Genomic DNA, 287,732 nt, shown 5'->3' on the forward strand with positions numbered 1-287,732 from the left:
GCACTGTCCTGAAGAAGCTTATTAACCAGTTCACTGAGCTGTACTATACATAATACTCCAAACACATTTACAGAACTTGTAGTGACCAGATATAAATTACTATACAAAGCATTATGGTACATTATGTGTTTGAGGAAGCACAGGATAGAAGATTCAATTGTTAAGGTAATACATTAAGGTAGATTTCTCAGAGGGGCTATATGTTGAAGAAGCTGAGGAAAATGAATTCTCTCTCTCATCTACTTAGCTTGGAAAAGATGATCATGCATTTTCCCTCATCCTCAAAGAAAGCCAAAGAAAACAATTCAGCAAGCTGCTTAAGTAATCAATCCTGTGTGCTTAATGATCCTTCAGCTATTTTAATTTAGTCATCCATGAAATCATGAAAAAAATGTCTGGTTAAGTTCAAATTCATAGTCTTTACCATCACTTTGTACATGATCCACATCAGGACCAATTAAATAAAATTGGCTTAGCTTTGGTCAAATGCTGGAATGGATAGATTTGAAGATGCTGAATATTCTTTTTATAAATGACTTACTAATGTGCTCAAAGCCATTCTGTGGATTCCATTTTCCCCTCCTACGGGCGCCACAGCCATAGCATCATTACCATCCAGAGCTGGTTCAAATCCTTACATGACTTTTTATTAGCAGTGCAACCTTCTGCTTACTACTTGAATTGAGTCTTCATTTTTTCGTATACATGGTAGAGATAATTATATACACATACAACAATTAGGATATTGTTGTGAGAATTAATGAGATAATTTGTGTGAAAGTACCTAAAAAGAGTACTCACCAAAGGATGGACTTCTTTCCTTTCTTATTTCCATCGCAAATCCAGACTACTTTCTTTTTCCCTGTTTTATTCTTCATTTATAGCAAATAAAACATTAGTTTTGAAAAAGAATTTTAAAATCAGGTTGTTTTCAATTTGTTGGCATTATGAATGTGCAGCAATATGCCTTGCACCTCTCTCTAGCATACTGTGTTTGACATTCCCAAGAAGACTTAAATACATATATCTTCTGTTGAAGTCACTGTGTGCTATCACTATAAGAGTTATGATAGAAATAATTATAAAGATATTGCCAATCTATCACTATGATGGCTCTGCACACTTTCCTGCTGCTTATTCTCTCCTTTCCATTCTATCTAAAGAAATATTATATGGTTCTTTTTACTATAGAGAAGGTAGTAAAAAATTAGAAATCCAAATAGGAAAATATGCAAGGAAAATTATGCATATTACAATTCAATGGACATTAAAATTTGAAAAAAATATGTCTTGTGGGAGTCCTTATAAAATATGGAAAAGACCTTCACAGATAAAATAGTAAAGTTAACAAATGTCTCTAAAACCCAGTAAGAATAAGATGTTATGGAGAAGGCTCAAAATCTCAGTAGCCACTGAGACTGTAAGGTAGACTAAGGTTAATTTAATGATAAAATACAGTGTTTCTTAGGGAAAGAAAGAATGAATGTACATTTTTCCTTTTCCACTAAAAATGGCTATATAGGCTCCGCTGAAGAAATTGAGATGTCCATTTTTCTAGAAGAGAAAAATGAATTTGAAGGAGCTCAATATTGCTTGAAGAGCAGAAGAAACATGTAACTTATAAAATCAAGTCCATTTGGGATTCATTCCAAAGGTGAAGAAAGTGGCAAATATTAGGAAAATCTCTACCAGCTATATTTCATATCTCCTTATGAATTGGGATGGAAGATACAAAGTTACAAAAAAATGAACATAGTTCTATATAGAAAAGCACCTTTAAAAACAGTAAAGAAGGGCTTGATTACTTTTATTTTCAGAGAGAATCAGTGTTATAGAATGTGCTAGAATTTTTTTTCTGATCCATTTTGTCTCACGGTTTTCGTTTATTGGTTCTAAATGGTATGTCTCCTTCAACAATTTCTAAATTTTTAAAGTTAAGATTACTTTGCATTTAAGATGCTTTGGCAAGGACTCTAATGAGAATTTTAAACCTGTGCAAAATCTCTTGAAGTTCTAAATGAGGCCATCAAAGAGAACATTCAGCAGATGGAACAAGTGATTGATGGTAAGCCTGGAGTGTTACTTTTTTTTTTTTTTTTCGGCCGCGGGCCTCTCACTGCTGTGGCCTCTCCCGTTGCGGAGCACAGGCTCCGCACTCGCAGTCTCAGCAGCCATGACTCACGGACCCAGCCGCTCCGCGGCACGTGGGATCTTCCCGGACCTGGGCACGAGCCCGTGTCGCCTGCATCGGTAGGCAGACTCTCAACCACTGCGCCACCAGGGAAGCCCCGGAGTGTTACTTTTAATCTCTTGTTTCCCAGCAAGGAGAAATTTTGCAGAATCACCTCTCTTCTTATAGACTTAAACTAAAATACATAGTTAAAACAGAGGCACTATACTTTAGGTATATTTACAGAATGGAAAGTAGAAAAATCTTATGCCACATCCCAATCAAGGGATAGGATACTCTAAAGACAATGTGGATACTTGCAGTTCTTTTTTTTTAAAATTAAACTTATTTATTTATTTTTGGCTACATTGAGGCTGCATGTGGGCTTTCTCCAGTTGCAGCTAGAGGGGGCTACTCTTCGTTGTTGTGCATGGGCTTCTCATTGCAGTGGTTTCTCTTGTTGCAGAGCAGGGGCTCACGGGCTTCAGTAGTTGTGGCACGCCGTAGCATGAGGGCTCAGTAGTTGTGGCACACGGGCTTAGTTGCTCCACAGCATATGGGATCTTCCCGGACCAGGGCTCGAACCCGTGTCCCCTGCATCGGCAGGCAGATTCTTAACCACTGTTCCACCAGGGAAGTCCCAGGGTTCCTGTTCTGTTGCTACTCCTAGGTTCATTTTTCACTGCTGGATGGAGGGCAGTCCCCAGAGTTCTCATACCCCTAGGTGATGGCCTGTGTCTGAGACAAAGATTGCTCACCAAGATCTATGATTACCTTTGATTCCTTGAGACAATGCTAGACTGCATTTCCTAGCTCCTTTCCACCTAGGCAGGACTTTTCCTCACTCTCTCCTTTCCCCATGTACAGCTAGAAAGAGTCTGAGTGCTTGATTTGTCTCATGGATATTAAGCTTTTGTGTAAAAGATAAATAATTTTTTGTGTGTGTTAAGTCCCCAAAATCTTGGGTTTGTTTATTATTGCAGTTAGCCTAACCTTTTCATACCATATTTCCTTGAGGATCTTGCACAAACACACAGAATAGTTCAATGGAGAGGAAATTGTGAAATACAGATGGTGTCTGAGCTAATTTCACAAGTAAAATCTGCTTAAAGGTTTTTAACATTCCTAGTAAGAACAATGACTAACTCCATCATTAGTATCTGTGATGGTTAATTTTATATTAACCTGTCTATGCCACGGTACTCAGGTATGTGGTCAAACACACATCTGGATGTTTCCGTGAAGGTATTTTTTTTAGATCAGATTAATATGTAAATCAGTAGACTGAGTAAATTACCCTCCATAATGTTGTTAGGCCTCAAAGCAGTTGAAGGCCTTAAGAAAAAGAATAGCCTACCCTGAAGAAAAGGGAATTCTGTTATCAGACTGCCTTTTGCCTCAATTTGCATCAACTTCTCCCTGGGGCCCTAGCCTGCTGGCCAACCTTACAAATCTTGAGCTTGCCAGCATCCACAATCACATAAACCAATTCCTTAAAATTCTTCTCTCTCTGCCTCCCTTACTCCTCTGTGTGCGTGTGTGTGTGTGTGTGTGTGGGGGGGGGGGTTAATTAGCCAATGTCAAGTAAAATGGCATCTTACATTCATTTTAGAATTAATACACTTGTCATGGAAACGTGTAGATTTTCTTCATGAGTCCTGCTACTGCTTTTTGTATCACAAGTGTATCTCATCTTTCCAATTATAATTATAAACAATAATGACTTAAAATTTTAAAAAGGCTGCCCCTAGAAGGTTCAGATGGAAAAACACATGCATATGAACTTGAGAGTAATCACTCTATTTGAAAATTGCGTATTGGACATTTGTTCATATTGGTCACTGTGTTAGGCACAAGGAATATAAAACTTAAGGGGAAAAAAAAAAGTGGGGGAAACATAGTTCTTGCCTATGGCAAGTCATATTTTCCAGAAAAAGCAGTAACGATACCTTCTAACCATCATTCTCTTCTTACTGTGATTTTGATATTCCTCCCATTGGGAGGCAGAGTCTGTATCTCCTCCCCCTGAACCTGAGTCAGCTTTTGCCTCAACAAATATAGTATGTCAGAAGTTATATAATTTTCAAGGCAAGGCCATAACACTGCCATCCACGTTCTTCTGCCTTGCTCTCTTGAGACCTTTGCTGTGGGGAAAGCCAGATGCCGTGTAAGCAGTCCAACAACCCTGATTACTATGCCAAGCCCAAAATAGTTCTCATGGAGAGACCACATAGAAACAGCCTAAGAAAATGTGGAGAGAGGAGAAACAGAGAGAAATTCAAACAGCTCCCATCTGCTCCAGCCCCCTGTATTTCAGCTCCATCCACTGACTGACTAAACTAATGAGAGACTGTGATGAATTGTGTGGTCCCCGCCCAATGTTCATATGTTGAAGCCCTAAACCCTAAAGTGACTTATAAGGAGATAGGGCCTTTAAGAAGGTAATTAAGGGGCTTCCCTGGTGGCGCAGTGGTTGAGAATCCGCCTGCCGGTGCAAGAGACACGGGTTCGTGCCCTGGTCCGGGAAGATCCCACATGCCGCGGAGCGGCTGGGCCCGTGAGCCATGGCCGCTGAGCCTGCGCGTCCGGAGCCTGTGCTTCGCAACGGGAGAGGCCACAACAGTGAGAGGCCCGCATACCACAAAAAAAAAAAAAAAAAAAAAAAAAAAAAAAAAAAAAAAAAAAGAAGGTAATTAAGGTTAAATGAGGTCATAAGGGTGAGGCTATAATCCAATAGAACCAGTGTCCTTATAAGAAGAGGAAAAAACACCAGAGATCTCTCTCTCTTTTCATGTGTGCACAGAAGAAAGACCATGTGAGAACACAGTGAGACGTCAGTAATCTGCAAGCCAGTAAAAGAGGCCTGACAAGAAACCAGGTCTGCAGGCACCTTGATCTTAAACTTCTTGTTACAGCAGTCTGAGCAGACTAATACAGAAACTGTGAGCCAGAACCATACAGTCAAGCCCTCTCCAAATTCCTGACCCACAAAAACCATGCAAGGTAATAAAATGATGATCCTATTTTAAGTCACTAAGTTTTGGTGTGATTTTTTATGCCGCCACAGATAATTGGGACACTGTTCTTGAGGCACTCGTCATTGAGATGAAACACATAATTAATTATACATCAAAATGCCGTATTAATTATGTATCAAATTCTATGAGCTAGGAAGTAAGCAAAGGGAGAGCAGAAGATATTTTTGAACTGGAAATTTTAAAATAGTAAATAGTTAACAAGAGGTAGACCTAGGATGATAAAAACTTATATAGGTCTGAACTGGGAGATAGTAGGTATCACTGAAGGAGATATCACTGAGATATACTATGAACTGAATTATGTCCCCCAAATTTCATATGTTGAAGCTCTAAACCCCATATGACTGTATTATAGATAGGGGTCATTAAGGAGGTGATTAAGGTTAAATGAGGTCGTGAGTGTGGAGCCCTGATCCAATAGAACTGGTACCCTTATAAGAAGAGGAAGAGACACCAGAACTCTCTCATCTGCAAGCCAGGAAAAGGGACCTCACTAGAACCTGATCATTCTGGCACCTGATCTCAGGCTTCTAGCTTCCAGAACTGTGAGAAAACAAGTTCTTTTTGTTTAAGCCACCCCGTCTATGGAATTTTTTATGGCATCTGAGCTGACTAATACAGGTGTCTTCATACGTTTTTCAGGACTTAATTAGATGGGGCATCAAACCCTTAGTATATGTGGAGAAAAAATAAAAACATGTGTATCATTTGCTTGATCCACACATTAGTTTATGAACAACTTCAAAGCAAGAGTTATGTTCACTGAAGTATTTCTAGCACCTAGATCATGACCATGGCCTATTTCTGAGCCATACAATTGCTAAAGGAAAGGAGAAGGGGAAGAAAGAGGAGTTAGAAAACTGAAATCTTTCAATGATATAGAACCTAATACCATGTGGTAGAATCTCTAGGATAACCCAGGGAAAGCAACCTTCCAGAGAGGAAAAAGCGGAACAGATCAGTTAATGGAATGGAACCTGCCAAAATGGAGGAAGCCTCTATGAATCTTTGGGTTAACCAGTGATGGCAGTATGCAAAAGGCTGATTTATTGCCTGTGCTTTAGGCCACTCATTCTCAAAACTTTCTTCCTACTCATTATTCCCCAATAATTATTCAGTGCTGATAGAATCATTTGTTGTGACCAATCTAGGCTATGTGGCCTCCCGCTAGTCTATACCTTGCTTTCCGACCTCCAACAGCTCTCTCTGCTGACTCTACTGTTACTCCATAGGCCTCCCTACACTCACTGTTCAATTCTTCAATGTTAATACACATCTAGACTTGAACACTTTTAAATACAAAGAGTGTAAATAAATGCACCTCATACAAATCATTTGTAAAGAATTTAAAACTTTTTAAAGGTTGAATGCATGTGAAATAATCATTAGGAAAGAAAAGGCCATCAATTGTGTACTTAAGAATTCAAAAGAGAGTGTAGGCAGGAAGTGAAAGACAAGCAGAAAAAGAAGTTCCGGTCCAAGATCTCTTAGTACAACATTTTTCTTTGTCTTTGTGATTGTAAGCACTCATTTATAATAAATGGAATCATTAGTAAACTTACTCTAGATCCAATTTACACGTGGCCTTTTTACTGTAATCAAACATGAAAGTAGGAAGAAAGTCCAGGCCAACCCTTAACGCCTGTGGGTTCTGCTCCTTTGATTCCATAACTTTAGGGCAGATTTGGATTTGCCTGTTTGATAATGTATAGGGTTTCCAAAGGGGGAAATTTTTGAACTGGAACTTCACTTTCCTTTAGACTGAATATGACTTTATAGTGGTTTTCTGCCTACTTGTAGGTGTACCTTGGGCAGTTGTACTCTACAGTTTCCCCCAAAGGGAGTTACTTTTTATTGAGATGGGACTAGATGTCCAAATTTACTTTTTATATAGACACATATTTCCTACTGGATCTCTTACTGGGTCTTTGCAGCATTGGAACCTATTGGAATGTGGATTATGTATTAAGGATACATATTTCTAATATGACCCAACTCTAAATGTGTGATAAGAGTTGAGTACTGCATTGCAGAATAAACTAGCATATTATAGTGTCCTAACTATAAGCCACATAACAACTCTCTGGTACAGACAAACCCTGAGAGAAAATAGGATTGAATCATGGATGATGAGCTATAAAGACATTACTTTCTAGCTAGAAGGCAAAACCCCTGTGTTTCAGTTAAGATAGGTGACATCTATTTTATCTTCCACGACTACTTGCAGAACCATTCTGATTACAGACCACCTTCAAAAACAACTTCAAACACTACTGGACAACCCAGGCCATAAATATTGACTGGTTGGTCTGAATTAAAAAGGTGTATAGTTGGCTCAAGAGCAAAAGAACTTTTCTGGCACAACTGTCATAGATATAACTATAAAGTAATTTTTAAATTTCCACAAAGCACACACTGAAATCAATATATTGCTTAGCAAGTGACATGTTGCATCATCTAATTCATATTTAGCATTTAGGGTTTTCTAATGTTTACAGAGTACCATATAATCCATAGTACAATCTCATAGATGAAATTATGATCACTGCAAAGTTTGTCTCTGACAGAAATATTTTAACAATTTAGTGCTGCTTCAGGTTTATAATTATTTTTGTTCTTGAGAATTTTGCAAATAGAATTGGCACAGATTTTTGTTTATATTCCTAATGTAAGCAGATTTCAGCTTCTGAAAAAAAGTTTCTGGGCCCTGATGACTTCTCATGGATTTAATCTCTGTAGCACTGATTTATGCTAATCTGACAGTGAATCCTTTGCAAGTTTTTGGCCTCAGACTTCATGTTTACCCTGCTCCAGTTGGACTTCTTACTGTACTTGGTTTTTGGACATGCTGCTCACTCATTCCACAACCTCACTCCTTATTCCCTATTCCCTGACAATCTCTGAATAATGAGTGGCTCTTTAATGGGTGATTGCTTTGTGAAGAGAAATGAATAATTTACCTGATAATCATGGTCATCTATCAGACTATGCATTTTTTCCTAATACGTGATTTTGCTATGTTTGCTTAAAACACGCTGAATTTTTCATGAATTGGATGAGTGCTTTCCAGCATCTGTTTATAATGTCAACTAACATTTTTTATGAGATGAAACCTTGGGAGATGGGAACAGGAAAACTGGGTGTTTAAAAAGATATATTACCTTTCAGAATGGGAGCTCTCTGTACCTGAAATATAAGAAAGTCCAGAGGTTTCAGAGTGGTTTTGCTGTTTTCAGATCTTTTGTTCATGCTGCCCAGAATACTGTGCATCATTTGCACACTTCTTTTTTTTTTTTTTTTTTTTTTTTTTTTGCAGTATGCGGGCCTCTCACTGTTGTGGCCTCTCCCATTGCGGAGCGCAGGCTCCGGACGCGCAGGCCCAGCGGCCATGACTCACGGGCCCAGCCGCTCTGCGGCACGTGGGATCTTCCCAGACCGGGGCACGAACCCGTGTCCCCTGCATCGGCAGGCGGATTCTCAACCACTGCGCCACCAGGGAAGCCCTTTTTGCACACTTCTTGAAAGATCAGTTTGTACTTAATGCTTCGAAGAGAGGGAATCATGGGAGATGAGTACTTATATTGAAGTATTCTTGTTGAGCAACAGCTGAAGGTCTGAACATTAAATCTCCTATTTAAAAACCTAGCTTAAAGCTTAAGAAAGCTAATGTGTCTGAGAGTATTAAAGGCATAAAAGCATATTTTATTTGCTGTGATTACTACTGATGAAATGAAATATTAAATAGAATGCACAGTAAAGAAATTTTAAATAATTATAAGATACAATTTATATATTTCTAAGGAAGTATTAATATTGTAAAAAAATCTGCACAGTAAATTGCAGTTTCGAAAGTACTTTTAAATGATTATCATGTTTAATATATTTTTTAAAATTGGAAATTCAGAATTTTAACATATTTAAAAAACATATTCAACCTAGAGGACCTTCAAGATGGTGGAAGAGTAAGACGTGGAGATCACATTCCACCCCACAAATACATCAAAAATACATCTACATGTGGAACAACTCCTACAAAACACCTACTGAGTGCTGGCAGAAGACCTCAGACTTCCCAAAAGGCAAGAAACTCCCCACGTACCTGGGTAGGGCAAAAGAAAAAAGAAAAAAACAGAGACAAAAGAATAGGGACGGGACCTGCACCTCTGGGAGGGAGCTGTGAAGGTGGAAAGGTTTCCACACACTAGAAGCCCCTTCGCGGGCAGAGACTGCGGGTGGTGGCGGGGAAGCTTCGGAGCCACGGAGGAGAGCGCAGCAACAGGGGTGCGGAGGGCAAACTAAAGAGATTCCCGCAGAGGATAGGTGCCGGCCAGCACTCACCAGCCCGAGAGGCTTGCCTGCTCACCAGCCGGGGTGGGCAGGGGCTGGGAGCTGAGGTTCGGGCTTTAGAGGTCAGATCCCAGGGAGAGGACTGGGGTTGGCTGCGTGAACACAGCCTGAAGGGGGCTAGTGGGCCACAGCTAGACGGGGGGAAGTCTGGGAAAAAGTCTGGAGCTGCTGAAGAGGCAAAAGACCATTGCTTCAGGCTGGGCATGAGGAGAGGGGATTCAGAGTACCGCTTAAAAGAGCTCCAGAGACAGGAGCGAGCCGCGGCTACCAAGGTGGACCACAGAGACAGGCATGAGACGCTAAGGCTGATGCTGCCGCCACCAAGAAGCCTGTGTGCAAGCACAGGTCACTCTCCACACCTCCCCTCCTGGGAGCCTGTGCAGCCCGCCACTGCCAGAATCCAGGGATCCAGGGACAAGTTCCCCGGGATAACGCACGGCGCGCCTCAGGCTGGTGCAACGTCACGCCGGCCTCTGCCGCAGCAGGCTCGCCCCGCATCCGTACCCCTCCCTCCCCCCGGCCTGAGCGAGCCAGAGCCCCCGAATCAGCGGCTACTTTAACCCCGTCCTGTCTGGGCAGGAACAGATGCCCTCAGGCGACCTACACGCAGAGGTGGGTCCAAATCCAAAGCTGAGCCCCGGGAGCTGTGCGAACAAAGAAGAGAAAGGGAAATCTCTCCCAGCAGCCTCAGGAGCAGCGGATTAAACCTCCACAATCAACTTGATGTACCCTGCATCTGTGGAATGCCTGAAGAGACAACAAATCATCCCAAAACTGAGGCAGTGGATTTTGGCGGCAACTGGAGTCTTGAGGTTTGATGTATGCGACTGACTAGTTTATGATATTTATGTTTATCTTAGTTTAGTTTTCATCACTTGTTATCATTGGTGGATTTGTTTATTGGTTTGGTTGCCATCTTCTTTTTTTATTATTACTTTTTAATTTTTTAGTTTTAATAATATATTTTTAAAGTTTTTATTTTAAAAATTTTATTTATTTTTTTCTTTCTTTTTTTTCTCCCTTTTCTTCTGAGCTGTGTGGCTGACAGGGTCTTGGTGCTCCGGCCAGTGTCAGGCCTGAGCCGCTGACATGGGAGAGCTGAGATCAGGACAGTGGACCACCAGGGACCTCCCAGCCCCATATGGTATCAATTGGTGATAGCTCGCCCAGAGACTTCCATCTCAATGCTAAGACTCAGCTCCTCTCAACGACCAGCAAGCTCCAGTGCTGGACACCCCATGCCAAACAACTAGCAAGACAGGAACACAACCCCACCCATTAGTAGAGAGGCTGCCTAAAATCATAAGGTCACAGACATCCTAAAATACACCACTGGACACAGCCCTGCCCACCAGAAAGACAATATCCAGCCTCATACACCAGAACACAGGCACTAGTCCCCTTCACCAGGAAGCCTACACAACTCACTGAACCAATTTTACCTACTGGGGGCAGACACCAAAAACAACGGGAACTACGAACCTGCAGCCTGCAAAAGGAGACTACAAACATAGTATGTTAAGCAAAATGAGACGACAGAGAAACACACAGCAGATGAAGGAGCAAGGTAAAAGCTCACCAGACCAAACAAATGAAGAGGAAATAGGCCGTATACCTGGAAAATAATTCAGAATAATGATAATAAAGATGATCCAAAATATTGGAAGTAGAATGGGGAAAACAAAAGAAATATTTAACAAGGACCTAGAAGAACTAAAAAGCAAACAAAAAATGATGAGCAACATAATAAATGAAATTAAAAATTCTCTAGAAGGGATCAATAGCAGAATAACTGAGGCAGAAGAACGGATAAGTGACCTAGAAGATAAAATAGTGGAAATAACTACCACAGAGCAGAATTTTTAAAAAAGAATGTAAAGAATTGAGGACAGTGTCAGAGACCTCAGGGACAACATTAAATGCACCAACATTCGAATTATAGGAGTCCCAGAAGAAGAAGAGAAAAAGAAAGGGACTGAGAAAATATTTGAAGAGATTATAGTTGAAAACTTCCCTAATATGGGAAAGGAAAGAGTCAATCAAGTGAAGGAAGCACAGAGTCCCATACAGGATGAATACAAAGAGAAGTATGCCAAGACACATATTAATCAAACTATCAAAAATTAAATACAAAGAAAAAATATTAAAAGCAGCAAGGGAAAAACAACATACAGGGAATCACCATAAGGTTAACAGCTGATCTTTCAGCAGAAACTCTGCTAGCCAGAAGGAAGTGGCAGGACATATTTAAAGTGATCAAAGAGAAAAACCTACAATTAAGACTACTCTACCCAGCAAGGATCTCATTCAGATTTGACAGAGAAATTAAAACATTTACAGACAAGCAAAAGCTAATAGAATTCAGCACCACCAAACCAGGTTTACAGCAAATGCTAAAGGGACTTCTCTAGGCAGGAAACACAGAGAAAGAAAAGACCTACAATAACAAACCCCAAACAATTAATAAAGTGGTAATAGGAACAAACATATCGATAACTACCTTAAATGTAATGGATTAAATGCTCCAACCAAAAGAAATAGACTGGCAGAATGGATACAAAAACAAGACCCATATATATGCTGTCTACAAGAGCCTCACTTCACACCTAGGGACACCTACAGACTGAAAGTGACCAGATGGAAAAAGATATTCCATGCAAATGGAAATCAAAAGAAACCTGGAGTAGCAATTCTCATATCAGACAAAATAGATTTTTTTAAACATCTTTATTGGAGTATAATTGCTTTCCAATGGTGTGGTAGTTTCTGCTTTATAACAAAGTGAATCAGTTATACATATACATATGTCCCCATATCTCTTCCCTTTTGTGTCTCCCTCCCTCAAACCCCTCTAGGTGGTCACAAAACACTGAGATGATCTTCTTGTGCTATGCAGCTGCTTCCCACTAGCTATCTATTTTACGTTTGGTAGTGTATATATGTCCATGACACTCTCTCACTTTGTCAGAGCTTATCCTTTCCCCTCCCCGTGTCCTCAAGTCCATTCTCTAGTAGGTCTGTGTCTTTATTCCCATTTTGCCCCTAGGTTCTTCATGACCTTTTTTTTTTTTTTTAGATTCCATATATATGTGTTAGCCTATGGTATTTGTTTTTCTTTCTGACTTACTTCACTCTGTATGACAGATTCTATGTCCATCCATCTCACTACAAATAACTCAATTTCATTTCTTTTTATGGCTGAGTAATATTCCATTGTGTATATGTGCCATGTCTTCTTTATCTATTCATCTGTTGATGGACACTTAGGTTGCTTCCATGTCCTGGCTATTGTAAATAGAGCTGAAATGAACATTTTGGTACATGACTCTTTTTAAATTAGGGTTTCTCACGGTATATGCCCTATAGTGGGATTGCTGGGCTGTATGGTAGTTCATTAATCATTAGAGAAATGCCAATCCAAACTAAAATGAGATATCTCACACTGGTGAGAATGGACATCATCAAAAAATCTACAAACAATATATGCTGGAGAGGGTGTGGAGAAAAGGGAACATTCTTGCACTGTTGGTGGGAATGTACATTGATACAGCCACTATGGAGAACAGTCTGGTGGTTCCTTAAAAATAGATTTTAAAATAAAGACTATTACAAGAGAAAAAGAATGACACTACATAATGATCAAGGGATCAATCCAAGAAGAAGATATAACAATTGTAAATATTTATGCAACCAACATAGGATCACCTTAATACATAAGACAAATGCTAACAGCCATAAAAAGGGAAATCAACAGTAACACAATCACAGTAGAGGACTTAACAACCCACTTTCTCCAGGGGACAGATCATCCAAAATAAAGAGAAATAAGGAAACATGAGCTTTAAATGACACATAAACAAGATGGACTTAATTGATATTTATAGGACATTCCATCCCAAAACAACAAAATACACTGTCTTCTCAAGTGTTCATGTAACATTCTCCAGGATAGATCATATCTTGGGTCACAAATCAAGCCTTGGTAAATTTAAGAAAATTGAAGTCACATCAAGTATCTTTCTGACAACTATGCTATGAGACTAGATATCAATTACAGGAAAAAATTCTGTAAAAAATACAAGCACATGGAGGCTAAATAATATGTTACTAAATAACCAAGAGATGACTGAATAAATCAAAGGGGAAATTAAAAAATACATGGAATGACAATGAAAACATGATGGAACAAAATATATGGGATGCAGCAAAAGCAATTCTAAGCAGGAAGTTTATACCAATACAATCTTACTTAAAGAAACAAGAAAAATCTCAAATAAACAACCTAACCTTACACCTAAAGCAATTAGAGAAAGAAGAACAAAAAAAAACCCCAAAGTTGTCAGAAGGAAAGAAATCATAAAGATCAGATCAGAAATAAATGAAAAAGAAATGAAAGAAACGATAGCAAAGATCAATAAAACTAAAAGCTGGTTCCTTGAGAACAACAAAATTGATAAACCATTAGCCAGAATAAGCAGGAAAAAAAGGGAGAAGACTCAAATTAGCAGAAATAGTAATGAAAAAGGAGAAGTAACTGACACTGCAGAAATATGAAAGATCATGAAAGATTACTACAAGCAATTATATGCCAATAAAATGGACAACCTGGAAGAAATGGACAAATTCCTAGAAAAGCATGACCTTCTGAGACTGAACAGGGAAAATTGAAATTATAAACAGATCAGTCACAAGCAGTGAAATTGAAAATGTGATTAAAAATCTTCCAACAAACAAAAGCCCAGGACCAGATGGCTTCACAGGCGAATTCTCTCAAACATTTAGAGAAGAGCTAACACCTACCTTTCTCAAACTCTTCCAAAATATAGCAGAGGGAGGAGCACTCCCAAATTCATTTTATGAGGCCACCATCACCCTGATACCAAAACCAGACAAAGATGTCACAAAAAAGAAAACTATAGGCCAATATCACTGATGAATATAGATGCAAATATCCTCAACAAAATACTAGCAAACAGAATCCAATAGCACATTAAAAGGATCACACACCATAATCAAGTGGGGTTTATCCCAGGAATGCAAGGATTCTTCAATATATGCAAATCAATCAATGTGATACACAATATTAACAAACTGAAGGAGAAAAACCATATGATCATCTCAATAGATGCAGAAAAACCTTTCAACAGAATTCAACACACATTTGTGATAAAAACTCTCCAGAAAGCAGGCATAGAGGGAACCTACCTCAACATAATAAAGGTCATATATGACAAACCTGCAGCCAACATCATTCTCAATGGTGAAAAATTGAAACTATTTCCTCTAAGATCAGGAAGAAGACAAGATTGTCCACTCTCACCACTATTATTCAACATAGCTTTGGAAGTTTTAGCCACAGCCATCAGAGAAGAAAAAGAAATAAAAGGAATCGAAATCGGAAAGGAAGACATAAAACTGTCACTGTTTGCTAATGACATGATACTCTACATAGATAATCCTAAAGATGTTACCAGAAAACTACTAGAGCTTATCAATGAATTTGGTAAAGTAGTAGGATACAAAATTAATGCACAGAAATCTCTGGCATTCCTATACACTAATGATGAAAAATCTCAAAGAGAAATTAAGGAAACACTTCCATTAACCATTACAACAAAAAGAATAATACACCTAAGAATAAACCTACTTAAGGAGACAAAGAGCTGTATGCAGAAAAGTATAAGACACTGAAGAAAGAAATTTAAGATGATACAAACAGATGGAGAGATATAGCATGTTCTTGACTGGAAGAATCAACAAGGTGAAAATGACTATACTACCCAAAGCAATCTACAAATTCAATGTAATCCCCATCAAACTACCAATGGCATTTTTAACCGAAGTAGAACAAAATATTTCACAATTTGAATGGAAACACAAAATACTCCAAATAGCAAAAGCAATCTTGAAAAAGAAAAACAGAGCTGTAGGAATCAGGCTCCCTGTCTTCAGACTATACTATAAAGATACAGTAATCAAGACAATATGTTATGGCATAAAAACAGAAATATAGATCAATGGAAAAGGATAGAAAGCCCAGAGATAAACCCATGCACATATGGTCACCTTATCTTTGATAAAGGAGACAAGAATATACAATGGAGAAAAGACAGCCTCTTCAATAAGTGGTGCTGGGAAAACTGGACAGCTACATGTAAAAGAATGAAATTGGGACACTCCCTAACACCATATACAAAAATGAATTCAAAATGGATTAAAGATCTAAATGTAAGGTCAGACACTGTAAAACTCTTAGAGGAAAACATAGGCAGAACACTGTATGACATAAATCACAGCAAGATTCTTTTTGACCCACCTCCTAGAGAAAGGGAAATAAAAACAAAAATAAACAAATGGGATCTAATGAAACTTAAAAGCTTTTGCACAGCAAGGAAACCATAAACAAAACTAAAAGACAACCCTCAGATTGGGAGAAAATATTTGCAAATGAAGCAACTGACAAAGGATTAATCTCCAAAATACACTAGCAGCTCATGCAGCTCACTATCAACAAAACAAACAACTCAATCCAAAAATGGGCAGAAGACCTAAATAGACATTTCTCCAAAGAAGATATACAGATTGCCAACAAACACATGAAAGCATGCTCAACAGCACTAATCATTAGAGAAATGCAAATAAAACTACAATGTGGTTTCACCTCACACCAGTCAGAATGGCCATCATCAAAAAGTCTACAAAGAATAAATTTTGGAGAGGGTATGGAGAAAAGGGAACCCTCTTGAACCGTTGGAGGGAATGTAAATTGATACAACCACTATAGAGAACAGTATGGAGGTTCCTTAAAAAACTAAAAATTGAATTACCATATGACCCAGCAATCCCACTCCTCTGTATATATCGTGAGAAAATCATAATTCAAAAAGAGTCATGTACCACAATGTTCATTGCAGTACTATTTACAATAGCCAGGACATGGAAGCAACCTAAGTGTCCATCAAAAGATGAATGGCTAAAGAAGATGTGGCACATTTACACTGTGGAATATTACTCAGCCATAAAAAGAAATTAAATTATTTGTAGAGAGGTGGATGGACATAGAGTCTGTCCAACAGAGTGAAGTAAGTCAGAAAAAGAAAAACAAATACCATATACTAACACATGTATATGGAATCTAAAAGGAAAACATGGTTCTGAAGAACATAGGAGCAGCAGAGGAATAAAGATGCAGACGTAGAGAATGGACTTGAGAACACGTGGAATGAGAAGGGTAAGCTGGGACGAAGTGAGAGAGTGGCATGGACATATATACACTGCCAAATGTAAAACAGATAGCTAGTGGTAAGCAGCTGCATGGCATAGGGAGATCAGCTCAGTGCTTTGCGATCACCTATATCAGCTCGGTGGGATAAGGAGGATGGGAGGGAGATGCAAGATGGAGGGGATATGGGGATATACATATGCATATGGCTGAGTCTCTTTGTTGTACAACAGAAACTAACACAACACTGTAAAGCAATTATACTCCAATAAAGTTGCTAAAAAAATAAATAAAAAATAAAAACACAACCATTAGAACTGACAGCCTGGGCACTCTGTCTTCTGCCCCTCCACCTTTAAACTCCTAGGCTCTTAGATTACAAACTGGAAAGTCAACCTCCTCCCAATGTCATGTATTCCAAAGAAAAGCCCTCACCTAAAAAGAGGCTTATTAGAAAGATAAATGGCAAAGATTACCCATTGTCTAGGGGAACCTAGTGCTTGTGTCTTAAGGCTTCTCACCTCCTTTATTCTCAGTTTAACTAAAGGGGAAACACATTAGGTCTGGCCTTTGCACTTCCCCAATACATTTTACCGTATACAGAAGCCAGTATCTCCAGGTGATACAAATGCACAGGCCCAAACTGTACTGAGCACAATTATCTCAAAAATATTACAATCTGAAAAAATACACTATCTGAAATAGAACTAGTAGAACAGATGGATTCAGTGTCTTAAATCAACTTCCTCAGAAGCAGAACCTGAGATAAAGAGTCCTGTGCAAATGATTCTCAGGAAAAAAACTGGTAAAATAGTTGGGGAAGTGGGACTTTGCTGGTGGCGCAGTGGATAAGAATCCGCCTGCCAATGCAGGGGACACGGGTTCGAGCCCTGGTCTAGGAAGATCCCACATGCCGAAGAGTATCTGAGCCCCTGTGCCACAACCATAAGCCTGTGCTCTAGAGCCCGCGAGCCACAACTACTGACGCCTGCATGCCTACACCCCGTGCTCCACAACTAGAGAATCCACTGCAATGAGTAGCCTGCCCACCACAATGAAGAGTAGCCTCTGCTCACTGCAACTAGAGAAAACCTGCACGGAAGACCCAATGCAACCAAAAATAAATAAATTAAAAAAAAAAGAGAGTTGGGGAAGTAACAAGGGTGTGGTATCAAGCAAAACACTGTAGATTGTAGCTTCAGTCTGATCCTTTGAAAGTTACCACACCTCAGAGTCCTCCTGACTCAAGACAAGGCAGAAGGACCTTTTATAGTCACATCATTTATGGGGAAAAAGAGAGAGGGAAAAGGCAAGTTGCACCTCATTTGGCTCTCCATAGGCAACGGACTCTGGTATCTAATAACAGTCCTCTGAAAAAGAACTGTGGGTGCTGCCTGTTAGAAAACTTGCCAAATACTAGGGGATATGAGTGGAGCACTAACATTATGTACTTAAATTCTCCTCTTGTACCATTCAGATACCCTTGCATCACACATTACATTTACTCCATCCTGTCATGGATTGAATATTTTTTAAATTTTTATTTTATATTGATGTATAGTTGATTAACAATGTTTTGTTAGTTTCAGGTATAAAGTGATTCAGTTATACATATACATGTATCTATTCTTTTTCAAATTCTTTTCCCATAGAGGTTGTTAAGAATATTGAGCAGTTTCCTCTATACAGTAGGTCCTTGTTGGTTTTCTATTTTATAGATAGTAGTGTGTATCTGTTAATCCCAAACTCCCAGTTTATCCCTATCCCCCACCTTTCCCCTTTGGTAACCATAAGTTTGTTTTCTAAGTCTGTGAGTCTGTTTCTATTTTGTAAATAAGTTCGTTTGTCTCTTTTTCTTTTAGATTCTGCATATAAGCAATATCATATGATATTTCTATCTCTGTCTGACTTACTTCACTTAGTATGATAATCTCCAGGTTCATCCGTGTTGCTGCAAATGGCATTATCGCATTCTTTTTAATGACTGAGTAATAGTCCATTGTATATATGTACCACATCTTCTTTATCCATTCATCAGTTGATGGACATTTAGGTTGCTGCCATGCCTTGGCTATTGTAAACAGCACTGCAATGAACACTGGGGTGCATGTATTCTTTCAAACCATGGTTTTCTCCAGATATATATGCCCAGGAGTGGGACTGCTGGATCATATGGTAGCTCTATTTTTAGTTTTTTAAGGAACCTCCATACTGTCTCCACAGTGGCTGTACCAATTTACATTCCCGCCAGCTGTGTAGGAAGGTTCCCTTTTTTCCACACCCTCTCCAGTATTTATTGTTTGTAGACTTTCTGATGATGGCTATTCTGACTGGTGTGAGGTGATATCGCATTGTAGTTGTGATTTGCTTTCTCTAATAATTAGCATTGTTGAGCATCTTTTCATGTCCCTCCTGGCCATCTGTATATCTTCTTTGGAGAAATGTCTATTTAGGTCTTCTACCCATTTTTTGATTGGGTTGTCTGTTTTTTTTGATATTGAGCTGCATGAGCTGTTCAGGTCCAACCACATAGTAATTTGAATAGGGTGAGATAAAGAATTATTCATTGTAATCGGGGATTGGGATAACAAAGGATTGGCTAGTGGAAGCAAAGAGAATTCTAAATAATATAGGAATGCCAAAAATAAGGAATAGCTACTACCACAGGCTGAGATAGAACCCCAAGGAAAATCCTACTTAATATAAATTCATGAGCATTTGGGAGAGGATAAGGAAGAACTAGACACATTTAGAAAATAATAAACTGTTTTGTTAAAAGAGATATTAATAAAAATATTAATTTTTAAATATGCAAAAAAGTAGAAAAAACAGGAAGAATGGGATAAATTAAAATAAAATGTAAGATTACAAATACGTAAATACATAATCATTGTCAGTTTACATTGATTTAATTAAAAAGCTCATGCTGTCAGATTGTATTTTTAAAAATCTAGCTATATGCTATTTATAAAAGATACATCTAAAACATAGATTATGCAAAGGTTGAAAGTTAAAAAATGGAAAAGTATGTATCAGGAACAAATGAACAAATCATGCTGCCTTACTAACATAAGAGAAAACAACTTTAGATCAAAAAACTTCATTAGAGTCTCTAAATAATACTAAAATATTTAATTCACTGAGAATATATAAAACTTTCTAAATATGCAGGCATAAAATAAAATACCCTCAAAATATATAAAGCAAAAATTGAATTATAGGAAGAAATTAATAAATCTACCATCATGGTAGGTGATTTCAACATAGCTCTAAATTACTGATGTGTCCTAAGAAGATATATAAGAAGATTAAAAATACATTTGTAAACTACTAACAAGCATAATTTTATACACACACATTCACAAGTGTGAACCACATTCTCTAATGACAACAGTTGAAGTGGAAGTTAATAACAAGGTAAGTTTTTTAAAACTCTATGTATATTTAAGATTATAAAAACTTAAAAACTCAGTAATCAAACTATTATAATGTAAATTTTAAAATCCACAGAAATAAACGATAATGAAATACTAACATACCACATCTTTAAAGGTACAGTGATAGCAGACCTACAGGGGAAAGTTTTAACCTTAAATGTACATTTTAAATAAGAAATTCTGAAAATTAACAAATTAAGTATCTCACTTATAACTTAATAAAAATAGAATAAATCTGAATAAAAGAGAAGGAAAGAAATAATATAGTTAAGAGCAGAATTTTTTTTAAGTTTTAGAACAGGTTTAGATTTACAGAAAAATCACAAAGATAATACAGAGAATCCCTATATACTCCATGCCCAGAAGAAAAATTGAAAACAAAGATACATTGCAGATGATCAACAAAGTCAAAAGACGGTTCTTTGAAAAGGATAATACACTAAGCAAACATCTGGCAAAATCTTATGAAAAAAAAAAAGAGAGAAGAGAGAGGAGGCACAGATAGCATTTTAATGCAAAAAGGGACATAACTATAGAAACAAAAGAGTATTTTTTTTTAAATAAGAGAAAACTACCAACTATGCTAATACGGTTAAATGCTTAGTAAAATGGATATATCTCTTTAAAATATAATTAACAATTTACAAAAGAAATAATAGAAAGCAGTCATTACAAATTTTCCCCAAAGAAACCACCTAACAATTACGGAAGCAAATTTTACCCAATTTTCAGGGAAAGAGCATTTCAATTTTGTACACTTCCAAAAAACAGGTAAAAATACACAGTTTCAGTTATTTAATTAATCCAGAATAATCTAATAATCTTAATCCAAAACTGAAAAAACACATTATAAGAAAGAAAAAGTACTGACCAATCTTTCACATAAACAAAAATGCAAAATCACAAACAATATTTTGGCAAACCAAGTCCATATATTTATTGAAAGAATAATATGTATGCCCAGTAGGATTTATTCCAGGAATTCAAGAATGGTTTAATATTAAAAAATAAATCAAAGTAGTTCACCAGATTTACATAATTAGGGAAAAAATATCCATCAATTGATGAAGTAGTAGAACTTAATAAAATTAAACCTATATTCATGACTTTTTAAAAAACTGCCAACTAGGGGAAAACATGAATTTCTTTAAACTGAAAAATATATATCTATAAAATCCTACTGTAAATATTATACTAAATAGTGAACATTTAAAAGATTTACTTTTATAATCTGAAGCAAGACAAGGATCTCCACTGTTGCATGTTTTATTCAGCATCATACTAGGTGCTCTAGCAAATTATACTAGATATCCTAGCAAGAGTGTAAAAAGAAAATAAAAAGTCTGAAGATTGGAAAATTAAAAATGAAATTTCAGTTCTAATCATATCAAAGATGATTGTGTATAAAGGAAATCCCCCCAAAATACACAGATTAATTATTAGGATAGATTGCTGAATAGAAGATTGTTTTGCACAAATCATTTGCATTTTTACATACTGGCAGGAAACAGAAAATTAAATTCAAAAAAAGATTTTGGGTAATGTGAAAATATTAAATACTTAGAAATAAATAGATCAAAAGTTGTGTGAAATCTTGATGCAGAAATTTATAAAAACTATTGAGATTAAGAGACAAAACTACTAAAGAAATGAAGGGATTAGAAGATTCAATATTATGAAGATGTCTCTTCTCCCCAAATTGATCTATCCATTCAGTGCAATGCCAAACACAACCTTATCGGATTTTCATGTTGGGACTGGGATAGAACTGGTAAGTTAATCCTGAAATTTGTGTGTAATGCAGAGAACTAAAAATATCCAAGAAACCCTTGAAGAACAAAGTCCGGTAAAATTACTTGCTCTACTCCATATCAAACTTATTAAAGTATAATAACTAAATCACTGTGGTATTGATGCAAAAATGGGCAAATATTCAAGAAGAAGCAAATAGGGAGCCCAGGAACAGACCTTAAACATACAGAGCACTTGATAATTTATGAAAATGTCACTTTAGAGCCAAACAATTTCTATAAATCAATAATAAGATATGCAACCCAGTTGTAAACAAAAAAAGGGCAAGAGGCTTTAACACACAATTTACCAACAAAAATATACAGCCAGTAAATATATGAAAAGTTTTCCAACCTCAATAGTAAACAGAGAAATAAAAATTAAAACCTTAATATACAATTCTAGTTTGGGGGTTAAGTAAATTAAGCACACTCCACTCTGTCTCCCTCAATGAATACAGCTATAAAAGGTTGATAGACTATGTGGAACAGCAAGACACATAAAATTAAATATCAGAGGAGGATTGCAGAAGAAGACCAAAATTAAAAGTGCTACTGAATTGTCAGTGAGTTTGACATTTTGTTCTTCCAGTATTCCCTGACTTGAACTCAAAGCACTGACAACCCCGAAAATGGGCACCTGTTGAGAATCTCTCTGGTTCTGGCTCAAGGAGCTGGAAAAGGAACTCCTAATGCTCAGAGACAGAGCACAGCATTGTATTTTTTTTTTTCTCTTTTATCTCAACCATTGTCTGGTATTCCAGCCCCCAAGCACTACCATGGTGATGGTGTTGGTGTCAGTGACTGGTAAAGAGAATTCACAGGAAACAAAATTTGATAATAGGTAACTTCCTGTCCAGTTGGTGAAGCTGGGGCTCCAAGAAAATGGAGCCAAACCCCATTGTTTATTTTCTCTCTCTGTCCTCCCTCGGTCAATCACTTGGCCCTAGATGTGAACACAGTTGTGAAATTACCCAGTGGAGGGGGATTGTTAGTTAAACCCCAGACTCCTAGCCAGAAGACCAAAAACAGTACTTGACTACCAATAGCAAAAGTAGTAGCAATGTAGTAAAATGTGTGGCAACATTGCAAGAGAGATGGGAGGAATTGGGAATATATAGTCATAAAATTCTTATACTATATGTGAAGCAGTATATTATTGGAAGGTAGGTTGTAATTAAAGATAAAAGATACATATAACTACTATATATCTAGTTATATATAATATAGTTATATAGTATATATACTGATACATATAAAACTAATATGACAATAGTTATATATTGAGAGTTATATACGTATATATATATATAACTATATACACTGCTATGTAAGTAACTAATAATGTGACAATAGTGGAGATAAAGAAAACATGAAAAATATTCAATTAACCAAAAATAGGCAGAAAAACAGGTATGTTAAAGAACAGAATAGAAAAAAACTAGCAAGATGGTAGGTTTCCATCTAATTATATCAATAATTAGATTAAATATAAAAGATCTAACCACCAACTGAAAGAAAGATTGGATCGAAAGCAAGACTCACCTACATGCTGTCTACTAAAAAGTCACATTAACTACAAAGACATAGATAGGTTAAAAGTAAAAAGAGAGAATAAGATATACCATGCAAAACTAATCTAAAGGGAGCTGGTATTTCTAGACTAGTAAAAGGCAAGGTAGACGTGAGAACAAAGAGTGTTATCAGGGATAAAGCGGGATATTTCATATACATAATGGAACTAGTTCACCAAAAAGACAAAAGAATCCTAAATGTGTATGCATCTAACAACAGACCTTCAAAATTCATGATAGAATTAAAAGCAGAAATAGGCAATGTAGAATATAGTCACAGATTTTATCATTCTAGCTCAGTAATTCATAAAACAAGTAGATAGAAAATCAGATAGTATATAAAGACCTAAACAAGACTATGAACCAACTTGACCTAATTAATATTTACAGGATACCTCATCCAGCAGCATCAGAGTATACAATCTTGAAAACTGTACGTGAAACAATCACCAAATAGTCCATATACTAGGCCTTTAAAAAGGCTTAACAGACTTTAAATGATTAATATAATATAAAAGATGTTCTCTGATCATTGAAATTAAACTAGAAACTAATAACTGTAAAATATCTGGAAAAATCCCCAAATATTTGGAAATTAAATAGCACAGTTCTAATTAACTCAAGGGTCAGAGGAAGACAAATGGAAATTAGAAAATAACTAATTTTATTTCTTGAGCTGGGTTATGGTTACATGGAGTTTCTCTTTACGAAAACTCATAAGTTGTACATTTTGTTTTGTGCACTTTTCTGTATGTGTGTTATATTTCTCAGCAAAATGAAATAAAAAATGGACAAATTCCTAGAAAAATATTATTTAGCAAAACAAAGTCAGGAAGAAATAAAAAGGGAAGTTGGAGCAAGACTGCAAGCTGTAGTGGGCAGCCTCGTTGGGTAAATTCCAAGCCCCCTCAGAATCCAGGTAAATAAGATAACAAAGAAAAAAATCCACAGACAAAAGCTAAATACAACAAACTAAATGACTTGTTATCACCACAGACTCCAAAATACAAGTAGGTGCAGCAAAACAGCTACAGCAAGACAAGTGTGGTATTAGTGAAATGCCCAACAAAAAACAAAGGTAAAGCAAAAAGACTTCTAAGAATCCCAGAAACGAAATTGTTAGCATGTACTCACTTCTAAAGCAGCGTTTCTACTCCACAGAGAAAGCTCAGCTGACCGATTTGAGAGGAGCAGACAAATCTATAGTAGAGCTCATGGGTAAGAGCCAGGGGAACACAAAATTAAATTCAGGTGGTGGGTCGTAAGAACTTTTGAAATTAGCCAAGTGAAGCTGTTTTCTAGGACAAAGCCCTACAAACAGGAGAGCTTACTCAGAGAATCTGAATTGAGCAAGACAGAGACAAAATGGCTAAGAAAAGGGACGTTACAGATAAAAACGGGGAAGGAGAGGAGACACATCTCAGAAAGGTCATACTTTTCAACACCTCAGAATAACCACATGAGAGGAAGCCGGAGAGAGCCGTGAAGCTAGGAGCGTCTCCTTGCCCACACTTCCCTCCTGAGTACAGGGAAATCATCTTGCTTATACTTGAACAACAGAAAAAGATGACAGCCAAATCCTGAACAGAGCTATGTAACAAAGTTATGTAAAAGTTTCCCTTTTAAGAAGGCTAGAAAATTATCAAACCAAGGTCTTTATTAAGTGGTAACAATTTACTGTGTTATAAGATCATATGACACGAGGGAATGATGATGTGTCATGTGGAGCTTATTAGCATCCATTGTTCTCAAGTTTTGGCAAAAAAGAAACATACTAATATAACTACCATAGTATACGTAAAACTTAGAGAGGTAGAATTTTTGCTGGGTGATTTCTCATAGTTAAAATGCATCACTGGGTCAGTAAAATATCTTAAAACTTAAAGAAACTTTTCATGATAGTAGAGAAGATAGAAGATGTTTGCACAGTGATGGATGACAGCATAAACCTAGATATATTAAATTCAGGAATGTGCATACTTAATGTCAGTAATTATTTCAAGCAGTGACTGCCCAGAGGAAAAGTGATCTGAGCCACTGCAGAAAACAACATAGCAATAGCTTCTGGCCATTATACAGATTTACAATTCTATACACACTCATTAGTTTCGGCTTTTCTGTTCTTTCTTCAAACACCTATGGTGAGTATAATGAAATTGGACTAAACAGCCAAAAGAAATAGCTACTTGTAGGGGCGGGTATAGGCAGAGTTCAGGTTTTGATTGAATATGAAGCCTTTGACTATGTTTCCAGCCATGCCCTACTGAACATCCATTTTTCCAGGCTCAACTTCTGAAATTTTCAGCTTACTTTTTGCTTTCCTCTTAAATTTTGTTGGTTGGTGCATCTGTATTGAAACAAAGGTATTTCTTTTTGTTAATTGCATGAATATTTGTCTGGTGTGACTGCAGCACTTATGTAACTGCCAAAGACAGTCTTGTCAAAATAGATGTTGAGATAATTATATAAACTTAGATATCAAAAATATATTTAAAATATTTAATATGCTAATAAAAGCATAGCATCAGCAGTAACATTGTCAACTGAGGAGAACAGATGATATCGTTTAAAAAATGATAAACCCTGTGATAAAAATTCTGAAATAATGACTCACTGTTAAGGTTTTGATAAGGTATTAAGTTACTCTTCGTAACTTTTTTTACTGTTTTACTTTTTCCAATTCCAATTTTCCTTTGATATATTAAAATAAAAACTTTTAATTTCAAATAAAAAAACAGAATAGCAAAATCTTTGGGCTTGGACTACTGAAGTAGCCTATTTAATCTCCTCACCTCCGTTTCTGCCTCTGCTCTACACTTGACCACCATCTATTCTGTTACCAATATAAGATATCTTCCTGTCATATTTATCATCCCTCCCTCCAAAATCCCAGCAAAATAATAGCAGATGGGTAAAAAAAAATTTAGTCCATAACAGCTTTGTGGATTGGATTTGGGAATATCAGAAAACCAAAGGATCAAGATGATTTCTGCAAGATGAAAAGAAGGGACTATTGAGAGATAAGCCAGTGTTGTAGGTAAATCTCAGATACAGAGAGAAAGATGGATCCATCGAAAAAGCTATTCCTGATCCAGTCATCAGGTATGGAGGGCAGGTTAGGCAACTGGAACATTATACTCCGGAAAAAGCTAGGGCTCCTGGGTTGGGGGCCAGGGGTTAATGCATAGTCAATCTACCTGCTTGGTTCATACTTGCACAAAGTAAAATCTGCCAGTGGACAATCTTAATACATATTTGTTAAATTAATAAACAAATGCAGAAAGATTACTTCTATTATACACCAGCCACAAGGAAAATCATTGACCTGAATTGCAATCCTGGAAGCACTCAGCTCCAGACCCACCGTTAGAGAAATTTCAACTCCACTCACTCCTTAAATGAGACTGCAAAATCAGGAGAAAATCCTCATCAACAAGCTTTTCCAAGGGTTCATACTATCTCAGCCCCCAATATCAATGCACTATTGCTCCTAACCTTCTACTCCCCAGCCTCAGCCATTACTGCGGTAGTAGTTTATGACTCCTATCCAGTTGCTCCTAATTGTTCATTGTTGTAGGTGCTACCATCCTTCTCCAACTCATCCCCTGGGAACCATAGCTCCTTCCACTCCAACAGAGAAATTTCTCTCAGTGTGACACTGATTTCAGTCACCTTAGACAATTGGATTTCTAAGTGATGAAACCCTTTTTTCCACCCCAAGTAGCTATATTCTTTTAGGAAGTTATGTCACTTGTCTCAAGAACCAGGCTTGAGCTGCGTAGAGTACTCTGCCCTGGTCTTGGCCAAACTTTATTACCCAAGACCCTTAATCCTGATATTTGCACACATGATCATCAGTTTTAGTCTTTCCTTCACTGTCTCTTCAAACTGCCTAGTGTATCTTATGCACAGAGAATTCCAGTGACCTGCTAAGATGATGCAGATTTCCTGAAATGAATGGTCCCTCTAAGGTAAATTAGTTATCATTACCATTGTCTACTCAAGGTGTTTGGAAGTCTTCCATTTGAGTAGCCTGCTAACTATATTATTTTCTCAATGACTAAAACTATTTTAGTATCTGATAGAAGAAGTTTTCACATATTGAGGCATAGGGAAGTTATTCTGGCTTATACATGATGTAACTTAAAATTTATGCTTAGTAGAACATCCTGTTTTGTGGCTTATTAAACATGCATTGTACATCTGCTTTAACCATTAAATAAAACAATGCATATACAAATCAAAATGGAGTAACTGTGGTTCAGGCATTCCAAATGGATCTGGGTGGCCATTGTGGATGTGATTTCAGACACATTCCTGTATCACTGAGAATTTGAATTTTCTGAACTACATCATACTCAAGGACACCACCAGCCATTCTCAAAATAGTATCTGCTAGTATAGCTGCCAGCTGCAACATTATGGTCTCAAGTTCTCCCCTAGGAACTACATAACCATTTCAAACCCCGACCAATCCTTGCTTAACATGCACCCTTAATTCTTGCCAGATCCAATCTTAATTCTTGACACAAAATTTATGTAGTTTTGTGGTTTTTGCCTTTATAAGACTTCCCCATTTTGTAGTCTCGTGGAACACAATTCAGGTGCTTCTTGACTCTGTGTCTCCAGGGCTACAGTCCTCAGTTTGGCTCAAATAAAACTCTTTTCTATTCCTATTACAGACTGGTTTATCGATTATTGTCATCGACATATCAATTACTTCTTTACTCTTGAAAAACAATTATATATTATGAATGTAAAGTTATTAGTCTGGCTTATTCACTTGAAGATATTGGTTCCCTTTCTTTTTAGTCATACCATGTTATTTTGACCTCAGATCCTCCATTGCCTTCCTTTACCTCACTTATCTAATTTTCTTCACCATGTTCCAAAGGTTAACATTTGTCAAACCAAACTGATAGTGGCCGATAATCCTCAGTGGTTTAACATTGGTCAGTCAAAACAGGCACTTTTTTTTTTTTTTTTGTGGTACGCGGGCCTCTCACTGTTGTGGCCTCTCCCGTTGCGGAGCACACGCTCCGGACGCGCAGGCTCAGCGGCCATGGCTCACAGGCCCAGCCGCCCCGCGGCATGTGGGATCTTCCTGGACCGGGGCACGAACCCGCGTCCCCTGCATCGTCAGGCAGACTCTCAACCACTGCGCCACCAGGGAAGCCCCAAACAGGAACTTTTATAACTTAAAAACTTGCAAGAATATCCGTGAGAGAAACTTGAGCCAAAAAATAAGAGTTGATGCTGTGAGTTTTGTCTTTCTTGATTTTTTTATTCCGCTGCTAGAGACTTTTTCATCTTTTTGTTTTTCCTTTCCATGCATATCAGAATCCCTGCACCCTCCACCACATTGATGCTAGCAACGTAGTTTGTATTTTTCCATATTTTTGTGTTCATATAACAATTTACACACACATACGTGTATACGCATACAGGTTTTGTTTAAAAACAAAATAGGCTCATACACATATTTTCGTGCATCTTGTTTTTCGCATTCAAGAATACTTCATGAAAATCCTTTAGGTTAGCTGACAGAGCTCTAAGTCATTCATTTTAATGGTACAGTGTGTAGTTGCGCTGTGATTTAGTTAGCCCTTCTGTTGATGGGCATCTGCTTTGTTTCCAGTTTTTCATCATTAGAAACAATGCTGCCATAAATATCCTTGTACTAGTGTCTTTCATATGCGTACCTTTATTTCTGTGACAATCAACTCCTAGGAGAGGAATTGCTGGGTCTATAGGTATAGGTATTTCTAATTTTAATAGACGTTGTCAGATTGCTTTCCAACACTTTGCTTCTCTGGCAACTATACACAAAAAGTATTGCTCTAAAGGTTTTCCTTCTTTCAAAGTACAAAATTTTAAATTTCTATCTCATTAAACTTCAAATGTTCAATACTTTTAAAGGATGACTTGTTACTGATATTGCTTTTCATTAAACACGGTTTAATATAAAATTTATGAATCCAAGTACTATAGTTTCTCTTAATTTTCCAACCGTATTTGCATTAGCAATTTTGCCATCAAATTTAGACAAGCAAAGGGGGCTACATGGATGCTCCTTCCTACTACTTTCCTGGGCACTCGATATCCTTAAAATTCAATTTGCTGCCAAAGTTACTCTAATGGCTTAAAATCTTGTGTTGCAGGATTCAAGTAAAGAATTAGCTCCCCTCCCTACCTCTATGCTAAAAACGGTTTTCCTTCCTTTTGATTAGGGATTTTATTTAAACTGAAATTAAGGAGAATGGGAATAAGATGAGGCCACATAATAACATCTCAGTCACAATGTATTCTCAGTATAAGGGATTCTAATTGGCAGAAGTTCTTCACTGTTGTCTGTACCCAAAGGCAAACTGTTTTAAGACAGTCTTTCTTGCTTAATACCTGGGTATCATTTTTGAAGTGTCAAATGCCCATTAAGTACTGGTTAATTATAATTATAGACCAGATTCAAAGAGAATACAGATTTGTTTCACTGATATATCTGTAGAAAAAGAGTAGCTCAGAACTATCATATTCTCACAAATTATCTTAAAATGTTTTATTTAAACTAAAAAATATATACGTATTTATGTAATAGGTTAAGTTTCCATGACTGCACAATAAAGATATCATCTCTGTCAGTATTCTACATTACTTATAATTCTCGAGTTTTTTTAAAAAACAAGAAACTGAGGAAATTCATATTTTAGTACCTAGTATGTCCACAACCAACCCCTACAGTTTTATAATCTGACTTAATGTTCTTTTTTTAAAAAATGCCAGTGGAGGGCTTCCCTGGTGGCACAGTGGTTGAGAATCCGCCTGCCGATGCAGGGGACACGGGTTCGTGCCCTGGTCCGGGAGGATCCCACATGCCGCGGATCGGCTGGGCCCGTGAGCCATGGCCGCTGAGCCTGCGCGTCCGGAGCCTGTGCTCCGCAACGGGAGAGGCCACAACAGTGAGAGGCCCGCGTACCGCAAAAAAAACAACAACAAAAAACAAACAAACAAAAAATGCCAGTGGAATCTGGGAATGAGACCACTTGAAACTTTGATCAGCAATCTGTGCCTCACTATTAACTAAGCTTCAGTAACATGGCACAGAATATTAGAACCACAAGTTAGACTAGGATGACCCCAAGAAGTCATGTACCCTTGTTCTACACCAGAAGAAATGAGGTCCACAAACATCAAGGTGCTGAGATGACCTAGTTAGTTGTTTATGGTATCAAGACTAGAATACATGCTTCTTCATTGCACAATGTAATATGATTAAATATGAAGAGGTTAAAGTTAGGTAAAGCTCTAGACTGTGAAATATAGAACAGAGGTGACTTAGAAGGAGAACTGATAGGATCAAATTAGTTGCTTCCCTTAGGAAAATTACTGGCAAATAAAGAGGTGGGAGGGTGATGGAGAAGAGGTATTGATAACAAATTTCCTAAGTGACAGCTTTGTCCAGGGCCAATGCTGCAGACACATAGCATTTTAAATCAGCACTAAACCTACTATAAAGACTCTCTCACAAAGTAAAAATAGTACGGATGGTGGTCTTTCAAGGTTACATCCTTTCATCTACTCTCTATGGCTGTTTTACAACAGTCAAGAGGATTCTGTACAGTGCTTTATTTTAGCTTTGCTCTCATTAAGGACTCAGAAACTTAATTACTTAATATTCCTTAAGAAACACAGCTTGAAATAATTACTTCATTAGAAAAATTTAGCAGTGTTCATTCAGACTCTGTTGAACAGATTCTTGTTCTAGAGTTGCTGAAGGTTTTATTTGTCCTTTTGTTTTGAATGCAAACCTCTTAATTTTCACATCGCTTGTAGAATTGCATTTCAAATACCATTTAAGGAGAAATTTTTTAAAAACCTGCAGGAAGTCATTTTGAAGGATGTTCCTTATTAGCATAAACCACAGCTTAAAAAGTTCTAGAGATGTGAACTATTGGTAACTACTATGAGGTATATGGTAAAAGAATAAAGAAAAAAATTGGTTTTAAATAAATGGTTTTAAGCATAGCATTTCATTTATAATGGATCGATATATTTAATGAAATCTTTGGAATAAGTAATATACTACATCATGTTACTCTACTGCTGAAAAATCTTCACTATTACTTACAACCTACAGGAGAAAGTCTGAATTATTTGGCCAATCAAGCTTACCTTCCAGTATTTTTCCTTAAGACAAAACCTCCACTCTAGCCAGAAGGCTCTACTGAAACTCCATTGCTCCTTAAGGGCTCTCTCTGCTCAGGCTACTCTCAATATGCCCTCGGCAGCTCCATCCTGTGTGCTCCCTGCTCTTTTGCTTTATTCCTATCCCTTCCAGATGAAAATCCTGCCCCTCCCATGATCAGCTCAAGGTATTGCCTCCTCCCTGAGTCTTTCTGCCACCTATTGCTTTTGATATTGCTCAGGATTTAAAAAATAGGAACCTGTACACTTGCCTTTTCTGTTTATGAGTTTTATCACTCTCAGTCATAAGCATCTTGAAGGCAGAGACTAATTGTCTTATTTTGACGTCTGAGAGTAGACTCTCAAATACTCATCAGTTTGAAATTTATTTCATTATCAAACAATCCTATAATATGGAAGTAAATAATTTCCATGTACAGCATGTATGAGTTTAAATATTGATCACTGCTTATATTGTACTATTAATAAAAATAAACACGGAATTTTAAATGATCTACATAATATCACAATTTTGTCCATATATAAAGATTACATTTCACTTCATGAGAAATATTGGAGATATGTATATATATTGTTAAAAGATATATATTTGGGTGGTAGAGTTGTTGTAAAGATGAAATATGCATACACGTACATTGAAAACAATAAATCACTATACAAAATTAGAGTTTTTGACACTTTTTTCTTGGAGTTATTCTGTCTTTTCAGTGATGATATTAGGTGTATTCTGTATACTCTTCTAAACTTGTCACTTCTGTTTCCTCTTTTTTTTTTTTTTTTTTTGCATTTAGCCTTTGGGGAGAATTGGGCTTTCTGAAATCCTGGTAAGCCTAAGGCTGTGATGCTGTTCAAGTATGTCTGAGCCCTGATTCAGCTTTCTTCCCTAGGATGAGGATGTAGCCTGGATGGAGAGTTTGGGTCAAGAACCAGCAGAACCAAAGATTGTAAACATTTCTTTAACCAGAAGAACATGAATAGTTTGAGCAAGCTCTTTCTAAATAATGATATGAGCTCCAAGAATAAAATAATGGTAACAAAAGAAATTGAGCTTTTTGGAATCTTAGACCACATTTTGCAGATTTGCTGGCAGATAAGCTTCTCTTATTATTGACTTAGGGGCCAAGAAAGCAGAATTAGGTTATATATGCTAAAAAATTATCATATAGAATAATATTCAAAATACCTAACTCTGGTCAAATTTGAGTTCACTGATGAGATTGATACCCTAATGGCTATCTTTAGATGTCCCAGCCTTCATCTACAGAAACAAGGCTTCCTTGATAGTACACATATCTACTAGTCAAATGGTATCTATTATGTCTGCAAAACTGTTTGCTGATTGCTAAAAATATCAATGAAGGGTATGATGAAACTTTCTTAATTGCTTTTGTGCTAGACAATACACTTAGATTTTCAATATGAAATCCCATAAAACACTATGAAATTAAGAATATGCCTATCTAGGATCATCAAAAATTATTCCGAAGGGGGAGCAGAAATGGGGAAACTCAAAGAAGCTGACAGGGTATTTAATGCTAGATACCATTAAAAACAAACAAACAAACAAAAACATGTGATTTCAGTCACTTAACGCAAGGTTGATTTTTTCCTCAGGTCACAGTCCAATGAGGGTTGATAGGGAGGTTTTGTTCTTCACAAGTTTAAGCATCCAGGCTCTAGGGGCAAAGAGAAAGAAGGCTCATAGAGAAGGCACACCTGCCTTTTATGCTTTGGTCTGCTCACTTAACACTGGTTAAGCTGATTAAATGACCTGTTATATACTTAACCTAGGAAGAGGAAAACGATTGGTGAACATTAACGAGTCTCTGCTGTACCCATCATCCATTCTAATGAATTTTTTTCAAGTCAAAATAATTTGGTAGCAAAATGATACTAAGCAAAATACTAATTTGAAAATTTTTCTCTGAGGAAACTAATAAGAAAAATGTAGGCAGTTATGGAGATAATTTTGGTTTGGAGCATTTTAGTTTTCATTATCTGAAGATTTACAGTGAAACTGTAGTTAATTATATTTGATGTTGTAAGAGGAATGATTACATTTTAGAGGTGCTCTGAAAAGGATGAACTTTAGTATTTCATGAAAAGGCTAAATGTAAATGTGTTATTCAATATAGAACAGCTGACACATATTATGATGAGAGCAGATAAGTGCTTAAATCCTGGATTAGATGATCAAACGTTAACAGCCAACATTTTAATAACTGTCTCCCCCAATGTATCTCAAAAGCACTCTATTAGCAAACATGACAGTCCAATTATTTCCATGGTGGCCTATTGCCAATGGTAGAATATGGGGTGGGAAGTGTGTCAAAGAAGTGATTTTAAAAGCTAAAATATTGCTAGTGCTGAAAATTCAGGGTTTATGTGAGGCTAACTGCCCTGACCCTGTTTAAACTCATCAGATAAGTAAACACATCGGCACCTACTTAAGTAATAACTCTCTTTTAATGTTCTGCTGAAGAGAATGTAGGTAAGTCAATTTTGCTACAAAGAACATGTCAGTAAAATTTTATGTCACAAAAAAAGGAAACATTTGTTTTATCTGAAGATAAAGCAATTCAAAAATACATCGATAATCCCTTATACATTGATCTGGTCTATAGTGCTAAATCTAGAGTATAAAAAAATTAACCTTTCAAAACAGGAAAGAAATATAGGAAAATGGAATAAACTACAAAAATGTGTCATCTTGGATTGTATAGAATTTTATTTCTTTCCTGCCATTTTATAACTAATAAGGAAAACATAAATAGGAAAATATAATGTTACTCTTGGAAAAGTTTGAATGAGGGAAAAGATTAGAACCATACCTAACAGAGTACCTGATCTACAGTAGGAATTTAATAAAGGTATACTGAATGACTAAATGAATGAATAAATAATAAGAATTGAAAGAGGACTGAACTTGAAGTCTGAAGAATTAGGCTCAGGCTATGCTACCACCAGCTAGCCACACAAGAGCATATAATAATAGCTATAACTTATTGAATGCTTACTAAGGAGTTCTTACAAACACATGCATTACATCATAATCCTATAAGGCAGGTACTACGGTTATGCTCATTTTACCAAGTAAACTGAGGCACAGAGGAGTTAAATAACTTGACGATGAAGACAGACATGGGATCTAAATTCAAGCAGTCTGCCTCCTGAACTTTCATTTTACCCACTGCGTTATATTTCCCTTCTATATGATCTTGGGAATTCCTCATCACTTTCTGAGTTACAGCTTCATCATCCATGAAGCTAAATAGGTTATACTATCTAACGTGGATTTGGAATTATATGTGTAATTAGTACTGTAAACCAGAGTTGGCAAAAGTTCCCTGTAAAGGGTTGGATAATAATAAATATTTCAGGTTTTTCAGGCCATACAGTCTCTGTCACAACTCTTCAACTCTATCATTGTAGCACAAAAGCAATAGATAATACATAAACAAATGAGCACTGTCCCAACAAAACTTTACTTACAAAAATAGGTTGTAGTTAGTCTCATGTCTAAAGTATCATATGTAATACAAGAATAGTAAGGCAAGATTTAGCAAGAACCTAGCATTGTGTTAGGAGAGATCTTGACATCTCAGATATTTAAGTCTTCTGCCTTTAGAACTACGTCATTTAGGCATATAACTATCTGTCCCTCTGATGGTTCCTAGGAAGAGAGACTATACAGATTCAAACACCAAATTCATCTGACAGTTTTTGTAAATACAAGATAAGAACACATTTGCACATATGATGTATTTCAAAAAGGTGTAGTCTGGTTTCCAAATTACGGTTAGATTCTCAGGCTAGGTCTCACAAGCTTATCAGACACATGTTATAGCCAAAACAATACCCATATGCAATAATACCCTCACACACGTGCAAACACTCATGTGCACACATACAGAAGGAAAACTCTTATACATAACACATCTTAGTTACAACCTTTGCTAAATAGAATTTAGTGAACTATTATTTCTACTAAAAACACATTCCACAGTAAACAGAAAACATATTTGCACCAAGAATGTTGCATGTTATTTCCTCCCTGTTGCACTGAATCAAGGATCTGTGGGGGAAATTTGGTTTAATATCTCTAACTCTGTTCTTTCTGTATCAATGTAATAATTCAAAATAACTTTTATATTTCATTCAGCAAATAGTCTGAAACTCTGCTCTGTGCCTAGCACTAGGCTAGAATTTCTGGGAGATAGGAATTAATCAACTTTGCCTCTATCCTTAAGAAGCTTACACTACATACATGCACCCATATGTTCATAGCAGCACTATTTATAATAGCCAAGACATGGAAACAACCTAAATGTCCATCGACAGATGAATGGATAAAGAAGACATGGTATATATGTGTGTGTGTGTGTGTGTGTATATATATATACATATATACACACACACATATATATACACATATATACACACATATATATATATACACACACACATACACATAATGGAATCTTAGCCATAAAAAAAGAATGAAATAATGACATTTGCAGCAACATGGATGGACCTAGAGATTATCATACTATGTGAAGTAAGTCAGAAAGAGAAAGACAAATACCATATGATATCATTTCCATGTGGAATCTAAAATATGACACAAATGAACTTATCTATGAAACAGAAACAGACTCACAGATATAGAGAACAGACTTGTGGTTGCCAAGGAGGAGTGGGGAGGTTGGGGAAGGATGGATTGGGAGTTGGGAATGGCAGATGCTAGTTATTATACATAGAATGGATAAACAAAAGAATCCTAAAGTCCTACTGTATAGCACAGGGAACTATATTCAATATCCTGTAATAAACCATAATGGAAAAGAATATGAAAAAGTATATATATATGTGTGTGTGAAACTGAATCACTTTGTTGTACAGCAGAAATTAACACAATATTGTAAATCAACTATACTTCAATAAACTAAATTTTAAAAAATCAACGAAGGGACTTTCCTGGTGGTCCAGTGGTTAAGAATCTATCTGGCAATGCAGGGGATGCAGGTTCAATCCCTGGTCAGGGAACTAAGATCCCTGCTGGGAATCTTTAGTTGCTGCAGGGCAACTAAAGCCCGTGTGCCACAACTAGAGAGCCCATGCACCACAACTAATGAGCCTGCGTGCTCTGGAGCCCACGTGCCACAACCTCAATGAAGAGCCCATGTGCCGCAATGAAAGATCACGCATGCCACAACTAAGACCCGATGCAGCCAAAAACATAAATAAATATTTTTTAAAAATCAAGGAAAAGGAAAACTTCAAAAACAGGAAAAATAATTTATACTTAATTTTGATATGACATTCCCAGAGAAAAGTGTTTATTAATGATACATTTTTGGAATAATAATGCTGGCATTAAATAACAATGAGAGTTAAAGCTTTTTTAAATTATTATTTTCAAAAAAAGAAAAGAAATACATCTAATAAACTAATGAAGGACATAATATGAAAGCAACTAAAACATTCAATTAATCCAAAAGAATGCAGAATAAAAAATAGGGAACAAAAACATCTGGGACAAATAGCAAGATGATAAATGTAAATATAAAATATGAACCCAAAGATATCAGTAATTACATGAAATGTAAATGGTCTAAACATCCGAATTAGAAGGCATGATTTGCCAAATTTGGGTGGGGTGGGGGGGTGGGTAAGGGAAACCCAGAGCCAATTCCTTGCTGTCTACAATAAAAATCACCTTAAATATAAAAATACATAAGGGTAAAGTAAAATAATGGAAAAAGGTCATGCAAATCTTGAACAAAAAACCAAAAACCTAAATACCAAGTAGACTTCAGAGCAAAAAATATTACTAGAGATAAACACAGTCATTTCATATGGATAAAGCAGCCAATTCATCAAAAGGATACAATAATCATAAAAGTTTATACACATAATACTGTAAATTACAGGGAGTTTTTTTTTTCTTGTGGTACGCGGGCCTCTCAACATTGTGGCCCCTCCCATTGCAGAGCACAGGCTCTGGACGCACAGGCCCAGGGGCCATGGCTCACGGGACCAGCCGCTCCGCAGCATGTGGGATCTTCCCGGACCGGGGCACAAACCCGTGTCCCCTGCATTGGCAGGTGGACTCTCAACCACTGAGCCACCAGGGAAGACCAGCCCTACAGGGAGTTTTATAGCAACGAACACCTATACTAGAAAAGAAGGATCTCACATAAATGATTTTAAGAAACCAGAAAAACAAGAGCAAATGAAATTGAAAGAAGAAAGGGAATAATAAAGTTCTGAGTGGAAATCAATGCAACAGAAAAATAGAGAAACTGATGAAACTAAAAGCTAGTTCTTTGAGAACATCAATGAAATTCATAAAGTTCTAGCAAGACTGAAAAAGAAAAAAAGAGAAAATACAAATGAACAAAACCAAAAATAAGAATGGTGACATCACTACAAATTCTACACGTATTAAAAAGGGTAGTAAGTTTCTATTACAAACAAGATGATGACAAAAAATTTGACAACTTAATGAAATGAACAAATTCCTTGAAAGAAACAAACAAAAGAGTACTTAACAAAAAGAAACTTTGAATAGCCGTGTATCTATTAGGGAAGTTAATTTTGTTAGAAATCTTATCACAAAGAAAATTCCAGGCTTCACTGGAAAATGCTACCAAAGCTTTCAGGGAAAAAATATCATTTATATACAAACTTCTAGATAATTCTCAACTCATTTTATGAAGCCAGCATTCCCTGATATCAAATCAGAAAAAGAAAACTACAAAACAATATTCCTCATAAACATAGATACAGGGCTTTGCTGATGACACAGTGGTTAAGAATCCACCTGCCAATGCAGGGGACACGGGTTTGAGCCCTGGTCTGGGAAGATCCCACATGCCGTGGAGCAACTAAGCCTGTGCGCCACAACTACTAAGACTGTGCGCCACAACTACTAAGACTGTGCTCTAGAGCCTGCAAGCCACAACTACTGAGCCCGTGTGTCCTAGAGCCCATGCTCTGCAACAAGATAAGCCACCACAATGAGAAGCCCACGCACCGCAACGAAGAGTAGCCCCTGCTCGCCGCAACTAGAGAAAGCCCGTGCGCAGCAACGAAGACCCGACTCAGCCAAAAATAAATAAATTAATTTAAAAAATAGATTTAAAAATTCCTAACAGAATTTTAACAAATCAAATCTGACAACAGGTAAAATTGATAAAATATCATGACCAAGTAGAGTTAATCTTAGGAATGCAAGGTTGGTTTAACATTTGAAAATGTCTGTAAGTCATCATATTAACAAACCAAAAAAAAAAAAGGAAAACTCATGATTGCTTTAATATAAAGTATGTGATAAAAATTATTTTCCAATGGAAATTCTATTCCTGAAACTCCCACAAAAATAATAGAAAGGATCTTCACCAACCTGATTAAGGCATCCACGAATAACCTACAGATAACATAATTGTTAATGCTGAAACTCTTCCGTTTTGATGGATTTGTCAGTTTCTCTTTGTAGTATTTACCCTTGTTTGATAGAGTCAGCTTTATTGAGGTGAAATTTACACACAATAAAATTCATCCATTTTAAGCAATACATTTTAAAAAATATGGTCACATAGCCATCACTATAATCATGATATAGACATCCCCTCTGCCTCTATGTAGAAAAGCCTGTCTTCACATTCACCACCTGCTCCAGTCTCTAGAAACCACTAATATTCAGTCACTGTAGATTTTCCTTTTCTAGAATTTCATATAAATGGAACCCTACAAAACATTTTGTGCCTGGGTTAGTTTACTTAGTATAATGCTTTTCACATTCACCCCAAAATTTGTGTGCATCTGTGGGTGGCTATTTCTTAATGCTGAGCTGTATTCCACTTTATGGTTGAATCACATTTGTTTATCCATTTACCAGTTGAGGTTTGGGTTGTTTCCAGTTTGGAGCTATTATGAATAAAGCTGTAATTATTATTTGTATAAGTACTTGTATGGACATATATTTTATATCTTTGAGGGAAGTACCTAGAAAGGGGTATTGTTAAGTCACATAGTTTAAGTGTGTGTTTAACTTAAAAAGAAAAAAAAAAGTCAAATTTCCAAAAGGACTGTTGTATTTTTATTCCTACAAGAAATGTATGAGTCCCAGTTATTACACCTCCTAGCCAACCCTGGCATTTTATTATCCGCTGAGGTTTTAATCTGCATTTTCTAAATAACTAATGATGAGCATCTTTTGTGCCTAGCTGTCATCTGTATATCTTCTTTAGTGAAGTGCCTGTTAAAATCTTTTGCCTATTAGGTTATTTGTTCTCTTATTGAGTGATTAAAAATCTTTTTATAATGTGAAGACAGGTCTTTTACTAGATACGTGTTTTGTAAGTCTATTCTCCTAATGTGTGGCTTATCTTTTCATTTATTTGAGAGTGCTTTTAAAGAGCTTTCTTTTTTCCTTTTTAAATTTCGAAGAAGTCTACAAAAATTATCAATTTTTTCTTTTATGGTTTGTGGTTTTTGTGTAAGAAATGTTTGTCTAACCAAAGGCTTCAAAAAATTAGATAACTGTTTTATTTACAAATTAGATATCATATTAAAATAACAATGACTGTGCACCATTGTCTTTGATTTCTATTTGATTTTGCATCTCAGATTTCCACTTATCACTTCTTTTTTTTCTAGACTAATCCTGGAACATTTAAACTTTTGGGTCATTTTCAAGCTATCCAAAACAATTCCTTGAGAAAATGTTGGTAACTTCAATAACCAAAAAGACGATTCTTCCAATACTTTGGAATCTCAGCTTCTGATTTCCCTTTCCTTCAATGATCTCATCCTCCACTCTCTTAGCTATCATGGTCATCTTCTTCCAAAATCTCAATTTTAAGCATTTTACTTAACAGCTAATTCTAATCTTCTCACCTTCTTCTCCTGAGTACTCCAAATCAAAAAAATCCTTCAACATAGAACCTAAAATCAATTGATCTTATCAACTTTTCTTTGTATCCATCATATCCCTCTCTTGTCTCTGCTTTCTTTTGACCTAGCTTAACTGCCATGGTCACAATATCATAAAAATTCACTTGCATATACCATCAACTCCCTTGTGCCTCCTTTGGTTTGTCATCATTCTCTTGGCTAAACCAAACCCCTGGTTAAAACCAATTCACTACCGACTCCTTGCCTGCCGCTTCACAGTGAAATGTGGCTGGAGAAAAACATACAACTTTCTAACTCATCTCATGACCACTAAGTCACAAGTAAATTTTCCTAGTCTATTTACTCTCCCACTATCCTAAACAACTATTTCATTTACTCTCAATCTCCTAAAACCTACCAAAGTTTTTACCATCCTCATAGCTGATGACTTTGTTTTCTTAGTGAAATAGGGAACAATAACTTCCAGAAATGTCCATCCTGTGTCTGTGCCCATTTAAACTGTCTCCTCTTCTGTTACTTTGAATGAAGGGTCCATGTTCCAGGCAAAGGCCAATTCCAAAACTTATTAACTAGATACCATTCCCCTACCACTTATCATGACATTCACTCTAGCATGTCTTTTCAGCATCACCAGTTTTTCCTTCCTTACTACATCATTTCTACCCACATATAAATGTTTCCCTTTCCCATCTTTAAAAAGTCTTATGATCCCATGCCTACTCTATGCATTCTCTTTCCCTGTAACAGCAATACTCCTAGAAAGAGCAGTTCCCAAAATCTTTCCTCTCAGCATCATTTAAACCAGCTGCAAACTTTTGCCCTCACTACTCCATCAAAACTACTCTTATCAAGGTCAACAAATTCAAAGGTCAATTCTCATTTATCTTTATAACTGTATTTTCAGTTTTAAAATTATTCACCTTCCCACAAAGGCAGTGGACTCTCTGAATGGAGGTGCTGTATCTCATTTATCCTACCCTGAATATTAAAAATATTTCATTATATGTGTAATACTCACAATATGTCTGTATAATGAATGACCAAAGAAATTTCCTTAACATCTTGGAACTGGAAAATCAAACTAGAGCACACCATAATTTAATAATCATAAATTTAGGTAGAATCCTGTTAGCAAGTTTAGATGAATTTCTGAGACTTACTTTACTTTCACAGATTCTTTAGATGCCTAAACATGCAGAGGCAAAACTACAAAGATGAAATTTTGAAAACAGATATTTGAAGATGTAAAGTTTTCACAAATTTGTTTACATTGTATTATAAAATATAACTATAATAAATCCTGTAAAATGTATAAAGTCCTCCTTCACAAATTAGAAATAGGTCCTAAGAACTTACACTTTAAATAATTAAAAATAAAACGGAGAAGACAGGACTATATTTATTTCTACTCTGAAGTGTATTCTTAAAATAAAAATAGGTACAAAAATAATTCACAATGGTAGCTACAAGAACTACCATATTTTATAATGTTATTTCACCAAATTGCTAAGTCACTGTTCATAACATATTTATCAAATGAAAATGAAAGCCTTCTGGCTCCAGCTGAAGTCACTTTTCCACAATGTAATTATTATCCAGATTTTGCATCAGTTTTCAATCAAGATCAGCAATGAATATTATAAAATTAAGTTATAGTTCCTCCTCCATTTGTATTTCCAATTACCATGTAAGACCTTTTAAAAAGAAATAAAGCTGTAAGTTTCTCAGGACCAATAACAACATCTCAGGAACAGAATGGGAAAAAACAGAAACATGTATTACAGGTTCTGTACAACAGTTTTTCAAAATTAAGTTTGAAAGTAGACAAAACTTGGTGTTTTGAGTAACCTGGGGCTTTCTTACTTAACTCATATCAGCCAGAGCTAAAGTGAGCAATATGTCAAATTAACTTGCTCAATTTTCTTTTCTTAACTTTTTCAATGCCCTTTAGGAACACCATTACTGAGAAGTTATTGTTGGCATTTACAGAACAAAAACTGATTTTGGAAGGCTGACACTACAATCACCTAAATATCACAAAACTGAAAATTGTATGGTACCAGTTATTTCATCATCCTAAAAGGAAAAATAGAGTCTGTAGATAAGCCATTTTTGGTTCGGGAAAAAAAAGGCTCCAGAATGCTTTTAATGGTTGATTTATATTTAAATATAAGCAATGAATACAAAATGACCTCTACCTATAATTTTAAAAAACTTGTTGAAATTGCTGACTGAAAAATTAATATTTTCATGCCTTATCTTTCATATATTAAATGTGACAGTTACAAGAAAATAGAGCCTAGCATATTAATATCACTGGAGCAGAGCCTTCTATTTAAATAAAACACTGTGTTGGTCATTTAAAATAACTTACAAATCTATTCTCTTTAATGTTTTCAAGTTCAGTACAAATCAAATCTATCACTGAGTAAACTGCATAACAAACGATAGTCAAATGCATATCAGTATGAAATAACCAATCTATCTTTTAAATGAACCATGTACAGACTACATTTCATGTGAAATATTATAAACTGATATAGGTATCAAAAGCAATTCCTAGAAAAACAATTATGTCTGACGACGACAATTTTCCTACCCCTTGCCATGATAAATATCATTTGCTCCTCCATATGTAAAATAAGCAGTTATGGTTTTGCCTATTTTCCTTTATATGTAAAGACATAAAAATGAAGAAAACAATTGTCTTCCTTGTCTCTATGGAATCTCTCTGGCTGGTCAATTATTTACAATACTGCTGCTACTTTCCAAACTCATTGGAAAAAATATTTTAATCATCCTGGGAAGAAGGAAATGTAGGTTAAGACTAACTCTTAAACATAAAGAACTATAAATAAGCTAGATTTGATTCTAAAACAACCTTACACAACAACAAACTTAGAAAAATGAATTCACTTCAATTGAGCCAATACCTACTTGAATATATTATTATATTCAAAAACTCTCAGTACTGATTTACAATACTGTGTATTCACAAAGCATATGTTGTTATAGACACAGACAGAAAACAGTCAAGTCCCTCTGTCTCCTTTAAAAATAAATAAAACATAAAATTAAATTGCGTGTTCCATGATCTATGTGCTTTGCACTCTAATGTTCCACATGTCTCTCAGCAGCACTGGCCGGTAGTTTTGTTCCAAAATTTCCATGTATTCAAAGTAATCACTCACTCGAAACCCATGCAGTGCTTCTTCCTGTCAAAAAATAGAAAGAGACGTTCATTTGCTTGGGTAAAGACACACAATTCTAAGTTAATGAGTTTTAAACAGTTAATGTATCATTTATTTTCAGCTATAGATGGGGGTTTTATGTTTCTAATAAATGTGTAACTGCTTTTTTATTTAGTAGGCTATATGTATATGATAGCGAAAAACCATGTCCCTATGAAACAAGGTTGCCTGTTTTCAAAACCAAAAATGCTTTACAGCTAACAAAAAAACAAGATAATGAAATGTTCCTAATATTTAAGATATAAGTTTCAATTTTAGAATGATTGTTCACATTTGTAATTAGTAAAGACTCTAAAGCTTATCAAATGATACTTACAATATTGTAAGAAATATCAGTTCTACAGCTACTGTTCATAAAATCTCCAACAGTCTGCAATTCATAATGCTGGTACTATGCATGTCTATACTAATTTGGAATTTAATGGCTAGTGTCCCAAATGAGGTACTCAAGAATGAAAAATAGTACGAGAATCCATTTAGAATCTTAGACACTCTCAGGAAATTTTATGACTATTTCTTTTAGTATCTCCAAATACTGGCTATGCAATGCCTACCCTTCAAGGTAACAACAACAAAAAAATCTGCGAAAGAAACATGATCCCTTAAAAAATAAAAGAAAAAAGAAACATGATCCTTGATTCAATGTAATGTATTATGTTACAAGTTTTGGAGGTTATAAAAAAATTGGGGGCAATTCATGCCTTTCTGGAGAAAATAGCTTAAAGGCAAAAGCTACTAACAATAAACAACAATTCAAAAGAATAAAATAAAAGATATTATCATATACCAAATACTGTGTTAGAGACAGTCTGTAGATGAGAGACATCAATGTAGGGTAGTTAGGAAAACATCACAAATTCTCAGTAAGAATGGATGTTTTTAAAGGTCTCAGACGTCACTAGTCACTACTAGATTAGTAATAGTTCACAGCTTGCACATAACTTGGGAGAAGAGTACACTTACTTGCCACATACCACCTAAAATCTGGGTAATTTGGGGGAAAAGCTAATTGGTACTTTAAAAAAAAGTATTATTATTGATCTACAAGGCTGATATTATAACTAAGAAAACTAAATGATGTTAAGTTATATGCATAAGATTACACCTTTAAGACTAGAGCTAATACCCTTGAACATAAAAATTAGAACTTTACTCTTAATTTTAAAATACTTGTGACGTTATCCATTTCTTCATTCATTAACCTTATTCATTCCCTTATTGTATGTAAAGTTCTTGGTTATACAGTGAAGACACAAAGATGAATGAGACGGGTCTCTGTCCTAAAACATTAACAACTGAGGTATATATCATATCTCCAGTTTTATGTATAAGCAACTGAAGCAAAAGGAAGATGTTCATCTTATGAATAGCAGAAGTACTATGTAAATTTCTCTCTATCAAACATATTTCACTTTGTTCTTTGGGCAAAAACCAGGATTGAAGTAAGACCAATCTTACTGTTCAAGAATTCACTTTAAATGGTTATAGTTGTAGTCACGGAACTATTTATGAAGTTATCCATTCTCTTCATTCAAATTATGTGTGATTTGACATTAATCACCCTTTCACTAAAACTATACCTAACTTGGAAAAGAATTATAGTAATGTGTTATTCTAACCAGAAGAAAAAAACCTAATGCCAGAAAAATTGTCTTGGTATGTATTCATGATTTTTAAAAGAATGCTTATTGTTCATTAAACGTGAATTAGAATAGGAGATGACAGCATTTGAACAATAACTCTAATAATTCTTTCTGGGCAAAAATAAGCAAAACCTATTTTAACATCTTTTAATTATTGCTCCACTTTAATTTAAAAATAAAAACTACCTATGGAGAACCATAGTTATTACTTGGTTTAAAAATACTTTTCTCCTTAAAACATGTTTTTTGAATTATGGCTTCCATTATGGACATTAATTTTAAAATAAAGAGAAAATACTCTGATAACTATACTGAAGAGACACCCATAAAATGGCAAGTAAAGTTGAAGTCTCATTTCATAAGAGAAAGATAAGGCTATTAAGGTCTTATTTCATAATGAATACTCATTTTAAAAGGAATGTTTTTAAATTATACAGATTTAAAATTCACAGGCAATTTTAACTCTGAATAAAATTTTAGAATCTCTGAATTCCACTTTGTCTTCAAAGTGAAATATGTTTCATTTTATCCAAAATGTTCTTATAGCCTTTTCAGTGAATTACTTTTCTTTGTAATTATGACCATTTTGACTGCCAGCTTAACATACAAGTTATAAAGGACCATTTCCTCAGAATACTGCTTTATTATCATTTCATCTATAGACATAAGTATATTGGACTCTATATAAAAATATGGATTCCCTTATTCGTTTTTAACATCTTTATTGGAGTGTAACTGTTTTATAATGGTTTGTTAGTTTCTGCTTTACAACAAAGTGAATCAGTTATACATATACATATGTTCCCATATCTCTTCCCTCTTGCATCACCCTCCCTCCCACCCTCCCTATCCCACCCCTCTAGTTGGTCACAAACCACCAAGTTGATCTCCCTGTTCTATGCGGCTGCTCCCCACTAGCTATCTATTTTATGTTTGGTAGTGTATATATGTCCATGCCACTCTCTCACTTTGTCACAGCTTACCCTCCCCCCTCCCCAAATCCTCAAGTCCATGCTCTAGTAGGTCTGTGTTTTACTCCCATCCTACTACTAATCTCTTCATGACATTTATTTTTTCTTAGATTCCATATATATGTGTTAGCATACGGTATTTGTTTTTCTCCTTCTGACTTACTTCACTCTGTATGACAGACTCCAGGTCTATCCACCTCATTATAAATAACTCAGTTTCATTTCTTTTTATGGCTGAGTAATATTCCATTGTATATATGTGCCACATCTTCTTTATCCATTCATCTGTTGATGGACACTTAGGTTGCTTCCATGTCCTGGCTATTGTAAATAGAGCTGCAATGAACATTTTGGTACATGACTCTTTTTGAATTATGGTTTTCTCAGGGTATATGCCCAGTAGTGGGATTGCTGGGTCATATGGTAGTTCTATTTGTAGTTTTTTAAGGAACCTCCATACTGTTCTCCATAGTGGCTGTATCAATTTACATTCCCACCAGCAGTGCAAGAGTGTTCCCTTTTCTCCACACCCCCTCCAGCATTTATTGTTTCTAGATTTTTTGATGATGGCCATTCTGACTCATGTGAGATGATATCTCATTGTAGTTTTGATTTGCATTTCTCTAATGATTAATGATGTTGAGCATTCTTTCATGTGTTTGTTGGCAATCTGTATATCTTCTTTGGAGAAATGTCTATTTAGGTCTTCTGCCCATTTTTGGATTGGGTTGTTTTTTTGTTATTGAGCTGCATGAGTTGCTCATAAATTTTGGAGATTAATCCTTTGTCAGTTGCTTCACTTGCAAATATTTTTTCCCATTCTGAGGGTTGTCTTTTGGTCTTGTTTATGGTATCCTTTGCTGTGCAAAAGCTTTTAAGTTTCATTAGGTCCCATTTGTTTATTTTTATTTCCATTTCTCTAGGAGGTGGGTCAAAAAGGATCTTGCTGTGATTTATGTCATAAGAGTGCTCTGCCTATGTTTTCCTCTACGAGTTTGATAGTGTCTGGCCTTACATTGAGGTCTTTAACCCATTTTTGAGTTTATTTTTGTGTATGGTGCTAGGGAGTGTTCTAATTTCATACTTTTACATGTACCTGTCCAGTTTTCCCAGCATGACTTATTGAAGAGGCTGTCTTTTCTCCACTGTATATTCTTGCCTCCTTTAACAAAGATAACGACCCAGCAATCCCACTACTGGGCATATACCCTGAGAAAACCATAATTTAAAAACAATCACGTACCAAAATGTTCATTGCAGCTCTATTTACAATAGCCAGGATATGGAAGCAACCTAAGTGTCCATCAACAGATGAATGGATAAAGAAGATGTGGGACATATATACAATGGAATATTACTCAGCCATAAAAGGAAATGAAATTGAGTTATTTGTAGCGAGGTGGATGGACCTAGAGTCTGTCATACAGAGTGAAGTAAGTCAAAAGGAGAAAAACAAATACTGTACGCTAACACATATATATGGAATCTAAGAAAAAAAAATGTCATGAAGAGCCTAGGGGTAGGACAGGAATAAAACACAGACCTACTAGAGCAGAGAGAGTGGCACGGACATATATACACTACCAAACGTAGGGTGGATAGCTAGTGGGAAGCAGCCGCATGGCACAGGGAGATCAGCTCGGTGGTTTGTGACCACCTAGAGGGGTGGGATAGGGAGGGTGGGAGGGAGGGAGACACAAGAGGGAAGAGATATGGGAACATACGTATATGTATAACTGATTCACTTTGTTGTAAAGCAGAAACTAACACACCATTGTAAAGCAATTATACTGCAATAAAGATGTTAAAAAAATGATACACTAGAAAGAGCACAGGATTTGGATTCAGACCCAAAAAGGGTTAAAACTCACCTGTATTAGTTACTACATGTATGAACCTGGGAAAGTTTACAGATTCTCTAAGCCTCAATTTTACAAACGCTGAATAACAACATAAATTGTGTTGTCTGAACTCTTTACCATGAATTATAAAGCCTTATGTGATCTGACTCCTGTCTCATCTCTGACCATTCTTACTCCCTCACCTTGTTTTGGCCACAATGATCATCTTGACACTTTCTAAGTGGGCCAAGCTCATTCCAGCCTCAGAGCCTTTGCACTTGTCTTTCTTCTCATTTAGAAGGATTTTGTACAGAAATCTTTGCATTGCTTTTTTTCCTTTGCTTCATTTAGGTCTCTGATTAGCCTCACTAGGCTAATTAGCCTCAGAGTAGCCTTCACTGGGCTCTTTAGCTAAACAGCACCTATGAATCTCACTCTCTGACTCCCTTACTGTGTTTGATTTCTTTATAATAAGAGCTATCAATACCTGAAATATTATATATTTATTCACATATTATTTAACTACTGGTAGAATGTTAAGGTCAATTTGGCAAGGCCATGGCCTATTCTTGTGACTACAACGATGCCTAGAACACAGATGCTGGACAATATGGTCAATGAGTGAATGAGCAGTACCTGTTAACCCCTTTGCCCAGTGCCTGGCATTCAATAAGCACTCACGGTATTAACAGTGATCATAATAACATTTTTATTAACCTTTCTCTGAAATGATTGAGCTAGATTTTCTTGACTGAACTGCCAATTGTAATGTTAAGGGTGGACAGGCCCATTAAAGATTATTGACTCGGGCTTCCCTGGTGGCTCAGTGGTTGAGAATCCGCCTGCCGATGCAGGGGACACGGGTTCGTGCCCCGGTCCGGGAAGATCCCACATGCCGCCGAGCGGCTGGGTCCGTGAGCCATGGCCTCTGAGCCTGCGCGTCCGAAGCCTGTGCTCCGCAACAGGAGAGGCCACAACAGTGAGAGGCCCCAAAAAGATTATTGACTCTAGTCTCTGCTCTTCAACCCCTTACCAAAAATGTAAGAGAACAATTCACTTAAAATATTAAGCTATTACTGTCCTTTCCTGCAACTTCTCAAGAATACACCTATTATAGAAATCAAGCTATACCTATAATTTCAATCACTATTTTTATCAAAGTTTTCAAAAATAGTTTCCAGCAGAAATGTTTTTAGATCTACTGCAAGCTCTGTAAATTTGGGATTTGAATTGAAGATAAGGAGTTTCAGGGTGGTAAACAGATACAAAGCATGAAAAGATGAAGTGTGCTACCATGACATGCCTTAGTTTTAAGATTTTAGGACCAAGTTTAGGTAATTTCTGATATACCGTTTCTCTAATATTTAATTATTAATGCATTCAAAAGGTGATTTTAAAAAAAGATAATAGCTCTTTATAGCATATGGAGGAAAAAATGTAAGATACGTCACTTTGGGTTAAACTGGAACAAAGAGTCAACTCATTAATAATCACCAGGAGGCATATAAAATAAGTTTGCCACAAAAGGTATAGAACTTACTATCCACTAAGGTAACTTAACAAAGGATACGTATTAATGTCATCTCTCACATAGGAAGCACCAAATTATAGTTAGAGTTACATGAGAGAAGGGGTTTTGTGAACTTAGTTCTGCTCTTTACCCTTGCTAGAGATGACCTCTTTATGTTATGTCTGAACTATCATATAAAAAGGTACCTTCCTGGGCTTCCCTGGTGGCGCAGTGGTTGAGAGTCCGCCTGCCGATGCAGGGGGCGCGGGTTCGCGCCCCGGTCCGGGAGGATCCCACATTCCCACATGCCGCGGAGCGGCTGGGCCCGTGAGCCGTGGCCGCTGAGCCTGCGCGTCCGGAGCCTGTGCTCCGCAACGGAGGGGGCCACAGCAGTGAGAGGCCCGCGTACTGCAAAAAAAAAAAAAAAAAAAAAAAAAAAAAAAAAAAAGAACACAAAAGGTACCTTCCTTCCTGGTCAAAGCGGTAGAAACACAACCAACCTGTAAGTCACGCTTCTTCTAGTATATTCTTCCTAGAGTGTCTGGTATAATGAGAAATTCCTGGACCCAATATTTCCCAAACTTCTGAATCCCTCATGTTCAAGCTCCAAAGGTAACATTTTCACATATTCTAAAGGTTGCAAGCTACTTGAGATTTTATACTAAAATCTGACAATGTAGGCCTCTGTCATGAAAACCCTGTCTTAGTAGGTCTGGGAGGAATCTAGGTATATCAGTTTTAATAAGGACCCTACTGATTTTTAAGATCAGGAAAGTTTAGACAGAAAGTGTAGTTCTGGAGAGAACATGATGTTCTTAAATATTTAGGATAAAGTATGCATTCGTAAAGACTTTAACTCAGCTGAGGGGTAGGTACATGGCATATGTGACGACTACAGAGATGATTCAATTTTGGCTGGGTAAATGAGGGAATAGGCCTTGATCAGATACAACATAAGAGAATGTTCCTGACATAGATCTGCAGTATATGCCTGCTATTACTACATGATATGATATAATACCAAGATGTCTCAGGAGCTGGAGAAGAAAATGGGAGCAAAAGTATATAGTCTAGCAATGGATCCAGGAGAAAATCCTGTTTCCTTTGCTGTGCTGTTTGCACATTTTTTCTTAAAAAAATAAAAATACAAGAGAAGGATGAACAGGGATGTAGAAACTCAAATAACTGCGACTTTTTTTCAAAGCACTTGCAATGTGTCAGATAACGTTCTAGAAGTATTTTACAGATATCATCTCATTTAGTTCCTCAACAACTCTATGTGATAGGTATTATTTCATGCCCAATTAAACAGATGAGAAAACTGAGGCATGGAGAGGTAAGCAAGATACCCAAGCTTACACAGAGTGGCAGAATTTAACTTGAGGTGGACTCAAGTGATATAAGGTCAATGCAGAAAACATAACTGAAAACCACAGTTGAATAATTCTGAGCATGTTGTGTCTGATCCTTTGGATGGTGAATTATTTTTAATACTATAAACACTTTTGTCTTTTGAGAGCTTAGTATACAATTATTATTATTATTATTATTTTTTCAGTCTGATCTCCATTTCTTACCCTGTCAACATGCTCAGGTAACCACAGCTGCAATAGTAACAACAACAAAAAAACCCTCTTGACAATTTACTGATGGGTTGAAATTAATGTGATTTTTACATAATTATAAATTGATTTTGCCATAATATGCAGGATTTAGTTGAAGCATTTTAATTAAGTATTTTGAGTCTTCACAGCCTGATTTTCACTGGAAGGCAATCTTCTCCTAGCCTGGCATTTCAGTGACGTTTGTCCCCAGGTTGAATTCATAAACTAAAACCTAGATCACTGTCAGCCTGTTACCATGCAGAGGAATGCAGTACAGCCAGTCTGCTAAAACAGTGGGTCTTCTGAAGTACTATCAAAGTAATTCTCCCTACACTTGTTGCTTGTGTGTGGGGGGGTGCATGACAGAGAGGGAGAGAGATCGATCCATCGATTAAAAACAAACCAACCCAACTTTAGACTTTCAAGTCTGAGATATTTGAGAACATTTATTTTGTCGGATGATGTTTTTCTTTCTGGATGTTTGATGCCTACAGATTTTCTGAACCATCATCTGTCACAGAAAAACATTAGGTCCAAGGACTAAGCTCTTCAGCACAACTTTAGAAGTTGCCTTTTGGGTCAGCACTAATCTATCAGTCACCACAGTGTGGGAATAATGCACTTAGCTGCTCCATTATCCAACCCACATTCTTGTTGTGTCTAAAAAGATATTGTGAAAAACTCAGACACCACCTTGCTGATAAACTTATACCCATGGCATTCATCTAATCTTTTAGTGGTGGTTTAATCAAATGAGCAAACATAAACAAGTTTTATTGCTTGTTTTTGTTTTTTTTTCAGTAAACCTGGGTTAAGAAATTTCAAGTCATCTTTTTTTTTTTTTTTTTTTTTTTTTTTTGAGGTACGCGGGCCTCTCACTGTTGTGGCCTCTCCCTTTGCGGAGCACACGCTCCGGATGTGCAGGCTCCACGGCATGTGGGATCCTCCCGGACTGGGGCACGAACCCGCATCCCCTGCATTGGCAGGCGGACTCTCAACCACTGCGCCACCAGGGAAGCCCATCAAGTCATCTTTTTAATATACTGATCATGAAGAATTGTTCAGTGGCCTACCAGAAATGCAAACACTGAGTCTAGATTCAATTACCTGATTTAAAATCTTGAGCCTAAATCAAAATGAATACAGAACGGGTTGGTATTTTGTCTATACTACATGCTTCAGACAGATTTTTATTCCTAAAGTAATATTTCCAACATGCCCCATCTGTCAGTACATGAAACTTAAAACTGGGAAAAGAATTGCATATTTTCAATCTTCTGGAATCACCTCATTATCTCAAGTTTCTTGGGATAATTGATAATACTGTAACTGAAAACATGATTGTGGTTTTTCAGTATTTTGGAAACTAATTCAGTTGGGCCTGATTATTTGAACTTATTTACCACAGTCAGATGCTTGTTCTATCCATTTTTATATCATGATTAATATCCTCCTTTTAAAAAGTAGTTTTATTACAAAAGCAGCATGGTCCCATTCTTCAAAAATTCAAAGAAAAAAGCCCACATAAATATACACAATAAAAAGTACAAGTCCCCTGTTTTACTCTGCCTCCTCTTTCCTCTCAGAAGCAGTCATTATTAAATATGTAGAGTCAGGGTACAACATGTAATCTACATAAGAATATTATTATGGCTGTGGTATGTAGTTATATGGAGAATTATTGATTTTTTTTCCTTTTGAACAAGTCTGAGATTTTGGATCAGGTATAAAACATACTTTCCAAGGTTTAATCTCCCTACCTGTAGTTTAATGAGGACTTTTAAAATCACATATCTTTCTGACTGGGAGGATCTTTTGAGGGGAGGAAGAATAAAAATCACTTCCTTAATCAAAATTTCATGATTGGGTAATATGTGAATAAGTGAAAAACAGTATACATATGTTTACATACTTTGCAAAGAAGAGATTATAACAGGGCTTAATGGAGTACTTAAAGGGGTATGTAAATGCATATTTTAAAATTAACTACATTAGAATTTATCTCAAGAAAAATACCCACCAAAAGAAATCAGTGACAGTGAGATCTACCTGCTGAAAATAAAACAAAAAATAAAGTGAAGTCGTGGTATTAGAAAGGCATTTTTCCTAATAGCTCAGATGAACGCAAATAGCAGGAGTAAGAAGTAAGGTTAGTTCCAGGACAGGTGCTAAAATTAATTCTTTGCCAACATGTTCTTAGTTTGGATTTAAACCAATTCAATTAATATTTTAGTAATTTAAATAGGACTTAGGTAGTAAAGATAATCTCTTGACCCTCACTTTAAAATTCTTTAAATTTAAGTTTTAAATTGACAGTATTATGCTCAGAACACAACAGTTTGGAAATATTTAAAGAGGTCACCATTTGTAAACCCTATTATAATTTTTCCTGGCAGTAATCAAGAAAGGGGTGAAACTGCAGTGATCACCAACATCAATCAGATTTAAGGGTGATGAAATATAAGGATATCCTTCTGGTAGAAAGGAAGATGTTAGTAATGTTTGTTATTCAATGTGAATAAAAACTAAGTTCATTCATCTTCCCCTTTATATTTATTTACATTCTTTGTTTACTCTATCAACAAGTATTTATTGAGCACCTGCTCTGTGCCAGGTGCTGTTCAAGGCACTGAAAAATACATTAGTAAACGAGATAGACAAAATCACAATCCTTGTGGAGCTTACACATTATACTGGGGAAGATTGACAAAAACATGTCTAAAATAATTTCAGCCCGTGACAAACATTATAAAAGAAACTAACGTAGGATAAGAGGTTAGAGAATTATAGGTTAGGAGATATAAAAATATAAGAGTTTGGGGAAATTTCAGACTCTGAAATCTCTATAACTGACCACTGCAACTAATGAAAATGTCCCTTACTGAAAATGAACCCACATTTTGTCCTCAACATAACTCTCATTTACTTAACCATCCCTGTTCTCCAAATTACCTCTTACAGACCATTTTTTTTCTTTTTCTATCTAAGTTTTCCTTCTACATGTATGACCATTGTCTTGTTATATTTTATTTCATTAAAAATGTTTCTAAGATCATAATTCTATTGATATATGTAGGAAGTTTGAGACCTTCTGAATTCAGTATTTATGAAGTAAAAATGCTTGATAGTTTTGCAATCTTAAATGATCAATAACATGTACTTACAAAAAATCATCATTAAATGAAAAATAACTGATAAGTATCTAATGGTAAAGAATAAAGATAAAATTAATTCACGTAGAAATTATCTGTCCACCTAGAAAAAAACCTAATGTTGGTTTTGGTGTATGTATGCATATGCGTGCATATGTGTGTCTGAGGGTAGCAGGGGGAGGGAAACATATTTTAAATTCAAGGAAAGATTTTAACTTAAAACAAAGAGTTGGATTTCCAGCAAGAATCACACATAGGGATATATTTATATATCTTGTATTTTCTAAAGTCCAGAGCTTCAAAAGTCCCATTATTGTGAGAAATAAAGCAGCTATATCTTGCTTTAAAATATTAACTTATATATAGTAGTGACTTTTTAAAAAGAGTGTTATGATAGAATCTTTCATGGAAACCTTTTATAAAATTATTTGATAGTTTAGAAAAATATGAAGGTATAGGAAATTACATTAAATGTTTTAAAAAAGTATCAAAGCTCTGTACTAACACACAGTAACTTGAACATTTATTGACTAAGTAAGATATAGTATCAAAAAAAAAAAAAAAAAAAAGCCCTTTTGGCACAGCATACTGGCTGAAAGCAAAATTTTATAGCCAGGCAGCTTAACTTCATATCCCAGGCCCATCACTCTCTAGCACCACTCACCAGCTGTAAAATCTTGAGTAATTTACTTAACTCAGTGCCTCAGTTTCCTCATCTCTAAAATAAATACCTACCTCTCAAGGTTGTTTTTAGGATTTCATGAGTGTCTAGAAAAATATCTGGCATTAGACACCCCATCAAAGTTGACCATTAACTTTCAGCCAAAATTTTTCCTCTAGAAGTAAAGTTACTTACTTTTAGGAAAACCTGCAAATCTTGAGTCTGAGTGTGCTGTAGAATGTCTTGTTGTAGATGTTTGAATATAGCTATACAGATATACACTTGATAATCAGGACCAAGGAAAACACAAGTAGCAATATAATGGCAGATTTCTATCCAATCTAAATAATTCCAAAAACACTGAGTTATCCATTGCAGGCAAATCTAGGAAAAAAAAAGAATTTAGTTCATTAGAAAGCTTATAAAGCCACATTTGACTTTTAAAAAACAGTACCCAATAACTCACACAAAACCAATGAAGAGCTTAGCATTTAATCAAAATAGAAAGACATTTTGCATACAAGAAGCCTAATAAGGATGCTTCACCTATTTGCCTAATGTGTGAGAACAGTTTCATGGCCTTGGGATTCAGGACTTAGGGGTAACTGATGGTGTTCACACTGTTCATATGCTATTGCTAAATGCCTTCTTTAGTCATATTTTCCTCCTCTTACCATAACACCAGTCTGCTCTCTACAGATAACAAATGCTGAGACTATTTTAATTCAGAGATGGGAGCTTTCTCTATCCTACCTATAATCACAGATGTATAATTATGCAGATGAGGATTGCTAAATATGCAAATGAACTCTTGCTGAATCAGAAAACAAGTTAAACCAACTAGAATTATATAACATAAAAACTGAGAACTAATGAATAGAATTCAAAAATGAGACTTTTTACAAAAATCATTTACTTTACTTTCTGAATAATATTTTTCAGATTATAAAAGCAATACATATCCATCACAAAAACAAACAGAAAACTTAAAAAAATAGTGATTAACATTGTTAATATTTTGTGGGTGGAATTGTGTCTCCCCCCAAAATATGTCAAAATCCTAAACCCCAGGACCTATGAATGTGACATTATTTGAAAATATCATCTTTACAGAGGCAATCAAGTTAAAATGAGGTCATTAGGGTGAACCCTATTCCAATATGACTGGTATCAAGGAAACTGAACAATCTGAACACACACAGAAGGCAGATGTTGAAAGGACACACATGGAGAATGTCACGTGAAGACAGAAGATTGGAATGATGCATCTATAAGCCAAGAAATATCTAAGGCTACCAGAAGCTAGGAGAGAGCCATCAAACAGTTCTTTCCCCAGTGCCTTCAAAGGGAACAGAGCCTTGCCAACACTTTTATCCCCCCAAACTGTGAGATGATAAATTTCTGTTGTTTTAAGTTACTTTGTAGTACTTTGAATACTACAGTCCTGGGAAATTAAGACAATTACTTTCCAATATTTTAATTTTTATTTATGATTTACAATTTACCACCGAGGAAAAATTTCTTTAATTGAACCTCTCTTCCCTATAGTTTTGTTCTTTAGAGATGGGAAGGAATGGGAACAGATATGGAGGCTTATCTCAATTTGTCATAGATAAAGGAGACATACACAAATTTTCCTTTTTTGTTCTATTGTTTTGACCTTTAAAAGGTATATTATTGAACAGTTTCTAAAATTTGCTTTTATTTCCCTGATTCAGTTTGGAGGGATGCTGCTTCTGCTTTTAACTGCCTTTATCAAGGTGTATTAGTTTGCTGAGGTTGTCGTAACAAGGTAACCGACTGGGTGACTTAACAGAAATTTATCTTCTCTAGATTTTGGAGAAGCCCATGGTTAAGGTACTGGCAAGGTCATTTTCTTCTGAGGCCTCTCTCCTTGGCTTGTAAATGGCCGTCTTCTCCCGACGTTTTCACATGGTCTTTCTCTGTACGTGTCTGGTGTCCAAATTTCTTATAAGTACACTGATAATATTGGATTCAGACCCACCCTAATGACCTCATTTTAACTTAATTACCCCTTTAAAGACTGTCTCCAAATACAGTCTCATTCTGAGGTACTGAGGGTTAGGACTTCAACATAGGAATTTTGCAGGAGCGGGGGGCGCGGGGAAGGAGGGCACAAATCAGCCCATACCAGATGGTATCATAAAATTTTTGTCTTCCATACATCATTACTCATGTCAACCATTAACCTTTTAATTTCAGGCTATTATAGGCATATCTTTTCATCTCATTTTCTGGTCATATTTCTTATTATTGATAATGCCAACTATACATGACCAAATATTTTCTTTTTTTTTTTTTAAACTGTAATTCTGTTCTCAGGTATTGGTTTTTCCTTTACAAATATTATGCTCCCTTCTACTATGTTTCAAAATCTTTTCATAGAGCCCATGGGTTAACTCAATATTGAATTAAAATATATCTGTGAACATCTAATATTTGTCAACAGGAAGGATATATTTAATTTCCTTTGGTCCCAACTTTACTTTTCACTTGGCAGCAACAGGATTCTTCTCCCAGATCTTGACCTGGAGGGAAGGTTGGCATGCAAAGTTCATCACCAACTTCCACTGCCTCATCAAGTATCCACACAGTATGGCTCAGCTGCCCTGGGGAGGAAATATCATATCTCTTGCTCCTACTTGACTAGATGGCTTGAAAGAGTCAGTGGTTCTTTGACTAGAAGCAAAACGTTTTTAAATCCCTAATGCACTGCTGCGAGGCTTCTGTCTGTTCTTTGCTACAGATGTTAATACCAATCAACTTAGGGCCATGCTTTGTCAATAAAAATGAGAGACTCTGGATGAATGAAGAAGGAGAAACAACTGAAGAGTGAAAATCAATACAAATGATCCAGGTAGCCAGAGAAAACAGTTCCCATTCAGGTGTCAGCTTCATAGGTGACTAGCAAGTCGACAGTAATGAAGGGGTAACAGTTTCTATCTTCTTTCTAGTTGGCCTGGCTATTCTACAGGTTGAATGGTGTGGAACTGTTGATCGTCAACTCATTTTGACCTTTAAGCCTAGCAATTTTATATGATTTAAACAAAGATATCTGAAGTCAAAATACTTATTTATCCATAAAGCTTTACCCATATTGGTTAAAAAAAGTTGCACCCAAATCTGCAATTACTTATTATACATAGTTCCTAATGCAGTGACAATTTTCTGGCATTTACACAGCATTCAAGCACTGTTTTCTATACAATGTCTACTTTTTTCCATTAAATGGAGAATAATACCAGCCTTTTCTACACATGGGAAATTTAGGAAAGGGAAAAAGAGAAATTATAATTGAAAGCACTTTGAAAATATATCAAGTGCTATGTAAATGTTATTCTATAACAAAGGTACAAATGTTTATTATTTAACAAACATTTATGTACCTAATCTACAAGTGTTGTAATTCTTCTGGGAACAAAAGACATTTAGTTCCTGCTCTCATAGGACTTATATTTAAAGAGGAGACATACACTTTTTAAATATATGACCTTCTTCACTTGGTAGGAACTGTATCTGCTACTGCTATTATATGTGTAAGATACTCCAGAATTATTAAATTGTAATAGAATTCTAAAACACTATTTCCCTGGAAGAATGCTGAACCATGAGTTAGTTTTTAATTCTTTTTTTTTTTTAGTTTTTAATTCTTAAGGAAGTAACTTCTCTATATTTATAAAATGAAATAGTCCATGAATCAGCTGACAGTCTAGGACTCCAACAGGACAAAAGAAATAGTATGTGTCCAAATGGACATGATGAACTCTTTTCTTTAACATTTTTATTATGGAATTATTCCAAATATACATAAAAGGAAAAAAACAGTACATGAACCAGACCCATCAAAGCTTCTAAATTCTGACTGGTTGATATGTCTGAAGTCCATTTTCCTGTATAGGTTCCCCCTCTTTAAAAATTTTAAGATAAAACACATCGTAAGTTGCTATATGTTACATCTGTGTTTGCTTTAAAACAAACTGAATCAATTTTTCATTTCATTTACCACACACGAGAAAAACAACAATCCAGAATAATAATACCAACATAACCACAAGCAATATGATTACTTAAAACGGTAGTATTTTTGCTGTTTCATTTGTCATTTAGACAACGTATTACTTGGCATGTACAGTCAAATTACTGTGTTTTAAAGTGCCTTTTAGGGTGTGGAGAAAAAGAAACCCTCCTATACTATTGGTGGGAATGTAAACTGGTGCAGACACTATGGAGAACAGTATGGAGGTTCCGTAAAAACTAAAAATAGAGCTACCATATGATCCAGCAATCCTACTCCTGGGCATATATCTGGAGAAAACTCTAATTTGAAAACATACATGCACCCCGATGTTCACTGCAGCACTATTTACAATAGCCAAGACATGAAAGCAACCTAAGTGTCCACTGACAGACGAATGGATAACGAAGATATGGCACATATACACGATAGAATATTACTCAGCCATAAAAAGAATGAAATAATGCCATTTGCAGCAACATGGATGGACCTAGAGGTTATCACACTAAGTGAAGTAAGTCAGACAAAGATAACTATCATATAGTATTACTTATATGTGGAATCTAAAAAAAATGATATAAATGAACTTATATACAAAACAGAGACTCACAGACATAGAAAACAAACTTATGGTTACCAGAGGGGATAACAGCAGGTGCGGGAGATAAATTAGGAGTTTGGGATTAACATATACACACTACTATATAAAAAATAGGTAAACGACAAGGACCTACTATAGAGCACAGGGAACTATATTCAATGTCTTGTAATAACCTACAATGGAAAAGATTCTGAAAATAACATATATATATATATATATATACATACACATATATATGTATGTATAACTGAATCACTTACACAACATTGTAAATTAACTATAATTTTAAAATTGTTAAAAAAATAAAGTGCCTCTTATAAGCTTACACTATCAAGTGGGTACTGTTAGGTTCATTTAATTATATGTATTTATATTATTATATGAACTATTTAAATGACTCCAAAGTAAAAAGTCAAAGTAAGGTATATTTCCTGACTCTTCAGCTTATTCTTTTCCCATCCCTATAAGAAATCATTTAACAAAATGATACATTCTTTCATGTTTTTAATATAAGGATATTTGTACATGTATTTATATCTCCACCCTTTCTCATACAAATAGTAATGTAGTAAACACTCTTTTTTGTCTCCACCTTTTTCTCACTTAACAAAAGATCCTGTATATCACTCTATGGCAATATACAGAGGTACTTCTCATTCATTTTTATAACTGCATAGGGCTACCCTGTGGATAAACCATAACTCATTAAACAATCCCCTATTTTTGGATACTTGCAGTATTTCTAGTCTTTTGATACTATATGCTATAAAAACATATTTGTACACATACATTAAAAAAATTTTTGTCTGTATATCTCTGGGATAGATTTCTATAAATGAGACTGCTGGATGAAAGGGTAAATGCACATATGTTTTTACTAGATACTGCCAAATTCCCTCTTATACTAAGTCTCAAAAATACACTATATTTTCAAAACCAAGCTGTTGAGGCCTTACAGTCATTGAGAAAATATTATTAGTAGTTTATGGAATAGGTTACAAAGAAAGTGAAACAAACTAATTATGTTTTTATAGTAAAGCAATGTTCCTTACACTGAATTATAATTTGAAACATTTGAATGTCTTTTTAGGATAAAGAGGGAGGAAAATCACTTATACAATATGCATTAAAACGCACCATAGCCTTCCTAGAAAACTTTGCTCCTTAATCATACTTAAGCTTATGCCAGAGCACATTAACATGCAACACTGAGATAAACACAATTATTTTATATGAGGTAAATTATTCTCACTTGTATCTAGATATAAAAAAACAATCTTCAAAACATTCTTAATTCTTAAAAACATTGGTTAGAACAATTACTTATGGATATCTGATTAAGTTTAAATAGGTATGCTCTAAATGATCAAGTTTTATAATACAAGACACTATTTTTAACAGCTCTTCTGGCATTATTTGTTCATCATAGAAAGAATATTAGTAAACTAAGATGTGGTTTAAAGTGAAGTCCTCGCTATCAGGGTGATATCAGTAAGTCAATTAACTCACTTAACTGATCCTGAATTTCTCCATTTGTCATGAAGTTAAAATTTTAAATGAAATAAGATCTAGAAACACTTTTTATACTGCAAAAAGTTGTTATAAATAAAAAGATAGTATTTTTGTTGCACTTCTAGACAAGACACTGTGTCAGACACTTAAAGGACTTGAAGATAGGTCAGGCACACATACCTTTAAGGAACTTCAACTAGTAAGGAAGAGGTAAACACACAAATAATGATTCCACAAAGAAAAAGATACATTTCTATCAGAAGAATAATACAGAAACTGCATACAAATTCAAAGCAGAATCATCTACTTGTAGGTGATCCAAAAAGCTTCCATTTGGACAGACATCAAGGATAAATACCTGACAAGTAAAGATGGAGCACAAGGAGGGAGAAGGTATCATTTCAAGTAGCAACATCAACAATGTGAGGAAAGGGAAAGCTTGGGGACGTGCACATTTATGAATGTGACTGAACAAGGGGCATTCCCAGTCTTGAAACTTAGCTTTACATTTGTATAATTTCACATTTTACAAAAGCACTATGTCAAAAAATATGAAATAATAAAGCAGTTTTCTTTAATCCTGCTTTCATGGTGGGGGTAAATATATTCAGAGGATTATCCATGTTAGCCTACTTGCTGACACAGTAGAGCACAAAAATCAGATATGCAGAATGACAACCCCAAGGAAAAAAAGATAAATCATTAAAGATAAAGGGTACTTCTAAAGGCAAGAAAATACAATAAAGTTTTTTTTTTTACCAAAGAATAAAATTGGCCAAAAAGTTAGTTAGAACATGTGATTTTCTGTTCATTTAAAAAGAAAGAATATATATATTTGAATTTCGATTTTCCTTCCAATCTCAGTTACTCAAACTCTAATCAACAAATATATATTTCTAACTACATTTAATTTTTTGTATTCTAGTTAAGCTTATTATTTTTACTCTAGAGATCTGTATATTTTATTTAGCAACATGCTCACAAATTCCTTCGTTAATCAACCAATCCCTTAGTGTCTATAAATACACAACTTCAAAAAGCACCTATCCTAATTAGATCAGAATGAATAAGCTTTGAAATAAAAAATTTGTACCCAAATAATTAACCACATATACCTATTTACTTAAAAGTTGTTCTCATAGTTCATAATTAGCAATAAAACAGCAAATAATATAAACAAAGCAATGATACATACTTCTTAAGGCACAAAATGATTAGCTCACATAAGAAGCCATTAAAAAGGCATTTTTACATTAGATAAATTTAAGAAACATACTAACATTACTACTCAGAAATAATGCAATAGTTTTTATTAGGTAAACCTGCTACATGTATGCAGTTTCAAATTGAGAAACATGTATCAAATCGTTAAAGAGATGTCAAAATGATAAAGAGGTACCAAATTGATATAGTGGGGCCTTAGGTATTGCAAGTTTTTCCCCACAGTTTTTAGTAGTCCATTCTTAAAGGTTATATGTTAGCAATTTAATAAATGATTGGAGATATCAGACAATATACATCATATTAATCAGGACTAGAATGACACAAGGAACTCTCAGGAACATACTTCTCCCTGACTTGAATTATTTAAAAAAAAAATAGAAAGAATGGATTGTTGAGCTTATCATAAATATTTAAGTAACTACTTCCAAGCAGAATTAAACATTTTCAGTTTCAAAATTCTCAGAAGTGTTTTAGGTACATATACATACAGTAAGAGCTAGAATTGGCACAGAAAGAATTGGCTTTTCCGCTACATGCAATTCCTCTGTTATATTTAGACTTCTTATTAAACTTCAGGAAATTTAAAATTCAGCAGGCAGAGAAACCTGATGCAAGTAGATGTAATAAATGACATAAGGTCTCTTCAAAATAAGTATAAAGGCACATATCATGATGTCAGGAACTATATTGTCTAGTTAAAAGAAAACGACATCCAGTAGGACAAATCCAAAGGAATACAAGGGTACTTTACTATTAAAGAATCTATGAACATGTCCTATAAACAGGTCAAATAAATTCCAAGATCAAGATAATCTTAACCATAAAGGAACTTGACAAAATTCAACATTCTCACTTGATTAAAGAAATCAAAATTCAATACCATACATAGACTAGAAAGATTCTTCCATAGCATGACAGGGAAAAATACTCTCCATAAATAGTTACTACTTAATGGTGAAATGCTGGATGATCTCCCAGTAATCATTCAAGTGTAAAACAAGTAAGCCACTATTACTTAGTATTATACTGGAAAATTTCCCCAAAATTTTTTGTTGAAGTATAGTTGACTTAACATGTTATATTAGTTTCAGGTGTATAACACAGTAGTTTGATATTTTTACAGATTATACTCCATATAAAGTTATTCTACAATACTGACTATATTTCCTATGCTGTAACATTTCATACTTAGTCGTGTGCACTTCTTAAACCCCTTCACTTATTTTGCCCCTCCACTCAACCCTCTCCCCTCTGGTAACTACTAGATTGTTCTCTGTATCTGTGAGTTTGCTTCTGATTTGTGATATATACACCTTAATGTTAATATTCAGCACTATTTATGATAGCCAAGATATGGAAGCAAAATAAGGGTCCATCAACAGATAAATTGGATAGAAGATGTGGTACATATATATACAATGGAATATTATTCAGCCATAAAAAAGAATAAAATTTTGCCATTTGGGACAACACTGGATGAACCTGGAGGGTATTATGCTTAATGAAAAATTACATAATTAAAAAAAGAATGAAGCAGAAATAAAGTACATTAGAAGGTTGGAGGAAAAAATTAACAAAAATCTAGAAAAAACATATAACCAAATTAACATACAAAAGCTAATGACTTTACTAGTTATTAATAATAACCAAAGAGAAAATAAAACTGAAAAAGAGATCAAGCCAAACTAATTAGAAATATCTGTAATGAGAAATGTACTACACCTCTTTGGAAAAAGCTTTACATCTTTAGTAAAATATAACATAAAGAAAATAAATGTCAAAACTTACTATGTTCCTAGATAGGAAGGTTGAGTACAGTGAGGATCTATAGTTTAACATAATAGCAATCTAAATTTCAAACTCAAATGCTCACTTTGAACTGGGAAAAATCACTTTAAAGTGCACATAGAGGAACCATTAGGTAGAAAGAGCTAAACTAACTTTTTAAGGACAGATTAGGAAGAAAATGATAGGCTTACTCTTACCCCACTTTAAGACACAATATAAAGTTACAATAAGTAAAATACAACAGTAAATAACTAAATAGCCAATATACTACAAAAGTAAATACGTAAAATATTTATTACTCAAGAATTGAAGAGATTTGGTTAGTGGCAGTTACTTTTAATGACTACTTACAAGTTAATAGGAAACACTAAGACAGGTGGGCAATTAATAAAAAGATACGTCTAGTTAACAAAGCTATAGAATAATAATCAACCTTATTAATGTTTAAAAAACTCCCCCAACCCCCCAAATTTAAAAAATTTTGCAATTAGTTTTGAAAAAGCCAAATACGCGGTCCTGAAGAACAGACAATCACTTCATTTTTTCTTAGAACAAAAATCAAAGCAATTTGATAATATGCATCAAGAGCCTTAAAAATGTTAATATCTTTTTGATTAAGTATTTCTACCTTCTGGGACTCTGACCTAAAGATTCTAAAATTAGAAAAAAGGTTTAAGTTCTACAATATTATATTTGAGCCTGATAACATAGTGAAGAAACAATCCACACTCCACCAATGAAGGACTAACTATGCACAGGAGGGAGACATCTGTGGCTACTGCATATGACCACATTTCCAATTCCAGGCCCTAAAAAAATCATTAAACCTTCCCAGTACCCCAAAAGCAGAGACAAGAATGCTTATTATTAGATAAGATACAGTACCTCACATACCAGATATGCAGTGGTGATAAGAATTCTTGTCTTTAGTTACTCTACTTAACCCTTACAGAAGCCTTATGAAGGAGATATTATCATCACCATTAAAAATGCAAAAAGAATTAAAAGAAAGCTGGAGTAGCAATTCTAATATCAGACAAAATAGACTTTAAAATAAAGACTATTAGATGAGACAAAGAAGGACACTACATAATGATCAAGGGATCAATCTAAGAAAAAGAAAATAACAATTGTAAATATCTATGAACCCAACAAAGGAGCACCTCAATACATAAGGCAAATGCTAACAGCCATAAAAGGGGAAATTGACAGTAACACAATCATAGTAAGGGACTTTAAAACCCCACTTTCACCAACGGACAGACCATCCATATGAAAACAAATAAGGAATCAAGTTTTAAATGACACATTAAACAAGATGGACTTAATCGAAATTTATAGGACATTCCATCAAAAAAACAACAGAATAAACTTTCTTCTCAAGTGCTCAAGGAACATTCTCCAGGACTGATCATATCTTGGGTCACAAATCATGCCTTGGTAAATTTAAGAAACTGAAATCGTATCAAGGATCTTTTCCAACCACAATGGTATGAGAATAGATATCAATTACAGGAAAAAAATCTGTAACAAATACAAACACATGGAGGCTAAACAATACACTACTAAATAACCAAGAGATCACTGAAGAAATCAAAGAGGAAATCAAACAATACCTAGAAACAAATGACAATGAAAACACAATGACCCCAAACCTATGGGACGCAACAAGAGCAGTTCTAAGAGGGAAGTTTATAGCAATACAATCTTACCTCAAGAAACAAGAAAAATCTCCATTGAACAAACTAAACTTACACCTAAGGCAAATAGAGAAAGAAAAACAAAAAAACCCCAAAGTTAGCAGAAGGAAAGAAATCATACAGATCAGAAATAAATGAAAAAGAAATGAAGGAAACAATAGCAAAGATCAATAAAACTAAAAGCTGGTTATTAGAGAAGATAAACAAAATTGATAAACCAGTAGCCAGACTCATCAAGAAAAAAAGGGAGAAGACTCAAATAAATAGAATTAGAAATGAAGATGGAGAAGTAACAACTGACACTGCAGAAATACAAAGAAACTTGATACATTACTACAAGCAACTCCATGCCAATAAAATGGACAACCTGGAAGAAATGGACAAATTCTTAGAAAGGCTCAACCTGCCAAGACTGAACCAGGAAGAAACAGAAAATAAAAACAGACCAATCACAAGCATTGAAATTGAAACTGTGATTAAAAATCTTCCAACAAACAAAAGCCCAGGACCAGATGGCTTCACAGGCGAATTCTATCAAACATTTAGAGAAGAGTTAACACCTATCCTTCTCAACCCCTTCCAAAATATAGCAGAGGGAGGAACACTCCCAAACTCATTCTGCGAGACCACCATCACCCTGATAGCAAAACCAGACAAAGATGTCACAAAGAAAGAAAGCTACAGGTCAATATCACTGATGAACAAACATGCAAAAATCCTCAACAACATACTAGCAAACAGAATCCAACAGCACATTAAAAGGATCATACACCTTGATCAAGTGGGGTTTATCCCACGGATGCAAGGATTCTTCAGTATACACAAATCAATCAATGTGATACACCATATTAACAAATTGAAGGAGAAAAACCATAGGATAATCTCAATAGATGCAGAAATAGCTTCTGACAAAATTCAATACTCATTTATGATAAAAACCCTCCAGAAAGTAGGCATAGAGGGAATCTAACTCAACATAATAAAGGCCATATATGACAAACCCACAGCCAACATTGTTCTCAATGGTGAAAAACTGAAACCATTTCCACTAAGATCAGGAACAAGACAAGGTTGCCCACTCTCACCACTATTACTCAACATAGTTTTGGAAGTTTTAGCCACAGCCATCAGAGAAGAAAAAGCAATAAAAGGAACCCAGATCAGAGAAGAAGAAGTAAAACTGTCACTGTCTGCAGATGATATTGATACTATACACAGAGAATGCTAAAGATGTTACCAGAAAACTACTAAAGCTAATCAATGAATTTGGTAAAGTAGCAGTATACAAAATTAATGCACAGAACACTCTTGCATTCCTATACACTGACGATGAAAAATTTGAAAGAGAAATTAAGGAAACACTCCCCTTTACCACTGAAACAAAAAGAATAAAATACCTAGGAATAAACCTACCTAAGGAGACAAAAGACCCGTATGCAGAAAACTATAAGACACTGATGAAAGAAATCAAAGACGATACAAACAGATGGAGAGATATACTACGTTCTTATATTGGAAAAATCAACATTGTGAAAATAACTATACTTACCCAAAGCAATCTACAGATTCAATGCAATCCCTATCAAACTACCACTTGCATTTTTCACAGAACTAGAACAAAAAATTTCACAATTTGTATAGAATACACAAAAGACTCTGAATAGCTAAAGCAATCTTGAGAAAGAAAACCAGAGCTGGAGGAATCAGGTTCCTGGGCTTCAGACTATACTACAATAATCAAGACAGTATGGTACTGGCACAAAAACAGAAATATAGATCAATGATACAGGATAGAAAGCCCAGAGATAAACCCATGCACATATGGTCACCTTATCTTTGATAAAGGAGGCAAGAATATAGAGTGGAGAAAAGACAGCCTCTTCAATAAGTGGTGCTGGGAAAACTGGACAGCTACATGTAAAAGAATGAAATTAGAACACTCCCTAATACCATACACAAAAACAAACTCAAAATGGATTAAAGACCTCAATGTAAGGCCAGACACTCTAAAACTCTTAGAGGAAAACATAGGCAGAGCACTCTTATGACATAAATCACAGCAAGATCCTTTTTGACCCACCTCCTAGAGAAATGGAAATAAAAACAAAAATAAAGAAATGGGACCTAATGAAACTTAGAAGTCTTTGTGTAGCAAAGGAAACCATAAACAAGACAAAAAGACAACCCTCAGAATGGGAGAAAATATTTACAAATGAAGCAACTGACAAAGGATTAATCTCCAAAACATACAAGCAGTTCATGCAGTTCAACATGAAAATAAAAACACAACCCAATCCAAAAATGGGCAGAAGACCTAAATAGACATTTCTCCAAAGAAGATATACACATTGCCAACAAACACATGAAAGGATGCTCAACATCCCTTATCATCAGAGAAATGCAAATCAAAACTACAATGAGGTATCACCTCACACCACTCAGAATGGCCATCATCAAAAAGTCTACAAACAATAAATGCTGGAGAGGGTGTGGAGAAAAGGGAACCCTCTTGCACTGTTGGTGCAAATGTAAATTGATACAGCCACTATGGAGAACAGTATGGAGGTCATTCAAAAACTAAAAATAGAACTACCATACGACCCAGTAATCCCACTAGTGGGCATATACCTAGAGAAAACCATAATTCAAAAAGAGTCATGTACCACAATGTTCATTGCAGCATTATCTACAATATTCAGGACATGGAAACAACCTAAGTGTCCATCGACAGATGAATGGCTAAAGAATATGTGGTATATATATACACTGGAATATTACTCACCCATAAAAAGAAACGAAATTGAGTTATTTGTAGTGAGGTGGATGGACCTAGAGTCTGTCACACAGAGTGAAGTAAGTCAGAAAGAGAAAAAAAATACCGTATGCTAACACATATATGTGGAATTTAAAAAAAAGGTTCTGAAGAACCTAGGGGCAGAGCAGGAATAAAGATGCAAAAGTAGAGAATGGACTTGAGGACTTGGGGAGGGGGAAGGGTAAGCTGGGACGGAGGGAGAGAGAGGCATGGACATATATACACTACCAAATGTAAAATAGCTAGCTAGTTAGAAGCAGCAGCATAGCACAGGGAGATCAACTTGGTGCTTTGTGACCATCTAGAGGGGTGGGATATGGCGGGTGAGAGGGAAGCACAAGAGGGAGTGGATATGGGGATATATGTATACGTATAGCTGATTCACTTTGTTATACAGCAGAAACTAACACACCATTGTAAAGCAGTTATACTCCAATAAAGATGTTAAAAAAAAAAAGCTACATGTCATAGACTTTCAGAATGTCTATGTCTTGAATAGCTGAAACAAAACTCAACATCTGTGAATGCCAGGGATCTACTATAAAGCAAACCTATATGTTATAAAAGACCTAGGAGAAAAAAGCCAGTTTAAAGATTTAAACACATAGAGATGTATGACTACTTACAAAAATGACGTGATTAATTTCAATGTATTTCCTATATTTGATGAGAATGTAATTTTCTTTAAATACACTGAGATCTGGGAGTTGAAGAAACACTATTTCCTATGGATTACCTGTGATGGTGCAAAACCAGACATGTGAAAAGCTGAAAATACAAGTGGCACCTCTGCTTTCAGTAGCATTTCAATATAGTGAGTGCTGCAAAAATATACTGGATGAATGCCAGATTCTATAGTGTCAATAGGTAGGTACCTCTGCATAAAAGAGAAAAATTGAGAATTAATGAATATGCAGCTAATTTAAAACCAATCAAATTCATCTAAATCTTTTGCTCTAAATTGCTACTTCAAAATTATCATGGTGGCATAACAAGCTACTGCAAATTTTATGTAAGTTAAAAAGTTAGAACATTAAACACTGTAGAAAGATTAAAACTCAATAAACGCAGTATGATATACCTTCCTTCCAAGATAAAGGAATAAAATTAACACTTTGTAATTGTGACAAATTCAATCCCTTATGGAATAATGGAGATGGATGTTGCATGAAATAATAAATACATGGATGAGTACATGAGTAATAAATGCTTTACATTTTAAAACCAAGTATATTTCAATATGCTTATATATCCTTGGATTTAGTCAATGACTCTAAAACATCATTAGTGTGTCAGCTCTTGGTATTTGCCTAATCCGCTTTTTCTAAGTTAATGTTAAATAACCCAAATCTAAACTCTAGTTACTAATAAGTGAAATTGGGAAATCCATAAGAAATTCGTATCTAAAACTGTTATGCAGTCCCATCAAAGTACTCAGGCTATCTATCTACAAATATAGAAAATTTATTTCATATGTTTTCGTATTTATTTATATGTCTAGGTATATATTATATATTTATAGATACACATACACATATATTTACAAACTCACATTGCATTTTTCAGCCATTTCTTCATAAAGTCGGTTATTTTTTCAATTTAGTTCTTGGGTACAATTTATCATGAATGCTCAATGTTTTAATGAGTGTTACTTTAAGCCCAACATCTGACCACAATAAATTTTTTAAACAACGAATAAACCTGAAGATGAAATCTTGTGTCAAGAAAAACTATTAGACTAGTGATTATATCCTACAGACTTATAATGAACATTGATACTCAAATTAGATCTGACTTCTAGAGAGCCATTTTAATGTTTTTACCTTTACTGGGCAACTCAAACTTTTTTAATAAAAGGAAGTTAATACTTTAAAATCAAAAATCAAACTCATATATAACAATTACATAAGAGTTAAAATAAGGAGAATTTTTTCAAACTTTATACTGCTAAACCACTTTTAAGGATTTAGGTTTGAGTAATATATGAAAATTTCTGAAATCGATGAGTTGATTTATCAGTAGTTTTTATGTTTTAATCATTCATTATGATAAATGGTTTACCATTTCACATTGTAGAAATATATATTTATGGGAACATACAGGTACAAATATATATTTTATGATAGGTTCTTAGGGAGATATCTCACAGTACACAAAAAAATTAATATTATATACTGACGACTGAAGACACACATAGCATATTAAATGAACATCTTGCAGTCAACTTCAGATGGATGTGCAAAGAAAATTACTTTTATTAAGTAGTTAAGAATAAAAAGATGAACTGAATGAGAATTAGTACCCTTTGATTTATCTTCTTTTGTTGAATACACAATGTGTTTCACTAATTACTATTTGTAGAGTAGAATTAGTGAATCTAATAAATATATGTAAAAGCAAAATAAATCAACTTATACATATGTAATACTTTAATTTTCAATGCAAACTTAGCTAATAATTTTCTGACTATATATATATAATAGTGTAAGAATTGTACATATTGGAAATATTTCTTACACAGTGTTCTCTAATTTGGATTAAAAACAACATATTTAGAATAGGTTTGTATAGAGATAGAGATAATAGACTAATTAATTACCTTCTCAAAGAAAATATAACATTATTATGTAATGGATTCCCAAAGATAAGGCAAGAATTCTTCTACTCTTATGAATTATACTCTGTTGGAAGAAATTATGCCATAAATTTTGGTAACCAACACAGCTCCTAGCGCCAAGCCCTGCATAGAGTAGCTACTCAACAAATTGAATGACAACAACATACTAATGATTGCACACTGTAATCACAGGAAACTTTCTTATAATAAAAGTTTTGTTAATTGCCCTATTTTTATTTCATAACTCTAATTTACAGTAAATGGTATTCATAAAACCAAATCAATAATGACAGCTCTGAGTCACATGAATATAACAAGGACTCTTCTGAAGCATCAAATTATAAATTATGTTTGTTATACTTTTAGTGTTTTGATATATTTTGGTTAGTCATAACTCTTGGAAAGGATGGTAATGCTTAATAAAAGGTAACTCTAAATAAAATTCAGAACATAGGATTAAGCAGACCACATATAGGATCACAGCATTTAATGGATCACCTAAGTAACATATATACTAGGCCAATATCACGCAAAAAATTATCAGTAAAAAATTATCAGTACCAAAATGTTCATGTTATGCCATTGCTTAGAGTATTTGGCTTTAATGATTAAAAATGAAAGATATATACTTAAAGAAATGAAACACAGTAACAGTCTTAGTTTTTTTCTTCCACTAGAGGTAGCTCTGATGAGTCATTTTATTCCTGACACTAAGAAAAATCTATGGAAATTAAATAGAAAGACGCTATTAGAAAAGACAAACTCTCCAAACCAATCCAAACTGATCCAATTCAATCCAATCCAGTCCTCCACTCTAGGGTTCTGTGGGAAGAGAACAGGCTGTTTCATTGGCAGTGCTGCAGTGACTCTGTGCAGCATGTGCATCATACACATTATGCAGAGGGGTGAATAGAAAACTCTGGAGATATCTTTTAAAATTTTGATTCTATAATTTTAAAAAACAAATCTTTCTCCTCTCAGGGAAAAAAAAACACATAGGAAAATGGAATCTTCAAATATGGTTAAGATTTAAAGTCACATATGAGAAAGGGAAGGGGTTTTGACACCTGTCCTCTTTCCAGCAAGGGACTGGTTACATGACTTACTATTGCTAATGCCCTGCAAATGGGTTACAGATGTGCCACGATATGCTAATGGTTGTAAAATTTAAATCAAATGAATATTTCAATGCTATTAGAATGTTTAACTCCAAACTTACCGTGTTAGGTAATTATTACTTTATTTCATGAAGAGGAAGATCCAGATATTCGCACATGCTCTTATTTTATCTATATAAATAATATAATATATATAAAGTAATTGTCCCATGATACCTTCCTGCTGAACTACAGTAGTTCATTTGAATGCCACTTCAGCCTGGTTTATCATCAATGGAGTTTTGGTTTTATGTGCATTAAAATACTTCAGTTTTTATTTCAATTTAATTTGTTCTATTTCATATGTTTCTACTAACAGAGAAGGCATATATAACTGTAACTTTTATTATAGTTATTGTTTGAGATTAGGTATTCCTCCATGGAAATAACTGATTTCTTGATTTCTCTTAATCTATATTTATTAACAGCTTTGATGTTAACAATTTGATGTTAACAACTGATTCTTGATGAAATTCCATAAAAAATGATTATTTTATCATTCAGGAAGGATTTTCTTAAGGACAAATAAAATTGGAAGATAATTTAATTAAATCAGTACATTAAAGAGTTCTTCTGGTCTAAACAGCTTAAGGACACATTTTTCAAATTATTTTTATCTCACAATAGTAATAGTTTATAAAATTTTGAGAACTTCAAATTAATATTTCATTATGTCCTTTACTGTTTATCCTAGGCCAAATTTTTAAATCTTTTCGATGCACTTTTACGAATGTAGAGGTGCTCTCAAATACATTTTCAAGAGTAATAAAAAAGCCTACTGTACTTTACAAATTTCCATTTAAATATTAATTCATACATTCAGCACATTTACTGAATAATTATGATGGGACATAGTTTGGAACATGTCAGCAAAAACAACTCTGCCCTCAGAGAGCTTATGTTTAAGTGTATAAATAATAAATATATAAATTAAGAAGCATAGTGGGAATTGATGTAGGCTAGGGAACAAAAGGAAAACAATAGAACAGGGTAATGAGGTAGGGGAATGGGGGACTGGGGGAATAGGCTGAAGTTTTTTTGAGGTTGATTACAAAAATGTGGTATTGTGCTAAAGATGGTGGACAAGTCTGTGCTATTAAGGGCTAAAGCTAAAGTATCTTTAACATGTCTTGTGGCAACTGCAGATTTGCTTATTTTGTCAACCTGCACAGAAAGTGTCAGTGTAATGTCTGAGACCAATGGAACAAGCATGATACAAAAGGACCCCCTTTTTTAAAACATCTTTATTGGAGTATAATTGCTTTACAATGGTGTGTTAGTTTCTGCTTTATAACAAAGTGAATCAGTTATACATATACATATGTTCCCATATCTCTTCCCTCTTGCATCTACTTCCCTCGCACCCTCCCTTATCCCACCCCTCTAGATGGTCACAAAGCACGGAGCTGATCTCCCTGTGCTATGTGGCTGCTTCCCACTAGCTATCTATTTTACATTTGGTAGTGTATATATGTCCATGCCACTCTCTCTTTGTCCCAGCTTACCCTTCCCCCTCCCCATATCCTCAAGTCCATTCTCTAGTAGGTCCGTGTCTTTATTCCCATCTTACCCTGAGGTTCTTCATGATCTTTTTTTCCCCTTAGATTCCATACATATGTGTTAGCATATGGTATTTATTTTTCTCTTTCTGACTTACTTTGTATGACAGACTCTAGGTCCATCCACCTCACTACAAATAACTCAATTTCGTTTCTTTTTATGGCTGAGTAATATTCCATTGTATATATGTGCCACATCTTCTTTATGCAGTCATCTGATGATGGACACTTAGGTAGCTTCCATCTCCTGGCTATTGTAAATAGAGCTGCAATGAACATTTCCGTACATGACTCTTTTTGAATTATGGTTTTCTCAGGGTATATGCTCAGTAGTGGGATTGCTGGGTCATATGGGAGTTCTGTTTGTAGTTTTTTAAGGAACCTCCATACTGTTCTCAATAGTGGCTGTATCAGTTTACATTCCCACCAGCAGTGCAAGAGTGTTCCCTTTCCTCCACACCCTCTCCAGCATTTATTGTTTCTAGATTTTTTGATGATGGCCACTCTGACTGGTGTGAGATGATATCTCATTGTAGTTTTGAGTTGCATTTCTCTAATGATTAATAATGTTGAGTATTCTTTCATGTGTTTGTTGGCAATGTGTATATCTTCTTTGGAGAAATGTCTATTTAGGTCTTCTGCCCATTTTTGGATTGGTTTTTTTTTTGTTATTGAGCTGCATGAGCTGCTTCTAAATTTTGGAGATTAACCTTTTGTCAGTTGCCTGATTTGCAAATATCTCCTCCCATTCTGAGCATTGTCTTTTGGTCTTATGGTTTCCTTTGTTGTGCAAAAGCTTTTAAGTTTCATTAGGCCCCATTTGTTTATTTTTGTTTTAATTTCCATTTCTCTAGGAGGTGAGTCAAAAAGGATCTTGCTGTGATTTATGTCACAGAGTGTTCTGCCTATGTTTTCCTCTAAGAGTTTGGTAGTGTCTGGCCTCACATTTAGGTCTTTAATCCATTTTGAACTTATTTTTGTGTATGGTATTAGGGAGTGTTCTAATTTCATTCTTTTACATGTAGCTGTCCAGTTTTCCCAGCACCACTTATTGAAGAGGCTGTCTTTTCTCCACTGTATATTCTTGCCTCCTTTATCAAAGATAAGGTGACCATATGTGCGTGGGTTTATCTCTGGGCTTTCTATGCTGTTCCATTGATCTATATTTCTGTTTTTGTGCCAGTACCATACTGTCTTGATTACTGTAGCTTTGTAGTATAGTCTGAATTCAGGGAGCCTGATTCCTCCAGCTCCATTTTTCATTCTCAAGATTGCCTTGGCTCTTCAGGGTCTTTTGTGTTACCAAACAAATTGTGAAATTTTTTGTTTTAGTTCTGTGAAAAATGCAAGTGGTAGTTTGATAGGGATTGCATTGAATCTGTAGATTGCTTTCAGTAGTAGAGTCATTGTCACAATGTTGATTATTCCAATCCAAGAACATGGTATATCTCTCCATCTATTTGTATCATCTTTAATTTCTTTCATCAGTGTCTTATCTTTTTCTGCATACAGGTCTTTTGTCTCCTTAAGTAGTTTTATTCCTAGATATTTTATTCTTTTTGTTGCAGTGGTAAATGGGAGTGTTTCCTTAATTTCACTTTCAGATTTTTCATCACTAGTGTATAAGAATGCCACAGGGCTTCCCTGGAGGCGCAGTGGTTGAGAGTCTGCCTGCCGATGCAGGAGACACAGGTTCGTGCCCCGGTCCGGGAAGATCCCACGTGCCGCAAAGCGGCTGGGCCCATGAGCCGTGGCCGCTGGGCCTGCGCGTCCGGAGCCTGTGCTCCGCAACGGGAGAGGCCACAACAGTGAGAGGCCCGCGTACCACAAAAAAAAAAAAAAAAAAAAAAAAAAAAAAAAATGCCAGAGATTTCTGTGCATTAATTTTGTATCCTGCTACTTTACCAAATTCACTGATTAGCTCTAGTAGTTTTCTGGTAGCATCTTTAGGATTATCTATGTAGAGTATTATGTCATCTGCAAACAGTGACAGCTTTACTTCTTTTCCTATTTGGATTCCTTTTATTTTTCTTCTCTGATGGCTGTGGCTAAAACTTCCAATACTATGTTGAATAATAGTGGTGAGAGTGGGAAACCTTGTCTTGTTCCTGATCTTAGTGGAAATGGTTTCAGTTTTTCACCATTGAGGACGATGTTGGCTGTGGGTTTGTCATATATGGCCTTTATTATGTTGAGGAAAGTTCCCTTTATGCCTACTTTCTGTAGGGTTTTTATCATAAATCGGTGTTGATTTTTGTCAAAAGCTTTTTCTGCATCTATTGAGATGATCCTATGGTTTTTCTCCTTCAATTTGTTAATATGGTGTATCACGTTGACTGATTTGCATATACTGAAGAATCCTTGCATGCCTGGAATAAACCCCACTTGATCATGGTGTATGATCCTTTTAATGTGCCGTTGGATTCTGTTTGCTAGTATGTTGTTGAGGATTTTTGCATCTATGTTCATCAGTGATATTGGCCTGTAGTTTTCTTTCTTTGTGACATCTTTGTCTGGTTTGGGTATCAGGGTGATGGTGGTCTCGCAGAATGAGTTTGGGAGTGTTTCTCCCTCTGCTATATTTTGGAAGGGGTTGAGAAGGATAGGTGTTAGCTCTTCTCTACATGTTTGATACAATTCACCTGTGAAGCCATCTGGTCCTGGGCTTTTGTTTGCTGGAAGATTTTTAATCACAGTTTCAATTTCAGTGCTGGTGATTGGTCTGTTCATATTTTCTATTTCTTCCTGGTTCAGTCTTGGCAGGTTGTGCCTTTCTAAGAATTTGTTCATTTCTTCCAGGTTGTCCATTTTATTGGCATAGAGTTGCTTGTAGTAATGTATCATGATTTTTTGTATTTCTGCAGTGTCAGTTGTTACTTCTCCTTCTTCATTTCTAATTCTATTGATTTGAGTCTTCTCCCTTTTTTTCTTGATGAGTCTGCCTACTGGGTCATAAATTTTGTTTATCTTCTCAAAGAACCAACTTTTAGTTTTATTGATCTTTGCTATTGTTTCCTTCATTTCTTTTTCACTTATTTCTGATCTGATCTTTATGATTTCTTTCCTTCTGCTAACTTTGGAGTTTTTTTGTTCTTCTTTGTCTAATTGCTTTAGGTGCAAGGTTAGGTTGTTTATATGAGATGTTTCCTGTTTCTTAAGGTAGGATTGTATTGCTATAAACTTCCCTCTTAGAACTGCTTTTGCTGTATCCCATAGGTTTTTGGTCGTCGTCGTGTCTCCATTGTCATTTGTTTCTAGGTATTGTTTGATTTCCTCTTTGATTTCTTCAGTGGTCACTTCGTTATTAAGTAGTGTATTGTTTAGCCTCCATGTGTTTGTATTTTTTTACACATCTTTTCCTGTAATTGATATATAGTTTCATAGCATTGTGGTCAGAAAAGATACTTGATATGATTTCAATTTTCTTAAATTTACCAAGGCTAGATTTGTGACCCAAGATATGATCTATCCTGAAGAATGTTCCATGAGCACTTGAGAAAAATATGTATTCTGTTATTTTTGGTTGGAATGTCCTATAAATATCGATTAAGTCAACCTTGTTTAATGTATCATTTAAAGCTTGTGTTTCCTTATTTATTTTCATTTTGGATGATCTGTCCATTGGTGAAAGTGGGGAGTTAAAGTCCCCTACTATGATTGTGTTACTGTTGATTTCCTCTTTTATGACTGTTAGTATTTGCCTTATGTATTGAGGTGCTCCTATGTTAGGTGCATAAGTATTTACAATTGTTATATCTTCTTCTTGGATCGATCCCTTGATCATTATGTAGTGTCCTTCTTTGTCTGTTTTAACAGTCTTTATTTTAAAGTCTATTTTGTCTGATATAAGAATTGCTACTTGAAAGGACCACTTTTTAAGTAATATATTAAGTCTATTACTGCATGCACTCACAAGGAAAGTGGCATAGCAAAAACACCAATCTAAAAGATTATTAAGTCAAAAACAGTTAAACTATGGAGTACTGACTATATGAACATTAGTAACTGCACTTAGCTAACAGTTCTAGATAGAATCCTTTAAGAGGAATGTTTCGCAGAATGTTATTTGTTTTACAAAGAAACAGTCAAACAAACTACTGGTAATAAAATATTCAACTTGGTATATTTGTACTTGAAAAGGAAACAAAATGATACTACAGAAGGCACTGCATGAGTCTTCACTGATGATATAGCCGCACCAACAGAAAGGTGTCAAGGTTTTATATTAAGAGCTCATTCTAAAACCCCTTTGTAATAAGTCACTCCATTCCATTCACAGATCTATATTCCCTATTATATTGATGCTATCAAAATGGTAAATCTAACAAACTCAAAGCTGCTAGTGTCCTGCCTGATTTCAGTTTTATAGGAAGAAATGCTAGTGGAGCACATCACTCTTGTTGTGTTAAAAATAATGTGTGAGAAAACTGGGTTTAAAGCATCAAAGTAGAAATGCAACTTCACAAAATTATGGTTGAAAACAGTTCATTGGTTATGTCTGACTGTGTCACACTCTGAACATTAAAGTAGAATAGTTAGGACTAGTGGCATGTAGGTATCATTTTAAAATACTTGACATGAAAATGTGTGATAGACTTAAAATCCATACTTATGATCAAAAGAATTTTTAACATTACATTTGTAAATGAAAGAGTGAAAGACCTTTAAGATATTTTAAATCATCACATACAATTTAAAGAATTGTTCAAACTCTGGTTAACAGAAGGAAAACAGTTCTACTTATTGGAGAAAAGCTAGTACATAGCTTTTTGCCTTTTGCTTCCTCCTGTTCACTTGAGCAAATTTCTCATTATGGTGAAGTACAAGAGGAGCAAATTTCTCACTATGGTGAAGTATTATTCAGGAATTACATACAGCTCTTTCAAGCATAAAATCATAAAATTTCAATATTTAATGTATTCCTTGGTGCTTTCTTTTCTTTGTCACAAATACATATTGCAAAAGCATGTCATAAATGCTTTCATTTAACTTGACATAGATACTCTCTAGCCCCCTTAACAACTTATACTTGGGTGCCATGTAATTCTGTTGTCCAAGTACAACATGTCATGAAAAAGGTTTGGGAAGCATTAGCATGGCTTATTTTAATGGATAGTTTCCCCAAGTTGGAGGTCTTAAATGCAGTAAGTACATAAGCAAAACAAAATACAGAAACTTTAATAAATTGAGGGATGCACCTACCTTTAAACTTGGATCTCATGGAACTAGTAAAATCTTAAAAAATACACTATACTACCTTAATCAAAACTCATCACAGATTTCCAAAATGTATATAAAGTTGGTGTGCTTTTCCTCTATACAATATGGATACAATTTCAACTTATTATTTTCTCATAGTATAATTTAACCAAAGATTCTTTTTAACAAAGTAAGAATAAAAATATCCATTCAATAGTTTTCTTTTTATATATGGAATTTTATAATTTACTAAATGACAAGTTTAAAATTTAATAATGCACCTATTATCACTAATCTTTCATTCAGTTACCATTAGGTAAGACAGCAAGTATTCGAGAAAATGCCAAATCTATATCTTCAAAAGAAATCACTCAAAATTGCATTCAGATAGAAAACGAAGATTGAGTACATAGCACACTCTACAAATAAATTAATAAGATCCCAATGAATTTAAATAGGATTTTCCTTAAAATTTAAAATGCTCCTTTAAAAATAGACTAAAAAGTCTTACAGAAATATGTAGTCTTGGCAACCAAAGGAATGCAGAAGTCAGAAGCCTGGAGAACTGCTGAAGAAATTGGAATGTTTTGTCTTTGTCCCCCAACATTATTATGAACAAAGAAGATACAAACCAGTCATAGCCAGTGTAACTCCCCTGCAAGCAGATTGAAAAGCAGTTAAGGAACTTTTTTAATAGTTTATCTTAACATGGTGAGGTGTAAGAACTCCATAAATATTCATTTCCAGAATCTCAGCAAAGAGATATTAAGGATACTTGGTCCTCATTTTGTCTTCAACCAATTTATAAGCTATTGATATAAAATCAAACTTTATTAATAAATCACTTGCACAGTGACTATTTTAATGTACCATGCGTGCTGACATGCCCAGTGGAGGCCAACAGCACCAGCAACTGGAGGAAAAACTATCTGTTCCGTGGAAACACACTGTTCAAGTCACTAACACAATAGTACCATCCTTTCTCTAGTTAAGGTTATCTGCCAAATTATTAGCATAATCAAGTATAAAAAAAAATCCACACATTTTAAGAATTCAGTAATGCAAAAGATCTGTATACACTTTTTTCTTAAAGTCAAACCCTATTTCTGAAAGATAACCAATTCAAATAAAATAAATGCATGTTTTATTCTTATTCTAGATTTACTAAATCTAGAGTATTATTCTGATTTACTAAATCTATTTTTTAAGACTTCCTTATACATAACTGAAAATACATTCTAACAACTTTACTTATTTATTTAAGATTTAACTAATAAAATTTAATAATTACTATTCAGTCTAATAAAGTACATATTTAAAATATAGAATAAAATACCATAAAGGTATACCATAACAAAACACTAATATAGGTTAAAGTATTATTTTCCTATAAATGTATTAAAGTACCCCATCAAAGAATTCTGAAAAACATATGAAGAGAGTTCAATTACTGTCAATTATTTGAAAAGGATATGAAGAGAAGATTTTACAGAAGCTTGCTGCTGTTTCAGGAATCTCTCACAATGCTTTAAAACCAAGGTAAGATCATTTTCTGCACCATCTCTTAACAGGTTGAGGAACTTGCCATACCTGTAAAAGCCCAGAAAACATACAGAATGAAAAAATGTCAGGCCCTGCATTGTAAATTCATTTTTTAACATTCATCAAAGTGTAGTTCTCTTGAGATCTCATGGTTTTAAATTTTCAAATTTCTACTTTTAGCGTAACTATGTTATACAGAGCACTTATGAAAGAATAACACTCAATATATGTACCTGATAATTATGATCTATTGAAATTAGCAGTATTCATCTGGTAAATACAAAAACTTTAAAGGAAAATGAAATGGTAGTGAAATAACAAAACATGGATACTATAGATGAGTAGTAGAATATAAGCATTTTTTCCTGAACTTAATCTAAAACATGGAATGTTCATAGGCTAGATTGACATAATGTTAAGTTTAGAAGCAATTTTAGAGTTCATATAGTCCAATGGTTCTATATGAGGGTGGCACTTCCCCCAGGGGCTAGTTTGGAAATTTATGGGAGTGCTTTTGATTGTCATAGTGACAATCTGATAGTTTTGTCAGATTGTCAGATTGGGACTATTGATAGTTGCTGAGTAAGGGCCAGGAGGTTACATATGGGACAGTCAGTCCAGCACAGTAACAACTTGTAAATGTCCTGCCTGTCATTTGCATAGATGAAAAATCTATTTATAATTATCTGAAACTAATTCTGTTTCACAGAAAATCATAAAATATTAGTCATATATTTTATTATACACTGAATGAAACCATGTGTAAGTTAGGGAAAGATAGCTCTTTTGCTTTGCTTGAAGCCCTTACTAAGACTTGTTCACCATTTTGCAGTCACTTTGCCAGTGGCAACCCTCTTGTAATACTTGATGCACCAAAATAAAATCAGCCTCTATTCGTAGCTGTCACAGCTACAATGATTCTAAATGGGTGCCAGCTATGTCTCACTACTGGCACCATAGTAGTATACAAACATTTCATTATAAATCACTTTGTTTATTTCTTAACAGTAAGACATTATGTTGAATTTTTAAAAATATGTGACTAGACTGCTCATATTATCTACAGTTTCCATTTCAGAATGGAAATACGTCATTACAATATAAAAGGCGGGTATAGGGTCACAAAACATAATCAATGGGTTATATACCCTATGTGATATAGGTGGGTGAGCTAGAATTACTATCACAGTTTTTGTTATAATGCTATGGATTTACACAGTCTTTTTATTTTTATTATTATTATTATGTATATTTTTTTGCTGCATTGGGTCTTCGTTGCTACACGTGGGCTTTCTGTAGTTGCGGCAAGTGGGGGTTACTCTTTGTTGCGGTGCGCGGGCTTCTCATTGCGGTGGCTTCTCTTGTTGCGGAGCACGGGCTCTAGGTGCATGGGCTTCAGTAGTTGTGGCACGCGGGCTCTAGAGTGCAGGCTCAGTAGTTGTAGCGCATGGGCTTAGTTGCTCCGTGGCATGTGGGATCTTCCCGGAGCAGGGCTTGAACCCATGTCCCCTTCATTGGCAGGTGGATTCTTAACCACTGTGCCACCAGGGAAGCCCCAAACAGTCTTTTTTAAAAGCTTTCACATGCATCTTTTTTACACTTGATTCTGAAGATGACCCAATGAAGTAGACAGAATGGGACTATTAAGATTCCCATGTAATAATCAATAAAAAGAGGAGTTCAAGGACTCAGACCTTAACTCCCAGTCTGTTCCACTTGTCCATTTCTTCTGAAAATTATAATTTCAGTACAAAAAATTCAAACTACTATAATTGGTTTATTCATTTTAACTTCTGCATCGACATTAAGGTACTTTTGTACTCATAACTGTATCCTGACAATAAAAACTAAACATATTTTAGAAAATGGTATGAATGTGCTACCAATGTGCTGATTTTTAAAATGTTATTTTTGGAAAAAACCTGACAGTCATAGAGACTTAAATATGTTGTAGTTAGCCTATGAAGTAGTAATAAACTGTACCTGATTTACCTGTAAGGGTAATTCAATCATGTGCCAATATCCTCAAAACAAAGTTATTATTTTCTGAATGACAAACTGCATTTAAAGCATATAAAATAGTTGATTGTTAAATTAAATACTATTAAGCACATATCAGCTAGACAAAACAAATTCTAGAAATGCACAGGGGGATATTTCCCTATAATATACCTGACAGTCATTTTAACGCCAAGCTGTTGCACAGATGAAAGACTTTCATTCTTCACATTTGCATCAATAGCTATAAACAACAGAACACTGGGTTATAAAAATGTATAAAACTCTGAATAATCACATTTTAACTGAAAATTGATGAAAGCAATACTTTTACATATTTTAATGTAAAATTTGAAAACACACTGATGAATCCTGTTCTTTTAAGAGCTGTCAGTTATATTTTTCAAAGGAATTAACAGGAAACTTTTTACAAAATAACTTTTCTCCTAAAAAAGTATTTAAAAGTATATTAAGTACAAAACAAATAATCATAGTTTTAAAGCAATCTACTTTTACTTGGTTTTCAGGACACAAAAGCTGTTAACACAAAAATGGTCTAGAATACTGTACTTTCATCAAGCAATGCATATATAAGATTTTGAATTACAAATATAGATAAGTATGTCTGTTTACTTCTTAAAGATTTACATGTGAGTGTCAGGAAGGAATAATTTATATTATTCTACATATAATGGACAGCAATGTACAAGGGTGGACTGAACAAGTTTCTTCCTGCAGGCACATTTTCTCTGGGAGGTATGAAGTGTGATCATCTACCAAAAGTGAAGGGGTTGTACAGTACAGAGGACTACAGGAGAGGCTGAAAGTTTGGATTAGTCTTTGACAACACTGGATGACCAAATTAAGCATGAACACTTAAAAGCATCACTAGATAACAAGGGGGATCTAGCTGAAACTTTCAATTTTTCCCTGAAGAAACTATAGCATGTGCACAGTATGTGTGTGGATAAACACACACACACAAATAAGGAAATTGTCCAAAATCACAGAGTTATCTAGTGATAGGGAGGGGCAAAATCTAGGTTTTCTGAATTCTGTATCAGCATTTTTTTTCCCATTACACACTGGTACACCTCATATCATTAACAATATACCTACTTAAGTCATTAATTTATTCATTACTTTTAATAAATCCCTTCTTATAAAGTGTGGAGCACCATGCTAGAATCTATGAGGGATGAAAGATAAATCATACATCATGCCCTAAGAGAACTTTGCCTGTAGTGTCAGAGATACAATTTGTATATAGGTAACTCTGATATAGATGTTTTAAAGCACAAAGTGGAACAAGAGTGGTACAGATAAAGAATTACATGAATTCATAGGAGGAAGAGATTGGGAAGAAGCGGCATTTAAACTGAACCTTAAAATATGGGTAGCCTTGAGATCGGCAGAGATAGGGAAGAACAAAGTAAACATCACGGTTATCAAACATCTACTCTTTAAAGCAACAATAATTCATCTTTCAGCACTCTTGGTAAAGGTAACCTACTTCTCCTAGTTTGCCTAGGACTTGCATGGTTTTAGCACTTAGTCTCATGCCCCAGGAGCCCCTCACAGTCCCAGGCAAACCAGGCTGGTTGGTCACCTATCTAGCCTAGAGGGGTGATTTCTTAAAGAAAAATAAATAAAAAATTTAAAAGATAGGTGTCGGTTAATTTCTTTTTTTTTCTTTCTTTTTTTTTTTTTTTTTTTTTTGTGGTACGTGGGCCTCTCACTGTTGTGGCCTCTCCTGTTGCGGAGCGCAGGCTCCGGACGCGCAGGCTCAGCGGCCATGGCTCACGGGCCCAGCCGCTCTGTGGCATGTGGGATCTTCACGGACTGGGACACGAACCCGTGGTCCCCTGCATCGGCAGGAGGACTCTCAACCACTGCGCCACCAGGGAAGCCCGGTTAATTTCTTGATAAGCTACATCTGAGTTTTACTTATTTAGATCAGAATACGATCTTAGCAATATTGCTGAATTTCACCTATAATGATAGCAATTAAGCTATAGTTGATATAGCTTAGAATTCCTTGCTATTCATAACTCTTACTCTGCTAACAGATGTACCTTCTGTCTCTAAGGAAGAAGGATACCAGTTTTGTCCTTCTCCTAGCAACAGGCTGAGCAATGTCTCCTCCAGATTTTTCAAACTAGCGTGAAGATGGTATTGCCCCACAATGCCCTCGCTGTTAACTACAGGGCTATGAGGAACTCTGTGTCTCCAGTAGAGAAAAATGAATCCAATGTATTCAATACAAGGAAAGTGAGAGACATAGAAAGGAGACAAATTGCTAAGGACAGATTTACTCTATTACTGAATACTATGAGCCAATGATTCTGCCTCTTTTTCTGCTTAGACAAAAAAAGAAAAAAGAAAAAAGTCTGATCTGGGTTTCTATCACTTGGTACTAAAACATATACCACAAATTATTCTCACTCACAAAATAATGACCAATATTTAAAAACTATTAATCATCATTCATATGCTCACCATAATTTCAAGTTCTTAGTTTCCTAAGTTTAAATAATATAAAACTTTAGTGCTGTAGTGTCAGTGACATTGGCTGATTTTGAAAAATTTCAATAGTTTCAATAAAATAAACATTGACTTTATATATTGCTATAGCCATGGAACAGACCTACTTATCAACTATCATAATGTGATATAATGACAAAAGTGATTTTATAAGCTACTACCAGAACAATTTTAAGTTAGATTAGATGATAACACTTAGAATGCAGTACACATAAAATTAGATTATTAAGCATAAGAAATATCCTTGTTAATATGTAGATTTGTGTGCTTAAAATAATACTTATGTTTCCCTTTTGGAAAGTAGAATACATATAGATATCTTTACAATAGAGGAGAAGTATGCAGTGGACTAAGAGTGCTAGGAATGGGCATTCCCAATGTCATGAATTCTATAGATCAGAATACCTTCTACCATTACAGTAAAGAATGGAATAAAGTCAAGAATCAAGATGAGAGAATTTGCCCCAAAAGACTATGACACTGAATAGTTACATAAGGTTCAGGTTCTTAGTTCTTCGCCATGGAGGAATAGAGTCTTGCCAGAGTGGCCTAGCTGTTGGCCTGAGATGACAGATAAGTTTCCTGATGTTGTAGGAATAATTTCCCAAGTCCACTCCCTCTAAAAGCTTATGATTCTGCACCTTTAGAGTAAAAACTTAACTGCACATTTCAAAAGATAATGTTTTCCAATTGTGGCTGTAGATCAAAATCCTCTGAGGAGCATTTTAAAAGTAAAAATAAATACTCCAGACTACTGAACAAGATTGCAGAAGGTGACTGTTCAGTCATTTGTTTTTTTAGAAGTCCTCTACAGCTTACTTCTTGTGCACTGAAGTTGAGATCCACACTTAAAGGAATAAAACTAAACTTTAGAGACGGTTATAATTGGACAGTGATACCTTGCTCCACACACTTCACTTTAAAGAAGGTATCAGTTAAATCTCCAAAAGACTTTTAAAGGAGAATATATGAGGTATTAAGCAGACCAAAACAAATATCAAATATCCACTCAAAAAATCACTAATATGATGCAGATGTAGGTGACTTGAGAGTGAATAAAATTCCGTTAAAAAAGAAGTAAGAAATGAAAAGTTTCTTGAAGCAGTAATGAAGTCAGAAAATGGTTTACAGGTATACATTAAAAAAGAGGCTTCATATCCAAATCTGTATTTGACATTCAATATGACAACCTGACAAGTAGAAATGGATCTTGGACTACAAAAGTTCAGTGAAATAATCTTCGTTACATTTAATCTGGACTAAATACAACTTATGAAGCAGAAATTAAAATCTTCAGAAATAAAATTGATGGAACAAAATGATTAAGTAAAATTCAATGATAAAAATGGATGTTTTCAGGGGACTCTGATGCATCACTGGTAACCAGTGATTTACTGAAATGTGCACAATAGTGTGTGGGATATGTAATAAGTGCTTAACAAACACTGAGTAAATGAATGAGTAGGTGAACGAATAAATGAACAAACATCCAGTGAACAACAAAAATTGTGCTTTACATTTCAAACTAGAAGCAAGGTGGAGACGGAAATAGATATGAACTTAAAAATGTTTTCTGGGGCTTTCCTGCTGGCGCAGTGGTGAAGAACCCACCTGCCAGTGCAGAGGACACGGGTTTGAGCCGTGATCTGGGAAGATCCCACATGCTGAGGAGCAACTAAGCCCGTGCACCACAGCTACTGAGCCTGCTCTCTAGAGCCCGCGAGCCACAACTGCTGAAGCCTGTGTGCCTAGAGCCCGTGCTCTGCAACAAGAGAAGCCACCGCAATAAGCCGGTGCACTGCAAAGTAGAATAGGCCCTGCTCACCGCAACTAGAGAAAGCCAGCATGGAGCAACGAAGACCCAATGCAGCCATAAATGAATAAATAAACAAACAAACATTTTTTTGTATATTGAAATCAAGAAACAAAAGGATACCCCAGAGTCACTGTGAAGCATAATAAAATAAGTTACTGAATAAAAGTCAACCAAACAATGACACCTATAGCATCAGACTTACCCTACTCAACAAGGCCTAATTCAATCTCAGCATTAACTATTTGCAATAACCAATCATTTTAATTATAAATAATAGTCTCAAAACAAAATGAGTTGAAAATATTAACTGAATATTGACTGAAATCACTCACTTTGGTAATACATTCTGTTCTATTTTTAATTTGGAAAGCTAGCACATAGAGCAGTGGTAGAAGAAATTAAATCTATTCTGCCTGGCACTTGGCTAATAGTGCAAAACTAAATAAATTTTGAGAAGAGTAAACCATATCTCCACTGGGGGACAAATCCAGTATCAGAGAAGCAGTTACAGCTTGGCTCTCCTGAAGCCCTGCTATATCAGTAGTAAAGCCAGAGAACTCTCACCACCCAAAGAAACCAACCAGTCGGTCCATTTCCTCCTACCTTCTTCCTTCCCCAAAGTAAGCCTGAAGGTTCTGTTGCTTCTTTTTTAACATGCGGTTGTTATCTATCCATTTTATTCAATTTTTACTGCCATAAAATTTAATTCCTTATGACCAGTAAACTAGCCTAAGTCTCAGCATCCTAAGTGATATAGTCAGCACTATTTGGAGAAAAGCATTACTCTCTTCCACGTCTTTGATTATACAATTGCCCTTGCCTGCAAGACTCTTCGCCTCTCCTATTTCTTTCAGCTGTAATAGCCCAGGAGGCAGCACTAGTGTCACTCCTCTTGCATTGCTTCCTCCCCTAATTTTCCATAATGGCATTAGTCAACACTGGTCACACTTTCCACTGAACACCTGTGGCACATACCACACAACCCCTCATTTGACAAAACCTCAATTCAAATAGCATACTTAAAGGCTCTAGCACATTGCCTGAAACAAAGTAGCCAGCTGAAAAATGTCAGTTTTCCATTTCTTTATTTTCTATTTTACCATATGCTGCAAATTATTTAATTCATCATTTTAGGTATATGTCCTATTTCCCCTCCTTGAGGACAGGGTCATTCATATTATATACCTCCTTGCAATTATCGACCATACTCACAAACACGCTCCATAAATGCAAAACAGAAAAGAGCATATTTGCTGAATACCCAAAGGAAGTATAATGGATATTTAACTGTACATATTAAGTATAAAAATATTTTAATAATCAAAAGGTGAAACAATGATATTCTGATATTTTTTCCAACCTTTTGATTAACAACATAAAGAGAAAAAGGATAAAATTAAAATATTTACCACCCTGAAAGGACTACTTAATCTATCATTTCAAAGAAGCAACTTCAGAAGGAAAAAAATCTCCAACTCGTCCCAGGGAAATGAGCTGACAAATGGTTAATGTCTGTTAGGATTTGGAAAGATACTTGTATGGAGTTACAAACTGCAAGTGTGCAGAACTTTATCTGTTTGTCCTCTTTCTTTAAGGGGATAAACAGCCAAACTAATTTGATTTTTCCAGATTTGCAAATTTTATAATGGATTGAAATCCTGAGGGAGCTAACAACAGATGGATGACTGTGCTATTCTAATTTCAGCTACCTTAGGGTTTAGCAAGCTGTCATTTTTAAGAAGCCAATCAATTTCTCATTCAAGAAACATGAAAAAACATTGAATATATCTATCCAGCGTCTGCTTTGAAACACCTTTTATATCAAAACATGGTTTTTGTTTATTTAAAGTAAATAGAGTGAAATTTTATAATAGCAAACCATTGTTCCACCAGCCAAAAAATAAATGATAAAGGATAACAATCAATCAACAGGAAGCCACTTTATCTTCATCTGTACTCTAAAACGCCAGTGGATAGTTGTTCCGCTGGAGCCTTTAAGGAATTTAAATTCACATTCAGGGTTCATCTGCCTAGATAATACATTCAACGAAGCCAACATCTGAGATCTCCCTCAGCATAATTTAGAAATATAACAGAGGGTATTAAATGCATGCACACTGAGCAATCAGCCTTGTTGAGTATTTAGATAACATATACAACATAATGTTAATTTTAGATTATCTATAGAAAATACGACCCAATAGAACGATGTGCCAAAGAGAGCTGCAGAATTTGAAGACCATCATACTGAAGATGAGAGATACCCACTTTGGCCATGCAAATCTCCATGATCACCACTTCTTACTTATTTCCTTTCTTATTCACAGACTTGATCATTAATCCCTGTATGTTTTTCACATACTTTTTCAAGTTTGTTCATAAAGTTGTAATTTTCTTCACCGATGCTTTTCCTCAAAATTCTCTTCACAATTTCTCTCTTCTTCCCTCTGAACCTGTTTCCTGATTTTAAATGTGATGGGTATGCCTACTTCAGAGAGTACAGCTGACCCTTGAACAACGCAAGGGTTAGGGCGCCAACCCCATGCAGAGGCAAAAATCCGAGTATCACTTTACAGCTGGCCCTCTCTATCCTCAGTTCGGCATCCAAGGATTCAACAGACCATGGATTGGTAGTACTGTAGTAAGTATATATTGAACAACATCTGCCTGGAAGTGGACCTGCACGGTTCAAATCCATGTTGTTCAAGGGGTAACTGTAGTTACAGGGTTGAATGATATAATGCACATCAGGTGCCTCAGCACTCTAATTCACAAGCAGTGGTCAACAGCTATCAATTCCCTTCACCTACCTTAATTTCTGTTTAATTCTACCTTGTATTTTCCTCTCATTTCTTTGCTTTCATTTTCTTATGATCACTTTTATCCCTTTCCCAAATCTGCATTAGATGTCACTATGATTTAATTAGGTATATGTCCCTATGTATTTTTGTAAATCCCAATAGATTTAGGATTGTTATACAAATGTATTGTGTGACTATAGATGCTATGTAACAGTATGTGTACGTAATCCAATAAAAATATCTCAAATGCCATATTAAAGATACAGAGGCATCTGAGACCTAATGAAATAATTTAAATTAGCCATATACAATATAATAAATATCAAAATGGTAGTTTAATGTGAATGCAATAGAAGCACAGAGGAGGGACTTCTGACTGGGAATAAGAAGGTAGGTGACATTCTAGCTGCAACTTTACAGTGGAGTTGGACGTTATCATATGGGTGTTATAGGGAGGAAAAAGTTTATCCAGAAGGAACAGAAGGAGCAAAGGTTCAATGATATGAATGCACAGGATGTGTCTGGGCAGTGATGAATAATAGAGCTAAAAAAATTAGTCTGAGCCAGACTGAAAATGTATCTTAAAAATTTTTTTCGTTCTATGGAGATTTGACACACTGTGTCTAACTTGAAAAAATAACACATATTTGAAGGACGGTTTCTTTAGCAAACAGAAAAGTCATGTTACTCTTATGAGGAAGAGGGACAATATCCCATGATGATCTATTATCATGAGCCTATGCTACCTCTCTGTTTTTTCTTCACTGTGTCTTCATTTACTGAGCCCCAGGCACTGCATATTCACCTTTGGGAAATTTTAGTTCTTCACCCTACTTCCTCCTTTACACAGTTACTAAATTCATTGTCCTAAGGTACAGATGAATCAAGTAAAGCTTCTGCTCAGAAATCCTAAATGTTTTAACAGGCAATAGAGTAAACCAACTGGTTGACACAGTATACAAAGCTCTTATCCTTCATTCTTCTATCCATTTCTTCCTTTATTTGTCAAACATTTATTGGCACTGTTACTCTAGGTGCAGAGGATACGACAGGTAAGACAAGGAACTACCTTATAGGAGTGTGCTGTCACGTGAGGAATTAGACATTAAGTCAGAATATGAGAAAAACATGACAAAGAGATGTGTATTGGCTTTATATACTAAGCTGATCATTCAGTAATTTGTATTTTCAGCTCTACTTTCTCCCTAAGTTCCAGATTCAAACAGCCAACATGTACAGCGCATGTCTACTTAAATGTGTAATAAGTATTGGAAACATAACATAAAAGCAAGCTCCTAATCTCCTCTTTGAAACCTATGCTTTACGCATTCTTCCCTATCTCAGTGTTTGGTAATCCCATCCTTCCAGTGGCTCAGATCAATAACTTGGGTCTTTTGACTCCTCTCTCTCCCACCCCATATTCAATCTGTTACCCAATTCTGTGGGTCCTATTTTCAAAATATACCTAGAATCTAAGTACTTCTAACTCCACTGACATCCTCATCCAAGCCACCGCCATTTTTTATCTGTATCTTTTCAATAGCCTCCTAACTCATCTCCCTGCTTTAGCCCTTTGTTCTTCAGTCTTTTCCTGATAGAGCAGCAATAGTGATCTTTTAAAAATGTAAATCAGAGCATGTCACTCCTGTGTTCAAGACCTTGCAATGACTTTAAGAACCCTAGATCAGGGAGTTCCCCAGCAGTCCAGTGGTTAAGACTCCGTCCTTTCATTGCCGAGGGCGCAGGTTCAATCCCTGGTCAGGGAGCTAAGATCCCACAAGCCACACGGTGTGGCCAAAAGAAAAAAAGAAAAAACAAAAAACCTATATCATCCTCTCCTCTCTAACTTCAACACCAACAATCCTTCCCCCTTACTCCTTCTGAGCTGTACTAATCTCCTTCCTAGTCACTTGCTGGAAGTCTCTCCCTCTGGAAACATCCGTGTGTCTTGCTCCCAATTTCTGCTGGTCTGAACACTATTTAACATTGGAACCGCCACCCCCAACTAGCACTCCCTAGACCCCTTCCCTGATCTGCATTTCTCACTTACCACCATACCACTTGACATACTGAATCTTTTTACTTATTTATTGTCTGTCTTCCAATCAGAAGGTAAACACTGTAAAGGCAAGACTTTTTTCTCTTTTGTTAACTGATGTGTCCAAGTGTTTAGAGCAGTTCTATTATATAGCAGAGGAAAATATCCATTTGTTGAAGAAATGAATGTGTATTTGGAGAAGAGAGGGTGAGGTTGGCAATGCTGCTAATAGTTTAGTGCCCCTGAAAAACAAATATGAGGCATGGAGAGAAAGGGATGATGCTAGAGAAGAAAGGAGAAGAGTAACATAAGGCCTTGGGTACCATGATAAGAAGCTTAAACTGTATGCAGTGGTCAATGGTAAGCTTCTAAGAGGTAGAGGAAAGAGTGGGTCAGATTTACACTTCACAGGTCACTCTGAAAGCAGCATAAAGAATACCTCTGAAAAGAAATGAGACTCTAATTAGAGACATCAGGTAAAGAGAATGTTGTAATAACCTAGGCAAAAAGTAATGGTGGCCTAAACTAACATAAAGAAGAATAGAGATAGATATAAGTAGATAAATTTGAGCTATATTAAGAACACAGAATACAGTTTAGTGACTGGGAGGGAACCTAGCTTAGATGGACAGATGACTGCACTGCCCACAAAAATAGACAGTGTAGGAGGAGGATATATCTCAGTGAGGTATGAGAAGGTGGACATTTTGAGCTTGAGGGTTCTTCAGCACATCCAGGTGATGTTTACCGATTAAGCATCTGGAAATACGAGAATGAAGCTTATAGATCTTTGAGTAGAAGAGGTATATTTAGAAGTCATCAGTATATAAGGTGGGTAAAACAGTACAAGCAGATGAGATCACTAGGAGATTATCTCCTAGTGGATAAAAACAGAAGAGTGAAAGACATTGGAAGATATTGCCTTAAGGAAAAACAATGTTATGGGTAGACAGAAAAAAAAAAAAAGGGCTCAAAAACGAAGCTAGAAAGTTACAAGGAAACCCAGACATTTGCACAGAAGAAACTGAAAGATATCTGGAATGTATATGGCACAAAGGGAGAGATTTTTTAGGGTGAAAAAACCTTGTGCATATTTGTGTCTAATTACACTCCTCTACGAAACATTATCTATTTGCACATTGAACACTTTCCAAAATACAAAAATGTTTAAACTGTACCTGTATATTCCACTGAGGGGAAGTAGCATTCAGATGTGCTTTCAGAGAGATGAAGGACAAATTTTTCAAGTAATTCTACTAAAGCTGTAATAAACAAGAGAACAATTAGGATGTTAAAGGTCAAGAACAATATGTGATAGGGCATTTCTAAACCACAGACTAGTAGAAAAAAGTCATCAGAGCTTCTTCACAGTTATGCTCTTAAGGAGGGCCAATTCAAAACATCATTTTAGTATTCATAACAATGTTTCCAATGTAAACTAAATTTTAATAGCTTCACTGAGAACCTATTCAATGTAAAACTGGAAAAGAATCATGTTATCTTTAGATCCTCTAAGGATTACTTCAGAATTTGCTAAATGATTTCAATTCAGAAAAAAAATCACAAATTAGGCTATAATATCTTACCATCATCAGTCACACATGCAGAAAAAAAGTCATGTGAGCTCCAAGACCAGAATCAATGCATAGCTCACATCCCTTTCAAAAGCAGGACATGTGTTTTATGTACTTTGCAACAGACGGTATCTGTTCAAAGCAAGCAGATCAAAAGTAGGCTTGTCAGGAGTTGGGGAGAGGGAAGGATGAACAGGCAGAGCACAGAAGTTTTACGGTAGTGAAACTCTTGTAAGACACTACAATGGTGGATACGCGTCATTAGTATGACATTTGTCAAAATTCATAGAATGTGAAACATCAAAAGTGAACCCTAATGTAAACTTTGGACTCCTGATGATAATGATATGTCAGTGTAGGTTCATCAGTTTTAACAACTGTACCCCTCTGGCATGAGACGTTGAGAGTGGGGGGAGGGGTTGTACATATGTAAGGATAGAACATATGTGGGAACTTTCTGTACTTTCCACTCAACTTTGCTGTGAATCTAAAACTGCTCTAAGTTTATTAATTTAAAGCAGTTGAAAAAGATGCCTGTGAATGTAACAGTATATAAATAATGCCACAGTATTTGCATATATTACTTCCCAAATGGATATAACCAGGTGGATTATAATTAATATGCAATCTAGAATTATTTTTGCTGGAAAGAAATATATCTGGAGGGTAACTGATATGCTTACACTTACAGAAAGTTTTAGTCACCTTTTAAAATTGTGCCCTAGTTATATTCAGGATTCTATGACCTGTATTAACTGAATGAACGCTTTTTCACATCCAAGTGCATTTTAAAGATATAATTCATGAAGGAAAATTAGTGTTCAACATGTCAAAAATGTAAAGTCAAAGAGGAATAACATATGCTTTCCAACAACTATAGGTCTAACAAGCTACATCTCATGATATAGCTTGAGCTATATCTCAAGATAAAAATGAAATTTTTTATTCATGGAACTCTATTCATAGTCTGATTTCAAGTTGAAATGAATATTTAAAAGTATGAAAATGCAATCGTCGAGGATCAGAAAGGACACCAGTATTGTAGATTATTTAAACTTTCAGTTGTTTAGATTGGTTCTATCTTCACATACTTAGGCACAAATTCTCCCACTCTTAGAGAAATCTTCCAATTTTTTTTTTCTATGAACCTATATGTAAATAATGGCCCTTAGGTGAGAGCTTTCAACTTCTACATGTTTATAAGTCACCTAATGCTGTCTCTTGAGATTATAATTTTTCAGAAAGAATGTGTTGATGAAATTTAGATACAATCATTCCTAATAAGGTGTGAGATATACATAGTAACAAAGACTATATAAAATTTTTAAATGGAAATGTCCATTTAAAACTCAACTATAATTATTCTCATTTTAGCACAACCATATGTTTGTTACAAATTATGCATTTAAGTAAAGTGGCTGAGTTAATGGGAAAAGTCACAGCACACTGCCGAACAGTTATTTGAATCCAATGCCTGAAATCAGGTTTAGCCATCAGACAGCTAAACATACGTTAGGGAAGACAAAATACACATCTTTGAAAATGCTAAAACACAATATGATTTGAAACTTAAGAGTCACCAGACTAACTGCAGACTTTGCAAAGCATACTACTTTCCAGCAAGCACTGATATTGAAATATGAAATTATGTTATTAGATCAATATATTGGAGGCTTATAAAGTAATTCTATGCATCCTAAAGATGACATCACTGAACTACCTAGAGAAGGTTCTGAATTTCTGCTGATTCCAATATTTTTGCTTTGCCCAGCAACCCATATGAACAGCACTACACACTTCCAAATATTTTGAGGGATAAGCTACGGCCACAGAACAATGTTAAAAACTAATCCATATATGGTAATTGAACCCATGGCTACAATTTATTGGTACCATCCAACTAACGAAACATAAGTGTAGCTAAACTGCATAATTACTAGAGTGGCTATCTCAGTATGACTCAGTATCTGTCAATTCACTAAAAATTCCATTATCTGCGACTCAAGGAAATTAATTCACATAAAACATTTCTTAACTTTAAGAGTAAATTAACTCCAAGATATTACTATCCAGAAAGTAAACTACAGAATATTGTTTTAAGTGGATTTTTATTTTAAATGACAGACCTGGAATTTCAAAAGGACTTTAAATTAGGAGCTGTCCTTTTAATTATATTTATTCCCTAGGGTTGGACTATAACATTAGTAGACTATGAAACCCAGGTTTAGAATATGTATATAATAAAAGAGGACATGGGTTTTACTGATGAGGAAAAACTGAAGGGCAGCTTGTTCAGGGATACTTGGATATTGACTGTTTTCTCCCTTGGCATTGCCATCGCAACAGCAGCTGGTTCCAAAAAGTTCAATGTTTGTAAACATGCAAAATGTCTCCAGGATTCACTCTTTAATTCTTTCATCTTTTATCACTGCTGGCACATCACCAGATCACAAGACAAATACATTATGCGTGCAGTTTTTTCCCAATCACCATCCTTCATGTAACCACCTGATGTTTGTTCCTGAGCAAACACTTCAGTATTCAGAACTTACCACAGTTCTCATCTCTCTACCCTCCATGACGTCAGAACTCTACTAATGTGTTTCAAGCACTTTACAACCTCACCACATCCAACTATGTTCACTTTCTATACAAATTATAAGCACAGACTATTTTTCTCAATGTTCTCAAATAGTTTATATTCATTCCTTGTTTTTAAAAGAAAGTTTGCACAATTATAGATTAACAGGAGGTTGCAGGCACATGACAGAGGTAGAAAAATTCCTTTATTCCTTTATTTAGGGTAGGTCTGCTGGTGACATATTTTTCACCTGAGAATGTCTTGATTTCCTCAATATTCCTGAAGGCTACTTTCAAAAAACACAGAGTTCAGGTTGACAGTTCTTTGCCTTCAGCTCTTGAATAATGTCATGCCACTTCTTCTGTCCTCCATTTTTTCTAGGGAGAAGTCCACTGTCATTTGCATTGATTTTCCCTTGTAGGTATGGTGTTGTTTCTCCCTCTCTGCTTTCAAGATTTGTCTTAAATTTTCAGAAGTTTGACTATACAGTTGACCTTTGAACAACACGGGGGGATTGGGGTGCCAACCCCCTGCACAGTCAAAAATCATGTATTGGGTTGGCCAAAAGTTTCCTTTGATTTTTAAAGTAAAAATAAGAAACATTTTTCATTTTTGCCAAGAACTTTACTGAGCAACGTATTCACCATTTTGTTCCCCTACTGTCTGCCATTTTTCAGTCAGCTTCATAATTCCATCTTCCCAAAACTTTTTATATTTTTGAGCAAAGAACTGTTCCATGTGCCTTTTACAGTCTGCCAGGGAATTGAAAACTGCTCCATTAAGAGAATTTTGTGAAGACCAAAACAAATGGAAATCTGAAGGTGCAATATCTGGTGAATACGGAGGATGAATCAGAACTTCCCAGCCAAGCTGTTAACAGTTTTGCCTGATCATCAAAAAAACATGCAGTCTTGCATTATCCTGATGGAAAATCATGCATTTTCTGTTGACTAATTCCAGATGCTTTTCTTCGAGCGCTGCTTTCAGTTGGTCTAAATGGGAGCAATACTTGTTGGAATTGTTTGGTTTTCTGGAAAAAGTTCATAATAGAGGACTCTCTTCCAATACCACCATATACACAACATCACCTTCTTTGGATGAAAACCGGCCTTTGGTGTGGTTGGTGGTGGTTCATTTCGCTTGCCTCACAATCTTTTCTGTTCCACATTATTGTACAGTGTCCACTTTTCATCGCCCATCACAATGTTTTAAAAACAATGTTTTCATTACATTTAAGTAGAGAATCTCAAGTGGAAGTACTGTCAAGAAGGCTTTTTTCGCTTATGTGGAATGCAAATATTAAAGCGATTCACATAACCAAACTGGTGCAAATTATTTTCAACACCTGATTTGGATATTTTGAGTATGTCGGCTATCTCCCGTGTGGTATAACGTTGCTTGTTCTCAATTAATGTCTCGATGTGATCGCTATCAACTTCAACTGCGCTACCAGACCCTAGAGCATCATCCAGCAAGAAATCTCCAGCATGAAACGTCACAAACCACTTTTGACACGTTCGATCAGTCACAGCACCTTCTCCATACACTGTACAAATCTTTGTTTGCATTTTGGTTGAGTTTTTACCTTTCTTGAAATAAAGCCTAAGATGTGGTTTTCTTTCATCTTCAATATTAAAATGGCTACACAAAAATTCATCAATTTTGATAAGTTTTTTTTTTAAATGCACGCTGATGTGACAGCTGTCACAATACAGTCTAACAAAATTGTTTTGAATGAAGTTAAAGACAACTAAGTGCTACTGGAGCTATCTTATGGAAAAAAACAAACAAACTTTTTGGCCAACCCAATATAATTTATAGTCTTCGCTCCTTATCCTCATTCACAGATTCAACCAACCTCAGATCATCTAGTACTGTACTTACTACTGAAAAAAAAAAAAACTGTGCATAAGTAGACCTACACAGTTCAACCCTGTGTTGTTTGAGGGTCAACTCTATTGTGTCTTGGTGTGGACTTCTTTGGATCTACCCTCTGAGGTTCTAGAATCCACAGGCTTAGGTCTTTTGCCAAATTTGGAAAGTTTTCAGCCATCATTTTTTCAAATACATTTGTAGTTCCAACCTCTTTCCATGACTCCAATGATGCAAATGTTAGATCTTCTGTTATGGTTCCACAGGACTCTGGGATTCAATCTTTCTTTTTTTAAAAAAATTTTCAGTCTATTTCCTCTCTTAGTATCTTCAAGGTCACTGATTCTTTCCTCTGTCCCCTCTATTTTATTGTTGAGCCCATCCATTGAGCTATTTGGGGAATGGAATTGTTCAGTTCTAAAATTTCCTTTTGCGTTTTCTTTATACATTTCTTTGCTGACACTTTGTATTTTAAAATTTTTTCATGTGTGAAACAAATACACGTGTGGAGGGGAAGGAGAGACGGTGGCCTTATTACCATTGGGTGAGATGGTGAAATTCCTAACTCTCTACCTAGGTGTCCTCTGATACCATCCTATCAGGGAGAGGCAGGGGTGCCTCATTACTGGCAGGTGAGAATAGAAGTCCAGGCTGAACCCCAAGTCTTGTTGGCAATATTTTCTAAAGTGGTGTTTGTCTGGATTTAAAGTGGTCACTATTTACAAATTTTGTCTTGGTAGACTGCCCTTTTTCTGGTCCTTTGGTTAGAGAGAGCAGGCTTTTACTGCCCAGCCCTCATTTTTCTTCCTGCCTCTGTTGGCAATCTTAATTACTCAGCCTAGGATATACAAGGCAAAAAGAAAACCCAAGAAACGTCACCTTTGAGTTGTTCCTTAGGTCCAAAGGTCCCTAGCCAGTCTGCCTTCTCTCCATCTTCCAGAGTCACATATAAAACATATAATATCCAGAAATCTTAGCTGTACACAGGATGAGGGAAAAGGGAAAGATCACCTACTCCATCTTTTAAAAGTAGAAACTATCTCTGTACTTTTTTCGTTATGAATATTTAGACTCCTTAAAGGCTGGATGTAAGTTCCATCATATAAATTAGACAACCACACATAAATTTTTTTTATTCTTAGGCTATTGGAAATCATTCTTTATTCTTATATTATTCATCATGTGATTAATATTGAGTCTTAGAGAATTATCTGCTTGTATCAAGTACAACTGCTTTATAGCCATAAGCAGATAGAAGACAGGCCACTTTAAAGTCCATGGGTACACAACAACTTTGAGTTGTTATGGTATAGCTGAAGCACAGAAGGATTCAGAAGGTGATGGATTAGAAATTGTGCTGAATTCCTCTTTCCCTTGGTTAATTATGCCAAGAAGAGGGTGTATGAAAAAAGGAGCTTTGGTAACAGAAACACACGATGGGCAAATACCACTAGAAGAATGCCATTAAGGCTAGACCAATAACGATATATGATGGTGCTCACAAGGTTAAAGTGAGTGGAAGAACAAAAGAATTGATGCTTTTGCCCCTTTAGCATCAGCCATTAGGGATCCTCCTTTCAGGCCTCAGGCTTTTATCATCATAGCACCTCTTATGCTTTCTTTCATGAGCTTTAATGTCTCTGTTTCTGCTTATAGCAGGCTGTATATGTCTTTTTTTAAAGTGATTTACTAGTGCTTTGACATTATCAGATTATTAAGGATTTTGGTCTCATTACTAAATTATTAAGGATTTTGGTCTCATTACTGTATATTTGAAACAGTAACTGGGTAGGATCCCAGGGGGTCAACTGAGATAAAGGAAAGTGTTATAGGAATCAGATCCATAGATAAATGAGTAGACTGACAAAGTGAAAGAGTGGCATGGACATATATACACTACCAAACGTAAAATAGATAGCTAGTGGGAAGTAGCCGCATAGCACAGGGATATCATCTAGGTGGTTTATGATCACCTAGACGGGTGGGATAGGGAGGGTAGGAGGGAGGGAGGGAGGGAGACATTAAGAGGGAAGAGATATGGGAACATATGTATAACTGATTCACTTTGTTATAAAGCAGAAACTAACACACTATTGTAAAGCAATTATACTCCAATAAAGATATTTTTTAAAATTACTTTGTATAAGCACATTCACTGACATGGAAAATTCTGTACAATACCGTATTGAGTGAAATGGCAAAAGAAAATAGTATGGTAGGTATTACATCTTTTTGGCTAAAAATAACTTAGTGCTAACCTTATCCTTCAGAAATTACAGGTAAATTTCAGTTTCTTCACTTTGTTTATAATTTCTAGTTTTCCTAAAATGATCATGTATTTCACACAATAATTTAGTTGCTAAATGGTTAATACTTGAATTTAAAGTAGTAGCAGAGGACACGGATGAGAAAGACAGATTAAAAAAAAATTAAGAATAAACTCTAAGACATGGTAACCAAGTACGTGAGAGTCAGACGATGAAACAAAGAGAGAAGTCAAAGGGAACCAGGCTGTTTCTTTCAATTACTGTACTAGGTATATACTAGTGACAGCAGTCAGAAAAGAGAATGCAAGAAGAAGCATACACTTCAATACTTTCCATGGCATCTCATATAGATAAAATCTAAATGGCAGGACAAAACGAGAAAACTAGATTAAATGCTCAGAGGAAAATTATATATATATAGCCAGAAGTAAATTTGAAACAAAAATACATCTCCCACTTTTTTTTTAAAGAGGACTCTTGACTCATGTCATCTTATTATCCTAAGTGATTATGTGGAGGCACCTAATGCACACTGTTGCTCAAATTTTGCCCCTAACGTTATTCTCCCCACTGAAAGGAACCAGAATCCCTTGAACTATGTTTAGGAGCCGAAAAAGTGAGTCTAGATGACCTCATTGCTGTTACTATACCAGGATTCTTTCAGAGGAAACAGAAAAATTAAAATTTAAAGGACAAAGAGGCCAGCTTAAACAAAAATTCTTAGGAGTCCAAGTTGTGATAATTTGAGCATTTGAAGTATACAGTTACACAAAATGTATTATAGTTATAAAGCATACCAGTTTCCAACACTTATCAGAAATGTTGTACATGTTATCTAGTGACCAACTCAAATTATATGAATCCTACACTAGAATTCCAGTTATAAACTATATTAGAGAGCAGAAATAGGAAGAACATACTTCGAACATATTTAAAATTGTATATTTATTTATTAGGTCACAAATAAAAGATTAGTGGGAAACAATGATTAGAAGATAATGTGAGAAATAGAAGCTTCTTTTTATAGGGAGACAACTCTACAAAGACAGATATAAGAGCAGAAAAAATTAAGCATGCAATTGATGATGGAATCCAATGTTTAGAATGGATAGACAACAAGGTAAATTCAGGCGAAACTAGAAGTCAATCAGACTTATGGGGACCTTCCTGACAAGAAGAAACTATGTTCTCTCCCAGAGCTGAATGAAACAAACACATGAAAATGAAGGAAATTTATGGAGGCTCAGGGAACATGTCCTAGTTAGTTCTATACTAGGAAAAAGGTCTCAGATATAGTTGGGGGTGGGGTGAAAAATACTCACAGACCAAAAATAAGGTCATGAAAAGGAAAAATCTGACACATGTTTTAAAAAATTAACTTCGGCCTGTGAGCTCCAGGTCATATAATCTATCGCTTTTCCTAGTGACTCATTACAAGTGAGTGCAAGAATGTCATGCAATTAAACATCTACATTGTCTCACGTTCTTAAAAGCTAAAAGCCGGGAAAGAAAACTCTGGAAACAGCAGGAGCCCAAGCCAGAGAAAGTTGGAAATTTTCTCTCCTGACTGCTGTTTAGATGCCCTGGGTTTAAATCAATTTGGGAAGACTACTGATGGATTGTTTGCCCCCTCCTTACCACTACCTACAAAGGACAGTAGCTGCCCATAGTGGGGAACAAAACAGGGAGTCAACAAGTAGGTTCTCTGTAAGTTTCTTGTTAACTGAATTTCCTTTGTCTACCTCCTTTTGGATTCAGATCATATAATTTATAGAGAAATTAAAACTAATTCATTCACTCATTATTATAATTATGAAAAAATATTAATGAAGGTCCATGGTATTTATTATGCATTGCAGAGTCTTATGTAGAGATTTTGGGGAGAAAATGCAGCAAAGGTAATGATCATTTAAAAATCTTTGGTTCTTGATAACTGTAGATTGCTTATATTTAAAACCCAAGTTGACCAAGACCTTCAAGGTAACAGATGAGAAAGACATGGAGATCACCTTCCTCCCCACAAATACATCAGAAATACATCTACATGTGGAACAACTCCTACAGAACACCTACTGAACGCTGGCAGACCCCAGACTTCCCAAAAGGCAAGAAACTCCCCATGTACCTGGGTAGGGCAAAGAAAAAAGTAAAAAACAGAGACAAAAGAATAGGGAGGGGACCTGCACCTCTGGGAGGGAGCTGTGAAGGAGGAAAAGTTTCCACACACTAGGAAGTCCCTTCACTGGCAGAGACAGGGGGTGGCAGGGGGGAGCTTCAGAGCCATGGACGAGAGCACAGCAACAGGGGTGCGGAGGGCAAAGCAGAGAGATTCCCGCACAGAGGATCGGTGCCGACCAGCACTCAGCAGCCCGAGAGGCTTCTCTGCTCACCCCCCCGGGGCAGGTGGGGGCTGGGAGCTGAGGCTCGGGCTTTGGAGGTCAGATCCCAGGTAGAGGACTTGGGTTGGCTGAGTGAACACAGCCTGAAGGGGGCTAGAGCGCCACAGCTAGCTGGGAGGGAGTCCAGGGAAAGGTCTGGACCTGTCGAAGAGGCAAGAGACCATTGTTTCAGGGTGCGCGAAGAGAGGGGATTCAGAGCACCACCTAAACGAGCTCCCAGGCTATCAGCTCGGACAGCAGAGATGGGCATAAGATGCTAAGGCTGTTGCTGCCACCAACAAGAAGCCTGTGTGCAAGCACAGGTCACTAACCATACCTCCCCGCCTGGAAGCCTGTGCAGCCCGCCACTGCCAGGGTCCTGTGATCCAGGGACAACTTCCACGGGAGAAGACATGGTGCACCTCAGGCTGGTGCAACATCATTCCGGCCTCTGCCGCCACACGCTCACCCCGTATTCCGTACTCCTCCCTCCCGCTGGCCTGAGTGAGCCAGAGGTGCCTAATCAGCTGCTCCATTAACCCCGTCCTGTCTGGGTGGGAAAAGACACCCTCAGGCAACCTACACATAGAGGCGGGGCCAAACCCAAAGCTGAACTCTGGGAGCTCTGCTAACAAAGAGAAAGGGAAATGTCTCCCAGCAGCCTCAGGAGCAGCGGATTAAATCTCCACAATCAGCTTGATGTGCCCTGCATCTGTGGAATACCTGAACAGACAACGAATCATCCCCAAATTGAGGCGGTAGATTTGGGGAGCAACCGTAGACTTTGGGTTTGCTTTCTGCAGCTAATTTATTTCTGTTCTCATGTTTATCTTAGGTCAGTATTTAGAATTTATTATCATTGCTAGATATGCTTATTGATTTGGCTGCTCTCTTCCTTTTTTTTTTAATATAGATATAAATATATTTTTTCCTTTTTCTCTTTTTGTCAGTGTGTATGTGTATGCTTCTTTGTGTGATGTTGTCTGTATAGCTTTGCTTTTACCATTTCTCCTAGGGTTCTGTCTGTCCTTTTTTCTTTTTTTAGTATAATTTTTAGTGCTTGTTATCATTGGTGGATCTGTTTTTTCTTTGGTTGCTTCCTTCTTTTTTTCTTTTTTTTTTTTTACTTAAATTTTAAAAAAAAATTATTTTAATAACTTAATTTCTTTCTTTCTTTCTTTCTCCCTTTTCTTCTGAGCTGTGTGGCTGGCAGGGTCTTCATACTCCGGCCAGGTGTCAGGTTTGTGCCTCTGAGGTGACAGAGCCGAGTTCAGGACACTGGACCACCAAAGACCTCCCAGCTCCATATAATAAATGGTGAAAGCTCTCCCAGAGATATCCATCTCAATGCTAAGACCCAGCTCCACTGAACGACCAGAAAGCTACAGTGCTGGACATCCTATGCCAAACAACTAGCAAGACAGGACCACGACCCCACCCATTAGCAGAGAGGTTGCCTAAAATCATTATAAGGTCAAAGACACCCCAAAACACACTACTGGAATTGGGCCTGACCACCAGAAAGACAAGATATTGCCTCATCCACCAGAACAGAGGCACCAGTCACATCCACCAGGAAGCCTATACAACCCACTGAACCAACCTCAGCCAATGGGGGCAGACACCAAAAACAATGGGAAAGACGAACCTGCAGCTTGTGAAACGAGACTCCAAACACAGTAAGATAGGGAAAATGAGAAGACAGAGAAACAAACAGCACATGAAGGAGCAGGGTAAAAACCCACCAGACCAAACAAATGAAGAAGACATAATCAGTCTACCTGAAAAATAATTCAGAGTAATGAGAGTAGACATGATCCAAAATTGTGTAAATAGAATGGAGGAAATACAAGAAACATTTAACAAGGACCTAGATGAACTAAAGAGCAAACAATGATGAACAACACAATAAATGAAATTAAAATTCTCTAGAAGAATAACTGAGGCAGAAGAACAGATAAGTGACCTGGAATATAAAATAGTGGAAATAACTACCACAGAACAGAATAAAGAAAAAAGAATGAAAAGAATTGAGGACAGGCTCAGAGACCTCTGGGACAACATTAAATGCACCAACATTTGAATTTTAGGGGTCCCAGAAGAGGAAGAGAAAAAGAAAGGGACTAGAAAATACCTGAAGAGATTATAGTTGAAAATTTCCCTAACATGGGAAAGGAAATGGTCAATCAAGTCCAGAAAGTGCAGAGTGTCCCATACAGGATAAATCCAAGGAGAAACATGCCAAGACACATATCAATCAAATTATCAAAACTTAAATCCAAAGAAAAAATATTAAAAGCAGTAAGGGAAAAACAACAAATAACATACAGGGAATCCCCATAAGGTTAACAGCTGATCTTTCAGGATAAATTCTACAAGCCAGAAGGGAGTAGCAAGACATATTAAAAGTGATGAAAGGGAAAAACCTGCAACCAAGATTACTCTACCCAGCAAGGATCTCATTCAGATTCAAGAGTGAAATTAAAACCTTTACAGACAAGCAAATGCTAAGAGAATGCAGCACCAACAAACCAGCTTTAAAACAAATGCTAAAGGAACTTCTCTAGGCAGGAAACACAAGAGAAGGAAAAGATCTATAATAACGAACCCAAAACAATTAAGACAATGGTAACAGGAACATAAATATCAATAACTACGTTAAATGTAAATGGGTTAAATGCTCCCACCAAAAGACATAGACTGGCTGAATGGATACAAAAATGAGACCAGTATATACACTGTCTACAAGAGACCCACTTCAGACCTAGGGACACATAAAGTATGGGAAAGGAAAAAGACATTCCATGCAAATGGAAATCAAAAGAAAGCTGGAGTAGCAATTCTCATATCAGACAAAATAGACTTTAAAACAAAGACTATTACAAGAGACAAAGAAGAACACTACATAATGATAAAGGGATCAATTGAAGAAGAAGATATAACAATTGTAAATATTTATGCACCCAACATAGGAGCACCTCAATTCATAAGGCAAATGCTAACAGCCATTAAAGGGGAAATCAACAGTAACACAATCAGAGTAGGGGACTTTAACACCCCACTTTCACCAATGGACAGATCATGCAAAATGAAACAAAATAAGGAAACACAAGCTTTAAATGATAAATTAAACAAGATGGGCTTAACTGATATTTATAGGACATTCCCCGCCAAAACAGCAGAATACACTCTCTTCTCAAGTGCTCATGGAACATTCTCCAGAATAGAGCATATCTTGGGTCACAAATCAAGCCTTGGTAAATTTAGGAAAAGTGAAATTGTACCAAGTATCTTTTCTGACCACAACGCTATGAGACTACATTATCAATTACAGGAAAAAAATCTATAAAAAATACAAATACATGGAGGCTAAACAATATACTACTAAATAACCAAGAGATCACTGAAGAAATCAAAGAGGAAAACAAAAACTACCTAGAAACAAATGACAATGAAAACACGATGACCCAAAACCTATGGGATGCAGCAAAAGCACTTCTAAGAGGGAAGTTTACACCAATACAATCATACCGCAAGAAAAAAAAATCTCAAATAAACAACCTAACCTTACATCTAAAGCAATTAGAGAAAGAAGAACAAAAAAACCCCCAAAGTTATCAGAAGGAAAGAAATCATAAAGATCAGATCAGAAATAAATGAAAAAGAAATGAAGGAAACAATAGCAAAGATCAATAAAACTAAATGCTGGTTCATTGAGAAGATAAACAAAATTGATAAACCATCAGTCGGACCCATCAAGAAAAAAAGGGAGAAGACACGAAACAGAATTAGAAATGAAAAAAGAGAAGTAACAATTGACACTGCAAAAATAGAAAGCATCATGAGAGATTACTACAAGCAACTATATGCCAATAAAATGGACAACCTGGAAGAAACTGACACATTCTTAGAGAAGCACAACCTTCCGAGACTGAAACAGGAAGAAAGAGAATATTAAACACACCAATTACAAGCACAGAAATTGAGACTGTGATAAAAAATCTTCCAACAAACAAAAGCCCAGGACCAGATGGCTTCACAGGCGAATTCTATCAAACATGTAGAGAAGAGCTAACACCTATCCTTCTCAAACTCTTCCAAAATATAGCAGAGGGAAGAACACTCCCAAACTCATTCTATGAGGCCACCATCACCCTGATACCAAAACCAGACAAAGATGTCACAAAGAAAGAAAACTACAGGCCAATAACACTGATGAACAAACATGCAAAAATCCTCAACATACTAGCAAACAGAATCCAACAGCACATTAAAAGGATCATACACCATGATCAAGTGGGGTTTATCCCAGGAATGCAAGGATTCCTCAATATACACAAATCAATGTCATACACCATATTAACAAACTGAAGGAGACAAAACATATGATCATCTCAATAGATGCAGAAAAAGCTTCCGACAAAATTCAATACCATTTATGATAAAAACCCTCCAGAAAGTAGGCATAGAGGGAACTTACCTCAACATAATAAAGGCCATATATGACAAACCCACAGCCAACATCATCCTCAATGGTGAAAACCTGAAACCATTTCCCCTAAGATCAGGAACAAGACAAGGTTGCCCACTCTCACCACTATTATTCAACATGGGATCTAATGAAACTTAGAAGCCTTTGCACAGCAAAGGAAACCATAAACAAGAGGAAAAGACAACCCTCAGAATGGGAGAAAATATTTGCAAATAAAGCAACTGACAAAGGATTAATCTCCAAAATATACAAGCAGTTCATGCAGCTCAGTATCAAAAAAGCAAACAACCCAATTCAAAAATGGGCAGAAGACCTAAATAGACATCTCTCCAAAGAAGATATACAGATTGCCAACAGACACATGAAAGGATGCTCAACATCACTAATCATTAGAGAAATGCAAATCAAGACTACAATGAGGTATCACCTCACACCAGTCCGAATGGCCATCATCAAAAAATCTACAAACAATAAACAATGGCGAGGATGTGGAGAAAAGGGAACCTTGCACTGCTGGTGGAAATGTAAACTCATACAGCCACTATGGAGAACAGTATGGAGGTTCCTTAAAAAACTAAAAATAGAATTACCATACGACCCAGCAATCCCACTACTGGGCATACACCCTGAGCAAACCATAATTCAAAATGAGTCATGTACCACAATGTTCATTGCGGCTCTATTTACAATAGCCAGGACATGGAAGCAACCTAAGTGTCCATCGACAGATGAATGGATAAAGATGATGTGGCACATATATACAATGGAATATTACTCAGCCATAAAAAGAAACAAAATTGAGTTATTTGTAGTGAGGTGGATGGACCTAGAGACTGTCATACAGAGTGAAGAAAGTCAGAAAGAGAAAAACAAATACCATATGCTAACACTTATATATGGAATCTAAAAAAAAAGTGGTTATGAAGAACTTAGGGGCAGGACAGGAATAAAGAGGCAGATGTAGAGAATGGACTTGCAGACATGGGGAGGGGGAAGGGTAAGCTGGGAGGAAGTGAGAGAGTGGCATGCACTAATATATACTACCAAATGTAAAAGAGATGGCTAGTGGGAAGCAGCTTCATAGCACAGGGAGATCAGCTTGGTGCTTTGTGACCACCTAGAAGGGTTGGATAGGGAGGGTGGGAGGGAGACACAAGATGGAGGAGGTATTGGGATATATATTATATATATACATATAGCTGATTCACTTTGTTATGAAGCAGAGTACACACCACTGTAAAGCAATTATATTCCAATAAAGATGTTTAAAAAAAAAAAGAAAAGCCAAGTTGAACCAGACTATAGAGCCAGATGTATATGTGCATGCACACAGACAAATAAGCATGCCTGCCTTACAAAAGCATTTATTTGTTTAGTATTTCTGCACCTTACCCCCCCCCCAAATTAGTTCATCTTAGCTTACAGACAGAAAACAAGTATGCTATGAGACTGGAGATATTAAAAACTTTTATCATCTTCTATCTCAATGAGTATTACGCTCACCTGGGTTTACTTAATAAATGTTGTTTGCCTCCCACGTGGAAAACATTAAGTAGTAAAGAGAAGGTGCAAAGAGGTAGTATCCAAACTGATAATGAGCTCCAGTTTTTGATTCAGATTGCTTGAATTCACTTCTTGGGTCTGCCACTGTGAACTTAGCTCGTTTGTTATCTAACATTTCCAGGCTTTTGTTTCTTTATCCGTAAAATGCAGACTACCTTATAAAGTTGCTGTTAAAAGTAACTGAATTTTGTGTAACCTACTAGACCTTGCTGGGCAGAGTGGTCAAGAACTACTTTTGAAAGTGGCTCAAAATCTAACAGTGGACACTGTATCAGAGTAATGTAGAACTAAGGTCAAATCCTGTGGGAAGTGCCCCAAGATTACAAATAGAACAGTTTTAATGGTAATGTTCTACTTGTTTATGTTGTTTCAGAGTCATGGATAGGACTGAACAGGTGATTTCTCTTGTCTTATCACCATCCCTGTAAGAGAGAAACTCAGAAAACTACACCTTTACTTACTGTGTTTAAACTGAAAAATATTCCAAGCTGCTACTTTCTCATTTTGTTCTGTACCTTTTGGCATTTGCAAAACCTATTTTAAATATTTTCTATTATGCAACAAGTGATAAATATATATTTCTAATAGCTATTTTTAAAATATTTGGGGGCGTATAAAACAGGTGAACTCATTTTACACTAAAATTTTGGAGAATAATGTTTGATTTCCTGCCCATATATATCATATTCCCTGAAAATATAATTTCTCCAACAAAATATAAACTTATTTTTATTTCCCATTTTTAATTTTATAGCAAATGATATAAACATGAAAACCATAAAGCATGGCTAATAAAGAGGCCAATTATTTTTAAATTATAGCTTTCAAGAAATCTAGCTTATACTGACATTAGAACTTTTTTCTTAGATTATCTTTATTTAAGATAGTTAATTAAAACATGATAATTTTATGAAGCATGCACACATAAATATCTGAACATAAAACAACTTGCTTGCTGGTTTAGACAACATTGCTATCCCCCCCACACACACCCAAATTTCCTTACAAGTCACTAAATTTATTTGGCTAGATGTGGCGGCGTTTCAAAATATGTCAAAACATTCAATAAAGTTCCAAAAACATAGCAGTATGGTATAGCTAGGTGAAAGCTAGTGAAACCTAGCAAACTGTTACCTAGGCAAAGGTAGATTTAGCTTCCAAGGCCTCTGAAACAGTACTAAAAGAAAGCTGAGTAATTTCTCAAATTTTAATTTTTGTTCTCCAGGACCACAAATTTCTCAGAAGTCAATGGACTTCTGGAATTAATATCATGTATTCTAGATATGATATGCCAGTACTAATCTTCAGGAAAACACAGCTTCTGTTAATATACTCTTCAAGCCAAAAAACTCACAAAAATTAAAACATACTCACCATCTCCACTGATTATATCAGGTTTGGCCTTCATCATTTTGCAAAATTGTCTTCGGCAGTTTTCTATCCACTCACTTTGCTTATCAGACATTTTGAAGTGCAAAAGAAGTTTGCCAAGATCATTGTCTAATAAGAAAGATGACTTGTTATGTTAACAAAACATGCTAGATACACTGAAAAATAAGTATTCAACTTAATTATGTAAACAGTTACAAGTTCCAGAAAAAGTATTTTATTTTATCTAGACAGACAAGGTCACTTGTCCTCATGAAACTTACATGTCATAAAGCGTGTGTGTGTGTGTGTGTGTGTGCCTGTGTGTATGCATATACAATATATACACAGATAGGAGTATAACTGAGCATAATCAAGACATACATAAGAAGTGTATATAACAAAACAAAACAAAGACATACATATCATTCCAATGGTCTAAACTGGTTTTATTTAGTCCTAAAAAAGCAGCTACATATCCTCACACAGTCCTCACGGTCATCATATATAAAATTGTATGATTAAGTATATAAATCATAATTTATGTAACTATTTCCGTATTTGACAATTAGGTCACTAAAAATCCTTCTCATATCAAAGCTACAGACATATTCTTTCATACAATCATGAGTATACAAATATACCAAACATATGTACACTCATAAATATACACATAAACCAGAAAGAACTGTTTGTTGCAAGAATGTATAATTCTGATATTTAGTACTAATCTAATTTATTCTCTTTAAATATCAAGACCAGAATGATTCTGTAATATTTCATAAATGGCCTCAATCAGAAGCAATATCTAGAGAAAAATGAAACTGATTTAGTCAAAGGAGAAAATTATTATTTTTAATAAAGATTCTCAAAACCTTTAAACAAGAAATATCAAAGCTGATAATTTTGTTGAAAAGTATATTATTAACAGCAGAGTATTAATGTTAAATGCATCTCAATATAAGTTAGGTAATAAAAGACAACTGAACAGCATTAAAATGGAATTTTTATAGTTTCCATTTAGAATATCTACATTACTTATTTCCCAAGAACAAACTATCTAGAACCTATTAAGAATCACTAATGGTTTGTACCTCTTAATCCCCTTCACTGATCTTGCCTCACCCCCCATAGGTGTAAAGTAAGATACAAGGATATAATTACAGCACAGAGAATGTAGCCAATATCTTATAAAAACTTTATATGGAGCATAGTCTATAAAAATACTGAATCACTATGTGGTACACCTGAAACTAATATAATACTGTTAAGAGTCAGTTATATTGCTATAAAAAATCACTAGCGGCACATGACTGGAAAGACAAGTGCAGTTTGTTTTTCATCTTTGTTTCCTTCTGTCATTCTTTCTATCCATGTGTAAGCCTGTCTTTTATAACCACCACCATCTCCTTCAAATAGAGAATGTCCATACAGCTCTTCTGTAAATTACCTGCTTTTTAAAAATCCTGTTATCTTTTCCCTCTTCCCTCCTGCTCTACAGCCTCATCTTGCTCTCCTGTCTCTCTCCTTTCACATTTGCTATTCTATTTTGCTTTTTCATCTCATTCTAAGGAAAAGAGCACAGGCACTAGACTGTAAACAATTCTGAAGCAGCAAATGTGGTATGCATCTGAATCTACTAACTGGTAGAAAGGCTAAAGGGCACAATTTAGTATCTGGAAATTTTATTTGAGACAATAAACAAATGCTGAGCTGGAGACAGAATGCCTGCAAGACTCCTAGAGAGACAACTTTGTATGCTCATAACCTCTGGTTATCGCTTCCCCCAGCTCTCAGTGGAAGTGTGAGCTCTTCAAAATGCAACAAAACAGCTAAAAATATTTAGTGATTTGATATGTTTATTGAAAATTTGTATCTGTGATGTTACCAAGTTTGAGGGAAACAGTTCCTTTATTCCACCCCCCCCTCTAAATTTGGAACCAAATGCAAAGTAGACAGGAGTAGATAAATGGAGTTCAAAATATCAGTGCTAGTACTATAACAGCTAAATTAGGCACCATAACTTGGATCTCCTGCCACATAGACTTACAAGTATCTCCCCTGCACTGAATATATTCAATCACAGACAATGACAGACAACCAAAGGCCTCTCCTGACTGCTCTTGTTAGGAAAGGTATGAGTATAATCTAAAGATAGGCTAACTTAAACTTTTTAAAAGCAAAAAATAAAAAGATAGGCTAACTTGGAAAATACAGCCTTTAAGTAGGCTAATCTAAGATTTCCCATTCCTTCTCCAAAATTCACCTACCAAATATTTTTCTTTCCTAACTTTGTACAGAATAAGTGAGGAAGTCCAGAGAGAGGCTAATAAGCTTATTCCAGCAAAAGCCCTTGGGCATGGAGAATGAGGCAAAGGGAAATGGAATCAAAGGAATGGTACCATAGGAATACAGTAACTCTGAATCAGTGATTTGGGGAGTAGAACAAGCATGAACTATACACAGAATTTCATGTTTGCCAAAATTTCTATGTTTATAATCACACAAAAAAATTAAAAACCAGAGTCCTGCTTCTGGCCATGATGGAGGAACCAGAAACAGAGCTTGCCTTTCTGCCATAAACAACTTGAAAAATGGATAAATATATCAAAACACTGTTTCCAGACACTGGCCAATAGGCAGTACAGGACTGTCATGTCTGAGAAAAGGGAAACTAATGAGGTAACTTGTACAACGGGGCCCTGTTTTTTTTTCTTGAATCACTTTCAAGATCACTGTGCGGGAAGGGGGATGCCCTGGAGGTCCGTTTGAGTTAAAGAGACAGAAGTCAAACTGCAGAGAGGCTAAGGAGACTAAAATCTGTGGATCAGAGTACTGAAGAGGATGAACAAAGAAAGAACCCCAGAAATCTGTATGTCTTTGTCAAGTTGGTTGCAAAGAATCAGCTGTGCAGTTGAAGAGTGAAGCTCCACAAGACTGGGTAAAGAACAGCTGAGAGCTGTAAAATGAACAATTCCCAGAGTATACATAGGGTTAGAAGATGTCCAAGTTCCAAACGGAGTGTGAAGAGTCCTCCTTAATTACCAGAATGTTCCACAGACCAGAAGAGTCACACCTTAGTGACAGAGTTAAATGAGCCATAAAGACAACTTTGCAACTACCCTAACAAAAAAATGAAAGCCCCGAATGATCAAAGTGATCCACGAGTAACTTGACTGCATGCCCCAAAATGTCCAACACTCTTTAAAGACAACAAAATCTGGCATTCAACTATGTAAAATTAATAATGTTGAATATTCAATTAAAAATTACTAACATGTGGGCTTCCCTGGTGGCGCAGTGGTTGAGAATCCGCCTGCCGATGCAGGGGACACGGGTTCGTGCCCCGGTCCGGGAGGATCCCACGTGCCGCGGAGAGGCTGGGCCCGTGGGCCATGGCCGCTGAGCCTGCGCGTCCGGAGCCTGCGCTCCGCAACGGGAGAGGCCACAACAGTGAGAAGCCCGCATACCGCAAAAAAAAAAAAAACAATTACTAACATGAGAAAGGGGGAAAAAATGACTCATAACCAGTAGTTAAATCAGTTAATACAAAGACTCGGAGAGGACTGAGGTGATACAATTAGCAGCCAAAAATTTTAAAGCAGTTGTTTTTAAGGATTTTAAGAAAATACAAACAAAAAGTGATGTTTAACCAAATCGTAGTTATCTACACTGGAATCCTACTTAGTAAAATGATACCACCAAGTGGTACATGTAACAAACCAGATGAATCTCAAAACCATTATGCTTAAAGAAAGCAAACACAAAGTATCTTACGTGATTCTATTTGTATGAAGTGCTAGAATGGAAAAACGAATCATAGCTATAGTTCTCAAATGGACTAAGTTTTGCTCCCCATATTTCAGTACTGTCTATAGATACTTCTGGCTGTCACAGCTGGGAGGGGTGGGTGCAAAGAGAGAGTTCTATGGGCATCTAGTGAGCAGAGTCCAGGAGGTTGCTAAAAATCCTACAATGCACAGGACATCTCCCTCTGGCAACAAGCAATTAAGCACTTACTTACTACCACTGAGTAAAACGGAAGAAAGGAAAATCATCAAATTTCATGTTTACAAAATTCAATGAGAGTTAATATTTCATACCTAAACTCTGAAATTCTTTGTTATGGTAAGTACCATAATCTTTTCATACTTGATGATATTGTATAATTTGTTTCTCAAAAGATTATTATATAGAAGGAAAGATTATACTTATACTATAAATAATGTAAAAAGAAAGAACCTCAATTTCAAGGGGAGGAAAAATGTAAGCTTAATATAAATGCAAAGAAAATCTACACAGAAAACTTTTAGTACTTCTTTCCAAGGATATCAGACATTTTGAATGCCCATTTTATACAGAATATCATAAACTGCTACAAAAGAAACAAATAAATGGAAGATTTCATAAACTAACTAGCAACAGATTCCTACACTTAATTTGGAAAGTCACCCTTCTTGCTATTAGACTGGAGCTTATTTGTGAAATATTTGCTTCCAATATATGTTTTCTGCTTATCTTTTCTTCTTCCATGTAGATTAATACAGTTATGCCAGTTTACTCTTAATACAATAAATAAGAAGACTCTGTAGTGTGCTTATCTTTTCTTCTTCCATGTAGATTAATACAGTTATGCCAGTTTACTCTTAATACAATAAATAAGACTCTGTAGTTGTCTCCAAGAAGCAATTAAGACAGATGCTTAATATTAGTTCTCCCTACATTTCTAAATGTGAGAGTATCTAATTTCCATGAGATTCTATTTTTAGTTGATTGGAGGAAGAGCGGTAATCCTAAATCTTACATAATTTATCAGACTAGAAATAAAAGCAACCCAGTCTACTCATTTGTTAATTTGGCAATTTTCATTCTTTTATTAAAATGTAGTTGCCATTATAGGTCATCTCATTCTCCCTTTTCTCCTCTTAAGTTCATTTCTACTTACTATGTAGATAATATTCTAATTTTGAATCTAACTACTAGGATTATATAATGATTGTAATCCCATTTGTAAGTTAAAAAGACATGAAGATAATTCATAAGGACATGGGCATGAACTTAATATCTGAAAAGACAGAAATTACCAAAGTGTCAGCAAGAAGCAGCATCAGTGAATAAATACTTAAACCCAGTAAGAATATAAAAATTTGGTAAACAAAATCAATATAGAGAAAACTGTCTTTTAAGAATAAGGATATTATTCTAATGGCAAAATAACAGTATTTGTAGTTGAAAAGGCTAAATTTCAACATCTTTTAATGCAAACAATTTAAAATAATATCAGCATGTCTTGAGAGCTACAATATGTTGGCATCCTAAGGCTGTAACTACAAAAGCTATCAACTTTATTGTGCATTCGCTCAACACTGAATAACCCCAGAGACACAAAATATGGTACGCTTGTTCTACAGCTCCATCTCTAATTTAGAAACTTTATCCATATTTGTTTTCTTACTGACCAAAATGCATTGCAATGATTAACGCTTCGATAAACAATACGCTCCAACTATGAAACGTTCAAAGTAGACATATATAAAAATACTTAGCAAAAAGCCTTTTCCACCCCCCAACATATGAACACATAATGTTTTAATAAACATTGCCAATGGTTTGAATTTTCACTTGTGCCTTTATAAAGTATCAAATCTATGCAAATAACACAGATTTAATACAGTGACTTAGATTCCTGATCCTCGCCTAAGAACATCACACGGTCCCTGTAAGCATTTGATCAACACATAGAATCTAATGACTCAACACAGATTTTATACAAAGTTCACTCAGAGCTGAAAAATTACCAAGTGTGAAAAGCAAGTTCTAACTGGAATTCATTTCAATTTTGTATGACAATCTCCCTCTTTTTCTCATTTAATTTGTAGAAAGAAAAACAACTTCATGTTGAGGCAAAAAGAAAAAAAAAGATACTATAGTGAGATTTATCTCTCTTATAAGATTTAAAATGACCTGTTTTCTCATATATGTATAATGTCACCTAAAAATACCCAATTACAATATCTGAACAATCTGAGAGTAACGATTTTAACATTATTTTGTGCTTTCCATTAAAAGGAATGATTATCACCGTGGAACTTACTCTTTTATACAGTACTTGAAACAGAATGTTTTTGCCAGTCAGAAAATCAATTTCCTATGAGGTAAGTAGAAATGCAGTAGAGGAAGCAGTAGAGTTAAGACACTGAAAGCTATAAAAGACTAAATTCGATGTAATCACAGAATAAAGGTTGTGCATTTTTTTGTTTTTTTTTCAATTGTGAAAAAGTGAGATGGAATGCTAATAATGCATACCTTTCACGTGGTATATATGGGTAAAGTAGTACTTTGTAAATGATTTTAAAAAAAGTATAATAAAAGTGACTCCTTCATGAATGATATATGTAGAAGTCTAGCTCAAGGAGCTTTCTAACTGCAAAGCCATTCATTCTCTAAAAATTGAGTCAGATCAGAGGTTATTCCAGGTATAAATTAAAATTTCTAAACTTACTTCAGATTAGCCTAGAAGGAATTCCCAATGCCCTCTGACAAAGATTTGGAAGACTGAGTTTGATGATTAGAAAAATAAAGGGAGAAGAAATCCAATATTAATTCCCCCATTCATTCAATAAATATTTATTATTGCCTACTACTTTAGACAAAAATGTTCATGGAGGTGACATTCTAGAGTAGCAGCCAGTGAAAGAAATAAATACATAAGTAAACTTCATAGGTAAACTATAAGTGCTGTTAGAGAAATAAACAGGGAGCCAGAGAGAGAAGCAAGAGAAGAAGTCTATTTTACATAACGTGGAAATTACTTCTATGAAGAAGTAACATTCAGACTAAGCTTCAAAAGGTTTAGAAGGAATTACCCAAATGAAGAGTAGGAATTAGTATTCCAGGAAAAGGGAATATCAAGAGCAGAGGCCCAGAAGCACAAACAATGTATTTTAAGGCGTGACAGAAGTTTCTAAATCATATATTTGATAAGGGACTTATACTAAGAATATATAAAAAATACAATAATAAAAAGACAAATAACCCAAATGAAAAATGGGCACAGGATCTGCATAGTCATCTCTCCAAGGAAGATATACAAATGGCCAATAAGAACATGAAGAGTATCACTTATATGTGGAATCTAAAATATAAAACAAACTAGTGAATACAACAAAAAAGAAACAACTCACAGATACAGAAAACAAACTAGTGGTTACCAGTAGGGACATGGGGAGAGGCAATCAGAGAGGTACAAGATAGGGACAGGGGATTAAGAGATACAAACTACTGTGTATAAAATAAATAAGCTACAAATATTGGCAATATTCCCCGTGTTGTACTGAACAACACGGGGAATATTGCCAATATTTTATAATAACTATAAATGGAGTATAATCTTTAAAAATTCAAACCACAAGGAAATAGCACTTCACACCCACTAGGATGGCTAGAATCAAAACTATCAGATAACAAATGAAGATGTGGAAAAAATCAACTCTCATACACTGTTGGTGAGAATGTAAAATGGTTTAGCTGCTTTAGAAAACAGTGAGGCAGTTTCTCAAATTATCAGAGTTAACATATAATTCAGCAATTCCACTCCTAGGTATAACATTCTAGAGAAATGAAAACATGTTCATGCAGAAACTTGTACCTGCAGTTCCCTAGTGGCCAGGATTCGGTGCTTTCAGAAACTTGTACTGGAATGTTTGTAGCAGCATTAATATAACAGCCAAAAGGTGGAAACAATCCAAGTTTGTTTCACAAAATACCACATACTATATTGTTCCATTCATATGAAAGCTCAGACTAGAGAAATCTCTAGAGACAGAAAGATTTGTGGCTGCTTAGAGCTGGGTGAGGAAAGAGGGGAAAGCAAGGATACTGAGTTTCTTTCTGAGGTGATGAAAATGTTCTGAAATTTGTGGTGATGGTTGCACATACCTGAATATAATAAAAAGCACTCAACTGCACACTTTATATGGTTTAATTGTATGGTATGTTAATTATATCTCAATGAAGCTGTTTAAAAAATTTTTCAAAGACCTATATGATTGATGCAAAATATATAGGATAATTACCGTAAGAGAAAAGACAAGAGATGAAGTAAAAGACAAGCAAGATGAAAGAATGGGAAAGTAACATATTTGTTATTAGCTTTCATTCTATTTCTTAGCACAAAGGAAGGGCCTCCAGAGGGATGTATGGGTAAAGAGTGACTATTGAGGAGTTCTTAGAACATTCAAGTTTACTTACATCAGAAGTTACTAATATGTTTGAAGCTTTCAACGAGCAGCCATGGGAACTTCTAAGATCAAAGAATAGCAATCAATGCCAATGGCCTGGCAGTCAGTAACCTTGTGAGTCACTGCTGTTCTTCTGTTACCCTGTTGGCCCTGTTAGGAATACTAGAAACATACAGGCAATGACCAAAAACAAAAAACAAAAAAACCCAAAACCACCACCACCAGCAACTTATTCTCCACTTTGAAGACACCAGCCCCAACGAAGTAAATGTTTCCAAACGATTTCTTGATAAAGATAGAAATTCTACAGCAGTAAGGTATATAGGATACAGGCATAATCTAGACTGCTGATTTTTATAATTCAGCCTGAATAAACATTATAAAATAAAAAATAAAGCGAATGGAAGATGCTAGAAAGGGAAGTAAGAAGAGCTTATTTCTCATTTTATTAAGATATTTCTCTCTGATGCTTCCAATACCCAGAGTACACTATCCAACTCCTCAAGCTATTTTTATCTCCCTGTATGGAAGTACTGAATTTCCCTTCCTCCTTAGAGAAAGAAGTACCCATCCTGAACACATCAAGATGGAACATATACTAGTTGCTAGGGATGTTATAACTCGTGGGAGATCTAATTTTAGCTTAGGAAAACAAAACCAAAACAAAACAGATTGCTATCTCACAGTCTTCCTGTTTCATACGGGAAAGGAATTATGAGTTAATCTCTAGTAGTTCACCGACATGTTAACAGGTACTTGGTTTTAACCACCATACAAACCCTTCTTTCTCCGACTCCCCTTCCCTCTTTCTTATCTTCTGCACAGGAACAATAAGTTACTGTACTAACACATTTCTTCCTACTTTTCTCAACTCTCAGATAACAGAGGGATGATATTTTGGAACAGATTTTTTTTTAATGTATGATGATTTAGGTATGTTCACATATGTGACATATGTACATAAATAATATTAATCAGCTTTTAAAGGGCTTTTACATTTTAATATGGTGACCATAAAAATGAATACAAAGAAAAATAACTGAACCAAATGATGTCTCAAGATTCTTATTCACAGACGAAGATAAATCATCTAATAGCTAACACTGATGCCAAGGAACTAACAAGAGGCAATTTAACAGATGAGGAAATGCTAAGTGTAGCAAGAAGGATAAATCTAGAAGCTGGGAGACAAATTAGGTGAATGTCACCATGTGCACACAACTACAGTGATTTTTTTTCACAACAATGAAATGATATCCCAAAATATTGCAGTGCAAATGACTAGAATGACACCTATCAGAATCAGTGAATTATTACCTCCAAATCTAAAAAGCAAGTATATGAACGCTTGCTTTTAAAATAGCTATTTGTATCTTAAAGTATTAAACAGTATTTTTAAATGCATAATTAATGTTTAACTTATTGAACAGTATTTAACCAGGAACATTACTTTCAATTTAGCCTTGTATCTGCTAGAAATACGTTTGGCTCCATTATTCTCACTGAGGTTACAGAGATATCATCACTGTATTCTCTTAGGTACTGTCAAAGTCAGACATGCTTCTGATTTCCTCTCCCATTTTCTGCCATTCTTCTACAAGTACAGGGTGAGTGATAGATCAGCAATACCAGAATGACACATATTTGATTCATATTTGACTCAGTATGTACCTATGTAAAATCGCTTCCTGAGGTACCTCTTTGGCTATCCACTGACTGGTACCTAGATCATGCTCTCCTGCTTAACAAGAACCACAATAATGCCAGGACCACTATTAGGAGGAAGTATTAGGTACTGCTGTTAAATTGAGAATAACGTCTTATTCAAACACTTGTGTTTTAGGTACAAACAGAAAGGCAACTGGAAGTTGCTGTCCAATATGGTGGGAAAATATGAAGTTAAATAAAGAAAATGGAAATTGTACTAAATTAGAACATGTGACAGAAAGGCAGGCACAAATGAGTTGGGCCTTGTAGGCTATAGTGGAGTCATGAGAGGGTTTCAAGTAGAGGAGTTAAATGATCCAACCCACATTTCAGTAGCCATTCCTGTGGCTGCTGTGTTGGAAACAAACTGAACAGGTTACTACAATAATACAGGTGAGAGACGAGGGTGGTAGTAGATGAGTGAAAAGTGGTTTCATTTCTGATATGAAGGATCAAGAGCATTTGCTGACACATTAGATGTGGGGTTATGAAGACAGAAGGAGTCAAAGAAAACCTTCAGGTTTATTGCCTAAAGAAGTGGAAGCACAAAGTTGTCCTTTCTGAAATGAGGAAGCATACCAAAGGAACAGATTTTGAAAAAGTATCAGAAATTTATCTCAGACGTGTTAAATTTGATATGTTTATTAACCGTCTTAGTAAAGGTGTCAAGTAAACTGGTATAAGTACACAGTCAAGTAGAAATACGGGTTTAAGATATAAATCAGAGTGTACTGGACGGTATTTTAGTCATGAGACTAGATGAAATACCCAAAAGAGTAAGTACAGACAAAAAAAAAAAAAAAGAGAGAGAGAACTGAGCCCTGGGGCACTCCAAAGTTTAGAGGTTGGAGAGATGTGAAAGATCCAACAAAAGAGATGAAGAATTTGCCAGAAATGCAGCAGGGGGAAAAAATTAGATAATGTACTTTCTGAAAGCCAAATAAGAAAATGTTTCAAAAAAGAGAAGCATCGGGCTTCCCTGGAGGCGCAGTGGTTGAGAGTCCGCCTGCCGATGCAGGGGACACGGGTTCGTGCCCCGGTCCGGGAGGATCCCACATGCCGCGGAGCGGCTGGGCCCGTGAGCCGTGGCCGCTGGGCCTGTGCGTCCGGAGCCTGTGCTCCACAACGGGAGAGGCCACAACAGTGAGAGGCCCGCGTACCGCAAAAAAAAAAAAAAAAAAAAAAAAAAAAAAAGATAGGCATCAAACATTTTAAGTTTTAATGCTAGGTGTAGTAGGATGAGGATGAGATCTGACCTGTCAATTTAATCATGGTAGAATGGTAAGGGTGAAAGCCTGATTAGCTTTCAAGTGGATTCAAGAGAGCATGGAAAGAGAATAACTACAATATTAAGATTAGACAACTCCTTCAAGGAATTTTGCAGTAGGAGGACAGAAATGGGATTGTAGAGAGGGGAAAGGAAATTCAAAAGAAGATATTTTAAATATGGAAAAATTAACAGCATGCTTGCTGGCCTGTAGGAAAGCTACAGTGGAGATCCAAACCCACCCCCGACCCACAAAAAAGCAATAAAGAAAAAGGGAGAACTGTTAGAAGCAATATCTTTGCAAAAAAGAGGATGGAATGCAGGGCACAAATGGAGAAACGGGATTTTGTAATTAACATTTGCAGTTTTATTCATAGTAATACAAAATCTAAATTAGCACAGATGCAGCCCAGTGAGCTGACATGTATCAGGAGCACATGGAAGCTGACTGTTTCTATTTCCTCAGTTAAAAAAAAAAGGAAACAAAGTTATCATCTGATAGGAAAGACTGGGAAGAAGTTAGGAAGGTTTAATGAAAGAGAAGACTTGACAACAGTCATCTAGGGGACTAGGAGAGTAAATGGACCTGTGGACACACTGTATGACTGCCTGGCAGCATTACAGGCTTACTGGAGATTAATAACCATTCTGCAGTTATCTTCTGGGCTAGACAGAGAAGCTATTATTACTCCCTTTTCTAAATAACTTATAAGAGTCGAGCAGGGAAAAAAATTATACTCCTCTGAGCACTGATTCCTAGGAATTGATTTTTTTTTTTTTTTTCCTTCTCAGGGAACTATCCATTTAATCTTACTTTCTGATTTGTCTGCCTTGGTCATTTCAAAATAAAGCATATTTTTTAATCAAACTATTATACTTTGAAGAAACAAAGCATATTTTTTAATCAAACTATTATACTTTGAAGAAACAAACTATCTAATATGGCAGTCAAAAAGTAAGACTGACAATGAATGAATGTGCTGTTCAAAAGAAAAGATATATTTGTTTCCAAGAGAAATTTAGCAAAGGTAATGATGTTATATGGTAACAAGGAAAAGGGATGAAGGGTTGAGGCACGAAGAATGGATCATATGGTATACATCATCTTATATCTGGTGCTTAGTGAAGTACCTGATAATCAGCACTCAAGAAACATGCTCAATAAAGGAATGAGTAGGCGAATACATAATGAAACCTAAAGACAGAATGACAAAATATAAACACTGATTAAAAAGACTGAAAGTAGGAGAGGAAGACATAAAAGATTGGGTTCACTGAAAGATGCAAGTCAGTGGTAAGAGTCCAAAATGATATTCTTTCAAGAGTTTCTTCTTGAAAAATACTTAATATTGCTCCCACATCTCTGAATTAGGTCACACGAGAAAAACACATGGCAAAATTTTAAAAGTGTATTAAAAAGACAAATATTAAAAACTTTTAAAAATCCCTCACGTTCTCTTTCCCTAACCTAGGTAGATAGAAAAAAAATAGAAATTTGTCTCTACGCCAATTGTGAGATACATAGTGTATATCTTAAACACTGGATAGAAATAAAAACATGTATCAATTGATGGCCTCTTTTGATTAAGGTAAGTAAACACTAGGAAAAGTAAATGGCTTATGAAGCCTCACAAAGAAGAAAAATTTCTTATTTTTCAACAATCACTCTGTGGAATCTAACCTACATGAAATGAATTATATACCTTATTTCTTTCCAATGCAAGTTTGATAGTACGACAAGGAGATCATGTTGATATTAAGATTTAACTTCTCAAATTAATGGTTTAAAATCTTCATATTTCATCTTAGAATCCTCAAGTCTAAAAACTGCTTGAATTTTTATTGCTCTTATGATAAAAGTCTAAATACCTGAACTTGAGGTACCCTGGTCTTACGGCTGAACTTGGCTTACCTGCCTAAGTCTTATCTCTGGTCACTCTTGTCCTCACATTCCAAATCTCATACATCCTTGAACTACTCATGGTTCTTAATACAATTTGCTCCTTTTAGTCTCACTGCTGTTTCCTCTGTCAAAAATGCTCTTCTAATACCCAGAAAACACCTACTTCACGTCTCACTTTAAACTCAGTGTTCTTTGGAAGAGCATCTGCTTATGTGCTACCCTAGCAGGCTACACATTTTTCTATATATTTAGTTCCTATTACACGGCACTACCATACAATTGTCTAATTATTTGAATGTATTCCCTAAAAGGTCATAAATATCAGAATTTTTATTATATTTATATAATTTATATTTTAAGTCCTGAGCACACAGGACTTACGTATGGCACACAGATATTAAAAAATATTAATCTGTTGAATAAAGTTCTATGTATCGAGAATTAATTCATCAAAAATCACTAATTCCCTTTTTTAAAACAAAAAAAGGTTCTGATAACTATTCGGCATCATACAAATATTCATTTAGTAAGGAACATGTGAAATAATGAAAACTTACAAAGAAACAGACATATATGTATTCAGGTATACGAGCTGAATGAAAAATAGTATTAATCTCCCTTCATAATACTTTATCTTTTTTCAAATCATAACAAAAAGCAGCAAAACATGGCACTTGATGGTAAACGTTTTACCTTGTTTTAGATCAGCATTTCTCGCAACACTGTCTGACAAATAGCAGTTTGGTAAAGGGTAAGATGAAAACATTGGCCAAGGATATGGATCATCACCCTAAAAAAGAAGCAAGACAGATGACTTTAGGAAGCAGTTTAATATTAAATTTTAAGACTTTCTGAAATATCACTTAAATTGGCTTTTGTTTCATAAATTCCAGAGTTGTAGCATAACTAACCAAAAGCTATCTGACATTATAATTCAACACTCTAATGGATACTAACTAAAATGAAATATAGAAACATTAAATAAGTACTAAAGACAAATATGATAACTTGTTGTAGCAACTAGATTGCTCACAAAACTATTTCTCTTGTGCTGTCAATCATTTCTAGCTCACCATTCTTGGAGTGAAGTACTTAATATAACAACAAACAACAGTAAAAATAACAAAAAAAAAAATCCCTTCAAGAGAAAACCAAACTCTATGGATACTGATGAAAGGAGAGGTACTCAATATAGCCAATGAAACACAATAAGAATTAGTCATCTAATAAAAATCAGGTATCATGAAGGAGAAATTAAAAGTGAAAAAATTTTAATATGTGTTCAACGACACACAAGGAAAATGACAAGTTTTTAATAAAAGAATATCCTACTCCGCAACACAAACTACCACTCATGACACCTTGCCTTGAAGAATGCTATTTTCATTAGAAAGTGTTTACTTGCATCCTAAAGTTTTTCTAGTAACAAAAGTTCAATTCTGTGATGTGGATATTTGGAAGTTGTTTATTGTCACTTGAGTTGGCTACCTTGCTTCAAAATGTCAGAAAAACATTCCCCCCTCCTCTTTACCCCACTTACCTTCTCTAGTATCCTTGGAGGCAAAATTCGTTCCATTGGCCCACCAATAAGATTTATTCTAACAAGAACATGATTCCTCTCCACTGATAAGCTATCAATTATAAAATCTCTGAAAAATAAATATATCAATTGTTACTGCCTTAATTGAATATGATTTTATTTTAAGATCATGTCAGTGGAATGTAGAGGAAAAAAAGCAATACAATTTCTATAGAAGAGTCTGAAAAATTCACTTTTTATCTTACAGCTTTCTTAGCTACAGAGCAAAGAATTGGAGATATAATTGATATAATGAGATGAATGAGATTAAGAATATTTCCTTGATAAATGTCACATGTTAAAAAGAAATGGGATTAAGATGTGCATTATTTCCACAACAACTCTATCACATTTTTAGTCAAAGTTCCCTTAAGTTCCAGACCCAGTGTCTTAATTCAAATTCTAAACTTTGTATCCTCCACACTTCCTGAAGCTGTTAATACTATCCTTCTATATCAAACCTAGAGTATTCAGTAATGTAGCCTGGTATTCTGTACTATTTTTCCAAGGTCTAGCTAGGGTGGAGGCACACTTTTTTAAAATTACAGACACAAAAACAATGCCAACTATTGAATGTGCATTCAAGATATGTCAACCAAATCAAGGTAATGGTAAGTATGACATATTAATAGAAAAAAGTTTTCAAGGTATTACCATAACCTCATTTTGCAATAATCAGAATTTATAACTATGAACTAACATAATTAAGAGAATGAAGTAAAAATTGCCTCTATAAGGGACAGAAAAATCAAACGTTTTGTTTAATGGGTCATCTTTCACATGAGTCTGAATTTAAAGCTGATACAACTTAATAAAGTTAGGACTTAACTAAAAAACAAAAAACTAAACAGAAACTTAGAAAGTAGTACTCTGTAAGCTGTCTCCAAGAACACTGTCTACAATCTTTTTAACTGTGACATTTATGCTTTATTGCTTTTCACTCTTATTTAAATCTACTGAATTCAGATAATGGAAAAACATTAAATAAGCTGTACAGAAAATTACTGTCTCAACAGAACATCTGTAAAGAAAGTTGTTATTGTCTCTTATTTATTTATTTATTTATTTTTTACCTGTGACTGTCAGAGGTCTCTAAGGTATTTTCTTCTTGAGCATTTAGTAACATTTCAGATACTTGATATTGAGCCTCCAATAGGAGAAGAGTGTCTAGATCACAGCATACCACACTCAATAACCTAAATAAAAAGGAACAATAAGAGTTTATAAAATATATCCTAAAAGTTTAGAAACTTTCTTGGTGTCTCAAACCAAGAGACATGGAAATAAAAATTTTGTAAGAAAAATAAGGTAGTTATTTCAGATATATTTTTAATCATTTTGAATAATTGACTTCAAAAGTTTTTCTAATTGAAATATCATTTAAAAACCATGGTATTTCTAATCTAGTTAAAAAATTTATCTAAATTTAGGAATAATAAATTTTCTTCTCAACTGATACTTAATTTAAAAATTAATTAGGGAACATTAGCAAATCTATAAAAACTACAAATTGCTACCACTTTTTACTCAATTAAATACAGAAGGAACGACAGAATCATTTTGCTACCAATCCAGGAAATATTTATTAGGTGAAATGTCAATGGCTAACTTTATAATTGTCAGATAAAGCTGAGAACACTGGAACACAATGATCTATCTTAACATTACTAAAAGTAGAAATCATGTAGCTCCTATTATGATGCAAGAGCATGTACAGTGAGTGCACCATCTACAAAATATTCTTGCCAAAAAAACGGAACCTGAAACTAACCAATCCTAGATATCTCATTATCAGTTTATACTGATACAAGGCTCAGAGAAATATGTAAAAAGACGCCACAAGAGGGAAATAGTCAACATGAAAACCAGAATTTGGAGAATTCTACACATTATATATTTCTTCTGGAAAAAAAAACGGTTCATAAAAAAAGAGGGGATAAAGGAAGTTATAAATTAGAAAAATAAAATGGATGTGAAGATTTTGTTTTGATCATGATTCAACCAAAAACTGTGAAAATGCATTTTGAGTCACACAGGAACTATCTCCAAGGTATGTTAAGTAAAAAATAAGGCACAAGATGTGTATAGTGGTAGCATTTGAACCAAAATGGAGAAACATTTGAATACATATTTAAGTACATATTTGTTTTTACGTAGAATCCCTCTCCAAAGACAAAAAAGAAACTGGTAAGAGTTGTTAGCTTGGGGTTGGGGGGAGGTAGGGTGGTTGGAACCTGACAGATTGAAGGGAATATATACTTCTCACAGTATATCTTTTACAGTGTTTGAATTCTGGTGCAATCACATGTTTTATCTAATCAATAGCATCCATAAATAGAAAAATGTTTGGTAGATGCATTTAATAGTCAAAAATGGCAATTCAACATCACTCCCCAGAACTTGGCTAAAATAACCAAATGTATCCAAAACTAAGGGAAAATCTATTATCAATTTAGAGAAATGTTCCATACTTAGTTTATAAAAGTAAAATCATTTGTGCTAGATAAAATGAAAAAAATACTTAGACTTCTGGTTTAAAGATGGTAGTGTAAGTTGGTATTTCCCTTTTCTCAGCCTAGAAATAACCCCAAGGATTGAGAAGGAAGGAAAAGATCATAAAAATATTTAGCCACAAAATGAGCTGAAGGACAGTTAAGGGCAATCAAAATTGGGCAAAGACCACTATGGGAAGGAAAGAAACTAAGAAAGGATGTCACGGCTGCCCATGAACAACAGAATTAATTTCTCAAAAAAATTCATAAGAACAAAATTTCAGAAATGAGGAGTATACTCAGATGAAAGTCTCTGTTTACAACAGTGGAAACAGGATACACGAGACAGAGGAAGGAAGATCCCTGGTCCTATTATGGTTCGTAGTAATAGAAGAAACAAGGTAGAACATGGAGTCACAGACAAATCAATTATTAGTTATTGGTTACAGGTTATAGAGACAATTATTAATAATTAAAACTGACTACACGCATAGTGAGATTGGCAGGGACAACACAAAAACATGCACAGACTGAAAACTCAGGCCCACAGAAAAAGTTCAACTAACTGGGAACATGACCATAACTTCTCTTCAAGCCTCCTATAAACAGCTGATGATGAAAAAACTCACACCGCTCCAAAAACAATACCACAGGATGCATACAAAGGTGCTCCAAGAAAAAGGAGGAAATAACAGGATGAGCAGATGGCAAATACAAACACACAGGGCAGCCATTATACACTCCAAAACTATGACCAAATAATTGTCTGTGAATTCTTTAAGTTATATAAATGTATCAAATCAACAGGTTGTATAACTTACAGAATGTTATACTGCAATTATCTCTCAACTGAAAAGCTTAATAAAGCAGTAGTCTCCAATAAGCTCTTTGCACAAAGTAGAGCTGTATAAGCACCGGAAAGAAACAGCAAAACAACCAGAAAAGATAAAACATGAACTGGCAGAGCTAAGGAAAGCAGAAGAACAAAAGTGTCACAGAAATTAATGCACAATTAGAAATAGCAAAAAAGAACAGATGCTGCTAAAAGCACAATAAATGATACAGGGAACAGAATGAGAGTGTGAAAAACATAATGAAAATAAAGAGTTTAAATTATTGATTTCTTGAAGAGAAAACAGAAATAACCTAACAGGATACACCTTTAGAGATACTAGTCAAATTCCACAAGAAAAGCAACCATGACAGCATGTCCAGGGTAAACTGAACCAAAAGCGTCAACGCTGAGACAGAGCTATTAGACTTAGAGAAAGAACCACTGCGGTATCCAGGGAAAAAGATAAGTCACTAACAGAGTTGGAGTTGGGGGGAAGGGAATCAAGCTGTTCTCAGATATACCCACAGCAACATTCAATACCAGCAGGACAATGAAGCAATACTGGGAGGAGGTCTAACACCAGAGAGTAACACACATTACAAAGTTGTGATAATTTTAAAAGTGTAGTAATAGCATGAATAAACAAAAGAAAATTCAAACAGATGCAAATGTATAGAGGAATTTAAAATATGTCAAAGGCAGATAGAATTTCCTGGTGGACGGAATATGTGGAGCAAAAAGAAGAACGATACCAAGGATGACTTCAGATGTTCTGTTACAAAAATAAGAAGGATCAAGTCGTCACCAACTAAGTAATAAGGCTTTAAGTTATAAAGGTTTAGGGAGGACCTGATAACCTTTCTACTTTCTTTAGATTACTAAATCAGTGAACAGGTAATGAAAATAACCTCAACATCCTCTAGTTTATGATTTGAAAGAGGAGTCTATAAACTCTAGATGGACAATGAGATGATCCAAGGTGAATCAGAGTAGCTCTGAAAGCAGATACATGCCTGAACTGAATTTTCATTAGAGAATGAGTAAACAGAAACTTTAACAAATGATGTAAGACTTTTAAAATCCTACAAGTAGTAGGAATAATGTAAGGTTAGCAAATTTGATCCAGCAGTAAATTAAAAGAATAGCATACTGTGATCAAGCACAGTTCATTCCAGGAAGAAAAGGATAGTTTAATATTAAAACATCTCCTGATATAATTCATGATATCTATATGTAATAGAAAATATATAATCATCTGACCTGATGCTTGAAAGCTACTTAATTTAAGATTCAACATCCACTCTCTACTCCCTGTCCTCCAAAAAATAGCATTCCCATTAAGGTCATGAGAACAGAAAAACTGTCCATTATTTAGCATTGTTTTAGAAGTTTAAGCCAATGCAAAAAAGAAAAGAAAAAGAGGAATGCTATCTGAAAGGAAATAATGATGTTCATTATTAGAAGATGATAAAACTGTTTATTTGGAAACTACCCTTCCCCATGACATAAAGTTCAATTTACTTGATTTTAAGAAATATTGGTTGAATACCTACTAAGTGCCTATTACTGTTTTAAATGCCAAGGATACCTCACTGAACACACATGCACAAAAGTCTCAATCTTTATGGAATGCTAAATACTAGAGGAGGGGGACAGTGAACAACAACAACAACAAAAAAACACAGCATGGATACAACTAAAGCAGGGAAGTGAATAAGGAGTTGTAACGAGAGCAGTGGGGATAGATCACTGTATACAATTTCAAATAAGGTAGTTAGGAAAGACCTCATCAAGAAGGTGACATTTGAGTAAAGACCTAAAAGAAATGAAGAAACAAGCCATGGAGCTATCTGAGAGAAAAATGTTCCAAGGCAGAGCAAACTGCTTGAGCAAGGGACTGAAGGTTGAGAGCACGACTGGCATGTTTGTAGAACAGTATGCCATTCTCACTGGAGTCTCTCAACTCTGCTGGCTTTGAAGAAGCAAGCAGCCATACTGGAGAAATCCATGTGGCAAGGAACTACAGGTAGCCTCTAAGAATTGAGGGCAGACTTCAATTAACAAAGCTGCAAGGGCTCTAGCCTCTAAGCAGCGAGAAAACATGACCCTCAGTCCTAAAACCATGAGGAACTACATTCTGCCAACAATCTGTGAGTTTGGAAACAGATACTTTCCTGATTGAGCTTCACAAGAGATCACAGCCCCATCTGACACCTTGATTGCAGCCTTGTGAGACTGTGAACAAGGAACCAAGCAAGCTAAGGTGTATGTAGACAGAAACTGAGGTAGGTGTGTGATGTTTTAAGCCACAAAGTTTGTGGTAAGAGTTCAACAAAATGTCTCCACTAACAACCTAAAAGCATTTAAAGGAGAATAGTTAAATGAATTAATAATTGGTATATCTATATAGTCTCAGACGTTTATCTCAGACATGGTGCTTACCGTGTTCTAAATTTATGTGACATATTTAGCCTCACAATAACTCCAAGGAAGGTAGAGTTACTATCTCCATTTCACATATGAAGAAATGGAGGCATAGAGAGGTTACAAATCTTGTCTAAAATCACTTTGACAATGTGGTTCCAGAGCCCATGCTCTGGAACCACTGGGTGATGTTGCCACATACTGTAGTATATACTGGGGAACATAAGGCTACCAATATTAAACTAACAAAAGATATATAAGACCTATGATAAAAACCCCAATGTCCTAATGAGAGTAATTAGAGAATACTTAAATAGAGATATATACAATATTTACAGATTGGAAAACTCAGTATTAAAAGATGTCAGTTCACTAACTATTTATCTGTAGATTCAATCCAAGGATAATTAAAATCCCAGTGGGCTGGTTTGTGTGACAAGATGATTCTAAAATTTGTATGGAAAGAAAAGGACTAAAAGTAGGCATGATATTTTTGGAAAAGAACAAAGTGGGAACAATCACCCTATCAATTATTGTAACATATTATAAAGCTATAGTAATTAACAGAATCTAATATTTGTACAAGGATGAACAAAAACCAACTGAATAGAATAGGAAGTTCAGAAACATACCTTTGAATATTTAGATACCTTTTCTGTAACACACAAAAAATTAGGTATATGTATGCACACAGAGATATGTAGCTAATGTTCCACGTGTAGTAGGGTTGTTTATAATAGCCCAAACTAGAGAACTATAAGTATCTCAAACGTCTGCTAGTAGCATAATATATAAACAAAACACAGTATACTCATGCTATGGAATATCATATAGCAATGACTATTGACCTTAGAAACATAATGCTACATATAAAAGGTCAGATATCACAGAGTATACAGTCTATGCTACCACTAAAATAAAGCCCCAAAAGCAACAAAATTAAACGTATTTTTTTGAAATACATAAGTAAGTAGTAAAAATATAAAATAAAGTAGTAAATACCATAAAAGTCAGAATAGTAGTTATCCATCAGGGAGATGGGAGGCAGTCATGATCAACAAATGCATAGTACTAGTAAGTTCTCTTTGTTTACTTGACTGGGATTTTATGTAGACATTTATTTTACAACACTGTGTTAAATTTATGTTTATATTTTATGCAGAATTTATATTTTTAATATTTCATAAAAAACGTGTTATGCTTGGGTGGATAATGGGAAAAAGTATAGCATTATATCTATAAGAAATATAAACATGTGTGCAATAAATGAACAAATCGAAAACACCAATAAAACAATGCATACTTTAATAATTATGCATAAAAGCCTTGATAACAATGAGTGCCATTTACTACTCAATCATGTAATCATCTAATAAACCGATCTTAATGTTTCATTAATTATATCAGCATATTTGTATAAGCTAGCAGCTACAGTAAACATGGAAGAAAAAGCCACTTGAGTAAGACCATCTTTTTAGCCTAACCATGAGGCTAGGTTTACAAAGTGAATTGGAGTGTTGTGTGCAGATTATTTTATATCCATTAATTTTTAAAAAGTGACCATAAAAACATGTCTCAAAACTTACATATTATTAGGCTTACAAGTAAATTGTGAAGTTTACGTTTTGTTGGCCCCAACCCAAATTTCCCGAAGTTAAGAAAAAAATCTGCTGCTTATTTCAAATATAAAGTTATATCAAGAAGTATTCCAAAGAAAATCAACAATTATCCAAGATGAATCCGATTTCATTACTGGATAAGTACTTTAATGGTATATTTTCAGTTTTTTATAGACAGATAAAGTATTAAAAATAAAGTTAATGTAAAGATATCAATGGTAAGCTTCACAGAAGAAATTTCAAAGTGTTTGTGAATATGTAGGTGTACCTCTCTCTCAGAACACAGTTAAAATTAGATGGAGTCTACCTACCCCAGGCACAAACCCCCTTAGGTTGTTAGGTGTTATAGGTTAATTTTATCAAAATAAGAGAAGTTTCTGTACACCAAAAGACAGACAGTAGTCACAGACCTTCTGTTCATTCTCTATTTCATACAATCCTAAGCAATGTGCAAATATGACCCACACTATTATAGCCTTATGGTTCCCAGGAACCCAAACAGTCTAGCACTCAGGGATATGGTGTTGCTGTTTGAAGGTGGTGAAGACCTAAGAGTTTGTCTGCCTACAGCAAAGCTTTTGGAGGCATGACATGACTATTTAAAGTGAGGAAGGATTCAGACCCCTGTAGTAACTCCATGAAAGCATTTGTATACCTGTGGTGATATTCAATCAAATCTACTACCTTATTTGAGTCAGGTTTATTGATGACATCTAATAACAGCTTTCTCATCTCACCTCAGGCACTGAAGGCTAAGTCCCTATCTTTATTAGACATTTTATGCTGCATTGCTCAGTCTGCACATGTTTCCTGCCTTAGTGTATCTGTTCATTATATGTAACAAAAGACAGAAACAGGATGAAGTCTCCTTACGAGAGTAAATTAACAAAGCCTCTAACTGGGAAGATACTGCTAATTTGGCCAATGTGAATACCAGGAGCAGTCTGCTTTCACTTATCATGAAAAACTACTCTATCAAAGATATGTTAACTGGACCTAGGTGAAAAGGAAGTAGCTGGCATTCTACATGTTTCAATAAAAAAAAAAAAATGTATATATATATATATATATATGTGTGTGTGTGTGTGTGTGTGTGCGCCAGAGAGTGAGAGATCCAAAAAACTGGGACATTTCATTGGCATCTCAGTGAAGTTTCTGAGTTCTAGTGGTCTAGAATGTCAAGATATCACATGCAATATACATGATGTATTATTAAATCTTATACTATTTACCACCAAGGAAGTGACATAATTCATGATTTTAGCCTCTGTGAGTTTTAGAAGCAACACCTACAATATTTGGGTATGCTTCTCTGATTTATATCAACTAACCCCTAACTATCAACTTTATGTGACCTAGAGGGCAGAGTAAGATCTGAGACAGGCTCCAAATCTAGAACCTCTATCACTTGAGACTTTAATCCAGCAGATTCAATGTTCAAACTTAATGGCTGATTAGATACTATACGGAGCTTCTAGCAAGGGGCAATACAAGATACACACATGGTCTCCTAACATTTTGGAGCAAATCCACATTCTCTTGGTTAATATTCCTGTTTTATGATCCTTATTTGATAAACAATGTCTAGCCCCTGCCACCATGGCTACTTTGCTCATAAACACAGCTGAGTAAGCACTAGGGTAGCTGGGGAAAGAGGCTGACCCAAACAAAAGGGATTATTTTACCTCCTTTGCAGAAGGAGAGATCACAGCATTGACATGAGTCAAAAATATTCCCTCAATCTGAGTGTATTCTCAGACGATCATCTATATACCTCTTCCACCAATCTTCTTAAACCAATCCTCCAAGTGCTTGGAATAATACCTGACACACAGTAAGCACTGTTGTATTTGACATTATCATTACTATGCTTTTGTAGAAAAAATCTTGAGATATATCACTGATAAATACATAGGGAAAAACTAAGCAGATGGAAAAATAATGCCTTATTCATGCTAAGAAAAACAAATTTGGGGAGGAGAGGAAATTGAATGACAACATATCTCTTGAACTGATAATAACATTTAATCTTTTTCAACACAATACCCCTTCCCTTAGCTGCACTTGTCTCTGATTCACGATTTCCAGAAGGTAAATCTCCAATGTTCTGCTGAAGTTGGGAAGAACAGTAACCTAGGTTGAGTGGGTAGGAATTGAGAGAATGTGAGGGCATATCTAAATCTTATAATTTGAACTAATCCTATTATTGAAAATCTTAGACTTTCACACCTAATCCTCTATTTTCATCTCCATTTTCAGTGATGTCTCTAATTCCTAGTATTTCTATAATACTGTGATAAAAAGTTGCTTCTGGGCATTCCCTGACAATTTACTTTTAGCTTTGTCGATCTACTAAATCAGTTACAACTTACCCATTTGTTTTGTAGCTCCCGACATTATATTGTGGATATCTCCATCCCACAATCCTTTCTGAAAAAAGTTATCTCCATCAAAACATGGGAGTAAGCCAAGAAATAGGAAATTAAATCCCAGGTAAAAGAGAATCCAACTCAGAAGAGAGAAGAAGCAATTCCCAGGATGACGGTGAAGGGAAATCCCAGGAAGGCTGATATATAAGGTTAAAAGATCCTCCAGTACAAACACGTGATATCAGAAAACAAGATAAAATATGTCCTTTAGTTTATTATTCACAAATATGAAGAGGACATAGTCCCTGCCTTCAAGAATGTAAAAACCTTGAGACTATAAAATATAATTGGACAGAATGGTTACAAGGCCCTTGACATTTATATTGCAAAACAGCAGTCCCCAACCTTTTTGGCACCAGGGACTGGTTTCGTGGAAGACAATTTTTCTATGGACTTGGGGGCGGGGGGGGGGGAATGGTTTCAGGATGATTCAAGTGCATTACATTTACTGTGCACTTTATTTCTTTTATTATTACATTGTAATATATAATGAAATAATTATACAACTCACCATAATGCAGAATCAGTGGGAGCCAAGAGCTTGTTTTCACTTGCCACTCTCTGATAGGGTTTTGATATGAGTCTGCAAGCAACTGATTTATTATGGTCTCTGTGCAGTCAAGCCTCTGCTAATGATAATGTGTACTTAGAGCTGCTGCCCAGCGCTAGCATCACTGCTTCAGCTCCACCTCAGATCATCAGGCATCAGAGTCTCATAAGGAGTGCGCAACCTAGATCCCTCACATGCACAGTTCACAGTACAGTTTGAGCTCCCGTAAGAATCTAACGCCGCTGCTGACCTGACAGGAGGCGGAGCTCAGGCGATAATGCGGGCAATGGGGAGTAGCTGTAAGTAAGTAGCTGTTTTTCTAAGCTACACTTAGTAGCTCGCTTACTGCTCATCTCCTGCTGTGCGGTCCGGTTCCTAACAGGCCACAGACAGGTCGGTACCAGGGGTTGGGGACGCCTGTTGTAAAACAATGCAATGTATGGCTCAGGAATTATATTCTCTGGAACCAGACCATCTGGGTCCAAATCCCAGCTTCATTAATTACTAGGCGTGTCATCTTAAAAGGCTTAACTTCTGTGGCTCAGCTGAGTCCTTTTAAAACAATGAAGCTAATTAGAGTACCTATTTGATAGGGTGATTTTAAAATTAAGAGATTTAAATGTGAAACTAATACCAGTACCTGGGACATAATGAGCACTATACAAGTGTTACGCAGCAGCAGAGGTAGTGGGTTTTTTTGTTTGTTTGTTTTTTAGGACAGTCTGGAAATACATTAGTAGATACACAGAAAATGGAGCAAATGGGAAAAAGCCATGCAATTGTTAACTTCAGAAAAAATAAAGTAGGAAAAAGGAAATAGTTATAGTATACTACTTGGCCCATAAATGAATAATATTTATATAGACACAACAATGTAAACTTTCAATAGTGATTTAATCAAGATTGTGATGAAACTATATAGCAGGGAGAGAGGGAGAACAGAGGAAACCTAAGTCCTAAGACTCAAAATTCTTTAACACAAGAGATCAGGAACTTCCCTGGTGGTCCAGTGGCTAAGACTCGCATTCCCAAGGCTGGGGGCCCGGGTTCGATCCCTGGTCAGGGAACAAGATCCCACATGTCATAACTAAGAGTTCACATGCCACAACTAAAGAGCCCACATGCTGCTACAAAGATCCCGCACGCAGCAACAAAGATCCAAAGTGTTGCAACTACGACCCAATGCAGCCAAATAAATAAATAATTTAAAAGTATTCAAAAAAGACAAGAGATCAAATTTAAATTTCAAAAATCAAGACATAGTATAAGCATGTTATTTAAAAATCTAGAGGTGATTACCCAAAGAAACAATTCAAGGACTTGAAAGTGGCAGCCTCTGAGGAGTGGGAGAAGGATAAGTAGAGGATTACTTATTTTGCATTCTTAAAACCTTTCCCATACTCTCTGCCTGTTTAAACTATATACATTTATTGTCTTAAATAAACAAAAAATAGTGTTTGGTAGATATCAAATAGACCATGAACTAATACCTTTCTCCAGCTGCTCTGACAAAAAAAGATTAACAAAGACTCTGCTGGAATTGGAAAGTGAAGTTAAGCCGCACAGAATCTGCACTTTACTCAGTCCTTTGCTTCTGCTCAAATAATTAAAATAAATATTTGTTTTCTAAGCTTTAAATCATCTTTCTAAGAAAGTTATTTTCACCTCGTTAAATTTTATCTGTAATGTAACTGAATCAATATGATTTAATTTTGGTCATAAAGAAATGTTTTGGGTAAAGTTACGAAAAATTTAAATGCCAATTTAACATTCCTAATGAGTTTGTCTTCACTAGAAACCTGAAATAAAATTCTTCCTGAGGAAAAGACTTAGGTGCAAACCATAGGAAACTGGTATTACTGACCTACAAAAACAGAAGTATTCTCAAGGGAAAACAAAAAACAAAAAAACCTAAGTATATTCAGTCAGAACTCCAGGGCAAAGAACTGTTAACCAGAGTTACCAGAATCCTAAAACTTGCAGGACTGAATGCTAAACATTAAGACTATAATTGGTTACTGCTCTTAACAGATAACAATATGTTGTTATATACTTATTAAGAATATAACATTAACTTTATATTGACCCTGTAAATTTTGAGATATTCTTATGTTTTATGTAATATTATAAAATATAAGCACACTAATTAAAGAATTCTTATGCACTGGATAAAAAAGGCTCTTAATATGTATCATTCTATAACCCCAAATAAATTACAGACATCTGACTTATCACTACACACAGATGCACAAAGTGCTGATGCTCACCAGCAGACATCAATATACCCTTGAATATGTACCAGTTAGCATAATCTAGTTACAAGCAAAGATAACTAGGCCAGATTGTTTTTGTTAACAATGTGATCAAGCTATGAGGTGAACCAGCTCACACTAACCATACTGTGAGCCTCTGTGAGGTTCCCTGTGAGGGTGGACTTGAGGAAGGTCCATTTGCCTTGAATGAGTCAGGATGCTGAGAGTTCTGCAGCTGAGCCATAGGCCCCACTTTCGTGGAAATAGGCATTTTTACATCATTGCAAAGCTGGATTTTCAAATACCACACACTCTATAATTTTTCTTTCCCTTACCTCTTCCTCCCCTTCATCCTCAGTGACTTAAAAATTGCAAAGTCATGATGCAAAGGTCTATGATTCTTTATCCATAAATCTTAGGACCAAGAATTTAAATTCTTAAGCATTTAGCAACAAAATACAGTGTACACAGAGTCCAGAGCAATACCTCATAATCAAGCATATTAATATTTCTTTGGCAAAATATATTGATATTTAAATTAGGCAGGCTATGTAAAGACTACAAAGAATCTCATCACTTCAGGTAAGGTTAGATGCAGATAGCAAGTAAGTTCTTAGAATTTTAGAATTTCAAATCAGAAATTGTGGCACTTGAGGCAGGATAATGCCAAGTTAACACACATTATAATATTCAAAAGTTTAAAGGAATCTGTGCCTATAATGCATGGTATATAGAAATTTATTTTTAAAATCCAACCAAACATCTCTGAATTTCAATTCATTTCTGGAAGTGAAAATCAGTGTCTCCTCAATATGAATGTTTATTTGAACGGTTTCAAGGAATAAACCAATCTCTGAAATTTGGGCCTAATCTTTTCACTTGGTTTGGAATGTATCCTGAATATGGCAGACCTCCCATAAGTTTGCTGATAACCCAAATCAAATCTCACCACCAGAAAAATTCTGTTCTTAATTACTATATTCTTTGTATGTCACTTTTTAAATTTTTTTTGGCTGCAGTGGGTCTTCGATGCTGTGCATGGGCTTTCTCTAGTTGCGGCGAGTGGGGGCTACTCTTTGTTGCCGTGTGCAGGCTTCTCATTGGGGTGGCTTCTCATTGCAGAGCACAGGCTCTAGGCACACGGGCTTCAGTAGTTGTGGCACGGAGACTCAGTAGTTGTGACTCTTGGGGGTCTAGACTTCAGGCTCAGTAGTTGTGGCACACGGGCTTAGTTGCTCCAAGGCAGGTGGGATCTTCCTGGACTAGGGCTGGAACCTGTGTCCCCTGCACTGGCAGGCAGATTCTTAAACCACTGTACCACCAGGGAAGTCCTGTATGTCAGTTTTCAATTATCATCATCATATCATTAATGTGAGCAGACAGGCACTTGTCCAGGCTACCAGAATGGCTGTGAAGTTTACTCTTAGCTATCATCTCTACTTGAATGAAGTCCAAGAATGTTCTTTGTTTACCTCATGCTTGCAGTCACAAGCCTCCTCTCCACCCTGCCACTTTTTCCTAGTATTTCTTTCTTTAATACGCTGAAACAACGCATATCTAATAACAGTTTAATTACTTCCATATATGCATCACCATAAATTCCATGTTATACTTTTATAAACTCTAATCAAATACATTGTGTGTGTATATTTTACTTAACCAAATGATACAAAAATCTAATACAAAAGATTTCCTTCTGATTAGTACACACAAACGAGCTAGTAAAAATTCAATACCAATTCCCTGCATGCTGATCAAAAACAAGAATGAGACAGGAATTACACACATACTAACCACACCTCCAAATCAGGAGCTTAAAGTTTCTGATACCTATAACCATATTTGAAGAGTAGAAAACAGAACAGGGTCAGTTTGCCAATAAAACTCTACATGAGCAGCAAAGAGTGAGCAAGGGCTGTGGAGAGCCTGCTCACTAGCGCTATGTACCAAATTGATGTCTCAATTTCAGAAAGTGCTCTGGGATCTCCTGAAGCTGGAAGTTAGTTCAGATTTCTGTAAGTACAAACAGAGTATAGCTTTTGAACATACAAGTTTGCTGAACTTGTGTGGTATGCATATCCAAATGTTCAATAAAATTTGGACATATAATCAAGAGAAAGCTTAGGGATAGATACACAGATATAGGGTTAGCCGGTAAAGAAGTGAAAATTGAAGCCACTGTAGGAAAAAAAAAAAAAAAAAAAAAAGGAAAAAGGACTAAAGACATACTCTACAACTCAGTTGGAAAGGTAAGTAGTAGAAAAGGAAAAGTCAACAAAAATGATTGGTCTCTATTTCTGGAATCCTTTTTATCAAAGTCATAGAATTCTCCCCAGCAGACCATATACAGCAGTATAGCACTTGGTAGTTCAGTAACTATTTTCTCAATGAATGAACCAAATGAAAGGAAAAAGTGTCGAAAGTGGGTAGAATATAAAATGGTACAGAAAAGTCAAGTAAAATGAATCATAGAAAGAGGGCAGATAGAAATACATAAGGTTTGAAAATATGCCTACACTTGAACTAAGCAAGCCCATTTCTAAAAATAAGTTTTAAAGAAATAATTATGGAGAGAGAGATTTCTGAAGATGTACAATAAAAAATTTAAAATAAGCTACATGTATAAAAAATAGAAAGTTGGGATTTATCCATGTACTGAAATATTATTTAGTCCTTTAAAATTGTGATATAGATAAATACTTATAGGTATGAAAGAAAAATTTAAAATAATTAAGGTAGTTTAAAAACAGTAAGCATATTTTTCAAAAAAGTATGTTCAGCCAAAGGAAATATAGGCATGAAGAGGTTAGTGGTGGCTGTCTTTAAAAGGTGTGAGTTTTCCCTTAAGAGGATAATGAGTATTGTTTTCTTTTGTTTTCATTATATTCCAATTATTCTATATAAACAGGAATTCTTTGATTAAATAAGAATTCTAATCAGTTACTGATATCTTCGATTAGCAACAGACCATTTGATTATTTAAATTAATTTAATAGAATATGATTAAATATTGGATGTGCATGTGTGTATTTCCAAAATCCAAAATGTGGATAGTTTTGCAGTCATATTATACTCTAATTTCCAATGTTAAAAAAAGATTACAAGAGAATTTTAAAATTATTTCTTATTACCAGTGTTTAGCATCTGGATCACTGGAAATAAATAATTTGGTGATTTGTTGTGATGGAATATTAACACTTGTCTATGTTCAAGATAACCAGCCTGTTTCTAAACTGAAAAACAAATGTATATTTCACTTTTCCTCTTAAAGTCATCTTGCAGGTCAAACTTTTTACAAAGTTAGTTATACATAAAACTGTTCATTATACTATGTATAAAACTTACTGATTAATAAATATAAAATAACTAAAAAATAAATAAATAAATAAATAAATAAATAAATAAATATAAAATAACTGAAACAGAAAATGATTAATTTTAAAGGCTATTCTTTAAATATAGATTCCTGAGTTTTGCTTTGTAGAAAATTAACAAATAAGCCACATTAGGGCTTCAAGTAAAGAAGTAATAGGTTTTAGGAGAACAATATTAACATTTTAAACCATATTAAATTTTAATGTGTATAATTAAGAATGACTACCTAAGATTTAAGATGTTAAAAATAAGCAATTCTACAGTCTATAACTAAAATTTTTAGTTTGATATAAAGAAAACTATTAATATTAAATAATGATGTGATTCTTTCTCTGTAAGATACACAGTTTTCATACGGAAATAAAATATTCTAGGGAAGAGTATAAAATTCCTCTAACCTACAGATGGTTGAGAAAATCTTAAACTGCTAAGCCCTGAGCAACATCAAAAGTTTCCAGGGGATAGTACAACAATAAGAAAAGGCAACAAAGAGCAAAGATGAACAAGCAGGACTACATGCAACTAAAGTGCTTCTGCACAACAAAGGAAATCAACAGAATGAAAAGGCAACCTACATAATGGGAGAAAAAAAGTTGCAAATCATATATGTGATGATGGGTTAATATCCAAAAAATATAAAGAACTCATATAACCCAATAGCAAAAAAAAAAATTCTGATTTAAAAATGGGCAGAGGAGCTAAATAAACTTTTTTTCCCAAAGACAACATACGGATGGCCAACAGGTACGTGAAAAGATGCTCAACATCCCTAATCATCAGGGTAATGCAAATCAAAACCACAAGGAGAACACCTCACACTTGTTAGAATGGCTATTATCAAAAACACCAAGAAATAACGTTAGTGAGGATGTGGAGATAAGAGAACTCTTGTGCACTGTTGTGGGAATGTGAATTGGTACAACCATCATGGAAAACAGTACAGAGGTTCCTCAAAAAATTAAAAGTAGAGCTACCATATAATCCAGCAATTCCACTTCTAGGTATTTACCCAAAGAAAATGAAAACACTACTTCAAAAAAGATATATGCACCCCCATGTTCACAGCAGCATTATTTATAGTAACCAATACATGAAACAAATTGCCATTGATGAATAAATGGATAAAGAAAATATGTTATATATAATGAGATTATTCAGCAATTAAAAAACAAAATCTTGCCATTTGCGATAATATGGATGGACCTTGAGGGCATTACAGTAAGTGAAATAAGTCAGAAAGACAAATACCGTATGATCATTACATGTGGAATAAAAAAACCCAAATAGCTCAGATACACAGAACAAACTGGTGATTGCCAAGGGCGGGGGGCAGGGGGTGTGAGCAAAATGGGTGAAGAGTGTATTCCGTATTTGAAAGTTGCTAAGACAATAAATCTTAAAAGTTCTCATCACAAGAAAAAAAAAAGAGTCCTGTAACTAGGTATGATGATGATCTTAAATAGACTTTTGTGGTGACCGTTTCACAATACATACAAGTATCAACTCATTAGGTTACACACCTGAAATTAATACGTCATGTTAATTATAGCTCAAATTATCGAGGACAAAAACCTCATTGTGCCTTAATTAGTGCCCTTAAAACACAGGTATTCAAGAAAATAATTTGCACCCAGCATATAATAAATGTACAACTTTCTTTAAAAAAGTTTCCAGGCAACTGTTTTTAATCAACATATTTAGCAAATGAATGTTAAACAAATAACCAAAAAGTACTTGGCAATGTGGTAGACATGAAAGTAAAAGAAAATGATACTCCCTCGGGAAATTTAGTTTTAGTCAGAGACAGAAATAAAATTAAGAATGTGTGAATGACAAAGAAGGCAAAGGACATTCAGGAAAATTATCAGAGTGTTCTTATAATAAGTCATGGAAAAAGTAATTCATGAAGCAAGCTTTGCCTTGAAGGATGATCCAAATTTGTACAAAGACAGCAAAAGTGAAGACAATATTCAAACAGCTATAGAGGCAATAATAAACACTGTGCCTGAGGGAGATAAGTCTAACCTACTCAGAGTATCAGTTCAGGCTGAGGAAGGTGGAAAATATTATACACAGGAAAGGTGGAGATATTCTAGAGCTCCTTGAAAGGCCCATAATAGAGTCTGGAATTGCCAGTTATTTAAAATGGGAAGATGGAGAGCTTTATAAAGATGCTATTCTCTTCTGCATTAATTACCTCACATTTTTCATTATCTTAAAATCTAGTTCCTCACTAGGTAGCCAGGTTAAAGAGAAAGAGAACCACATCATATTCACACATTATTACATCTCCCACATGTAGCAAAGAGCATACTGTCTAAAAGTGAATTATAATGCTCAAACCACTTGAAGTGTTTCATATAATCTTTGTTCTTAAGCTCTAGGAAATGCTGGGGAAATAATTACCCCTGGAGTGAAAAAACAGCTATTTGAAATTCAGCAATTCCTTCTGTTTCACTAGGGTTTCTTTTCCTTTCCTATAAAATTCATTTAGAATTTAAAATAGAAACCATATTATGATTCCATTTTTATAAAATATTTCCATATAGCTATTCTTCTGTCTGTATATGCATAGAAGACATGTAGAATGATTTTCCTCAGTGTTAATAATATCACTTCCAGAGTTAGGAGGAATTTCATTTATTATATTTAATTTCCTGCATTGGTTAATTTCTTTATAATAAAGATAAATTATTGTTTGAAACACAAAGAAAGTTAAGATGACTCAAGATTGAACAACTAAATACATAGTTGGGCCACTTAATGAGATGGAAATGAAAGATTTGTTTTGTTTTTGTGGGAGGAGACCCAAGAGTTCAATTTTAGACAAGTTTGTGATATCTGAGAAATGTATGAATTGAGATATCAGGAATGCAGTCATATATATGAGTCTGGTAGCTCAGAATGATAGTTTAGACTGCGGATATAAGTTGGGGCATCCATTGGCATACAGATGATACTTGAAGGCAAAGGAGTAAGTGGATGAACTAGGGGCAGAGTATAAAGAAAAAAAGTGGACCCAGGACCAAGCCCTGAGTATTCTAACATTCAGAGGTTGCTTAGAGAATGAAAAGGAGAAACTGCAGCCATAGGAGCATGTGGTATCACAGAAGCTAAAAGAACTTTCACATAGAAATGGCCCATTATGCCAAATGTTACTTACAGTAAGATAAGAATCAAGAGAAGAATCCACTAGATTCATCAGCATACAAGTTATAAGTGACCTTGAGATGAGCAGGATGTGCAGTTCTGACAGAACTGTAAAGTCAGTGTCAAATCTAAGGGGGCTGAAGAGTAAGCAGAGGTGAGCAAGTAGGGACAGTTCGTATAGATATGTTTTGCTGCAAGAGGCAGAGAAATAGGACAGTGACTGCAGAGAGATGTGATGTCGAGGAGTTTCTTTGTACGTGTGTTTTGTTTCATTTCATTGTAAAATGGGACATGTGAAGGCATGTCTGCACACACTGATACCAGTAGTAGAAAAGGACAGGTTGGAAGTGGAAACAAAGAGGATAGGAGGGCTAATCAAAGGAGCAACCTTCTTGTATATTAGTCATTTACAATATAAGATTTGTAAGAAGATCTTGGCAAATAAAAATTCAGAAACTTAAATAGAATGTGATGCTGTTGAATGTGAAAATCCACATTTCCTTAAGCCCCAAATTAGCCTCATCTAAGAGCTGTGGTAAACCTAAAGAAATTTTTTCAAACTTACCATCATGCTAGTCTAGATTTCTGAAGCAAGGGGAAAAAAAAATAAAGTGAATGGAACAAAGCAATGCTAAATGTAGAAATCAAACACATCAATGAGATGATTTACTGGGAGGGAACGTACAATTAAATACAAAAATCTGTGGGAATGAAAGAAAATGATACAGGCAAAAATCTGAAATACATAGAAACAGGAGATTTATATAATACTAAGCTATGATTTAAATTATCACCACTGGACCTCAGTGACCAATGCTAGACTGAAATAGTAGACAAATGAAAGTAAACTTTCATAGAAAAATGAAAGTTTCATTTAAAAAATGAAAGTTAACTTGAGATGCATAACTTAAAAATACAACTGAGTATTATAAGAATGGACTTCAAAATACCATGGAATTTCTTGTCAAAGAAAAATTTGTTAAAAGACACACAAAATTAAAATACAAACTTTTCCTCAAAAAGTGGTCTTGTCATTTTCTTTGTCTGAATGCTGATATTATAAACAGCACATTTCTTGGCAGATGTGGAAGACTACTAAGATACTGAAAAAATGAAGTCAATTTATTTCCTAAGTAAAACTCAAAAACCGTATACAGCAAGTAGACAGATATAAAGAAACACTTGAAGTACTGCTACTTTATATCTATTACTAACATTTTTATAGTGCTTTCTATGTGCCAAGCACACTATAAGCCTTTCTAATTTTTCATATGTAAGTCTCATGGTAACTCTGTGAGGAAAAGTATAATTATCCTCCATTTTACAGACTGGTAACTGAGGTCTCACTTCACAAAACTAGTAAACAGTAGGTAGACTGACTCCAGAGTCCATGTTGCTGACCATATTGCATGACTATTATATGCATCAACAATGGGATGGCAAATTTTCTAGTGTAGGATAGAATGACTCCATTTAGACATTATGAGAAAGCATACACTATGCAAATTAATGTATTTTATTCCCAGGAGCATTTTACTTCTTGGATTGCTTTTCACATGACTTAAAACCCTACTGTTAAATATTTTGCCAGAAGAACTCCAAAAGAAAATATTACTCTATAAAAGAAAGAAAACATACAGAAAAAAAATTCACTCAACGTATTAATAACAAGAGACCAAAATCTATGTTCTATAATTAGAAAACTCAGAAACATACTTGCTATACAAAAGGAGATTCTACTGACAGATTTTCCCCAGAATTCCTCATCACTGCTTGCTATGATTATCTGATGTTATTCACAGAAAGTTAAAATTTAATGTGAAAGTACGTTTTGAGATAAAGAGCATATCACCCCAAAGGACTACAATAGCTGCAGCTTTTTTTCCACCTTCTTTGAAATATAAAGTCCAAAAATGAAGCTCAGCTATTAATGAATGTAAAAAAAAAAAAAAAGGCTTAAGACTTACAATATACACTACCATTAGAGAAATCTAATTTTAGAAAAGTAATTGCTTTATTTCTTAGGTAGAACATTCTCACTGACCCCCTCCCTCTCATACTTGAAAAAGTTACTTTGCTAGTAGAAAGGAAATCATGAAACTATGAAAGTGAAAATTTTAATTCAGCTGCTTTTAAATGTTAAGGAATATAAATTCAACCAGAATTTAAAGAGTATGATTGGTTAAAGAGTATGATTAACATTGAGGAGCAACATTTGGGCAAAGATAAATCATCCATTTCTAGGCCTCTTTCAAGACTACATTATGGCAGGAGTCCAATCCAACACCAATCCAGGGAAGCCCCAGTTGACTCCTGAGTAAACTGAATAGTCCACAGAATGCCTCTAATGAATCAAGCAAAAGTGAAAGACACTGTGATAATACAGAACCTAAATGTGGCAAAGACCATAATGTAAAAATCTAATGACTATAATTTACTTTGTAATATTACAGGAAACATGCTTTAAAAATTAGATTATTTTAAATACATTTTTAAAGTAAACAGAACATATTCTTAACTGTTTTTGCAATAAGAAAACATCAAGTGAAATTCAGCATCTTACCTTAGACCAAAGATGTGTGATTGTTCATAGTTGAATAAAGAACGAATCTTGGCTTCAGAATTCAAAATTATAAGTCTATCAATAATATCCTGTAAAAGAGACTTAGAGTTAGACTGTTCTTGGCTGAAACCATTTAAAGAAAATCAGATCAACAAATATTTATTTAGATTTGTGGTTCTCAAACTCGGCTTTGCATTTGAATGTAGGGAGCTGTTTAAAAAATCTTTTCTTTTTTTTTGCGGTACGCGGGCGTCTCACGGCCTTTCCCGTTGCGGAGTACAGGCTCCGGACGCGCAGGCTCAGTGGCCATGGCTCACGGGCCCAGCTGCTCTGCGGCATGTGGGATCTTCCCAGACCGGGGCATGAACCTGTGTCCCCTGAATCGGCAGGCAGACTCTCAACCACTGCACCACCAGGGAAGCCCTAAAAAAATTTTTTTAAATTAAGCCTAAATCTCACCCCTAGAGATTCTGAATTAATTGGTCTGGGTGTGGTATGAGCATCAAGATGTGTAAACATTCCTGAAATGAATTAAACGTTTAGCCAAAACTGCTTATTGCAGCCAGTTAAATACTGTTTAAATTGCTAAAAATGTAAACTACCTTGAAAAACAAATATGAACTCTAAAAATGTGAAGCATGAACAGTGGATTTAAATAGTTTTATCTAGGAACTATTTGAGATTTCGTTAATAGATATTCTCTGCTCATGTAAATCAGTGGTTTCCAACCCTGAGCAAACACTGCAATCACCTAGAGAACTTAGAAAATAAATATAGGGCCTCCCTGGCAGCACAGTGGTTAAGAAACTGCCTGCCAATGCAGGGGACATGGGTGTGAGCCCTGGTCCGGGAAGATCCCACATGTCGCGGAGCAACAAAGCCCGTGCGCCACAACTACCGAGCCTGCGCTCTAGAGCCCGTGGGCCACAACTACTGAGCCCGTGCGCCACAACTACTGAGCCTGCTCTCTAGAGCCCGCGAGCCACATCTGAGCCTGCATGCAACAACTACTGAAGCCCACGCGCCTAGAACCCACGCTCCGCAACAAGAGAAGCCGCCACAATGAGAAGCCTGTGCACCGCAATGAAGAGTAGCCCTCACTCACTGCAACTAGAGAAACCCCATGCACAGCAAAGACCCAACACAGCCAAAAAAAAAAAAAAAAAAAAAGTAAATGTAATAGCTGCCCAAGCTCTATCCCAAAGCAATTAAGTCACTATCCCTGGGGTATGATTCTGGTATTAACATCCTTGTAAAAGCTTCCCAAAGTTGTTCCAATGGGTAACCATGCTTAAAAATCACTGATGCAAGTACAGAGAGAACCCAATGCCTAGGTGCCATCAACTGTCCCAAGCACTGACAATTTAAGCCTATCACAAAATTTTGAGCATTCTCTAAAAGACTTTCTTTCTATAAGACCGGGCTTTTGTGCATATATTTGGGTTCAGGCCTAAGAAATTTATTCACAGCAAATACCTGTCTCTTTCATTGATCATTTTCCTGACCAAGAAACTTGTTACTTTCCATGAGTTTAAATTCAAGATATTTCTGTAACCAACAGGGCAAAAGAAGAACGGTTATGCTAGGGAATAAAGTCACATAATGTTTCCTGAGGTCTATGTAGATGATAGTACAAACACATCAAATACGTAAGAGGCCAGGAAATAAGGCTGTAAGGAGGAGGAAATAATGGATCTAAAAATCACATCTGAAAAATACTAAACAAGACACAGTAAAAACTGGATTTTGTATGAACTTACCAACTGAAAGTTTACATGGAACACTTAGGAATGCATTTACCATTCTACAAATATCTTGTAAAATGTGTAAATATTAGCACAACGAGTTTACAATCAGGAAATATTAAATAAACTGCCTAACAATGAAGAATTAAAGGACTGCTATCTTACATAATCTGTCCTTGTTGGCTGCTACTTAGCTGGACACTCATTTCAATACAGTACGTGACACCTTGTGACTCCAAAGTTCTAGTTCTGAATCAAAGTACTAGATACTGTAAGAATACAAGGTAGAGAATGTATTACCAGCAAGCTAATAGCAGCTATCTACCGATGATAACGCACTTTCAGAGAACAAACGTTACAGTAAATAAATTCTTCTTCAAAGAGGATTACACTGATGGATCACCACTTTGGGAAGTAAAGGAAACTCCCGGGAAGCCCACCTTATGGAGAAATTCAGTTTCTAAGCACTACAATGTGTGTCAATAAGGCAATCAGTTTCCTAAATTAAGCAACAACTTGAGAAATAAGTTAGTGCAAGTAAGGCTTGGGACTCAAACAGGAGTCTGAAACTCTGTGCTTTTTTAAAAGCATACTGTCTAGCTTGAGAATATGTTCAGTAATCTAGTAAGCCAGAATGAAACCAAGACTGGAAAAACAAAGAGGAATATGCATTCTCTATAAATCAATATATGTTTGAGTGCCTATTCTGTTTACAATTGTCCCAATGGTTGTGTCTGTGCTATCTGATCCCTTTTACTTAAGAAAGGGCCAAGTGGAGGGTGAGGAATATGTCAACCATAATGCCAATACTCCTATACCTGCACTATTAGGGGTGGTTTGTGATTGGTTAGTCCGTAAACATCCATGAACAAAACTCAGTCTATTAAGGTCCTCCCTTGGGACTTTTCAAAGTGCGGAGTGTCTTAGTCCATTCTGGATGCTGTAATAGAATAGCATAGACTGAGTGGCTTATATATAACAGAAAGTTTTTTTCTCATAGTTCTGGAGGCTGGTTAGTCCAACATCAAGTTGCCAGAGATTTTGTGTCTGGTGATGACCTACTTTCTAGTTCACAGACAATCAGTCATCTTTTTGCTGTGTCTTCAGATGGCCTAAGGGGTGAGAGGTTTCTCTAGGGTTTTTAATAAGGCACTAGTCACCCCATAAAGACCTTACCTCCAAATATTATCACACTGGGAATGAGGTTTCAACATATGAATTTGGGGGGTATACATTCAGTCTATAGACAGGAGGTAGAGGAAAATGCCACTCTGGTGGTGTAGTGAGTTGAATGGTGACTCCCTCTAAAAAAAAGATACGTCTATGTTCTAATCCCCAGAACCTATGATTGTTACCCTATTTGGAAAAAGGGTCTTTGCAGAGGTATTTAAATTAAGGATCTTGAGAATAAGATCATCCTGTATTAGGCAAGTGGGCCCTAAATCTAATGACAAGTGTTCTTATAAGAGAAAGACAAAGGGAGATTTAAGAAAGAAAAGGAGATGGCCATGTGAAGATGGGAGGCAGAAATGGGAGGGATGCAGTAACAAGCTATGAAATGCCTGAAACCACCACAAACGAGAAGAGGCAAGCCTTGATTTCAGACTTCTGGCCTCCAGAACTGAGAGAGGATAAATTTGTTGTTTTAAGCCACCCACTTTGTGATAATTTGTTATGGTAGCCCTAGGAAACTTATACAAGGGGGGATGGTGAATGTGTCAGTATGGAATGACAGGTAGTCCCCTCCCGTGTGTTCTCCTATACAGGACACCATCTGCAAGAACATGTTAATAATAATTACAGCAAACAATTATATAGCACTTATCTGCCAGTCAGTGATTTAAACTTTTATATTTAATTCAATTCACTTAATTCTTACAACAACCCTGAGATAGTGACAGTATTGCCCTCTTTTTAACAGAGGAGAAAATGGGTCAAACTTGTCCAAGGTCACACAGCTTGTAAGAGGCAGAACCAGGAATCTAATCCAGGCAGTCTGGCTTCAGAATACAAACTCTTAACCACTATACTATGTATATGCCTTTCAATAAAGTCAAAATGGAGAGCAATAAAAGGAAAGGGGGTGCGGAAAGCAAGAGAGACAGATGTCGACCTGACTGAATTCAAAGTTATATTTCCACTTGTCCCTGATTTTATTGCAAGATGGTAAGTCAATTCCTTTTTTGCCTAAACTAATTCAAATTGAGTTTCTCCAATAACTAAAGGGGTCCAACCTAATATACAACATATATAGACAGAAAATAAATAGAAAAGCAATTGAAAAATATATCTGTCAGAGGAAAAGAATATTTTGTGTCATTCATCTTTAATATACATAAGTACAAGTTGGAAGTTGTTCCAGGGCTTAGAATTTTGGTAGATATTCAATAGGAAACCATGAAGAGTGAAGGCCAAATATTCTTAAAGTATAAAGAATTTCTTAAAATTGAGAAACACAAATAGAAAAAAAGCAAAAATAAGTTGAAATACCACTATGAGAAGAAGAAACGTCAATGGACATTAAACATATGAAAAGATACTCTGCTCATAAGAAACATATAAATTAATACTTCTTTCCTGTCAGACAAATATCTAAACCACTGACCACATTATCTTCTATGAGCCTGCCAGGAAACAAGCACTATAATATCTTATTGATAGGAATGCAGAAGAATTATTCCCTGTGGTTGGAAATCTAGCAATACATACCAAAATTACATATGAATTTACCTTTCAACCCAGTGATCCCACTTAGAGAAATCCAGCCCCAAAATCAGTAGTAGGCGAAATTCTAAGATGGCCCCAAGATTCTCAAGCCTTAAACACTAATGTATCAATAGGTAGTGCTGTAAAGAGATTTTGCAGATGTAATTAAAGCCCTTAATTGGTTGATTTTAAGAGAGATTATCAGGGTGGCTCTGAGCTTATCAAATGAGACACTTAAAAGCAGAGCTTTCTCTGGTCACAGAAGAGGAAGTCAGAGAGATTCAAAGCATGAGTGAAGTTCTTCAATGCTGACATGGAGGGAACAATCCGACAAAGCCCTGAAAGCAGCCCTTGGCTGACAGCCAGCAGGAAATCAGGCACTTCAATCCCACAACTATAAGAAACTGACTTCTGCCAATAACAAGAATGAATTTGTTATCGTGGATTTTTCCCCAGAGCCACCAGACAAGCACTCAGCCTGGCCAACATTTTTATTTCAGTCTTTTTAATACTCTGAGGAGAAAACCCAGGCACACAGTACTTGACTTCTGACCTATAATAAGTGGGTGTTTTAATTTGCTAAGTTGGTAGCAATTTGTTATGCAGCAATACAAAAAAAAAAATTACAGACATACTGGTAAACACAAGATAAGCCAAAGCTATTAATTTTGGCATAATTGATAATAGCAAAAGACTGAAAGAAACCAAGCGTTCACCAATAGACAACTGGATAAATAAACTCTAGTACATCCACACAAGACCACTATGTAACTGTAAAAAAGCATGAGTATGAGCTCTACGTACCACTAAGGAGTAATCTCAGAGATAGAGGATCAGGACTTCCTGGTGGTCCAGTGGTTGAGAATCCATCTTCCAAAGCAAGGGATGAGGGTTCGATCCCTGGTCTGGGAAGGTCCCACATGCCATGAAGCAACTAAGCCCATGCGCCACAACTACTGAGCCCGAGCACCACAACTACTGAAGCCTGCATGCCTGGAGCCTGTGCTCCACAACAAGAGAAGCCACCGCAATGAGAAGTCTGTGCACTGCAATGAAGAGTAGTCCCTGCTCACCGCAACTAGAGAAAGCCCGCAAGCAGCAACAAAGACCCAACGCAGCCAAAAATAAATAAATAAATAAATTTATTTTAAAAAACTAAATAAAAGACCAATCCTAACATAAGTGGAAAGATATTTCTGACTATGCTCTGTAGAACATCCACGAAAACTTGAGAACATCCAAGCCATTGCACTAGATTAAATAATTCATTTGTACTTGTGTTCCATAATAGATTTCAATAAACATGATAATATTAGAAATATTTTCAAAAACCATTCACTGGATATCTACTATTTTCTATATGTAAATATGACTAAGATATCCTACTTGCTCTCAGGCCCTCACATATAGTAGGGAAGACAGGCGCATAAATGGCTAATTATAAAACTACTTAAGAAGTACCAAGATACAGAAATTGAGACACAGATGTAGAGAACAAACATATGGACACCAAGAGGGGAAAGCTGTGGTGGGGGGGTGGGGGGTGAGGGTGGGATGAATTGGGAGATTGGGATTGACATGTATACACTGATGTGTATAAAATTGATGACTAATAGGAACCTGCTGTATAAAAAAATAAAATTAAATTTAAAAATTAAACAAGCAAAAAAAAAAAGAAGTGCCAAGATACAAGTAAGGATAAGATAAAATTGGAACACTTCAAGAATATAAAAGTTTAATGATAAAAATACCTATCTTCATATTTCATTCATATAAATCATCAAAAATTTCCCAAAGTAGAGAAAGTTTAAAAAAATAAAATGTTTAGGGTCAAAAAGAACTAGAAGAATTCAAAATGTCAAAACCATAAAAAAAAAAGACAACACACTGGACAAAGTGACCAGATATAAAAGTAATGATTAACAATGGAATTTCAGAACTAAATAATTCTTTACTAATGCATATATACACATATTTACGTGTGTTCAATTCATAAACTTACCCAAAGATGAGGAACTAAATGTCTCTGAATGATTAAAACAAATTACCCATCTTAGAGTATGAATATAAAATGTCTCAAATTAAATAAATACGTATATACTGCCCTCATGCGGCAGTAATATGTAGTTCATTTAAAATATAAGCAGAAAATGCACCGGACTCCTTGGATACCATTTATTAACGTAAGTCACCTAAAAATAATTCATACACATACTTCTACATATGCCAAATCTTCTTCCTAGTTGGGAAGCCTTAACCTTGTTATTTCAATAGGTGCCACCACTGTTAGACAGCCGGATCAAAGATTCCATTTACAGATAATTTAGAAGCTAACATTCTATAGGTTAATAAACAGTCTTTAAATGTGATTTATATACCTTTTCTCTGTTAAATTGCATTTTTACTACAAATCTTAAAAAGTGGCACTATAAAAGTGAAAGAGTAAAAGAAAATAACTTACAATAACACTCGTTGGGACTTCACGAAGAGAATATTCTTCTTTATTAGGAAGACCTTGATTGCCTACAAGCTCATAAACAGCAGGATAAGATAACAGGTTCACCAGTGCTAGAAAAGACTGGGGTGGGGGTGGTGGTAGGAGGGGGAGAAAAAAACAATCGTTCAAATGGTTCATTATTTTTTTTTTAACCACATCCACAGAAGAGTCATTAATGTGAAGGGGCAATTTTAAAAATAAGCCTAATCAATCCATATAACTGAAATATATGCATCGATAATAAGTACAAAATAGTTAATGTCAACAATAATCCATATCCTAACAATACATAACAACTATAACAAAACATAAATGAGAACTGGAAAATGCTTTAAAATATTACATATCTCTCGAAAGTTAGGTTCTGACAAAAAATGAAATGAGCCATCATTCTCATTCTTTGCACTGTTATATCTGATGCATAAAAAAACATAAAAATACTTTGGGGCTCTGGAGCAAGATAATAATAAATTCTATACATTATAGCACTCAGGTCACAAGGCTATCTTTATCCTTTAACTACATTCACTGGAAATTCAAGTAATCTAAATATAGTTATTAGAAAAAGCCTTTTGATAGGCTTTTCCTATCAAAACCAGCGCATTTTCTGGTGCAATCTTACCAAGTTAATCTCTCCGTGAAATTTTTAAGTTCCTGTTCTTGTCTTATCAACAAGAAACTGAATATTTTTCTCCAGCACAGTTCATTCTTTGGATCCCCTATGCAGAAGCATGCAGTGGTTGCCCATTACTAAACATCAGATCTAAACTCCTTAGCATGACTTTCAATGCACTTTATTTACTAATTGACACCTTTCTTCTCCTCAGTTTCAAAAGCCTCAATTCCCCCGTTAAGTTTCTTCAGCTTGAAGTCACCACTGCAGTTAATCAAATCTGCCTGTGGTCTCCTTCAAGTGACTGCCACATATACAAACCTCTCTTATCCTACCAACGAGCTCCCTCTTGCCCTCCCACTTACTCATTATCCTACTTCATTAGGCTTTCAAATGTTTGCCACATTTTTTCTAGAAGGCTTTCCAATTAAGTCTGTCTACCTCTAGAAGGTCTGTATTCTGCCAATACTTGTATATTTAGTTTGTATTGTATTAATTGCACTTATTTGTAACTACTAAGTTTTCTTCTTGTCATTTTAAAATGTTGACTAGACTCAGAAATTCTGAGGATCAAACACATTAAGAATTTTCACTAAAATCAGAACACTGAGGTAATTAAAAGAATAGTTAATTCAATCTCTCATTTAATAGATGAGAAAACTTGAGGACCAGAGAAGTGAAGTGACTTGGCCATACACTATTCAACAGTATCACCCTTGCTCCGTAGTCCCGACTGTTCAATAAAATGTTCTGTGGTGATGGAAATGCTATGTTCTGAGCTGTACAATATGATAGTCACTAGCTACATGTGACTACTGATGAGCACTTAAGATATGATTAATGTAAATGAGGCTGAATTTTTAACTTTAGTTTTAAATTTACATAGCTATGTGGGGCTATTGTCTACCATACTGCAAAAGCAAAGCTATAGAGAGAAGGAGGGAGGAACTGGACTGAAACTTTTAAATGTACCTTATTACATATTGAAGCTACATCATTGTTTCCTAAAATTTAAATGACAAATTAAATCGCAAAAGAAAACAGAATCCCTAGGGAAGAATAATATCTAGATCTACAAGCAGGATGCTCAGACTGTTTACCACAATGAGTTATTTCTAGATTTTTCAGCACATTGTTTAGGGGAATGTACAATATTTTTTAAGGAGAAAAGTTAATTATTAGTTTATATTGACATTTCTAATTCAAAGTCAAAGAAGTTAAATAAAATCCCTGTAACCCTAAATTTGAATTAGAAATATTTCCTAGGAATTAAGAATTAGTATCATACCACTTTATGTAAAATTTAAGAATCTTGTACTCATACAGATTTGTATAACATTTTATAATTTGTTTGTCCTGTATGGTATAGCTGTCATATGTTACCTTTTAAGTAGAAAATAAATCCAACTATATATCAGTTTTCTTTTAAAGAGTTACATGTACTTACAAGAAATTGAGAAAAACAACAGGCGAGTGAGTATATAGCTATTTGAAATTTCTTCTTTTAATCCTAAAAACCCAAATATGTATCAGGTATTCTCCTTCAACCTAAAGAAATTCCTTTAGTTTTATCTAAAATGCAGGTTTCCTGTAAAATATTTTATCTTTTAAATTTATTTTGCTTTTATTAAGAATATTTTTGCTGGATATAGAAATCTAGGTGGACTTTTTTCCCTTTCCAACACATTAAAGTTGTTTCATTGACTTCTGGCATGCACTGTTTCTAATGAGATACTAGCAAGGTTTTCTGCTGTTCCCCTGTACGCACTGTGTGACTTTCTATTCCTTCTTTCAAGATTTCCTCTTTAGCTTTAGTTTTCAGCAGTTTACGTGTCTACAGTAAGCCTTTCTTTGGTTTCTTTGTATTTTTATTTTCCTTCTTTGCATATTCTTCCTTAGGATTTACTAAGTTTTTTGACCTATAAACTTACACCTTTCAATAAATTTGGAAGTTTTCAGCTATTATTCAAAAAAACTTTCTGCTCCATTCTCTCATATTCTTGGTGTTCCAATCACACATACCTTAATCCTTTTGATAAGGTCTCACAAAACACAACTTTTTCCTTTTTTCTCTGCTTTTCGGACTCTAATTTCTATTGATTTATCTCAAGTTCATTGACTTGAGATGACATTATTTCTTCTGTCATCTTCAAACCTTATGTTAAGCCCACCTAAAAAATTATTTTAGATAACTTTAGTTCTAGAATGTCAATCTGGTTCTTATAGTTTCTGTACTAAGATTTCTAATTTGTTCATTCATTACAAGCATTTTTTCTTTTACATGCTATTTATGTCAACTGCTTTAAAATTCTTGGCAAATAATTCCAACTTTTACATTTCAGTCAAGCTCTATCACTTGCCTCTTCCCAGCAACATTTCTTTTATTCTTCATATGTCTAGTAATTTTGGATTATATTCCATATATTGTAAGGATATGCTGTGGAGATGCTGGATTTTGTTATATACCCCCCAAGGAGTGCTGATTTTAATTTAGTAGTAACATGACTGAACTCAAATTCTAAATTCTGACCCCTGTGGTACGTGAGATCTGTTAAGTTCAAGTATATAGTTTAGGGACAGTCACATATGTGGACAGAATACATACACAGAGTTTGGAGGGCCTGATATGTGCCTCTCCTTCCCCTTCTTCCATATTCCAGTTGTTGTGTAGCCCTAAACTTTGTGTTCTGGTTTTTCAGGCTTGTTACAGTATGGATTTCTATCTGTGGAACATCAACTGGTACTTGCCCTCAGGTGTAAATCTGTTAAACCCAGAATCTCTAGCAATAACATTCTCTTCATCCACATACTGACTTCTCTCTGTTTTTTGCCTATTTTTAGATATTCCAATTGGCTTATTTTTCCTGACTTTTAACTGTTTTCTCCTGGAGGAAACTAGTCCACTATTACAGAAATCAGAAAAGCAGAAATTGTGATTTTTAAAAAATTTTATGACACCCTTTGAATGAAAACTTCCTAAGCCACCATAAAGTCAAAGTCAGGAAGCATTTAATTTTAGTGAAAATTGGTGACATATTAAATATATAAAAGTCATTAAATTACAGTAAACCACTGAGTGCCTAAGAATTATTTTTGCCACATTACTATATACTATATGCTATATTCTATAGCATCTTCTGCCCACCCCCCTCCTTCAAATAATCATGACAATTTTCTACTAGATTCGAGTCTAAGTGCTCAAGGCTTTCTTAGTTTTGGCTGGTTGGTTTTCGTTTCAGCTTTGTTTTTTACTTCCAGTTTGAGATAATTGATATATAACACTATATAAGTTTAAGGTGTACAGCATAATGATTTGACTTACATACATCAGGAAATGATTACCATAAGTTTAGTAAACATCCATCATCTCATATAAATACAACATTAAATAGAAAAAAATTTCCTTGTGATGAGAATTCTTAGGATTTACTCAACAATTTTCATATAACATGAAGCAGTGATAATTATATTAATCATATTGTACATTACATCCCTACTACTTACTTATAACTGAAACTGTATATTTTGACCACCTTTACCACCATAAAGATATTACACTATTATTGACTATATTTACCACTATACATTTCATCACACTGACTCATGTATTTTGTACTGAAAGTTTGTATCTCTTAATTTCCAACATCTAATTTCACTCATTTCCCCACCACACTTCCCTCTGGCAACCGCCTGTCTGTTGTGAATCTATGACTGTTATGTTTGTTCATTTGCTCCATTTTTTAGATTCCACATATAAGTGAAATCATATGTTAACTTTTTTATCTTCTACAAATTAGTAAATGATGTTTTTTCTTCACATATTCACATTCATAGACAGTGCAGCCTTGTTGCTGTAGTTGTTCATATTTGACCAAATACTTCATATTAATAACTTCAAAAATATTTTTTGAATAAAGCAACATATAGGAAAAACCTTAAACATAAAGTTTTTTGGTTATAAAAATCTCATTTTACAATAAATTCCAGAACTTACCATACCAAAAAAAAAAGTGAAATCATATGGTATTTGTCTTTCTCCATCTGACTTATTTCACTTACCATAATACTCTCTAGTTCCATCCATGTTGTTATAAATGGCAAGATTTCATTCTATTCTATGGCTGAGGATTATTTCATTCTATACCTATACCACATCTTCTTTATCCATTCATACATCAATGAATGTTGAGTTTCATAAATGAATGTTGAATTTTGTCGAACACTTTTTCTGTATCTATTGAAATGATCATATGATTTTTTATTCTTCAATTGTTAATGTGGTATATCACAACAACTGATTTGCAGATACTGAACCATCCCTGCATCCGTGGGATAAAACCATTTGATCATGGTGTATGATCCTTTTAATATATGGTTGAATTTGATTTGCTAGTATTTTATTGAGAATTTCTGTAATTACATTCAGTGATATTGGCCTGTATTTTTTATTTTTTTCAGTCTTTTGTTGTGGAATCGGGGTGATGCTGGCCACATAGACTGAATTCTGATGCATTCCTTCCTCTCAAACGTGTAATAGTTTAAGAAAAGCATTAACTCTTTAAATGTTTGGTATAATTCACCTGTGAAGCCATCTGATCCTAGACTTTGTTGGGAGTTTTTAAAACCTGATTCAATTTCATTACTGCTCATCTGTCTGTTCATATTTTGTATTTCTTCCTGATTCAGTCTTGGGTGATGGATAAATTCCTAGAAATATACAATTTCTTCTAGGTTGTCCACTTTACTGGCATACAATTGTTCATAGTAATATGATTTCTGTGGTATTGATTGTAACTTCTTTTCATTTCTAATTTATTTGGCTCCTCTCTTTTCTTGAGAAATCTGGCTAAAGGTTTATCAATTTTATTTATCTTTTAAAAAAACCAGCTCTTAGTTTCACTGATCTTTTCTATTGGTTTCTTAGTCTCTATTTCTGCTTTGATTTTTATTATTTCTTTCCTTCTATTAAATTTGGGTTTGTTTGTTCTTTTTCTACTTCCTTTAAGTCAGCATTTGTTGTTTTACTTTTTTAATATGTCTGGTGTGTATTGTTTATTAATTGAGAAAAATTATAGTAGGAATATCCTAAAAGAAAAACGTCCCTGCAAGACAATTCACAGGGAACACGGGTATTTGTCTTTTACTAAGTTTATTTTAAAAATAAAAATTTAGAAATAAAAGAAAGGAGGGAAAAAAATTAGGAAAGGCTGCTGGTTGTAACTGAATATAGATTGAGGTCTGGATGAAGTAATTTGAGAGAGAGATTTCAAATCTATACATTGTTAGTTAAATCATTTCTTACCTTTTGACAGCTTCGGTCAATAGGGTCCACTGGAGTAGATTTGGGATGGGTTACTCTAACATCATCTCTTCCACATTCCAGATTGGCCCATAATTCAGTTAAAAGTGCATTAATAAACCCTAAGAAGAATTTTACATCATATTTATAATATACTACTTCTTTGGATAATGGAGGAAAGACATAATTATCTTTCTGACAAGACTGGTCCACACTGACAGAAGACATACTTGTATCCTGTATAAGAAATAACCTCTAACTTTGGTAGAAATTATATCTGCTATTGTTAATATACATTTATGATGCCTCATTATCATATAACTATGGAATGCCTAAACTCTCAAAGACTATTTCCCTAGAGGACTGAATTTTGAGCCCCAGTTTTTATCCTTTAGCCATTAAGCTCTCTGAGCATGCTTTCCTGAAAAAAATAAGGTTTACATGTTACTCAGCAAATAAGCTAATAGTGAAATGCAGCCTGAAAGCTGGGGTGTATGTGTGCAAAGAAGGAGGTATCCTGGAGGCACAGTAAACATCCAAAGAGCATGTGTTCCCTTTCTTTAGTGTAACAATTTTTTTGTATTTCCATATGCTTAGAACAATTCTCCACTTCATACAACTCTATACAGTCTTTAAATTCTCCTGAGTCAGATACTATAAATCTAAATAAAAGTTATTATTAAGCCCAATTATCAAATTCCTTTATGAGGAATCAAAGCATATGGGAAGGTACAAAACAGAACACCTAATCATAAATCAGTATGTTCATAATAAGACATTAGAGCAGAAAGGGTCCTCTGGTATAACGAAAAACATATAGGCTCTGAAATCGAAAATAGCAGTGCTCAAGTTACGAATCTGCCAGCTTGTTAGTTACATGTCCTTGAATCTTTTGACTTCTAAGAGCATCACAGTTCCCGATTTGAAAGCTGAAAAAAGTGTTGCATTTGAGGATTGCCTTAAGTATGAATGGGATGATATACACAGAGGTCCTAATATAGTACCAAGACATCAGAGGAACTCAAGCAGTGTTAGTCTTCCTTCCTTTGTCCTATGAAAAACTGCATTTAATCCTCTCAAGAAAAGTTAGATACTATGAGGTTTAGAAGCTTAATGACTCGAGCAACAATAAAATCTGGGATTGAATCCAGTCTTCAAAGGCTTCCATTAATGTGTCCCTCAGTACTAAAAATAAATTGGATTTTATTTTAAGTAAAAGAGTAAGTGGCTCAGCTTAGGACAGCTAAGTGTTTCATAAGTATTCTGAATTAGTCCAGCCAAAAAATATTTAAGATACACTATAGAAAAATATTTACATTTGAGGAGAGAATCAATAGTGACCACTGATGTTATGATTCTTCACTTCTAAGACTTAAATATAATCACAGCATCTCTATTAGAGATTACATCTTGTCTCTGGTTCAGGGTTCAGATAATCTTAATATACAATATATTAAATCTCCCAATGTTAGAATGTCTTGAAAATCCAATCTGTAGTAGATAATATTCAATACATGCCAACTACAAACTCCAAAAATAGTGGTGAAAATTAAGTGGGTGAGAGAGAATCTTTCAAGAAAGGAAGAGAAAAAGGAATAAGAAAATGGCATGTATGTGTGATAACTATTATGACTGGAAATCTTTATTTATATATAATTCACTGAAACTGAGCATTAAATCCTATCAGATGCAATTATACCAAGAGAGGATGACAAACTTTTGATTTATAAGATGAAGGCTTCTTAAAGCCATCAAATATATCTCAGTTTAGGTCATTACGCACCACTGTTCTGAGGAAAGAAAAAATTTATATATATTTTTACAGAGAAAAAAAAAATTCCTAGTGGGATTTCACAGAAAAGGTAAAAAGGAAATCCCAATAACATTCTTTTACCTAAGGCCTAACTTGGGAAAAAGAACTTTAGAGTGAAATACCTGATACTTGATCATGGCAGTTAAATTTTGTATAGACTCGCTCATTATATTTAATTATAATTCTAAAGAACTTACCTGAACTTTGTAGTGCTATTGCACCTGCTGCTGTTGATGCCACTTGTGTAACCAGAACTCCATAGCCAAACTTTTTATGCCTGCTGATCTATCATAAATAAGTAATAATGAGAAGCAGGAAAACACAGCATGCTAATATTTTACTTATATGTTACATGTAGAGTTACTGATTTCTTTATTAAAATGCTGTACAGTCTAAGATAACAAGAGCAGAAAAACTCAAACTGTAACAATCAGTGAGTTAATACTAACATAATATTTTTGATAATCTTGTTTCAGAGATCTAGGTTCTGGAACCACCCCTAAAACTACATTGCTTCATGACCCTAAACAAGTCACTATGTCTCTAAGTCTCTTTATATATAAAATAAGGGACTTTGGACCAGATGAAGAGAAACTCCTTCCAATTCTAATTTCTGTTATCTTACTATTTTATTCTTTAGGTTGGTTCTTTGATAATAAATTCTCATTAATTAATCTGTATTGACTGCCAGTTTTTTAACTGGGCTTTCAAATAAACAACTTTAAAAAGAATGGTATCTTTTTAAAAATGACGGTTTTAGAGGCAACGTGATATTTTTCCTAAAGAGGGAAGTTATATACACACACACGCACACACACAATCCTCATTTAATATAGAGATTTCTAAACAACATTGTAGAAAACTTTAAATAATTTGTTAATTCACAAAGAATATCACCCATGTATTCATGGTACAATTCAGAAGTATCTCTTAGCAGAAACCAGAATAAGAAAATAACAAAGATGTTATAAAATATTCCTCTTTCCTCAGACTTTATAGGTCAGCCTGATCTTAGACAAAGTGTTCTACTTCTAAATACAGCTAACCATTTAGAATTTGTATTTTTCAACATTTCATTAAAAGGATAAGGCTATTTTTTAATCAAATTTTTAAAATATCAACTAAACATTCCATGTTAAGGGCAAAAAAAGAAAAAAAAAAAAAGGCGGGGGGGACTAAAAGACCATGGGAAAGAATTAGGTTTATTTCTTAAATTTTTTTGCTGCTCATTTCTTTATAAATTTGCCTTCCTTTTCCATTTTTATTACTCTTATTTTCCACTGTTCTTAATTTATTATCCATTAGTTCCTCAGTGGGATAACACAGAAGTAGAGCAAGATAAATGTCTATCTTTTTTCCCACTTGCCTTCTTCCATGACAATGGAAAAAACACCTTACTCATCAATTATCCCAAAGGACACTGCTGATTCAGATATCAGTAGCCACAGGGGTCTTCCAGATCAACACTTAATACTAAAAAGGAAAGGCAGAGGAAAACTTCAGAGAAGCTAGAGGGGCTTCACTAAACAAGACTTAGATTTCATGGACACTGTTGAGACTAATCTGAGTTCTAGTATTACTGCCATCAATAACTACATGTGTGAACACAAGCAGATCATTTATAACCGGCCTGGATCTCCAATTTCTCTTCAGCAAAATTAAGTCTAGTTGCTTTCTTACAAGATAACTGAGAACCTAAATGTTCAAAAAATGTCTTGAATGGTGTAAATCAACATTAAACTATTGTACTAAATTATATAGTTGTAGTTTACTGATGTCCAGGGAACAGCACCTTCTATTACAACGAACAGTATATTACAAAGAAGACTAGATTGTCTTAAAATTTTTGAATATAAAAAAATGACATCTAGTCCTAGGTATATTATCACGACAGTAAAAAGCTATGTCTGCACGGTCTCAAGAATCTGAATGAGAAAGAAAAATATCTTTCAGTTGTTTGAATATTTTCAAAAATGGAAGGAAAAAAAAAAAAGGGAAACCCAAATGGTTAACTAGTACACAAGGAGAAATTCAAACTCACCAGCAGATCAAAACACAATTTATGTAAACTAAAAGCCTGAAAACCTTCTATATTTGCTATAATTTGAATGTCTATCTCCTCTCAAAATTCCTATGTTGAAATCCTAAGCCCTGGAAGTAATGGTAGGAAGTGGAGCCTTTGGAAGGCTATTAGGTTGTGACGGTAGAGAATGCTCACGAATGGAATTAGTGCTCTTATAAAAAAAAAAAAAAAAAAAAAAAAAAAAAAAAAATCCCCAAGAGGCCCTAGCCCCTTCTGCTAGGCTACAACAAGAAGTCTGAACATCAAGAAACAATAGCTTCCAGAGATAAAGGAAACACTTTTTTTTGTTTTTGTTTTGTGGTACGCGGGTCTCTCACTGTTGCGGCCTCTCCCGTTGCGGAGCACAGGCTCCAGACGCGCAGGCTCAGCGGCCATGGCTCACGGGCCCAGCCGCTCCGCGGCATGTGGGATCCTCCCGGACCAGGGCACGAACCCGCGTCCCCTGCACTGGCAGGTGGACTCTCAACCGCTGCACCACCAGGGAAGCCCAGCAAACACTTTTAAAAGCATATCTATGGGGCTTCCCTGGTAACACTTTTAAAAGCATATCTATGGGGCTTCCCTGGTAACACTTTTAAAAGCATATCTATGGGGCTTCCCTGGTAACACTTTTAAAAGCATATCTATGGGGCTTCCCTGGTAACACTTTTAAAAGCATATCTGGGGCTTCCCTGGTAACACTTTTAAAAGCATATCTATGGGGCTTCCCTGGTAACACTTTTAAAAGCATATCTATGGGGCTTCCCTGGTAACACTTTTAAAAGCATAATGTTCTTAATGGCTTTTACAGAAAGGAAAGTTCCTTTTGCCTGTGGCAGATGGTAATTCGCACCTGTAATTCTTTTGCGTATTGGTTGAACATAAATGTCACACATTCATTGATGGCACCTGTTCTTTGAAGAAGTTGTAGTCCTTTGGGAGTGGCAGCAAAATTTAGTAAATCGTCTAACAAATTCTCTTCCCAAGCCATACTGAAACAGGTGAAAAGAAAGGTATGAACGTCTTTATTGTACTCAAAACTGAAAAAAAAAAAAAAAAAAAAAAAAAAAAACCCAGCTTAATACTACTAACAATTAAATTTATAAAGTACACATTGGCTGCAAAGTACTCAAATGTTTAACAATAAGATAAACATCATGGTTTCCTTGACAGTGAACTGTTTTTCTTATTTCTTCTATCCAATAATTTTCCTTCACTAAATGAATCAAGTATTAACTGCACATGTCAGCATTTTCATTACACCTAGATTCTCTCAACCAGGTCTTAATTTCATTCTGTTTTCCTATTATAATTCTGCTGTGCCTGGATTCCCCAAGCCCCAACTCTCCATTATTTCTATACTTTCTTTTCATTAAGGAGTATCTGTCTTCTGACTTTCTAAAGCATATCAGGCATTTTATCTTTATTTTCATTGGTTCTTAGTCTTACTTTTGGAGAATAACATTTTTTCTCAAAATACTTCTAAAAGGCCAGTAACATTCTCCAGAGAAAAAGAAAAGACAAAGAAAACAACTTGAAACATTCAGAAGACACACAGTAAATAGCAGAGTCAGAGCTAGCAATTTGGAAACACCGGAGAGGATATCAGCACTTCATCTGAAGTATCAGAAGTAAGAGAAAATTTTCTGCCCACCCTACTGGATATTCCTACTTGCCTAGAAAAAAAACTGGATATGAAAATAGGTCAAAATCAAATGTTTATAGGTACAGTGAAACAGAGCATGGAGAAGTGTGCCCTTTTTTGCCCAAGGAAGTTTCAGAAGTATGTTTTGAAACTGGTAAGAGATTTGAAATCCAGAACTTTTCTGATCAGAAACAATCAGTACATGCTGACACATATCGATCAGTGATCGCACAGCAATGGCCAAAGATATAACCATGTTCAAACACAAAATAAATATCCCTTGGACAAAGAAGTAGGACTAGTTCTGAGACAAATGCAAGCAATGGAAACCAAATTTGGCTCCAATAGGATATAAAGGACTCAAAGAGTTGCATATGAGATGTATGACCAGCGGTAAGCTCACTGCTTAAGATTCATGACTGGGTAAGACTACTAAAAATAATATATGCTTACTAAAATTAAAATATATAATTTATATACATAAAGAAAATATATAAACAAAATACTTATATATGTATAAAACTGACTAAAACTGGGGCCTTTGACAAGCCATAAGCCTAGGGAGACTTGATACAGAGAAAGCTTCATTTCTAGAAATGAGCAGATAATCAATTCATCTTCTAACTTTTAACAGTATATGCAATATCCTCCTCATCACCGACAGGAGCTTCAATATGCCAATACAGTGTTTATTTAAAACATAGGGGTAAAAGAAAAAACCATAAAACTGCTGGACAGGGAAGAATGAATATAGAAATAGAAACTGGGGGAAATGAGGGAGGGCAGAAGGGAGGAAAGTAGTGAAGGAAAAAAAGACTCATTTTTAAATGGACTTGCAATCAAACTTCAAAAGACATCTAAAGCTAAGAGCCAGCAGAATCAACATTCGTTAAATGAATCCATTCCAGCTGAAATAATTTAGAAATAATGAGTAGCTTTATTTATGATACTCAAAGGAAATTTTTTAATCTTCCATTAAAACTGAAGCAAAAAGCAGAAATGAAAAACAGGTAGACATTAAAAAAAAAAAAACAACCCATTGGAAATCTTGGAAGTATTTGTTTAAAAACCCACTTAAAAAGCAAATGGGGGGACTTCCCTGGTAGCGCAGTGGATAAGAATCTGCCTGCCAATGCAGGGGACACAGGTTTGAGCCCTAGTCCAGGAAGATCTCACATGCCGCAGGGCAACTAAGCCCGTGCGCCACAACTACTGAGCCTGCATACCACAGCTACTGAAGCCTGCACACCTAGAGCCCATGGTCCGCAACAAGAGAAGTCACCGCAATGAGAAGCCAGTGCACCACAACGAACAGGAGCCCCCACTCACCACAATGAGAAAGCCCGCGTGCAGCAAGGAAGACCCAACACAGCCAAAAACAAATTAATTAATTAATTTAAGAAAGCAAATGGGAAAACTCTCAGCCACAAAGAATTATTGAATTGAATGGTAGCTAGATAAGAAATAAATGTTTGAGAAAACAGATGAGACAGAACATACTAAAAGGTTTCAAATACATCTAGTAAAAGCTTCGAGAATTGAAGAAATATTTGAAAAATATTAAGAATTTTCTAGATTTGAAGAAAGATGCCAGTCCAGTCTATCAATCAAAAGAACATTCAAAGTACCAAGCTGGAGTTAATCAACTATACTCCAAAATAAAATAAAAATTAAAAAAGTAAAAGGTACCAAGCAGGATAAACTTAAATCACACAGAAATAGCAAACATCGCAAAAAAGAAATTAAAAGCTATGAGAGAGAAAAGATATGACCTATAAGTGATTATACTAACAGGTTTACCAGTTACTACTTATTCTAGAAGACAGTGGAGTAAAGCCTCAAATAATAATAAGAAATGATTGTCTATCAAAACTTTGATACCCAGATAAACTACCATTTAGAGGAGAAAGAATGTGAGCCCTCAAAAGCTGTGGATGGGGTGGGGGTGGTTTGTGTGGGCTGGAAGGAGAATAGCTACTATCAGACACAGAAAGATAAGGACAGTTTACTACCCTCAAACCGTTAAGAACAATTAAAGGATAACTATATTAAGAAACTTATTAGGGAAAAAAAGTGAACTTATCAGAAAGAACGGCCTACAAGTTTCAACAAACAGCATAAAATAATAAACATGTCAAAAAATTTAATATCTGTGAAGAAATAAATCAGGTGATTAAAAAATATAAAACCAAAATTCTGGATAACTATAACAAGACAGTCATGGAGTATTTAGAGGAACAGCAACTGGTCAAAGTATGCTAAACGCCATAATGCTTTTCAAAACATAATATAAATACCCAATTACTTCTTACTTTCTTAGAAAAATATATGGTTAAATATGTATATTGAGAATTTAGGAACAACCACTTAAAAAAAACAGAACAATGACTTATAAAGTCAAAACCAAGGGAAAAACAGGATAAAATTTATTGATCTAAGATAAGGCAATAAAGGGAGAAAAGCAAAGAAAATAGAATAAAAATAGAAAGTACAAAATAAGAAAAATAAGCCCCAAATATCAGCATTGCAAAAATGTAAAAAACTTCAACTCATCTAGCAAAAACTAGAGATTGTCAGACTGGATAAAAATTCAAAATTTAGGGCTTCCCTGGTGGTGCAGTGGTTGAGCATCCGCCTGCCAATGCAGGGGACATGGGTTCGAGCCCTGATCTGGGAAGATCCCACATGCCAAGGAGCAACTGGGCCCGTGAGCCACAATTAGTGAGCCTGCGCGTCTGGAGCCTGTGCTCCACAACAAGAGAGGCCGCGATAGTGAGAGGCCCGCACACAGCCATGAAGAGTGGCCCCCGCTTGCCAAATCTAGACAAAGCCCTCGCACAGAAACGAAGACCCAACACAACCACAAATAAATAAATAAATAAAATTTTTTAAAAAAATTCAAAATTTACCGCTCTGAATGATAGGAAATAAAGAGATGAAAAATATACTTTGTGTTAACAGGCTGACCCAACCTCCATCTAAACTCCTTTTTCATCAACTCCCATCCAGCAAGAAGTGGCCATATAGCAAATCCAGTAATATGTCCACAAAAAATGTTAATGAGAAGACATTTCTTTCCTAAATAAAAGACAAAGCATCATGAAAAGAAGCCATTTGTCTCTACAACCTTTTTCCTCTTCAAAAGCAGCTGTGAGTCTAGAGGTTAGCCATTGTGCAAACTTGAGTGCAAAAAAAAACCCTAAAAAACATTAATAATGAAAAAGAAAAGGAGGCTGGGTCTCAAACCACATCAGTAAGTCAATGCCTGGATAGTATTCCATGAGACTTCTTGCTTTATGAGAAAAAGAAAGCCTTACTGAGCTATCTGCAATCAAACACATTCTTAACTCATGTACTCTGCAAATACTAACTAAAGCCAAGTATATTTAGCAATATTAATAACATACAGGATAAAACTTAAGGCAAAGCAGTAATGAAATACTATATAATAAAAAGTTCCCAAGAAACAGTGAATTATGTTCCTAATAGCATAAAATATAAGTATGTAAAACAAAACCCCAGAATTACAAAGAGAAATGGACAAATCAACTTTTATAGTGAATGACTATACATATGAAGACAAAAAAAATATTGGTGGAAATATTAAAAACTTAGAATCTCTCTACTTCCAATAAAAAACATAAAATAGTCTTTTCAAGCAAGGACAGATTTTTGTTTTGATTGACCCTGTACTACAACACAAAATCTCAACCAACCTAAAAGGATACATATTATGTAATCTATGTTTTCTGAAAAGAACAGAAATGAATTAGAAGTCAACAGTAAAATACAGTAGTAAAAAAAAACAAACTATGTTTGGAAACTTAAATGTATTCCAAATATTTCATGGATTTAAAGAATAAAATCAAGATAGAAAGTTCTCAATATTTACGAGCTTAATAATGAAAGTGCTACATATCAAAATGTATTAAAGTTAGAACAGCTGATGTAGATTCCTTCTTTTAATATCCATTCTCAATCCCCTTTCACTTGCTTTCATGTACTACTAAAGTGAGGGAAGGAGAGAAGATAGAGGGAAAGAGAACATTAGCAAAATCAAAAACTGGTCTTTGCATAAACTAATGAAAATAAACTGGTGGGGGGGCAGCAAAAAAATACTAAGAATCAAAAAATGAGAAATAACTAGAGCTAAAGAATTTCTTTTAACATCACAAGAATACTTTGTACAAATTAACACCAAAGAAGTAAATATTAAGATTAAAAACATGTTTTTTAGAAAATATAGCAAAAGTCACTCAAGCAGAAATAAAAACCTTGAATGAACTATTAGCCATTAAAGAAATTGTTTTTAAAAAGTCTACCCCGACTCCCCCCAAGTAAAAACACAGGCAAAAAACTTACAGGTTGTCATATGATTCTGAGAAAGTTAATATACTTTAGTTTATCGTTTCTCCTATTAACCTAGCATTTCATTCTCTCTTCAAATTATAGTGAAGACACTCAATGTTTCAAAAAGAAGGAAGATCTAAGCTACTGAATTTGTTTATCATTCTTGGAGAACCCTCCCCCCAGGACAATAGGCAATGATCACACTGCTTTATTAGCTTATGAGAACTCCATTTTTTGAATGGTTAGATATTATAGACTGTATAGTAAAGACACTCTCATGGCAATTAAGTTTAAGGTGTTTATTTCTTTGGGATCATAGGCTGTTATTGCAGATCAAAGATTCCCCTGTTACTTCAACCTCTAGCTTTACCAAAGGTCCCTTGGTAATTGGGTGGGGCAGGTTGGGCATCATTAGTTTGTGATTACATTCTTGTCTACAGTCACCCTAAAGATGGCCCCTAAGTAATTTGCAGTCACTGCAATCACCGATATCAAACTAGTCTTGTTGAAATTTCATCTGGGGTTGCATTTCAAAGTCTAGATTTAAGACATACCCTATGATGACTACACAGCAGCTTCTATCTTCTCTATAGTATTGTAAGCACCAATAAATGAAAGGATGGAGTGGAAATCTCCAACATATACTGTCAGAAAATAAGATCAAAATGCCTAACATTAGTCTGTCAGAGGCTCAAAAATATAGATTTTAACAACTTACTCTTCATTTTACCCTACTCAGTAAGACTAAGATCTCAGTCTTATCATCACTGTCCTTATTTAGAAACTAGTGCCTGGTGGTAGAAGAAGTGTTATTAATTCACGAATTCAACCAAGCTATCAAGCACATGCTACATGCTGGAGACAAGCTAGTCTAGTTAACTGGCCAAAATGATTTTATGCTCAAGTTTTACCAAACTACAATGGAACAAATAATGCCCATCTCATACCAACTTTTCAATCAATGCAGAAGATACTCAACAACTCCATGAAATCATTTGATTCTGATGACAAAAATGAAAACAGTTCTATTTTATCAAAAACTCTTAAACCTTTGTTTCTAAGACAGTAATATCAAATACTGAAGGAACCTCCTTTTCCTCTAGCATCAAGTCTACACATGGAGCACATTCCCCAGGTTAACACTGCTTGCCTCTCTCCACCTAATCACTCACTTCTCCCCACCGAAGAAGGGACTCAGGAGATTTGTAGGATGACCTAGGCATGATTGGCTAGGCAATGCCTCTCCCCTAGTCCACCACTTCTTTGTGACCCAGCTACCTGTAGGAAGCACACAGTCTGCTTGGTTCTACTACGTAGTTAAGTTTGATCTTTGTAAGCTCTGCCTCTGGGGGTGATGGAAGCCTATCCACTGCTGATAGTGAAAGAAGGATAAATCTGTCTAATTCTTCTGATCTTGGGATGCCTATGTTATTCAGTGTTTTGATTTCCTTGACTTCTTTATTTCTATTAATTGGTTCACAACACAGGAGAGAAGGAGAGACGTATAATTTACTAGTTCCCTCAGACTCTAACATCAGAATCTAAAAATATTACTGACAGTAAAACGTGTTAAATACATTGACTATGTTCCCTCTCGCTGCTAGTCTGTTGACCACACTATCTCTTCTACCCGAAATAATGTTCTCCCCTTTTTAGACAGTTAATATCCATGTATCCATTTTAACTTCGTTTACTAACTTCTTGTGGAAAGATTTCCCCAAGTTAGCTCCCAAAGGACCCCGAATGACCCCTATCATAAATTTAGCATGCTACATTGCCGCACTGTATTAACTTATTTGTATTTTACACTACACAATAAGTTCTCTAAGGTATATACGTATACTCAGAACTCAGCAAAGTACTTGATCCAATAAATCGCTGAATGAATGAGTAGAAAATGAACGCATGAATGAAAACGATAAATCACAGATCGAAGAAAACCGATCTAGAAATTACCTGAAAAATGAATTGCAGCAACATTTTTACTCACCCCCTCATGCAAAGAAGATGGCAGTTGATTTAAGTTTCACAACTATATCAGAAAAAAAAAGCTCTAACTGATTTTTAGAAAATTAACTATTTGCTGAACGATTACATTAAGGAAATGTAAAAGGCTTTGACTTTTTTGTTTGTTTTTGAGTTAAACTATGCCTACCTAAAGAAAAATAGTGACTTTTAAAATTTCTCTTAACTAAACATCACTTAAAGTTCTAATTATCTTTGTAGATTATGCCAACACTCAATTAAAGAGACTCCAGGAATACATCACCAGATCTTAATTTAAAATATATATATATTCCCTATTAATCTGACTCCATATCCTACTGATATTTGTGAAAACAACATGGAAACATCTAATTTAAAAAATTACTACAAATACTGATTTAAATAATTATCCAATGCCAAAATCTAACTGAAATGTACCCCACACATTTTGGAAAGTTATAGTTTAAATGTAAATGGACTTCACTGGCATTTGAAAACATTCTACTTCTACTGAATTTCCAATTTTAATATTCGGTAATTCTCCAAGTTTTGTGGAAATACTACAACATGTCACATTTCCTAACCCAAAATGTAAATACAGGTTGAAGTATAATAAATATTGCTATTTTTTTTTCTTTTAAAAGGTACAAGTATATATGATTGCTAAAGTTCCTCCTAGGTGTACTTCTCCTTGAACCTATATATTATATATATATATCTAGCTTCCTAAGTTTTTGCCACAGTATTCTATTACATTTCTCATTTTGAAATTATTTCAGCAAATGTGAAAACACAGATTTACTTACATGTTCTGGGATTCCTGGCTTATCGAAGAAACAGAATCAGAACCCTGTACTGGAGTAGGAATTCTTTCTGATAGCAAACTTGTCTAAAATAAATATAACAAATTTACATTTTTTTTTTTTTTACTGATAGTGTTATTCATAAGCTCTCATGCAACATTTTTATATTTGACTCAATGTAATTAAAGATTAAATTACCCGCAAATTTTAAGTTATTTGATTCTTAACTATAATGTAAAGTATTTCATAAATGAAGCATATAAATGGGGTGGGGGGAAGATACTGACATATATTATATGTCAAATATACTATATTTGACTGTTGCTACATTATGATCTCCAGTGCATGCAACAAAAACCCCGCTATCTGTAAAAATTGCTCAAAAATAACTTCCAAGGCGTCAGTCTATGCAGAGACAATTTATTCAAAGGCTCTCCTTTCAGAATAAAAGACTTTGCAGTGCTCGGTTAGGTCGTAGAGCTTTGTGCTATGGGGAGAGGAAGTACTGAAGTCATGTTGTGCCAAATAAGAAAGCATTATGTTCCCTGGACTACTGTGGTGCTAAAGAAGTCATATTTGCTCCAGTAAAATATTTTAACTGTAGTATGATATTACAATAGTGGCCATATTTGAAATAAAGATTTGAAGAGAAGAAAAAGTTTGAAAAATACTTACCTTCTTCCATGCCTTTGCTATAGATTCATGCAAACTATAAGGAATTAAAACCTGCAAGCCTTCACATGTACCATATATTTGACGACACACAGAAGTAAAAGCTCCTTTAACCGCAGGAAACATTTCCGATCCAGAAAAAATAGAAATATCTTCATCAAGAACTTTTTTCGAAAACTGAGCAATTATATGAGCACCTGTAGGACTAAAAGATGATACCTAAAGTAATGTACTTCAAGTGACCTAATCGGACTGAACTGCTTTTCTCTGCATGGGTATATCACTAACTTAACTGTTCGGTAGTTAAGTTCACTTATTCCATTTGTTTGAATTTTTTCTTAATTCTACTTTTTAACTTTAACATTTAGTATATGAAACAGATACATGATTCCTAAGTTAAACCTAGGTACAATCAAGGAATAATCCCAGATGTCTCATACTGATACCTCCCAATCCATATACTTCTCCCTTTCCTCTAAAACTATTACTTTTCAGCTTATTCTTTTATCATTCCCTTTTGAAAAAGCAAATATAATTGTATTTATTCATACTCCATTCTACTATAAAAAAGGCAGCATTCTATAAACATTCTTGTTGTTTTTTACTTCATATATTCTGATGATAATTCTATAGCAGTACATAAAAAATTCCTCATCCCCTTTTAACAGCTGTTAAGTACTCCTTTGTATAAACATAATTTAATCAACTAGCCCTTGTTGTTGGACATCTGAGATGTATTCAGTTTTTCGCTAATAAAGTTAGAAACTCTTCACCACTGCACAATGAGGATTAAGAAGAAGTTCTAACGTTTTATGCTTTATCTGTTTAACTTCAATGTAAGGGAGACGCTTTAAAAAAAAATCTAGAAATCATAAGGATAATGATTGGGAAAAACGACTACATACAATTAAAGGATGTCTACATAGCAGAAAAAACTTAAATAAGTGATGGACAATAAAAAGAAACCTTAGAACTCATGACAAAGGGTTAGTCTTCATAATTTTCAAATAATTGTTATATATGGATAAGAAAAAGACTTCCAGGTTAACTATGTCAGATTGAACACATACATTCACATCCGCTCCCTCCTGAAATATTAAAATGCAAAAGTAAACAAAATTTTCAGAAGGCTCTTGCAGCCATCAAGAACAAGGAGAGAAAAAGGATATGATAGTAACAAAGTTTGGAACCTAGAATAAAAGAATAATTCAGAGCCTAGAAAAACTGAATGATCAGCCACAGTGTAGAAAATGGAATCAACATGATTTCATAGAATCTCTCAAAAAACTCAAATTGGTGGCACCAAAAATCTCTATAATTGGAGGTACAAGTGGGACTTAAAATAGAGATGCCTGAAACTCAGTTTAAGAAGGAATTTGACCTCCAGATTCTTTTCACATTCCATGTAGTCACCCTCTGTACCTCTTGGAAGTTAGGCAGAGATTAAAACTGATAGCAAGCAGTACAGGATTTAATCAAGTTTTATATACTAAAGCTCGAGACCCATCACCTTTTGCATTCAGTGTTCTTCTCTCACTAGGCTTATACTCTCTTCAGGCAGCTAACTGTAAGAGCCTTCTTTATGGACTCTGACCAGAACAAAGACAAGACTAAAGATATTTACATTAAAGTTTCCTCAAACAATACCATGGCAAGGTTCCCCTTCAGCAAAGGCCACAAGTGACAAGTCCCACTTCCATGCCTGAGTTTCAAGCAGCTTTTTACTAACTTTAATATCTTTGAAGAAATCTAATTTAAAAAGTCAGACCAAGATAACAAATACAAAAGTCTATTTGAACAGAAAAATAAAATGACAAATGAAAAGTTCATTACCTTCACAGAGGTAAGAAGAACTTACACTCATGAAACAAGAATAGGATGCTAGGGCTTCCCTGGTGGCGCAGTGGTTGAGAGTCCGCCTGCTGATGCAGGGGACACGGGTTCGTGCCCCGGTCCGGGAAGATCCCACATGCCGCGGAGCGGCTGGGCCCCTGAGCCTGTGCGTCTGGAGCCTGTGCCCCGCAATGGGAAAGGCCACAACAGTGAGAGGCCCACGTACAGAAAAAAAAAAAAAAAAAAAAAGAATAGGATGCTAGTGAGAACACTCTTGGACAAAAAATCATAGCAATATTTTTTGATGCATCTCCTAAAGGAAATAAAAGCAAAAATAAACAAGTGGGACCTAATTAAACTTAATAGTTTTTTGCACAGCAAAGGAAACCATCAGTAAAATGAAAGACAGCCTACTGAATAGGAGAAGATATTTGTAAATGATATGACCAATAAGGGGTTAATATCCAACATATAAACAGCTTATACAACTCAACATTTAAAAAAAACCAAACCCAGATTAAAAAATGGGCAGAAGAACCGAATAGACATATTTTCCAAAGAAAAAATGCAGGTGGCCAATAGGCACATGAAAAGATGTTCAACACTGCTAATCAACAGGGAAATGCAAATCAAAACCACAATGAGATTTTACCTCACACCTGTAAGAATGGCTATCAGAAAGAACACAAATAACAAATGTTAGGATGTAGAGGCGAGGATGTAGAGAAAAGGAAACACTGCTGGTGGGAAATGTAAATTGGTACAACCACTGTAGAAAACCATACAGAGTTTCTCAAAAATATTAAAAATAAAACGACTATATAACCCAGCAATTCCGCTCCTGAGTATGTATCCAAAAGAAACAAAAACACTAATTCAAAAAGGTATATGCACCCCAGTGTTCATAATAGCATTATGTACAATGAAAGCAACCTAAGTGTCCATCAACAGATGAATGGATAAAGAAAATGTGGTGTGTGTGTATACACACACACACACACACACACACACACACACACAGTGGAATACTACTCAGTCATAAAAACAAATGAATTTTTGCCATTTGCATCAATATCGATGGACTTGGAGGGCATTAGCCTAAGTGAAGTAAGTCAGACAGAGAGACAAATACTGTATGATATCACTTATATGTGCAATCTAAAACATACAACAAACTAGTGAATATAACAAAAAAGCAGCAGACTCACAGATAAGAGAACAAACTAGTGGTTACCAGTGGGGAGGGGGAGGGGCAATATAGGGGTGGAAGAGTGGGAGGTACAAACTACTGGGTGTAAGACAGGCTCAAGGATGTATTGTACAACATGGGGAATACAGCCAAGATTTTGTAATAACTGTAAATGTAAAGTAACCTTTAAAACTTGCATAAAATAAAAAACAAAATAGGGTGGTAGAGTAAGAATGTACTTTTAAAAAAGAACTAGAAATAAAAATTTCAGTAGCAGTGCTTGAAAATAAAGCAAGCTGAGGCAATTTCCTAAAAAGTAAAAAAAAAAAAAAAAAGGCATAGAACAGATAGGGAAGTCTAAATCCCAATGAGAGTTCAAGAGAAAACAGAAGATCACTGCCCCAACTTTTGGCTCCCAGCAACCAAAAATTCACTTTGTTGTTATGAATTTGTCTATTTTGGATATTTCATATGATTAAAGTCATATTATGTAAAAACAAAGAGACAAAAAAGAAATGAAATCCAACTATTTTTCTTAAACTCAAAGACATAAATGTTCAGATTAAAAAAGTCCAACAAATAGGTTAAGAACAGAACTTCATCAAGAAACATCATAAAATTTCAGAATACTAACAGGCAACAGAAGACTGAAAAGCTTCCAGAAAGAGGTGGGGGAAAAGCCATCCTGTAGTGATGATAAAGGTCATTACAAAGATAAAAGCTATGCACCAGACCAAGCAAGAAAAAAACAAAACAAAACAAAACAAAGAAGGTATACGCAGGTGTCCATACACATCTGCCTCCCATTGCTCATGAGAGCCCAGTAAAATAAGAATACAGTTGTATAAATGGGAAAACCCCTGAACAATGGCAAGAATGGGAAGAGAAAGAGGTTTTAAAGACTTCTGGGCGAAGGCAGACAGGGAGGGAGCAGCTCCAGATTACAGAGGCAGAGAAACCCACAGTATAAAAACCCTGCCTGGAATGCAGAAGAGGAGAACCATTGATGGAGCTCTGAGCTCAGAGTCAGCAAATGCAGTGAGGCCCAAAGTGGGAAGGAGTCTGATCTGCTCCTGCCCCACACTCACCTCAGGAGCATGGGCAGCTTTTATACCAGGGCGAAAATCTGAACAAATGTTTAGGGAAAGTGAAAGCTTCTCCAGCGAGAGAAGTGAGCTCCTAAGATAAAAGCCTTCTTTATTCTGGCATCTGAAATGTCCTCAATATAATAGAAAACTCCCAGCAATGCCCTTAGTCTCTTAGAGAAAATTTGCCAATCAACTCACCACACTGGTCCACACAGAGCTGATCAAAATCCTATTCAGGAAAGGTCTAGCTGGAAACTCTCCAACTGATTTAAAAAAAAAAATAATAAGTGGCAGAGCCCGTGTCTACATCCATTTTGTCTTAAATAACCAATAACATGAAAAGCTGAACCCAAAGAAGAGAACGCAAGCAATAGAAAAGGACAGGTAACTACTGGGCTGAGAGTGATTTGGGAAGAATATCACAGCAAATAAGCAAGAATAGAAGATGAGGAAAACAGATTATTCATGGCAGATTAAACCACATGCTTATCTCAGCACCCTCCCCCCAAGCCCCAGAAAAACAGGGACGAAAAATAAAGAGATATAAATCCACAATGGAAAAGAGAAGAAAGAACAATAGCCAAGAGATGTCAGCAGTGACTTAGAGGTGGAAAGCAGCAGTGAGACATGTGGTAACTGAGGAGCAGCCCAGAAAGAAGCAGACCTGAAGAACTGAGCAGAAGCAAGGCACAGCCCAAGCCTAGAGGTCTCAGTCACCAAGAACAGCCCAGGGCAGGATGCAGGTGGGGCTGAACACAGGAGTAGCAGTCTAAGGTCTCCCAACCCATAGCCCCTATTCCCCATCCTGCCGAAAGACTACAGGTTTATTCTCTAGTGTGGTGAATACCATAGCCATTAACCACAGTTAATTTTTTTAATTTAAAAGCAAATAGAAGTTACAACTCAGTTCTGTCACACTAGCCATATATTAAGTGCTCAACGGCCATAAGTGTCTAGTGGTAACCTTACTGGACAGTTCAGATCTAGAACATTCCATCATCACATAAAGCTCTACTGGATGAAGCTGAACGGGAGAAAGTAAGCCTAAGAGGCTCAGAGCTGGAAGCCAGGCATAGCTGAGGACAGCCATGAGGTGCCCAACTAGACAGGGAGTTCGAGAGGGGATGAGGTCAGCATTCTGGACCAGAAGGGCCCCTCCCCAACTAAACTACAGGAACTGGGAAGCCAGGCATGGAAGACCTGGCCCATTTGACAAGCTTAAAAAATATCAAACCAAGTATTCTTAGAAAGTAAAAATCACTATCAAAATAAATCCAAGGACATCTCCTACGTAACAAAAAAGATCAAAAAGGCAGGACTATGAGGGAAAAGCTAAGGGACCCAGAGGATCACACCTGGAAATTCAATAGCCAATTCACAGGAGCACCAAAAAGAGAAAGCAGAAGCAGAGAAAGTGATCAAACTCACAACAGAAGCAAAGTCCCCTATGCCAAAGAATGCAAGTCCTCTCCCTAAAATTGTCCAGCTAATGCCTGAGAAAAGGAAAAAAGACCCAAAGTAAGTCATACCCTCAAGAAACATCAGGTCCTGGAAAGTTTCAGGGGTAAAAAATGCTCCTGGGGACTTCCCTGGTGGCACAGTGGTTAAGAATCCACCTGCCGATGCAGGGGCCATGGGTCCAAGCCCGGGTCTGAGCCCGGGTCCGGGAAGATCCCACATGCTGCGGAGCAACTAAGCCCGTGAGCCACAACTACTGAGCCTGTGCGCTAGAGCCCATGAGCCACAACTACTGAAGCCCGTGCGCCTAAAAGACTGTGCTCCGCAACAAGACAAGCTATCGCAATGAGAAGCCCGCACACCGCAAGGAAGAGTAGCCCCTGCTCGCTGCAACTAGAGAATGCCCACGCAGCAACGAAGAGCCAATGCAGCCAAAAATAAATAAATAAAGTTCACCACTTTACTCCTTTGTAGTGGATACTATAAAAAAAAAATTTTTTTTTTTTTAAAAAGGCTCCTGAGAAAGAAACTCAGCCATGGAACTTGGCAAAAGTGGATGCAGGAAGGCAATGTAACAATGTTTCCAGTCTCCCCACCTAGCCAAGCTATCAACCAACTATGAAAATGTATCTATTCTGTTCAAAGGTAGGAGTTCGGAAACCTTACCTTCTACAAAACTTGTTAAGTACTTGAAGAAAACACCACACAAGGCACAAGCCCACTTTTTACAAGGCACATGTGTGCACACTAAAAGCTAACTAACGCTTAGTGCCTCACATGTAGTAACTGGCTTAAAGTTTTGACAGCCCTGTGAGTCAGGTAGTGCTGATTATCCCTAATTCACAGGTGAGGAACGACTGAGCGGTGGAGCTAGGATGTGAGCCTAGCTAAGTAGTCTGAACCAGGGCTCATTCGACTAACCCTCACTCAGTGCTGCCTCTCAATTTAGTTACTACTAATGCTCCGTTCCTCCTTCCCAAGTTCACTGTCAAGAGTATGTGTTACTTTTGTATAGCAGAAAAAAGAAATTTTTCATTAGTACAAAATAGGTCAAAAATAAAACAATTAAGAAAAAAAGAAAAAAAACTATTTCTCTTATACTAAATCAAAGTTATAGAAATCCAAGCCTCAAAGTCTCCATCTATATAATGAAGATGACCACAGAGGCCCCCTTCCTTAGCCACTGTGAGGATTAAACGGTGACTCATGAAAAGACCTTGGTCCTGTGTGACTATTATCAGAAAGACACTATGTTCCCAGATGTAAACAGATTAAAACACATGACGGAAAAAACGAAAATAACAGATGTCAGAAAAAGTGCAGAACACACAAAAAAAGGGAAGAATAAAGGCAAAACAGAAAACAGTAACAAATACTGTAGATATTAATCCAATCATATCAAATCACTCTAAATGACAAGAATCAATTAAAAGAAAGACTGTCAGACTAGATAAAAAACAAGACTCAGTTATGTGGTATCTATAGAAGCGCATTTTAAATATAATGACAAAGATAGATTAACAGTAAAGGGATGAAGAAAGACATATGCTGACAATCAAGAGAAAGCTGGAGTAACTATATTAATTTCAGACTTCACAGCAAGGAAAATTACACAAAGGGCACATTATATAATAAAGGGGGTCAATTTTCCAAAAAGACATAATGATCCTTAATGTGTATGCACCCAATAGTGTCAAAACACATGAAGCAGAAAATAACAGAAATGCAAGGAGAAAAAGATGAATTCACTGATATAGTCTGAAATTTCAACACCCCTCTGTCAGTAATTGACAGATCCAGCATAAAGCTAGTAAGGACATAGCTGAACTGAACAACCACCAACTACCAACAGTATATAACTGGTATGTATAGAATACTTCACTAGCAGAATATATATTTTTCTCAAGCTCACGTAAGAGATAACATTCACTAAGAGATCACAATCTGGGTCATAAAACACATTTTAACAAATTAAAAATATAAATCATACAAAATATACTCTCAGACCCATAAATAACTCATAGGTCAAAGAAGTCTCCAGAGATGTTTAAAAATATTTTGAACTAATGAAAACACAACTCAATTGTTGGATGCAGCAAAAGCAGTGCTTAGAGGGAAATTTATATCATTGAATACACATATAAGAAAACCTAAAATTCAATCTTAAGCTTTCACCATGGAAAATGAAACTAAATCCAAAAGGAAGCAGAAAATAAAAACTAGAACAGAGGGCTTCCCTGGTGGCGCAGTGGTTGAGAGTCTGCCTGCCGATGCAGGGGACACAGGTTCGTGCCCCGGTCCGGGAGGATCCCGCGTGCCGCGGAGCGGCTGGGCCCGTGAGCCGCGGCCGCTGAGCCTGCGCGTCCGGAGCCTGTGCTACGCAAATGGGAGAGGCCACAGCGGTGAGAGGCCCACGTACCGCTAAAAAAACAAAAACTAGAACAGAAATCAGTCTAATTAAAAACATTTAAACAAATGTTTAAACAAATGAACAGAGGGGGGGAAAAGCTAGTCTTTTAAAAAGATCAGTAAAATTAAAAAGCCTCTTAGCCAGGTTAGAGGGGAAAAAAAAAGTAGAAGCAAATTAACATCAGAATTAAGAGGGGCCATCTCTACTAATCCCATAGACTTTAAAAGGTAATAAAGGAATACTGTAAAAAAACAAAAAAAAAAAACAAAAAGTCTATGCCCACAAATTTAAAACTTTGGTAAGTGGACCAATTCCTTGAAAGACACAACCTGCCAAAACTCTAACAATCTGAACAAACCCATATCTATTAAAGAAATAGAATAATAATCTTCCTAAACAGAAAACACCACACCCCCAAATAGGTACACTGGTGAATTCTATCAAACATTTAAGAAATTATGCCAAATATCTTCCAGAAGATAGATACAGAACACTTCCTAACTTATGATACCAGCATTTTACAGTAAGGCCAAAGATCACAAAAACTACAGACCAATCTCTCTCACACAGACAAAAATCCTCTACTAATATTAGCAAATCAAATTTAACAATGTATAAAAACAATTATTCTAGGTACGCAAAGCTGGTTCAATATTCAAAAAGTTAATTAATGTAATCTACCACTTCAACAGGATAAAAGAACACTCACTGTGGTGTTATTTATGAAGGCAAAATCCTAAACATAACTTGATATCCAATAATTGGACAGAAGTTTGAATAAATTATGGTAAAGTATACAAAAAAGTATCATAGAGCTATTAAAAATGTTTCATTCACCTAGGAAGATGCTTTGGTTACACACAAAAAAACTGCAGAATAATGTATATACCATTTTTGAAATGAGAAAGAATTCTATAAATATGAATATATATACTTGATGCATCATTATAGGTACAGAGAAAGTCTGGAAGCATAAGCAAAATGTTACCATTGGCTAAGCCAGGAGATAGAACTGAGTAGGGGTTAGAGAAGGAAGATGTGGAAGTAGTCAGCATTTCCATTGTGTGGTTTAACTTGAAATCAATCACACGTGGCTTTAGAGGTTTAAAGAGTACAGTCCAAGGAAGCAAAAAAGAACCCATGTGGAGTGAACCTTCCTATTCTTATTTTGAAGTTGCAGACATCAAGACCTACTCTGCCTGTATAATCCATAATCCTGGTTACTCCTGCAACTTTCTGATGATCTAATGTGTTAACAGTTGATCAGAAAACCTAACTATATCTAGAATAGTTATCCCGATTTTCATTTAATATATGACAAAATTTTTGGAAACTTTAAATCAGGTATGAGAAAATATGCTTAAAAATCCCACAGAAATATGCTACAGAAATATGCTAAAAAATTCAAAACAGAAACATACCTTTTTTCTTCAGAAGAGCTCATATTTTCTCCATAAAGTAGTAGAATAAGTCCTTCTTCTACAGAAGCAATTCTTGCCAAAATATCAGCTACATGAATTAAAGCTGTTTCAGAGCAATTTGGAGCAGCCTGTACATTAAATATATCATATAATTTTAAGACACACTAACATATCACAGACTAACATTCAAGGGTGGTTGTGTAGTCAAAGTTATATTACCACAACAAAAAAGTTGATTGTTTGGCTATGAAATAATGTCTGAATTATACATGTCATTAGATTATATTCTCGTACCAGCACAGTTGATAAGGCAAAAACATACACACTTTTCACCCAAACCAATTGATTATTAAAACAGTTGAAAGAATTGCTGCTATTACAGTTTTATGTGTGTATAATTCTAGTTGACAAATACAGTAGCTCTTCTTCTTTGCCCTTTACTTCTCACTCACTGGGTTCCTGTATATCCAATCTAATTTTATTATACATGGTATCTAATATACTACTATCTTTTCTAAGGGATACCATCCCTTCCTACACCTGGTTGTTGGGTCATGAGTTGTAGGTGTGACTAAGGACAGCCAATTCATGGGCTGGCCAATAGCCAATGATGTCATCTAATGAGAAAACATAGGTTGGACCAATCATATTTCCCCACTTTCCATTCTTAAAAGTACTAAAACTAGCTTTACCAGTATATACTAGTAAAGAAAGATACCAAAAGAAAACAAAGTTAAAGATAGATGTATGAAGCAAAGAAGCAAACAATAGCTATGGCTCAAGATTCAGGAGTACATTTCTCAGCTCTGGTATATGGTTTACGTTTCACAATTTACTTTATGGCATTCTATAATATTCAGTTGTGTATTATGCTCTATTTGTTTCTTCTCTGCTCATCTTGTTTCCCTGAGGTTGAATAAGGTTAAAATACTTTCATTGTATCTACTTACTTTCCTAGAATTCCACACTTTGTACTACATTCACATAAATGCTTAATGTTTTCTAAATGAGCAATAAATAATGAATACTTGAATGGGTGAGCAGCTGCCCAGCCCATTGAGAGGTGGACAAAGGGAGATGAAACCAATAAAAACACTACAAAACATGGACATGGAAAGGTGAAAACCTGTAGCCTACTTGATAAAGCTTTAAGTCATTCCCCAGAAATTTAAGTCATAAAAAGTGGAGATATATTAGACTGCACTAGTGGTACCAACTCTTCCACCTGTTAAATGTCTGACCTTAAGCAATTTGCTTCTTTCAGCCTCAGCTGTGAAGGTTAAATTATATAATGTAAGGAAATATACTGTACAACCTGTAAAGAGACATATACGTATGTTCAGAACTGGGATAATTATAAGTTTTTCTAATAGTAGTACTTGTTCTTCATGTAAAACAAAGCTGGCTCTTCAGGAAAATATTTCCAATGGCTATACAGTTGCCATTAAAACAAACAACAAAACATTCACAAGACTTATTAGATTTGTAAAACAAATAGCTTAATAATTTTGGTCCTTACAATCTAAGCCTGACCAAAAAAAGTTTATGTTTTATGTACTTTTCCCCCCACATTGTCATAACTAAAATCAACTGATTGTATAAACTAAGATTTAAAATACAATTATAAGGAAAATGGTATAATACTTCAGATTATCAAATTTAGAAGTTCCACTGAATATTCACTAATATCCAATTAAGAGACTCTTTAGTACTAACCTTAGTTCCTTTCATTAGGTTATGAATAGGCTGAAGAAGCGCCTGGATCACAGTGTTGTTATATAAACATTCAATTGCACATTCTTTTTGATCACAGAGTATACAAAGAATTTCAGTTACCATACTTGCTGGAGAGTAATTCTCTGATAAAGAAGAAATATTTTTTGAAAATTAAAACTTAAGACATTATTATATCTTTTATTTCTGTCAACTACAGCTGTTCCAAAAAGCTCATCAAGGTTAATTAAAGGATGCCCAAAGGATGATTTATTACCAAATTATGACCTTAAACTTGAGAATGTTAGCTTAACTTATCTTCAAGTTAATAAAAGTGAGTAAATGATAATATAAATACCAAAAGACACCATGAGATCATTTGCTGTTTGACATTAAAGTTCTGTTTGATAGTAAGAATGTGGTCTGAAGCAAATTCACAACTTCTCCTCTCCTGGCAAACACCTTACTTATTGTATTCACTTTTCTTCTTTTTCTTAAAAAAGAAGAAAGTGTCTTCAGGTGTCAAGCCTCATAGAAAATTAAAGTCATTAAGACAAAACACAGCCAAAAAGAAGGCAGAGGAGAAACTTTAACGGAGACTAGAATACTTTTTGTGTTACCATAAAACCAAAGGAATGAATGAGAATTTTTAAGACTTTGTTTTAAAATATATATAGGGGGCTTCCCTGGTGGCGCAGTGGTTGCGAGTCCGCCTGCCGATGCAGGGGACACGGGTTCGTGCCCCTGTCTGGGAAGATCCCACATACCGCGGAGCGGCTGGGCTCGTTGAGCGACGGCTGCTGAGCCTGCGCGTCCGGAGCCTGTGCTCCGCAACGGGAGGGGCCACAACAGTGAGAGGCCCGCGTACCGCAAAAAAAAAAAAATAAATAAAATATATATAGGAAGACACAGATACGAATAAATATAATATGGGGAACAGTCCCTAATATAAATATGGTATTTTTAGTTTCATAAATTAACATTTCCAGATATTTGAACTAATATACTGAACAAAATAGTGTTTTACATGAAAATAATAAAGTTTTACAAGACAGTGTTTTACAAAAGTTGGTAATATAAGGTTGTCCTAGTAAGATACAAGACTAAAACACCAAAGTTCTTAATTTATACTACAATATTCCATACTCCATAAATACACTAAGCAAATACTTTACAGAAAGGGAAAACAGAAAAGTTGAGTGATTTTTTTTTTTTAACCAGCTCAAGATGAGAAACCCTGTTTGCAGTGAGAGACTACTGATGAGCATCTGACCATTATTCATTCATTCATCCAACTTTCTGCTACTTTTGAGTACTACGGAGACAAAGAAGTAAATAAAATAGTCCACAAGATGGTAAACGAAGACATTATCAATTATAACAAAGGATAATATTTTTCATAAAGGAAGCATAGTATGTTGTAGGAACATATAGCAGGAGTACCTAACCTAGTACTTTATACATGTAAATATCAATACCTTAAATGTAGAAAAAGTATGAGGAAACATTGTTAGGACTAATAGGCTGTTATAATTACATGGATAAAACCTACCAATTGATAGGTGTATTACAACACTAATTATGACCCAAATAATTTTTTTCTGTGATTCACCTGTGTTCCTCTAAGAATTTGTACCATCATTTCTAAAGTAACTTCCACGTTTAGAACGCTTGAGTCTATAAATCTGGGTTGGGGGGGAGGAGGCGTGTTGTTATTAAGTGTTTTACTTTGAAAACAAATTTTTTCCTTTGAATATCAATACAAGTTATCTCTTAAATGCTGACATTTAAAAAAATTTTTATAAGTCAGTCAACAGTTATAAGACTAAAAGGTATTTTTCTGAAAAAAAGAAAAGGTTTTTCCTTTGCTTTATTCTTCAATAAAAGACGACCCCAAAAATAAGTATTGGATATAAGCTGAAACAAGCAAGCTGATCAAAACACCAGGAAAATATAAAGGATAGAAACTATCAATAAAGAACACACTAATACCTATCAAACTTACTATCATTTAAGAACATCTTGATCTTAAACATCAGAATTCTCAGCACAACTTGTTCTAAATAAAAATGTACACCTTAAGTATCAGTGAAAACATTAAATTTCATGGTTTACTTCCAGGACCAATGTAATTTCTATTTCCTTTTTTACTTTTTCAAAAATAGATCTTTATTGGAGTATAATTGCTTCACAATAGCCTGTTAGTTTCTAATGCACAACAAAGTGAATCAGCCACATGCATACACAGGTCCCCATATCCCCTCCCTCTTGAGGTTCCCTCCCTTCCTCCTTAGCCCACCCCTCTAGGTCATTGCAAAGTACCAAGCTGTACTCCCTGTGCTACATTGCTGTTTCCCACCAGCCAACTATTTTACATTCGGTAGTGTCTATATGTCAATGTTACTCTCACTTTGCCCCAGCTTCCCCCTCCCATCCCATGTCATCAAGTCCATTCTCTATGTCTACCTCTTTATTCCTGCCCTGCAACTAGATTCATCAGAACTTTTAATTCCATACATATGCATTAGCATACGGTACTTGTTTTTCTCTTTCTGACGTACTTCACTCTGTATGACAGACTCTAGGTCCATCCACCTCACTACAAATAACTCAATTTTGTTTCTTTTTATGGCTGAGTAATATTCCATTGTATACATGTGCCACATCTTCTTTATCCATTCATCTATTGATGGACACTTAGGTTGTTTCCATGTCCTGGCTATCGTAAATAGAGCTTCAATAAACATTTTGGTACATGACTCTTTTTGAATTATGGTTTTCTCAGGGTATATGCCCAGTAGTGGGATTGCCGAGTCATATGGTAGTTCTATTTTTAGTTTTTTAAAGAACCTCCAATTTTCCATAGTGGTTGTTATCAATTTACATTCCCACCACCAGTGCAGGAGGGCTCCCTTTTCACCACACCCTTTCCAGCATTTTTTTGATAATGGCCATTCTGACCAGTGTGAGGCGATACCTCATTGTAGTTTTGTGCATTTCTCTAATAATTAGTGGTTTTGAGCATCTTTTCATGTGCCTCTTGGCTGTCTGTATGTCTTCCTTGGTGAAATGTCTATTTAGGTCTTCTGCCCACTTTATAACTGGATTGTTTTCCTGATACTTGAGCTCCATGAGCTGTTTGTATATTTTGGAGATTAATCCTTTATCTATTGTTTCATTTGCAAATATTTTCTCCCATTCTGAGGGCTGTCTTTTTGTCTTGTTTATAGTTTCCTTTGCTGTGCAAAACCTTTTAGTCCCATTTGTTTATTTTTGTTTTTATTTCTGTTACTCTAGAAGACAGGTTAAAAAAGATCTTGCTGTGGTTTATGTCAAAGTGTTTTTCCTATGTTTTCCTCTAATAGTTTTATAGTGTCTGATCTTACAATTAAGTCTTTAATCCATTTGAAGTTTATTTTTGTATGGTGTTAGGTAGCGTTTTAATTTCATTCTTTTACATGTAGCTGTCCAGTTTTCACAGCACCAGTTATTGAAGAGGCTGTCTTTTCTCCATTGTACGTTCTTGCCTCCTTTGTCGTAAATTAGGTGCCCATATTTGTGTGGGTTTATCTCTGGGCATTCTAACCTGTACTCTTGATCTATATTTCCATTTTTGTGCCAGCACCATACTGTCTTGATTATTGTAGCTTTGTGGGATAGTTTGAAGTCGGGGAGCCTGAGTCCCCCAACTCCATTGTTCTTTCTCAAGATTGCTTTGGCTATTCAAGGTCTTGTGTGTCTCCATACAAATTTTAAGATTTTTTGTTCTAGTTCTGTGAAAAATGCCTTTGGTAATTTGATAGGGATTGCACTCAATCTGTAGATTGCTTTGGGTAGTACAGTCATTTTCACAATATTGATTCTTCCAATCCAAGAACATGGTATATCTCTCCATCTGTTTATGTCATCTTTGATTTCTTTCAACAGTGTTTAATAGTTTTCTGAGTACAAGTCTTTCACCTCCTTAGGCAGGTTTCTTCCTAGGTATTTTATTCTTTTTGTTGCAGTGGTAAATGGGAGTGTTTCCTTAATTTCTCTTTCTGATTTTTTGTTGTTGGTGTATAGGAATGCCAGAGATTTCTGGGCATTAATTTTGTATCCTGCAACCTTAACAAATTCATTGATTTGTTCTAGTAATTTTCTGCTGGCATCTTTAAGATTTTCTATGTATAGTGTCACATCATCAGCAAACAGTGAGTTTCACTTCTTTTCCAACTTGTATTCCTTTCACTTTTTTCTTCTCTGACTGCTGTGGCTACGACTTCCAAAACTATGTTGAACAATAGTGGCGAGAGTGGACATACTTGTCTTGCTCCTGATCTTAGTGGAGATGCTTTGTTTTTCACCATTGAGTATGAGGCTTGCTGTGGGTTTGTCATATATGGCCTTTATTATGTTGAGGTAGCTTCCCTCTATGCCCATTTTCTGGAGAGTTTTTATCATAAATGGGTGTTGAATTATTTCAAAAGCTTTTTCTGCATCTATTGAGATGATCATATGTTTTTATTCCTTAATTTGTTAATGTGGTGTGTCACACTGATTGATTTACATACAGTGAAGAATCCTTGCATCCCTGGGATAAATCCCACTTGATCATGGTGTAAGATCCTTTCCATATGCTGTTGGATTCTGTTTGCTAGTATCTTGTTCAGGATTTTTGCATCTATGTTCATCAGTGATGTTGGTCTACAATTTTCTTTTTTTGTGATATCATTTTCTGGTTTTGGTATCAGGGTGATGGTGGCTTCGTAGAATGAATTTGAGAGTGTTTCTCCCTCTGCAGTTTTTTAGAAGAGTTTAAGAAGGATCAGTGTTAGCTCTTCTCTAAATGTTTGATAGAATTCTCCTGTGAAGCCATCTGGGAGGACTAATGTAATTTCTTATGAATAATGCTGCAGCTTAATGAAACCTCTTTACTAACCTAGTAAAACATCTTTACTAAACTCAAAACATCCAGAAAATAGAATATTTTTAGATGGTTTCTATTTCTCTATTTATAGTAACAATAGAAGCAGAATTACCTAAATGACCAGGTGATGTCATCTTTGGACAACTTGGTGAGTAATAGATAAGTTGGGTAAACAGAACCAGCAGATCTGCAAGGGATACTGCATCTTCAAAAAGGAAGGAAAAAAAAAGTTATCTTCTAGCATATGTTTACAACTTAGAAAAAATTTAACTAAGCTTCCATCCTCCTAATCTGAGGTTTCATAGAGACTGTGGTACAATTAGGGAGAAAGAGGCTATAATCCAAGATTATATCAGGAAGAATAAATTAGACATAGTAAGTTAAAAGCTAATGAGGGTAAATGATGCAATAGGTGCTATGTGAAGGTGTAGTTTTACCACTTATGTTGAACCAATCATTTAATATAAACCTACCATAGGAAGCTCTATGAATCTGATCAGGGCTGTTTGAGTTTATTCAATTAGGAGCAGTAAAATTCAGCTTAGCATGTTGGTCCAGCTAACTTACCTATATAGCACTGTAGAACAGAGGTTAGCAAACTTTCTTGACCAGATAGTGAATAGTGTAGGCTTTGTGGCCAAACAGTCTGTCACAAAGATTCAGCTCTGCTCTTGATGCACTAAAGTAGCCATAGACAATTTGCAAATGAGTGAGTGTGGCTATTTTCCAAAAAAATTTATGTATGCTGAAATTTGAATTTTATATATTTTCCATCACACATTAAGTTTTCCCAATAATTTAAGAATATACAAGCCAATCTTAGCTCAAAAGCCATACAGAACAGTGTACCAGATTTGGTCTATGGGCTGTAGTTTACCAACACCTGCTATAGAAGCTTACATAAAAAATTTCTGGTGAAAGCACATGTGAATTAAAAGTGAATGCTGACCTATACTAAATACAGTAGGATAGATCTCTCAAAACTGAGTTTTGAGATGATCTGTGACATCTGATAGGCCAAAATGTTGCTGTCAAAAGTCAATTAAAATGCTAAATAAGTTGGATGATAGACATAAATTTAAGTTGAACACCTGAAACATCACAAATATACATTAATCTTCCTATTTCTGTAAAGTTCACAAAACCTATACAACAGCAGCTCTTTTCTTGAATGTCATTTCTCTGAGTGTCCATTATACCTAGGATTATATGGCAGTACCACATAAAAGTACATAAAACACTTTTTCTTAAGGAGGTCACAATCAACTTAACCATGGAGAAAAGGCTTAAGCAAAACAACTAGGAAACAGTATAAAATGTTCAAAATGAAGATACTTTATAACAGGAGTGGGAATCTATAGCCATCATATCCTAATTTTGTAAGGCCTGCAAGAATGATTTTTCCATTTTTAAAAGGTGTGTAAAGCATGTCAGGGTCCTCAAAACCATTCCCAGATTCACTAGGAAGACTCACAGAATTCAACATACAGTAATACCCCCAGCTATGATTTATTACAACAAAAGGATACAAAGTAAAATCAAAGGGAAAAGGCACACAGGGTGAAATCAAGAGCAAACCAGGTACAACTGTCCAAGAGTCCTCTCCCAAGGAATCACACAGAATACACTTAATTCTTCCAACAAGTTGTGACAACACATGTGAAATGCTGTCTAACAAGGAAGCTCAGAGTCAATGTGCAGTTTTTTTTATTGGAGACTGATCATATACATAAGTACTCTCTGCCCAATACATACCAGGATTCCAGACACCCAGAAGGAAAGAAGGTTTTACGCTTAAAACACATTGTTTGTATTAAGAGTGGCTCACTGTGCCTAAAATGTTATTAGTTCTGGCAACAGTGAAAAAATCCAAGTTCCTAGATGCCAGCCAAAGTCCAGCCTTGCAAGCAGCTCTTTGTAAGGATAGTGGTCTCTGGCCTAATGCGTTAACTTTTTTGCACATGCATGCGTGTGCATATATACACACACGAAGAATATGCAACAGAGACAGTATGTGGCCCCAAAAGCCCCAAATATTTATTATCTGGCACTTTACAAAGTTTGCTGATCCCTACTCTGTACTATATTCCTAGAATAGACAAAAGTTTTAAGGAGAGTTAGGAAGACAACTAAGAGCATGTGAATTCTGAAGGAGAAAACTTTAAAAATGGGACTTAGGGTAACAATAATATAGTAATATATCATATGGTACAGGGCTTTGCAGTTTATAAAATACTATTCCCAAACCTCTTCTCTGTGATCATCTCAAATATTCTCTGAGTCCAGCACTGATATTCTATTTTTACAGATAAAGAAACAAATAGCTCAGTGATATGTCCAAAGATCTCAGCTAGTTTTTAGAGGAACCAGAACTTAAACAAGGACTTCCAGTTCTGGATCCAGATTTGGATCATCCAGTGTATCTAGGATTTTGAAGGGCAGAGAAAAAATAAGGAAAACATTAAAGACAGGGAAAATAAAATCATACATATAGGAAGAATTACATACTGAAAAACAAAAAAAACCAATAACACTTCAAGATAGGTAAGCCTGTCAGCAGAACAAAAGGTATGTTGCTCAGTACCCTAGGAGAGACCAAGCCAAACCTCTAAATTTTAAAAATCCATAGCATAAATCCTACCATACCTGAACATATTCATATCTCCTAATTGCACTTACCTTTTCTATTCTTCAGCTTTATAGGAAATAGCTTTCTGCCTTGTGTATAGATCAATAATCTTCCTAAAAGGCACAGTGAGTGAATGAAATAAATGTATTGTAATTCTTGTCCTGAGTAGTAGAAAGTTTTCTGCTTGTTCCCTTAAAAGAAAAACAAATACATTTGTTTTAATGCCATTATATTTTACAGTACTTATTTCATTAAACAAGGCTGAATATTAAACAAGGCTGCAGTCTATAATGGAGACACTTGGTGTAAATTTTTAAAAAAATTCTCTACTGTTTCCCAAGATACTTTAACACACCTAAATCTGAAGAAAAGCATTCATAATAAAATTTATCAAACCTCAGAAAAGTACAACACGCATACAGTGTTCATTCTAAAACAAACACCATAAGATTGTTAGTTATCTCTCATTATAAAGATATTTCAAGTTAAGGAAGAAAGGAATATAAAACATTACTTAATGTTTAATTCTACCAATTAAAAGCCAGTACTACAAACGATCATATTTATAACCATGTTTGCAAATGAAATTACAATCTCTAAAATACAGACTCCTTCTAACATATATCATTTATTCACTCATTCATCCATACATTCGAGATCTATTGAGTACCTCTTTAAGACCCTGAACTATTTGCTGGTGTCAAAAACCAAGAAGCAGCATGAAACTGGGCTTCCAATTCAGAGTACGGCAAACAGCCTGATACGCACAGAGCATGGAGAGGACAAGTAGGAGAAACAAAAGGCTAGAGGGTAGCTGCAGCACATCACATGGGACTTAGCTGCAGAAAGAGTATGGGCTTTATTATAGAGGCAATTGGGATGATATCAAAGGTTTTCATAGCAGGAAAGGAATCAAACATGCATGTGGAAAACTGACTCTGATGGCAACATGGAAAGGTGAATGGAAGAAGACCAAGGCTTAAAGTAAGACTCATTAGGAAAATCATGAGCAAAAGCCTCCATAAGAAAAAAGAATGGAGAACAGCAGACAAATGTTTAAGGAATTGATATCAATATGCCTTAACCAGAATTACATGCAGACCATGATAAAAAAAAAAAAAAAAATTCTCAAGTTCCTAACTCAAATATATATACATAGTATATATATATATATATATATATATATATAGTATATACATATAAAAATATATATACATAGTAAATTCTTCTATTTAATTCTGAAGAAAAAAATGTTTAGAAAGAGTAGTGATTTCAGTCCTTGATATTTTAATATTGAAGTTCCCATGGATCTTCCAGATAGAATACTAAATTAGTACATTGGTCTGGAATTCATGAAAGGAGTATAGACAAATATTTCAGTCATCACTTATATATATATAAATATGTAATATTTGAAACCATGAGAGTGAATGGGCTCCCTCCTCAAGAAAGAACAAGTAGACTAAGCTGATAAAAAATAAGAGGCAAAACTTTTGTGAGTACAGACATATAAAGAAAAGAGCCTTTCAAGTGACTAAGAAAAACTTATTAGGATGAGAATGAAGAAATCAAAGAATGGTATTAGGAAGATGAGGGAAAGGGTCGAGAGAGGCAAATGCTATAAAATGAGGGCAAGAAAGAAGAGAAAGTTAATAATGGGAAGGTCACTGAACCACAGAAATAAAAGCCTCATTTCTGTGGTTGAGAAGTGAATAGGCGGTAAAGAAATGGGGCCTGGGTGTATATTAAACACTTGGAAGGCCTTTTCTCTTAAGGGAAGCAGAGAGATGTGAGGTACATATGAACTTGCTCAGTTTTTTATATGAAAGATATGAGTAGGTTTAGAGACTGCAAGGAAAGGTACCAATAGAAGGGGAGACACAACAACAAATGAAGCAACGTCCTGGTTCTTTAAAAAAAAAAAAAACAGATGGAAACAGAATCAAGAACAGTCGAATAGAACAATCTGGAATGGAAGGATTACTCTTCATTGTAGCCTGGAGAAGGGAATACTGATAAGGGCATATAAATATGCATCTGTAGGTACAGATACAGGACATTTGGGGATTTCATACCCAAAATGTCCCATTTTTCTCAGTAAAGAAGATGCAAGGTTTCCTTGAGAGAAAAGTGGGCAGGAGCAAGGCAGGGGGTTTAATGGGACTGGTGGAACACTGAAGAAAGAACATCTAAGTTGATTCCAAAGCAACACAAAGAGCCATGGAAGCTAGAGAAATACATCAGTGCACTGTCAATTTAATGTTACAATGCTCTCTGTTCAATTTCCTGAGGACAAGAGATGATCTAAAGTTGAGTAACTGCAGGCAGGAAACTCTGAAAGAGAAGAAAGCAAGAATTTTGAAAGAAATGTCAAAAGAATGCAGTGAAGCACCCAGACGTCTTCACTAGATAGGGAAAAAATCAAAGCCATGAAGGGCTGGGAGAGTGGTAGAGGGGAAAAAAAGCTAGATACAACATTTTAATACTAGATTAGAAAAATTTATGAATTTACAGATGACAGAATATATATCAACTTATCTTTTTTGTCTCTCGAAGTTCTGGCTTCTGTACTTTCTCCTCTAATACAAAACACTTATCTGTTGAAACCTGTTAATAATTGGTCTTTGACCATTTTTCTTGAGTTAAGAATTTACCCAGGGATAAAGAAAATTATAAGATATCTTCATATTCTCAAAGAATGTAATATTTGCTTAGAGAAGTGACATAATATAGAATGATAAAAGACATCAAATTCACATGGCAAGTTGTGTGATGTAAGCAAAAGAGCAATAAAAATTCACACTAGGCAAAAGAAGCTTCCTGAAAACAAAGTTTATTCTTTCACAATAAGATTTATATCAGTGTAGGGGATTATGGATAGTGGCAGCTGGAGTAGGAATAACAAAGTATACAGGCACTGGTATGCCTTCTAAGAGAAGATTCACTTTAATCAATAACTAGATATGAGATTGGATAGATATATTAGGGCCAGATTATGAAATAACTAGGATATTTTAGCTCAGACTGAGGATAAGCAGAGAAGAATCAGAGTGGGGTGAAGTATCCAATAATAAAACAGTATTTTATAAAAAAACTTTCCTCCCACTAAAATGCATAAATGGCTGATATACTTTCATTCTTTCTTCCTCTACTGTATTATTGCAGCATAACACACTAGGACATACACTGTGGTATGAACTGAAGAACTGCAGACGGTAAGATTCACTACAATAACTTCAAATGTAGATCGGCTATAAAAAGTCATCATTATGGTATATCTTAAGTTTGTGGAAAGTATTTTGTATCAGCAAAAGCAATCTAATTTATCATGATATTAAAAAATAAATTACTAAGCTATTTTTATTAATAAACTTTACCATTTTTAAAATGTAACAAAATATCATACTTACCACAAGGCTTTGAATGTCCGAAAACCTCATCAGGTTTCATGGTTTTACACAACTCCAAGTACTGAACACACTGCTGAACTGCTGTAGTTATCTAATAAAATAATAGCTTATTAATTCCAGAAGTTTAAGTCCACAAGTCCATGTATTAAAAGAAGTTAGTCAAGGCTGTAAAATATGTTGGGAAAATATTTACGAAAAATATTCAGAAAATCTAGAATAGCACCTTTCCAGGCCATTAAAGCTCAGTCTCCCCAGTTACATTTTAACTATGGCATCATTCTGGGAAACAGAGAAAATATTTGTAAACCAAATATAACATTGTCAAAATGTTGATGTCAAGGCAAAAATACAACTGTACTTTACATTTTATAGTGAAAGATGCAAAAATTCTGGCCAAGACTTCAAAAATTATCTTGCCAATATCCCCAGTTCCCTTGCCTTTGAGTCTTTTCTTCCTACTTAGCCAGCAAAATGTGAACTAGATCTAGCCTTCATTTCTATCTTAGATACCAGAATTGCTAAAAACTGATAAAAAAAAAAAAAAAAAAAAAAAAAAAACTCAATCCAAAGAACAGCCACAAAAAGTGACCTCCAACTTCTATACTCAGCGATTCTCTGATAGTCTTTATTCTACCTCCTTCTCCCATTCTCCTCAAGCAGAGATTTCCGATCTTCTCCCTTTCTTCTGCCCCTACATACTTCCTGTAGATGCCCTCTCATTCTAACTCTCAAATAAAATAGAGGCCACCAGTGAGACAAGGAGCGATAACTGTTAGGTCTGGTAATAAGGAGGTTTCCAGCGACTTTGAAAAGATCAGTTTCAGGGGAGTTTGGGGAATAAAACTAACTATAAGGAATAGGAACAGAAACAGTAAAGGCAGCTAGTATAATTTTCATTTTCAAGAAGGCTGGTTGTAAAAGAAAAAAACGAGTAAAACATAGGGGTGGGATCTTAGAGTCAAGAATGAATTCTTCAGGTTGGAAGGATATGGTCATGCTTAAGTAAATAGAAAGGAAGTTTGACTATGCAGGAGAGAAAGGATAATTGACAGAAAAGTGTCTAAGAGCAGGAGCAGCTAGAACCTAAGTGGAAGGAAGCGTTAAGCTTTAGATGGGAAAAAGATGGAGGTTGTGTGGATACAGGCACGTTCGCAATCACGGAATCAAGGAATTGATAGATTTCCTAGTCTCATTCATTCTTATGGCCTCAGTTTCATGCAAAAGAGTTAACAGGGCAGGATTTCTATCATTAGAAAGGCCTGCTTCCAAGATTGGTCCTTAACCAGCATCTGGGAACTTGGATTTCAGGAGCTTCCCCCGATTCTAAGAACTGTACCTAAACTGTACAAACAATGTGGTTTATGCTGAACGTCTGTTTTCCTTCTGGGAATGTGGAATCCCTGGTTTGTAGCAGGCAGAAGGTGCCAACATGATTAACCCCCAATTTAAAAAGAAAATGGGCACCGAGTCTCTAATGAGCTACCCTGGTAAACAACGTTTCACATGAGCGGTCACAATTTGACACTGGAGAAATTAAGTGGAGTCCTGTGTGACCCCACTGGCAAAGAAGACTCTTGGAGGCTTATGCTTGGTATCTTCCAGACTCTACCCAATGCACCTCTTCCCTACACCAGTTTTGCTTTGTATCTTTTTTCTGTAAGAAATCATACCTGGGAGTACAACAATGTGCTGACTCCTATAAGTCTTCCTAGCGAATCATCAAATCTGGGGGTGGGCTTGGGGAACCCCCCTTCCATATCTATGTGTTATCTAAATCAAACTTTAGGATCCAGATCAATAAAATGAAACTTCCCCCAGAAATCTGGATCTCAAACTCGATATGACCAAATCTACAGGTATAACCTTTCCCAACTTTCCTGTTTTCTTCCTACTGTTACTTATCTCAATGAATGATAGACATTCAAATGAGTAAGTCCTCACCAAAACCCCTTTCAAAAAGCCAAGTCCTCTAAAACCTACATTCTAAATATAGTACTCCTGAGTCCACCCATTTATCCCAATACACTGTCATAGCCTTAATTCATGTTTCCATCTTCTTTTGCTTGGATTACTGCAAAGCATCTTAGGGGAGAAATACTGAAGTAAAAACTGTCTCCACCTAGCACCTTCAGCCCATTTTCCAAATTTTCCAAAGCCCTAATATGATCATATTACTTCAGTACATGAAAATCTATCAGTGGCTCACTAAACCTCCAGAATAAAGGCCAATCTCCTAAATTTGACAATAAGAACTTTTTAATGATCTCACATTAGTCTTATTCCTCTTATCCTCCATGTCCCCCTCCCCAGCCACACCCACATGCACAGAGAAATACATCTACCTGTGTAAAATTCTGTCACCAAAAGCCAGTTGAACATGTGACCAGTCAAATGACCAATTCATTAAAAGCAAATCCACTAAAAATCTCACCAGGCAATGCACACCAACTGAATTTGAAACACATTCAAAACTGAAATTAACAAACTCATTTTTATCTGCAAAAGGGAAAGGGCTGAAGATTCCCCTTAACTAGCTCTTTTCTATTTTTAATGGAATTATGAGGCCCTATCCTGCCTCATACATGAATGAAACAAACTGAGGTCAACTGGCACAGACCCAATTTAAAGCATCTAAGAACTTTTCAAAAAAACATCATCCACTTAATATTAGCTTTCAGGGAACTGATTTTCAGGAAATTTCTCTAATACTAATTCACATTTCTCTTAGCAATCTCTGTCCAGCCATATGAACTATGTGCAGTTTCCAAGTGTACTATGTGTTTTCCAATCCCTAAAGCCTTTAAACATGCTATTCCATGGCCCTGAAATATTTTCCCACCGCTACCTTAACCACACCACCGCTCTTTCCCAGAATAACACCTATTCATTAATAAAAAATTTCCCACTATCCTTGAAAATGAGCAATTGTTCTATAGATAAAAAACCAGAACCACATTTCTATATAACCATGGTTAACAGGTATCTAGAACAAGTTTAAAACCTTGTTACTCATGACATGTCAACAGATCTCAATGAACATACTTTTGTAAGCAAACCAATCAGTTAGCCCCCTTCTTCTAAAAGTCAGCCAACAACCGACACATTCCAGGAAATCTACAGTTGGCATGAACTCACTCTCACCTCTGAAAGCCCAACCTGAGTTCCAAGTTTTCCCCGAAATTTTATATTAACAATCTGCTTTGCCTAATTAAGTAAGCAATAAACTCAGTTTTATGCATTGTTTCAGATACTGAACAGTATTCTTAACCCTCAACGATTCTGGAGCTTACACTGAGATTACCTTGAGGATTCTCATTTGGCATCATTCCATGGGGTCCTCAAAGAAGAGTGTTCACTGGGGCCCCAAGTCCCAAACTTTGATAATCCTTCAGATTTGCCACCACGTGAGTCTGTCTCAACAATGATCTAAGCTTCAACTTGCTTCACTGAGTTCTCATTGCTAGATTTTATTTTCCTTGGATTTGTAATGAAATAGGTCTTTGTACAAAGTAGACTTTTATTTTGGAGGAGCACCATTTGGTGAATAGTTCTACTATTAACCTGCTTATTCTTCTGTGCTCATTTTGCTTTTGTTGTTATTTGTAGACTCTGAAATCCTGTCTTCTTTTGGTTTAGCTTGCATCTACTGAATATATAAAGTGGAGTGTTCACAGGAAACAAAAGGAGGCATAGTCCAAAAAGTCTCTAATCCAGTCAATCCAATCCAAGCCAGCCCTGAGATGACTGGCTACCAGCAACAAACTCATGCAAAGGCAACTGGTCAAACTGCCTTGGGACTTCTACAAAAATTTCATGAGGACACTCCCTGACTTGTCAATTCTTGAAAGAGGGGAATCAATGATCATCATGTCACCAATCACACAGCCCCTCCCTAGCTTCTGCTTAGTCAGAACCTGAGACACCATTCATAAGCACACACTTTTGCCCAAAAGCACAGTGATCTGTTTCACGTTTGTCATGAGTTTATCTAAAGGTGCAACCTCCTTGACAGAACTACTTCCTAGATGAACTTACTCTTCAGATCCTAATTCTTACACATAAATTGGTAAATAGCAGCAAAAAAATGACTTTGAAAAACTGCCATTATGGAGAACTTTTGGTGACAAATATACTTGAGGCTCTAAAGAATTAGAAGACAAAAGAACAAATAGCTTCTCTGAGAACTCAAAGTACTATCTCCAAAATAATCTTTCTCACTCTTTAATTTACTTCCACTCAAACCTTCAAAAACCCATTCTTCCTTGCACTCATTTCTACTCACCTTTATTTTCACTACCCACTTAAACCCACTTCTGTTCCTTCTACTCCTTCCCGTTACTTCTTACACATGCTATTTTTATTTAAGAAGGGGTAACAATCACAGAAAAAGGTACATCTTAGAAGAGGGACAATCACATGATATAATACCCCCTTTAAATTGCAGGAGCAAAAAGCAGATCTACAGTAGGTAAATTTAAATATTAAAGAGTCAAGTTGAGGGTATGAAAAGCAATTATCCTAAACCTTGGGAAAGACAAATTTGCTGTAAAATTCAGGATTTTATTTCACACTTATTCCCCTGCACTAGGAAATATGTACCAGCCAGCTCACTTAACTGTTAACCCCTAAGATTGGCGAGGCAGGGTGCGGTGGGGGGAGGGGCGGAGTATAAAAAATAGTAAGGTAGGGAGAATTTAAATAACCTCGCTGTCAATATTTTTTTAAACGACTTTAAGAGGGCAAGAAAAATAGGAAATGTACTACATAATAAAGCCATTTCAGAAGTCATTCCCTTAAGGGTAAACTGGACAAAAGATTCAAATTGTTAAAAATAAAAGAATAGTTATGCTGATAGCCAAAATGCTTTTCAATTAGTACAGATATTGCTTTAAAAAACTGATAGCACATACACAAATTATTTGTTGCCCAATGCTACCTATTGAAAATGTCATATGTGCCACAGACAGAACAAACTGCACGAAAGAGTAGCCACTAGCCCATATTACTATTAAATTTAAATTAATTAAAATTAAAGAATCAATTTAGGGACTTTCCTAGTGGCACAGTCATAAAAAATATGTCTGCCAATGCAGGGGACATGGGTTTGAGCCCTGGCCTGGGAAGATCCCAGATTCCAAAGACAAATCCATGGAGTGGTCCAAAGTTCCCACTGCAGATATACAAAATTTGATCTTCAATTCTGAAAGGAAAATGGGAACACACACACGGCATCCATTTTCCCCAATGTTTCTTTTCAAAAGTTGGGTTTACTTTTAAAATTTTATATATATATATATATATATATATATATATATATATATATATATACACACACACACACACACCATTAAAAAAAAAATCTCTTGATATTTCAGTAAATTTAGGAAAGCTTTAAGATGAGGTTTAAGATGAAATCTCATGCAAGTTTGATTAATTATGAACATGAAATATTTGAACAAGTTGATAGAATACTGAAGTTGATAATAAAGTAACTATTTGTAGGCTAAGAATTGATTATAGTATAATTAACTTTTCAAATAAGGAATGGATTTTAAGAGTTAATCTACAAGAAACTTTTGAAATACGTCCACTAGGGCCTATGTCATACCAACAGTTATTTGTATGTCAAACCATAAGAGGAAAAAGTTGGTTTTTTTTTCTCCTTTTTCTATTCTAGCAAGATCACTCTACACTCAAATGGCAGCAACAAATTTCCAATTAAAATGGGAATGAGAGAAATGTGGAAAGAATTCCAGTTTCTCTAAGGATTTTTAAATATCTATTACCTCTACAAATAAATTCCCATCCTAATAGTCAACATCTCCCTCTTCTCCTTTCTGAAGCCTAATTCTCTTAATTCTCAAACATAAAACAATTATTATTCTCCTTTCTTCAATTTATGTTCTACTGCAGTCTTCCTAAAATTCACAGTTCTAGGAATCTTTCCCTTTACCTCACTTCTCAACTCTTAACTACACAGAACGTATTTATTATCTCAAAGTCATATTAGTACAACCTTAATTTCACAGTTTTCATGTTTGTCAATTAACTGCTAGACTTTCAGTTCCTTTCAGTGCCCTAGCATGTTCTACTAATAGCAGTAAATGCAGAAAATTTTACTAATATATTTTTACAGTATTAATTTATATTTAGTGTAACTTGAATCAATTTTTGCAACTACAAAAGCATTTACCATTCTGAATTTTATCATGCAACTTTCAGTTAAATGCATGGGTAAATTTTATAGAACAAACTCCCCTACAAACACCTGATCTGAATTAAACTGTATGATAATATTATGGCCAACCCAATACTGAATATGGCTTACCCCAAAAGAGCTAGTTACCAGCCCAATTTACTATCAAGTTATATATTTCCTGTTATCCTGACTGTATTTTAAGTCTCTTTTATCCTTTTATGTTCACAGAATGGTAGTTTAAAAGTCACATAAAAGGAGGACTGCTTCATTATCTGATATTAATTACTCACTCAACTTTGCACATTCAAGTTATTACATCATATATCTTTTTGTGATATTTCTCAAGATAAGAACAGAAATATAGACTTACCAGAGATTTATATTTCTTTTCAATAAGTCTTAGTACTGCAGTTCTGCTATAATATGCATGCTAAAATTAGGAGTAAAATGGTATTTAATAGTCAAGCTATACCATTCAAAATCTATTTTTCCTGCAACACTTCTTTAACATAAATTACACGATAACATAGTGTAAATTATTGTAATCAGGATAAAACACATTTTTCTAAGTACAATGGATTATGAGCATAGCAGTCATAAGAATAAAAATTATATTAAAAACTGGAGCATTTACTGACAGACCAATAGAAAACAATCTACCCCTCAGTGTGTCCAGTTACCATGCTAAATTACTTTAAAACCAAAAAAACCATGTCTGACTACCAGTTTATGACAGAGCCTAAAGTAAAGATTAAGAAGTGAGGGCGAGGGATGTCGGGGGAGGAATCACAACTCTCACGATGAAGAGGGGACTGTACTGTTTACACACGCAGAAATCTGCCAAGGTTGAAATGCTCTGAAGGGACAGTATCTTAATAATTCTCTGCCAGTCATATTTTAAATATGATTCGAAGTGCCAAAAAAACTCTCTCCTTAAAACTAAACATAGATGAGATTAAAATATGATTTTAATGTACTGTATAAAGGAGAAAATTTACATGAATATTACTTATGTTCGATATCATTAGCCTTCAATGTAATTTCTTTATTTTACTTTAAAAATTAAATAATAGTCTGTAAAAACTATCAAAATTCTGGGGAATAGAATTCAATTAAGTGGTGTTTGGGTTAATTGAGGGTTAATCAAAACCCTGTGTGTTTTAACCTTTGTAGCTTAAAATGTTTTAAAAAACCATTAATCTTTTTTTCAGGTTTAGTAAGAGAAAGATGTTGACTTACAATTAAACTATTGATCACGTTCTAAAACGAAAGCCTCACAGTACATTCCTTAGACTGGAGTTGACATACCACAACGCTCAGGCCAAATTCAGCTGCCCCCTGATTTGGTAAACGATATTTTATTGTAACATAGTCACATCCATTCATTTATATATTGCCTATGGATGCTTCTGGGCTACTGAGAACTGAGTAGATGCAAGAGAAACAGGACAGCCCACAAAGCCAGAAATATTTACTGCCTGACCCTTTACATAAAGTTTGACAACTTCTGCCTTAGCTGAGTGGAGGAGAAGGTGATAAATTTTAATAATACTAGAACACACTTGGGGAGCTGATTTAATACTTTAACATTGGTTAGTTTTCCTGTAATGTGCATCATTTTCTTAAGAATCAAGTGCTGACAATAAAAATGTTAAGTAAAAAAGGTTAATTATAAACACTTAGAATATGATTTGTTAAAATTTACCTGTTTAGGTCTTTTTAAAAGCATACAATCACAGAAAACAAAATCTTAATAGCTGTTATCCCTGTGTTATAGAATTAGAGAAATGTAATTTTATTTGTGCTTTTACATATTTTGTATATTGTCTACAATAGTGGTGTAATTTGATAATCAAAAAAAAAGAAAAAGGTCAAATGTCAGATGTGAGGAACAAAGGGTTCAGGTAAAATTAAATTGAGCAAGCATTTATCAAATATATACTATATGTAGGCCAGGTAAGTGCTAAGCACCAAACAGAATTATGTTTTGGTTAACTGGGCATTTTTATACAGTTTAGATAAAAGGCAAAAAAAAAAAAAAAGAAGGAAAGCCATCAGCTAGATAATGTCCAAATCATGCTAAGCAGCAAATGAACATGTTGCTGCTTTGCATGGCAAGTCATGGTCCCAATTCCCATACTTCCCCACTGCAACAAATACAGGTTGAGAGGGACAAAGATGTAAGAACACAGGCCAACAGAGATCTGCTTAAAAAATTCGTAGCTTTTAAACTAAGACATGATTTTGGATGGGTCATCAGTTTAATAGATTCAAATGAATTACCATTAAAATCCTTTTCTGACTGTCACCTAATAATAGGTGAACCATCTTGAGCAAGTTACTTCTCTATCTCTCAGTTGCTGCATCTGTAAAATGGGATAATAATACCACCACCTACGTCACAGATTGTTATAAGAATTAAGTGAGTTAACACGTGTAAAAGTGATTAGAACTCTTGGCAAACAGTAAACATTCGAACAGCAGCTATTCTTTGACACAACAGAGCAATACACAAAGAATGGTAGTAAAACATTCCGTATTTCCTTACCATCCACTTTTTGAACCACACAGCCTTGGTATCAACCAATGCAAGAAAGTATATCGGATCCAAAATCTTTTGTGAGACAAGATGGCTTTGATGTTTAACTGATAATAAAGACAAAGTACTCTCCACAATTTCTTCCATATACCTTAAAGTTTGGGACAGAAGTGATTTTTAGAAAAAAAAAACAAATGCTATATATATGTAATAGTGACATTTTATATTTATGGAATGATAAATAGGTAATCTTTAGAAACATCATTTTTTAATATTTCAGTAAATGGCAGGGGTGAAATTCACCCCCAGTTTTCTCTGCTCTAAAAACTTATGTTCTACTTCAACAATGGCTGTCCAAATTTAACTTTCCTTTTTAGACCCACAGTTACTCTTACAACCTTATTAAAAAATCTTAGAACTAGAAAGGGTAAAGTTTAAAGAACATTCAAAGAACTTGACCAAAGTGGCGAAGACCAGTAATGAAAGAACCTGAAGCTACAACAGCCTCTTACCTTGTTGTGATAATTAAATGGTATAAAATGGTACTTGCATAGAGCCATTCACATAGCTAAGTAAAAAACATGAAAAGCTAGAAAAATAAACTAGTAAGCCTTTCCCAACCACATAAATCAGTTAAGACTATCTCTAACTCTCTTTGAAATGTATGTGGACAGTAACACTCCTAATTTTATACTGGTATAAACTAGGGGGCTTACTTTTCTGGGTGTCGAATCCAGAAAGATGGAGCCTCTTTCTGATATTCATTTAGAAGACGAACCTATAAAACAGTGCATAACCGTTCTCAAGATGTTAGAATTCTTAAATATAGAATTAAACAGAAATAAAAGCATATTATAGAAAAAGAATACCTTTTTAAGTAAATGGATCACATTAGGATTAGTTATATCTATGCCAGTTGAAAGAGTAGGAATATGATTTTCTCTAGAAAGAAAGTGTAACTCCAAATATTTAGCTAAAAAGAAAATATAAAAATAAGGTTATTATGCCATTCATTTACAGTGCTTTCTGAAACAGTTATTTCCTATCCATTTTCTTAAGTACAAACTTTTAAGTTTAAAAAATGATATAATAAACATACCTAAGCTTTTATAAATTTCCTTGGTCATATGTAATGGTGAAAGTGTAAACGTCTGTGCATAGAATTTTAAAATCCGGTCCTATGGAAATGAAACAAGATTTGTATCCAAGATTCTTTCATCATCTATTTTTGTAAGAATCATTTTCTACATAGTAGAAAAAACTTAATAAACACAAGACCATCCAAAAATTTCAGTAGAAATGTAACTAAAACAGCACATTCTTGTGTTGGTTGGCAAAAAGTAAAGTCAACCAAAACTAAGAGTCAATCTAATACAGCAGTATATTGTTGTAAAATCTGGTAATAGCAGATACAGACATGGGGAGATGGGGTGAAGAAAGGAAACAATATAATTTGTTACAATATAATGTTACAATTTGACACAATGTAAAGAAGTCAAACAGTAGGAGTACTAAATGTAAAACAAACAAACCCCACTCCTTTCCAAATCCACTATGTTTTTGTTTTAATTGCTCACATAGGAAGATTAATTAGATTTTTTAGGACTTCAATAATTTTGCCTATTCCCAAGAAAAATGTTATATTCCAAAATTTTACATTATTAAAACGTAAAGTAGAAACTACCACAATGTAAATGGATTAAATGAGATAACAGATGTAGTCAGTACCTGACGCTTGTAGGTACCTAGAAATGACAGCTTATCATTTTAATTATACCAACTTTGATGGGATTGATCCTAACAGTGAAATTCAGTTTCCCATTAAAAAAATAAAATTCCCTCAAATGATCTACTCTGAAGAAAAAAATAACCTTGACTATATCAAATATTAGATGAATACACTTACAAAAAATGGTTACCCAAGTGACTAAAAATATATTTCAATAACCCAAGAGGTTTGTACTGAACACAGGATATTAAATACTTTGGGAAGTTTTCATAGTTGCAGCAATTGGTAAGTATTTGTCATACTTTTCGAACACTATAGGCTTCACTCAGTTACATGTAAGAGTCCTTTAGAGCAGCATTCCCCAACCTTTTTGGCACCAGGGACCAGTTTTGTGGAAGACAATTTTTCCACAGACAGGGCGAGCCATGGGAGGCGGCAGGTGAAGCTTAGCTGCTCACCTCCTGCCGTGCGGCCCAGTTCCTGGGAGTTGGGGACCCTTGCTTTAGAGTGGAAAATGAAGAAATAGGATCAAACTCAAGAATTTGGGTAAAGCATACGTTCTAGATGAAAAGAACACCATGCCTTGTTTTCTATTCAAGTTGATTGGTTTTATTACCATTTCCCCTCTATGACAACAGTCTTCCAATTTTATTGCCTTAAGTATCAACATTGACTCTTGCTGAATATAATGGTCAAATCAGGCCACTTACATTGACCCAGTAGGATCTTTACCATGTTTATAAAAGGAATAAAGGAAACCTATTAGACCACTGTTCTGTCTTTAAGAGGGAAATTTACAATTTCCTGTTAGAATACCTTGAAATGTTAAAAGGTAACCCTGAAATATCTTTCCCCTTTGAAGTTCCTAAATCCTTGAGTTTTTAGAGAAGTCTGCATCACCCTCTGGGGTTAGTATGGTTGAACTGCATCCAGGTATTGGGTAGTTAAACACCATTTCCCCCCTTATAAAAATAACAAACCACTTGTCTCTAAACCACTTCTGTTTACCAGTATAATTATATTTTCATTGATGGAAAAGTAATTTTAAGTAGTAAAAAGGTACTGAGTTTTATTTTTATTAACTGTTTACTGTCTGTCTCCTCTTCTAGAAGTTCTATAAAGGCAAAGGCTTCTGTCTTGCTCAGTGTTCCCAGCATCTGAACTAGAATGATGTACACTGTAGGTATTCAGTGCATATTTGTTGAAGAGCTGGAAAAATATTTTTACTAATACCTTAAAAAATTCTATATAAAAAAACCTTATCAATTTTAAAGCCAATGTTTTTCTTCACTGACACATCATTTATGAAGAAAAAGACACTTAAAAAAACCTAGCTTGGGGGACTTCCCTGGTGGTCCAGTGGTTAAGACTCTGTGCTCCCAATGCAGGGGGCCCAGGTTCGATCCCTGGTCTGCGAACTAAGTTCCCACATACCACATTTAAGCCCACGCGCCGCAACAAGAAGCCCATGCGCCACAACAAAGACTCAGTGCGGCCAAAATACATACATATGTACATACATTAAAAACCTAGTTTGTAGTTAAATGTGATGCTGGAATACAGTCAGAATTTTTAATCCCATATAATTACTGCACTTTTTAATATAATCTTACTTTTCAACATAGTGTTTCTGAGAAGTCATATGTGAATCATTTTTTTAAATATAAAATAACTAACTTTACAGTTTTTGGAATTTTCTATATTAGTTTTATAATTCATCTCAATTATCTAAGATGTTTGCTTAACTGCTTAAAAAGAAAAGTTAGAAAACTGTAAAGCTATCTCTAACACTTAACTGCATAGGGAAAATGCTTATCAATCCTTTAGAATAAATTGTAATCATTGTAAGTTCAAGTCTTCACATATCATGAATTCTTTCAAAAACACTCTTTCTTTTAAAATATTTTTCTTAATTCAAAAACATTGACACAGATACCTGGATATCCCTCTATAAGATAAAACAAAATGCATAAGCTAACACAGTCTATTATTTGGCAATGAAGTATGACACTGACCAACCATACTTTGAATCTAATCATGACAGAGTAATTCCTTTAAAAAAAAAAAAATCTTGACAATTCAAAAGCTGCAGCTGAAATTATACTTGCGTTACTATTAAATATTTGAGCTACTATTAAAGAAAATTATATTCCATTTGCTTCTAGAATAGTAGGGAAAAAAACAGGAATTCTTAACACTTCTGTAAGCATTTCCTTACACTAAACACAGGATCAGGATCTGAAAGATACACTGTCAGTTTCTCACAGAGAGTGGTCCAATTTTCACAGTTCAGTACATCAGATGGAGGAGCTGAACGTAACATTTGCAAGGCTTCATATCTCACCTATAATTTTTTAAAAGAATTTTTATTAATACTCAGCCACCAAAATAATAGCAATTCTCCAAATATTTAACAAACATTGAAAGGCAGAGTCTGGATAACTGCTTTAAAGAGCCAGTTGAAAATCAGAGGCCCTTTTATAAAACAATTCTTGATAATTCATTTTTTAAACTGTTAAGCAGAGAAACTAAATAGTGTTTTAACTTTTGCTTTACATAAAATAACCTAACTATATTAGGAGATTCTAGGTCACACGTCTGAGGGGAAGAGGAGAAGGGATAGTAGCCAAATCTGAATCACCAGAATAAGGTATTCCAGTGTCTCCTCCATAGACTTTCCTCACTTGAACAGACCCCCATAGGTGGTCCTACAGTTTGAGGACTCTAATTCTGAAACACTGCCCACTTATGTCCCTGGTGAAGCATTCCAATTCTAGGATATATGAACAATTCTCACAAAACAATTAATTTGAACTTGTTTTTGCCACTACACCATATTTTCTGACCTTCTAACCACTGAGATAGGGAAAAAAAGTGATTCAGCAATGTGATGCAAAATTGAATTTCTGAATTTTCACAGAAATCTTATCATTCTTCTCAAAATTCAATCAGAATTCACTCAAGACAGTATGACCCAAGGGACAGCAGTGGCAAAATAGCTCTACTCCAATCGTAAGTGGAGTAAAGCTTCTCCCCCACTCACTCTCCAACTAGTGAGTAATAACACACTGATTCCAACCTGTTCCTCAAAATTTGATTGTTCCTCAGCTGAAATAACTGAAACCTAGTGAGGGGGGAAAAAAATGAAGAGTCAAAGAGCTAAAACCTTAGGACACCAAGCACTCTGAATGTGTCAAGGTGTCAGTTTTCAGGGTGTCAAGTTTTAGGTGAAACAAATAGAATACACGTGTTTAAAAATGTCTATATGCTCATATGAAAAACTCTTAAATACAACCTTATTTGGGATAGGGATTAGGGGGACTATGAAGAGAGTTTAAAAACATTAAGTAAATTTCTCCTTTTCAGTTAATTTTTAGGACAAAACTCCATTAACAATTTACTATTTGCAGAAGTAGAACAAAGGTTTCTGAACAAGTATAGATTTCCAAATAATCCACTTAAACTGAAGACAATAATATTGTTATCATATAAAGTCAGGTCCCATCGCCAATCTTTTGAAACATTTACTAAAACAGAAAATAAATCAGAATGTGAAATGCTGAAAGGAAAAAAAAAAAAAAATCAGTGGGAGTAAATCATAGCTATTCACTTAATTTAAAATGAAAAGTTGAAGAAAAACAATGTTATTTCAAAAACGAGACCAAATGGCAAGATATAACAGACGTCTGAGTTACTTCAAAAATCCCATCATTTTCTATTTCAAGTGAAACCAACTGAATTTCAAATGAAATAAAACTTCATAAACAGTAATTTATACAATTATTATAATATAGAGGCTCAATTCAATAAAATTGCTTTTTAAAAATATTTTCTAATAAATGAACACATGTCAAAGTTGCTCACATTTTCCAGAAGAAAGAGCATTAAATAAAGATTTTTTTTCTTCAAAGAAATCACTAAAATATCACATACAAAGCAACAGTGAAGGAACAGTTTGGGAGAAACTGCTCATAAATTCATCCCTTGAAAATTGAAACTAGAAATAAAAATTTCCTCTTACAAACTGAGAACTCTCTAAGGAGAGCCTCTCTTACTCTGTGACTTTTCATTTCAAGACTAGAAAGTCTAGCAGGGATATCAGTCTAGAACTGCCATGATATTAAAAGGACTATCTCCAAGAGAAATAATCCAGCTGCGACTAATTATATTTTATATATATATATGATTGAACTTCAGTTATCCTTTAAACTTACCTCTTTAGGTTGCACAGGATCCAACTGGTCTAAAATTAACTGTAATTTTCCTTGACAAAATTTATAACTCTGTAACACAATTAACAGAACATTAATTCCTTCATTCATTTAGTAGACTTTTAGAAGTATTGTTATAAATGATTTTTCATATAACTCCAAGCACAAAACAAATTCTGAAACAAGAGAAGGGGATGATCTATTCGATTTAGCGGCAAACTTAGAATTTTTGTATCCCAAGGCATTTAAATGAGAATTTAATGTCCCAGTAGGACAGTGTACTTACATGTATATGAGGTTATCATTTGCTGAGCAATTGCAACATGTAGAACATTATAAGACTCAAAAGATATAAAGCTAAAAATGTTTTGTACCCAGGAATATGAGATGTATGAAACAAAGGTAAAACAACATAAACAAGAAGGCACTGATGGTACCCTAAGCATAGCTATGATGCTGCTTGAACTTTTCTGTTCCTTTTCTTCCCTGTGCTTCTCCTTAAACTTTCTCCATGTCTCCTCTTAGGTGAAGAATTCCTAAAGTAAAAACTTCCATCTAGAAAAAAAGTTTATAGTAGACCATAAGCTGTTTTAGAAAAGAAATCCTTTTCTTGCCAAAGCAACTTAAATAATACCTTAAATAACCACCTAAAAATAAAAGCTGCCATTATTATGTAACAAGCCTCGTACTACCTCAATTCACAATGACTCTGAAGTATGAGAAATATGAAAACCAAGTCACCCAGCAATCAGAACTCAGATTCCCATCTTCATTAGAGACCCTCTTCTCTTCACTGTCTATACTCTCTTGAGGTGTTCTCATCTAGTTCTTAAATACATAACAATGACTCAAATTTATCAGTCATTTCATCTCCAAGGTAACATATAATTATCCTTTCAACACTTCCCCTGGATGTTTAATAAGCACCTCAAACTTAACATATCCAAAATAAAATTCTTGATTTTTTTTATTCCAAACATGCTCCTCCCTCAAACTTCCCCATCCTGGTAAATAGTTCTACCATCCATCCATATTTTGTCTTAAGTCAAAAATAGGAGTCAGTCTTGACTCCTGGCTTCCTCTCATTTCCTACATCCAATGCCATGACAACTCCCAAGTTTCACATATCATAACTCTAACTACCCATTGCCACTTCACTATTAAAACCTTAGTTGACACCATCAACTCTAGACTACTTAAATTCTTCCTAACTAGTCTCCCTGCTTCTGCTCTTAATCTCATCCTAATCTACCCCATCATCCATTCTCTAGCAATAGACAAAGCTTCTCAAAATTATAGATCAAGTGTCTTTATCTCCCTTACTTCAACCCCACAAAAACACTTCCCGCTTTACTTAGAATAAAATATAAAAGTTTGACTTACACGACCTAGCCCCTGCCTATCTAACTTTCTCTCATACCACTCTGCCCTCTGCCATGTAGGTTTCAGTCATGCTGGCCTTTTTTCCCCCATCCCTGGAAGATGCCATACCCACCCTAGCCTAAGAACCTTTGCCATTGCCATTCCTGCTGCCTGGCAATGCTATTCTTCTAGAGCTTTGCATGGTTGCCTTCCTATCACTTAGGATTTGGTCTTTTTCACTATAGTATCCTCAATACCTGAAACAGCGCTGGATACAGAGTCGACACTCAATATACATTTGTTAAACTCGAGAATGACTCCATAGCCAGTCTTCCTACCATATTACATTGTCTCTAACAATACAGGGTACATACTGCCACTTGATAACAAACCCGAAACAGCCTGATATTTCAGATCCTTCAGATCCTTTTAAAATTTTCTTATAAAGCCTTAAAAATGTCCTCAGTTTCACTCCTTTCTAAAGGTATATAGTTCACTGAGCATATACCCAGAGAAAACCATAATTCAAAAAGACACATGCACCCCAGTGTTCACTGCAGCACTATTTACAATAGCCAGATCATGGAAGCAACCTAAATGCCCATCGACAAACAGATAAAGATGATGTGGTACATTTATACAATGGAATATTACTCAGCATAAAGATGAATGAAACTGGGTCATTTGTAGAGATGTGGATGGACCTAGAGACTGTCATACAGAGTGAAGTAAGTCAGAAAGAGAAAAATAAATACCGTATATTAACGCATGTATGTGGAATCTAGAAAAATGGTGTAGATGAACCAGTTTGCAAGGCAGAAATAGAGACAGATGTAGAGAACAAACGTATGGACACCAAAGGGGGAAAGCGGGGGCTGGGGGGGAGGAGGTGGTGGGTGGTAGTGGGATGAATTGAGAGACTGGGACTGACATACATATACTAACATGTATAAAATAGAACCTGCTGTATAAAAAAATAAATTAATTAAAAAATAAAGTATATAGTTCAACTGCTGAAGTCTGTATATACTACTTTTTAAAATTAGAAGTACTGTATATTAAATAGAGCTGTAATTTTGAGTTTTCATTACACAACAATTAAAATGCTAAAATGTATGAGTGGTAACTACTAAATAAAAAATAAGTATATATAAGTGCAGCTTGTCATGTCTAATGGGAAAAAAGTATAGACAACACAGGATACCTTACATAGTATATATATACATATATAAACATTAAGATACACGTTTTGTGTATATATATAAAAGTATATATGTCCATGTGTGTATATAGTATGTATATGAGTATATAAAGTACATATACACACTCATTCTACTGCTAATTACACGAGCTCTTTTCTTTAGCCTGGCCCTTTTGCATCTTGTAAAATTGATTTCTGCTGGTCCTCCCATTTCCACTATCATGACTTTTATCAGATTATCACCTATGTCTAAAATGTCCTGCCATCCAACTCATTAGCAAATAAGAATACCAAGGACATGAATTTTAATCAGACAGAAGATTAAGCCAGGTTTTAAAATTCTAACTAGCTATGTGACCCTGGAATCTTTAACCCCATCCTCAGTTTTGACATCCACTTCCTAGCATCACTGTAAGAATTAAAAGGGGAAAAAAGTGAAGTCTTTCTGCTTTATCATTATTAAATTTTAAAATGTGAAGTAAATCTCAAATTTACTTCAATCAGGAAATTTTCTATCTGAAAGTAGAAAACTGAGTCCCCCCTACCTACTGCCTATTCAAGATCCCTAAATATAATTCATTGATTTCAGATTTCCATTCAGCTTCTTTTCTAAAAGAGAAGTCACGTTCTACAACAGCCCTGGTAAATGAGGAGTCAGATACTGTTTGAACATTCGCAACTACAGGAGTTCGTATTTGGTGAAACAATCAATATTACGGCAAGTAGCAGTCAAAAAAGATAATACTTAGATCTTAAAAGTCATTTGCTTAAATGCTCCCCCTGACAAAGACTTTTTTTTTTTTTTACTCTCTTTATGATCAATACCTCAGGCAAGCAACCCTTACTTTGAAAATGTCTTTGCTTTTTACTTCACAAATATGATCGCAACTAATCAGCATGATGATCCCTCAACTTCCCTCCTCTTACTCTCAACATTATTCTGTGGTGAACAGTTAACCACCAAATCCACAGATCTTTTCTTAGTCCTCTTATTTGACTTCCCTCTAGCCTTCATCCCCCCTTAACCTCCTACCCAGTGCAATATGGTTCGGTACCCTTTCATTCTTCCATTTCTGTCTGCCCTCGGAAATGTGTTTCCTAAGGTCTTGCTTACTTAGGTGGCTTAAGTAGCAACATCTCTGCACAGATGACTCACGTTGTTATCCCTAACATTTCTACCAAATGAATCCTGCATGTTCAACTACCTGCTACACCACTGGGATACCTTACTGGTGTCTCAAATTCAAACGTATACCCAACAACAAAAAGAATAAAAGAAGAACCCATCACATTCTTCTCCACATCTAATTCCTCCCTAATTCCAGACTTGGTTCATAACATCATAGTCTTCCAACCACTTTGGCTTAAAAAACCATAACTAGACCTTTAACTTCTACTTCCACTTTGCACTACTCCCTCCAAAACATCTCAAAAATTGAGCTTAATGATCCTACTTCTGCAATAATTTCACATCAGTCTCTATTCCTACAAAGCCTCCTCAGTTCAGGTCCTCATTACTTTTTATTTAACTACCATGATAGCCTTCTAACTTATCTCCCTACATCCACTTTCTCCCCCTCCCATGCCCTTCTGCATACAACTGTTACGTAAGTCTGACACACATTTTCCTGTTAAGAAACCTAAAATGATTTCTCTCAAATTACAAAACAATTTTGCTTTTGAATGCATTTATTCCTCAAATATTTATTCGGCATCTACTATGTGTCAGACACCTATGTTACCAGGCACTATGATTTTATAGCTAGAAACAATAATGATTAAGATATAATCCTTATCCTTACTCCATAAACTGCCCTTAATCTAACCTTCCAATTTACTCCCTACAAACTCTGTCCTAACCCTTCACATAAACTACTCAGAGCTTCCCAGATATGCCACATTCTTTGTTGATGCAGAAATTTTGAACTTTCCCTTGTCTGAAATACTTTCCTCTATAGCTCTTGGATATTCTTGGTTATAAGGACTCGTCTTTGGATTCCCATGACACATTACTTCTACTTGCAACTTGGTTATTTATGTACATATCCTCTCTTTATTCTCAAGTAAGCGCCTTGAAAAAATAATGTATATCTGATTAATCTTTGCAATTTTATAGTGCCTGGCACAAGATATTGTACACAGCATATGCCCAATACATATTTGTTGGTTGAACATGTATCCAAAGAGTTGAAGTCCCTTAATTCTACCATGCTTGCCTTTCCTCTCAGGTAATAATGCATATTAGAAAAGCATAACCTTTAGTAGTTACCTGATTGGAGTAGCCTCATTAATATGCTTACTACCCTATAAGATTCCTTTGTCTTCTTAAACATAGAAAAAATTACTCTTAAAAGGTTACTTAGGGCTACCCTGGTGGCGCAGTGATTGAGAATCCGTCTGACTATGCAGGGGACACGGGTTCGTGCCCCGGTCTGGGAATATCCCACATGCCGCGAAGCGGCTGGGCCTGTGAGCCATGGTCGCTGAGCCTGCGCGTCCGGAGCCTGTGCTCCGCGACGGGAGAGGCCACAACAGTGAGAGGCCCGCGTACCACAAAAATAAAAATAAATAAATTTAAAAAAAAAAAGCTTACTTAAGCAATGAAATACATACTACACTAGAAATGAGAACAAGTCTAATACCTACATTAAAGATTACCTATATAGTTTTTTTTTTAAACATTTCTGTGTGCTATTGTGTATCATTGGATGGACAAATTTCCATTGCAACTATAATAATTTATTGATACTTAACTGGAACATGTAGATAACGTGTTCCATTGACTACAAGAGTTGTTAGAAATATTTAGAACAGCTGAAAATGTTAGATTAAATTCCTGAGGGGGGGCTTCCCTGGTGGCGCAGTGGTTGAGAGTCCTCCTGTTGATGCAGAGGACACGGGTTCGTGCCCCGGTCCGGGAAGATCCCACGTGCCGTGGAGCGGCTGGGCCCGTGAGCCATGGCCGCTGAGCCTGCACTCCGCAACTGGAGGCCACGGCAGTGACAGGTCCGCGTACCGCAAAAAACAAAAACAAAAACAAAAACTTCCTGAGGGGAGCAGTGTCTGCCAACTTGATTGGTAAAGCAACACAAAAGAGACCTGTTGGTGATATTAATATACGTAATTCCAAAAGGAAAACATTTTTAGACATATTTACGTGTGTGAAAGTATAAATCAAGCAAATAATTTCTGAGCAAATGCTACAGGGAAAAGAGCAAGAAGTAGAATAGATTGATAATCTAAGATGAATTTTGGTCCTACTGTATGATAAGGATCCTACTTAAAGGTCTTCAGATGCTAAAATAAGATCTGTATACATTTCTGTCAAATTCAGTATACCTTAAGATAGTGAACATAAGATGCATTCTGTAACTTTTGTTGTTTTAAAGAGATATATTCACTTTATTACAACATATATTCAATATTCACATTAGTCAAGAACTACACTTTAAGTTCAAAAATCATACCACCCTCAAATTACTCTAGAAATCTCTATTTTAAATATTTGGTTTGTAAACTATATAAACCATTGAAATACAACTAGTCAAAGAAAGACAATTATTACTGTTGTTCAAAGAGCTATGGGAAATAAAATATATAAATATTAAACCTAATGATTCTTTAGGGTTTAGTATGTTAATTGAACAATGATTTCTTTCCTGTTCTTACAAAAGAACCACCACCCAGTAATGACAATAACAGCAAACATTTATATAAGAGCTTAATATGAGCCAAGTACTGTTCAAAATGCTTTACATACATTAAATCTGCAAGGCAACATTATAAGAGTAAACACTATTACTATCTCCTCTATAACAGTTAAGAAAATTAAGGCACTGAAAGAGGTTAAGAAGACAAAGCCCACAGCTCATCAATGCCACAGCCAGAGTTTGACTTGTTTCCAAGATTTGGAATGAATTAGCTTCATGTAGAATAGTTTTTTAAAATTGTAGCGCATCTAAAACTTCTTAAAATTATAAGCCCACCCTTCATTAAGCCTTAAATACAAAACAAAGTTATTAATTCAAAACAAAAATAAGGTTATAAAAATATTTTCAAATGATAAAGTTCTTAATTTCCTAGATGTTTAAATAATGTTTTAACAAAAAAAAGAACTTCTACACTTTTCTTTAAAAGTGCTACCACTGAGAAATAATAAATCTATTAATATTTAAAAGTATAAAGAAACTTAGGTATTCATAAAGATATTAGCATTGTTAATCAGAGAAATTAGTTTTTCTGGTGTCAAACTGTCTCAAGACATTACTATTAAACAAGCAAGCAAAGAAAGCTCACACCTGCACCTACCCAGTTCTTTTCCCAAACAAGCCCCCTGCCTCAAGCTTAACTCTAGGCAGCTGCATTATCAATACTACCGTGTTTTTTTTCCTACTCTCAGCTGCCTTTCCCTTCTACATTTTTAGGATTTTAGGTTCCTATCTTTTTCTGTTTATAAGACAAATAATAATAAAAGTCTTATCAATTAAGGGTAGCTCGAGATGGAGGAACTTCTGAATAGTAGTTTGGGCTGTGGCTATCCTACTGTTCTGGCTGACGCTGCTGAACAAGAAATGAGAATCTTGTAATTCCTCAGCAGTAGTATGACATCCTCAAAAGCAGAATTCCTCACCAAAAAGAGCATTATAAAAACTTTAAAGGTTTTAGGAGAGGCCAGAAAAGGGGTTGAACTCAAGATATTCTAAGATTTGAGAAGTTAGGGTAAAACGTAAATTAGAGAGGTTGATAGCACAGCACATACTCAGAGACAGGGGAAAGGCCTCAAACCCAATAAAAGGAAAAAGCTACTCAAGAAAACTCTTACTAGAAGAATTCAAAACCTAGCAACATGATGGAATTCAAATTGTTCCCAGGAAGCAGTTCAAACACAAAGCTTCTTTTCCAGGAAGTAAAAAACAGAAAAGATCCTGGCCTTCAGGTGAACAAGTAGCAACAAATGGCAAGATATTAGTTTCCTCACTGCTACTGTAACAAGTTACCATAAACTTAGTGACTTAAAAAAACATAAATTTATTATCTTACAGTTCTAGAGGTCAGAATACATTGGCAGAGCTGTGTTCCTTCTGGCTCTTGGGGAGAATCTATTTCCTTGACTTTTCCAGCGTCTAGGAACTGCCTGCATTCCTCGGCTCATGGGCCACCTTCTATCTTCAAATCCAACAATCACACCACTCTGACGTCTACTCCAGCCCGCGCGGCACCTTCTCTGCCTCTGACCCTCCTGAGTCTCTCTTATAAGGACGCTTGTGATTACATTTGGCTCACCTGGATAATCCAGAATAATCTCCCCATCTGAAGATCCTTAATTTAATCACATTAACAAAGCCCCTTGGGCCATGTATGGTAACGGGTTCATAGGTTCTGGATATTAAGACATGGATGTCTTTGAAAGGGCTGTTATTCTGCCTGCCATAGGTACCAAAGGATGGGCTTCAGGAGAGGTTACCATGAAAGTAAAGAAACAGTAAATTCCTTAAATAGGTTCACATCATGAAAGAACAGCTGGTGACTGTTATCCTAAACTCACCTTCTCCATACAAAGGGTACATCTTGGGGTTCCCTTAGAACGTAATAAAATATCGATAGTTTGCACACTACAAAAAAGCATAATGTAATGCCTGTGCCATGTTACAACTGAATACTGTCGGGGAAGAGAAAGAAGCTGCAAGAGGAAAGGATATTAATGTTGAGAGCTTAATGTATATTAGAGGTAATCCTCTAATCTTCCAGCAGTAGAAAATGACCCATAGAAGCTCCGTTAGAAACCATATAGGACTAGAGCTGGGAAATTTTCTATTTGAGTATGTCTCTCAATAGTATCCATTTCAGCATATCCTTCAAGAAATAGCAGCAATGATAAAAGCTAACACGTACAGAGCAGCAGCAATTATTAACTCAGTTAATCTTCTCAACAGCAGGATGAGGTAAGTGGTATTATCATTCCCATTTTAAAATGAACAACACTACGGAATGGAAGTTAAGACACTTGTCTAAGGTCACACAGCTAGTAAGTGGTAGAACAAAGCTTTGAACCCAAGAAGTCTCCAGGTAGTGCAGCACAGAACAAAGAGAACAGACTATCAAGGGGAAGAGATCCGGCTTAAATTCACAGTGGAATCCTAAGTAGCAACACGAGTTTTACCTACTATTATAAGCCTCACTTTTTTCTGTAAAGTAGGCTGGTAACACCTGTAGTGAATATAAAGCCAAGCAAAGGGACCAATATAGGGCAGCAATCTCAATAACAGATAGCTAATATTATTATTTTTATCTTTCTAGCATTATTTTGCAGACTTTTTCCAGGTTTAATCACAGTGCCAAATGCTTTTAGTGAATGCTCTGCTCACAAGTATAGTAAAAATCAGCCCACTTTATTCTTTAATATGCTCTAACTTACACAAACAGTCTCCAACGCAGTAATGTCCAAAGTTTTTCAATACTGGGTCAGAAATCCATTTACAATCAGGATGCAATATTTAAAATAACAATGAAATAAAGCCTATTCTATTCACAAAATACAAGTGTTCTAATAACAAAACAGCAGCATCAGAATTGTTTACTGAATACTATTCATAGAACAATTCAGTTTTTTTAAAGCCCAATGCAAGTAACATCAATTTTGAAGGCATCAATAATAACATAAATATTTAATGGAATGAATGATATATTTTCAGAGATCCTTTCAATTCTGAACCTATTAATTCAGCCTCTCTTCGATCAGTTACATGCAAGAGAGTCTTTTGTCACTAAACGAAAGCATACCCAAACATCTTAGAGTTTGGCCGCACTGAAAGAGCTTTCAGGACAGTTCTGGCATTCATTTGCTTTTTTCCAAAGGCCCAGGGATCCCACACCTTGTTGGTGGGCATAGTTCACTTTCAATTCAATTAGTCGCTTCTGACACAAAGTCATACTCATAAGGCAGGCACTTGAAAATGCAGATATACGCTGTGGACATTCCAAAGGAAGCCATATAAACTCAAAGCATGATCCTTCTCAATAATCAAAACAAAATAAAAAACAAGAATATCTTCTGAAAGTATGACTCCATTTCTACTAATGCTGTGAATTTCTTCAAAAATCTATGATTCTATGACTGGAAATAAGCTGGTGCTTAGCTAGCACCTCTTAACTGCCAGCTACTCAATCAATCCTATTGAGATCTGAATACTTGTACTTCTTAGAACAAATTAACAGTGCTCCACTTTTTTTCTCTTGTGGTTCGATTTTAGTGTATACGCATGGTTCATCAAGTTAACTAAGAAAGTATAATCTTATGATCCCTCAGAGTCCTAAAGTTGGGTTTTTCTGTGCCTTTCATTTCCAGAAAGTCCCTGATCTGAAGAAGCAATTGAGTAAACCTACTGAATAAGCCATCTGATGATTGTATTAAGCTGAACTAAAATCTCTACAGCCCAGCTTCTTCCAAAGAGTACATCAACAAGAGATGATTAACAGCCAAAACATGAAGAAAATTCACAATCTTTGTCACTTCCTTCCTCACATCAGATAATTAACCTGACTTGTAAAATTTAAAACTCAGCACAATATCTCCTGCTAAATGATGCAGTGATAACTTTTACATTCTGCTTTGACTAATTCCAAAGCCATTTTTCCTTCAAAAGTGCAGTCTCAGCTGTGACTAATACACACACTTATTTCAGGTTTCACCCAAACTCCACAAATCCCTTTTTGCTATATGTTTAGGATCTACGTTATAGTTATGTCCCTATGTTAGAACTAATTAGGTGAAAATGTTTCACTAAAAATATCAGGTAGGATTCACACGAAGGTCAAACAGATTCCATTTGGCTTGAAATTTTCTATGTGGAATTTCATGGTGCATGCATGGGCTCTACTCTATCTAGTTTCCTTTGTCTTCTATTAGGACTAATCTAGACATTGGCTTTTCCCTTAGCTCTGCTGAAGCCAAAAGACAAGGATTCCAATAACCTGGAAAGATAAAATATAAAACCTCAAATCTTTTGACATAAAAAAGAAAATGTGTTAAAACTAACAATTCACAGCAACCTTCACAGAAGATAAATAAGGGAAATGTTTTACCTCCATATTTCATCTATAATGTAGTTAAAATTTGATTAATAAGGATTAATTGGGAATAAGATCTTTTAACTAAAGTTTAAGCAGATTTGTTTCAAGTGTTATTATTTTTTTAATCCAAAATCCACTAGTTTATTTCCTTACCTCATTAATAATTGTTCAGATATAATTCACTGAACATATAATTCTATAAGATATTATTTCATGGACTAAATCTTTAATATTAGATTATGTTATTGTTTATTATTCTTCTGAATCTTAAAACTAGAAAGTAGAAAAAAGTCTAGCTAATAAAGAATGTATTGAAGGTAATGATTATTAAACACCATTTCAAGACATAAATGCAAAACTAAACAACACACCTGATTGAATGACGAATCACTATCAGAGCAATTGTCTGTGCAGTAACTATTGTTTTTCTCCTTTTGGATTTTTTTCTGCCTTTCTTGACTTTGCATTTCATCTTCTTCAAACTTGTTGATCATAGATTCCACCACCACCATCATGATGTTCTTCAGGGAATGCATCATTTCTTTGTATCTTTAATTCAAAGCAATCTTTGTAAGAGAAAGGCTATTAGCACAGATTAAAACATTCAATGAAATTAAACTACCTGATTATTTTTTTCTTGTAAAGTCCCTTTAACAAACAATTCTAAAGAGAAAAGTCAGTTTTTCTGAAAGAACAAATGGCACAACAGAATTCACACAACAGGAAAAAAAAATTAACAGGGAATCTAAAATGTGTTATTTTAGTTTTTCCATCTGGTTACATGAACCAAGGCAGTAAAACTCAAAGAATCCAAGGCAAGATGTTCCAATGGCATAGATTCCAGTAATTAGCAACAAAGTCAACTATTAATATCAAACTACCAAAACCCAGCCTACTTTACATATCACTTTTATTCCTTTTTTTAATTTCTCTTTCTCTATCCTCCCTTCCTCTATTTTCTTTGCTTCCCTTCTCTCCTGCCTATAATTTATATGTATAGGCATCCATCACCACAATTGAGACCGAAATAAGTATTAAGAGATCAGTGGGTCCTTTCAAACAAGAGGCTAGAGAACCTGCTGTCAGAGATGTTAGGAAAAGGATTCCTGAAATTAGTAAATGTTTGACCTGGATAATTTCTAAGATCCCTTTCAGCTCTAGCGGGTCTAAAAATATAAATTTTTTTTAAGCTTACAATAAATTTCTCCATTTATTAAGTGCAAACTCTCAAGCATCCATACTAAAATTAGACTGAGATCCTCCAAAACCCTACAAATAGAATTTTAGAGCTAGATGGAAACAGAAATAATCTAGTCTACCCTTTATTTTACAAATGAGGAATATGAGACATGAACTATTGAAATTTCTATATTTAAAACAAAAAGGCATAAAGATTTAAATAAACATAGTGAATAAAGTACTAAATTTGGAATCAGAAAACCTGGATTAGAAACCTGACTACTTTACGTACAAGCTCTGTCATTATAAATAAGTCTTTTTTTCCTCAACTATATATGAGATAAAAAGAATACAATCTAGGAGCACTCTTCTGTTTACTAGATGGGATGCTGCCCAATTTATAAATAACTGAATAAAGCCATTTAGATCTTCAAATTTTAAAAAAAATACAATCTAGCTGGTCTAGTTCACGTAGCCATAGCAAGAAATAAATGAGAATATATATCTGAAAGTTCTTTGTAAATATAAAGCATGATAATATGTATGTTTATTGTTTATCATTATAATAATGGAAATACACTAGAAAATAAGCACAGAAACTTGCCTTTCTTTATATTTCCAGTTAATGCGTCATATTAACTACATAAATCTGGGAGAGGATACTTCTCTCATAGAAGTAATAAAATCATGCTAGGGGATTTGGCTGAAAATAGTGGACTGAGTTTTTAAAGTTTAAAGAAATTTTTTGGGACTTCCCTGGTGGTCCAGTAGTTAAGACTCCACGCTCCCAATGCAGGGGGCCCAGGTTCAATACCTGGTAGGGGAACTAAGATTCCACATACTGCAACTACTGAGCTTGCATGCTCTAGAACCCATGCACCGCAACTAGAGAGCCCACATGCCACAACTACTGAGCCTGCGTGCTCTAGAGCTCACATGCCACAACTAAAGAAGCCCGTGCACTGCAACGAAGACCCAGCGCAGCCAAAATAAATAAATTAATTAATTTTAAAAATAAAATGAACTTTAAAGAAATTTTAAAATATATTTTAAATTATATATTATATATATTGTTATTAAATATGTGATTTTTATATGTAATTTAAAATACATTATATATTTAATATTATTTAACAATATATAATTTATATATTATGTAACTATAAGTAAATTGAATATAATACATATAGCTATATATGTACATATTTTTAAGTCCCAGAAATTACGAGAAAACACAAAAATATTAAAAGAAGATTAGAATAGATTAGGAATGATACAGAGGGAAAACACATACAGAAAAGAACTGCCATAGAAGTGAGAAACAGTCCAGGGAAAATTCAAGTTTAAAGTAAAGGGATATGAAGAGCAAGAAGGGTAACACAACATTGTTAATAGGCTATAATCCAATATAAAATAAAAATTAAATTTAAAAAAACAGAAGAAGCAAGAAGGAATTGAATCCTAAGACACTCATTAGACTAACTGGTGAAGTACATATAGGAACCGAGTGACGAGGCCCCAGGTTCCTCCTCTACACATTCTGAGCACCAAGAAACAGGGAAGTATAATGATGCCCCAGTAGCAATCAATAGCTATCCACCAGAGCTGCTCTCCCCTTCCACAGTAATTGGATTATAGCTGGGAATAGGAGTAAACTATACTCCCCAGACTCCGTTCCAGTTAGGTATAGCCATGTGAAGAACATAAACTCCTGTCCCCTTAAAACTTATAATATAGTGATTTAATAAAGGAATATAAAAGTAAATCTCAGGGGGAAGGGTGGGGGCAAGGGACAGTTAAGGAGTTTGGGATTGACATGTACACACTGCTATATTTAAAATGGATAACCAACAAGGACCTACTGTATATAGCACAGGGAACTCAGGATAGAAGGTTAATATACAGAAGTCAATCACTCTCCCATGTACCAACAATGGACAAGTGGAATTTGGAATTAAAAACATAATACCATTTGTATCAGCACCCCCACAAAATTAAACACTTAAGTATAAATCTAACAAATATATACAAGATTTATATAAGGAAAACTATAAAAACTCTATTGAAAGAAATCAAAGAAGAACTAATAAATAGACAGTCCATGTTCAATGATTAAGAAGACTCAATTCTTCTCAACTTGATCTACAGATTCAACACAATCCAAATCAAAATCCCAGGAAGCTATTTTGTAGATATCAACAAAATTATTCTAAAGTTTATATGAAGAGACAAAAAAACCAGAATACCCAGCACACTACTGCAGGAGAAGAATAAAGTTAGAGGACTGACACTACCCAAATTCAAGACTTACTATAAACCTACAGTAATCAAGACAGTGTGGTATCGGCCAAAGAAAAGACAAATAGATCCATGGAACAGAATAGAGAGCCCAAAATACTCTTAAATATAGTGATCTTTGACAAAGAAGCAAAGGAAATATTATGGAACAAAGATAGTGTTTTCAACAAATGGTGCTGGAACTGGACATCCACATGCAAAAAAAATAAATCTATATATGTACCTTATACCTGCACAAAAATTAACTCAGACTGGATCATAGACCTTAATATAAAATGCAAAACTATATATCTCCTAGAAAGTAACATAGGAGAAAATGTAGATGACCTTGGATTTGGCATGATTTTTTAGACATGACACGAAAGATATACTCCATTAAAATTAAAAATTTCTGATCTGCAAAAGACACTGTTAAGAGAATGAAAAGACAAGCCACAGACTAGGAGAAAATATTTGCAAGACATACCTGACAAAGGACTGTTATCCAAAACACACAAAAACTCTTAAAACTCAACAATAAGAAAACAACATGATTAAAAAATGACCCAAAGGTCTTAACAGATAACCTCATCAAAGATAAACAGATGACAAATAAGCATATGAAAATATGCTCCACATCATATGTCATTAGGGAAATGCAAACTAAAACAACAATGATATACCACTACACACCTATTAGAATAGCCAAAATCTGGAACACTGACAACATCAAATGCTGACAAGTAAGTGGAACAAGAACTTTCATATATTGTTGATGAAAATGCAAAATGGTACAGCCACTTTGGAAGACAACTGGGCAATTTCTTACAAAACTAAACACAATCTTACAATGTGACCCAGTCAATCATGCTCCTAAAAACCCGCACATGATGTTTATAGCAGATGTATTCATAATTGCCAAAACTTGGAAGCAAGCAACAAGTCTGATACATCCAAACAATTGAATTTATTCAGTGCTAGAAAAAAATGAACTATCAAGCCATAAAAATTTCCATGGAAGAAACTTAAAATGTTTTTTTAATTGAAGTATAGTTGATTTACAATGTTTCAGGTGTACAACAAAGTGATTCAGTTATACATATATATGTACATATATAGATATTCTTTTTCAGATTATTTTCCACTATAGGTTATTACAAGACATTGAATATAATTCCCTGTGCTACTTAAATGCATTTTATTAAGTAAAAGAACCCAATCTGAAATGCTACATACTGTATGGTATGTATGACATATGTCATACTGTATGACATTCTGGAAAAGGCAAAACTATGGAGACAGTAAAAAGATCAGTGACTGCCAGGGGTAGGGAGGGGGAAGGATGAACAGGCAGAGCACAGAGTTCAGCGCAGTGAAACTACTCTATATGATATTATAATGGTGAAAACATGTCATTATAAATTTGTCCAAAACCACAGAATGCACAATGCCAAGAATAAGCTATAATGTAAACTATGGACTCTGGGTAATAAAGATGTGTCAATGTAGGTTCCTTAATTGAAACAAATGTCCCATAAGCTGTGTAGTACGGCCCCTCCCCCCCAAAAAAAATTTGTACCACTCTGGTGCAGAATGTTGATAATGGGGAAATCTATATATGTGTAGTAGCAGGAGGTATATGGGAAATCTCAGTACCTTCTGCTCAGTTTTGCTGTGAGCCAAAAATTGCTCTAAAAATAAAGTCTATTTTACAAAAGCGAAAAGTGAAGGAGTAAGTGACACAAATATTTAGGGAAAGGACATTCTAGGTAGCAGAAGCAACATAAATACAAATAGCCCTGAGGGAGGGCTTTGCTTGGCTTGTTTGAGAAAAAACAAGAGCAGTGTGGTTGGAGCGGTGGAAGAGGGAAAATGATAAGAAATCAGGTAGGGGCGGGTACAGAAGGCTCATGGTGGGCCTTGTAGGCTACAGAAGAAACTCTGGATTTTATTTTGAATGAGATGAGAAGCCTTCAGAGAGTGTTGCGTGGAAGACTGACATGACCTGAATCATTGGTTTAAAGAATCATTCTGGCTGCTGTGAGGTGAAAAGACTGTAGGGGACATGGGTTAAGGGTGCTTTCAAGGAACGCTGTTGAGAGAAAAATTACTTTAAAATATTACTGTGGGCATACTCACTCTTTAGATTCCTGAGTTCTTTTAGTAACATGCTGTACAACTGTGTCATAGCCAAATTCCTCACCCTGTTTCTGATCAGATGTCCATTTTTCTATTTCTTCTTCAATCATAGACCCCAAAGTATTACATATATACTGTCTAAGGTATTTCACAAATTCATAGCTGAAACAAACATTTAAAAAATAAATGCAGTAAATATCATTAACTCACTTATCAACCATACCCAGAAAAATGTTAGCACAGAAAGATTTGTAACATATCATCAGATTTCTTACCTTAAACCAGGATTAAATTAGTCATTCATCCCAAATCATATAGCTAATCTAGAATTTTGTTGTTTTTTTTCTGAGACACTTGGAAAAGATCACATTTAAAGATGATGACAGTAGACAGCAAATTTCAGGACCAGCACACACTTTAGGGGGTTAGGAGTCTTTTCACACTTCTTTTTTATGCTCATATCTTTTACCTGTGATACTTAATGGTAGGGAAAGCAGTTGTTAAAGATTTTCACAATTGTTCAAGCTGATGAAGAAAACCACACTAGATAACAGTAGTTATAAAAGAATAAATAGGAAAAGGTTAAGCTCCAATCGTCAAGTTTTTTGTACATTTGGAAATTGTGTTCATTTTGAACTGACCTAAATTCCACCTAATCAGCTTTTGTCTGACTATGTTCACAAGAAGCAGCTCAGACAATTCAATACATTGGACCTTTTTCTTCATACTGTTAGGTTGATGCTAACATTAAAATCCATTTGCAAACTCAGACAATAAGCAAATATGAGAGGGCAAGAGTTCCAAAAGTGGATAATTATTTTATGAAACATGTTTACTGAAAATAAAGAGCAACAATTATAATTAATATCATGATTTAGAAGGGTTTAAAAAGTTTTTGTGGTGTCTTAAATGACAAAGATAATTTAGGTTGGGCCATTTTTGTAAATGCCACTATGTTCAAGACTTGTAGTTTGAATATATCACTGTATAAGAGCCTTGCATATATGCAGTACAGGAGATCAAGGAGAGCCTGCATAGTTTTCTTCACATAATTATAAGTCCACCATGGTATCCAGCATACAGTCTTCAGTTTAATATTTTTTAAATGATTGTATGTCCTCTAAAGAACAGCCAACTTTTACCCAGGTAGCCAAAGGATCTCATTTTCAATTTTAACTGCTTTTGATTTGGATTTCCTGCCCTGCCCATTTCTCCTCAACTCAACCCATTGCTGCTTCCTGGAATCTCCATGGCTGCTTCAGTAATGTAAGTGGCAGGCCTGCCATAGACGATGCAGGCTCCAAAAGTCAAGTAGAGATATTTGACATGAAACCATGTAGTATTATAGAAAAAGTAAAGGCTCAGAGTCAAAACGGCCTGAATGCCAGCTCCAGCTCTACCACTCTAGCTGGAGTGGCCTGGGACAAGTCTGTTTTTCCATCTGTAACTTGGAAATGATCATGTCTGCTTCATTCCACTATTTTAAATTCAATAGACAAGAAACTTAATCATTATAAACAACAAAATTAAAAAGAAGGATATTCTCTACTCCCACAGTGTCAACTTCAGACTCAACACAAACAGGTGATTCCTTTAGTTCTTTCTTCAGCCAAAATGTCTCCCCAGAATATAGACCTATACAGGCATACCTCGTTTTTTTGCACTTTATTGTGCTTCACAGATATTGGGAGTTTTTAACAAACTGAAGGTTTGTGCCAACCTTGCATCAGAGCAAGTCTATCAGCACCAACAGCATTTACTCACTTTGTGTCTCTGTGTCACATTTTGGTAATTCTCACAATATTTCAAACTTTTTCATTATTATTATATTTGTTATAGTAATCTGTGATCAGTGATCTTTGATGTTACTACTACAACTTGCTGAAGGCTCAGATGACAGTTAGCATTTTTAGCAATCAAGAATTTTTTAATCAAGGTATGTACTTTTTTTTACATAATGCTACTGCACACTTAATAGATTACAGTATGGTGTAAACATAGCTTTTAGATGCATTAGGAACCCCCCCAAAAAAAATCATGTGACTTGCTTTATTGTAATATTTGCTTCATTACAGTGGTCTGGAACCAAATACGCAATATATCCGAGGTCTGCCTATATATTAACTACCTACTAGACAAGGCTACTTTATGTTTTTTTCACCATATCACTCAGCACAGTCAATACCAAATTTATCATCCTACCCACCCGCTCACAAACCACGTTCTCTTCTGACACATATCTTTGTTAATGGTACCATCCTTCAATCAGATACCTGTGTATAGCCTCAAACAATCTTCTCTATTACACCTCAGATCTAATTAGTTACCAAGCTCTGTAATTCTTGTAAATTCTTACTCCACAACTTCTCTTTCCTTTCCCACTGCCATCAGACTGATGTTCACATCTTCATAACTTTAGCTAAACAATTCCAAGGGCCCTCTTAGGTCATCCTATAAATCAGTGGTTCTTAAAGTATAACATGGGGCTTCCCTGGTGACGCAGTGGTTAAGAATAAGCCTACCAATGCAGGGGACACGGGTTCGAGCCCTGGTCCGGGAAGATCCCACATGCGGTGGAGCAACTAAGCCCGTGCGCCACAACTACTGAGCCTGTGCTCTAGAGCCCGTGAGCCACAACTACTGAGCCCACGTGCCACAGCAAGTGACGCCTGTGTGCCTAGAGCCCGTGCTCCGCAACAAGAGAAGCCACCACAATGAGAAGCCGCACACTGCAACGAAGAGTAGCCCCTGCTTGCCGCAACTAGAGAAAGCCCTCGTGCAGCAACGAAGACCCAATGCAGCCAAAAATTAATTAATTAATTTTAAAACAAAGTATAACGTGGATAAGAATCACCTGAAGGGCTTATTAAAACACAGACTGCTGGGCCCCACTCTCAGAGGTGCAATTCAGGTATACTGTGGGCCCAAGAATTTGCGTTTCTAACAAGTTCCCAGGTGATGCTGATGCTGATGCCAATGCTGCTGGTCCTGGTACCATAACTGGAGAAGCACTGATCTAGATACAGATTGTGTATACAGATAGCTTTTAAACTAGCCTAAGTGTCTTACAACTCTGATCAGCAGATTCCTACAATGCTGTGTTAGTTTCTGGTGTACTGCAAAATGATTCAGTTACACATATACATGTATATTCTCTTCCATAATCTTTTCCATTATAGTTTATATATTATAATTTATTAGATCCATCCATTTTAAATGTTGACTTTTTTGTTTAGGGTATTTCTAAACCAAATCTTTGCATATTTTATACAAAATGGTGAAAACTTACAAAGCCAAGATATCATAAAGGTATCACTGCTTTCTTTGAAATGACTTTGAAAATGAAAAGGATCCAGATAACCCTTTCAGCCCAGTGTGATCTCACAGCCAGTCTCGTACTACTGGCAAAGAGAACAGTGAATGTGGAAGAAAGTGAAGAGAGAGACGAAAAGTCCCTAAAAATAATTCTGATCCTCTTCACAATCCTGCCCAAGGCTAGTCAATCAGACACATCAGTTTTCTTCGGCATCTCTGAGATACTCAGTGAGAAATGGAAGGTGGGGCAGCCTGAGTTATTTCCCTGAAATTGAAAGAAGAGCCTTTCTGAGGATGAATTCTACATCCCACCATCAACACCTACTATGGAATGGCAGAATTATCCTAGTCCCTTAGTTTCATCAGCCCTATCTCTGTGCCACAAATTAGGCAATTAGGAGAAATAAATATTTAACTGAGAAATATAACTTTTGTGTTTGCTTTGTTTAAAGCCCAATCTGTAAGTAACAAAAATGATATTTTCATAACAAAGGTAGTAAGAAAATATAATGCAAGCCCATTAACAAAATGTATTCAAGAAAGTTAAGACAATATCATTCTAAAATAAAAGACATATTTTTAAAATCCCCACTATTTAGCAGCAGATGTAAATAACAAATATGCTGGGAACATTTTTAAATCCGTTCTTTGGGAACTTAATAACCACACGCTTTTTTTTTTTAATGACATCATTTTGACCTATGACCACAATAACATCTCCCTGAAGACCCCATTCAAAATGCTTTAAAGTTTTGGTTCATTTGCCAAGTTAAATTAACCCAGGGACCCCAAGTCTGAATCTTGCCTTAATGGGTTACTGCTCTTTTCAAATGAATCTTTTAAGAAAAAAAGATCTCATGAGAGGTCAGGTCCTCTATCATGGGAGGACTACCAGGCTGCCTATGACCTTAGGATGCTCTACTGACTCACTGATCATTGGAAAACTCTGAGAGTCTCCAAATCCCAAATTAGTGAAAATAGTCATTTCTTCAAGTGGGCCCTTCTACTCCGTGGGTAAGAGTAATCCACGTCTTCAAATTCCCATCCTATAATTCATTTTGTGTTGGTTCTTTTACCATCTGAATTCATGGCAATACCCCAGAAAATCCTAGCAGTAAAATACACAGCAATGTGTCTGATCATTCTGCTTTACTTATGACAAATATGAAATTTTTCACATTTACACAGAAAAATTTTATTAAGTTGAGTAAAAGAACATTCACTGTTTTCCATTCTTCTTTCTTCACCGTTATTACCTAGGAAAATTTAAGGATCTTTTTCCCATGATGAACTTCTGACATGTTCAAATGTTGATATCAAAATATACAGAGGTTACTATTACAGTATAAGGACATAAAAAATCTAATACAAGTTTGTTTGAAGAAATCATCCTCTCAGCTATTTAAACAAGAACTTTTTCGATAATATACAGAAAAATTATCAGTAATGATATGTTTTCAAAAGATAACTTATTAAGTTGTGAATTATAATGCTGATATTTCGAATCCTTAAAATGGATTATATTTCAGGATTATAGGACTTATTATATGATAAACTTAACTTTATATATATTAGTGTATAAAAAGCTATGTTAAAAAAAAGAATGAGTATTTTATACTACCTACAACCTTTTAGGTCAAAGAATAAGTCTCTGAATCATGATAAACAGTTACTAAATGCATTCATTAATTATGGAAACATACATATAATTCTTAGCAATTTCTTCTATGCAGGGATAACACTTTACATAATGGAGGTTTTCTTGAAGTTATCACTTAAACATACTAGAGCTCACTAATTTAGAAAGTCACTGGTAGATTCTTCTGTAAAAAAAAAAAAACCCAATTCAATAAATACAATTGTGCTCCTTCTGTATCAAACCAAAAATATATCAGACGGCTACAAAGAAGAGCCTCTGCATTAGAGATTGTTACAATCATTAGGGTTGCTAAGTATTTATACTTAGCAACCCTAATTTTATATATATATATATATATATATATATATATGTATATAGCAATTCTCATTGAAATGCAAGTAAGTATTTTCTAGCTCTGTGGTTCTCAACCCTGGCTGCATATTAGAATCACCTAGAGAGTTTTACCAAAAATACCAAGGCCCAGTCTCTACCACTCCCCCTCTGCCAAGCCCCCCAGGAAATTTGGATTCATTTATGGTTAAAGTTCATCATCAGTGTTTTTTTTAAACAAACTCCAATCAATCCTAGTGTAACCAAGAATGAAAACCAGGGCTGTTGTTTTTTTTTTTTTTTTTTTTTTTTAAAGGAAGCCAGTCTAAGTGTCAAAATTTATACAATACACAGACACATAATGAAAGCAATGTCTTCTTCCCTACCTCTCACCCCTCCTGCAAGCCTCAAATCCTAGCTGCCACTTTCAAAGAAAAGAAAGAAAGCCTGGATCTTTTACAGAAAGTGTACAGTTTAGGGTAAAAAAAGAAATAAAAGAGGCTATGGAAAGCAGAGATAGGTTAGGACAGCTGCACTGTGGGGCAAATCCCCAGATAGGGCCGTTCTGCCTACACTATGGTTTCTCCCCAAATGACTGCATTCTTCCCCCACTTTATTATACTACCTGAAATTCCATCATTCATGGACTCAATTGTTTTAACAACCAGCTTCTTTTTTTTTTTTTTTTTTTTTTTTTGCGGTACACGGGCCTCTCACCGCCGCGGCCTCTCCCGCTGCAGAGCACAGGCTCCGGACGCGCAGGCACAGCGGCCATGGCTCACGGGCCCAGCCGCTCCGCGGCACGTGGGATCCTCCCGGACCGGGGTACGAACCCGCGTCCCCTGCACTGGCAGGCGGACTCCCAACCACTGCGCCACCAGGGAAGCCCAACAACCAGCTTCTTACAAAAATGCCAGTGGGGCTTCCCTGGTGGCGCAGTGGTTGAGAGTCCGCCTGCCGATGCAGGGGGCATGGGTTCATGCCCCGGTCTGGGAGGATTCCACGTGCCGCGGAGTGGCTGGGCCTGTTGGCCATGGCCACTGAGCCTGCCCGCTCCGGAGCCTGTGCTCCGCAATGGGAGAGGCCCGCGTACCGCAAAAAAAAAAAAAAAAAAAAAAAAAAAAAAAATGTCAGTAGCCTAGAGATACCAGTTTCCCCTATAAAACAATTTAATAAGATTATTTATTTTTCTTGCTATTATACCAGGACAACATCAGGTGGATTTAAGGAACCAATGTTCTGATAGTGGAGATGGGATGACAGATAATTCTGATGTATGAAACACTTCGGGAAGCAACATATACCTAAGTGACTCAAGAACATTTAGTGTTCAAGGAGAGTTGGGTCAGTGAATAGAAAGACAAATGAAAATACGAGTACCTGGACTGACAGTTAGGTTCTCATCAAACTCTGAGACTGTAAGATACTATGAAAATACCAAACACAAGCATCTCCTCCTCTTTCCTCCTTCATAAGGAGTTCCTTCCTCCTAAGACACAGATCTCAGGCTAGTGCAGCTAACACATGAATTTTATTATCTATATTTTTAAGACTAAAAATTACTCAAACTACTTTTAGAATTATAAATCTTACTTTTAAGACTACAAACTTTTATAATTTGAATGTGTCTGGGTTATTTTAGGTAGGCCACAAGTAAATATCTTTATTAAATAGTAAATATTAACTATGCAATTAATCGGCAGGCCTTTAATCTATCTAATAAACTGCTGAAGAGTTGACATTAGTACAATAGTCATTATACTGCTGAAAGGAACCAGAATGATCCAACTTTAACTTGAAAAGCATTTAAAAATTAACACAGCTAAAACAATATTTATAGGCAAATGTGTAGTCTTGTGTTTACATTAAAAAAAGAAGAAAAGCTGCAAATAAATGAGTTAAACATTCATCACAAATTTTTAAAAGTGTCCCAGGAAGGGAAAAAAGAAGAGCAGAAATTTTTAAAACCATAAAATAAATACATAATAGAAAGGAAAATCGAAGTTAATAGCTAGTTCTTTGAAAAGACTAATAAAATTAGTCTAGATAAACCTCTAGCAGAACAGATGGAGAACAAAGGAGGAAAGGCATAAATTTTAAAAAAGAATAAAATATAGATACTGGAAATATTTTAAAAGAAATAGGATATTAACAAAAATCTTTATACAAATAAATTTGAAAATCTAGATTAAATGGACAAATTCCCAGAATATGATCCTAGCAAAAACTCAATAATCTGAAAATATTTTAAACAAGTATTTACATGTGAAATAAAAACCAGGAATTAAACCCCAAATTTAATGCTTGATGTGGATTTGTTTGAGGTAAATTAGTATTACATGAGTATAATAAACATTAACAACCAAAACTGAATTTGAGAAAGTTGCAGTTTTTCTATATTCCTCTGTTTAAGTAATAAATCAATAGCTAACCAATAAAAGCTGGTCTCTGGTATCTCCAAAATAAAGAATATTATCATGCAATATCAGCTCTTAGTAGTGGACTTAATGAATAAACAGGAAAATCATGGAAATACAAAAGAAAGCATATGTATAACCAGAAACACTAATTAACAAAAAATTCCTTCCACACTTCTTAAAACTCCCTTGAGAATCTGGCGAAAACTGTAATGCTCCCCCCATAAAACTTCAAGTAAACACAAACTTTTGTACAGAATATTAAAGGGCTCAAGGATCCCCTGATGCCCACATATGAAGCAGGTAGGAATGAATTCCAGATAAGAACTTCAGGGCATTCAAAAGTCAGTAAAGATAACATAACAAGAAAATTGTTAAATGTCATCTTCTGTGAGATCAAAATGAAAAGCAAACACTTAATTAAAAATATCATTACTAATAATAATAAATTGAGGCACCTGGAGGTAAACTTTTCGATGGAGAGGTTTAATTTAAATTACACATGACTCAAATCAAAAGAAAAACACACATCTCTAGGGAAACATACATACCCTTCACGATTTACCTCAAACGGTACCTCTCCCATTAAACTTCCTATCTACTGCTCCCAAACCCAGAGCACTCTGTACTTCTGTAGCACTTATACTTCTGACATGTATCACAGGCATTTGAGCATGCACCTTATCCCTCTGCAGGAACTTAAGCTATTCCATAGGAAGTTAATCTCACTTGAATGTTCCTGTCATGATCAAAATGCATAATTGGTGCAGCCACTGAAAGATCAGATCAGCAAAGCAACAGGGATCTTGGGAACTCAATGCTTTTGAGGTATAGTGACAGAAATCCCTCGGGATGATAGAATTATTCTCAAATGAACAAGAATAATTTACAACTAATGTCACTATGTTGCCCAAGAGAAAAAAATAATAATTAGGATATGTCGGTTGTGTCAGTAAAAACACAGAGGAAGCATAAGGTTAAATTCGGTATTTGAGTAAATAAAGGAAATCATGAACCTCCAACTTGGGCGCTATTTTGACAACAATCAAGTGAACATTCTTTATCCAACTACATTTTGATCTTTTCTGGATCAAAGTTTGTTTGCTTAAGAAATCAAAAAGAATTTTACTTGTGAAAATTTTCATCAGTTTCCTCCAGATGTAAGAGGATCTCCTCGGCGCACTCCAGGGAGGGAGCCCCCGTGATTTTCTCCTTCACGCTCTGGAACAACTGCCTCAGCATCACTTCGACCTCGCCGGAGAAATGGGCCATCCTCTGTCAGAATCAAACGCCCATGCCCGTTGCTGAGGGTCCCAGCAAACGCCGCGTCCTGCGCACGCGCGTCCCCACCCAGCCCCCACCAGCGCACAGCACTGTTCCCCGGGAGACCGCGGCAGGCGCTTAGGGGCGGGCCCTCGCTGCCAGCGCGTCGTTCAGAAAAACAAGTTACCTTGCATTGGGGAAACGAGAATCCTCGAGGTCCCGCCTTAGGAACTCGTCGCTGCCGTCCTTCCGGGCCAAGAGAATTCAAGCTGCACCGACTAAGAGCAAAAAAGAGATCCCAAAGCCTCTGCGGGTGGACTTGACGGCGGGACGTCAGCGCTACGCGTGACGTCCGCACGTTGACGTGACTTTCCAGGTGGGAGGGAGGGCCGCTTGACCACCTGCCCGGGCTGCTAGAGGAAGTTTCAGGTGCGCTCGCTGAAAGGGTTGTAGGTGGGAGGAAGAAAAGGGTAGGAGGAGAAAGGGGTCAATAAAAGAAAGATAATAGAAGTGAAACTGAAAGCAGCTTGAAAAGTTTTCATTGAGTGAATGGTATTGAAGTGTTGCAATGCTCTTTCCTTCAAACAGCCAACACCTATTGACTCCTACCCTTTACCAAGCACCTTGCTAGGAACTGTGAAGAAGAAGACGCTCTCACATTCTAACAAACAAGAAGTCAGCGATTACAACACAGTGCAATTAAGTGTTATAATAGAGAAATGTGCCAGGTAGGTGCTGTGGAAACCTAGAATCACCTTTTAACCCAAAAGAAGAGTCAAGGAAAGAAGTGAAGAGAAAACAAACTGAACGTGCAAAGGGTAGGGACCTGAGAGAGTGTAGCGTATTGCAGTGCTTGAATTTGTAGAATTAGAAAGAGGAGGTGAGGGGTCTAGAGAAGTAAATGGACCACATCGTAAAGGGTCATTATTTGGCACTTTTAAGGGATTAGAGGTTTGTCTTGAAAGTAGTAGAACACAATGCGATTCCAGAACTAAATCGTGAGAAATCATATATAAAGATCACTCTGCAGGAAGTTGCAATGGATAATCATGGTCCTTCATACAGTTTCTAATCTAGGTAAATCCCCAGTTGGTCATGTCCAAGCTACAGGGTACCAACCCATCAGTTGTTGGTTAGGATCAGATCCTGGTGTCTACAGAATACTCAATCCCGAATCACTGATCTGTGGTTCAATGTCAGTAAATTCTCCCTTATTCAGCTTTATATTTTATTCCCCTGGTCCAACAACATCTGATTCACTTTACATGTTAGCCAGGATCAATGGCTTCTTTGTCTATTCCAGGAGCAAAAGTATGATATATCTTTCCCAGCTCTAGCAGCATGTTTCTTGGTGAAATATATCCTCAGTTTTGGTTGTCTTATTACCACATTAAGAAAAAAACAAACTGGCAGAGTAGTCATACTTGTACCTTTATTTGTGGGCGAAGCTATAAAAGCCAATACCTGTATGTGCGTAGAATCACCAGGACGTGACAACTGCATATTCAGACTAACACAGGTGAGTTGTATTGGCAACTCAGACACCAGGATTAACATAGCCATTAGCGATGTAATTTTTTGAAATGGTAGACTATTATTGGTAAAATTCAGAACAAAATAAGATATACTCTTTATTTACATAGTTTTTGCATTCCTAGAAAAGTCAGTGTATTAAAACTGTGCCAAATTTTTTTTTTTTTTTTTTTTTTTTTTTTTGCGGTACGCGGGCCTCTCACTGTTGCGGCCTCTCCCGTTGCGGAGCACGGGCTCCGGACGCGCAGGCTCAGCGGCCATGGCTCACGGGCCCAGCCGCTCTGCGGCATGCGGGATCCTCCCGGACCGGGGCACGAACCCGTGTCCCCTGCATCGGCAGGCGGACTCTCAACCACTGTGCCACCAGGGAAGCCCCCAAATATTATTTCTATATAAATGGAATCAGTTCATGGACTCAGATACTTATCAAAAGCTTTTTAATCTACATGAATGTCCAGGAGGACTGTTGAAAGTCATATGGGAACCAGAACAATTCTTTTGTGTGGGAGAGTGTCCTGTGTATTTCAGGATGTTCAGCATCCCTAGCTCACACTACAAATACCAGTAAATGCCATCAAATTATTGTGATGACAGAGTGTCCCCCACATATTTCTAAAATGCTTTCTTGGGAACAGTGGGGGGAGATTTGAACTGCACAGATTGCAAACCACTGTTCTAAAGGCTATACCTTTGTAAGAAGGAAAAAAACTTAAAAGAATACCTGATATTCAAAAAGGAAAGTTAGCCAAAAAGGGGATGAGGGGAGTAATGTATTTAAATAAACCTCAATAAATATTGTCTGTGTAAAAAAATAATTTATAATATCCTAATTTGTGCAGGTGAAAATGCATAGTATTAAAATACTATAAACAACCCTGGGTAAGTAGAAAATATAATGATAAGTAGAAGTATTCTGCAATCCTTGAAGTTTTCTGAAGGAAGTTTAAGATATTAAACTTGGTCAGGTAGGCATGGTGAAATTTCAGATGTAACCATTAAAAGACTAGATATAGAGAACTTAAATTCAAAAAATGGAGGGAAAATGATATAAGGAGAGAAAAACAAAAAACCCAATCAATTTGAAAAAAAAATCAAGTAAGAAAACAGAAGCATAAGAAAAATGGGAAAAATTTAAAATATACAAAGATACATGATAGAAAAAGTACAAAACCTTGATAAATTTAAATGAACTCAACCCTCCACTTAAAGGAACTGTCAGATTCGATTTTTAAATAGCTAACTATATGCTATTTATAAAAACCCTAAAAACATAGAAATGTTAACATTAAATAGGTGAGGAAAGATAAACCAGGTGAATATTATCCAAGAAAAAGTTGTTGAAGCTATATTTGTGTCAGCAAAAATGAAATTTAAGAAAAAGAGGTGTTAGGAATATGGCATGTCACTTCATAATTTTAAAATATTAATTCAATGGGAAGATATAGCAATTTTAAATGTAAAGTAAGGAAGCAAAACTTCCAGTCTCTCCAAAAGTCTTTAATTTCCCAGAGAAGTTTTCTGCACATGTTCTTACAAAATATCCTTGAATAAGATGCACCTTCAGAGTTGAATAAAATCTTTTGTTTTTTTAGATTTACTTTTTTGGATTGCAAGATACAGGTAAAGAAAATACAGTTGTCTCAGCAATACACAGTTAGCATTTATGCAGGCCTGAAATATCATTTATCATTGTTAAAGATACAAAAGCCTCTCAAAATATCCAGAAACTGTTGTGCCAACCTAATTACTTGTTATTCAGACTGTAATAATCCTATCATTTTCATGACTCAGTTTATCTTTTTTTATCATCTCTGTTTCTACTGCCTCTGACCATCTTTTCCCAATGCCTCCTGCATTCAAAACTCCCTAAGACTCTGTAGAGGATGCCATGGCACACAATAGGCCATGCAGCTAATTTTTGCTTCACTGTGAACTTTCAGTAAGTTTGCTAATCCTTAAAATTGCTTTCCTTTAGGATTTTTTTCATGTAAAGACTAGCCAATAATGCTAAAACAAATTAATTTTTAAAATATAAATTTCCTTTGGGATTTTTTTTCATGTAAAGACTAGCCAATAATACTAAAACAAATTAATTTATAAAATATTCCTCTGAAGTATTAAAAAAGTTAAATTAGTAACATAGCCAAGTATTTAACTGAAGAAATTAAAGTGTTATGTAATAATGAATAATAGACATGAAAAAATCTTCAGCCACACTGGTTAAAAAAAAAAAAAAGCAAGGTAACCAATTTACAAAATTAGAGTTCTAGAGCAAATATATATTTAGGATTGAACAGTATGCAGTGAAATGATTACTCTTTTATTATGTTATTAGGAGTACATATATGCAAAATCTTGGAAATGAAGCTGGCAATATATATCAAGAACTTTTGACTCAGTAATTTTATTTCTATGAATCTACTCCAAGGATCAGAGATGCAGTTGATAGATTTATTATAAGGATGTTTACAGACAGGTTATTTGTAACTTTAAATAACTGGAAAACCTCCTAAGTATTTCATAATAGGTTGAAGGTTAAATAAATTATGGCACAGCCATATGCTGTTAATATCAGCCCATTTAAAATATGTTTCCTATGAATGTTCAATAACAGGGGAGTTATTCACATTTTAAGTGGAAAAGTTTGAACCTAAAATTGTATACATTCACTCTATTTACTGAGTGTCTGTAATGTGCATTGCATGAATATATATTAGGCAATACACACATATCTTACAATTACGGATGAAAATTTCTTCTACCATAATTGTCATATTAGTATATATAATGCTAGACCTAACAAATTCTTAGTCCAGGGATAGAATAAGTGCACTAAATCCTCCTGCACTATAGAAGAAAGCCAATGGATTATGTCTAAAGTTGATAAGTTGATAAATAATGGCATGGTTATATTATATTGAATTAATGAGAAAACTATGAAGACAATTAAAAACAAACATTTGAATATGGTTGCCTCTGAGAGGTTGAAACTCCAGTGGGGTTGGGGCAGCAATGAGGCAGAAGCACTTGCTTTTTGTTATAAGTTCTACTACACTATTTTAATTTTATTAATGCATATTTATACTTTCATTTTACAAACAGAATGCCCTTTTAGAGTTGGTAGTACATGGGGTCACAATAAATAGCGCTTCTCTTTCTCACCCAAGGTCAGAACTGAGAGGCAAACATAGGAGTCCAACAGCTGAAGATAAAATACCAACTTCATTAAAAGTTTAATTGAAAAGTGTGACTTACCTTTGTGGCACAACAGGCTTGCTAATCTTTCACTGCTAAATTAGCCTTTACCCACCCAGCCATTTGTATAGCTATAAAATAGCAGGCCACCCCCAAGGAGGTAGACAGAAAGCAGAGCAGAATGCATGCATCCTGCACATAGGCTGAGGCTAAAAATCAAAAAGAGAAAGGAGTCGAGCAGACATACTCTGTTTCTTTTTCTAGAGTCACTGATCATCTCTAAAAAATCACTCACTAGCCATCTCCTAATCAAACACATATAAGATGTATGCCATGTGCTAGGTACTTTGTTATATGTTATACTTGGATCAGTGAACAGTAAGATAGGCAAGACAAGTCTGCTGTCCTCAATAGCTCACGTTTATAAATTCTTAGACAAGGTGCTACATATTATCTTGAATGATTTCCTCCAGTTCTAAGAATCAGCATTTGGAGAGTCTGTTCAGTTCAATTATTTGTCCATAGTAGTTTTGGTGATTTTCTTGTAATCTTGGCATATAATACTTGCATTATCTAAGTGAAGCTATAATAGTCTAATTCAAATTCTTCAGCTGCCTCTGTTTATCCCATTATTACTTTTGAAACTTTTTTGTTTTCCAGGTCAGTTTTTTCATATGCAGATTTAAAATAGCCTTTGTATTCTGTAATATTTAATATTTTTAGTGGCAGTTTCAAATTTATTTATATATGTCCTCAACAATAAAATTAAACATATCCTTTCTTTTTCCAGGTACTTTTCCTATTTATACTAACCATGAACATTAGGATAACACATTTTAAAGGTAGAAAGGTACTAAAATAACATTTGAATTGGAAGAAGAATCAATTTAATAGAATTTGGTAACTTGAGGTTTTCTGTAAAAACTGTTATCCTTTTTCTAATACAGATATTAAAAAATTACTAACAAAATTTCATAATACAATATCCTAGTGAATTACAAAATTATAGTAAAATGTTGCAAATACTGTTAGACTACCAACAGTAAGCACTGAGTAATTTTTAAAGCCTTTTTAAAAAAATCATTTTAAGAAACATTTTGCTATTAAGCAAAGTTGCCTGTACAAAATGCATTTGTTATAACTAGCAACACCCTATAAGAAGCATTTTACTGGATTTTTATGATTTTAAAATTATTTAACCTGTTAAATATGGCAACTTGAACATATGCATTTATTCCTGCTCTATCCAGAAACCCCACTAAAATGAGGATAAAGAAATACAAAAGACATAAATCCCCAAGGACAAAGAGAATGTTGAGAAGAGATAACAGAGAATTTGGTTTATTCTGTTTGTACACTATAAGTGAGGGTTTACCTACTCAAACATAGGCTGGCAGTTCTGGGATGAATCTTTAGAAGTTGTGGGTAAGGATTTAGCTTGAAGTCTCACCTTGTTCTATGCAAGGAAGCATAATTTAAGAATACTTATAGTTCATGTAGATAGGAATTTTCCATAAGTCGAGCTACCTTGTAAAAGAAGACAGAGTTGGGTGGAGGCCTTATATGTGTTCTGAGTGGGCAAGGGTTTATTAATAGCTCAAGCTTCATTATACACCAAGAAACAGTCGAGGGAGAAGTGTGTGTCCTCTGAGTGTGAATGAGGTCTTATCCTGAAATTAGACCATGAGACATAGGCAGATATACTCAGAGGAAAAACCTTTGGTGTACAAGGAATACAGGCATGAATTTAGTGAGATGTCAAGGGCATACTAACTCAAGAGAGAAACCTTATTTGTTTGGGAAGAGTGAAGTGAGTCAGAAGACATAGGTTTCCAAACTCAGGCAGCTATGCTTTACGAAGACTTAAATGAGCCATGACTTTAAAATAGCAAGTATACCATGATGACTCCCTCACTTTTATCCCCAGCCCTAACATTTCACATTTACTGTAGATTCTTATATGCAACTGCCTATTAGACATTTCCATCTGGATAAATGATAGGACTCTAATAATTTAACATTTCCAAATCCAACTTTTTGAAAATACTCTTCCCAAAAAATAAAAAAAAAAATTTTCTTTATTTAAAAAGAAAGAAAATACTCTTCCTCCTCTCACTTCCTGAGTCTCTCCCATCTCAGTAAATGACCCACCCTCATTTCCAATTGCTCAGCCTAAATTTTTAAAATTAGCCTTGACTCCTCTCTTTCAGTCATATACTATACCCAGGCTTTCAGGAAATTCTGCCAGCTCTACTCTCAAGCATGTCCAGAATCTGTCTGTATCTTACAACAACCAGTGATACCACCCCAAGTCAAGACATCATCTGCTCCCTCTCTGATTTCATTCGCATCTGATCTTCCACCTTCCCCTAGCCACTTTGATGCTTACAAGCTTTCTTGCTATTCCTAAAATGCATTAGGCATTCTCTTACCTCATGGCCTTTGATGTTTTCCCTCTGGCTGGAATGCTCTTACTTTCAGATATTCATATAGCTGATCTTTTTACTTTCTTTAGATCTCTTCCAAATATCAATAAAGTAAATAGTGTTCAGTAAAGAGAGATCTTTACTCCCTTATATTTAAAAAAAATAAATACTCTTTTCTAATCATTCATCACAAAGTTCTCTCCAACTGTTACACTGATTATTCCCTAAGCAGGTAAAGAATCATGCAAAAACTTTTCAACTCTCTCCTTTGAAAATTTTAATATCGATCTTTTATTTCATTTTGGAATTCTCTATAAAAGCAGGGACTTCATCTTTTTTCATTGATATAACTACAGTATCCATAATACTGCCTGGTGCATAGCTTTCTAGAATATCTGTTGAATGAATTAATGAATGAATACAGAAGAGAACTAAGGGAATGATCTGGATGATGGCAAAGAGAAATATCAGAATGGCAGACTTGATAGAGTGCAGTGAGACCCCAGATACCCAAAAACAAAAAGAGCTCTGGGAGAGCTCTGGAGTCCTACTTTAGCAACACAGGGAAACAAACAAGCAAGCAAGCAAACAAACAAAAACCCTGAGAATAACTGCACAAAAAAAGAAAGAAGATAGCTTCATTTTGCCTGCATCATCTCATCCTCCAAGCTGTCATTGCTCAGCAACAAGAGGGAACTTCCCAGCTAGAAAGAGTTACCCTCACCAGGAAAGGAAAAGTGGAATGAGTGACCAGCTGCCCCATCCTTTGGGGCACCACATGAAGGTCCCCTTTCAATTTCACCCCATCCAGACTCAGCAAAGCTGAGACACGTATAGAAACAATAGAGATGGCTAGGGACAAGGAAGAGAAGCAGAGGTTACCAATTGTAGCCATGCAGTAGGAGAGACTGTGGTGTACAGTGACCTGCTCTGCAGACAAACACGGCAGATTTTACTAATTAAAAAAAAAAAAAAAATAGCACAGTGGCTGTGGACCTCCCTGCAGTGCAGCTCTACTGCAAGATGACAGCCTAGATCCCTACAGTTGACTCCTACCACCATCTGCAAACTTGGGGCTAGCCCCTCCATCTGTGCACTTTCACACTGCCAGCCTGACACTTGTCATCAACATCCACTGCAGTGCACATGTGCAGACATGGGAGAGCATTCCAACAGCCAGGGCCGCACAACTGCTTGTGGGCCTGGATCAGGCTTTGTCTTCTGTCACTGGCCTGTACAACTGTGCTCCAGTGCCTACTCTCACCACTCCTATTCAACATAGTATGGAAATCCTAGCCAGAGCAATCAGGCAAGAAAAAGAAATAGAAGGCATTCAAATTGGAAAGGAGCAAGTGAAATTGTCTTTGTTTGCAGATAATATGATCTTATATACAGAAAATCCTAAATATTCCACCAAAAAAAAAACCCTGTTAGAACTAATAAATTCAGTGAAGTTGCAGGATACAAACTCAACATACAGAAATTAGTTGTGTTTCTATGCTCTAACAATAAATTATCTGAAAAAGAAATTTTAAGAAAATAGTCTCATTCACTATAGCATCAAAAACAATAAAATACTTAGGAATAAATTTAACCAAGGAAGTGAAAGATCTATACACTAAAAATTGTAAGACTCCAATGAAAGAAACTGAAGAAGACACAAGCAAATGGAAAGATACCCCATGTTCATGAATCAGAAAAATGAATATTGTTAAAACGTTCATACTACTCAAAGCCATCTATAGATTAAACAATTTCTATCAAAATCCCAATTCATTTTTCACAGAAATAGAAAAAACAATCCTAAAATTTGTATGGAACCACAAAAGACCCTGAATAGCCAAAGCAGTCCTGAGAAAGAACAAAGCTGGAGGTATCACACTCCTGATTTCAAACCATACCACAAAGCTGTAGTAATCAAAACAATATGGTACTGGCATAAAAGTAGTATAGACCAGTGGAAAAAAATCTAGAGCCCAGAAATAAGCCCTCTCAGTACAGTCAACTAATATTTAACAAAAAGAGCCAAGAACAGGCTCTTCAATAAATTGTGTTGGGAAATGGATAATCACATGCAAAGAATAAAATTGGACCCTTATCCTATACCACTCACAAAAATTAACTCAAAATGGATTGTAGACTTAAACATAAGAGCTGAAACCATAAAACCCTTAGAAGAAAATTTGGTGAAAAGCTTCTTCACAAGATGTGGCAAAGATTATTTTTTTGTATATGACACCAAAAGCAAAAACAAATAAGTGGGACTATATCAAACTAAAAAGCTTCTGCACAGCAAAGGAAACAGTCAAGAAAATTAAAAGTCAACCAACAGAATGGGAGAAAATATTTGCAAATCATGTCTGATAAGGGATTAATATACAAAATACATAAAGAATTCATAAAACTCAATAGCAAACCATCCAATTAAAAAATGGGCAGAGGAACTGAATAGATACTTTCCCAGCGAAGACATACAAGTGGCCAACAGATACATGAAAATGTGATCAACATCATTGATCATTATGTAAATGCAAATCAGAACCACAATGAGATATTATCTCATACCTATTAAAATGGCAATCATCAAAAAGACAAGAGATAACAAATATTGGTGAAGTTGTGGAGAAAAGGGAACCCATGTGCACTGCTGATGGCAATGTAAATTGGTTCATCCACTATAGAAAACAGTATTGAGAGTCCTCAAACAATCAAAGATAGAACTACCATATGATTCATCAATCCCACTTCTGTGTATTATCCAAAGGAATTGAAAGATTCTTTTTTAAAAAATATTTATTTATTTATTTATTTTTGGCTGTGTCAGGTCTTAGTTGCAGCATGCGGGGTCTTTTGTTGCAGTGTGCAGGCTTCTCTCTAGTTGTGGAGCACAGTCTCAGTAATTGAGGTGCACAAACTCAGTAGTTGCAGCACACAGGCTTAGTTGTCCCACAGCAAGTGAGATCTTAGTTCCCCCAACCATCCCCTCTATTGGATGGCAGATTCTTAACCACTGGACCACCAGGGAAGTCCTGAAATATTCTTAGAGAGCTCTGCACTCTCATGCTCATTGCAGCATTATTCACCATAACCAAGATATGGAAACAACCTAAAAGTGTCTGTCAGCGGATGAATGGATAAAGAAGATATGTTGTATATATACAATGGAATATTATTGAGCCATGAGGAAAGATGAAATCCTGCCATTTGCAACAACATGGATGAACCCTTAGGGCATTATGCTAAGTGAAGTAAGTCAGACAGAGAAAGATAAATACTGTATGATATCACTTATATGTGGAATCTAAAAAATCTGAACTCAGAAGTAGTAGAGAGATGGTTATCAGGTGCTGGGAGATAGGGAAAATGGGGAGATGTGGACAAAGGGTACAAAGTTCAGCATGGTGATTATAGTTAATAATACTGTATTATATAGTTGAAAGTTTCTAAGAGAGTAATGTCACAACAAAAAAAGACATGGTAATTATGTGATGTGATGGAGGTGTTAGCTACCATTATGGTAGCAGTCATTTTTCAATAAATAAGTGTATTAAATGAACACCTTAAACAATGTTATATGTCAATTATATCTGAATAAGGCTGAGATGGTTGGGGGAGAATGGCAGTCCTAAAGAGCAGCTAAATTGTAATCGAAGGCAAAGTGGTCCTGGAATGATTTCTACAAAATAAAATAGAAATGAGAAATTAACTGAAATGTTTGATCACATTGACATATCTTGCTTGAAATGATCTTGGAGAGTTTGGAGAAAATTAGTGGTAAGAATATAGAAAAATAAACCTAACAACAACACAACCACAGCCACAATAATAACAACAAATAAGGCAACAGTTGGCTCCTGGAGAAACAAAGCATTGTCCAGAAAAATAATTATAATCATAGCATACTATCTGGCTTGCTATTGAACAGTATTTCCATATCACAAATACAGACGTAATGGATACAAATTTTACCAAAAATTGTGATATAGCTATACAAGCAGATGAACTAGTGAGTATAAATATATTATTATAGAGCTACGTCCTTGTTTTCCATATTATGAAGTCAATATATGCTTTAAGTTGAAAAAAAAAAAGATGGCAATATATTGTATTTAAAATATGGATGTAGGGCTTCCCTGGTGGTGCAGTGGTTAAGAATCCGCCTTGGACTTCTTTAGTGGTGCAGTGGTTAAGAATCCACCTGCCAATGCAGGGGACATGGGTTCGAGCACTGGTCTGGGAAAATCCCACATGCCGCGGAGCAACTAAGCCCATGTGCCAAAAATACTGAATCTGCACTCTAGAGCCCACAAGCCACAACTGCTGAAGCCCGCGTGCCACAACTACTGAAGCCTGCTCGCCTAGAGCCCGTACTCTGCAACAAGAGAAGCCACCACAAGAGAAGCCCGTGCACTGCAATGAAGAGTAGCCCCCACTCGCTGCAACTAGAGAAAGCCCACACGCAGCAAGGAAGACCCAACACAGCCAAAATTAAATACATAAATTAAAAATAAAATAAAATATGGATGTAAATAAGAGAAGAAAATAATTAAGTATTGAAATTGCTTACCTCTCAAGGAAATCACATATTGAGGTTTGAGAGAGATAGGGCTGAGCATTAGTCCTTATTGATTAGAAGCCTTGTACGATTTGCTCTTTTAAACTGTATAGATGTATTACTTTTAAAAATTATATTACAAACGTACATTTTTAATTGTAAAATGACTACATGTAAGGATATAAAAAGATAACATGTAAAATACAGGTCTGTAGGACTAGAATCTACAACATGTTTATCTAAGATGAAATTTTAAGAGCACTTTCAGTGAAATTCAACGCCAAGTTAAAGTTCAGAATTTCTCCTACCAAAGCCATATTTACTATCTCTACTTTTGTGATAATCACGCTCTTACTTTTCTTTTTTTCTTTTAACTTATTTATTTATTTTATTTTATTTTTGGCTGTGTTGGGTCTTTGCTGCTGTGTGCGGGCTTTCTCTAGTTGCGGCAAGCGGGAGCTACTCTTCTTTGTGGTGCGCGGGCTTCTCATCGCGGTGGCTTCTCTTGTTGCGGAGCACAGGCTCTAGGCGTGTGGGCTTCAGTAGTTGTGGTACACGGGCTCTAGAGCGCAGGCTCAGTAGCTGTGGCGCACGGGCTCAGTTGCTCTGCAGCATGTGGGATCTTCCCGGACCAGGGCTCAGACCCGTGTCCCCTGCATTGGCAGGCAGATTTTTAACCACTGCGTCACCAGGGAAGTTCGCCCTCACTTTTCTTTATCTTTGTACCATCAAAGGTTTTATCCCTAACCTACAGGTTAAGTGTTGCCTGTTTTTGACTTTATCTAAATGAACCCTACTACATATAGTATGCTATAACTTGCTCCATTTTCTCATACACATATTTGTGAGGTTGACCCAAGAAAGTGTGTTGCTGCCAATAATTTTTTTCCACTGTATTCTATTTGTTTTTTGCCTATACCACATTTTTGTTCAAACTACTCTTGACATTTGAGTTGTTTCCATTAATTTTTGCCGTTACAAACAAAACTATCAAATCATATAGAATTGCATTTGCTTTATGCATATTAATTTTGTATCCAGCAACTTTACTAAAATCTCCTCTTAATTCTAGTAATTTATCTCTCAGTTTTTTACTATTCTATTTATAAAATCCACAAATAATGGCATCTTTGCTTTTTTCCAATCCACATCTCCTTTATTTATTTTTCTTTGTTACTAATACTGGACCTCTAGTACATATTGAGCCTGCCAATCAGATTGTGGTTCAAATTCTCAGTTACAGCTTTGTACCCTTCTCAGCACAGAACCTATGTTCAAGAAAGTTGATTTTCCTTGTTATCTTCTGGGGTGTGAGGTAAGGAGGGCAGGTTTAATCCTGGCTCACCATTATACATTTAGCCATTTGGTGTCCTAGTTTTATAGGGGAGACGTGTCTTCCTATTAGACTCCTTATCTTGAACAAGTCTTGGGCTTTGTTTCCTGTTGCCATATCCTGTGGGGCCATGGAGAAACATGGTTAGGGAATAAGCCAGTTCCATTTCTCAACTTACCTTTCTGAGCTCTTGACTTAACTTAGATGAGACCTGAAATTGTCTTACCTTATTATCAGTTCACTGATGCATTTAAGGAAATTTTATTAAATATATTTTATGAGAACTGTTTAGTTGTTTTTATTGGCAAGTCAGTCCAGGCACCCAGCCTGCCATGTTAGCAGAAAAAAAGCAGTTGAGTTGAAGAATTATGAAAACAAACTAGGCTGCTGATTCTTCAGACAGGATGCAAGAACTAGTTTAAGTGTACCCTTTGAAGTAAGGCCAGTTTTCTAAACAATTTTTAAATCCTTTCTCAAAAAGTAATGACAATGCCAAGATTTTTTTCCTTTTCCAGTAAAAGCCATATACTACATATCCGACAGTAGGTAAAAATATCCAAAGAGTGCATTCATTGCACCCTGATGTCATTTCTCTTGGTGAAAACACTATTACGTTTTTTTTCCAGAAAAACTATCTCCGTGCCAATTCATATTATGCCAATCAGTTACACATCAAGTTTTGAACTCCAAACACCTACACAAATTTCTTCATGATTGGCTCTCACTTCTCAGAAATAACAGTAATGTTCCAGCATTCCTGAGAGATCATAGTATTCTTTTACAGTCTGTTTGATGTATGTTTCCAAAATGCCAGACAGAAACGCATAATGCCTTCAGAATTTGTGCCAAGTACACATAGCTGAGATTACTCAGATAAAGTCATATTAATCTTAAAGACATTTGCTATTTTTTTAGAATGACAAAGGGGCACTCATAAAATTTTATGTCTAATTTACTTTGTTTATTCTATGGGTGTGACCCTTGTTTGTTTTGCTATTTAATTCAATGTTTGCTGAACAAAATGACAGGCATTTTGAGTCCCACTTTCCTGCATCCAGCATAACTGAGGTTATCAGACTGGACTCGCATAGTCAGAAGAAGAAAACAGTCACTAAAATAAGGAGGCAAGAACTCCTTTTTTGTATCCATAATGTCTGGCACTACCCCTGGCATGTGGGAGAAGCTAAATATTTATGAAAGGAATAGTAATGTTGAGGGATGTTAAATAGAATTCCCCACTTGTGCCAGGAAGAAAATGACAGACAAAGAAGACAGGCTCTGGGGTTCGATAGATCTGGGCTTGTATTTCAGCAATGTCAGTCATTAACTTCCTGGCACTAACAAGTGAGCATCAGTTTCCTAATCTGTAAGGAAGGGTATAATGCCTAATTCACAGGGCCGTGAATTGTGGGAATGAAGTGAGATGGCACATAAGCAACTAGCATGGTTCCTGGCACAAAGTTGTTATTCAGTAAGTTATTTTCCAACTCTCAACCCACTTTTTCAAACACTGTTTAAAAATTATCTCGAGAGAACAACGACCACCGCTGAGGGTGCGAGCGACGTGCGCGCGCTGAGTAGGGGGAGGGGCCTGGCGCGTGCTGAAATGGGACTGAGAGTTGTCTGCTGGTTCTCAGTTCGAAGAAGATTCTACAGTCCTTATTGATCCTTTTTCTTGGCGTTACCATTTTTTGAAGCAAAGTTAACCTAGTTTTCTAGTTTGAGCTTTCTTTTTAGCCATCTTAAAAAAATTTTTTTTTTAATCTATAAACTAGACAAGAGATAGTTCTACAATGTCCAAGTCATTCCAGCAGTCATCGCTTGGTAGCAACTCGCAGGGTCATGGGCGTGACCTGTCTGCAGCAGGAATAGGCCTTCTTGATGCTGCTACCCAGTCTTTAAGTATGCCAGCATCTCTTGGAAGGATGAACCAGGGTACTGCACACCTTGCTACTTTGACAAATCTTGGAATGAGTTCTTCACTGAATCAACAAGGAGCTCATAGTGCACTGTCTTCTGCTAGTACTTCTTCCCATAATTTGAATTCTGTATTTAACATTGGAAGTAGAGGTCCCCTCCCTTTGTCTTCTCAGCACCATGGAGATGCATACCAGACCAGTAACATTTTGGCCAACTTTGGTCTGTCTGCTAGAGACTTAGATGAACTGAGTCGTTATCCAGAGGACAAGATTACTCCTGAGAACTTGCCCCCAATCCTTCTATGCTTGAAAGGAGGAGAACTGAAGAAGGTCCTACATTGAGTTATGGTAGAGTTGGCAGATCTGCTACATGGGAGCCACCATACAGAGTACCTAGGGACGATTGGAAAGAAAAGAAGCACTTTAGAAGAGATAGTTTTGATGATCATGGTCCTAGTTTCAACCCAGTGCTTGATTATGACCATGGAAGTCATTCGCAAGAATCTGGTTATTATGACAGAATGGGTTATGAAGATGACAGATTAAGAGATGGAGAAAGGTGTAGGGAGGATTCTTTTTCTGGTGAGACCTCACGTAACTATCATAAATTTGACAGTGAGTATGAGAGAATGGGACATGGTCCTGGCCCCTTACAAGAGAGATCTCTCTTTGAGAAAAAGAGGGGTGCTCCTCCAAGTAGCAATATAGAAAACTTCCATGGACTCTTACCAAAGTGTTATCCCCATCTGTGCTCTATATGTGTTTTGCCTGTTCATTCTAATAAGGAGTGGAGTCACATATCAATGGTGCAAGTCACAGTTGTTGATGCCAGCTTCTTCTTGAAATCTACCCAGAATGGAACCCTAACAATGATATAGGACACACAATGGGTGATCCATTCGTGATGCAGCAATGTACAAACCCAGCACCAGGAATTCTGGGACCTCCACCTCCCTCATTTCATCTTGAGGGACCAGCAATTGGACCAAAAGGAAATCTGGGTGCTGGAAATGGAAACCTGCAAGGACCAAGACATATGCAAAAGGGTAGAGTGGGAACTAACCGAGTTGCTCACATCATGGATTTCTGGCAAGGGAAAAACTTGAGATATCAACTATTACAGCTGGTGGAACCATTTGGAGTTATTCAAATCATCTGATTCTAAATAAAATTAATGAGGCATTTATTGAAATGGCAACCACAGAAGATGCTCAGGCTGCAGTGGATTATTATACAGCTATACCAGCATTAGTATTTGGCAAGCCAGTGAAAGTTCATTTATCCTAGAAGTATAAAAGAATAAAGGCCTTTATTGAGATGGAGACCAGAGAAGATGCAATGGCAATGATTGACCACTGTTTGAAAAAGGCCCTTTGGTTTCAAGGGAGTTGTGTAAAAGTTGACCTGTCTGAAAAATACAAAACATTGGTACTTAGGATTCCCAAGAGAGGCACTGACTTACTGAAAAAAGATAAATCCCAGAGAAGATCTTACTCTCCAGATGGCAGAGAATCTCCAAGTGATAAGAAATCCAAAACTGATGGTTCCCAGAAGACTGAAAGTACAACTGAAGGTAAAGAACAAGAAGAGAAGTCAGGTGAAGATGGTGAAAAAGATACAAAGGATGACCAGGCAGAACAAGAACCTAACATACTTCTTGAATCTGAAGATGAGCTACTTGTAGATGAAGAAGCAGCAGCAACACTGCTAGAAAGTGGCAGTTCAGTGGGAGATGAGACAGATCTTGCTAATTTAGGGGAAGTGGCATCTGATGGGAAAAAGGAAACTTCAGACAAAGCCATGTGAAAAAAGTTGCACATGCGAGTGCTTCAGCAACTGCGAAGAAAAAGCTTAAAAAGGTGGACAAGATTGAGGAACTTGACCAAGAAAATGAAGCAACGTTGGAAAATGGAATTAAAAATTTGGAAAATACAGAACCAGGTGCTGAATCTGCTGAGAATGCTGATGATTCCAACAAAGATACAAGTGAAAACGGTGATGAAAACAAGGAGGACTATACAATCGCAGATGAGTACAGAATTGGACCATATCATATCAGCCCAGTGTTCCTGTTGAAATTTCTGAGTAAATTGGCAGAAGAACACAGGCAGAAGAAGGAAGCTAAAATGTGCAAGAAGCTTAATGATTTCAAAGAAAATAATGGTTCTTTGTTTTTAAATGTTAACCTTTTTAAAATACAGTACAGATAGAAGAAAACTATTGTACTCTTTTGTTATAGTGGAAAAATAATAGACGTCTTGTTCAAGTGTTAAGTGTTATAGCAAAAATACATATATGGTTAAGTTAATGAAGAATTGTTTTTGTTTTATCAAAATGGTAACAGACAGAAATACTTTGTAGAGACTGACTTCATATGCTACTTAAGACACTTGCACCACTAAGAAAGATACATAGAAACATTCAGAGCAATGAAATTTAGTAGTTCCAAGCTTCAAAGAAATGTCAAAACTTTTGATTCCATTCAATAAAGAACAAAACCAATTGTATTTGTATTACTTTCATTTGAAACGTTCCACATTTTAATCTGAGCCTTGCAGACTTTTCATTTGGAGTCTGAAGCATTTTTGGTTTTGTTTCATTTTTTGAGAACTTCATTAATGTGACATTGGTAATTAAAATGAAGATGCAGTTTTCTTTTAAAGGCATGCTGTAGTTTAGGTAATAAGAAATATTAAGTAATTGGCTTTAGATTTTGTAATTTTTTCCCTAAGTCTCTGCTAGATTTCATATTCTAGTAGTCAACGTATTTTTCAGTGAAATGTAAAAATATTCCCATTCTCTTTGACCAGTATTAATTTCTTGAGATCTTATTGCTTGTCACTTGAATCCTGTAGATGTCATACATCTGGTATAAGAAACATTTGATTTTTGAAGTGTGTAGACCATCTCTTAATATTTTCAAGATGTAATTTTACATTTCTGCATTTTAAAAAAGTTTGGCTGTAATCTTAGATGCATGCTTCTAATTCATATACTTGCGTATGTGACCTTTGTGAACAGAAATTTGCATGTATAATCTGTGTCCACTTGTAACTTTCTGATTATATACTGCTTATATCTGTGGATTCAAGTTTCTGAAGTGAGTACCAATAAAAAAAAAAAAAACTAGGCCATGTTCATTGGTTATACATGTTTGAAATGTTAACCAATATGTCTGTCAGTTGTGGTTTTTATTCACTATTACACTTTTTTGCATGCTTTAACAAATTATTATATTTTTAATCTAGAGTGTTCCAAAGACTGCTACTAAAGATCTGAGTTTAAAAAAAAAATTATCTCTTTTACCATTTGGTATTGAATATGTTGCCTGTATCTGATTTCCATCATGGTGCTTCTTCTTTATAATAGCACTACTCTTACAGTGCACTATGCCTTGTCTAGTTTCTGGCCAAATGACAAAGGATTATTTTTAAAAAGAAGGAGAACTGTGAACAAAACTCCCATTTTTTCCCACTGATTTCATCCCTGATCATGGCTTCTTCAGTGAACAGTATGCACAGTTTTCAAACTATTTCATGTCTGTGTCCCCTGGTTCAAATTCTAAACACTGACACTGAATGATTAGGTCTATATACAAATTGTTTACCCATGATTGAATCACACAGTACAAACATGACCACCCAAACCCATCACTTTAGCAAGGGCTCTGAGAGGGGTACAATTTCAAAGAAGTGGCTGCTGTTGGAAAGTTATATAGACATACCTAGTTCACCTCATCTGATTCCATGCTCACCAAATTATCGTTTAATAATTTGGTTTACCTTGAAGCTTGCCTATTGAAGAAACATGCACTGGCATTTGGGAGTTATATTTCTCTTTGTAAATTAATAAATTGAATTCAGTAATATAAGCAAAAGGAGAGAAGATAAACATAGAGGATCAATCTACAAAAGGAAAATAGAAAAAAATACTTATGGGGAAGTAAGGAAAAGGGAGAACTAGAAAATTACTTTACTTTCTGTTCCTGAGGTTTGGCTTCTCATTCTGAACTTTCCGTGAGATTCCCCTGTAGCCTGCAGATATATCACATTTCTGCTTGATCTACTTTGAGTGAGCTTTTGGTTTTTCAACTGTGGCCCATTGAGCAAAAATATTTTAAATCTTAGAAGCCTGAAACACTGCGTCAGACCTTACTGTCACGCTGTAGTAAATTCTCCAAGGTAGTGCAGTCCTGTGAGGTTTCTTAGCAATCAGCCAACTGTAGCTCACCTTCCTTGACTCAATAATATTTATTGATTTGCTTATTTGAGCAAATTATCTCTAAGATAAAGTCTATAGTAATATATTTACTTGTACAAAGAAAATCATATAAGCCCTGAAGATTTTAATTAGCAGTAAAATATGAAATGTTGTCACTGAGTTTTGCTTCCTCAACCAATTTTTTTTTAATCCAAGAAGTGCTAGTAAGAAGGACATGAGAGTGGTATGAATAAAATTATAAACCTAGCACTTTTACATTTTACAGATTACAAAGATAGTGATAGAATCCAAAATCTCCATATCTTTAATATATGTAATAGGTATCACATTGGCTTCCTGTGTAGTTTTGTCTGAATCATGTTTAAGCCTTACTTCAACTCTTGAGACATAGAATACAACAATGGTCATTGATACTCATCACCACTTCAATTGCTTGCAGTAGACATAAGGAAAAGACTAGCATAGTATTATAAGTATTTGCATTCAAGTAGCTACAAGCCATGGCATGTGGAAAGAAAAAAGTGCTTTTAAGACACATAAAATACAATGTTATCCACTTACTAAATAAAGAATCAAGAACCCCAAAAAGGCAGTTAAAAAAAAACAAAAAAACTGAACTCACTGGTTTCAAATGTTAGAATAAAAGAAGAAAAATAAAGAAGAAAAGCATAAAGTAAAAGAAAATTTGTTCCCTCAAATTTAATCATAGTAAATGCAAACTTATACTGTTCTACCTAATGTCACTTAATTAATTTATTCTATCAATCTTTCATTATTTTTCTTAGCTTGACAAGTTGGGAAAGGATGTTATAATAATTCATAAAATCTTTGATAATGTCTCTACCTTGTCTAATAGTCAGTAATCTGGAAACATTATTTTCCAAGTTAGTAAACCAATGTTGCTTGCTAATTAGCCTATGCCTACCAAAAATCTGGTCCTACTTTTTGATATCAAGACAGAGCTTCCTCAGGGCAAATTTGTTAGGGCTAGTGATCTTTTTTTCAGTAGCACTAAATAGACTTAAAGGAAGGAATAGAATCCCAGTGAAGAAAATATCCTGCCATCAGCTACTTCACATTTCAGAACAGAGCAGACAACCTCAGGGAGCTGTGGATAAACGGTAAATGACAACCAAGATTCTGCCCATTATTAATTCAGTATCTTGCTGTTTGGTTTTCGGCAGAAAATCGCCTGCATTGGCAGGCGGCTTCTTAACCACTGCACCACCAGGAAAGTCCATTGTTTTGTTTTCTGGGCTAACTTTTCTCGTAGTTAAACATAAAGCACTACTTATACTCATTATAAAAAACTGTAAATATGTAGTTGTGGTGGAGACAATAAGTTATACAGGGAAGAACTGATTTATTTTTTCCCAAAAGTCTAATCCTTAGATCTACTTTAAACTGTTGTCTAAGGCAAAAAGTCAAGACAAATAATGCATTTTTATACCTAGCTGGTAAGGCTTTGAATAAAACTTTGATAATCTGCAGCAAAATAGTCAGATACTAGGCTGAGGTTCAGAAACTCTTGCAATTGATTTTGTTCATTTTTATTTTAAAGGACCAATGTATTTCAGAAAAATGCTTCCTTGTGGTAGAGAATAACAACATGCTCATAACTTTCTTCTAAATATTCAAACAAAACACATAATTAGTCTTGGCAGTAGAGAATCACAATTGCCTCTCACTGTGTTGAACTCTTTGCTTCCCTTTTATTTATTTGGTTATTTATTTAAAATATTTATTTATTTAGGCTGCACTGGGTCTTCATTGCAGCATGCAAGATCTTTGTTGCAACATGCAGGGTCTCTTTTTTTTTAGTTGCAGCATGCAGACTTCTTAGTTGAGGCATGTGAACACTGAGTTGCGGCATGCATGTGAGATCTAGTTCCCTGACCAGGCATCAAACCCGGGCCACCTGTATTGTGAGCACCCACAGGACCACCAGGCAAGTCCTTGCTTCCCTTTTCTTTAAGTATTACAAAAAAATAATTTCATATGGGTGTATAAAGCAGCCAATAGAAGAGAAGCATAAAAATGACTATTAAATTGTATCCTGTGTATTGTCACTCCTGTGGTAATGACCATAATTTATGACACAACTTTATATTCTGCATATATCTTCAGAAGCTACTAAATGTGACTAACAGTAATTAAGAATAGCCCTGTGGAATAAGTCTTAAAACGTTATCTGACAACTTGGCTAAGGGTGACAGAATTTTCTCTAAATAGCTCAGATTTTATAATAGTACCTAAATGAGAACTTATCCTCTCATGCAGAAACAGTTTTGTTTTGCTTTTAAAATTTATTTATTTATTTATTTATTTTTGGCTGCATTGGGCCTTCGTTGCTGCGTGCAGGCTTTCTCTACTTGCGGCGAGCAGGGGCTACTCTTCATTGTGGTGCCCGGGCTTCTCATTGCTGTGGCTTGTCTTTGTTGCAGTGCATGGGCTCTAGGCACATGGGCTTCAGTAGTTGTGACTCGCAGGCTCACTAGTTGTGGCTTGTGGGCTCTAGAGCGTAGGCTCAGTAGTTGTGCACGGGCTTAGTTGCTCCATGGCATGTGGGATCTTCCCGGACCAGGGCTCAAACCCGTGTCCCCTGCATTGGCAGGAGGATTCTTAACCACTGCACCACCAGGAAAGTCCATTGTTTTGTTTTCTGGGCTAACTTTTCTCATAGTTAAACATAAAGCACTACTTATACTCACTATAAAAAAACTGTTAATATGTAGTTGTGGTGGAGACAATAAGTTATACAGGGAAGAACTGATTTATTTTTTCCCAAAGGTCTAATCCTTAGATCTACTTTAAACTGTTGTCTAAGGCAAAAAGTCAAAACAAATAATGCATTTTGATACCTAGCTGGTAAGGCTTTGTATAAAAGTTTGATAATCTGCAGCAAAATAGTCAGATACTAGGCTGAGGTTTAGAAACTCTTGCAATTGATTGTGTTTATTTTTATTTTAGAGGACCAATGTATTTCAGAAAAATGCTTCCTTGTGGTAGAGAATAACAACATGCTCATAGCTTTCTTCTAAATATTCAAAGGTATGCTCAGAGAAACCTGTATTTTTGACCCTTCAATAAGTTGTTTGTAAATATGAATCAAAAGAAGTGTCAGTCGCATGCCTAGGATAAAATCCCTAGCTTTTTTACATGAACAATATTTTCAACTATTGATTTATCTTCATTTAAACCTCAAATATTTTTCAAATGACTACACAGTCTGTAACATAATACCTCAAAACTTATTCCTAATCTAAAAACTCATTTGGGGATGTGTTTAGGCAATAATATAAAGCAATCAAACATTTTATGACTTGGTAATAACATTGTATCAAATTATCCACTCCTGATTATACTTTTTCATGATGAAATGAGGTATCAGAATAAGCTGTGTCAGAGAAACTGGAAAGTAAATAAGATTTACTGAACTGGATACTAGTCAGTATTGCTATTCTGACCCTCCCTTTCTCTTTCACTTTCCAACAGAATGTTTCAAAGTAGCAGTTCTTTCTTACTGAATTTTTTAAAATCACCTGATTGATAAGGCATTAAGTTCTCCATTCTCTCATTTTTGTTTAAATAAAATAAGGAATAAAATGATCAGAGATTCAAAAAATGATACAAAGATTCAAAAAAGGTAGCTCAACTAAATATTCTGATGAAACAGCATTTTAATATTATTTTTGTCAACTTTTGGAGATAAAGGACACTATCCAAAACACATGCTTAATTATACTTACCACTAATATGTAACTATTTTAAGGCGTAAAATATCATTTTTTTTTTGACTAGGATCAATTGATCTTCATTTTCTTTCTGAAAGTAGAGCTTAGTCTTACTAAGCCTGCCATATGTCTAAAGAAGCCACAATTTGTAATTACAGTTTTTTTTTTATATTTATTTTGCCAGTTGAATAGTAAGCATAATTGAGGACTGGATAATTAATGTATATATAAGTATATATCTATATTAATTATCATTTATTCTGATTTCTTTCCTGTTTTACAACTCCATTTGCTGCAGAAAAAAAAATAGTAATATATTTTCATATCCTCTTTCTTTCCCTGCCCACTAAAAATATTTCTCTTCTGCCTGTTAAATTCCTGGGTCTTAGGCAGTCAGGTTACCAGGCAAGGGAAGAATTAAAAGGAGTCAGAACCAGTTGGATTGCTTTAAATTGGAGATAACAAAGAGTTGCAAAAGAAAATTATGGAAAAGAAGAAACAATAAAGGAAAGGAGGGCAAGAAAGGTAAAGATCAATCCAGACTGGCTTTAGGGGATGTTTGAAGCATTGTGGATGAAAGTTTAGGTTGATCTTCTGTATCATATTGGGCAGGACTCTAAAAGATAGGTGAAAAAGAGGATTCAAAGAACTTTGTTGTATGTTATGACTGAAACTCCTCTTTGGTGGTTTTTTAGGGGGGGATTACATTGGTGAATTAAGTTGCTTTTTAAATTTTTAGGAATGCTGTATTATGTTTTTCATTTGTGTGTTTGTTTTCCAATTACATACCATGTTCAGGTTGATTTCAGAGTGAGAACAATAAGGTCCAGCTTTATATGGATGATAAACACAGATTATGGATTATTGTTCTATGAGGTGGTAGATATTTAATTTATAATTTCAAAGAAAATTAGTCTTAAAAAAAAAAAAAAGAAAATTAGTCTTATTTTTAATTTTCTTCCAAGTTTTATTGTAAGCCCTAACATAATAATCCAGATGATTAAGAAACTGATATATTCAGTATCTTCTATTGGTTACAAGTACTGAATAGTTCACACAAATTAAAACAGATTGTGGCATTGTAAGACCGCAGTAATGCATAACTAACATTATTGAATACTTATTCCGTGCCTGGCTTTATTCAAACCACCTCACACACATTAATTAATTTGATATGCTCACTACAACTCCATGATGTAGAATTGCGTTTTTCCCTATTTTTCCAAAGAGGAAACTGAGGCAGCAAAAAGATAAATAACATGCTCAAGGTCACACAATACCAGCTGGTAGGTAAAGGTGCTATATTCAATACCATATAGTCAGGTGTCAGAGCCTGCCTTCTTAACCTCTAGATTATTCCATCTCTTTAATCAAGGCTTATATTTAATCTCTAAACAATAAAACATTTTATTACTGGTATTTGTCCAAATAGAAAAACATATTGAGGATTTAATAATTAATAACAAAACATATGAAAGGAAATCAATTTTCACCAATCCTATTCTCAATAACACAAATAATATATTTGTACTGTATTTTGTTTATGTTCTACCCGATCCATCTACTCACCTTGCTTTCTGGCTAGAGCTGTCATTATTACAGGTACTGAGTATTGCACACATAAATCTTGCTGCAATTTATTTGAGAAAAAATAGAAAAGTCACCTTTTTCTACATTTTCTCTTAAGTGAGGAAAAACATAGTGTGTCAGGGTGTTTCAGACTTATAAAGGGGAAAATTTGGACAACGGCGTCTGAGAATATGTGATTTCTACTCACATATGCTACAAAACAATGGAGGCTGTCTGCAGAGAGTAATGATAAATAGATTGATGGAGAAATAATTATATTTTTTATACTATAAATTATTTAATATATACCGTATATATTTGGTAACACTAATAGATGTCATATTGTTGAATCAGATTGATAGATAATTATATGTTATATACTGTAACTTATTTAATATATATGATATGTATTTGGAAAAACTAATAGATATAAACCCTATTGTTGTATCCGGTTGCTTCCTGAGAAAGTTTTATCAGATTTATCCATTGTTGCTCTAGGGACATAATAGGGCTAATGAGTGTGAACCCTAAGGACACAGACATATCCATGAAAATTCATGGTCACCGTAAAAAGTAATGCATGGGAAATGGTCCCAGCAAGGCACTAAAAGGGTCAATCTATGAAGAAATCTATCCAATGATCACCATGTAACAATCGTGATGGGGTAGCTATGGAGAAACATTTCCTTCACCATCTCAATAAATAATTCTCCTGAGGATGACCTATACTGAGGCTTTAACAGGATCATCCTCTGTAGTTGAAAGAAAATTGCCACTTCCATAGGAAATTGCCTAGAAAACAACTTTCTCATAGAACAACAACCTAAGTTACTTCAAAATGTAGTAATTTAGGGACTGTTTTGAGAATGGTGAGAACACTACTAGCATTCTAAGAGGGTGTTCCCAGAATCACCTAGACTAGACTGATTTCTAAACCATCCTATTGTGCTTTTCCAAAGGACTCCCTAAATGTGGAATTTAAAACCCAAGAACTTTTCATTGTGTGGATGAGTTCATCCACAAAGTTATGTAGTTGACTCTGAAAATCTTTTGTAACTTTTTGTGTGTGTATGAGTGATCTTTTTAGTGCAAAGAGATGAATGTCTTATGGGAGACCCTCAGAAAAATCTCACTTGTGAAACTTGCAATATCTGCCACCACCAGGTAATGATTTCTTTCCTCCACATGGGATGTAGGTGAACTTAAGGAACCATGATTTTTGTCTATTGTTCTTACTCAGAGAAGTATCAATATCTATGGCCCTTTCCTAGAAAATAGGCTGCTATCTCTGCTAGGAAAGAGAATTTCTTGCAGTGTGTAAATCCTCAGCTCATAACAGCTTGGTTTAGGTATCAGTCTTGTTTTTCCTGTTTCTGTGAAGGGTAAGGAGAAACTTGCTCTTAGTGCCCCAAATGAGGTGTGAGGATTATGAGTGGGTCTAACCACGGGCCCACAGTTTCTTCCCTGAGGAAAGTAATAAAAGGGCTTGGAACACCTTCATGTCTTCTGACATTAACCCAGTCCTGCTGGTAGAAGCTCCACTGCAGGTGTTTGGCATGTCATTTGTCTTTCACTCCCACCTCTGAGACTCCAAACCATCTGAAAAATTAAAGAATCCCACTTCAGGCAAAGGGCAGGAACAGTATAAGAGAGGATGAGGGGAAAATGTGCTGACCTGAGAACTTTGCAAATATGTGGAGCTTGTAAAACTAAAGGCAAAAAAAAAAAGTACATAAGCAATTCACTCTAGTTGATAAAGTTTTTTCTCCACGGTGGTATAGGTTAACAATTTTAATACTGCTATCCATTATGTTGGAATTGAAAAATTAAGTAAATAGATGTTAAGTGGTGAGAGCCAGTGTCTCACTGCTGGAGTGAGAGTTTACAGATAAGTAGGGGAGGCTAGAATGATCCATGTGGTAGTGGATTAAAGTTGGAGATATCAGTATGAACACATGTTTAGCTGAATATAGATACAGATGGTTACATATAGAAATATTTATTAGATATGTATATATTCACAGGTCAGTATACACATAGGTGTTTCCTTGCTCTATCAGCTGAGAGGGCCTGGAAGCCGTAACACCTCAAAAGCAAAGAGCACAACTAGCACTCAGATCTAGTTTCTAAGATCCTTCTCCAGTAAAAGGAACAAGAGATCGTTGGATAAATGGCTGATTCTAGGACTGGCTTAGGCAATAGACAACATGTACTGGATTATCTTGTAGTGTCAGAAAGTAAGGAAGTGCTCAAAATAAAACAAAAACCTGCAATGATGGGGGTATGTCAAAGGGACACAGAAGCCAACTAAAAGATATCCCAATGGCCAAAACTGGCACAATTTGAGCGATAAAATAGTGTTGGACTATAACACAGTATAAAATGAAAATAAATGTCTGTGAGTTCATAATAACATAAATTAATGATTGAATAAATAAATAAGTGGGGGAGAAGACACAAATCTCTCATGCATAAGAATTCCAAATAATTTATGTAGATACTTTGCCCTCAAGGAGAGAGAGCATGACTCCCACTCAAGTGTGGGCTATTCACAGTGACATCCTTCCAAAAATTACAGTATGGAAAGAGAGAAAGAAAAGAGTAACTTTACTGTGGAGAAACCTGACAGACACTGGCTCAGCCAGGTTATCAAGGTCAACATCAGTAGTTTAAATCATGTTAATGGTATGTACCCTTGATATGATGCAATGAAAACAGCACTTTAACTCTGTAGTCTTCCTCTCAAAACCCACAATATCCATCTAATAGTGAGAAAAATATCAGAAAAACTATAATTGAGGGACATTCTAAAAAATACCTAAACAATACTCTTTAAAACTGTCAGGGTCATCAAAAACAAGTCTGAGAAACTGCCACAGCCAAGAAGAGCTTAAGAAAATATGACAACTAAATATAATGTGGTATCCTGAATGAGACCCTGGAAAAATAAAAGGATATTTGGTAAAAACAAAGAAAATCTCAATGAAGACTTTACATATATATAGACTTTTGTTAACAGTAATATATCAATATTGGTTCATTAATTGTAATAAATGTACCATACTAATGTAAGATGTTAATAATAGGGGAAACTGGGTGAAGAGTATGTGGTAATTCTCTGTGCTATCTTTGCAATCGTTTTGTAATTCTAAAACTCTTCTAAAAAATAAAGTTTATTAATCCAGCAATTCCACTCCTGAATATATATTCAAAAAAAATGAGAACACTAATTTGGAAAGATACATGCACCCCAGTGTTCATAGTAGCATTGTTTACAATTGCCAAGATATGGAAGCAACCTAACTGTCCATTAACAGAAGAATGGATAAAGAAGACATTGTGTGTGTGTGTGTGTGTGCGTGTGTATACACACACTGGAATACCATTCAGTCATAAAATAAAAAAGAATGAAATTTTGTGATCTGCAACAACATGGATGGACTTGGAGTGTATTATGCTCAGTGAAATAAGTCAGACAGAGAAAGACAAATACTGTATGATATCACTTACATATTGAATCTAAAAAATAAAACAAACTAGTGAATATAACAAAAAAGAAACAGACTCACAAATATAGAAAACAAACTAGTGGTTACTGGTGGGGAGAGGGAAGAGGAGAGGAGCAAGATAAGGGTTGAGGATTCTTACCTCTTAGGTACAAACTATTATGTATAAAATAAATAAGCTACAAGGATGTATTATACAATGCAAGGAATATAACCAATATTTTGTAGTAACTATAAATGGAATATAACTTAAAAATTGTGAATCACTATGTTGCATACCTGTAACTTATGTAATATTGTACATCAACTATACTTCAATTTTAAAAAATGAAAAAAGAAGTTTACTAGTAAAAAGTTCAAATCTCACTGTGTGTATCTTTTTAAATTTATGGTTCTTCTTTAAGTGCTGGCAGGCTTCTCTGCTTTAACATATATTTAAGTGCTCTTACCAAAATAACATAAAATGTTAACAACAACTTTTAATATAATATGTGACTCTTTAATGATGAAAGAATCACATACTCATTGTGACTGGGGAACTAACACAGAGAAATGTAAAATTAATTATCACACTTTTCCTCTATTCTGCACTACTAGCAGTCAAGTGTGTACCCTTCAGACCATTCTTCATGTCATAAAAACACATATATAGGCTTTTTTAAATGAATTACATTATGTACATTACTCTGGAGTTTGAATTTATCACTGCATGTCACATGACACATGAGCATTCTCGCACATAAATATACAGTGTCAACTCTCTGCATAATGCCACAAAAGTCCATGTATGGGAATATTAGAGTTTATTCAGCAATAACTTTATGAATCCTATTCAGGTTGTTTTCAGTTTTTACCCTCTATAATTTCTGCTACACTCATGCTTTTATTTCTATAGAGTAGTTTCTCTGTGGTGTATAGGTATTGCTAACTTAAATAAATTTTCTAACTTTACGTTCCAAAAAGTTGGGAATTAACATTCCAACTAACAATGTGTGATAGTAACTCTTTCATTATACCCTCATTAAGCGAGATGTCTTTCTTTTAGAGTTTTGCCAATTTGATGAATGAAAAATGCCATCTTGTTTGCTTTAATTTCCATTTCCTTGACTAATAGTGAGATTGAGTAGCTTTTCATATATTTATCATTTGGATTTCCTCTTAGTGGTTTTTCCATTCATTATCTGTGCCCATTCTTTTTTTTTTTTTAATTTATTTTTGGCTGTGTTGGGTCTTTGTTGCTGCATGCGGGCTTTTCTCTAGTTGCGGTGAGCAGGGGCTACTCTTCGTTGCGGTGCACGGGCTTCTCATTGTGGGGGCTTCTCTTCTTGCGGAGCATGGCCTCTAGGCATGCGGACTTCGGTAGCTGTGGCACGTGGGCTCAGTAGTTGTGGCTTATAGGCTCTAGAGTGCAGGCTCAGTAGTTGTGGCACAAGGGCTTAGTTGCTCCGCGGCATGTGGGATCTTCCTGGGCCAGGGATCAAACCCATGTCCCCTGCATCCGCAGGCAGATTCTTAACCACTGCGCCACCAGGGAAACACCCCATTCTTTTTCTATTGGGTTGTCTGTGTTTTTTCTTAACAAGTTTGGAGATATTTGTATTTAGGAATGTTATCCCTCTATGTCATATATACCATGGGGTTAATAACATGGTTACTGCAAAACATTATTGTGAGAATTAAATGATTTAATATATATAAAGCACTTAGAACAGGGCCTGGTTCATGGCAAATGCTAGTTAAATGTTAGTTGCTATTATGATTACTACTATTATTATTTTCCCCCACAAATATACTTTATGTTTTAAACTTATTTGGGGGAGTTCCCTGATGGTCCAGTGGTTAGGACTCCACATTTCCACTGCAGGTGTCACAGGTTCCATCCCTGGTCTGGAAACTAAGATCCCACATGCTGCACAGTGCAGCCAAAATTTAAAAATAAAAATAAATAAATGAAATTTAAAAATAAACTTATTTGGGGTATCATTTACCGTAAAACATGTTTTTAATTTTGAGTTAAAAAAATACGTCTACTCTTTCTTTGCATCATGCTTAGAAAGATCCTCCTGGCCACTTTGTATAACTTGTTTTCTATAAGTTTGTCTAATATTTTTATTGTCTTTGTTTTAACATTTAGACTTTTAATCAAACTTTTAAAAAATGTTTATTTATTTATTTATTTATTTATTTAGGACTGTGCTGGGTGGGTCTTCATTGCGGCATGTGGACTTCTTAGTTGAGGCATGTATACAGGATCTAGTTACTGTTCGCGGGTCAAACCCTGGCCGCCTGCATTGGGAGCATGGAGTCTTACCCACTGTACCACCAGGGAACTCCGTAGACTTTTAATCAGTCTTGAATTTAGTTTTACATATGGGACGAGTGGGAGGTCCTTTTTTTTTTTTTAGTTGGATATAACCCATTATGTTAACATCATTTATTAAATATTCCTTTACACAATTAATTGATATACCACTATTATAATATGTTAATTTTCTGTATATCCTGTATCTATTTCTGAATGTTTTATCTATTACATATAATAGTTATTTCTTCTCATACCAATAGCTTACTGATTTGATTGCAGTGGCTTTATAGCAAAGTTTAATATCTAGTAAAGCAATTTCTCCATCATTGTTATTTTTTATATCTTTATTGTTTACTCCTGCCTATTTATTCTTCCATCTGAGTTTTAAATAAAACTATTCTTCTCATATGGAGAATTGTGGGTGAGGGAAGGATGCTTTCTGCATGCCTTTTAGGAGACTGTGGTGAAATTGAGTCCCATCACTCACAACAGCAGCTATCATCACACACCGTATTATCTGTAGTCTATTCTTCTTTCCCTGTCTCAGTCTCCATGCTACCACACTCCTACTATCTGCCAAATAAACGCTTTGCCACTATGACCTTGTCGGAAGCTCTGCTTTGGGTAGAACATAAACTAAGATGCCTTTTCTTTTTTAAAAAATAAGAATAAAAATATGTCATAGGAGATTGGTTCAAGATGGCAGAGTACAAGGATGTGCTGTCACTCCCTCTTGCGAGAGCACCGGAATCACAACTAACTGCTGAACAGTAATTGAAAAGAAGACACTGGAACTCACCAAAAGAGATACTCCACATCCAGAGACAAAGCAGAAGCTGCAATGAGATGGTAGCAGGGGAGCAATCACAATAAAATCAAATCCCATAATTGCTGGGTGGGTGACTCACAACTAGAGAACACTTATACCACAGAAGTCCACACTGGAGAGAAGGTTCTGAGCCCAACGTCAGCCTTCCCAACCTGGGGGACTGGCAATGGGAGGAGGAATTCCTAGAGAATCAGCTATTGAAGGCTTGAGGGATTTCATTGCAGGACTTCAACAGGACTGAGGGAAACAGAGACTCCACTCTTGGAGGGCACACACAAAGTAGTGTGCACATCAGGACCCAGGGGAAGGAGCAGTGTCCCCATAGGAGACTGAATCAGAGCTACCTGCTAGTGTTGGAGGGTCTCCTGCAGAGGTGAGGGGTGGCTGTGTCTCACCATGAGGACAAGGTCACTGGCAGCATAAATTCTGGGAAGTGCTCCATGGTGTTAGCCCTCCCAGAGTCTGCGATTAGCCCCATCAAAGAGCCAGGTAAGCTCCAGGGCTGGGTAGCTTTAGATCAAACAACCAACAGGGAGGGAACCCAGCCCCACCCATCAGTAGACAAGCAGATTAAAGTTTTACTGAACTCTGCCCACCAGAGCAACACCCAGCTCTACCTACCATCAGTCGCTCCCATCAGGAAGCTTGCACCAGCCCCATAGATAGCCTCATCCACCAGAGGGCACACAGCAAAAGCAGGAAGAACTACAATTCTGCAGCCTGTGGAAGGAAAATCACATTCACAGAAAGACAGACAAAATGAAAAGGCAGAGGACTATGTACCAGATGAAGCACAGAAAGCTTAAATGTCCTTGCCAAGATTAAAGCTGAAAAAAGAAGGGCAATTTTAACTACACTTGACCTTAGTAGAAAGCTGGCCTTCTTTGCCAAGCACAAGGATCTTGGTTTCTCAGCAAGGGCTCTCATCTGAATATCTGACTCTCCAGTCACCACATTTCTTTGCCCACCCCAACTTCTAGTTAATGATGCAGCTCTTTATTCTTCTCAGGACCACAAGTATGTCTGATGTTTGTTACAGACATAGCTAAAAACAAACAAACAAAATTACAGTTACAGATATTTTACAGCAGGTCACCTATGAAAACAAATCAGGGAGGAACCCAAAGTAACTGATAGACTCTGAACAGGTGTCTTGGGCAAAAGGGAAATGTAGGAAGGAGAAAACTCCAAACCACAATACCACTTTGAGAGTTCTAATGGTATTGGTACAGCTTTCTCAGTTTAATGTTTATAATAATAGTAAAACTCTGGTGAAAATGCAAGTGGAGAATATATTATCTGACACAAGAGTATTTTCAGTATGATTGATCACTCAGACTTTTGACAATTGCTTGAATGTGTAGACAATCAAAACGTAAGTAGCTATTAAATGTATGAGGATTCTGGACATAAGGCCTTCTACCCACCACTTCACTTCCTTTCACAATTTGAGGTGCTTCTGGGCATCAGGACCTAATTATTTTTACCATTATTCTTTCTGTGTGTTTTCAAGTAATTTGATTTCTACTCAGTGCAGGCCCTCAACCAAACTGTGGGATCTTGTTATAACACTTCATAGTTTATAACCTGTTAGGTATATTCTTTTCTTGTCATTCTCACAATAATCTGTGATAGATGATACAGCGGAGAAACTGTGGTTCAGAGAATTAAAGTGATTTCTCCAAGGTCATGTAACTGGAACATGAGGAGCTGGGATTCAAAACTGAGTCTTCCAAATGAAAATCCCTTTCCACATGTATTCCTTCCCAAATTTATCTGATTTACAACAGAGCAATGATTCCCTAACCTTAACTCTGCCCTAGCATATTATTCATACTTTTCCTTTACCATCAGAAAGTAGTTTGTCAAGAATCACTGTCAAAAATTCTTAATCTGGTGAACTGTATTGCCCTCCTAAATTTAACTCTATAGCAAATTATGAACAGACAGAGATCCCTTGGCCTGCAGGCCTGAGATTCTGAAATTTTCTGTAGTGCCTTGTAGATCTTTTTGATCCATCACATTTAGTTACGTGAATCATATCACCTCAAAGAACACATTGTAAAGAAAATAATGCAGTGTGATTGATGTGAACAGATGTGACATGGGACAATTAAGTTTCAGTTTAAAGACCCAAGGAGGAAAACACCTGTTGCTCTGTAAGGTTCACTAAACAGACTCCATTGCTAACAGAATAAAGACGATTTATAGGCTTTGTTTATCCAAGTGGGAGAGAGAAGAAATACAATATATGTAAATAATATAATGTGTGTTTATCCACTATGTGTGGGCAGACAATTTCCTGAGTGTCTGAAATCTAATATTTCCCCATTCCAGAGCCAAGTCTAACTTAGCAATGCTAATTGCTAAGGGAAAACCATAATGTGTTTTAGGAAGTAAATTATTATTATTATACATATGGATGAGAGCATTTCAAAATAATTCAATATATTACTTTCAGAAAAATAAAAAAATTAATAGATTTGAAATGTAAATGATATTTTATTGGGAATATTCTTATAGCATTTTAGATAGTGAATTCTTGAAAGATATTTACATTGTTACCAAAGGTTGTGATCATCCCTTTCAAGGTCATCTTTTTGCTGAGTTTTACTTTACAATTTTTTTTTTTTTTTTTTTTTTGCAACACTGCAGCATGTAGGATCCTAGTTCCCTGAACAGGGATTGAACCCATCCCCCCTGCAGTGGATGTGCAGAGTCTTAAACACTGGACCACCAGGGAAGTCCTGAGTTTTACTTTATAATTTAAGCCTATGTAAAACAAAGATCAATATATATATATATATATATATTTTAAACTAACAAACATTTTCCTCAGAGTTTCTTTTTTTTTCATTATGTATTGAGAGATGTAACATTTGTATATTTAAGTATCTTGGTGGAGAGAATAATAATTTATAATCAACCCAAAGCTTTTAAAGCATATCCTTACTGTCCCTGTTACCAAACATAAGTTCATGTGCCCAATACACACTGAAGCCAAATAAATCAAAACATCAGAGTTCAGAGCAGAGAATGGCTTATTGCAGGATCAAGCAAGGAGAACAGGTGGCTCATGCTCAAAAACCACAGACTCCCCGATGGTTTGAGGGGAGATGTTTTTATAGGCAAAATTTGAGGCTAAATAAGCTTCATTTAGCCTCCTTGACTTTCACTGGGTTCCAAAGGGCAGATTCAAACAGTTGCTAATCTTAGAAGGGAGGGAATGCAGAAACAAAGGAGAAGCAGTCAAGAAACAATAATGCAACCTTGGGGCAGGGTCCTGGTTCCTCCTCAAGGAATATACATAACAATATCTTTGAGTTCTTCTGCAGGAATTAAGGCCCCCACCCAGGTGGAGGATGGTAACTTCTGGCAGAGCACAAGATTCCTGGAGCACTGCCCTGTTACCTCACCACCAACCAATCAGAAGAAATTCACACACCCTGTATCCCTCACCCCAAATTTTGCCTATAAAAACATGTCCCCTCAAACCATCAGGGAGTTTGGGGCATTTGAGCACAAGCCACCCATCCTCCTTGCTTGACCCTGCGATAAAACTTTCTCTGCCCCAAACTCTGATGTTTTGGTTTGTTTGGCCTCAGTGTGCACTGGGCACATGAATTGGTGTTTGGTAACACCCCCATAACATGGATGGATCTAGAGATTATCATACTAAGTGAAGTAAACCAGACAGAGGAAAACAAATACATATGCTGTTACTTATATGTGGAATCTAAAAGAAAAGAAAAAGAAAAAGAAATAAAAGATAAAATGAACTTATTCACAAAACAGAAATAGACCCACAGACATAGAAAACAAACCTATGGTTACCAAAGGGAAAGGAGTGGGGAATAAATTAGGAGGTTGGGATTAACATATACACACTACTCTATATAAAGTAGATAACAAAGAAGGACCTACTGTATAGCACAGGGAACTGTATTCATTATGTTGTAATAACTTATAAGGGAAAAGAATCTGAAAAAATTGTGTGTGTGTGTGTGTGTATGTGTGTGTGTGTATATAACTGAATCACTGTGCTGTAATGCCTGAAACTAACATGACATTATAAATCAACTATACTTCAATTTTTAAAAAGAAAGAAAAAAAGAAAGGAAACCCTCAGGATTCTAGCAACTGACTCTCAGCTGCTCTTCCTGGGAAGCCTATTGCACAGATGAAACTGTTCATAGTGCTCCACGTCAAGGTAGTTCTGTGACCTTAGCCATGTGACTGAATTCCTATACCTGAGGTTTCTTATTTTTATACTTGAGATAATTACAGTTATATATCTCATGGAGCAAATTGTGAGAATTAAATTAGACAATTCTAAAGTGCTTACATATTCAGTAGTAAAAGTAATAGTTAATAGTAGTAGTACAAGCTCAATATGTCAGGTTCGTTTCTTCATTAATTAAGGAATTGACAATTTAACCTTTGTGTCAAAGCTACAGTTTTATCTCCTGATTTTGTATCTTATTTCTCTTCATTAACACTCGAGAAAGGAGATGAAGATGATAGCTGCAGGTTTCTTCTCTTTTTCCCCTTCTCTAATTTGATTTAAGTGTATATTTCCAAGCATTCAGCATGGTGCCATACCGTGTGAGAACAAAAGAATAAAACAATTTATGGGGAGGTGAAAATTGGGGGAAGGAATGGAAAGGCATTATAATCAGGAGACAAAACATTATGTACAGCATCCCAGACCCTTCATATCAATTTCATCCAAACTGTCAAGTTCCTAGCCTCTCTTCTTGAGATGTACCTACTTCAGCCACATGGGAAGGTTTTCCATGCCCCAGACTTTCCAATATCTGTGCAGTTGCTCATTCTATTGTTTTTAACTATAATGTCCTTCTCTCTTCTCTACCTATCAAAATTCTACTCACTCTTCAAGGACCATCTCAAATGTTACCTCCTCTGAGAACCTTTCGCTGGTTCTGCCAGGTGAGATTAATTACCACCTCTCTCTGGCTCCACAGCTTGCTTATAGCACTATAGTAGCCCCAAAACTTCCTGAAAATGGGATCTTGTCTTATTAATGCATTTATCCCTAGCAAGAAAATTCAGTTAATTTTTATAGAAGATTCAAAAATAAAGATCTATATAGCAAGCATCCTACAGTCACATTGTTCTTAAATTTATTTTAATAATATTTTATGATGTTGAGTGCTTAAAAGGTATTTCTTCCAGCTTGCCTACATAGCACCCAATTTTTAAGATTCCCTCATGTAAGCACAGTTACAAACAAGAGAGAGGTTTGGGGCTTCCCTGGTGGCGCAGTGGTTGGGAGTCCGCCTGCCGATGCAGGGGACACGGGTTCGTGCCCCGGTCTGGGAGGATCCCACGTGCCGCGGAGCGGCTGGGCCCGTGAGCCCTGGCCACTGAGCCTGCGCGTCCAGAGCCTGTGCTCCGCAACGGGAGAGGCAACAACAGTGAGAGGCCCGCGTACCACAAAAGGGGAAAAAAAAAAAAAAAGAGAGAGAGGTTTGGAGAAAACACTAAAATGGTAGACTGGAAACCTGGTTCTATCCCAGCTTTGCTGCTCACTAACTGTATTGCCCTGAGAAAATCATGTCTTTGTACCACAATCAACACATTTGTAAAATAAGAAGTTAAGCTAGATTACTTCTAAGGTCCTTTCCAGCTGTATAGTCTACCATTCTACAAATACCAGTCCTGAGGTCTTACCATTACATTGCTTTCACCCAAGGATTTACTGATAATACTGAATTTAAATAAAAGCTTAAAGTAAGATGAAGGCGGTGACTTCAAAACAATTGGAGAACAGTTATCTGCGGGACTTCCCTAATGGTCCAGTGGTTAAGACTTCACATTTCCACTGCAGGGGCATGGGTTCGATCCCTGGTCCAGGAGCTAGGATCCCACGTCTGTGTGGCCAAAAGAAAGAAAAAAGAAGAATTATCTGTGATTGGGATGCTGTGCCATTCCTTTTTTTTTCTGAAAAGCTTGGGAAAGACACCAGTGTTTGTAACCATAAGCGGGTCTGACTGCTCGCCGCTCAAAAGCCAATAAAGAGGCCAGGTTTGTGGAAAGGAAAGTTTGCTTTATTTTGGATGCTGGCAACTGGGGAGTGGAGGGGGGTAGGGTGGACATCTGTCCAAAGGCCGACTCCCCTCGACCTGGACAATCAGGGGACAAGAGCTTTTATAGACAGGGAGGGGGCTACATGTAGAAACGGTATAGTCAGCTCTGACAGTCATCATCAGTGGTCTGACCAGCATCATCTTGACTGTGTTAGGTACAGTCAATCTTCAGTTCCAGGGTCAGTTTGTTTCCATTTCTTTGAGGCCAGTTCTCAGAATTGTGGCATCTTATGTCATGGCTACAGCCTGGTCTTCATGTAGTTAACTTCTTCCACCTGGTGGGAGTTTCAGTATCTATAAGACAGCTCACAGGATATGGCTCAGAATATTATCTATAGCCCTTAAGGGGGAACTAAATGTTCTTGACTATGCTTAATGACTAAACTATTATTATTTTGTCTCCTTTGACCATTTTCCTTTGTTCCTGCAATTTCTCACTTCTCTGATTAAACTTATTCTTTGGCTAAAGTTTTTCCACAGAAAAAAGGCAGACTGAGGACATGGGGTGGGGAGGGCAAGGACCATAGAGTCCTGCTCCATTTCATGTTGACATGTGGTCTTGGTAGCTCTGAGTGTGCAATCGATGAGATCACATTCCCTAGAAGAGCCAGAGATGGAGATACCTGTTCAAATGCCTTGTTGGAGGAGTGTTCTCAGGAGTGGGGTGGGGGGCATGAGGGAAGAGGAATAGGCAGGGAAAAATAAAGCTGAGCAGGGATGTATTCTCAGCTAAACAATAGCTTTGATCCCATGGAGAAGCTCTGGAATAGGAATTACACCACAGATTTCACCTTGAGGTGAAGGGGCTGACTTTTGGACTCCTATGTCAGTCAGTCACTGGCCAAGTTTGGGAAGGTATAGCCTCCAAGGCAGGTCAGGTGGCTCCTGGCTGCCTCTTGACCTAGGGCAATTCTCTGTAAGAGAATTTCTCTATAAGAGAAAGGGGAAGCTTTGATTTGTTAGTAGTTAACACCCGGAGCCCCTGTAGGATGAGTGCTTCAGCTAACAAAAGGAATCTAGTTAAGCACCAACACCATCCTCTGATTGAAATTCCTTTACTTCCCAGAGGAGAAGCGAGTACTCAAAAAAGTAGAAGTGTTAATACTAGAATATTCTAAGTTCTGAGTGTAGCCATGCATGTACTCATTCATTTCTTCATATAATCAATTAATAAACATTGAGTCCTACTTACTCTGACCTGCTTCAATAAACAATGCAACTATGTTCAAGTCAGATGCCCTTCAATGTGCCAAACTAATGGTTTTTAGTGATTTGGTATAAGAAATCATTTTTTGTTGTTTTTTGCTTGTTTTTTTGTTTTGTTTTTTGGGGGGGTTTTTGGCCGCAAGGCATGTGGGATTAGTTCCCTGACCAGGGATTGAACCCGTGCCCTTGGCATTGAAAGCACAGGAAACCACTGGACAGCCAGGGAATTCCCAAGAAACCGTATCTTTTTAACAAAAGTGTTCATCATTGAATGGGATGGATCCTTACACTATCTTTTCTTCAGAGGGCCTCAGGAGAACTGAATGGACAGCTTAGACTGAGCTGTCCACCCAAGGCTGGACCTGAGCCTACCAGGTGCACCAACCACTGACCTGTTGGTGTAAAGACCTGGGATCCGTGGATATTACCTTTGATATAAACAGAGCTCTTGGCAGTATGAGTCCCTATATGACATAAAAGAACATGTGGGGCTTTGAATACATTTTTTCTAGAAGTTATATATTATTGGTTTGGTTTTGTCCTCTTGCATAATACATGTTTCTTCCTCTTGATTAAACTTCTTTTGCATTATATGTGGCCAGTATGCGTGCAAGTAAGGAAGCTGTAGCCAGCCTGCTGGAATGTGCAGAGTTCATTACAACCCTCAATGTAAGCTATGTCCTGTGGGTCAAGAATGTCTCTAATAGCTATGGAAACATATTTGAATCACTTCCCTCCTGAAGAGAGTGACTGCAAAGAATGACTCCAAGTATTCTTGGAGAACAGTACTGGCAAGTGAGACGGAAATACTGGAAGAGGAAGCTTGTGAGACAAGAGTTTGAACTGGCTTAGAGAACTTAGTCCTTTCCCATGCATGCATATGTCTCTTAAGAGTTCTCCCTTTGTGGAAGGTTTTGCTTCTTCTTCTTTTTCTTTTGAAATTAAATTAAATTTATTTATTTTTTATATAGAAGGATCTTATTAGTTATCTATTTTATACATAAGTGTATATATGTTAATCCCAATCTCCCAATTCATCCCACCACCACTCCCTGCCACTTTCTCCTGTTGGTGTCCATACATTTGTTCTCTACATCTGTGTCTCTATTTCTGCCTTGCAAACTGGTTCATCTGTACCATTTTTCTAGATTCCACATATGTAAGTTAATATATGATATTTGGTTTTCTCTTTCTGACTTACTTCACTCTGTATGACAGTGTCTAGGTCCATCCACATCCCTACAAATGGCCCGGTATCATTCCTTTTTTATGGCTGAGTAATATTCCATTTTATGTAGGTGCCATATCTTTATCCATTCATCTGTCGATGGGCAGTTAGGTTGCTTCCATGTCCTGGCTATTGTAAATAGTGCTGCAATGAACATTGGGGTGCATGTGTCTTTTTGAATTATGGTTTTCTCTGGGTATATGCCCAGTAGTAGGATTGCTAGGTCACATGGTAATTCTATTTTTAGCTTTTTAAGGAACCTCCATACTGTTCTCCATAGTGGCTGTATCAATTTACATTCCCACCAACAGTGCAACATGGTTCCCTTTTCTCCACACCCTCTCCAGCATTTGCTGTTTCTAGATTTTCTGATGATGCCCATTCTAACCAGTGTGAGGTGATACCTCACCGTAGTTTTGATTTGCATTTCTCTAATAATTAGGGATGTTGAGCAGTTTTTTCATGTGTTTGTTAGCCATCTGTATGTCTTCTTTGGGGAATTGTCTATTTAGATCTTCTGCCCTTTTTTTCTTTTTATGTGTACATGAAATATTTTTATTGTTGCTAGTTTTACAAAATTCTGCCTATTTTTAAAATTGGGCAGTTTGTTTTTTTAATATTGAGCTGCATGAGCTGTTTATGTATTTAGGAGATTAATCCTTTGTCCATTGATTTGCTGGCAAATATTTTCTCCGATTCTGATGGTTTTCTTTTCATCTTGTTTGTAGTTTCCTTTGCTGTGCAAAAGTTTTAAGTTTCATTAGGTCCCATTTGTTTATTTATTTTTTTATTTCCATTACTCTAGGGGGTGTATCAAAAAAGATCTTGCTGTGATTTATGTCTAAGAGCGTTCTTCCTATGTTTTCCTCTAAGAGTTTTATAGTGTCCAGTCTTACATTTAGGTCTTTAACCCATTTTGAGTTTATTTTTGTGTATGGTATTAGGAAGTGTTCTAATTTCATTCTTTTACATGTAGCTGTCCAGTTTTCCCAGCACCATTATTGAAGAGACTGTCTTTTCTCCATTGTATATCCTTGCCTCCTTTGTCATAAATTAGTTGACCATAGGTGCATGGGTTTATATCTGGGCTTTCTATCCTGTTCCATTGATCTATATTTCTGTTTTTGTGCCAGTACCATATTGTCTTGATTACTGTAACTTTGTAGTATTGTCTGAAGTCAGGGAGCCTGATTCCTCCAGCTCTGTTTTTTTCCCTCAAGACTGCTTTAGCTATTCAGGGTCTTTTGTGTCTCCAAACAAATTTTAAGATTTTTTCTTCTAGGTCTGTAAAAAATGCCATTGGTAATTTGATAGGGATTGCATTGAATCTGTAGATTACTTCGGATACTACAGTCATTTTCACAATGTTGATTCTTCCAATCCAAGAACATGGTATATCTCTCCATCTGTTGGTATCATTTTTAATTTCTTTCATCAGTGTCTTACAGTTTTCTGAGTAGAGGTCTTTTACCTGCTTAGGTAGGTTTATTCCTAGGTGTTTTATTCTTTTTTGCTGCAATGGTAAATGGGATTGTTTCCTTAATTTCTCTTTCTGATCTTTCATTGTTAGTGTATAGGAATGCAAGAGATTTCTGTGCATTAATTTTGTATGCTGCAACTTTACCAGATTCATTGATTAGCTCTAGTAGTTTTCTGGTGGCATCTTTAGGATTCCCTATGTGTAGTATTGAGTCATCTGCAGACAGTGACAGTTTTACTTCTTCTTTTCCAATTTGTATTCCTTTTATTTCTTTTTCTTCTTTGACTGCCATGTCTAGGACTTCCAAAACTATGTTGAATAAGTGGTGAGAGTGGACATCCTTGTCTTGTTCCTGATCTTAGAGGAAACACTTTCAGGTTTCAACATTGAGAATGATGTTTCCTGTGGGTTTGTTGTATATGGCCTTAATTATTTTGAGGTAGGTTCCCTCTATGCCCACTTTGTGCAGAGTTTTAATCATAAATTGGTGTTGAATATTGTTAAAAGCTTTTTCTGCTTCTATTGAGATGATCATATGGTTTTTATTCTTCAGTTTGTTAATATCGTGTATTACATTGATTGATTTGCATATACTGAAGAATCCTCGCATCCCTGGGGTAAATCCCACTTGGTCACGGTGTATGATCCTTTTAATGTGTTGCTGGGTTCTGTTTGCTAGTATTTTTCTGAGGAATTTTGCATCTATATTCATCAGTGATATTGGTCCATAATTTTCTTTTTTTGTAGTATCTCTGTCTGGTTTTGGTATCAGGGTGATGGTGGCCTCATAGAATGAGTTTGGGAGTGTTCCTCCCTCTGCTATATTTTGGAAGACTTTGAGAAGTCTTCCAAAATATACAAGTGTTAGCTCTTGTCTAAATGTTTGATAGAATTCTCCTGTGAAGCCCTCTGGTCCTGGACTTTTGTTTGTTGGGAGATATTTAATTACAGTTTCAATTTCATTACTTGTGATTGGTCTGTTCATATTTTCTATTTCTTCCTGGTTCAGTCTTGGAAGCTTATACCTTTCTAAGAATCTGTCCATTTCTTCCAGGTTGTCCATTTTATTGGCAGAGAGTTGCTTTTAGTAGTCTCTTAGGATGCTTTGTATTCCTGCAGTGTCTGTTGTAACTTCTCCATTTTCATTTCTAATTTTATTAATATGAGTCCTCTCCCTCTTTTTCTTGATGAATCTGGCTCAATGTTTATCAATTTTGTTTATCTTCTCAAGGAACAAGCTTTTAGTTTTATTGATCTTTGCTATTATTTTCTTTCTTTCTATTTCATTTATTTCTGCTCTGATCTTTTATGTTTTCTTTCCTTCTACTAACTTTGGGTTTTGTTTGTTCTTCTTTCTCTACTTCCTTTAGGTGTAAGTTTAGATTGTTTATTTGAGATTTTTTTTTTGTTTCTTGAGGTAGGATTGTATTGCTATAAACTTCCCTCTTAGACCTGCTCTTGCTGCATCCCATAGGTTTTGGATTGTCGTGGTTTCTTGTCATTTGTCTTTATGTGTTTTTAAATTTCCTCTTTGATTTCCTCAGTGATCTCTTGGTTATTTAGTAACGTATTGTTTAGTCTCAATGTGTTTGTGTTTTTTACATTTTTTCCCAGGTAATTGATTTCTGATCTCAGAGCATTGTGGTCGGAAAGGATGCTTAATATGATTTCATTTTTCTTAAAATTATCAAGGTTTGTTTTGTGACCCAGGATGTGATCTACCCTGGAGAATATTCAGTGTGCACTTCAGAAGAAAGTGTAATCTGCCAGTTTTGGAGGGAAAGTCCTATAATTATCAAGTTAATCTATCTGGTCTATTGTGTCATTTAAAGCTTCTGTTTCCTTATTTATTTTCATTTTGGATGATCTGTCCATTGGTGTAAGTGAGGTGTTAAAGTCCCCCACTATTATTGTGTTACTGTCAATTATCTCTTTTATAACTGTTACCATTTGCCTTATGTATTGAGGTGTTCCTATTTTGGGTGTATATATATTAGCAATTATTATATCTTCTTCTTGGATTGATCCATTGATCATTATGTAGTGTCCTTCCTTGTCTCTCATAACATTCTTTATTTTAAAGTCTATTTTATCTGATATGAGTATTGCTACTTCAGTTTTCTTTTGATTTCCATCTGCATGGAATATCTTTTTCCATCCCCTCACTTTCTGTCTGCATATGTCCCTAGGTCTGAAGTGGGTGTCTTGTAGACAGCATATATATGGGTCTTGTTTTTGTATACATTCAGTGAGCCTGTGTCTTTTGGCTGGAGCATTTAATCCATTCATGTTTAAGGTAATTATCGATATGTATGTTCCTATTATCATTTTCTTAATTGTTATGGGTTTGTAGTTGTAGGTCCTGTTCTTCTCTTGTGTTTCCCACTTAGAGAAGTTCCTTTGGCATTTGTTTTAGAGCTGGTTAGGTGGTGCTGAATTCTCTCAGCTTTTGCTTGTTTGTAAAGGTTTTGATTTCTCCATTGAGTCTCAATGAGATCCTTACCCAGTAGAGTGATCTTGGTTGTAGGTTCTCCCCTTTCCTCACTTTAAATGTATCACAGCACTCCCTTCTGGCTTGTAGTTTCTGCTGAGAAATTAGCTGTTAACCTTATGGGAGTTCCCCTGTATGTTATTTGTTGTTTTTCCCTTGTTGCTTTCAATAATTTTTCTTTGTCTTTAATTTTTGTCAATTTGATTACTATGTGTCTTGGCGTGGTCCTCCTTGGGTTTATCCTGCCTGGGACTCTCTATTTCTCCTGGAATCTGGTGGCTATTTCCCTTCCCATGTTGGGGAAGTTTTCAACTATAATCTCTTCAAATATTTTCTCTGGTCTTTTCTCTCTCTCTTCTCCTTCTGGGACCCCTATAATAATGAATGTTATTGCATTTAATGTTTTCCCAGAGGTCTCTTAGGCTGTCTTCTTTTCTTTTCATTCCCTTTTCTTTATTCTGTTCTGCAGCAGTGAATTCCACCATTTTGTCTTCCAGGTCACTTATCCGTTTTTCTGCCTCATTTATTCTGCTATTGATTCCTTCTAGTGTATTTTTCATGTCAGTTATTGTATTGTTCATCTCTGTTTGTTTGTTCTTTAATTCTTCTAGATGTTTGTACTTTTATTCTTCTAGCACTTTGTTAAAAATTTCTTGCATCTTCTCGATCTTTGCCTCCTTTCTTTTTCCGAGGTCCTGGAACATCTTCACTATCATTATTCTGAATTCTTTTTCTGGAAAGTTGCCTATCTCCAATTCATTTATTTATTTTTCTGGGGTTTTATCTTGTTCCTTCATTTGGCACAAAGTCCTCTGCCTTTTCATTTTGTCTGGGGTTTTTCTGTGAATGTGGTTTTCATTCCACAGGCTGCAGAATTGTAGTTCTTCTTCCTTCTGCTGTCTGCACTCTTTGGATGAGGCTATCTAAGACACTTGTGCATGCTTCCTGATGGAGGGACTGGTGGTGGGTAGATCTGGGTATTGCCCTGGTGGGCAGAGCTCAGTAAAATTTTAATCCCCTTGTCTGTTGACGGTTGGGGCTGTTTTCCGTCCCTCTGGTTGTTTAGACTGATGCAACCCTGCCCTGGAGCCTGCAGGCGCTTTGATGGGGCTAATGGCAGACCCTGGGTGCAGTCACACCAAGGAGTACTGTCCAGAACTTCTGCTACCAGTGTCCTTGTCCCCACAGTAAGCCATAGCCACTCCGTGCCTCTTCAGAAGACCCTTCAACACTTGCCAGTAGCTCTGGTTCAGTCTCCTATGGTGTCACTGCTCCTTCCCGTGGGTCCCGATGTGCACACTACTTTGTGTGTACCCTCCAAGAATGGTGTCTCTGTTTCCCCCAGCCCTGTTGAAGTCCTGCAATAAAATCCTGCCAGCTTTCAAAGTCTGATTCTCTAGGAATTCTTCCTCCTGTTGCCAGACCCCCAGGTTGGGAAGGCTGACGTGGGGCTCAGAACCTTCACTCCAGTAGGTGGACTTCTGTGGTAACAGTGTTCTCCAGTTTGTGAGTCACCCACCCAGCAGTTATGGGATTTGATTTTATTGTGACTGCGCCCCTCCTACCATCTCATTATGGCTTCTCCTTTGTCTTTGGATGTGGGGTATGCTTTTTGGTGAGTTCCAGTGTCTTCCGGTTGATAATTGTTCATCAGTTAGTTGTGATTCCGGTGCTCTCACAATAGGGAGTGAGGGCATGTCCTTCTACTCAGCCATCTTGAACCAATCTTCTTCTTCTTTTTTTTTTTTTTTTTTACACATTTTGCTTTTTAATTAATTTATTTATTTTTGGCTGCACTGGATGTTCATTGCTGCACACAGGCTTTCTCTAGTTGTGGTGAATGGAGGCTACTCTTTGTTGTGGTGCGTGGGCTTCTCATTTTGGTGGCTTCTCTTGTTGCAGAGCATAGGGTCTAGGCACGCGGGCTTCAGTAGTTGTGTCTTGCGGGTTCTAGAGCACAGGCTCAGTAGTCATGGAACATGGGCTTAGTTGCTCCGCGGCATGTGGGACCTTCTCACACCAGGGCTGGAATCCACATAACCTGCATTGGCAGGCAGATTCTTAACCACTGTGCCACCAGGGAAGTCCAGGCTTTGCTTCTTGAGCCTGATAACTCCTTCTTGCCTAACATCATTCCTATCATCCCTTTGGGTTCAGTTCTTACTTCTTTCTCCCTAATTGCAAAATTTCAACCTGTTTCTTGCTTCCTTAGCCACTTTCACTAGTGTTACAATATGTGTTGTTCTGTATCCATGCTTCATTTATGCACTGGGACTAACCTCATTTTTCCATGCCTAACATTGAATTGACGAATTCCCTAGTCACCGGGGGGAGGAAATATTTTATTTATCCTGGGGCCTCAAGTCTTTAGGAGATTTTGGATCTCTGAGACAGTGGTTCTCAATTGGGCAGTTTTGCCCCTGGAGAGACATGTGGCAGTGTCTGCAGATATTTTTTATTTTCACAGTTGGAAAGAGAGTGACACTGGTGCCTAGTATGTAGAGGCCAGGGATGCTGCTAAGCATCTAATGGTGCACAGGACAACCTCCAGGAACAAAGAATTAACAGGTCTAAAATGTCAATAGTGCTAAAGATCAAATCTAGGATACTAAGTAATATTAACCTCTCTCACTTCAAGCCTCCACAACTTGGCTCTTCTCTTTACTGGGGTTGCAAAATCATCTCTTCCAGGTAACAAGAAGACATCTGTCTTTACTAAGAAAGGGCTCCCCAGTTTCTGCTCAGGCTACTTCCAGCTGCCAATGAATGAATTGACCAAGGAGTTCCTTAGTGGACTTGCTGCTCCTCTCCATGGTCTGATCCCTCCCTCTAGTGGAAAGCATTGCAAATGCAGCTGGAAGGACTGAATTCCCCATGAGCTGGCACCAATACAAGCAGGGTGGTATTGGAAATTGGATTATAATATTTAACAGACTATCCCCCATGCCCCAAACTTCCAAGAACAAAAAGATATTTTAAAACATGTGTTCTTTTTTCTTAAAGGAAAAAAAAACAAATCAGGTAAGCTTGAAAGAAATTTCATTTATTCAGTTTCAGTGTAAAAATTATGCATTTTTTATGAAGATAAAAATGGAAACCTACCACTATGAAGTATAACTTGTCTGTTTCCTTTCAGCATTTTAGAAACCAACCCTGGGATTCAGAGCATGAATTTGAGCTCAGGCATTTACTAACTGTGTGATCTTGGTCAAGTAACTTTTCAAAGCCTCATTTCCTTCATTTGTTAAAAAAAAAAGAAAAAAAGCTCCTTCATCTGTATAATAGTACCTATCCTCTAGGGTTTAGTGAGGAGTAAGTGAACTGTTGTGTGTGAATCACTAAGAATTAAGTTATCTGGACATGCTAAGCTCTGCGTTTAGATGGGCAGCATTTTTCACCTTCTTGCTTTACATTAGGTGGGGAAAATAATAAGCATGCAGTGCCTCTCCTCTGTCCTGCTCAAAAACTACCCCAGGCCATTGCAGCACAAAGCTGCTTGCTTTGTGACACTATATAAAAACGTTGTCTCACAGTTACTATTGACAACCCCATCAGAGGTTTCAACCTGGAAACCTCTGCCTACATCTTTCTTGTGAGAGTTGGCTGCAGCAGTCTCCTTGGAGGTTTGGATGCACTGTCTTCCCAAATAACATCCTCTCATGATCTGAAATTTCAGGGTGTGGCAGCCACAAACTCCCACCAGAAGATCCTTGGATCAGAAAACTTTGTAACCTTTTATCCCACTTGAGCCAGCAGATGGAATGAAAATTATTCATAAATAAATGTGTGTAAAATAAACCGAATATATTTAATGTGTATATAATATATGTATATATACACACATTAACTATATATTTAAACATTAATAATAGGAATTACAGTAATTCCAAAATCTTGCAGAAAGACCATTTACATAATAAATGATTTTTATGATAGCAATTGAATGCTACTATACATGAATATAATCTCTTCACACAAAATGACTTTGACATAATTGCTGACATTCGTGTAACTCTTCACTTACTTAAAGCAAAGAATAATTAACATATTCTAATCATAGCAAAAACCTGTTCACTGACCTATGATAATTTAAAAGGTTTCTTACCTTTCCAATTTTAGGAAATTTAGGGGTTATTTTTTAATCCCTTCAACAATTCATAGGTGATGATTGGATGAATGAACAAATGAATCACTCTGTCAATCAACAGATTTTATTTATGGCTCCTATAGAAGAAAAATACTCTTGTGGAACAAATAGAGCTGACAATTGATTTCATAAGGGACACATTGAATGAGACAGTGTACCTGAAAGCATGATGAATGATGTTTGGAACATAGTAAGGATTTAAGTAAGGTTATTAGAATTTTAGTCTAAATGTAATGCACCTCTCAGTTACTTACTTTTAACATAGGTAAAAATATGGAAATTATAGAGACAACAATATTCTGAATAAAACTTCCTGCCATAAAATAAGCATTCCAAAAATATTTTTATGAATAAGTGAATTCCAACAGTTCTTAGAACTAATTATTATTTTAATAGGTTTTTCCTCATTTTTTCTGCACATTTTTTATAGAGATGAGATCATACTCTATAAATTATCTCATATTCAGCTATTATGGCTTTCTATTATAAAATGTTCTTTCCTCATAGGCACTAAAAAACATTTGAAAATATTATTTTAATGACTCCCTACAACACTTTATTTACAATTCCTTAATTTACAATTTCCCTGTTGTTAGACAATAAGATTGTTTAAGTTTCCTTGTTTTCTGTTTTTTAGCATTAAAACTGAAGCTGTAATAAACACTGATGTAAATCTGCATCTATTATTTCTTAACATTGATTCATAGGAGTGTTATTAAAGGGTGAAATTGTGTAGTAAGTATCTATTGATTTTTCCTGACTGGCCTTTTTTCCCCTTCTTTTGGTGGCTGCACCTCACTTTGTATCCCAAGATGTTTGGGTAAAGTCATCTCCACCCCTCCTGGCTGCAGTTACTCATTCAGGACTGAATGGGAGACCCAACACAGGCACCGAGATTCAGCCCTGGTTTTTCTAAGAACTACTGGGGAAGAGTCATTCCCTTTCATTAGGGATTGCTAAAGTGATCTAAGCCCAATTTTCTAGGGCCATCAGAGAGAGCCTGCCTTGGTATGAAGCTAACACAGAGGAAAGGCAGAAACTAGAGATTTTAAAAGGAAGATTCCTAATAACAGAATTTCAGTAGCAGATTCTATCCTAAAACTAGGATATAATAATTTCTTTTTTGACCTAAGCAGGTGTAAGGTGAGAGTTTCTACAATTTGCAGTCCTCAGAGACCAGACTAGTTAAGAGTGTAGCATGTTTAAGATTGATGCTTTATTGCTACTTTCAGGAAATTGTAATTTATAAACACAGTACCATTTAATGAGGGTATCGTCATATCTTATCAGTGTTTCATATTGCTATTTTTAAATCTCTACTAATTTTATACGGGAAACGCTATTTTACTTTAATCTATATCTCTTAAACTAGTGGTGGTAATTTTTCAAATGTGTTAACCATTTTAATTTGTTTGTTAATCTACTTTTCCCATTTATATATGATGATTATTGACAGGGTTTTATGCAACCTCTATTAGTTTTATACAAAGTTTTCTAGCTTTTTCTTCCCGTATTTGTTACATTTTAAAAAATCTATTGCTTAACTTTTAGATATGTGATATCTATTTTTTTCCCCTAGTGAAATTTCTCCAATTCAAACGTGAGAAAGAGAGAGATTGGGTCAAGATGGCAGAGTAGAAGGATATGCACACATTCCCTCTTGTGAGAGCACCAGATTCACAATTAACTGCTGAACAATCATCGACAGGGAGACACTGGAACTCACAAAAAAGATACCCCACATCCAAAGACAAAGCAGAAGCTGCAATGAGATGTTGGGGGGGCTCAATCACAGTAAAATCAAATCCCATAACTGCTGGGTGGGTGACTCATAAAGTGGAGAACAGTTATATGACAGAGGTCCACCCACTGGAGTGAAGGTTCTGAGCCCCACGACAGGCTCCCCAACTTAGGGATCTGGCAATGGGAGGAGGAATTCCCAGATAATCAGACTTTGAAGGCTGGTGGGACTTGATTGCAGGACTTCGACAGCACTGGGGGAAACAGAGACTCCAATTTGAAGGGCACACACAGGGTACTGTGTGCATCGGGACCTGGAGGAAGGAGCAGTGACCTCAGGGGAGACTGAGCCAGGCCTGCCTGCTGCAGTTGGAGGGTCTCCTGCAGAGGCAGGGGGTGGCTGTGGCTCACTACAGGGACAAGGACATTGGCAGCAGAAGTTCTAGGAAGTACTCCTTGGTGTGACCACTCCCAGAGTCCACCATTAGCCCAACCAAAGAGCCTGCAGTCTCCAGTGCTGGGTCACCTCACAAACAACCAACAGGGAGAGAACTCAGCCCCACCCATCAGCAGACAATAGGATTAAAATTTTACTGAGCTCTGCCCACCAGAGCAATACCCAGCTCTACCCACCACCAGTCCCTCCCATCAGGAAGCTAGCACAAGCCTCTCAGATAGCCTCATCCACAGAGGGCAGACAGCAGAAGGAAGAAGAACTACAATTCTGCAGCCTGTGGAATGAAAACCACACTCACAGAAAAACCCCAGACAAAATGAAAAGGCAGAGGACTTTGTACCAGATGAAGGAACAAGATAAAACCCCAGAAAAACAACCAAATGAACTGGAGATAGGCAACCTTCCAGAAATGTATGTCAAATGTATTCTATTGGAAAGAAGCAAAAATAGACCATGTTTACTGTCTAAATTATATAATAATTTAATGATATTTAGCATCTGTTTCAGATGTATTTATTATTACAGATTGTATTTGCTTTATCAATGTCTTTGCTTTGGTAATTAAAATAAAATAAAATAAAATAAAGCAAAATCTAGAAAAAAATGGAACTCTTCATGAATTTGTGTGTCATCTTTGTGCAGGGGCCATGCTAATCTTCTCTGTATCATTCCAATTTTTGTATATGTGCTGCCAAAGTGAGCACTAGACTAGGTTTTATCATTTAGTACTGTGACTTCAGGCAAGATACTTAACTTCCCAGAATATCTGTTTGATCGTCTGTTAAATAGATATATAGGGCTTCCCTGGTGGCGCAGTGGTTGAGAATCCACCTGCCAATGCAGGGGACATGGGTTTGAGCCCTGGTCTGGGAGGGTCCCACATGCCACGGAGCAACTAAGCCTGTGCGCCACAACTACTGAGCCTGCTTGCTGCAACTACTGAGGCCTGCGCGCCTAGAGCCCATGCTCCGCAACAAGAGAAGCCACCGCAATGAGCAGCCTGTGCACCACAACGAAGAGTAGCCCCCACTCACCACAACTAGAGAGAGCCCGTGTGCAGCAATGAAGACCCAACACAGACAAAAATAAATAAATAAATAAATAAAATGTATTTAAAAAATAGATATATAATGCTTACCTAATTTAAGTAGTATGAGGATTAAATGAGATAGCATATTGACATGGTAAAAAGGAAGAAGGGATTATGTTCCTGTGTTACATAGCAATCTTTCTTTCTAGATTTCATTGACATCTACTTATCATTGTTCAATAATGCCAGGACTGTAATGAGAGAGTCAAACACATTACCAAACCACTCAGTTATAACTAGCAGTCAACTGATGAAGCTTTTTGGGGGGTGAGAGGAAAATTTTATTTATTTTTTCAGTAAAAATAATTTTTCTGACCATCCTGGTTTTAAAAATAATGGATTCATGATTATTCTTCAGAGGAGCCTCTCCTTCAAGTGCTCTGGTTCTAAACATTCCATTAGCTCAAGACTGGTAATAGATTTTGTGTGCCAAACAAACTAAAATGCAGCTTTTTTTTAAAGACACCTTTTATAGAAAAAGGCAATATTTTAAAAATCTTATGGGAGCAGTTCCACTTCTAATGATGATGGAATAAGATCAAACCAGACTGAATCCTCCACAGAAAACAACCATAAAATCTGGACCTAATACAAATAGTGGCTATGTGAAACACTGGAAAGTAAACAGAAAAAGATAGACTATAGTGGATTATACTTGTCTAGAAAAGTGGAGTTCCCATTTTTTGAAACTTTCAGCCTGAGACCAAGTGTGAATGGTGCTGAAGGCAGTGGGGACATAATGGAAAATGGCCTGGTAAACCAGAATACTGAAGCCAGAAAACTGTGAGAATAGGTAAAATGGAAGAAAAAAAATCACGAAGAGGGTTATCAAATTCTTCCTACCCATATATTTGACTCATTAACCACTTGCATGAAACATAGAAAGCATGTTGGCCAGTAGTAATCGAACTGAACGATGACTAAAGCTGCCACCCAAGAAACAAAGTTTGCATTTTCAATTTTGCATAGATTGATAACTGAAAGGATTTATCAGACTCCACAGAGCACACAGTTGGCCCTCTCTATCTGTGGGCTCCACATCTGTGGAATCAACCAGTCATGGATTGAAAATATTCAGAAAAAAAGAAATTCCAGCAAGTTCCAAAGAGCAAAACTTGAATTTGTCTTGTACAGGCAACTAGTTGCATAGCATTTACACTGTATTTATAACTATTTACATAGCATTTGCATTGTATCAGGTATTAGAAGTAAATGTACAGATGATTTAAAGTATACCAGAGGATGTGGGTAGGTTATATGCAAATACTATGCCATTTTATATAAGGTAATGTCATTTTATATAAGGTCATTTTATATAAAGTATAGAAGTGAATTTTGGTTATCTGCTGGGTGTCCTGGAACCAATCTCCCATGCATACCAAGGGATGACTGTACTCATGTAAGACTTTTATTAAAGGCAGAGGATATGGTACGTCAAGAGGGAAAAAGGTAAAAAAAAAAAGCACTGAGGGTGCTTGAAACCTCCAGGCATAGCTCCCCAGGGTCTGTTATGTTCACAAAATGAATATGTACTTCACCTTGGGATTGAATTGCCAATATTTCTCTGATAAATCTTGGTTTCAAGAGAGCTGTTCAAAAGTTTCCGGCAGGCTCTTTTATGCTCTTCTGGGTATAAAAGCCAAGCCCAAAAGTTTAAATGGTCATGCCAGGTGTAATTCATCAATAAAGAAGCTGATCTTGGGTGCCTCCAGGGATGTTTTGAACTTAAAACAGAATATTATAAATCATTAGTTAGCTGACTGATCTTTTCTTGG

At 35.7% G+C, this 287,732-nt stretch overlaps 1 protein-coding gene, 1 non-coding gene and 1 pseudogene across 3 annotated transcripts; 1 reads left to right on the top strand and 2 right to left on the bottom strand.

The window, feature by feature from the left end:
- Positions 1-39,191: 39,191 nt before the first annotated feature.
- TBC1D32 (TBC1 domain family member 32) lies at positions 39,192-235,197 on the bottom strand. 2 transcript variants are annotated; one of them, XM_059083266.2, is made up of 34 exons: positions 235,071-235,197; positions 234,750-234,895; positions 225,920-226,081; positions 220,696-220,873; positions 209,695-209,763; positions 207,699-207,824; positions 204,851-204,929; positions 204,621-204,724; positions 204,468-204,529; positions 203,761-203,902; positions 201,583-201,642; positions 195,014-195,104; positions 191,654-191,794; positions 189,087-189,179; positions 184,069-184,211; positions 182,353-182,480; positions 172,957-173,158; positions 172,285-172,367; positions 164,351-164,489; positions 161,633-161,720; positions 159,626-159,744; positions 153,675-153,791; positions 146,763-146,851; positions 126,147-126,269; positions 125,035-125,143; positions 124,188-124,284; positions 110,384-110,509; positions 93,461-93,544; positions 83,258-83,327; positions 81,018-81,133; positions 80,055-80,209; positions 69,748-69,888; positions 55,531-55,719; positions 39,192-43,917 (listed from the first exon to the last, which is right to left on the bottom strand). In XM_059083266.2, exons 2-34 carry the CDS (start codon positions 234,890-234,892, stop codon positions 43,798-43,800), a joined length of 3,888 nt encoding a protein of 1,295 aa, XP_058939249.1. In that variant the 5' UTR covers positions 234,893-234,895; positions 235,071-235,197; the 3' UTR covers positions 39,192-43,797. The 2 variants fall into 2 exon arrangements, with proteins under 2 accessions (XP_058939249.1, XP_066867826.1); XM_067011725.1 differs by lacking the exons at positions 39,192-43,917; positions 55,531-55,719; positions 69,748-69,888; positions 80,055-80,209; positions 81,018-81,133 and adding an exon at positions 82,738-82,814.
- A 14,521-nt stretch (positions 235,198-249,718) lies between these two features.
- On the top strand, positions 249,719-251,933 carry LOC131767695 (matrin-3 pseudogene; annotated as a pseudogene).
- Positions 251,934-285,464: 33,531 nt separating this feature from the next.
- Positions 285,465-285,571, bottom strand: LOC131740277 (U6 spliceosomal RNA). The gene has a single exon (XR_009330874.1). It is a non-coding gene; the product is annotated as a U6 spliceosomal RNA (small nuclear RNA).
- Between the last annotated feature and the right edge of the window lie 2,161 nt (positions 285,572-287,732).

Source organism: Kogia breviceps, chromosome 13 (genome assembly GCF_026419965.1).
Source record: "Kogia breviceps isolate mKogBre1 chromosome 13, mKogBre1 haplotype 1, whole genome shotgun sequence".
Classification (NCBI taxonomy): Eukaryota; Metazoa; Chordata; class Mammalia; order Artiodactyla; family Physeteridae; genus Kogia; species Kogia breviceps.

Bases quoted from the DNA above. Each gene is read 5' to 3' on its own strand.
- TBC1D32 (XM_059083266.2), bottom strand. From the start codon at position 234,892: ATGGCCCATTTCTCCGGCGAGGTCGAAGTGATGCTGAGGCAGTTGTTC. The intron at 81,134-83,257 runs GTATATTATAGG...GGGCTTTTACAG, and splicing joins GGCGTTAAAATGACTGTCAG to GTATGGCAAGTTCCTCAACC. The intron at 43,918-55,530 runs GTAAGTAACTTT...ATTTTTTGACAG, and splicing joins ATTTGCAGGTTTTCCTAAAA to GAAGAAGCACTGCATGGGTT.